At 38.2% G+C, this 202,058-nt stretch overlaps 11 protein-coding genes and 6 long non-coding RNA genes across 49 annotated transcripts; 9 read left to right on the forward strand and 8 right to left on the reverse strand.

Moving 5' to 3' along the window:
- The first annotated feature begins 4,484 nt into the window (after window positions 1-4,484).
- On the forward strand, window positions 4,485-42,611 carry LOC110836706 (uncharacterized). 6 transcript variants are annotated; one of them, XR_015536816.1, is made up of 14 exons: window positions 11,321-11,542; window positions 14,046-14,102; window positions 15,535-15,747; window positions 15,972-16,087; window positions 16,689-16,799; window positions 17,389-17,466; window positions 17,800-17,894; window positions 18,307-18,457; window positions 19,470-19,631; window positions 19,985-20,041; window positions 20,859-20,943; window positions 22,876-23,046; window positions 29,589-29,747; window positions 31,478-42,611. XR_015536816.1 is itself a non-coding variant. In XM_087355046.1 (6 exons), exons 1-6 carry the CDS (start codon window positions 4,622-4,624, stop codon window positions 8,598-8,600), a joined length of 693 nt encoding a protein of 230 aa, XP_087211172.1. In that variant the 5' UTR covers window positions 4,485-4,621; the 3' UTR covers window positions 8,601-9,593. The 6 variants fall into 6 exon arrangements, 1 of the variants encoding a protein (XP_087211172.1); XR_015536814.1 differs by lacking the exons at window positions 11,321-11,542; window positions 17,389-17,466; window positions 17,800-17,894; ... (5 more) ...; window positions 29,589-29,747; window positions 31,478-42,611 and adding exons at window positions 4,485-4,648; window positions 5,576-5,651; window positions 6,299-6,551; ... (1 more) ...; window positions 8,022-8,221; window positions 9,461-11,314 and having other exon boundaries at window positions 16,689-16,800; XR_015536815.1 differs by lacking the exons at window positions 11,321-11,542; window positions 17,389-17,466; window positions 17,800-17,894; ... (5 more) ...; window positions 29,589-29,747; window positions 31,478-42,611 and adding exons at window positions 4,485-4,648; window positions 5,576-5,651; window positions 6,299-6,551; ... (1 more) ...; window positions 8,022-8,221; window positions 9,461-9,632 and having other exon boundaries at window positions 16,689-16,800.
- On the reverse strand, window positions 5,749-10,351 carry LOC147872754 (uncharacterized). Its single transcript, XR_015536880.1, has 2 exons — window positions 10,227-10,351; window positions 5,749-8,285 (listed from the first exon to the last, which is right to left on the reverse strand). It is a non-coding gene; the product is annotated as an uncharacterized LOC147872754 (long non-coding RNA).
- On the reverse strand, window positions 16,550-58,075 carry LOC147872755 (cAMP-dependent protein kinase catalytic subunit gamma-like). 12 transcript variants are annotated; one of them, XM_087355111.1, is made up of 9 exons: window positions 57,897-58,075; window positions 57,172-57,294; window positions 56,560-56,709; window positions 55,055-55,306; window positions 53,416-53,552; window positions 51,204-51,305; window positions 49,828-49,905; window positions 48,058-48,158; window positions 16,550-16,917 (listed from the first exon to the last, which is right to left on the reverse strand). In XM_087355111.1, exons 5-9 carry the CDS (start codon window positions 53,455-53,457, stop codon window positions 16,806-16,808), a joined length of 435 nt encoding a protein of 144 aa, XP_087211237.1. In that variant the 5' UTR covers window positions 53,458-53,552; window positions 55,055-55,306; window positions 56,560-56,709; window positions 57,172-57,294; window positions 57,897-58,075; the 3' UTR covers window positions 16,550-16,805. The 12 variants fall into 12 exon arrangements, with proteins under 12 accessions (XP_087211237.1, XP_087211238.1, XP_087211235.1 ...); XM_087355112.1 differs by lacking the exon at window positions 57,897-58,075 and adding an exon at window positions 57,698-57,880; XM_087355109.1 differs by lacking the exon at window positions 57,172-57,294 and having other exon boundaries at window positions 57,897-58,073.
- Window positions 58,076-58,201: 126 nt separating this feature from the next.
- LOC147872756 (uncharacterized) lies at window positions 58,202-69,242 on the forward strand. Its single transcript, XM_087355063.1, has 9 exons — window positions 58,202-58,280; window positions 59,318-59,378; window positions 60,839-60,895; window positions 61,756-61,812; window positions 62,317-62,542; window positions 66,038-66,135; window positions 66,544-66,743; window positions 67,322-67,432; window positions 69,122-69,242. Exons 2-9 carry the CDS (start codon window positions 59,333-59,335, stop codon window positions 69,185-69,187), a joined length of 861 nt encoding a protein of 286 aa, XP_087211189.1. The 5' UTR covers window positions 58,202-58,280; window positions 59,318-59,332; the 3' UTR covers window positions 69,188-69,242.
- A 4,948-nt stretch (window positions 69,243-74,190) lies between these two features.
- On the forward strand, window positions 74,191-80,408 carry LOC147872757 (cell division cycle protein 20 homolog). The gene is given in 9 exon segments (XM_087355425.1): window positions 74,191-74,233; window positions 74,957-75,007; window positions 75,010-75,149; window positions 76,057-76,236; window positions 77,242-77,369; window positions 77,744-77,891; window positions 78,521-78,622; window positions 79,912-79,936; window positions 79,939-80,408. Coding segments are annotated over 9 exon segments (966 nt in total). The 3' UTR covers window positions 80,088-80,408.
- A 4,223-nt stretch (window positions 80,409-84,631) lies between these two features.
- On the forward strand, window positions 84,632-87,960 carry LOC147872758 (uncharacterized). Its single transcript, XM_087355090.1, has 6 exons — window positions 84,632-84,752; window positions 85,160-85,228; window positions 85,419-85,539; window positions 86,118-86,203; window positions 86,381-86,534; window positions 87,054-87,960. Exons 1-6 carry the CDS (start codon window positions 84,741-84,743, stop codon window positions 87,197-87,199), a joined length of 588 nt encoding a protein of 195 aa, XP_087211216.1. The 5' UTR covers window positions 84,632-84,740; the 3' UTR covers window positions 87,200-87,960.
- Window positions 85,877-91,085, reverse strand: LOC147872759 (uncharacterized). Its single transcript, XR_015536879.1, has 2 exons — window positions 91,041-91,085; window positions 85,877-86,261 (listed from the first exon to the last, which is right to left on the reverse strand). It is a non-coding gene; the product is annotated as an uncharacterized LOC147872759 (long non-coding RNA).
- A 3,966-nt stretch (window positions 91,086-95,051) lies between these two features.
- On the forward strand, window positions 95,052-103,797 carry LOC147872760 (uncharacterized). The gene is made up of 2 exons (XR_015536868.1): window positions 95,052-95,986; window positions 103,596-103,797. It is a non-coding gene; the product is annotated as an uncharacterized LOC147872760 (long non-coding RNA).
- LOC147872761 (uncharacterized) lies at window positions 96,035-105,281 on the reverse strand. Of its 2 annotated transcripts, none has more exons than XM_087355079.1 (4): window positions 105,170-105,274; window positions 103,840-103,992; window positions 102,203-102,409; window positions 96,035-100,339 (listed from the first exon to the last, which is right to left on the reverse strand). In XM_087355079.1, exons 1-4 carry the CDS (start codon window positions 105,233-105,235, stop codon window positions 100,052-100,054), a joined length of 714 nt encoding a protein of 237 aa, XP_087211205.1. In that variant the 5' UTR covers window positions 105,236-105,274; the 3' UTR covers window positions 96,035-100,051. The 2 variants fall into 2 exon arrangements, 1 of the variants encoding a protein (XP_087211205.1); XR_015536818.1 differs by having other exon boundaries at window positions 100,264-100,339; window positions 101,809-102,409; window positions 105,170-105,281.
- Window positions 105,282-106,383: 1,102 nt separating this feature from the next.
- On the reverse strand, window positions 106,384-117,664 carry LOC147872762 (uncharacterized). Its single transcript, XM_087355426.1, has 9 exons — window positions 116,408-117,664; window positions 115,477-115,631; window positions 114,246-114,359; window positions 112,803-112,898; window positions 111,532-111,627; window positions 110,262-110,357; window positions 108,986-109,081; window positions 107,713-107,805; window positions 106,384-106,536 (listed from the first exon to the last, which is right to left on the reverse strand). Exons 2-9 carry the CDS (start codon window positions 115,594-115,596, stop codon window positions 106,384-106,386), a joined length of 864 nt encoding a protein of 287 aa, XP_087211552.1. The 5' UTR covers window positions 115,597-115,631; window positions 116,408-117,664.
- Window positions 117,665-132,991: 15,327 nt separating this feature from the next.
- Window positions 132,992-136,466, forward strand: LOC147872763 (uncharacterized). The gene is made up of 2 exons (XR_015536875.1): window positions 132,992-134,014; window positions 134,769-136,466. It is a non-coding gene; the product is annotated as an uncharacterized LOC147872763 (long non-coding RNA).
- LOC147872764 (RAC-gamma serine/threonine-protein kinase-like) lies at window positions 134,019-150,628 on the reverse strand. 13 transcript variants are annotated; one of them, XR_015536829.1, is made up of 10 exons: window positions 150,506-150,628; window positions 149,169-149,318; window positions 147,667-147,803; window positions 146,049-146,185; window positions 144,071-144,172; window positions 142,708-142,785; window positions 140,926-141,026; window positions 137,561-137,643; window positions 134,936-135,061; window positions 134,019-134,450 (listed from the first exon to the last, which is right to left on the reverse strand). XR_015536829.1 is itself a non-coding variant. In XM_087355142.1 (8 exons), exons 4-8 carry the CDS (start codon window positions 146,088-146,090, stop codon window positions 137,610-137,612), a joined length of 357 nt encoding a protein of 118 aa, XP_087211268.1. In that variant the 5' UTR covers window positions 146,091-146,185; window positions 147,667-147,803; window positions 149,169-149,318; window positions 150,506-150,628; the 3' UTR covers window positions 134,616-137,609. The 13 variants fall into 13 exon arrangements, 2 of the variants coding, with proteins under 2 accessions (XP_087211268.1, XP_087211269.1); XR_015536826.1 differs by having other exon boundaries at window positions 134,936-135,876; XR_015536827.1 differs by adding an exon at window positions 149,781-149,903 and having other exon boundaries at window positions 134,936-137,643; window positions 150,506-150,609.
- A 222-nt stretch (window positions 150,629-150,850) lies between these two features.
- Window positions 150,851-159,232, forward strand: LOC147872765 (uncharacterized). Of its 2 annotated transcripts, none has more exons than XM_087355066.1 (9): window positions 150,851-150,889; window positions 151,927-151,988; window positions 153,437-153,493; window positions 154,354-154,410; window positions 154,915-155,158; window positions 155,947-156,044; window positions 156,453-156,652; window positions 157,261-157,423; window positions 159,099-159,228. In XM_087355066.1, exons 2-8 carry the CDS (start codon window positions 151,943-151,945, stop codon window positions 157,327-157,329), a joined length of 771 nt encoding a protein of 256 aa, XP_087211192.1. In that variant the 5' UTR covers window positions 150,851-150,889; window positions 151,927-151,942; the 3' UTR covers window positions 157,330-157,423; window positions 159,099-159,228. The 2 variants fall into 2 exon arrangements, with proteins under 2 accessions (XP_087211192.1, XP_087211191.1); XM_087355065.1 differs by lacking the exon at window positions 150,851-150,889 and adding an exon at window positions 151,030-151,161 and having other exon boundaries at window positions 159,099-159,232.
- Window positions 159,233-171,685: 12,453 nt separating this feature from the next.
- Window positions 171,686-184,773, reverse strand: LOC147872766 (uncharacterized). The gene is made up of 4 exons (XM_087355030.1): window positions 183,465-184,773; window positions 179,093-179,182; window positions 177,551-177,721; window positions 171,686-172,697 (listed from the first exon to the last, which is right to left on the reverse strand). Exons 1-4 carry the CDS (start codon window positions 183,669-183,671, stop codon window positions 171,921-171,923), a joined length of 1,245 nt encoding a protein of 414 aa, XP_087211156.1. The 5' UTR covers window positions 183,672-184,773; the 3' UTR covers window positions 171,686-171,920.
- On the forward strand, window positions 173,738-175,308 carry LOC147872767 (uncharacterized). Of its 2 annotated transcripts, none has more exons than XR_015536872.1 (2): window positions 173,738-173,814; window positions 175,103-175,308. It is a non-coding gene; the product is annotated as an uncharacterized LOC147872767 (long non-coding RNA). The 2 variants fall into 2 exon arrangements; XR_015536873.1 differs by lacking the exon at window positions 173,738-173,814 and adding an exon at window positions 174,449-174,510.
- On the forward strand, window positions 182,064-197,062 carry LOC147872768 (uncharacterized). 2 transcript variants are annotated; one of them, XR_015536862.1, is made up of 3 exons: window positions 182,064-182,253; window positions 182,348-182,536; window positions 196,518-197,062. It is a non-coding gene; the product is annotated as an uncharacterized LOC147872768 (long non-coding RNA). The 2 variants fall into 2 exon arrangements; XR_015536861.1 differs by lacking the exon at window positions 196,518-197,062 and having other exon boundaries at window positions 182,348-183,014.
- On the reverse strand, window positions 191,007-193,824 carry LOC147872769 (histone-lysine N-methyltransferase SETMAR-like). The gene is made up of 3 exons (XM_087355413.1): window positions 193,799-193,824; window positions 193,303-193,547; window positions 191,007-192,254 (listed from the first exon to the last, which is right to left on the reverse strand). Exons 1-3 carry the CDS (start codon window positions 193,822-193,824, stop codon window positions 192,223-192,225), a joined length of 303 nt encoding a protein of 100 aa, XP_087211539.1. The 3' UTR covers window positions 191,007-192,222.
- Window positions 197,063-202,058: the final 4,996 nt, after the last annotated feature.

A 202,058-nucleotide genomic window follows, 5' to 3' on the forward strand; every position in this document is an offset into this window, starting at 1 on the left:
AGAACAAAATTTTTTAATCGGATGCGTATTTCTGTCTGCCATACGGCATGACGTCACACATCACCATACATTCACGCCAGAGTTTTTCAGCTTGTGAACGGTCGTTAGAATTTTACCGACGTTTCAGAGATGCTTGCTACCTCCATAAACAGCGAGTAATCGGTCTGAGATAAGGGAAGCAGTGGAGGAAGGTAAAACCTTGCCCGGACCAATGGGGTAGCTGAAGAGGATCGGGCGAGGGCAGGACAGCCAATGGTGGAAAGGCGGTCCACAGAGACTTACTCATAGCTCTAATGATGGAGGGAGAAATGACCTCTGAAACGTCGGGACACTTCTACCAGGCTACACATTGCAAAACCACAAGACAGCCATTTTAATACTCGCTGCCATGAGAACATTATATCTCACTTATACACTCTGTTTTAAAACTAAAATTAGCGTGGTGTTATAAACCTATTTACTACTTTAGTAAGCATGTGTGGCTTTATACATCATAACTATAATAAAATGCAACACTGCAGACTTTGTCAGCCAATGACCTTGAAACGGTGTTGTGTCTCGCGAGTTGACTGACACACATTCTGTGCGTTGCTGTCTGCACTGAAACACGTTTCGGTGATAATACGAAATGAATATGGCACTTGTCTTGGTTACCGCACAGACGCATCTAGACTACACACTTGCCCCTGGAAACAATGTCTGTTGTTACGACAGCAGACTTGGAGCAATGTTTAGTCTTAACAGCAGCGTACAAACACGAGAATCGTTAACAGCATTTCCGGCAAATGTCTTTATTCTCGGTTTGTCTTTCCGGTTTCTTCGCAAAACAATTACAGATAGTAATCGGATTCATAATTTCCTTCCGGGAACTTTTCCTCCGAGGTAGATCTTCTAAAGCGTCTCCTACATCTTATGCTGAGATCTTAGAATGCGCAGAGATTTAACTCCACAAAACTACACGTCTTCATGTTACGTTGCTAGTTCACAGGGGCCAGGTGTAAGAACATACTTTTTTTTTGCGAACCAAGATACGGTGCGTCCTCTGGTTGCTAATGGATGAGATAACCTACGCATGCGCAGAGTAGATGCGAATATACGACATAAGCAGTCATGAACAACTTACAGTGGATGGTGCTTTAACTCCGGGATTATGTGGGGTGGAGGATTAATGCCTCCACATTACACATCACGTCACAGAAAACCAACAGGTAGGGATATATCATAGGAAGTTCGTGTCAGAGATAAACAAATCCTCAATAATAAGATGCATATGATTATTGTTTTTAAAATCTGTGACATTGCCGCATGTCACCGTTGCTCTTTAGAGCTTCTGTCTTTAATAAAATTATTCTTTACGTACAACAAGACTGTCCATGCCTCTGATACATGAATATAATGTATTTGTAAACACGTTCTTCAATACACCAATTTCGTGGCTGTGAGTAGATTGCGTTGTGTAATGCGTATGAAATCTGTCTACCGTACATGGAATGAACGCTTTGAACCTAAAAATTTCGTAAAACAAACTTCTGGTCATGTACTTTCGTTTTCTATTTTAATGTAATAATTTCTTTAATGAGATTACTCAATAAAGTTTCGCTTGCATGTTGTGAATGTTAGTCTTCAGGGTTGCAACGTCGTGTGCTTATAGATGGATTTCAGTGTTTCCACGTAAAACACTGCTTTCACTTTCAGATTGAGGCAGTATGTCCCTGAGAGACGTTGCCTTCGACAAGGTGGGGATTGTGTCGTTGTACAAGATTCGAACTGATTATCGCTTGGATAACGTTCCAGCTTTGTCTTGAGTACTTCGTGGTTTTACTTTCATTACGTAAGAGAATTTTGTGGCGTTGATTCCGATTCTGCCTCAGATAATTCGTTGTTGCGATAATTGTTCCTGTGCCCAAGCGTCATCTTCACGCTTCGACCTGCTTTACCCTCGGTGGTCAAGGGATAGCAGACTAGGTGGGCCCCAGAAATAGACTGAACGCAGAGAGAGGGCGGGAACTTCGCCCCGTAGTTCACATAAAACCAGGATCACGATCGACTATGGCCGCCGGATACGGAGTGTTTCGAAAAAGCATTCGCGGACAGCCGACAAGGGGTGATTCTCCGACTTCTGTGTTGGGCGTGGGGCTAACAATTGCCGATTGCCGACGTTTTGTGCGTGTCCTCTGACTGGGACGGAATATTTGCAACGACCTAAGCTGGACTAAGCGGAATCAAAAATAAAAGACAAATGACTTGTTCTTACGCTCATCTGCTCCTTAACGTGATACGTGAGAATTATATTTTTCATATATGCCTACAATTTGTACTTGACAATTTTGTGTCTTATATTAACCCACAGTTCGTTCCAGAATCTCTTTTCTCTTGGAAATTTTAATAAAGAAAATTGTGAATTCTATGTGAATTAGAATGCCGAATTCCGCTGGGCTGGCACAAATCTAATTACACCTTAAAAAGGCTTCCAGTGCATTCTGTTCACGCCAGATTCTGTGAAAAAATGTTGGCTGATTTGGTTACTGGATCAGAGGGACAGGTTCGTATGGAGCTCGTAAAAGTAATGCGTAAAATCATATTTACCAGACGTAAATGATCTTTGTTTCCCTGCCTCATTTCATTCGTGGTCTTGAACTCTGTGTATCATACAGCGTTCTTTCACGCAGGCGAAACCTAACCTCAGAGCAAAGGAAGAACTAAAATCAATACTATTGTGCGGTAGCGGATGCACTCTGTGGAGTACTCTTGGTACTATGAGCAGAGGAGCGTTCTTACTCGTTGTGCCATCTTTCGGTAATTGAAGAAGTTCAACCGGTTTTGGTAGCATTATGAACTACTTTACTCCCAATTTAAGAAATTTGACTTTTTTAGACTCCCAGATTCTTTTGACCGTATAATCAGTGCAGTTTTGCCTAGAATTAGGAAGTTTAATCTTGAAACGATATTTAGGTATAGAATGTGCACACTGATTCTCCAGAGACCAAAGCAAGTTGCTTGTGCTTCTAAATGTCGTACAAGGGAATGGTCCAGTTGGTCAGGTCAAAAGGCGCTTGTAAGGCTGTGAAGGACTTGATAAATCGCACACCCAATAAATACTAAATAGGAACCAAGAAGCATAGGACTTAGATCAACCTAACAAGACAAGCTTGGTATTGATGTTCCACACTTCTGTGACAGTTACAGTGCACAGATTTGTAGGTAGTTTTATCAAATGCATTTTGTGAGCTGTTTGATTTCTGATATATTTATGATCCTATGTGTGTCAGACATTTCTGAAGTCTTTCCCAGTCTTACCAGCGTCTGGCCCACAGACTTCATTGGAATCCACCAGGAAATACCACAGTGCTGCTGTCATGTGTGTATATGGTGGTATAATTTTGAACTGCACATTCCAATTTTGGACACATTTTGTGCAACCTTGTACAGTGTATTGGCAGCTCATATTTACCCATCAAACTACGTACACCTCAGCCCTCGTGGCTAATGTCCGCCAATACCTCAAAACAGAGAAGGAAGCCTTGGGGGTAAAAACTTGCGTCGTTAAATAAACCATGAATAAATAAAAATACATGGTCTACTATAAGCACACAAAATCAACAGATTAATTAGGAAGCATCTAGTAGCTTATAAGCCTCATCATTAAATTGCGTCGTTTAATACGCCCGTAAAATTACCCCAGAAACCAACATCCTAAAAAGAGACTCGAACCGAGGACTGTTTTCGTGTCCGTGACTTTAGACCCCAAAATTTCCTCTCTGAAACGAAAGAATTTTGCCTTGGCGTCATTCTTTTATCGCGTTTACGTTCCTGTCAACAGAAACCATCCTTGTCGGGAGTCGAACTCAGTGTCGAGGCCTTCGTTTCCGAAATCTCCTCTTCGAAGCAAAAAACTCTGATTCTGGCGCCATTCTTCTGCCTCGCTTAGTTTCGGCGCCAAAGGAACCGCCCTTGAAGGAAATCGAACTCAAGACACTTTTCCCAAAGTTCTTACCTTCCTGCGTTCTCTCACTATTCAATATGAATAATCGGGATTCGAAGGAAGGAAACATTTTCCCTGTCGCAGGGGCGATGGGTTCAACAGCGCCCGGGCCCCTCAAAAATCGTCTTTAAAATTAAACAAGTATAATAAAACACGAAGTTATTTTTAAACAAGGGCAAATTAAATTGCAAAATTTACTTCAAGCCTCTTTTCATTACTTTTAAATTGATTTCCTTTTACAGAGAAACTATTTAATATTAATTATTGACTTCGTATGTTTAGGATGGAATGTAACCAAATTATAACTTGTAGTAATTAAAATTTGTATTTCTTTAACTACAAAGAATGTGTAAATACGAAACGTAGGTGTTCATATTAAGTACGAACACCTGCAACAATCTCGACTGGCATGCCATAAGGTTCACTTCTCTTTTCTTATGCACGCTCTTTACTAACTTTTGCGTCATACATGACGTCAGCATTGTTTTGGTATAAACAGCTGGCGTCAGTCTGCAACGAACGGTGCTGTGAACAAGTGGTGGTTAAAGTGTTTCTAAAACAAGATTCTTTTATATTCAGTGAAAACCTTTCCTGCAATCTTTCCGTTTAATTCTTTATTCAAATTTTTCTGCCTGGGACATGGAGGTCTCCTGCTCTTCACAATTGGTGAGACAAGAGATTCCTACTTATTATTAATATTAATATTTCATTTTGCATTTGTAATTGTCTGTGTTAGAGCCGGCGTAGCTCAGTCGGTATAGTGACTGGCTACGGACTGGGCCACCGGGGTTCGATCCCCGACGGGGGCAGAGGATTTTTCCTCTAGCCTCTGCGTCCAGACCGGCTCTGGGGCCCACCCAGTCTCCTATCCAATGGGTACCGGGGTCCTTTCCCGGGGGTAAAGCCGGCCAGGGCGTGATGCTGACCACTCACCCCCATCTAGTGTTGAGGTCATGAATAAGTAGGTGCTATACCTCCACTCCCCCCCCCCCCCCCCCCCAAGCTACATGGCGTATAGTGGGACAGCTTTACTTTACTTTAATTGTCTATGTTATCTTGAGGGATTGTATGCCATTTTTAAGAATTCAAATGCTAGCAGCAACACACGCCGGCCACATCAACGAAGTTACTTGAATTACGGCTAAGCTAAACAGCTGATAGGGACTTATGACTGGGTCACTTGTCACATTCAGACATTGTTAAAGGTTGTTTTCAGTCTTAATTTTTTCGTCTAGAGGAAAGTTATTGTTGAGTGAACAGCTTAATTTCTCAGGATCGTTGTTTTGTATTACAGATTAATCATAAACTGACTTGTATATTGTACTTAAAGCTTTGAAACGTTTCCTAACATGCTAATTTTAAAGGTAAATCATTCATAAAAAGGAAGCCCTCGTTATCTGACATAGCCTTAATTTCTCTTTGTATAAGTGAGGTCTTCTTAATATCTTTTGTGAGAAACGAAAATCGATAGCAGGGCCAAGGCACACACGATTTGTGTGTGACTGGGACAAAAATCCCATAATAAATATTAGCTTCATGAAGATGCAGAGAATTCTTGGACTGTAAAATGACTTATTTTTTGTCTGTCCTCAGGTAAACCCTACTGAAATAGAAGACATGACGATCACTTGTATGCCGATAAACAGGATCAGGAAGCTGGCAGCAGACAGTAAGTGTCGTTTAATTCTGTGCATGCAGTAATTTAAGTGATTTTAGCAAAGGGAAAACAAAAAGTGTTAAAGGGATTGTAATAAGAATTCTCCAAATAAAATCAATTTTTGTTTATTATAGTCACTCTCAGACATTCTAAATTTGCTGGACTTGAAAGAATCATTTTCTAGTGTTGAATTATGTACTTTTACTTTGCTCTCTGAGAGTTGAGACCAAGAATACTTAATTTTGTGTCCACGTGTCAGAAGCCATCTTATTTCTTGCGCCTCAGTCACTAGTGACGAGGAAGAGCTCTGTCTGATGGGTCCCCCAGGGTAGACACCCTTCCCTCTTTTGGCAAGACTCAATCAGAGCCAGGCTGTTTAACGATGTCCTCGTTAAGATGAAAACACATTACTGTGCGTCTCTTATTCACAATTCACATATTCTCTGTTATACTGATTTTACTGAAACCTCACCCCTTCTTTAACACAACCACGTTCAGATACGTCAACACAGCGTATTTTATTACTTACGCTTCATATATCTGTAACTACTCAGTTAAAAAAGGGTCAGGTACACTGGAGATAGCCATGTTTCTTTATATACTGTTGGCCATATTCTGATTATTTTAGTTCTTATACATGGATTCCATCATTCTTTCAGGAAATACAGACCACACTATGGGCAATACTCATAAACAGCAAGATGAAAACATGCACCAGGCTCACCACCAGCTGCAAATTACAGGGAAGCCAAAGAACCTCCAAAAGAAGAGAAAGGCGAAACAGTGCAAGAAAACACCAAAGTGCACGAAAATACCAAGGCCGCCTAACGCCTTCGTGATCTTCTCGAGTGAATGGAGGAAAAATCTGGCTGCCCTGTACCCTGCAGACAGCAATAATCAGATCAGCGTGAGGTAAGTTTCAATACAAAATGTACTTCAGGACAATTACTTGTTAACAATTTAATGTGCAGAGCATTCGTGAATGACAGATTGTCTTCAAGGATATTCAAATTCAGCGGACATGTATGATCATTGTACGCAAATTAACGATTATAAACATGGCAACGGTGCAAACCTGTAAAATTATATGTGAGAATTTTCTCGTGTTCTGAACGCGCACTGAGAAATTTGTACTTCTAAAAGGGGGGAGGGGATATTTCGTGACGACACTGATAATTGTGGTGTTGATAAACTATGAGAACTAATAATTAAAAAAATATTGACTCTTGCAAGATTTGATTCAAAATTCAGCACATTAACTTGTATGCTAATTTGCTTTCCATTGCTGGATTATAAATTTATATTTACCTTATTATAAAATGAACACAGGATATATAGGGCAGTAGAGAAGCAGAAATTATAAGTCTGCCCGGAACTATTCTTTTACTGTAAAAGTGCAAAGATCCAAAATTGGCAGAGAATGCATGAGGTGAATTCGAAATTGGATATCTTATTTCCCTTTGCAGAAAATGTTCTGATCGTCGAGAATAGGTGAAACATTTTGCACGCTGTCATACGTCACTGCCTTTGCCTTTACCCAGCTGCAGCCCTTGGATGATGGTCCTCCGGTGCGTCCTACAACCTGCCTGTGTTCTTACAACTTCTGCTTTTCTACTTGCAGACTTGGCTACATGTGGAGGGCCATTGATGTAGAGCACAAGGAAGAGTATTTTGCACGAGCCCGCCAGGCGGACGCGGAACATAAGAAGAAATATCCCGGTAAGTAAGTAATTCTCTTTTAACATCAAAAAGCAGCAGAAAGCTTCCAAAAATGTACCCGAGAATTATGAGGAAAATCACAGATTCAGATTTATTTGGGATTGACTGCTATCAATTTTAAGTAAGAGAACTTTTGACGAGACTTTATTCTTTAGTAACATATTTTAAGATTTGAGTCGATCAGAGCTGGAGTGGCAAAAGTCAACAAAAGTACAAAAGATGTATTTTTTCCTTATATTTTGAGTTCATTTCCTGCCAAGTCTACACTGCACCAAAATCCAGAATTTAATCATCATCCTGAGCCTCACCGCCACAAAAGCCCATCAAAGTCTTGTGGTTGTCTACCAGTTAAAGTGACTTCAACCTCGATACTGAGGCAGTACTTTACCCGGAACACCTCCCTTTGAAGCCACTTCAGCATCATTAATTTTTGCTTCGTTTTAATAATCGCAATGGAAATATTAATTTTGTATTATCAGGAGCTTTCACGGCGACTAATTCGATGCCAACGTTTCGAAGAAGGATACATTTTACTCTTCCTGTCTTTCTGTATTCCATGATTTATGAATGTCGCTGATTTTCCTCCTCTCACGTCAAATCATGCGATCGGAAGCGACCGTTAACGGAATGCTCTGACCTGAATGTCATTCTTTCCAATTTCAGATTATGTCTACAACCCAAACGAAGTCCGCAAACAAAAGAGCCTCCGGGAGCAGGCCCGTGGTAAGAAATTGAGACGCCCTAGACGCCAGTCGGGGAAGCGACACCTCACCATGGCGCAGAACAGCAGCGCCCTTCGCCTCCCTGCCCAGGAACATCAATGGGGAGGATTCCCAGCCACAGAAGGAGTCACTTCGTCAGAGGTAAGTCGTCGTCATTACTATTTGGACGAACTCACTCGCCTGCCATCTGCCAACAGGTTGAAGCCTGTAATTTATACAAGAGTCCATGTAACTAGAATAAGTCCAGTGTCTTTCACAATGAGCTTCGTCACAAATTCCTTCAAAACCTGCATCCTTAGAGATCGCCTACCACAAAATATTCGCTGTAGGTGTTTCCATACTTGTTACCCATTATTCCAGTTCCTATTCTCATCCAAATCTTTACTTCCTTTCCAGATTCCTGACCCAACAATAAATCCCAGTAAAATAACTGACCTGGACATTCAAGCCATTCTAAAAGACCTTACTTCGTCTCCTGAAGGTTGCTCGCCTAGCAACTGTCTTGGATTGTCCTTCCTGAGTACTGAAAACTACCTGAAAGAAACAGAGATTGAGCCCACCATCCGGCTACTGTAAACAAGAAAGGACCCAATGTTATGTGAGCGGGGCCTCACTTCAAGCCCTACAACCACAACCATCAATGAACCACCACAAGTTCTTAGTTTAATAGTTCAATTGTTTTCAGTTTAATGGTTTTCGTGTGTTATATAGTTAAGAATATGACATAAAAAATGTGTTCGTTAAATTGTTTTTAGTTACATGGTTAAAGTATTGGTTACATAGTTAAAGATCTCTTAGTTACATAGTTTTTAGTTAAACTGTTATATTATTTTTTGTTGAATAGTTAATTATGTATTTAATAAAGTAAAATAAAAAAATGTTCATAAACGTTCCTTTTGCTGTTTTGGCAAAGTAATATTTCAACTTGTCCCATTCAGTGGACTAGTGGTTAATGTGCTCAACACTTTTAAGGGGTGATAAAAATCTACAGCACAACTTCCTTCAGAGAGGCACATAAAAGAGCGAAACGAGCATGAACAACATTTTCGTAAGCAAAATTTGGCTGCCATTTCTCACTCGTGTATCTCCTGATTCTCTACTAGATGGCTCTAGCAGTCAAAGATCAGGACTGATTAGAAATTGTGTGGAGGCAGTGGGCTGGTCACTCATTACTGGCAAATGCACATGTCAAAAAGACCAGGAAAAGAGAATATTTTAACTTGGTATCGCAATACACGAGTACGTGTACTGAAACATTTGGCAATAATATTCCCAGAGTCAAATGAAAACCATAAAAATTTTCTAAAATTTAATTTATTGAATGAAAGCGGTACACAACTATATCATTTTTCTACATAGTCTCTGTTTCGTTCAATACAGGCCCTCCAGCGTTTACGAAGTGTATGGATTCCTCTAGAAAAAAATTCTTGTGGTTGTCTGTGCAACCACTCATGCACCGCCTGCTGTACCTCTTCATCAGAACGGAACTTCTTTCCTCTCATCGCCTCTTTGAGTGGCCCAAACATGTGGTAATCACTTAGGGCTAGGTCTGGTGAGTATGGCGGATGTGGAAGACACTCAGAGTGCAAGTCTTGGATTGTTGCAACTGTTGCACGGGCAGTATGGTTTTGTCAAATTTTAATGTGCAAGTTAATTGAAGCATATTAATTAGTTGCAAGAAAGTAGCATTGACACTCAACTCACTTTACTGCGTATATTTTAATTTTATAATTAACAATGGAGTAATTTGGAGGTGATTTATCTAATATAAAAAAATATTCATTTAAAAAAGAATATTGTTAGATCAATGACTGGTGTAAAATCTGAAATTGTATCTGTTTAAGAGGTTAGGGCTCGTCCATGTGAATGCACATTCTCATCAGTGAACTTCACAGTTTCAAAGTAATTCTGCTATACACTGCGTCAACACAAGGAATAATAATCGGTTTCACAGACCAATTGGTAGCCTCTTATATATTTAGAAGAGCGAATATTATTCTGGCATCAGAATGTTCATCAGCCTACCATCAAGTCTCGCAAATCTTATAGATAAGAAGGCACGAATTAAAGTAGCATTAAGGATTAAAAATGGCTTATGACAAACGTAATTCTTATTGACTTATCGTGGTTTCACTGCATTATCCACCTTTTACTGACGTAATGGAAACTTCAAAGCCGGTGGTGTTAGGATGCACCGCTATAAATTCACACTTGCCACAGTTTTAGGCAGCTGGATTTTACACAAAAAGAAAGCTGGTTTGAAGAATCACGTCACCAAAGTATTGCAAATTTTCGAATCCTGTCATAAGACAATTTACGTGTTCATCGCACGTAGTTTGAAGACAGACACCGTGAAATCTACAGAAACGAAATGTCTCGAAAGTGTCGTTCCAGGGTAATAATAATGTTCAAATACACGACCTTATCTAGGTTTATCTGCACATCAGTCCTTAATCGGTTTATACAAATGTCTGACTAGAATCTTCTGACGAAGGGAATTCGTTTCGTTCAACAATTTCTGGGGAATGGCCAATTCTTTCCGAAACCTCCCCACTAGATATGTACGATCATAACCTCTTATTTGAAGATAATTTATTAACCCCTGTAATTTACTTCGCGCCGCAAATAATTAATAAACCTAAATTTATATTATCAGAAAGAAAGCTTTTTAAAGCTATACACTTAACCCATGTTAGATCCTTTATGCATTTTTTGTTTAAACACAGAATTTAATTGTGGGTTTAGAAATATTATCAGAACAAACAACGATTATTTCTCTAAACAAAATGAGACAACTCATCTTTGCAATGGATACGAGTTCTGTTTTCTGTGATGCAGACACATAATTTTTAAACATTATTTTGGCAAACTCCGTGCTTAAAATGGGTTTAAATAAGAATAAAAACCATAATCATTATATTCGCAAGTCCACACGACGTTAAAACTCAGAAGACCAACAACGACATATTTACTGTCGTCAAAACGTTATATCTCGCAAAGCTCACATTTGGATTTTATGCGTCGTTTTAGATGCATACTTAAACCTACGATAATTCCAGGTTGTCTTGGAAAGGAGCTAGAAAAATTCTAGTTAAATACGTAGAGGAAGTCAGAGATTAAACATTCTGTGGAATTCCAAAGAGCAAACATGGCCTACTCTTCTTTCAGACGTTTAAAACAATTGAGTCACTCTGCGTGCTTCACACTTCTTTGACCGTATATTCTTTGTGATACGTAAGTCATATTTTTGATTAGATGATGTGAAAACGGTTGGGATTTTTCAGATTTAATTTCAGCTTAAAAACTAAATAATAGTGCATTTAAGTTATTTAGTAAGTTTTAAAATAAATTATTTAATCTGTAGTTTTGTTAGGACAGTGTTTACTGTAAAAATTTGTGAATAGTTAATTAGAACAGCTATGGATATCATGGAATATGAAGTTGGATGTTATTCAAGTGCCGGTATGTAGTTTTCATTTAAATGTATTTATTAGTTTCTAGTTTATAAACGATGATAAATATGATTCTGTGTCTTACTTATTGTGTCGAGAGTTACTAGGAATACCAGGCCTTTCAATTGTTGATTACGGTGAAACTATATTAAACATTTTATTACGTAACTGAATTCTATTTCCGACGTTTAGATTGGATGATGATAATAGAATTATTTGGGAAAAGGTTCTGACAGATGTTGAAATATGCATTAAGCATGATTTGTGACCAATAATGCACCAGTTATATAATAAATTCTGAGAGAAAATTGTATTAGGATAAGGTTATGTTTGGCTTCTTCCCTGTGCTTCGTTGCGTCACATTAAAGCCGGGCCGTATTGGTTTTTAGAACTCAACATGATTCATATTGAACTAGGGCTTGCAATAGCGATTCCAAGAAAATAGCGAGGTATTATCTAAAATTACGATAGACCGGTTTCTTCCTTACATTATCAATTTGTTATTCACTAATAATCTTATCATCCTAAGTTACATGATTTAATCTGCTGATAGCGTGGTAAACTAAACTCACACACAAACAAATCTTCTGCATTGTTGTTAGTTTTCGCACTAGCATTGAAAAAAAGGGTCACGGCTTCGAAACACCGTAGGACTAAGGCAATAATTCGGAATTTTCACTGTAGCACCGTCTTATAAGCCCAGAGTTGAATATCTCATAAACAAAGTTACTCTTAAAGGTGCGCGTTTTCATTTTGTAGTAGCCATGTTAAGAACAAACCCGTGGATGAATATTGCCTCTTTAATAACATTTACAAACCCATAGTTTTTTTCAGAAGGTCACTGCCACGACACAATCATGTCTGTATTCTGATTATAGTTAAAAAAAAATTCTTACTGTGTATTGCATTTAAAGTTAGGTATACTCTTTTACCAAATGTTTCCATTTTGAAGCAGATGGAATTAACAATCAGAACTAGAATAAACCATATTGCGATACAATTAAGTTTCTGACAGAGATTTATACAACAATGTGCAGTTGAAAATTGTCTGTGTTTTTAAACTGTTTGTTTTAATTCTGTTTTACAAGGAATGATTCAGCATTACCTTTAAACAACAAACTGTGAAGACGTGATGTTTGGTATAGACTTTGACATGTTACTCTACTGCGACCAAAGTTTTGTCTTACTATTATTTTTCAATTGTTGCCTTATAACTTTGTTAAATATACGCGTACTTCACTGGCCTGCCCATATACCGGGCATCTCATTGGCATGGCGCCTAAAACTGTCATGATGCCTTTTAGATTTTTTGCGAGTTTGTATCTCTCGTCTTTTAAAGCAGATCACCTGTCAGATTGCAAGTGTCACTATGCACTTTAAGCGGAAGACAAATTACAACGAACTGAAAACGGGCATTGTTAAGCATTCCTTGAGTTTACAGCCGCGAGTTACAAACATAACAACTTCCATCTATCTGGAAACTAGTCTGCATGTGTCTGAGTAGCTAAATTCAATTGGGCTGTTTATGAATAATTATATGCAGAAATGAATATTATCATTTGTAGGATTTGACGTTTTCGCAGTGCTGATTCTGAAGAAAACTGTCTTCTGGGTTGTAGCGCCGTGTAATCTGGTAGATGGTTAGCGACGTTTCAGAGGTCCTTGCTGCCTCCATCACCCTGATTATGGCGGCAGCAAAGACCTCTGAAACGTCGGTAATCTTCTACCAGACTACATGGCGCTACAACCCAGAAGAGAGCCATCTTATAATATTATCATTATTTCACTGCAAGTTCCAGACTTTCAAGAACACCTTTTAGTCTCTCATTACAGGTTGCACGAAGCTCTTGATGAGTGACTTCCGTATTTATCACTCAAATGACAATGCACTTTAAGCGGCTAAAAATATAAATAAACACAGGAACACAGCTGATCTGCAAATTTACAAATATAATAACATAATTAAACTGTATAATAAGGCCTATGTATGGCAAATATTTAAGATAATGCATAAGAGTGGGGTTAGGAACTTGAGGCAGGAGACAGAACTATCTGACGGATAGTTTTCCCCTTGAATATAATAAACACTATTTTCAATAGTCTAATTGCTTGGTTTAATGTGTGAATTATTTTAATTGTGCCTGTAGATTAAAGGTGGGAACTGCGGTAGCTCAGTCAGTACAGTGACTAACTACGGACTGGACAACCGGGATTCGATCCCTAACAGGGGCAGAAGATTTTTCCTCTCGCTCCTGCGTCCAAACTGGCTCTTGGGCCAACTTACCACCCAGCCTCCTGTCCTGTAGATACCGGGGTACTTTCTTGGGGGTGAAGCGCGGTTGGGGTGTGAGGCTGACCACTCACCCCCCCCCCCCATCTGGTGCTGAGGTTAAGAATGAGTAGGAGCTACACCTCCTCTCACCCCACCCATTTGCCTACATGGCGTGCGGAAGGATAACTTTACATTTTTATTGTATATTAGCACATGCCACTAATTATGATATTTGTTACAGGGCCTCGACATGTCGGCAAAGAGGACTTCAAGATCATCAAACTTCTAGGAAAAGGACGTAAGTACAACTTCCTGTTAACAGTCGGCCGATTACCTGTGCATTTCTCTGCTTACAAAACACGGACCTGATTTCTGAGTACTTACGAAGCAATGTGGAAAATGGAAGCAGAAGTAGGACAGCATCAGTGGCGTTTTTGTAAGCAAGAAAACTGCAGCTCAAACCCACTTCTGTAACAGTCACTGAGTTGATGTAGAACTGCATTACTGCAGGAAATTCAGAGCTATTACACAGTTTCAAGTGTTATTGTGTACAAACAACTGGCATCTAACTATAAAATTCATAAACTCAAGTCAAATCTTCATTAATGTTCCTGTAAAACTCTATCATCAGAATTATAGGATATATTTTCTTATTTAAATAATTTATAATAAATGTTTGAAAATTATCAAAGGTACAGATTTTGTCATCCTTGAACTAAGGCAATCAAAATGCTTTGCCAACATTATCGATCTTTCCCCGGTGGCTGACCACTTTCGTGATTGACTTTTCAGAATAGCAGATTGACAACGGCGAAGTGTTACCAATGCTTAATCGTTACCCTGATATTTTCTTTCATATCCGCTGCATTACGTTATGAATGATTTATGATTGAGTCCAGGGGCGTAAATCAAGATCGGCACCAAATGCATGGAACCACATTGACACTGCTTAACACCACGGATGCTTTTAAAGACATATTCTCTAATGCATCTATTAAGTAGGCAGAAAAGAAGATCAGCATTTTAGAGCGTCCTTCTTAGCCCATGATCAAGTGCAATGCAACTTAATCGGCAGTGAAATAACAATTTTCTCTTATTAATGTTATCGTCATTCTATTGTCGCGTTCTGGTTTACACTGTATCGAAATACCGTAACATCGGGAGTGATAAACACAAGAGGTAGTTCTTCTTATGCACAATGTACATTTCCTTTTACTTTAATGAAATCATATTTAGGGATCTTAAGAATTGTGTAGGCCATATTCTGCTTTTATTCATGAATGCTAAGAAATGTTAAAAGGTGAATCATTTACGAAATGCCAACATTTATTTGCGGAGACATTTAAAAACACAGTTAGAATTAATCAGATTATGCAGACAGCTCGCGAATGGGTGAAAGATCACTCCATGTAAGCACTTTAACGATGAAAGTTGCAATCATGAAAACTCACAGACCTAAACGGTATTTCACCTTGTTTCTGTCACCACGCAGGAAACAATATAATCTAGTAATATCCTGAGCACAAGGGATTGACCTATCGGAGAGTGTTTTAGAGCTTGTTAAAGAGAAGTCAAACCATGTATTTATGAATTTTCTATTCATCTTAAAGTTTTGGTATTGAAAAAAAAAATGGTAGAGTATCATAAATATCTGAAAGGAGACTTTGCTGATATGACAGCCCATACCTGTACAGATATCAAGATGAAACATAACTGAGATTCTGTTACAGGGTTTGGCGAAGTTTCCCTGGCGAGGAAGAAGGACTGAAGCGATGCCGGGAAACTTTACACCATAGAGGTAATGAAGAGGAGGTTACTGAAGAGAAAGGACATCGACCACGCATGGACGGAGCATCGCGTGTTTGAAAAAACGCGTGACTGTCCGTTCCTAGTGCAGCTGCACTACGCGTTTCTGTCGAATGAACGCCTGCATCTCGTAATGGGTGAGTACATCAAACGAAACATCACAGTAACTAAATGTGTAAGGTCCTCATACGTACCCTGTTTGTGGAATAATCCTTCGCTCTCCGTTAAATTATTTCACTTTTTAGTCTTCTGCGGGGCTTCGATTTGTAATTATACAGTTGCCGAATTAAACATACAATTCATCAGCATTCAGTGGCCTAAGAGTCCTCATAACAACGCGATCTCGTCTTTATTGTTGCAGATTACGTCGCAGGAAAAGACTTCATTGAACTGCTGGTGCAGCGAGGATGGCTTACAGAGAATGAAGCAAGATTCTTCTCTGCCGAAGTCATCTTGGCCCTCCAGCACCTGCACGAGGTAGGCAACCAGCACTCCCACTGAACAGCATAATAAGGAGGACGGGGCCACAAGACATAAAAGTAATTGGCTTCTGGATTTCAGGGCTATAGAATTCTCTTCAAATTCCCTATATTCTTTCACAGTACGTCGAATCATTTTTAATTTCTGTGAGAAATATCTAAATTCACAACAAGTGGTAATACCTGAATTTTAGCTTGTTTCTTCTGGGGAATGCTCCCCAGATTAGTAAGCAAGGACTTTGGTTAGTTCTGTCATGTCTGATTATTTAGCCGCCAAGTAATTCTCCGTAACCAGAAAAGTTCATTTTACAACTTTCATATCTCTCAATTCAGTGTAATAGAACATTCATAATTATTCTTTCTGTAGTTACCTAAGCGAGATTCATAGATAGTGATCTGCTGAAACATGAGAAATAGTTAATTAAAATGCACGGTGTGTAATTAAGATCGATCTACGAAGCCCAATGCCATATAACCCATATACTAACATCGTCTTTAAATCAACTGCAAAGAATACATAAAGAATGCACATATCGAAAATGCAAAATGCGTTTCCTTCTCCCCACTGCTCTTGAGACGTGTTCATTTGTTTCTTTCAGTTGGGAATCGTTCACCGGGACGTGAAGCCGGAGAACATCCTTCTGGACGCCGCGGGCCATGTTCTTCTGACGGATTTCGGTCTGTCGAAGGAGTTTTTGTCTGATCAGGAGGTAAGCTTAGTGCCAACCGCTTAATTCTGTCACTTTAATTCGCTGAGTTGGCTGGAATGTAGCGGATGAGTGGATCTCTCTCTCTCCATCAGGGAGTAACTCTTTGAAGGCACTCAGACTATTACAACAATAAAAATGGAAATATGTGAAATGTGGGCACCCATAATCAGAGAGTACTTCTCTTGTACTTACATTTAACAGGGACATCGCAAGTTCTCAGATTCTGAGGGTGTCAACTAACAAGCGCAGAATTTATTACCTACAGCATTGCCTGTTGTCTGTAATTTGCTGTTTAAAACTCCACAAATACTTCCACCATTAAGTATCTTATCCACTTGCAAAACATTAAACATCTAGTTGAAAGTTTTTGGAAAGTAAGAACATGGAAGACCATGAAAAAGACGCCAACACGCATTACGTTGCAGAAACATGTTATGACGTCAGAAGATGAACAGAACTGGGTCTGAAGTGCATCCTTGGGTGTTAGCAATCCTCAAAGTTTTCTTTCTTGTACCACAGTTAGGGAAATGTTTCTGTGTCTCATTTCCTGTCACACGTAACTTATTTAAAATCTTGTTTTTATCAACAGGACAAAAGAACGTACTCCTGCAGCGGTACTCCAGAATATATGGCCCCGGAAGTAATCCGGAGGATAGGACACGACATGGTATGTTTTTTCTTCCATGAAGATGTGAAAATACTTATTTTGTACTTTCGTGTAACTGAGACAAATACATCATCTCAGTGGAATAATCTGAAGGTCATTTACAACAAATATAGATTCAATAATGAGGCAAATATTTCTCATATCTCACAGAGAAAAAGTAACATTAAAGAGTAACACATTTATGTATATATCAGCTGCTTATAATTACATAATATATGCATCAGTTACCGAGCGTATATTACAGGAAGCAGAATCCATTTTTTCTGTTTCTGGAGGATGCAAAGAAATGGGAGTGACTGATTAAAGCTCTTGTCCTAATTTGAATTGTTGCAGGCAGCTGATTGGTGGAGTATGGGAATTGTCGTGTACGAGATGTTGTCCTACACCAGGCCCTTTGAAGAAAGGAGCAACATTCAGACATTGTTTACGTGAGTCTCCTTATTTGCGAAGAGCAATGTTTATTTTCAACAAACTCCTACACAGATTAGTTTGACCCTAACAGAGGACCAGTTGTTATCCGTTTTAATGCCAGTGAAGTTCGCGGAGAATCAACTTCATGGAAGAAACCAAAATTCAGACAGAAAACTACCCAATGACAAAGAGAAAATATTAAACAAAAGATTGTACAGGAATTAAATTAAATGTGAGGGACAGGGAAGGAAACAGAAAACAAAGTTAAACATCTCAAAATGTTATTATAGATGAACCTGCAAAACGTATTTCGGTGACTTAGATTAATTATCTCTTTTACAGGAAAACTGACAGGAACAAAGAAATAATAACAGGGAATGTAGATGTACTTTGTAAGGGCAGATTTACTATTTCGATTCTCTTTAACAGTAAAATTTTGACTCAAGACCCCGTCTTCCCGCCTTTTTTCTCACCATGTGCATCGTACCTCATAGCAAGGTTGGTGATGAGGGACCTGTGACTGCGCTTGGACGGTGGAGCGAGGGGAGCAGAGGAAATCAAGACCCATCCATTCTACGATGTAAGTTCTCTTCCCAAATCTGTTACCATAAAATATTGTACAGAAACTTTTCAGTCTGAACTGTCTTCTTCCTGGACGTAAGAAAGCAAAGTCCCGATTATTCAATCTACACGGGATCAAAGGGCGATCGGATAATTGAGATGTCAAACAAAAAAGACGAGGGTAACGCTGCTGACGCCATGTTCTTCTGCCACTTGTTCCATAGTTTCACATTTATCTAGTCTTTGTAAGACTTTAAGTTTTGTTCTGCGGGAAAAATAAACTACTTTCTCTTTTCGCTTGACATTTAATGAAAGAAATCGCTTCTTTATGAGAAATTGGTAACTTCAGTTAAGAAACTAAAGTAGATCTCCGCTCGTGTTATCGAAGGAAATAGAAAAATACAGATGTAGTGCACAAAATGCGATCAGGAAGTGCGACTCATTCCAGTACACCCAGAGTCAGCCGATTACAAAATGGAGCAAATCCAATAAAATTGAATATCTAATAACAGAAGGTCAGACAATCGGGACTCTAATGTATTTCTAAGGAAGCAAAGTGCAGTTTCAATGTTTCTAGAAGTTGCTACTGTTTCAAAACTTCAGTAAATAATTAAAAATTGCGGTCTACATTCCCAGCATGAGGCCATCCTTTGCATAGGGAAATTGCCCAGGGCCTCTTGCATCGACATTGCGATGTACGAAATATTTTGAGCTCAGTGACATATTGAGGGCCCAAGAGACTGACAACGCAAAGAAAATTGATTGTAATCCCAGAACAAACCGTAATATAAAAGTTTCACGATACCTGATCTGAAATTTCTTTCATGTACAAATCTTATGGACACGACTAGACATCTTAAAACTTTCCTCCCAGTAAATGCGACGTTACAAAACACTTAAAAAGAAATCAACAATTTATATCAATGCAGAAGACTTAATTTTGTAATCCCTGCAATTATAACAAACTGAGGTGCTCTCTTGTCGGCTCCGCCATAATTCTTCACTCTGTTATGCTTGTGTTTTGTCTACAGACCATCGACTGGGTTGAACTGAGAGGGAAGAAGGTATCACCACCCTTCCTCCCACATCTCGACATCATCAGCGCCGATGATGTCGATGAAAACCAGTTCGGTGTGGCGTCTGACCCTCGGTCAGCGGGCACTCGGTCTCGCAGGAGCGACGACCCTTTCAAGGTGAGAACACGTAATTTTCCTACTTTTATTGCGTGTCGCATCAGAACAAGGCTAATTTCTGGCCCTCTTAGAACACGTGTTGGAGGCTGAGGGTCACGTTCCCTTCGAGGTGTTAGAGTCAGTAATAATTCTGATGTCATTATTAGGCCTTGGCCGATATTTGTGCACCGTAACTCTGGTTTGACAGAGAGAATTTTTATTTCCATGGGCTTACTCTCTGTTCTACAGTGAAGATACGATTTTATCAACTTCTTTGCAAATACGCATTTTTCTGATCTTACAAATGCCGCAGTAAAGACGTTCCAACACAAAAGAATTTTGCTTAACTGTGACTTTTCTAATTTCTATTGCAGAACTTCTCATTTGTGTCGCCATCCTTGGAAGAGACCTCCCTGGAGCGTGCAACCACAGTAAGTGTTAACACTTAACCTACATTAGTTTCTCAGTACCTCATTGTACACAATTTACGCATTGCAAGTTACAAAGTTAAGAAAAATCCTCTCTATTTTTGCCTCACATGATAAATGATATTTTATAACTCATCTTTCAACACACGCAAGAAAATAATTAATTATTAGAGAAGCAGTCGTAGGCTCTGACAATATTTACCATTTTCAGGCTCTGCAAGAAAGTGTTCTTTTGCTGTGTCGCTTGAATGTCACAACAATATTAAAAATGTTAGATTAATAAATTAAGACCAACATCTCGGTCGTATCTGGCAACCTGGAACCTACTCCAATCATGGCGCGCTGTACTCATCAAATGTCGAGCAGCTTACCCGAAGTTATATTACGTATTGTCGTAAACAAGAAAAAACAAATGGAGCTAAAATGACCATAAAACAGCCGTTTTACCCCACGTGTTCCCTTTTTGTCTTCTGCTCCATTTTCTGATTTGAAATTCGCTTGTGATCATTGTTAAGTATTTAGGCAATGTTCGCACTGAAGCAACTCTGGGTTGATGAGTTCGTCGGTAAATCATCTTTCATACTGACAAGGGTGAAATGGCCTCCAGGTTGGAAATGACTCTAGTCGCGCGACTTAACAGCAGGTGGCATCGAAGTCTGATTGCGTCTGAAATGGTGCAAAGGGGCAGTTCTGTTGAGTGCGTAATGCTAACTGCAAAAACAGTTGCCTCGAACTTGGGTTTTGCTGCAAAGAATCACTAAAAAGGGCGAATGTTGAACAAACTACTACAAGCAACTGATTCCTGTGTTCGTGTCAACAGATTGAGTATCCGACAGCGCAGGAGTTAAGTGTCCCATTGGCTTCCTCACCTGACTGCATCCCTGAATCCACCAATCAAGGACCAGGTGAGATATCTTATTTAATTTCAGAACTAAGCGACCTGCTTACAACCAGTTCCCCAACACTTGCAAAATATCAGATGTGCCCAGACAGTGGAACTCGGTCCGTGTTGATGTCAGTCTTCTAGTTTGTAATGCCACCCGCATTGAAGTTTGGATAGAGTAGAATTCAAACAAATTTTGTATGGAGATTCAACAGAAAACTGCAGATAAATCAGAATTTTAATACGGAACTTCTATAGAATGTTACAATACCGTCGTACAGAACACGCATGTCTGATCTGAGTACCTGCATCCAAAAATGCTTCAATGCAAATTCCATTTTGTCAGAGCACCACATAATCTGTAAAACCTAACTTGGTCTGAATTTTAGAAATTCCTCGGTCATTACCACACTCAGTCTTGTCCCCCTTCTTATGGATTCCTTCCATTGTTGTGGCATCTCTTCCTTATCCCAAATTAACTGAATAAGCTTATGGATTCTCATATGTAACCCTTTGCCACCTGCTTTAATTAATTCTGCTGGAATCTGATCAATTCCTGGATATTTATAACTTTTCAACTTCCCAATGGCTAGTTCAACTTCATTTAAGCTAGGTTCTGGCACTAACAGTTCAGCTGTATGTATTTTAATCTGTCTAATATCACCAGTCTCATGAACATTTAAGAGCTCGCTAAAGAAATTTTTCCACCTATTCACAATTTTTATTGGATCTGCAAGCAAATTGCCATTATCATCCTTCACCAAATTGGTCTGGGGTTGATATCCTTTCTTAAAGTTATTAATGCCTCTGTACAGGTCTCTGATATTTTTTTCCTTATTATTTGTCTCAAGTTCAACAATTTTGCCCTTCAGGTGTTCCCTTTTCTTATTCTAAAGGTTCTACTAGCTTCACGTCTCATGTTACATAGATTATCCGCATTTGTTTTGTTTGGGTCCTGCAACCATTGAAATTTTGTTTGCTTCCGTCGATCTACTAATTTGGAACATTCTTCTTTAAACCATGGTTTATTGTGCTTTCTCCTATAGTATCCTAGTTTCTCTTTGACTGAAATTTTGATGCAGTTTCTGACATTTTCCCACTCCCTGTTGATGTCCACACTTTCATTATCTTCATTTGTCTCTAAAATTTGAAACCTATTTGAAATTTCAACTTGATATTTTTCCTTTGCCTCTCCCTCACTTAATTCTTTCAAATCAAATCTTTCTGTGTCAAAATTTTGCTTAGTTCATCTACTTACTGAAAGCTGCTCCCTCACTTTTGCTACCACCAGATAATGATCAGTGTCACAATCTGCTCCTCTGAAAGACCTCTTTTCAATTAAATTTGTCTGCCTTCTATTATCTACTAAAACATGATCTATTTGATTGTGTGTTCTGCCATCTGGAGAAGTCCAAGTGTATTTATGAACATCACGGTGTGGAAATTTTATACTTTTTACATTAAATCTTTTGACGTAGCGAAGGTTACTGCTCTAACACCGTTATCATTACTAAGTGCATGGAGACTCTCCCTGCCTATTGTGGGTTTGAAGATATCCTCCCTCCCAATTTTTGCATTGAAATCTCCTAGCAGAATTTGCATGTGATGCTTGCCAAATGTATCAAATACTGATTCCAATTCTTCATATGACATGATATGACATCTGCATAAAGAATTGCATATATTTTAGGTGATTAATATAAGAAATATGTTGAGGGATAGCTTTTCATACAACTCACAAAGCATTTTCTTAGCAGCCTTTATTCCTCTGATATGGGTAATTGAGGTTAGCTTTGGCTATAACAATCTGTAAGTCAGCCTTCAGAGTTTCTTTTCTCGTCAGTTACAAAACAATATATTTCTGGTCCTTCTTACTATCAAAATAGACATGTTAATATAATATCTCCCAAAGGTTAAAGTGATTATAATTATTTGACCTGTTGTTTGTCCACAGATCGCGAGGAAATTATTACTATTCCCTCAGACTGAAGTGTATGACTGAGAAAGCACTGGTGCTTGTGAGAGAATTTTTTAAACTAAGAAGGGACAGTAAGTGAGCCAAAGTCGTCTCCCAGTCAAATATGATACCTGGGATGTATGTGATGGAATCTTGTAATTCCTGGATGTGAGTGTGGATAGAATTTCAACACCGAATCATCAATGTGGATTTAATTATGTTTAAATGCAGAGGGAAAATGCAACATCAGGGAAATGTACTATTTCAGTCAAACAGGAAAAAGAAGAATATTTTTAATAACAACTTTCATCTGCATTATATATATGACATTGCTTTTATGTTGCCTTTCTGTCCTCGGTGCGTAAGTCCATAAATAAAGTTTTATGGTTAACTTGAGGTACCATTTACTGTGCTTGGAATTAAATTTAAAAGAAGCATGCTATCATTTAGTGTGTGAATCAGAACTTTTAATTATGGCGATAAAATCAGTGATCTGGAAATGTGTTAGCAAATAAACCAAGAGGCCAACAAAGTGGGAGAAAATAAGATTGCATTCAAAGTGCAAGAAGAGTACACTTTACGAGGTGCGATCGGAAAGTTTCAAGACTGCGCGTATAAAAACCCGTACACTTATCTCAGGTATTAAATTCATCCATCACCCTCGAAGTAGTTCCCCTGGGAGTGAACACAACGATCCCAGCGCCGCTGCCAAGCCTGGAAGCATCCCTGGAAATCTTTCTTTGTCAGCCTGTCAAGCACCATCTGCGATTCTGCCTGAATCTCTTCTATCGTCTCAAGTCTCCTTCCCTTTAGCTGAATTTTCATCTTTGGGAAGAGGAAGAAGTCACACGAAGCTTAGAAAGGAAGTTGGGGTCGGTTCTTGCAAGATCTTTGAGCTCCTGACAAACGAGAAGTCGATTCTGCTTCTGGTCCTCAGACAGGATGCATCGCATGTGGAGTTCTTCCTTTAGAATCAGCTGACAGGTCCCATAGCCTATCCCAACAATATCGCACAAGTCGTTGATGGTACGACGTCGATCTTCGTGAATGGCCTGCCGAATCTTCGTAACATTTTCGGGCGTTGTGCTCGAAGATGGTCGTCCAGAACGCTCGTCATCATCGACAGAGGTTCGGCCATTTTTAAAACGTGAATGCCACACAAAAGTTTGTGCATGACTCATTGCGGACTCCCCAAATGCTTGCTTTAGCATTTCATAGGTTTCCGTAGCCGTTTTGGTGAGTCTTTGGCAAAATTTGATGCACACGCCATTCCGAAATCGCAGGAGGGTCGGTGTAATGCACTACCAAAACGCCCGTAACTAAGAAACAAATGCTAATTCGATGATGCCGGCTGGCACACTGATTCACTATGAATGTAGGCCGCACCCCCTAGCGGCAGAAGCTCGTACTACATCCGGTTCGCCCTCTATTGACACAGTCTTGAAACTTTCCGATCGCACCTCGTACATATATTTTTATGTGGAATCGCAAATTTATGTCTGTGAAGACAATTCGATTCAAAATATTTTGTTCCCCAATTAAGTATGCATGTCTTATTATGGGCTCCTTTGATGTTGTGTTATCACAAAAATATATATATATATATGTTCTTTCTTTCTCTGAATCATTTCTTACAAGGACAATACTTTTTGTTTACATCTTACAAAATGTCAGAGATAGAACTGCTTTTACATATAAGACAAAATCAATTATTAGGTGCTAATTGGCTTTTATTAATCACTGTATATTAGATGCAGTTTCTAATGGTTGAAATATTTTATAGAGAACATGGATGTATGGACTCCCTTTTTAATCCAGGTCTTCTATTTGTTTGCGTCTTGGTAAAGTATTGCAAATGAATAATTTAATATGAATTTTACTTGTGTTCCATCTAAATGTAAATTGAATCTATAGTATTTCATTCAGTATGATGATCAAAGTGTGACTTCAGAGTACTAAATGAATATATCCCCCTTGGTATCTGTGTTGTTCCTATTACAACCAAATAATTTACATTTTTGTTTTGTAATCATATTTACCAGTTGTAGTTGAACCAAATGCATATGTTAATTATATATATGCGTACACAGTAATTTGCAAGAGATATAAATAAGCATGCCATCACAATTATTGGTCTGACAGTGATTTTCTGATTCTTGTTAAAAAGTAAATTGCTTATATGGCTGTTTAATCATATTGTTCCTAGCTTAAAGTGCTTGTAAAACAGTTGTTCATGGTCCATATGATATCTTCTTTGCAGTTAACTAATCATGTTCTGGTTACAAGATTTTGCACCAAAATCAGCTGGTCTGACTTTCTGAAGGGAATATTTGAGTCTCTGGTTGCATATTCATAATATATACTACAGAATATGAGTATTTTAGCATTTTGTAAAAGCTAATGTCCTTTATTTAAATAAAATTTTCTGTTTTGTGTGTAATTAATTGGTTGTCAGATGCAACGATAATGTGGTTCTCATTGTGTGGAGGTTTACAACATATTTTATTCTTATCCTCATCCATTGTGATGTACAGGAAAGTCTTATATACTTTTTTTCCAGTGCATGTGTGTTGGTTCATTATATTTCCCCTACACTCCAGATATATTGTGTATGAAATTCTAACCTTATCTGACTATTATTCATGAAGTAAGTACAGATATTACTGTAAGTATTGTTTAACATTATCTTCAGATGTGCTATACCATTTTAAACCTTTGAAGGTGAATTTTTTTAAAGTAGTATTTAAAAATTCATTTCTTACTACAGGGTAAAAATAACACTTTCTGTTTACAAAGATGAATAGTGATTACTGTTTAGGGAAATAATCACTTTTTATGCTGAAAATCATATGTATCACTTAAATACAGTCTGTGGGAAAAATACAGAGTTATAGATTGGTAAAGCAGAAGGTGCATATACCGGGTCTCCAATTTATGAGGTTACGGTCGTGCTTACATTGCATTATCGGCCGCTGCTGTTGACGTAGGCGGGACTTGTACGCTTGAGTCACGGGCGAGTCAGTTTCGGTGCCGCTAGTAACAGCGAACTACGAATATTTCTCGTCACTAATACATGTTATTACATTAATTGTTTTTACCTTAAATCACAAAAGATGTTCAAAGTGACTTCCTTGTGCTTGCAAGCACTTTCACATCTCGTTGACATGTTTCAAAATACTCGACGAAGCTCTTCTTGGGAACTTGTCGAATATTTTCTTTTTGTGATTTAAGGTAAAAACAATTAATGTAATAACATGTATTAGTGACGAGAAATATTCGTAGTTCGCTGTTACTAGCGGCACCGAAACTGACTCGCCCGTGACTCACGGGTACAAGTCCCGCCTACGTCAATAGCAGCAGCCGATAACGCAATGTAAGCACGACCGTAACCTCATAAATTGGAGACCCAGTAGTTACCAGTGAGTTTTAAAAGGTTATGTATTCACTGGGAACAAAATGTTTTCATTGACAAGTTGTTTAATCCTTGAGATAAATATTTTTGTCCTATAATTTTGAAATACTGCAATGTTTTGTTTACAAGAAATTGGGACAATTAAAAATTCCAACTGTAAAGGAAACAAAACAAACAAAGGATTTAACAGACAGCAAAATTCCAGCCAGACAAATTTGACCTTTCATGGGAAAAGTTTGTGGCACAGAGATGTGGTAACATTCCAAATTATGAATGTCTGAAATTAATTCACCCATCACTGCCTCTTGTGTTGCAGCTAACATCATTTTCAGAATAGGGAAAGATGCTCAGTGACAAATAAATCTCCAGATCTATCTTACAGGCATATAGTATGAAGGGAAGTTAAATTCATGTATTGTGTTATGTTTAAGACTGTAAATTTTAATTATAATGGAAAGAAACATTTTATGAAAAGTACAAGTCTAATTTAAGCCTTAAGTTGGTAATTACTTGTAAATCTGGAGCTAGTAAGATAGTTTCTGGAGTGATATACAGTGACATGGTGAACTTTTTTGAACAGTTGTTTGCAGAACAAAGTAAAGAGCAGTTACATTGCATTCTTAATTAAGGATAACATGAAATGAGACATTATTTTTAGTAATGAATTTGTGAAAAACTTAATGTTTAAGAAGAAACTTTTCCATGTCTAGTTTGTATTAACAGACTGAACAACAAAGAATTTCACAATTTAAATTTTGTACTCAACAAACATCTGGTAAATGCACTGCTTTGGTTATATGTGCAACTAAAAATTTCATATAATGATATACTTTGCATGTAGAAAAACAAAATCCAAATCCCTTGTGTTAGGATACCGGGATCTAAATGAAGTATTAGACAGAATAAAAATAATAACATATGGCTACCACTTGGATAAAATGGAATGAATTCTGAATATAAAGAAATTTAATTTTTGTTCTATAATGCAGACTTATGACTAGAATACTGACTAAAAGACTAGAAAAGAAGATAGAGGAAGTGATGGGAGACGACCAATTTGGATTCAGGAGAGGAAGAGGAACCAGAGATGCCATCGGAGTTATGAGAATAATTTCAGAGAGAGTTCTCGATGTCAAGGAAGAAGTATGTGCCTGCTTCATCGACTGGAAGAAGGCTTTCAATCGAGTAAAATGGAAGAAATTAATGAGGATCCTACAGAGAATTGGAATTGATTGGAGAGATAGAAGACTAATCGAAAACCTGTACATGCAGCAAAAAGTCAAAGTGAGACTGGACTCAGGAGACACCAACAGTGTTGAGATAGGTAGAGGTGTAAGACAGGGATGCTGCTTATCACCAATTCTTTTTAACCTGTACGGGGGATGGCTTGCCAAGGAAGCTCTGGAGGGAACAGGAGACTTTAAAATTGGAGGAAGAGTGATAACGACTGTAAAGTATGCAGACGACTTAGTAGTATTGGCGAAGGAAGAGGAGGAATTACAGAACATGATGGACAAGTTAGTGGAAACAGGTAGAGAGTATGGAATGGAAATCAACATTGAAAAATCAAAGGTAATGAGGATAGCACCGAGAGCAGAACCATTGAACGTTGTAGTTGAAAACCAACAGCTGGAGAATGTGGAGCATTTCAAGTACTTGGGAAGCATAATCACGATGGACGCCCTATGCACCAAGGAAGTAAAAGCAAGGATAGCCATGGCCAAGGCAGCTTTCGTCAAGAAGAGGATACTTCTCACTAGCAAGTTGGGATTGGAGATGAAGAAGAAACTAGTGAAGTGTTACGTATGGAGTGTCGCACTGTATGGAGCAGAGACTTGGACACTCAGGAAGAAGGAACAGAAATACCTGGAGAGTTTTGAAATGTGGTGTTGGAGAAGAATAGAGAAGATCAGGTGGACGGATCGAGTGACCAACGAAGAAGTATTGAGGAGAGTCAACGAGCAAAGAAACATTCTGCAGGCGATTACACGAAGGAAAGCTAACTGGCTGGGACATATTATGAGAAGGAATGGATTACTGAGTGATATCACCGAAGGCCAGGTTGAAGGAAAGAGAGGACTAGAAAAAGATTGATACAGCTAACCGACGATCTTAAACAAGGAAAGAAGATAAAGTTTCCAGGAATTAAAACGAGAAGCCAAGAATAGGGAAAACTGGAGAGCTCTTTTTGGGCAGAGCAATGGACCTGTCGTAAGACAGAACACTAAATAATAAAAAAAAATGCAGACTTATTTTCTTGTTAATATTCCTGAATCTCAGATGCACTATGAAGTTCCTGCTGATTTTGTCTGATGTAAATATTAAAATAATCAGCAGCTACTGGGGACATTTCTGGTGCAACATTCAGTTGGACGAAGTTCACCATCTGTTAATTCCCATGACCAAATGATACGCATACTGGGTATCCTGTTGTCTCAACCAGACTGTCCTATTTCTGATCTAGACTGTGTGGTTTTCTAAGTTCAGACATGGAATTCATAGAGCAATGTTACATCTATTGGTGAAACTTTTAGTCTGAAAGCACTGTGGTAATGCTGCTGGCTCATATTCACATGACAATCAATTCAAGAGGTGACAAGAAATATAAGAGGAAAGTGTGTGGGTTGAAGTACAACTCATTCATGTTTTGGTCAGAGTCCAGCTGTCTGAAATTTTCTTGGGTTTATGTGTTTAATTCCCAGCAGCGGGCTATCCATAGGGTGGGGTGAGTGTTCAGAACCCCACATTTTGACATTATGAAGCATGATATATTTCATGCTGAATAAATTAAGCACAAACACAAAGCATATTGGTTTAATTGTAATCATAGGATAGAGACAAGAGGACATGCACAGTTTAAGTATAACTTACAGATACTGATGTTATGGAATGGACCCACATAGACTGCTTTACCCAGGCCCTGTGCCCCTCTGGGAATGACTCCTAATGAAACATCTCATGTGCAATAATTCTGGAAACACTGTCATTAGTTACACAGTAGAATTACATTAAGAGACTTAGGAAGAAACTGCAAAACTTGCAGGAAGGTCAGAATTTCAGAAGAAACCTCTCAGTGGATGACCAGACAACTTGAAACTTCCCTCCCAGTAAATGTGACATTGCAGAACTCTTAGAGAGCACCACAATTTATATTAGCACTCATTTGATGACTTGTACATACTCTCTTGACGATTGGAAGGTCTTCTAAACTGAGGTGCTCTCATGTCTGCCTTGCCAGCCTTCAGTCTGCACTAAGCACACTGTACTATACCATTAAAGCTTGTGATTTGTACTACAGAACACCACGTGGGCTGATATCAGGGCAAAGGCGGTACTTCTTCTGTACTTCCTGCTTCTCGATGACAACATTGTCGATGATGATGAAGACCAGTTTGACGTGGATGCTCACCCTCGGTTACCGGGCACACAGTCTCACGAGACTGATGACACTTTCAAGGTCAGTACAAAAATTTGCAACATTTTAGTTTGTGTTGCATGAGAATAAGGTTTAATTTTTGATGTTCTATTACTTTTAGAAAAGGTGTTGCTGTTCTGATTTGGCCTTGGCTGATATTTGTGTACTGTAACTGTGGTATGGTGCACAAAGTAAGATTCAGCATTCACACTGCCTTGTTTATTAACTTGCTTAACCACTTGACGCGGCTGATAGCCTGAAAGGATTTTTATTGTACACAGTCGCCGTGAAAGCTCAAGATCATGCATATATTACAGTACATTTACAGATTGAGATTAAAGATACACTTAGGTCATATTTGGAACCTTGAATTTATTCCCATAAGTATAATTCCATCATGGCAGGCTGTATTCATCAACTGACCTTCCAAAAAGTCCACAGCTCATGTGGTTAGTTGCCGAGTTCTCAATGTGGGAGCCCGGGTTGAAACTCAAGACAGTCCATGTAGGATTTATGGTGGGCAAAATGACACTGAACACTCTTCTCAGAGATATTTCGTTCACTCAGACACTAGATTAATATTGTCCGTTGCTTCACATTATTTGTGGGCTGTAAGATCAGGTTTCTATGGGACGCATTTCCAGACAGGCGGTTGCTTCCCTTCACGATAATAACAGTAATGCAGAACGTTGCAGTATTAAAATAAAAACGATACAGAATTAAAATCAATAATTTAAAATATGGGAAGGCCTGTGGATTGTATAAAATCTATTGTTGCCGTGTGAAATGTGGTTCTGATGTTTCTCCCTTATAATGCTAAAAGTAAACTTGGGACCAGCTTTACATGGAACATTAAACGTTTATTATTATGGGGTGGCCATTTCTTATTTCTTATTGTAATATATGTTTAGTGTTTGCTTGTATACTGTTGTTCCGCTGGCCCAGTGTGTGTTGTGATCATCAGCGGTGTACCGATGTTCTAGTTCTGTGTTGACTACAGTGGTATTCTGTGATAATGGGCCAGTGACTCGTGTTCTACCTTAATCCTATAAAATTGTTGCAGTAATCATTTGACAGTGCCCGTAACAGAAATATTAACCAGCCATGTGGAGGGTCACACCAGTGCACTGATAAATGTAATTCTGAAAACCCTCCCTCACTGGGAGAGCTTACAGTTTGAATGCAGCCAGGAAGATGTTGAGCAGTTTACCCAAAGTCTTATTAAGTGTTGTCATAAACTACAGTGAACTAAGGGAGTGAATAAAAGACCAGGGAACAGCTGTGTTGACATGTATATTTTGTTAGATTCTTGTGTTCCAATTCCTTTCTTGAAAGTCACTTCTTATTGGTGTTTAGTATCTGGGGAGTGTTCACACTGAAGCAATTGAAACTGAACCAAAACAGGTCACACCAGACTTGAAACTTGCTGGTAGTCTTGCTGAACCAACACTTGGTTGCTGAGTTCATCATTAAATTATATTCCAGATTGACTTTTGCTACTGAAGCAGGTGAAATGGCCTCAGGTGTGAGTAGCAGTGAGTTTAAAAAAACTCTAGTTGCACGACTTAACAGCAGGTTAAATCAAAGTCAAGTTGTGACATAACCAGAAGGAACTTGTTATTTCTGTTGATTGTGAAATGCCAAGTGCAAGAGGAGTTGCTTTAAGAGTTGAGTTGTCGTTAGCGAACACTCCATAAGAAGTGTGAAGGTGTTTGTTGAACAAACTACTGCATGGAACTGACTGCTGGTGTTTTTCTTCTTTTTGTGAACAGAATGTGAATCGAATGGTGCAAGAATCAAGTGACGCTTTGGCTTCTACACCTAAACGTGAACCTCATGCTGCACCATTCAAAGACCAGGTGATATACTTACATCATCCGTTAACTAATATTTTTACAATTTCATAAGTGTCCAGATATTGGAACTCCGTGTCGATGTTGGTATTCTAGATTGTGCCGTGTAAATGTGCAAGTAGATGCTTACACTTAAGAGAAACTATTGCCTACATCATGAGCCCTGACGATGGATGGAGTAATCGTTTCTTAGAAGCTTGTGTCTCCCTACAAGTTCGCACAGCATTTTCTGTCATCAGCATCTTCAAAATGCTGTTAGAACCTCAAATTTCATGTACTTAAACTCTGTTCCTCTAATTTCTGTACATCATTTCAAACTAATGCGCTTTTGCAGTGTTTTATAAAAGTGCACTGCAGTCTGTAATCTGACGTCCAGAAATATGAAACATCATTCCAGTCTCTTCCTTACTGTGTCAGATGTCCTTCCAAGGACATCTTGGTTGTGTCAGAGGCCTCTCATTTGTTTCAGTTCCAATTATCTTAAAAATGTCTGTGTCTTTTCATTAGTTTTATTCTGTTGAAACCATCAGTTCTTAATATTTTTCATTATCCGTTAATTTCAACCGCCTGTGTAACTACTTACAATTATGCCGACAAAGACAGTTGCAATACTTATGGTTTCAACAGTCTCAGATCATATTTTTGTTCTCGTCTTGATATCAGTTGGTGAATATAGTGACTCAAAACACAAGGGTTGTGCTGTCATGCGCCATGCGCTGGAATGATAGAGAAGAATGGACTGTTTATTTCTCAGTGCTCTGAGTTTTTACTCAGCAATGATATTTTGTGTTATGTCTGCTTAATTTTTTGGTTTGCCCCATTCAGTGCTATGGCTTATTTTCAACAATAACAGCAGCTCGGACTACTGTTAGTGTCAAGGTTTCCATGAAGAATAGAATGTGAAAAATACACGGGCAGTTTTTGTCTATGCTGTTCAGGAAATGCAGCCTTAAACTTATATCTGTAAAATTTCTCACTTATGTAGTAGCAGTAATTTTGTAGAAAACTTTTCTGTACTTCTCTTCTGCAGAATTTTCTGTGTCAGGTTTTGCCTTCTTCATTTCCCTGGTTTTTGTTAGAAAATTAAGAACAGTGTGTCATGTTCATTTTGCATGTGACTTTGAATTTCTCTTATTTTGTGAATAAAATCTATACCCAGACCTGTCTGTAATGTATGAACCAAAATGCAAGAATTTGCGAACACAGAGAGAAAAGGTTTGAGCAGAAAGACCTGTTACTAACATGAATGTACCTCATGAGAAAATGAAAATCAGAAGTTTCATCCAATATTAGGCGGTTCCTGAATTTGTCTTGAAATGTCAACTAGCAACACTTCATGGAGGGCTTTTAACAAATTATTTTCAATGGCCAGAGATGTGCCTTAGCAAAAGGTCATTCAGCAGAGGTTCATAATGTTCTAGCAGTTTGAAAGATTCTGTACAATTATTTCTGTCAAGGGGCAACTCGGATTATTCATGACCTCTAAATGGCAGTTCTTGATCTGGCAGCAGGCAAGTCATGTGACCCATTTCAATATTTCTTAATTTTTATAAACTCCTTTATTATATTCTGAACTACTAAATGTAAGTTGAATATCCAGAAGCTCATAATTTCTTTGGAGACTTTAATAAAGAATGACCAGTGTGTACTGGACATGTTTTGCGGAAGATTCATGTTTTTCTTTTCTTTTCATGAAGCACATAAGTCATAAGTTTGATATTCAAAATATTTCAACTTTTTTGAAACATCAAGCATTGCCAGCAAATCAGTTTTTCTCAGATTGTTGCAAACTGTAAACCATGGGTAAAAATGATTTTGCAAAACAAAAGTTCCCAGTGTACATATTGTTTGACTTATATTCACTCTAAAGGTTTTATATAGGTTGGTAGTGTCTCCCATATTTTAATGTGTTTAGTTTCTCCATGAATGTTCTTCTTGACAATAGTTTTTCTAAAAAACATTGAATAACATTTTTATCTAGTTTCCACAAACTTCAAATTGTCTTCCACTGTTAATAAACACGTAAACTTGCGTCACTGCAATTGTGTTTATGAAAATTGCAGTTTCTGAGTGATTTTGGTACAATTCACCTCTTTTTCAGTTCATGTTGAGGTCAACCATTTTTATATTTAAAAGAGTGGTAAAGACCTTTCTTTTTCTTATACATTTCTTATATTCACAATTTTCTAATATATTTATTTGCATTTTTCTCGTGCAAGTGTTTTGTAGCCACGTCAGCATCAATAAGATATTCACCTTTTACAGCTTAAAGTCGCCTAAATAATATTTGAACATTCAGTGGTAAATCAAAGAAGACAACTCAGCCATTACAAGGGTTAATGTTTCTGAAGTAAATAATCGCTTTTTACACTGCAGAACTTTGAATTGTTTATTTTCAAAGCAGATTGTGTTTGTAGGTGTCACTAGGTCTGTTCCGTTTATGTGCTAGAGAGTTGCACTACATGGCGTAATGATACTTCAATTAACAACGTTAATATGCTTTGTGTATGTTATGTGGTCAGCTATGAATATATGTATTTCGATACTGGGAGTGCCGTGAATAAAACACTTAAAACAGACGTCTATCTAACATTGGAAGCGTCTTTTAAATGAGATGACTATAATGCAGAAATTATGCAGTGACGGTGCGTGTTAATTTGATTTTGCGTATTCAAATGACTTGTGTCTTTAATGTCAGCATGGAATAATTAGTCTGTAGTAACATGATGATACTGTAAGTATAAGTGAAATATTTATTAGTGTTGTGGTTTTAGATCTTGGTGTTTCATAGTGGCAAGTCAGATAAACATTGTTTTATTACGGTCACTGATTTTGAGAAAATAAATGGTAATAAGCACACAGAATGGTGCAGATTCCAAGACACAGTGGTAATTCCATGTTGTAAAGTTGCATCATGGTGGAAGGTGGCCATTTTGAATATTGAAGTAAAAAGATAATATATGTATGTGCTCACAAAGATATTAATAAGGAGAGACATGAAAAATAATTAATGTAAATAAATTATAAAGAGAAACATTGATATGCGTTTTCAGGTCAAGCATGTCTTGACTTTTCAACCAACCATGACTTTTCACAAAGAACTTGGAACAAATGAATGGATTTCCATTAAATTTGATATTAAGGACTTTTCAAAGTTTTCTGCACATTACATTTTTTGTAGAAAATAGTCAAATATAATGGATATTTTACAGGATCATAATTGTTTCTCATGCAATATGTAGAACATAAATTGCCAAGTAGACATTCATTGATGCAAGAATGTTAATAGCAGAAGATGTAGAGATAAATGGACCACAAAGTTCACTTCCGCTATTATTTCCAGAGTTGAAAACAAATGAACTAATTCTGATCAACTTTTGTACTGAAGGCATTTGCTCAAATTTGTGGAACAACCCAAAATGTCCAAAAGATGAGCCTAGATATTAAACCTTTTCAATAATTGCTATTTATAAGACAGCAAAGTTAGTATTTACAACTTTAAAATCAGAAAATTATAGCCAAAATCGTTACTCTTTCTTACCTGAAGAAGTGTACCCAGAGTCCATGTTTTCTCTAACGATTCGTAGTTACTAACACGGTGAATAGGTTTATAATCATTCTAAGATTAGAAGCTACTGAGAAATTTTAAAAAAAAGTTACCAAAACTAGAGAAACTCATTGGGGATTTCATGAATCTTCTAACTAAAACCTTCTTCATTACAGTTATTTCGGTATATACGTATTAAATTAAAAACTAAACTAACTAAAAATGTATTACATGCTAATATTTATGGCTGTAATAAATGGTCCATGCAGTCCATCTCATTAATCTATAATAAATACATTTTATAACTTGCTAATTTACTGTGTTATTTCTTAACAATGCTTAATTCGAAAAATTATATTAATACTTTCTCAAGATTCCCTTGTTAATTAAAAAAACAGTTTTTTTCGACACTAAAATGGTTTATAATTTGTGAATTATTCACCAGTTATTTGATTTTTACCATTACTAATTACAAGCCGCTCACATTCATTCCCACTACGAAGAAGCCGTTACTGTCGATTACCAAAATACAACAGCAACAAATAAATGTTCAAGCATGTAACCCGTTCATGTAGCGAAAAAAATCACATACTATTCAGATGTAGTTCGCGTCAGACTTGGTTGCCAATGAACATTGCGTGAAAAAATATGTTTTTAACATGTGTAATGAATTGTTTTTTTCTAGTTGGCCATCCTGGTTTACAACCTCATAGAGTGTATGACTTCTTGTCACGCATGTGTCTCATCCTTTCCGAGGTGGCCTCTGAGGAAATTGTGTTTCCGTTCCAGGAACTACATTGAATTTCTTCAGAAAGTAGAGTAATGTAGTGACTTGGAAAACCATGGAGAAGAAATACTTGAATTTTGTTTCTGTATGTATTTGTTGCATTATTAACTGATTTATTGTTAATGTAATATTCCGGTAACGCAGTGGGTGTGATATCAGTCTGAGAACTAATTTTTCCCGCCCTTCTGGAATCCTGAAGAAAATAATATGGATTCAGTTGTGGTGAGTACTTTGGACAGGTTTATCCAAGTCCAAATCATCTAGGATATCTGTCAGAGTCGACCATATCATGAGAATGTTCATTCAATATGTCTAAAATCACATTTCTCATATGTAGTCTTGCCCTATCTTGTTGTGAAAATGTTTCCATGTAATGAAATAGCGTCCTACACTGCATCTTTCAGACGCCAAGCATGGGGATCATCAGCGCCTCTGATATGCATATTCTATTTATTGATATTTCAATTTATGTGAAACTGAGCTTCAGAGAACAACATGTGTTGAATAAGTGTTTGCTCTTCTAAATATTAATGAGATGAATCACAAAAGATGACTTAGCGAACTTCATCAACATCCGTCACTGCTTGTTGGATCTGAATTTTATAAGCAAACATTTTTAATTCTTCTTATTATGATTAAAATGGTTGATCTTTAAACCTTTTAACCAAGCTCTTGTGGTAGCCATTTTACAGATTTTCCTTGGCTACGCATAAGTGCTGTCTGTATACATGCAGTGTTTTCTGGTATCCTCACAAACATCTTTCTGCCAACCCAGAACTTGTTTGTTCAATCTTTTTCACACACATTTAAATTGTTGATCTTTTTGGACCTTCTCTGCAGTCTCACTCTAAACTCACGCTACATCATACAACACTTCCAGTTTGATAAAACAAACTGTTTCATACAAATCACACACTGGTCACTAGTGTACGCAGCTTGCTTATTAATGCTTGCTTAATGTCTCACATAGAAAGCACTAGTAATTGATCGGAATACTCTAACGTCTTACATGTTCAATGATACCAAAGTGTCAGTGCGGTATATCAGCAAATATTGGGATTTGTAACAACAATGTCTTTTCTGAATATTTTGTGTGGGTGTGAAACCTGGTTTCTCACCCAAAGGGAAGAACATAAGTAATTTTGACTGGATATTGGGAATGCGTATGTGCATTACATGTAATCTCAGTTTCATAAAATTCCATTTTTCTATTTATTCTTTTTAGTATTTGCAGAATATTGTTTGGTTCTTGAGATATGTAAATCAGGAGGATACTGGGTGAAATTCGTTATGTGCCCTTCACTTCAAATATATCACATTATTTTATTTGTTAACAACTGTTGTGTAAAAGCAGAAATGAGCAAATGTTCAGGTATAACCACAATACGAGGTGCGATCGCAAAGTTTCCAGACTGCGCGTATAAAAACCCGTACACTTTACTCAGGTATTAAGTTCATCCATCACCCTCGAAGTAGTTCCCCTGGGAGTGAACACAACGATCCCAGCGCCGCTGCGAGGCCTGGAAGCATCCCTGGAAATCTTTCTTTGTCAGCCTGTCAAGCACCATCTGCGATTCTGCCTGAATCTCTTCTATCGTCTCAAATCTCCTTCCCTTTAGCTGAATTTTCATCTTTGGGAAGAGGAAGAAGTCACACGGCGAATAAGGAGGGTGCGGGATGACGGCCATGGTGTTTGAGGCCAAAAACTGCCGAACTTTGAGGGCGGTGTGCGGTGGCGCGTTGTCATGATGCAGCAGCCAGTTGTGGTTGCGCCACTTTGCCAGCCGCTTCCGTCTCACATCTTCACGCATCCGCCTCAGGACCCCACAGTAAAATTCAGCATTGACCGTCTGACCTGCAGGAAGAAACTCCCTATGGATGATCCCCTCCTGGTCGAAAAAACAGATCAGCATTGACTTCACATTGCTCTTGACCTGTCTTGCCTTCTTCGGTCGTGGTGACGATGGGCTCTTCCATTGACCTTCCGTATATGAGTGTTGCCTTGATGTTACATTATGTATTCGTAACTCAGTCAGTTGCTTCAAATATTCCTTAATACTATGTCATTCATTCTACTATATGTCTGAAATAAGTAGTCCATGTCCTTTCTAAATTCTGAAATTTGGTTTTATAATGCTTCAATTCCATAACCTTTTAAAATATTTTTTTTATTTTTCCTTCTATGACTACTTTTAGCCACACATTCCACTGGTTTTCTTTCTGATGTTCATATTAATAACTTCCCTTGAAATTGTATTTAAGTGGTGTGCTGAAATATGCCATTATCTTGATGTAGATATCAATTCCTAGTCTTCCACAGAAATGGTTTGAAATCGACATATATCTATTTCATACTTGGATCTCAAAAATCATGTTCATTTTATATTTCTGCAAAACCTTATCAAAACAGAGTGATTCAGAAGTCCCTGTGCACATGCACACACAAACACTCACCATGTACACCATCTAAGACACGTGTTAGGAACGGGATTTTTAAAGTACCTTCCACTCCAAACACTTGTTTTTCTTACAGGTGCACAGGGAATTTGAATCACTCTGTATAATAAATTGATAACCCAAAACCTCTTAAAAATTTGTACTCCTCCCCCAATATTGTCAGGGTGATTAAGTCGAGAAGAATGAGATGGGCAGGGCATGTAGCGCACGTGGATGGGACAAGAGGTGTGCACCAGGTATTGGTTGCGAAACCTGAAGGGAAGAGACCGCTGGGGAGACCTAGACGTAGATGGGAGGATAATGTCAGGTGGGATCTATGGGAGATAGGAGTTGAAGGAGACTGGATTTTGTTGGCCCAGGACAGCGTCCACTGGAGGGCTTTGGTTAATTCAGTGATGAACCTTCGGGTTCGGTAAGCCATCTAGTTAGTTAGTTAACCCACAACTCTTCAGTCCTTCCAGTCCCACCTCACACTAGTATTCTCCTTGTGGAGGAATATTCTCGTCTATGGTTATACTGTAAAATCGGTGACTCAATAACATCGTGCCTCACATGGTGCTGTATTTTACCCCACCCTCTTCAACTGCTCCAAATTAAAGTCTGGTAGAAACTGAGAGATGATCAGAACTGTGGTGATGCAGGCATTAGGCACATCTTAAATGTCAATCAGTTTCTACCAGACTATGCAGTAGAGCATGCCAGAAGACAGGTCATCTCCATACTTGCCACAATAAGAACATGAAGTAACACATTTTTACGTTTTATCTGACAGGGTGCCAAAATCTTTTTCATTGGTTTTAGTGTCCCCTGTTAGCACTTATTTCTTTACCAGTCTTGCCGCTTTACAGCCTGGCATATTTTTTACATAGAAAAATTAATTTTGTAATGTTCTTAGTTTTGACACCAATCCTTCAGTCACGCCTGTACACAGCTTGGCCTGTGGTCATTTGTGTTTTAGTGAACTGTCCAGCTATGTGTACCTTGGGAAGCTGGTGAATCTGATCTCATTTTGTGGCACAAATGTTCATCTTAAGTAGTAGATTGCCACAAATAGCCTTAGAAGGTTATGCTAGCCTAAACTTACAACATTAACTTCTTTTTAACTCTTGTACATGCAGGAATACTTCCCTTAATGCCAGGTAATTTATTATCTTGCCTTATTTTCCAGTGTTTGTTTCTTGGGAGAGTTGACACTGTCAGTTGTTGTTTTTTTTGGCGGGGGGGGGGGGGTGTTTGTGGTAAAAGCTTGTTTTGTACTCCCTGGCTGTTACCACATATTATTGTATATATTTGTTCATCGCCATATATTACTATAATTTCTGTTATTATATTTATTACATATTGAGAATATATATTTTTTGTTTCTGTTGATCAAGCTTCAACTTATTTTGTGCCTTACTTAATGGAGCTGGCCCTATTAGTTACATGTCCTGCTTCTTTGTAATATGGCAAAGTATAATTTTTGTATTTAAGGAATTAAGTGTTCTCAATTTTGTATTTTGTACTGCTCTTTGGGAGCCGGGATAGCTCAGTCAGTATAGTGACTAGCTACGGGCTGGGCTATCGGGGTTCAATCCCCTACGGGGACAGTGGATTTTTCCTCTAGCCTCTGCATCCAGACCAACTCTGGGGCCCACCCAGCCTCCTGTCCAATGGGTATCGGGGTCCTTTCCTGGGGGTAAAGCACAGCTGGGGCGTGATGCTGACCACTCACCCCATCTGGTGCCAAGGTCAAGAAAGAGTAGGAGCTATACCTCCGCGGGCCCCCCCCCCCCCACGTGCATGCATAGGCATGTAGTGGGACGCTTTACTTACTGTTCTTTGAAGTTGTTTAAATGTGGATGAAGTTTTACTATTAAGAAAAAATGGCTTGGTTCTGACATGTGAAATAGGTAGAATGATGGTAGGAATTTCTGGCATGTGACTAATTCTTTGTGTCCTGTTGTGAAACTGTGAATTGTTAAACATTTCTTAATTTTATTTTCAGCTTGAAGATTCAAAGACATATGAATACAGGGAACCAGAACAGGCACCCATATCACCTCCATATGCCCACTACTTGTCTCTACAACATGATCACAAAATCCACACTCTCCATTAACATACTTCTTCCAATCGTGTGTTGTACGTGCATTTGGATGGTGTGAAGGTAATGTATTATAGGAAACATTTCAGATGTTTTCACTCTTTGATGTTGAGTGGTCACACTTGTGCTTTGTGTTTTGGAGGTTCTGAGTTCAAATCATGGCAGCTTTTCATGTGGTTTTTCTCAGTCCCTCCAGGAATATTCTAAAATAGTCCCTCAAATTTTTCCATGACTGCTTTTTTCAGTTCATCATTCACTTAACTTTATCATACCATATAATTTAAGATATTGACAGTCATTAAATAAACATGAATAAAATTGAAATTCACTCTGAACCTTCTGTTCATTGAACAATCAGAATATTCTAACTCTTATTTACAATTACACATTTCTTCTAAGCGTTTCTCCTGTATATAGTCCCTCTTTCCTTCAAGGCACATAAAACATCCTGACACAAAACCAAGTCATAGAGTTTCTGATGACAAGGTAAATTATACTGTGGTTACCTTTGAAGAGAAGTGATCTCTCTCCTCCTCCTCCCCCCCCCCCCCTTCTCAGAGTGTATTTATAGATTTTGTATGATTCTCAGAGTAAACAGCAATTATTTACTTATACAGTGAAACCTCTATCCATCGTTCCCGGAACTATCGTTTTCCCGGATGCATCGTCCGTTTTGTTCGGTCCCGAATACATCCCATATAAAATAATGTTACATTTTCCCGCTTCTATCGTTCCTCGAACTATCGTTTTATCGCATCGATCGTTCAAAAATCTTAGTCCCGGCCCACAATTTTCCCGCAATGATCGTTTCTGAGAATTCAAAATGCTGGGTTTAGAGATAAATTAATACCGAAAGACGCATAATGTTTTTGGAATACACAGTAGCGGTAACCTGTTATGTCGCCCAACCAGCACATTCTTTTGGAATGAGGGTCAGCGGTGCAGGGGTGATAGTTGGAGTGAATGGCGGTGCTCATTGTCAGAAATTTTACGATTTTAATTAGGGTGCACTCATATTTCGTTCCAGCGATGCCAGATGGCATGTGCAGTGTGAATTTCTTCACAAATGCTTTTATTATAAGTACAAAGGAAAGGCTGGCGGCACTTTTCATTCTTCTGGTTTATCTCGTTTCCAGCGGTTCAGGGTCTTCTACAGTTACGTTTCGTTGAGTTCGGCAGTAATAGTATTTCCATTCTTCCTGTTATTGTCCGCAAAGGGGGTTGGAGCGGTGAGGAAGAGGAAGACGACGAATGCGAGCCCGAAGCTTTGCCGAGTTTTGCCGAAGCACACGCTGCATTGGCGAAAGTGAAGTCGTTCTTTTATGCGCTTAATATTAGTGAACGTGACGAAGAAAACATTTTGAACGTGGAAAGTGCTCTGTTTGGTCTAAAACGTAAAGTTTCAACAAACCAGTTGTCCATTAAAGACTTTTTTGGTAAAAAGAAGTAACTTTGAAAGAGAAACATTGTTTTTTTTAAATTTTTTAATGCTTTCCCGCATCTATCGTTTTCCCGCATTCATCGTTTTTATTTCCCACCCCCGCCGAAAACGATGCATCGAGGTTTCACTGTACATGATTGACCAGACTGGTCTTTGTAATGGTGAAGTGTTGTTTTCTTTGAGGTACAAACTGGATTTCTAAATAATTGTTAGACACACTCCAGCTTAAAAGGGTTAGTGAATGCTGATAGGAAATGTTTTGAATGAACAGTGGACATTTCTGTGTATAAATATGAAATAGCAGCACACAGGATAGTGTATTCTTAATTACTTTCATGTCTTCTGGGTTGTAGCGCTGTGTAGTCTGTATACCTCAAGGCCATCGAGATTGAGCTACATCCGAATAACACGATCAGGGAGTGTAGCCTTTGCCTGAACTGGTCATAGAATTTTTAATATAATGTTTATAAATTTATTTGGTACACAGTATTGTAAATTCACACTGTTATATTATCCACTTAAAATTATGTAAGTTTTCATTACTAGTATCATCAGTGGTGTAATGATGCATGAACTATGGATACAGTTGGCATCGGTTATAGTGATAGCACTTGTAAATTATATTTTTGTTCTAGTAAACATTGATTCTAATAAATGAAAATCATTGGACTATTACATATCTTGTACAGTAATGTATGCATTGAAAATAAATGTACAATTTATTACATAATGTAACAGTATATTTATAATTTAAAGTAGTCACTGGTTTATGTGTGCTTTGTACTAACTCAAAGATCATGATCCATGTCCTCCCAGTCATTAAACTCCTGTCATCAGGCTCCTCCACATGATCAATGTTGTAGTCTTTTGAACACTGTCACAGCACATTGAACTTAATTTTTAAAGCAGTTGTAGATACAAGTAGCAGTAACGTTAACCCAAGCATTTATCTTCATGTGCAACACATTAATTTCCCATTGTATTGTCTATACATTGAATAATTCTTTGTCTCTTGTTTAATCTATATAAGGTCTTAAAAGTTTTTATAATTTCCTGATTGACAGTTTGAAGTACAACTTAGTTTTGGGAGATAGAAAGGTTAATTCGATGTTCTCCATGTTAAGCTTTGGATGTGCCAGACACTTGTCCATATTAGTGATTTCTTTTTATTGTTTAATTGTCTATCCCAGGAGCAAAGGTAATCCTCAAATACAGAAGCTGTCACCCAAGCATTGGCATTATGCACATATTCAACAGAAAGATACACCTTTGAAATTTCTAGGATATTTACTCTTTCCTATTACTAATGGCTTCATCTCTGTTGTTCATGTCATATTGCAAGTTAATAGGACTGTAATTCTGTTCTTAACTTTCTTCCCTGCAGAAGCTGAGTCATTTGTAAACATCATGCAATGATCTGCAGTAGCGCTGTAGAATAGTCATGTTTCATCTGCATTAAAGATTCTTTTCTGTAGGTATTCACAGCTAGATTTCAGCTTAAGACTTTTTCTTTCAGGTGAGGGCCGCTTTCAATATTTGGCATTAACCAACTTTTCAGAAAGCCAAAGTTTTACATTGTATTAAAGATATCTTCTGTTTAATACAGTTTTCCAATCAGTTTTTAGCCAGTTGTCACATTTTGAGCCATCAGAATCTTGTTTTTCTCCATGATTTTGTTTAAACAATACCATCTATCTTGTCAGCCATCCATTGGTTGCTTTAAATACTACTTCTAATTTTTCACCAAAATCATTGGCTTTATTCTAATATAATTCTGCATCATCTACAGCATGACATTTTCCTTAATGATTTCTTATGTTTTCAATAGTTCTATTAGAATTTAATGTATCATGATATTTTAAAAATGTTGACAAAGTTGACTGAGGCACTCCCAATTTAGCAGCTGCTGCTCTTTGAAATAGACTTCGTAAATTTTGCTATAAGATGTAACTTCTTTGTTACACTCAAATCTTTTCTCGTCTTCAGTGATATTTTTATAATGAACAATTTCAATTTATATAGAAAAATCACTCACCAATCAACGAGGACTAACAGTAACACAGAGAAGTAAATAACTGGCTGAAGACACCAGAAAGATGTAAATTTTCTACCTACTGTGTTTAATGTATAGCAGTGGAAATAATCTGCTCCAAATTGATTTTACCATTCTTGAACTAAAAACATGTTTATGAAATGGCCTTCTAAGAAACAGTGAAATCTGAGCTTACTGTGCAGGTAGGATAACCCAGTTTTAACAATCATTAGCTGTTCAGTTATTGTTCTGAAGCTGTTTACTTGATACTCACGTGTCTACTGTGTGTGGAGTGATGTCCTCCACCCATTACTTCTGAAAGAAAATCATTCAAGTAGACGGGTTGAGTGGCATTCATTTCTGTATGATGTCTGTCTGCTGTCTAGGTATGTGACCTGCATTACAGAGTCATGTACATGGCATGGCAACAATAGTGGTAGTTAAATGAGTGTAGTTGTTGCAAGACGCAACATATAACTTACTTTATGAATTTCTACAACTCTTACACAATATATTTTCCTCTCAGGTAAATCTTTGGTGATATTTATTTAAAAATATATTTTGTTTATTAACTAGTAGACTGAATGCATGGAGCAGAGTCCTTGATATGTCAATATTGCACTTGTTTAGTTGAGAAATTCTCCACGTTCTGTGGAACGTGAAGGTTTATTACCATGGTCACAAGAACCTGCCACTAGTAAATAAATATGGAAGTTTTCAGATCTTCAAAAGTGGTCTGACATTCATATTTCTGGATCATAAGGTAATAGGTTATTTAAAGTTCTCATTAGTGGATGTATGACTAATACAGAAGCAGACTTGAATTAAATTCTCTTCCAGCAACAGTGCCTTGTGCAGACTGAGTAGAGTGCAGTGCCAGATGATGTTGGTGCCCTATCCCGATAAGGGTTCAGGGATTTCTGTAAATTGGGTCACTCAGAGATAGTGGTTGAGATGCTGGTCCAAGGCCAACATTAACAGCCAGGTAATGATGATCCAGGTGGTACTTTAAGTGAGCACATCTTTAATGATTAACACACTTAAGAATTATTTATTTATGTGTGATGATCCTTGGATCCATTTATGCTTGAAATAACAGCTGTATAACTACTGAAAACTTCCTTGCACTGTGGCCATGAAAGACTTAAATTTTGGGGGTTACATTTTTAACTTAATCTCTAGTGTACAGGTCTAAAAGTGGAGCCACTGAAATTCTTTGTTTGTCCATGGTGAAATCCAAAACAAGACTACCAATTTATGTGCTGCAGTAAAACTCAAGACCCATCAACCTCACAGCCAGAGAAATCACCATGACTTTTCATCACCGACTGGATAATAGTAATGGAATTTCTCTTGTGACAAACATAAATGTTTGCTATTGGCTGAACTGTAGGGTGGAGATTACATTATTCTCTGCAGGTTATGGGTGTTGATGTGCTTCTCATTCCCACAGTTATGGCCAGTGCTGTTTTTTGGTCCTTCAGCTGGTGAACCTGGTTTCTCCCAGAATCACCATACTTTAGTGTCTCCCAGTCATACTTAACAACCATAAATTTTAGCCACCTTTGTTAGAGTTTGGTGTAGGGAAAGGACAATGCCTCCCCACTCCCAGTGACAGTGTTTTATGATACCAGTTAGGCAGGAGTGGGTGGCTACAACAGTTTCTCAAATTTTGTGCTGAAAGGAGGTAGTATGAACAAATAAACAAGAAAATAAATCAAGAAACAAAAAGACAGTTTTCATGATAAAGCTTTCTTTCTCCTTCTTCCCCAGTGGCTGAGGAAACCACTCAGGTAGATGAAACAGTGGGTCAAACAGAAGTCATCCCAAAAAATGCAGAATGAGTTTCAAGCCTGTAATTTATGCAAGAGTCCACGTAACTAGAATAAGTCCAGTGTCTTTCACCATGAGCTTCGTCACAAATTCCTTCAAAACCTGCATCCTTAGAGATCGCCTACCACGAGATATTCGCTGTACGTGTTTCCATACTTGTTACCCATTATTCCAGTTCCTATTCTCATCCAAATTTTTACTTCCTTTCCAGATTCCTGACCCAACAATACATCCCAGTAAAATAACTGACCTGGACATTCAAGCCATTCTAAAAGACCTTACTTCGTCTCCTGAAGGTTGCTCGCCTAGTAACAGAAAACTACGTAGACGAAACTGAGATTGAGCCCACCATCTGGCTAAAGTAAACAAGAAAGGACCCAATGTTATGTGAGCGGGGTCTCACTTCAAGCCCTACAACCACATCCATCAATGAACCACCACAAGTTCTTCGTTGAATAGTTCAATTGTTTTCAGTTTAATTGGTTTAGTGCATTATTTAGTTCGGAATATATCATAAAAAATGTGTTCGTTAAATTGTTTTTTGTTACATAGTTAATTATGTATTTAATAAAGTGAAATAAAAAATGTTCATAAACTTTATTTTTGTTTTTTTGGCACTTTAGAACTTGTCGCATTCAGTGGACTAGTGGTTAATGTGCTCAACACCAGCCCCAAGGTCGATACATTTTTAAGGGGTGATAAAAATCTAAAGCACAACTTCCTTCAGAGAGGCACATAAAAGAACCAAACGAGCATGAACGAGATATTTCGTAAGCAATATTCGGCGGCCATTTCTCACACAAGTCTCTCCTGATTCCTACTAGATGGCTCTAGCAGACAAAGATAAGGATTCAGTAGAAACTGTGGAGAGGCAGTGGGCTGTCGCTCACTACTGACAAATGCACACTTTGAAAAGACCAGGAAGAGAAATCATTTCAACTTGGTATCGCAATACACGAGTATGTGTACTGACACATTTAGCAATAATATTCTGATGTGGGGAAACATTTTTTATTTCAACATTCTCACGATAACAAATGATCACTGCTACTTACGCTACATGACTGAAACGTCAGCCTCTGAATACATGTTCTAGTAGGAGATCGAAAACAACCCAAAAGGCTCAAAATTTTAATCACTTTTTGCTTATGTACGACATGCTTAATTTGGCCCACAGTTTAACAATGCACCCCTCTGCATTTGTCTTATTACCAGTCATATTTCGTTCTATGGAGGATTTGAGGTTGTGATCATGCAAGCAATTTTTACTTTTTATTTTATCATACAGGTACGAAAACCTAGCTCTGTTCTGCTAACTTCTCACTGGAGTCAGCTTGCATGTTTATAAATATAAACAATTAGTCCTCTTTAATGACCGAAATAAAACAATAATTATCTGACTTGCCACTATGAATGCCAAGATCTAAATTCACAACACTAATAAATATTTCACTTACACTTACAGTATCATCATGGTACTACTGACTAATTATTCCGTGCTGACATCAAAGACACAAGTTATTTGAATACGCAAAATCAAATTAAGACTACATAATAGTCACCTCATTTAAAAGATGCATCCAATGTTTGATAGAGATTTGTTTAACTTGTTTTATTCACGGCACTCTCAGTATCGAAGTACTTATACTCATAGCTGAGTAGGTAACACACACAAAGCACGTTAACTTTGTTAATTGAAGTATCATTACGCCATGTAGTGCAACTCTCTAGCACATAAACGGAACAGACCTAGTGACACCTACAAACACAATCTGCTTTAAAAATAAACAATTCGGAGTTCTGCAGTGTAAACAGCGATTATTTACTTCAGAAACATTAACCCTTGTAATGGCTGAGTTGTCTTCTTTGATTTACCACTGAATGTTCAAATATTATTTAGGCGACTTTAAGCTATAAAAGGTGAATATCTTATTGATGCTGATGTAGCTACAAAACACTTGCACGAGAAAAATGCAAATAAAAATATCAAAAAATTTTGAATATAAGAAAAAGAAAGGTCATTACCATTCTTTTAAATATAAAAATGGTTGACCTCAACATGAACTGAAGAAGAGGTGAATTGTACCAAAATCACTCACAAACTGCAATTTTCATAAACACAATTGCAGGGACATAAGTTTACGTGTTTATAAACAGTGGAAGACCACTTGAAGTTAAGATATGCTGAACGAAGCTAATTAAAACAGACAGTCATCTGTTGACCGTTAAGTAATTTCAACAGAAATGTGTTCAAAGGAAAATGATGTTCACAGCAAACACATACATCAGAACTCTTTCAAAATGCAAAATACTTACCAACAAAGTGCTGCATCATTTTGATGTTCATCATATTCGAAGGGTCTGTGCCCGATCATCATTACAAATGCAGTGACTCCAACACCCCACCAGTCCACTTCCTGCAACAATTAAAATTACTGGTATTAGCTGCAATCAGACATTTCTATTTCACCACACTCTTATACATTTTCCACAAGGTTCTCCACAAATAGATAACTTGTGGTTAGAGTGAACTGGTTCTTAGTTTCTTGCCTCTAGGTTAACATGGAACATTCCTAAGTTTGACGATGCTTTTTCTGCTTTTATCTATTTCAATAGCTTTCTGTCTGATTCTTAGTCAGCCAGAGATTGTGGTGAATTTTCTTATGGTTTTCTTTGAGTGCTCAGTCAGAACCTTAAAAAACACTTTAACAAACACTGTTTACAAATGACATCATACTTACCATAAATGATATCAGAAGGCAAGTCAGGAAAATTATCAAATGCCATTAAAGCCCATTCAGTGTTTATCAAAATGCTACACAGGTGAACAGAGAAACACGGCAAAGCGAACTGGAGCATTTTTCTATTTTTCTGTGGTGAAAGCACCTACAAATGTTCTATGATTGTTTCATGTCTTCCGAACTGCCGTGTCTCTGTCAATACTATTTACTGCAACAAGTTTTGCAAATATTTATGTTTATTTCAGTTCAAGGACTGCTTATACACAGAGTGTACACATGAAATGTACGAAATTTCATAACTTGTGAACCGTGATGCAAAGGAATTTGAACTAAATTAATTTTAGAAGGTTATACGATCAGATTTATAACTCGTGCTGCTTTAGTTTCCATATCTTTCCACAAGATGCACTACACTCACAGTTGTTAAAATGGCATCTTAAGCAGAGGAATGCCTCACACCTGTTTTGAAGAACAATGTCCTATTGAAATGCTGTTGCAACAAGACAGAATGTCTCCACATTTTCACAAGGAACTGATAGACTCTTAAATCGCAAATTTTAAGAGAATTTTATTGGTAAGGGTGGGCCTATGGCTTGACCACGTTGTGTGCATGACATTCCTCCCCTTACAGCTTTCTTTTGGGGGTACATGAGGATGCTATCCATGTGCTAACAGTGGCTTAACTTTGCCCGAATTTTATAGGAAAATTGGCTACAGTCACCCTCAACTTTCTTATAGTGTGGACTGAAACAATGTAATTATGTTATCTGCCAAGCCACTCACAACACCCTCATTGAATGTCTGAAATGTAGGTCATGAGAACTTGATCACAAAAACTACTCAAATTCATTCAGTTCTAATTCCCGTACCTTTTAGTTAGTGAGTATGGAGCTGTGTGGTAAAGGATATGAAGTATTTCCATGCCCTTGAAGCTTCAAGTTTGTTGATAGCTACTTGATTTTTCTTTCTGTTTTTTGGTGTAATGCGCCACAAGGAGACACTTAAAGCTACTTTCATGCTGAGTCACATAAGAAAAAAGTCTAAACAACACTTATTTTGAATTTCGGTGACTGGCTAGTACTTGGCTTTCAAATTCCTTTATATGACAAATATGCATGTCATAATGCCAGACACCAGGCAGCTGACTGCACCAGTTGAATGCTTCGGCCTCCTGTCATATATACTGACTAATTTATGCACGTGTCGTTACAAACTGCTTGTGGCTCCAAACCCTCAGATTATTACAACGTGTTTTCTTGTTAGTTTGCATTAATCACGCGTTAGGTTGAGTCACATAAAACCAAGAGCTCGTTATTATAATACTGTTAATGGACAAGAAACTTACATAGCTGAAGCCTTCACCGATAAATATCTCTGGCGCCACGTACTGACTTGTGACGTCCTGTGAATATGCACAATCACCCTGAAGATGGAAACAACAATTTGAGTAAATGTGACAGGAATTTGGGGCATAAAACAACTAGAAAGTGTCTGGTAACAGAAAAGAAAATTGATCATGTCAAAAAGTGTTGACCACCAGTGGGCAAAGTCCTGAGCGACTTCCATCCAGCTCCTGCATTCAGAATACATTTCTCTAACATCCCTCTTAATGCTACGATTCTTTTCCTTAATGATTTCTGACACTGCCATTTTCCAAGAGATTTTCCCACTGATGCTCTGGAGCATTTCTTCTCTCCCCACACGCCCCACCCATCGTAAGTAAGATCCTTAACTGTGACCATACTCAGTAGGCTGTATGTACCACAAATTTTATCTTCATATAATATTTAATCTAAGGTGGCCAGGGTCCAACAAGTGAAGAAGAAGAAGATAATATTTAAACTAGGCCCTTGGATTATCTGTGTCAATATCCACTATTATACTTCATGTTTATCTCCTCAAATTCACAGGCCTTGTGACATCTTTTAGTTACACACACTGTGAAAATTGTGGTCAAATTTCAGTCACTTGAAGCCTGTCAAGTCTTTACAGGTCTCATACTTTGACACCCCTCAAATAAAGGGCACTCACTGCCTGATGGACAGCGGACCACATTGCGCTTACATTTACAGCCTACGTGTCCTTGTACGCAAACTGAATAAATGATAAGGTGGATACAATATTTTCCTCTTCAGAGCTCACAAACTTTGTATAGACCATAATCTGCGACAGCAATGTGGCCCTGAAGATCTACCAACATATTGTCAGGTTTTAGGTCTCGGCATATGACTCTTAACTGAAAGAAACAAATTACCTCTACTGAGGGGATAAAATATGGTATATCTTGCAGTCTTACTGCAGTAATGAGATGCAGTTTCAGTATTTTCCTTTTCTGCTATATACCACCCAAACTAAGCTGTCACTGTTACTGATTAAATTGAATACCACGAACCCTAACCAATCAGATCTGTAGCTGTGATTATGAGTGAGGATCTACCATGTTGCTTATTTCCAGAAGGCTGGTATGAAGGTGTGTCAGATGTTAGGAAAAACTTCAGCTTTACCACCACCCCCCGCACAATATAATCTACTTTCAATTTTAATATTGTACACTAGTTTGAGTATCGATTCTTTATATGATAAGACACAAGAATACAATGATTGGTATGTAGTGAATAAATGACATATTGAATGAAACCAAAAAATTCTACTTTCAGGCTTTAAACTGCCTTGTTATAATATATTTTATTGCACAGAACTGCAGTTGGGCTGTTTGCCTACCATATGCAGATACTCGATAGCGTCGATGATTTCTGCCAGGTACAATATCGTTTCATCATCTGGAAATGCTCCTCCCGACTCCAACAGTTGGGACATAATGCTCTGGAACAACAGTAACGTAACTTAGTCCTCTGTTGAATATTCAGTTAGAAAACAGTGTTCCTGCCAAATAACGCTCTCCACAAGACTGAAGTTGCAAAAAGGCTCTAACATAAAATTCTGTCAAGACTTCGGCAACGTTGCTTGTGAAACACTAGAAATGATGCATTAGGTTCGCGGAGAAGATTCCCCACATTTCATTACCATGTTTAAATGGCATTCGAGATCCAAAGATGGAAGAAAATGTTTAGGGAAAATGACTGTAGTGAAAGTCATTTAACTGCCCAAGAAAAAGAGAACCAGGTGGACAATTCATGTGTCAGAACAGCTGCATGACTGTTGACAAAAGTGCAGGATCTTCAAACGCATGGAAATTGCCATGGAGCTTTAAGAGATTTTTGAACATGCATCGAGTTAATCAGCATGAGACGCCTTGAACACAAAGTGAGTGGATGACAATCTGCAGTGATCTCACATTGACATCTGGTAACACCTTTCGCTCCCTCGGACCATCACTGTCATGGATGAGACTTTTCATCTCTTTCACTAACAGACAAAGCATGATCCACTGACCAGTAGTTCACCTCATTCACTGTGATAAAAACGTTACAGTGAGAGGTCAAAACAGAAAGTGATATCAGAAGTCTGAATTTTGTGGTCCTGTGCACTACAAATTCATTCCAGATGCAAGTCTGAACAAGGAGAGATCAAACAAAAGTTGCACCAGCTGCAGGAGGGGACCAATGACTGGTGACATAAATCTGTTGCACGAGAACCCCTCTCAATTCTTCTGCAAAAATCGCTAGCTGAACACAATACTATCGTGTTATCACATCAATCTTAATCGCATGATCTCTCACCATCTGATGACTCTTTCCTCAAGAGAGAAAAACATTTGGGAGGATATCATTTCAACAGCAGGCAATAAGTTATTGCTGAAACTCAAGATGCTCTGTGTGACATCCAGCAATTCCAGAACTGCTTCCAGCAACTGTACCAATGGTGGCAAGAGCTTGTTCCAACTCACGGAGAGTTGTAAGGCTTGAGGTTCTCACAGCAGTGAGTATGAAGATATCCGTCTTCTGGGTTATTGCGCTGTGTAGTCTGGACGATGTTAACCAATGTTTCAGAGGTCATACTGCCTCCGTCATCAGGGCGATGATGACGGAGGCAGTATGACCTCTGAAACGTTGGTTAACATCGACGAGACTACACAGCGCAATAACCCAGAAGACGGATATCTTCTCACGGAGAGTTGTCTGAGAGCAGCTGTGTCTTGGTCAAGACCATCAATTTTTTACTGCATTACAAAGTATTCTTCTGCAAATTTTTAACGTCTAGCAAAACGCTGTAATTCCTTTATAGTTTCCTGTCTACCTTCTTGTAAACTGGTTTGGTAATTCCTTTACAGGTGTCCTCTGATGGTCTGTTTTGTATTAAAATTTTGCTCCTGACCCAATATAACCAATGGGTCCTGACTCTTGTTACCGTGTTAATCACGTTGACAGATATTTTGTCATATCGTAATGCCATATTATTTCTCTTTTGTGTTATTGCTGTTTACAGATGTAACCTTTTCTGACATACTACAATTTTCTGTACTGTCCTCAACAATGCTTTGTAAGTTTAATAATTCCTCAAAGTATTCCATCCACATCTAAAGATACGCATCTTTCTGTCAAGGCCAACTTTTTTTGTTTAATGGACATTTTCATTCAGATTTTTATTCATATTATTCCTCATTACTGCATAAATTCTTTGTTTCTTTTGTAAGCTTTCCTTAAATTCATCACATATTTTTTCCCACATTCCGTATTTCTCAAACTTAATCACACATTCAACTGCTTTTAGACAACATTACTGTGCATAAAAACACACCACATCACCCTGAACAAAAACCCAATAATTATCACTTTTTGGTAAGTGTTTAAAAAGAAAAACATATTTAATTTAGTACCAGATGCACCATTTCTCTGAAATCTTTGTCATTAAAATTCATGTGTTTGTCAGAATTATCAAGGAACATGTCTCACCACGACCATGAGGTACTGAAATAAAAATGGAGCATATAACATGACATGCAGCTAGGATGGGGGTCACAGGAAATGCTTACAGAATTGTGGTAAAGAAATATGATGACCATCAAATGCTGCATCTCAGAGGCTGATGGAACTAGCCCAAAGCCATGTCCAATGGCAGCCTTTGTAATCTGCAGTACCGAGTCCTTCACTTCTGGTACCAGAGTGTCAGCTGACCATGCAATGGAATAAAACACTATTAAATCATAAATCCCAGAGGTAAAGACTGTCCAGCTGCCCTCATGTACAGGGTTTAAACCCCTCTTCCAGAAGGACACATATAAGGTTAATCACCACACGACGACGTATGGGAGATGGAGGTACAGCTTTATGCTCTGACCACTTGGGGAAGAGCATAAGATACTGATTGATTCTATAGTAAGGTAAATTAACCCCAGGGTCAGCCTGAATGTGATGACAAACAGAAAATTCCCTTCAAACCTTGCATACCGCATAGAGCATTGGAATATAAAAAATAAACATACAAACAAAACTGTTTAAATTATAAAGGACACTAATGCTAAACGTGTATCCACCTCAAGAGGTCATCATCAGTGGCAAAAAAGGGGAATTAATTCATATAATATGATCAAAAGAATACGGATCTAAACAGAACAGAACTCCAGTGCAGCAAAGAGAAATACATTTAAAATTATGCAACTTGATCAAAACATCTCTGATGTATGAGTTTTCCTTTGCCACTTACAAAAAGACTGGAAAGGTGCAGACCCCACGGAGTTTCTGAGTTCATTCTCTGCACCTTGGCTTCCTGAATGTCCTAGCAATGGTTTGATATCTTTTTATTTTGTTTTCATATTTTATTCTACTAAATGTTCATATTCATACTATGACATCTTCCACATCCATGGCTTGAACTGTGAAGGATCTATAGAATGTAAATACATTCTAATGATATACTCACTATGTTCAGACAGCATTCCAGTGAAGTCAATTAACAATTTAGTCTTGTAGTCATTACTCTGATAACAACATTCCAAAATTAATATTTAACCTTTTAAAGCTGTGTGTGCCACCATCTTTAATGTTCGGTAATTCTGAATTTTACCACAGAATATATTTATAGGTTTCATATTATTCTCAAATTACACACCAATTATTTCCATAAACAGCATCAACAACAGATCTTTCGTTATGGATTGTTTTCTTAGCAGTAGCAACTGAATTTTTAATTATTAATTAGATTAACTTCAAACCCAAAGGTTAATTATTGAGTTCAGTGCAAATAGTGAATTCAACCAAATACAGTTGCAACTGTCAGTTATACTCAGCTGCAAACATTATGCCTGTGCACCATCTCCTATAATGCAATGTAGCTCAAGAGTTGGTGGTCTTGTCTCATGCAGAGATGATCATATGATCAAAACCAACTCAGGTCAAATGCTTTCATCATCACTTGCAACTGTAAGTATGTTACACACACACTATGTGAAATTCGTCAAACATAACCTCAAAGTTTTATATTCACACCATGTCTGTAACTGTTGACTTACAAAGTATTTCATGAGATTTTTAGGTACATTTAAAATCAATCTCTGTACAGAATTTCACATGTCAAGCTATAAAGGCTCATTAGTTATCACAGTCAAACTTAAATCTGAAGACAATATTTATAAAACTGTCATGTTGTTGCTTCACATTCCACAGAAAAATTACCTGAACAAAACAATGATGATGTTCTTCTGGGTTGAGATCCCAGGTGGACCTAAAGGTGTCTATATACGAGTCCTCATGGCTTCAAAACTCAAAAGGACAATATTGCCATCTTCATGAGATCCTCACATTTCACATACCTTAACAAAAGTTGCATATTTTATTATCTCCTGCTATCATTTCATGGCCGTACATTCAGTAGTGCTCGAGTGGGTACCACCTTACTAGTCTCAGCATCCACCATATTGTTAGTACCTATTTCAGAAAATTAAACAGTACAAATTTGGGATTACCTTTAACGGCATAACATAATCAAACTTCACCAAAATAAACCCTGCAGTTCTTGATCTGAAACTTACAAAGTAAATGTGAACTTTATATTCGTGAGGCAAAGAATGCAATCAGCAGAGGTCATGTTCCACTAGCTCCCATTCGCACTGCCACTATTTGTATGTCAACAATCTACCCACAAGGCATGCCAACCTTCTCATCTTGGCTCCATTCCATAGCATCAATAAACTCCAAGGCTTTCCAGTTTACAGCTGTCACCCCGAAACATAACACATGAACAGAGTATGCCAAGAACATGAGTGATAGAAGAAGTTACATAGTGATCAGGATGGTCGTAAGGAGGACAAATGAGAATTTTTTTTACTGTCCTTCTAATTTGTATGACATTATGCACAAACACCATGCCACTTGTATGTTCTGAAGCTTTCATGGCAACTAAGCATAATAAACTCCTTGGGCTACCAGTGTAAGTTGGTTTAATGAATAAGACACCAATGTTTGGAAAATAAGTGTACCCTGAGGATGAGGACATAGATCGTCCTTGAAACGCTAGGTCTTCTTCATTAAGCCACCTTACATGGCTGGTAGACTGAGAAGAATTTATTATACCATGCCATTCAATTGCATGATTAAAACTGTGTTATCAGTTTTTCTGTTAATGTAACCCTGCAAGAACCATTTTCCTTGTGAATCCACACTCTTATACAAACGTCTGAATACAAAACAAAATCTAAACAGACTGTATAGATTTCTGATGACGATGCATTATAATACGTAAAATTATTATTTTGCACTTTGTCCATCATTAAATTATGAAGTAATAAAACTACAACATTTTGAAATCTGGACTCTGCTTCTGTCTTCAGGTACAAAAGCGGAAAAGGGCAGAAATCCTACCTGTTGGCCCCTTGGTTGAGCTAGCCTCAGACCTAGTCCAGACTAATTAGATGGGAATTCTACCTTCTCCTTCTTTACAGGAAGATGGAAGCAAAATTCAGCTTATAAAACAGTTTTATTATTTTATGAAACAGATACTACACAAAGTGCACTATCGCCAACAACCTTCAGACTTTTATTAGATTTTATGTTTTGTATTCAAACCATTTAATAGCCAAGTGAATTCACAAGAAAAATGGTTCTTATAGGATTACACAAATAAAAAAAAAGTAATTTAATGCAGATGAAAGAAAAGACTGTCCTAAATTAATGTTACATACCTCAGTCACTCAGCGGTTTAGCCACAGTCATTTGCCCTGTCTGGCGTGTGACACACCCAGAGCACGCATTTGCTTCAACTGCTAACGCAACACCGAATACATGAGTCATGATAGACAAGATGACAATGACAGGGCCTGTGGCAAGCCATCCTGTAACATGCAGACAACATATCAGCATTTCAGAACTCTAAACTTCCATTATATTTCAAAAGGATTTTTCATAATACTTCGGGTCCTCATTCCTTTTGTTGATCTACATGTCTGCTATAAGATATGTGAGGTTTTCACAGCAATGTGAGATCGGATGGTGGCCTTCTGGACTACAACATGTAGTATTATAGGTGGCTACCACCGTTTCAATGGAACGTACTGCCTCCATCTTCACATTACTAAAAAACAATGGCAACGTGACTGCATAGTGTCATAATACAGAAGACCACAATCTGTACATGTAAATGTGTATCCTAACATTACCACATTTTCTCAAATACCCCAACACTTCTTTCTAGTACTAATATAAATACAAACACATAACAGTTATTTACAGATTTTTGAAACTACAGCAGTACTGCAAAATAATGATGATGAGAAACCATCATCATTGTTACTTACATGTATTTATATATTCTTCTACTGAGTACGAGTAAGATAATCTTTTAATGCTGGCTTTAACATTCTTATATCAGTATATGGTTTTGAAATGAAAAACAATACAAGCAATGGATGGTTGACTTTCTGAAAGCATAAATTCACACCAAGTGAAAATGAACTGGCTCAACACTCAACAGTTTTACATGCTGATAAAAAGTGTTGCCGTGTTAACTTGAAAAAGAGTTTTAAGAAGTTGATGGCACAGAGGAAGACCACTCATGTGACAGGAATCCTAACCATGTCAACATAGTTTATGATGGAAGCAGTGGGGAACAGTAATTGTAAGTATACTTCTTAAGGAATATTTGAGCAGCAAGACATTAACATACACCATTTTTTGTTGCGGGATAAATGTGAAATGGAAAGGGTCTGACTAGGAGTGTGCCACCAGCCCACTAAAATTGTAGCAATTTGTGATGTTTTCTCTTCTCCATTCCATTCAAGATTTATCGTTTGCTTGGAGGTGGCTTATCAGTTAGTAGCTTACCTGCTACACCATCTGATCACGTTTGCATGCAATGACAGTATGTATAAATACCCTGATGAACATATGAAAGTTTCTCTCTGGAGATATGTAATTCTCTTTCACACGAGATTGGAAACAACCATTAACAATTTCGGGTCAACATTTTAATAGACTGTCATATGGAGCGCAAGTGTATTATATAAATTAAATCTATTATTACCTATAAATTAACCATCGAGACTGGTTTAAATCGTATTTCTACGAGTGTTTAGACATCTATCGGACACAGCTTCACTTAAATGCTTCAGTATCGCTGTGATTGCTGTGACGTCAAAATTGAAAGATCTTTTTCGTACATTGCAGATAACGTAACTGTTGTTCTAAATCTTATCATCACAAAAATTCTAATGTAAGTTCACATATAATATCAATTATAATTATATTTTATATAAATTAATTACCGAGAATATTTTAAATAGTTTTTTATGCAAATACGCATTCATTGGACATAGCTCTCACGTGATGCTTTGGTATCGCTGTGATTGGTGTGACGTCACAAGAGAATTTAACGGCCATCGTACGAGAAATCTTTTTAGCACGACCTGTGAGTACTCTTTCATTTTCTGAAAAATACTTGTAATTTTAAGCACAATATCCCTTATTACGGTAACATTAATCATTCAGTTATAAATGGATAATAAACTAATTGCAGAAAAATGGAAGGTTTCGTGTTATTTGCAAGTACGAAACATTAAAGGTGATGCAACTGTTTAAAAATTTTACCATCACAATAATTCCAATTTAAAGAGGCATCTAATATTAACTGAAAACGTGTGAAATGTACTCCGACATAAAATACGTAGAACCAAATATAAGGTATTCATATCCAACATTAATATAGATTAAAATTAATGCAATACAATTTTAATAAAAGTATTTTAGCATTAAATTAAAACACATTGTAGGCCTGTAAAATAAATTCTAAGTTTTGAGGGTATGTTCTTGCTTGTAATGAGGACATTTTAATGTATTCAGATTTAACTTCATTAATTTCAAGACCATTTTTCTTCCCTCAGTTGCCAGTGCAGATAATAATTCTTTTAATGCTGGAACATTTCTTGCAACCAAGAAAATATCATCAACATTAGCACAAATTTTTTTGGATTTCTAACAATATTTCATTTACCTTCAGTTCCTTATTATTTTTTCAGCTATAACATAAGATCCTAAATAAATAAATAATTCAATTCTATATATGCTGTGAAAAGCTTGCCTGAGATCAATAAATAACACAGGCACATCTGTGTTATATTCAAAGCATTTTCCCACTGTTTGCCTCATCACAAGTATTTGGTCATGATGCTTCTAAAGGGTCAAAGTGCACATCAGTAAACCCCTCTACCACTACAATTAAATTATTCATTTAGGCAAACTCAACTAATGGATTACCATTTTCACCAGTTTCATTATATATAGTGTATTTACCTGCAACTTGTGGTACAAATTTAATAATTCTCATTTAATTTGATCCCAAGTAGTTATGGTGTTGCCTAGTGAATTCACTAAACTGTCATTTTTTTAGATACAGAAAATAATGTTGGCTGAATTTAATCCTTGATTGTTCTGTTTCTGTGTTCATAGTTACCAAGTATAAACATGGAGGAGTTTGATATGTTCATCAATGGCATCCTGTTCGACAAAGGTAAGACCTCTCTCCTCCCAAAAAAGTAACTTGAATTGAGTAAAGATTTTGATGTGTTTCCTCTGCTGTCATTTCCAGATTTTAACTTTGCTGTCTTCGAAACACCAATTATTCAAAATGTGTTATTATTTGGGCTCATCTTTAGGACATCTTGGATTATTTGACAAATTTGTGCCTTCAGTACAAAAATTCATCAAAATCAGTCCATTACTTTTCAAGTCATAAAATGACAGCATGAGTCAACCTTGTACTCCATTTATCTCTACAGCTTCTGCTAATAACATTTTTGCATCACTGAATGTCTACGTGGCAATTTGTGTTCAACATATTGCATAAGAAATAATTTTGTTCCTGTAAGATACTGCCAATTTTTTAAAAAAGAATTTGAATGCGCAGAAAAGTTTGAAATATCCCTAAAAACAAATTTAATCATAATCCGTTCAGGTGTTCCGAGTTCGTTGCAAAAACAAAGTCATCACAAAACAGTTTTACATTGTCAGTGGTTGGTCAAGCTTGAAGGCAATTTTACAATAAAGTAAACTTGCGTATGGCCTCTTCCTAATATAGCCTACGTATTATTTTATTTTTCAGGCCTATTTACATTTCAAACAAGCTTTGTGTGGTCAGCTTCCAATTTAATTCAGGTGTTATTGTTAGATTGAGCCAATAATGACAATTATTAAAACATCTCCCAAATTTGGTCTCTTTTCCCAGAAGACCTAATAATACTGTAAAGAATACGACAGAATTACTCAAAAGGAGGCTGCATTAAAATGGTTTCATTTATGCAAGGCATGTGCATAAAATATGTTGTAAATCTCGTAGACATGAGTGGAAATGTCCATTGCAGTTGCACTCACAAGATGTTGAGATGAAAATGCATATCAATGTTTCCTTTTAGAATTTATTTAAAGTAATGAATTTTCATGTCTGTCCTTACAAACATCTTTACAAGCACATACATAAATAAATTATTTATTTACTTAAATATTCAAAGTGACCACCTTCCGCCTTGATACAACTTTATGACTTGGGATGACCATTGTGTCTTGGATTCTGCACCATTCTGTGTGCTTACTACCATTTATTTCCTCAAAATCAGTCACTCCAATGCAAATATTTCATAAAACAGACCATGTGTAAGTAAGCTTATTTTACAGAGAGCTACAATTATATAGAAGACTTGTTTTCATCCTATATACATAAGCCAATTCCCAGAATAGTTTTGGGGCTCTTACCTCCATAATGTGGCCTCAAATTAAAATGAGTTGATATTGCATAAGTATAATAAAAGTACCATTTATGGATAACCATTTCCACTAGTTTAATTATATACAGTTAATTTGATACCCAGTTGTTGTGGTTTTGCCTAGTGAATTTACTAAACTGTCTTTTTTAGATACAGAAAAAAGAATGTAGGCTGAATTTAATCCTTGACTCTATTCTGTTTGTTTTTCCAGAACCAACTAGGACAGACGAGTTGGATGCATATATAAACTGCATCTTAGATGAAAAAGGTAAGACCTCTCTCCTCCCAAGAAAGTAACTTGAAGTGAGTAACGATTTTGGCATGTTTCCTCTGCTGTCATTTTCAGACCCCTATGCAGATATTTCATAAAACAGACCGTGGGAAAGTAAGCCTATTATACTTCCAGCTACAATAATACTCAAGACTGTTTTCTCATCCTATATACACAAGACTCTGACAGAAAGTTGATTCGTAAGTTATTACGTAAAATTTCATTTATCTCGTAGGTCAAATTTCTTCCAAGAAACTAAAACATGATGCATGGGTGGAAAATATTAGCTATTCCTGTTGCTGGGGGGCTATTACTTGCATCAAATACAGCAAAACTAATATGTTAGTTGCTTTTGGACATAACTTATCAGATATGTAAGAGTTGAGGTTCTCACAGCGGTGAGTATGAAGATTTCCGTCTTCTGGGTTGTTGTGCTGAGTAGTCTGGTCGATGTTAATCAACGTTTCAGATGACGGAGGCAGTATGAACTCTGAAACGTTGGTTAACATCGACCAGACTACACAGCGCAACAACCCAGAAGACGGAAATATTCAACTTATCAGATAATTCAGAAAAATACTGAAATATAAAAATCTTGTTGAGATCCTTTATTACTCTACCTTTAAGTTATTTATTCTGAAAAACTTAATTAATGGATTACCATTTTCATTAGTTTCATTATATGTAGTGTATTTACCTGCAACTTGTGATACATATTTAATAATTCTCACTTTATTTGATGCCAAGTTGTTATGGTGTTGCCTTGAGATTTCACAAAACTCTGTAATTCTTTTAGATACAACAAAATAATGTGGGCTGAATATAATACTTGACTCTGTTCTGTTTTTGTGTTGCAGAGACAACACTAAAAGAGGAATTAGATGCGTTTGTGAATTGCATCTTAGATGACAAAGGTAAGATCTCTCTTTTCCCAAAAAAGTAACTTGAAGTGAGTAATGACTTTGGCGTGATTCCTCTGGTATCATTTTCAGATTTTAACTTTGCTGTCATATAAATAGCAATTATTCAAAATATTTTATAATTTCGGGCTCATCTTTAACACATTTTGGATTCTTCAACAAATTTGTGCCTTCAGTACAAAAGTTGATTAAAATCAGTCCATTGGTTTTCAAGTCATAAAATGACAGCATGAGTCAAACTTTGTACTCCATTTATCTCCTCAGTTTCTGCTAATAATATTCTTGCATCAGTGAATGTCTACTTGGCAATTTGTGTTCAATTTACTGCCTGAGAAACACTTTGATCCTGTAAAATATACATTATAGTTGCATAAGATGTTTGTAATTCTTCAGAGAAGAAAAAAGTTTGGAAACAGCCATGTTTTTTATACTGCTGATCATATTCTGAATCTTATAGTTTTAAAACTGTGTTATTTATGGATTCCACTATTCTTTCAGAAAATAAAGAGGACAACATGCACCAGGATCACCACCAGCACAGAATACAAGTTGAGCCGAAGAAACATCACCAACAGAAGAGAAATTTAGAACATGGAAAAGAAACACCAAAGTGTCCTCAGAGAGTCCGTAGACCACCAAATGCTTTCATCCTATACTCCAGCGAATGGCGCAAGAGAATGTCTCTGCAATACCCACATGAAAGTAACAATGAGATAAGCGTGAGGTAAGTTGCAATACAAGGTGTACTTTAGAACTATTACTTGTTAACAATTTAATGTGCAGAGCATTTGTGAACAACAAATTGTCTTCAAAGCCATTCAAATTCAGAAGACCTATTATTTGAAGTTTCCAGTGTGGTGTGGGTTTAGCTTTTGCTTTTGTGGTGATAGATGTCAACATTATTTCGCAAAATCTTTTATCTGAATTGCTATGCTACGATATGACAGGAAAACAATTTTAAAAGTTAAGATGATTGAAAAGATAACACAAATATAAATTAGGTATAGCTCAGTCGGTATAGTGACTAGCTACGGGCTGGACGACTGGGGTTCGATCTCCAACGGGGGCAGAGGATTTTTCCTCTAGCCTCTGCGTCCAGACCGGCTCGGGCCCACCCAGCCTCCTCTACAATGGGAACCGGGGGTAAAGCCGGCCGGGGCGTGATGCTGACCACTCACCCCCATCTAGTGCCGAGGTCAAGGAAGAGAGGAGCTATACCTCCACTCACCCCAAACGCATACATGGCGTATAGTGGGACAAACTTTACTTTACTTTACATATTTTCATGATTTTATGTTACGTCCAACGTTGAATGTAATGATTTCTTCTAGGGCTACCAGCCATGTAAGGTGGTTTACTGGAGTAAACACTGACATTTCGAGAGAACAGAGCACCCTGAGGGGGGGGAGGATTAACGTTAAAAGGAACAGCTTTTGTATAATAACTGCAATATCGACCCTAACCATGAGTGCCACTTAATTCACTGTTACATTTGTAGTCTGATACGTTACAGGAACATTGGACAATGGAGAGCTGCTTCATTGACTTTTGTGAAATGCAGTAAACATTTTCATGTTTTTATTAATCATCTTCATTTACAGAGGCAGTAATGTTGTAAAAAAATGTTCTTCGGCTATCATAGTTGTCTTTTCTAAATCCAAATACATCAATAAAGAATTTCCTTATACTTCTCCTTAACATCTTCCTGGACTTCTCCATTAGGCACTTTTACATATGTGTTGGCAGCATCTTTGGACATGTCATATAGCTCTGCTCTTCCAAAAAGCCCAGTCCTTCCTCAGAAGCCAACATTTGCCCAATCACTCAAGAAATTCCAAACATTTTATAGAACCTGAAGGTTGATTACCATGTTTGCAAGGGTGTGCCACTGGTTGGTATCTTGAGCCAGATGAATCCAGTCTAGATCTTCTGGTTGTCTCTTTCCATTTGGTTTGCCTACCAGACTCCTTGTCTTAAATGGGGCTAGATGTCCTGCCCATCTCTTGTGTAACTTTTTCCAGCCTAGCATTCATTCTGTTTCTGTCCAAATATTCTCAGCCACTGTTATCATACATCCTCAGTCCACATTCCTCCCTTAGTGTTATAGATCAACCTTCACACCCATAAAGAAACTATGTGTGAAATCAAGGTTTTGAAGTAAAAGGAACCTACTTTTAGGTTATGTTAGGGTCCTGCCGTCAGCACTCCTTCTGCGGGAAACGAAAGTACCTCCCAAGATGGCTTCCTGCAGAGTGGCCAACGTCGGAAAATCAAAGCACACGTATGGAGTATATATTTAGCTTTCAGGTAGATGTGAGGACATTTGTGCCGAGTGTAGTACTCAAATTGCTCGATAGGTGTGGAGTGTGTTTTTGTGCCGCTAATAGTTGAGTCTAGATTTAATTTTATGGAACTGCTAGTGCAGTATAAAGGCGGCGACGGAAGAAATCTATTGATATGTTTTTGGACCTTGGGTGCGTCTTTCCCCCCCACCCCTCCCAACCATTTCATGTATTTACCAGGACCCAAGAAATCTTGACGGTAAAAACCGATTGATGTTTTTGCGAATTTTGTGCCTAATGAATATTTGGGGAACCATTTTCGTCACTTTGTGAAAATCTTACGCATAATAAAACGGAGGATTTAAATATCCCTAGTAAAATTATTGTCTCAGGATTACAGAGTTTAAAAAACTGCACCATACCCCCGAGATCATTCTGTTCAGTAATCCAGTCTGCAGTGACTACATGACATCATTCAGCGTTCTAGCTTTAGGTTAAATAGCAGGCAATTATTGCTCTGGTATACGGACAAATGTCCTGAGTACACACACCAGAGCTCATTTACGTGGAGTTTAAATTACATCACGTGTGAATTGTATTTTATCGCAAATTTGTCGTCTTCAAGACAAGATGTCTGCAGTACAAAGCAAAGCCATTCCTATGCACGATTTCTCTTCGGGAGGAGTTTTTTCCACTTTCTTTTTAGTGCAAAAGACAAATGCCGGATGACAACCTTCTCGTTCCTTTAAATTTAGACTTTGTGATGGCCATTATTCACACCCTCATTAGCAATAAAAGAAAAGGGGAGAAGTAAGTAAATACGAATGAACAAGACTTGTAGGTGCTCTGACGGACAGCTAATGCGGTATTTTCTTTTATGATGCTGTGGCAACTGTTAGTGTTATTGTCATGTTATTATTAATGATGGAAATGAGATATGTATGTACACAATCCATTCGTTTCCTCTGTAAACTCTGGTAGTTGCTATGAGATCATTAATATATAATGCACAACGCAGATAATCATTTACGGTTTAAACCCTTGAAATCGAAACTCGTCTGAATAATAATTACTGACTAAAACCGTAAACAGACTTCACAATTCCATATATCAGCTGGTAGATGTCGTTTAAGGAAACAATCCTTATTTACACCGAGAATCATGCAATCCCATAAATAAAAAGTTATTGATTATTAAAGCACTAATTATAGAATTTTTTCGTAAAATAAAACAACAAAGAACATGGCGACCGCATTAAACATTTGAACTTGCTTTGAGTCTCAAAGCGATAACTAGTGGACCGCTGGAGCTAAGAATATTTAATTTGGTTTCAAGCGAAATTATAAGAATAGCAGCAAATTACGTATGATCATCGATTATAAACATGGCACCGGTGCGATCGTGTAAAATTATGTGTGAGAATTTTCTCGTGTTCTGAACGCGTACTTAGAAATTTGTTCTACTCAAAGAGAGAAAAAGACAAATGCTGATAATTGTGATGATGTTAAACTATGAGCCCTAGTAATTAAAAAAAAGGTTGAATCTTGTAAATTTCGACCCACAAACTCAGCACATTATATTAAAGGCTGGTTTGATTTTCATTGCTGGATTATAAATCTATATTTACTTAATTATAAACAGAACACATGATATACAGGACAGAAGTCAAGCAGAGAAGTAGAATTTATGAGACCTCCCGGAACAATTCTTTCAATGTAAGAATGCAAAAAATCTTAAGTGGGCAGAGAATGCATGGGGTTATTTCGAAATTGGATATCTAATTTCCCTTTGCTAAAAATGTTCTGATCGTCGAGAACAGGTGAAACATTTCGTTCGCTCTCATACGCCACTGCGTTTGCCTTTACCCAGCTGCAACCCCTGGACGTTCGTCCTGCAATCTGCCTGTGTTCTTACAAGTTCCCTTTTTGTATTTGCAGACTTGGCTGCATGTGGAGGGCCATTGACGTGGAGCAGAAGGAAAAGTATTATGAACGAGCCCGCCAGGCGGATGAAGATCACAGGAATAAATATCCCGGTAAGTAATTAATTTTCTTTCACTGGCAACAAGCAGCAGAAAATTCCAAAAAATATAGCATAGAATTTTGAGAAACATCACCGATTTTGATTTATTTGGGATTGACTGCTAGCGATTTTAAGTAAGAGAACTTTTGACGAGTCTTTATTTTCTCCAAAACCTTTTCATATACTTACGAGTCACGGCACCAGAACCCAGATATCGAGAAGTTATAATATTAAAATGGGATGAACTTAAACATTTAATTTTGCGATTAGATATGATCAAAAGGCATTTTACTGTTCCTTTCTTTCTGTGTTGCATGATGTATGAATGTCGCTGATTTTCCTCCTCTCACGTCAAACGACGCGATAAGAAGCAACCGTTTACGGAAAGCTGTGACCTGAAAGTCATTCTTTCTGTTTTCAGATTACGTCTACATCCCGCAGGAGGCCCGCACGCAGAAGCTTCTTCGGGAGCAGGCCCGCAAGAAGAAATTGCGGCGAACAAGACGCCAGTCGGCGAAGCGACGCCTCAAGACGGCGCAGACCAACAGCGCCCGTCCCCTGCCTGCCGAAGACCATCGAAGAGGAGGAACCACAGGCACACGAGGTGTCGCTTCGTCAGAGGTAAGTCGTCGTCATTACACTTTGGACGAAGTCACTCGCCTGCCATCTGTTGCTTGCACGTGGAAAACAAACAAGTGTGGAATGTCAGTGGCGAAAAATGACTAGAGTAAACTCTCGATTATCGGGGTTGATTGGGAAGTTTATCTTCCCTTGTTTGTAAGAACGCATTGCAGTTGAACTTATTTAGCAGATTTCACTATTTAAATCACTAAAACTCTATTCTAAGTTTTAAACATTAATTGTGTTTCTTTAAAAAGAAACTGGCTTTTGAAAGCAAAGATATGTTACAAATAGTTTATATTTATAAGGGCGTTAATTATGCACACGTCGCCATTTTTCTTGACCTACGAGAATTACGTCATTTCCTACTTGAGCACAGAAATCTCCTATAATTAAACTTTCATTCCTGTTAACCATTTCTGTTGGGTTTACATCAAAATCCTCTGTCACATTTTTATCAAATTCGAATTGGGAAGAGTGCATCTGCAAAATATCCACCAGTTAATTTCCATCGTAATATAATATCGCACGTTTTATCAATACCTTAAGTTACAGGAGTTTTGTTTCATGGGTTGCAGCCCACTAATCCACCATTTTCTGAATTTCTGGGACAAAACAAGAGCAGCGACACGCAGTCGGCCACAGCAGCCACTGAACAACCCGACTGCCAGCTGTCTACTAACAATGAGGTTAGTGTCAACTCTTCTTTGGATTTCAGCTATTATGTGGGCCCAACAGATCCCCACGCTTGAATCAATGATCATTTTCGAGTTCATTTCTTCATTATTAAGAAATCTTCATCCTGTTTGCATAATACATAAAAATGTGAAAAGGTTTCCCTTGCAAATGTTTGTTCAAAGAAGCCATTTTAAATGAGACAGTGGGACATATTTGTGTTGAATATCAGATTTGCCATTTGACGACATTAACTATCTCGTAAGCCAGTGACAGTCATCGAATGCCTTCGTCCTTTGGCCCCTTTAAGTTAACTGCACGCAAACTCCCCTTAGGGACGTCATGTACATGCATATATATGTTGCCAAGAGGCGAGTTGCTGTAGAGTTTGTCCTGGATTCATAAGCACTGAGATGATAAAGTAAAAATTCAGAGTCAGGAGTGACTTAAGTTCTAGAAGCTAAAATGTTTAAGACAATTTTGCAGGAAAATTTGACAAAAATAAGTGCCGTCGAGATAAGGCAGGGACTGGAGGTAAGGACATTTCACAATTCTAAAAGGAACAGTTTGCTGTCTCAGTTATGAAGAAGTTTATCATAAATCATCACCTTCCCATTTAAAATAAGTGATAATCAAAGCCCTGGTAATGTAACAGTTAAACATTTTCAGAGAAACTGAATTAATTAAATACTTTTAAAGTAATATTTTTAGGGACCAATTTCAAAACATTAACATTTGTAGTTGTATAATTAATAACACAAAATTGTTTATAGAACTGGCTTTGAAATGCTCCTCGTGAGCTTCATTTCAATACGTACTTTCACTTTTGAAGTCCCTGTTGAAAAGATGAAATACAAATTGAAGAACTCTGGATTTTGAATCGTTTGGTAGCAATCTCAAAGGACGCAAGGAACATTTATCCAACGGAATTATTTGGAATGTAAGATAACTAACCCTGAACATCTAGAAAAGTAAAACTCACAAGAAAATATTAAGGCACTGCACAGAGTTTTGAGCTGATTCACGAACGTGTTTTATTTCAAATATAAATTATCCAAATTAAACTCGTTTAAAGTTTCTGTATCCACATCTAGAAATACGTATCACAGAATAGAAGAATCTGGCACGGTGTGAGGTATAAGGCAGTACTTGCCCAATTATCACACAGAACTAATTACACGCTCACAGTTAATTATCACCACAGGAAACACCCACCACGCAATTACTGACTTGCCTCTCATTTAAATGTAGTGCCTGGATAGTGCCACGAAGGCATACTATGAGCATGAAGTTCTCTTTGTAATTTTTATATTCTTGCATTTGACGTATTTCCAGCCCTCCCTCCGACTCATAAATTCCGTGCAGATGAAAATCACACGACATAAAAGTTACGACACCAGGTAACGTTATGACAGGTAGATGGAACAGTGGGTCAAACAGAAGTCACCCCAAAAAATGCTGAATCAGGTTGAAGCCTGTAATTTACATAGATAGTACTTAAAGAGTTAAATTGTTTTCACTTAAATATTTAAATTATTTTTAGAAAATAAGTTAAATACTTTATTTGTTAAATTGTTTTTAGCTCACGCATTATATATTTAAGAATAAAAAAATATGTTCATAAATTTTGCTGCAAGTGTCTCCATACTTGTTGCTAATAATTCCAGTTCCTGTTCTTATACAAATGTTTATTTCCTTTCCAGATACCGGAAATGGGCGACGTGGAGTTTGCTTCCTTCATTGAAGAGATAATGAATCTGCCCCTTTAGTTATGTAGTTTGTATTTAAAAGATTAAATAGGTTTAGTTAAATAGATGAATTCCTTTAGTTAAGTAGTTACTTTGTTTTATTTAAACAGTTAAAGTTTTATTTAAACAGTTAAAGTTTTATTTAAACAGTTAAAGTTCACATATTGTATATTTAAGAATAAAAATAACAAAACGTAATTGTAGTTCCTGTTCTGATACAAATGTTTATTTCCTTTGCAGAATCCAGAAATGGGTGACGTGGTGTTTGCGTCCTTTATTGAAGAAATAATGATTCTTCCCCTTTAGTTACGTAGTTTGTAATTAAAAGGTTAAATAGGTTTAGTTAAATAGATGAATTCCTTTAGTTAAGTAGTTACTTTGTTTTATTTAAACAGTTAAAGTTTTATTTAAACAGTTAAAGTTCACATATTGTATATTTAAGAATAAAAATAACAAAATGTAATTGCTGTTCCTGTTCTGATACAAATGTTTATTTCCTTTGCAGAATCCAGAAATGGGTGACGTGGTGTTTGCGTCCTTTATTGAAGAAATAATGATTCTTCCCCTTTAGTTACGTAGTTTGTAATTAAAAGGTTAAATAGGTTTAGTTAAATAGATGAATTCCTTTAGTTAAGTAGTTACTTTGTTTTATTTAAACAGTTAAAGTTCACATATTGTATATTTAAGAATAAAAATAACAAAACGTAATTGTAGTTCCTGTTCTGATACAAATGTTTATTTCCTTTGCAGAATCCAGAAATGGACGACGTTGTGTTTGCATCGTTAATACAGCACATCATGAATCTGCCCAATTTAGTATAGTTTGAGCATTTTTAGACGAAAAGTTAAATAGTTAAATTGTTTAATGAAAACGTTAAATTGTTTTAGTTAAATATTGTATTTTAATTAAATTGTATTTAGCTAAATTGTTTATATTTTAGTTAAATAGTTTAATTGTTTTAGTGAAAATTTTAAAATTTATTAGTTAAATAGTGTTTTTAATTCAATTGTTTTGAGTTTAACTGATTATATTTTATTTAAATACCTTAATTGTTTTAGCGAAAAAGTTAAATTGTATTAGTTAAATAGTGTTTTAATTAAATTGTTTTTAATTAATTGTTTTAGTTCAATTGTTTATATTTTAGTTAAATAGTTTAATTGTTTTAGTGAAAATTTTAAAATGTATTAGTTAAATAGTGTTTTTAATTAAATTGTTTTGAGTTTAACTGATTATATTTTAGTTAAATACCTTAATTGTTTTAGCGAAAAAGTTAAATTGTATTAGTTAAATAGTGTTTTAATTAAATTGTTTTTAATTAATTGTTTTTAGTTTAATTGTTTATATTTTAGTTAAATTGTTTAATTGTTTTAGTGAAAAAGTTAAATTGTATTAGTTAAATAGTGATTTTAATTAAATTGTTTTGAGTTTAACTGATTATATTTTAGTTAATTAGTTTAATTTTTTAGTGAAAAAGTTAAATTCTATTACATAAATAGTGTTTTAATTAAATTGTTTTTAGTTTCATTGTTTATATTTTAGTTAAATAGTTTAATTGTCTTAGTGATAAAGTTAAATTGTATTAGTTAAACAGTGTTTTTAATTAAATTGCTTTTAATTAAATTGTTTTTAGTTTCATTGTTTATATTTTAGTTAAATTGTTTAATTGTTTTAGTGAAAAAGTTAAATTGTATTACATAAATAGTGTTTTTAATTAAATTGCTTTTAATTGAATTGTTTTTAGTTTCATTGTTTATATTTTAGTTAAATAGTTTAATTGTCTTAGTGATAAAGTTAAATTGTATTAGTTAAACAGTGTTTTTAATTAAATTGCTTTTAATTAAATTGTTTTTAGTTTCATTGTTTATATTTTAGTTAAATAGTTTAATTGTCTTAGTGGTAAAGTTAAATTGTATTAGTTAAACAGTGTTTTTAATTAAATTGCTTTTAATTAAATTGTTTTTAGTTTCATTGTTTATATTTTAGTAACATGTTTATAAACTTTCCTTTTGTTATTTTAGCAAAGTAATATTTGAACGTGTCGCCATCCGTGGAATAGAGGATAATTTGCTCACCACTGGACCCAAGGTACGCGGGTTCAAACCCGGCCGAGGTCGATAGAAATCCATAGCACAACTTCCTCCGGCGCGGAAGAAAAGCGGGCGGTCCCATGACGTAGATTTACGGCGCGGCGTTAAAGAAACTTACGAGCATGAACGAGATGTTTCTTATGCAAAATTCAGCCATTAGCAATAATATTCTGGTGAAGGGGGACTTTTTAGTTTAGACATTTTCAAGATAACGAACCATCGCTGCTACCCGCACTACATGACTGAACATTCGGCCTCTGAATTTATGTTCTTGTACGAGTTCCAAAACCTTTTGCTTATGTAGGACGTGCTTAATTTTGCCCTTCACAATTGTCTTTCGTTCTATGTAGGATTAGAGGTTTTGATGATACAAGCAATTCTGCATGCACGCCTTGCGTCCTACATACCCAGCCCATCGGAGCCTGATATATTTCACTACCCTCACTGTTCGTTATGCAGAATTCTAAATTCCAAAGTCACTTCGTCCCTCGCCAGCTGAGTCCGGTCCACATCTTTAAAGGTTAGGCCTCAGACACGCGTTAGCATTATCCTACATTAATACCAACGTGTCGAAATTTATTTCCCGCTGCCCTTCTTAAAAAAGCTTCCTCTATTTGCTGTATGAATGTGAACAGAACGTTTCCTGCTCCTTCTACATACGAAGTTACATTACCCTCTTTTAATATTCCTTGGTGTCTCCCTCTCTTCAGGTTTCAAGACCTCAACTTCACACGCATTTCCCGCTGCTCGTTCACGTATCAGAAGCCGCGTTTTATTAGGGATAAGAGAGGAGAAGGCGAAGGACGTCGACATGAATGATACACGGTCTCCATCTTCGGGGCATCATATTCCTGCGCAGTTACAATTCGGAAGTTTCGTGGTGACGTAAATGGCCCCTTTGTCACGGGGACTGGGTAAAGTCTGGCTTCTTTAATGGACCTTCCAGTAATTACGCTTTCCCGAAATTATAAGAATTAGATAAAGCGCCTACAAAATGAAGTCACAAATAGTTCTTGTGCCTACACATGACTAAGCTTCATCCACCGGACCATTTTAATGGCGTCTGGTAACTGTGATTCTGCCGAATGTTCTCGATGGTTTAATATGAACAAGTTAAATGAAATTCCTACTTTACACACGCCTGTCCATCTGCGTGTCAGCATCTTTAACCTCTAGGACCCCCAGACGGATTTTGATGAAATGATGTATGAATGACACCCAGAATTTACATGTTTGTCGCTTAATCGATAATAAGAACGTGGCGAAACTAGCGCTAATAAATATTTTGACTGGGTGGCAGATGGAAAATTAGAATATTTCACAGAGATAAGGAGAATATAAGTGCCACAAATTTAAATGATATTCTTCAAAATAATTTTCTCTAAATTAATTAGGCGCAATTTAAAACATACACAAGAAAAATTTCCCTTAGGAGGATTTAGCGAAAGCATGTGCATCGTACGGGTAAATTTCGCGAGTGAAAATCCCTCACTGCAACTACCAACAGTCGCAGCCTGATTGCACGCAACACATAGTCAGCCATTTTTACAAAATGAAATGGCCACGAATTCTGAGTCGGTATTGCAGCGGGTAATTAGGTCGACAGTTTCTCCGTTCTTGTCAAAACAATTTCCCGCCTATTACCGAACCGAAGACTCGCTATCTTGTTTGCTATTCTGCGCCAGATGATTCCACGGAAGACTTTATATATATTTACGCTCCATTTTAATATTATACCGCAATCTGCGTCGGTGGCCAGACAAAACCGTACACGACAAAACCGCACACGAAAATTGCGCACAGAAAGAAGCTCACTGTCATAGATGCTCACACGAAAATTACTCACACGGACAAATGCTCACACTGACAAATGCTCACACTGACGGACTGAAACTTGAGATGAGGTGTAAACCAGGCTTTGGCATATTAATCTGGTTTATATGAACGAAGGAGTTGTGAGTATGATACTTGGTACACCTCACTTCATCAAAATTTGAGTGATTTTATTAAATTTTGGCTTTGTCCAATGTATCACATTGGGAAAGAGAGTGGCGCCATCCTGGCGTGTGAAAGTCTCTTCCCCCGACATTCGGTTTAGTGACCGTTGGTTTGGGGCGCCCTAGTAGGTGTGAAGTGACGATTGCCAGATGACCGCTGCTTCACTACGACTCGGACCAATGGAATTTGCATGTGGCTGTTCGGCACGTTTCCGACGTCATAAGTGACTTTTGGGGGGACGAATCGGATTGTCATATTCAATTCAAAATTCAAGAACAGTTACGTTGCGGAAATATAAAAAGCGAGATTGCGTTGGGGCTCGCTCTCTGAAAGTCCGGTTCTTCAAGGCAAGCAGACAGTTTCTGCTCGATTCATCAAAATTTCAAGTACAAATTACAACAGTTTGTTTCTTCAAGGCAAGCAGACAATTTCTGCTTGATTCTTACAATTATAAATACAACAGCCGAATTATCGCGCTGCCCTACAATCAGAATAACGTATTGTACTACAGTGTCTCGAAAGGAAATAAAAGGTGAAACGTCTCCAAGGTGACTTCGGTGTGGTCTGCAGTTGATCATCCCCACAGATTTCACGTCCTTGGCGCACGGCCGCTCCAACTATCACAGTCCCCATATAATCCCTGAGAGTCGGACAATCTTGCTCGCCGACAAACCCTACACCAATTATTATTCCTTATATCCTTCCGCTTTATCCGAAGTTATATAAAGCTGTAACCGCAAGCAAACCGGGCACGCTACTGGGTTTGATCCCGGGGCAACCAGAGTAAGAAGAACGCAGTCTGCGGAAGGGCGGTTGCAATAAAGATGATGGAAGCGAGACCAGAGCCTTATCTAAGAATGAACATTATTTTATTCTGAGTAATAGCAGTGGTACAGATGAAATGTGTGATTTTGGTTTTTGGAAATAAGTCGTATCGAATGTTGAAGGCGTCCAAGCCTTTCACCAATGTTTTCCTGAAAGGTGACATTATACACTGCAGTTATGATGCTTATTCTAATCCATTGATATTAGGTTATAATTCAAGGCCTTTTATTTCTGGCCGAAGAGAATATTTTGGTTTGTACTGATTTTTCTTTATGTCAATTAAGGGCATTTTCAGAATATTGAAGGAGTTTCATTATTTCATGCAACTTCTTTTGAAGAAAACCCTTTGTGAAAAGCTGCCACTTATGGTGCTTTTTAGTGGATATATTTATTTATAATATTACCATAATAAATCAGGATTTCAGTACAGTTTATTTCAAGAAACCCTAGGCATAATGAACATCTGTGCAATGCAGTTTTCAATATATTGTATGCACAAACCCTGTGTAAATGACTTAATGTACAATGGACACCACTCAAGCAATGTGTTGAATCTGGTTCACCTTACATGTTTTTGCAGTCAGAGTATATGTACATATTGTTCTGTTACGTTGTAAAAGGTCTTTTACCTCATATATATCTCCATTGTTTTTATTTTTCTCTGTATGTGTGTGTTCATACAGAGAATGTCCTTCAGTGGACATAATTAGTTCTATCTGAATCTGAGATAACCCGTTAAAGTTTGAGGCTTTTCTAAAAAAAGGTAATGTATTTTTACAGCTGCACAGTTCTTGGTTATGCATAATACACTGTGCCTCTTTAAAAATGTTATTCAAATTTGAGTCATAGATTTTGTTGTAATAGTCCTTGTTATTTCAGATCTGAACCTGGTCGATTGGAGTCCGAACAACATTCTGGCAGTTGCTCTTAACACCGTGTGTATCTGTGGAATGCTGGTACTGGTGCTACTCAGAAGTTGCTCAGTCTGGAAGGGAGTGATTTTGTGTGTTCTCTGAGTTGGATGCAAGAAGGAGATTGTCTTGCTGTGGGAACAAGTATGGGAGTTATACAGGTTTGTTATGTTACCCAAAAAGTATATATTTATCCACTAACAGAATTAGCGGCATGTAAATCGCCTGCTCTTGAAAGATGTTACCTTCAAGTTAAGTGGGAGGTGTGGATGAAACACCTGTATTCTTTGATATGACTACCAATGTGACAATAATGACGTTAAACATTCAAAATGAGTGGTGGCTATGGACTAACTTAGAATAACAGTTTGGAGAAACTGACACCCTTTGTTTTTCTAAAAAGAGAAAATCACTGGTACCTGAGGGAAAATTAATTTAGAAGTTTTGATGCAGCTTGCAAATTATATCTTATTGAAATTCAGGTGTGACTTAGGTATGCACATAGCCTATATTCATATAAATATGGTGGTGTTGTTGGTAGAAGGAACAATCAGATGGTAAAATGTATTTTAAATAACGTGGTTGAAGAGCAGAGCACGGTTCAAAGTGACAATTACAAAATGTCATGTAGCAGCTCCTCATTGAACACAGTCACAGTGTGAAGAAAACATTTGCTAGTAGTTTGTATGGATATTTATTCTTGAAAGTACTTTTCTTTCTCTTAACTATTTATGTGAACAGTATTACTGTAGTAAACAATAAGTTGGCACTTCGTGGGCTGTGTGAGATCAGAAGTAATTATAAAACAATGACAGCAACAAGATGATGGGATTTGAGCCTGGTTTGTGGTTTGAAAATAATAAATAACAATGATAGTGGTAGTAATAGTAGTTCAGGAATTGCAAATGTTTAGTGCCTTATGCATTCCTTTATCTGCTGTCCCATTCAAAAAAAAAAGTTTATGTTCTGCTCTCATTTCATGACATTTGAATGAATGTTTTTGAGTTCTCATTGTTTTGTAATTTTAGAATACTCAAAATGATTAATTGAATTGTTTTGCTTTCAAAGTTGTGGGATTGCAGCAACATGAAGCGAGTACGTATCATGGGCAGTCACTCGGCACGTGTCAGCTCTCTGTTGTGGAATTCCTACATTCTGAGCAGTGGTTCTGCTAGTGGTCAGATCATTCACGTTGATGTTCGACTCAGAGATCACAGTGTGGCTGGGTTTTCTTCTCATACACAAGAGGTGAGAAACCGTGCATAGAGATCTCCCGAGGATGGAGCCAATAGTTTGTGCTAACTATGCAGAATCCATTGGCATGTTCACAGACAGATTCATTCCCACAACACTAAATGAAGGTCTACTACCCATCATTTAATCACCTCTGCTGACAAACTACAAACATTATGTAGGCCAGTTTTAACAGTACCCTGGTCTGCTATCCCTCCCCACCACACCAAAGGTCATGCCATAACTTACGCTGTTAACAGCAGGGAACTAAGTTTCTGTACAGGGTAGTGATATATTCGTGGCAGGAAAAGATTATCGTTTTGGGAAGGAACACTGGCGCTATGAATCTCGACACACCTTCCACAAATCAAAAGTTAATTGTTACAGTAACACAAGATGAAGATACTTTATTCGCTTGGAGTCGCTGCAAGAAACCTTGCACTATACCTCATCTCAAGAAATTAGTAACCTCTCATACCACTTGCAGAGACAGGCCCCTACATATCTAATCATGGGCTGTGACAGAGTGAACTTGTAGGCGGTTACCAGTGTTTCAGAGGAACATACTGTCTCCAACCCAAAGGCTGAAGTGAGAAGTGTTGGGAAGTGGTTGGTTTATATAGGGTTAGGAAAAGGACCAGGCCATGGTGATTGTCCAGCCAGAGACCAGTAATGAAGAAGGAAGATGGAAATGGTCCATGCCTATTGAAAAGAGAACTAAAAGGGCCACTTATAATCTCTCTCCTTACCCAACTTCTCTCTAGCTCCTTGTTTCCTATCAGCCCAGACTGTCCATCTTCCGTGCAGTTAAAGTGAAGCTGCAAAGTCTCATTTCAGACCACTATAAAAAGGCAATGTTTCAGATAAGCGTTACTAAAATGTGCATTTTCTCCCTCCCATCCCTCTTTAACCTCTGGTTTTAGATTAAAATATTCACATCCATGCAGTCTCTTGAGAAAACTCCCACGGTCATAACGTCATTTGTATTAGATGTGTTATTGATAACTTCACTGTTTTCAGGTTTGTGGACTAAAGTGGTCTCCAGATGGCAGATAACTAGCTAGTGGTGGAAATGACAATATGCTGTACATTTGGCCAGTTGTTGCAGGATGAGCTTACTCACAACCCCAACCTTTATACTCTCTCAGGTAACTGGATACTTGGAGATGTAGTTTCGTATTTGTGAGATGAGTGGACGTTGTACTCTATCATATAAATTCCATGAAAATAATAAAATGTGATTGTAGACATATATTTTATCTTGAAACTGTTCCAGTATTGGTAACTTGATTGTATTTTAGTCAAACATTCTTGGACTGTCAGTCACATCAGTTGATTAAAAATCACCAGTGTTTCAGGGACCATCTCCATCATTGCTCTAGACACACAAATGATTTTCACAAGGGAATGACAAACACGTTTTCAGTTTAGTAGAATTGCACTGTAAAAATTGTGACATTCCATTCCAATAGAGAGATGCGTATTTTCCTGCTGTGTTGTAATTTCCAGTGTTTGTTTGTAGTGCACATCAAGCAGCTGTGAAGGCATTGGCATGGTGCCCATGGCAGCCTAGCATATTGGCAAGTGGTGGTGGAACAGGTGACAGATGCTTTCGCTTTTGGAATTGAAATACTGGTTGTTGTTTCAACACCATCGACACTAAGTCTCAGGTAAGTCCTGGATATTTACTGTATTTATGACCCCTTGACTGCCATGACTATTGAAAATACAAACTGCTTAGGCTGATGCACTGTTAAATTTGGTAGGTACAGTAGCACATCTATAGTTATTAAGTGGATAATTATTGTTTTATTTAAAAATCTAGGCAGCCATGTTAGTGTTGTGTCAAAAACCAGCATTTCAAAGACACTGATAATGGAGACGGAGCTAGTATCTGAAACATTGATTTTTCACTCCACATTGACATGTCTGGTCATTTGAGAAGATTTTATAACAAATAAGTAACGTGACTTGTGTTTGTCAATTTACAAACATCTGAAATGTGTGGACTGTTGCCTAACTACTGCATGATTATCTTGTTGAAGCTTGTAATAAAATGGCCATTACCTTCATATTCAACTACTGTCTTCTGTATGTTTCACATTATTACCACTAAGGGAAGGTTTATGAATGAAAAGTCTCGATATGTGTGTTAAACATTTTTTCATCCTCTTAGTTCATAATTGTCTTGAATTTTTAAATCTGTCAGTCATTTGTCTCCTTGGACTGAGTTATTTAGTGGATTTTGTTACTTCGTTGAATCCACTGAAATATTTACACTGTAAAAAATTTCTTACAGGTTTGTGCTCTTCAGTGGTCAGCTACATACAGAGAACTCATCTCAGGTCATGGTTATGCAAATAATCAACTAATTATCTGGAAATATCCATCAATGACAAAGGTAAATGATCATTATTTTAGTGAGATGAAATGTTAATAGAGAAGCGATTGAAAATGAATTGGTTATTTCTGAAAGGTTTGTATTGGGAGATGTCTATGAAAGTTCACTCAGGATATTTTCATGTATTTTAAAATTATACATATATAATTGTTTAGTTGGAAGATAGAGTTATTTCACACTTATTTTTGAGCATCCTGTGGCTGAGATTTAATTCTTGTAGAACAGGCTCGTGTTACCAGCCACTTTTGTATATTATTGTCTGACTTAGTGTTTAGCATGAAAAACAGGATGTTTCTGATGCCCAGTCAGGCACCCATTAACAAATATTTTGTAAACGAAAGTCTTCTTCCCCCACTCTCTATTTGCTTCGTCATAAATCATGAGTCAGTATACGTACTTATGCCACAGTACATGGCACCGACAACCCATCCCATGAGAACCTGAAATCTCAGAAAATGTTTCTCCAATACTGTCATGGCAAACTTTGTAATTTATGTTTATTTTGATATTGTTCCCAGCACCTTTACTCTGCCGTGCTTGAGGGAATGAAAGAAGAAAATGGGGTGGTTTTCCTGGCCTCTCAATTTGGTCTCAACCCACAACTCCTATGTTTCTTCCTCTTGACCTTCCCTCTCTCTCTGTTGTGTTTCTTAACCTGTCATTCCCATCTTTATCACAGCCTCCATTGTGAACATTTTCCTTTCATTTTCATGTTCAAAGCCTTCTTTGGGATTTGTCTATTATTCATTCTTAATAAACCATTGCCCATACCATCTCATTCTGTTCTTTGTTAGATTCTCTCTCATTTTTTATTTTATTATCCTATCTCTTTTAGTTTATCAGTCTATGCTTCTAAAAAATCACTTCTTTACTTCTATTAATCTAGTAGTTCAGGATTTTACTATTTAACATAAGAATTATGATCCTTAAATTTGGATTGAAACTCTTTTATTTTCATCATTGCACTGGGTGAATATTTTAAATTTGTCCAGGGACCACAGACGTTAATAACTTCTGTGGTCCCCGTACAAATTTATAAAGTATTTCCATAAAATATTTTTCATCTAAATGTCAGACTGGATCTTGTCGTTCAAACAAAACACTAACACAATACGAATACCAGGACCACCTTCTGCGGGCAGAGTCAGTTTGTATTTTTACTGCAAGAGTTTATTGGCCCCATGCCAAACCCCAAACCCCAAAGCTGGAGAACTGGTCCTTGCGTAATTTTATCAATAAAATTAGAGCATGGATTAGGTTAATTAAATCAAGTCTTGAATTAATTTCAGGTTGCTGAATTAACTGGTATTGCAACTGGCTGTCTCCAGATGGAAGCACAGTGTTGTCTGCTGGTGCAGATGAAACTTTAAGATTGTGGAAATGTTTTGCTCCTCATCCTGCCAAGAAGAAGAAAGAGATAAGAGACTCTAAGGCTGCTCCGAGCATGTTTAAGGGAATTCCATGATGAAATTTGGTCACACAAATAATAATGTATCTATTGAAATCCTGATGTTGAGTGAACAAATAATTTGTTGTTATTGTGAACTGTCTAGTAACTTACATAAATGTTCAAGATGCGTACTTATGTGGAGTGTTATGCAGGACTGCTTGTGATTTTGGTGATATGTACATTTATTTGTTTTATTTATACAATTTTATTTATTTATTAAATGGTTTAAATTATTACAACAGTATTTTTTATTAATGGCATTCAGTTTTCACCCACCTGTTCACAGTGGTCACTTTTATGAATGTATTAATACAATCTTATTCATAGAAAATTGTATTAGCAATATTCATACTTCGTATGGCGACGTTCAGAAACTGTAAAATCATTACGTCTCTGTTAGGAAAGGCAGATACCACTTTCCTGGAGGACAGTGATCAGAGAAGTTTGTTATTCATTTTGGTAATTCAGATTAATTGTATATGCATTTGTTGTGCTGTCACTGCACATGTTGCGAATGAATATAATATGAGAATTTAACTAACAACAAAACATAATCTGTCTGTATAATGACAGCCATTATCTGAAGACAAGAGTAAAGCCAACTCCTGAAATGTGTATACCACACACATATCAGGCAATGGTCAATGTCTGACATAATATTGTTATCATGAATGAGTGATCTATTAAGTAATGTGAAATTACAAAAGTAGCGAAGGACAGCATTATAGTCGATCATAATACATGAATAGCTTGGAACACTGAAGGTAGGAGAGGAAAAATACGTTCGAGGAAACAATAAGAAGGAAAGAGTCGGAAGTTGCTGATGCTTTCAGTATATTAAAAGGGGTAGGTAGATGCAGTTTTACATTTAAAAGATTCATGCACCATTAGATGCCCATTATTCAAATTATTCCATCCACTGAAGCTGAGATAAGAAGGTAAAATTACTTACTTAAAATCAATCGTACGAGGTTATGATGAAATAGGATGACGCTTTTTGAAAGATTGTTGATCTCTGTTTTATCACCCATTAAGTAATATCAACTAAGGAGATACACCGAGTGTGAAAAATTATCCAATATCAGTAGTAACTGTTTCCTGATGCACTTGAGAACGATATGTACAATAGGTTAGGCCATGAAATGAATATTAATAACACAACATATTGGGCCCAGGACACTTTGCTTCAAGGTACATGCACTGAAAATGCTACCTTCATTTTGCCACAGATGTATTTATCAGTAAACAGCTGTTATGCCCTTAATAAATGTTAATTTGACTGCATATTGTTTAAAGACAAACAATAATTAGACATTCTCTTTCAAATACCACAATCTATTTCTAATATCGTCCTGTATGATTTCCACATAGAAATTTTGAAAAACATAGCTGAATAATATACAAATGTACAATTTAAATGCAAACACAACATATGCATTAAAAAAGTCCCACCAAGAAGACTCATACTAGCATATCTGACTTTTGCACAAACACCAGTCTACTATGCTATCCATTTGTCTAACAGTAAATTTGGATGTCCAAGTAAAGTATAGTCTTAAACATCAATTTGCCATGGAACATAGTCTCATGACTCCAAAGTCCTTAAAAATAAAATAATTAATGTTCTTTTAAGATTAGGCAAACATGCTGACATCTTTGGTTAACACTATCTGGTACATGTAACTGAAAAGGACGTACAAATAGCCACAAATGGAGAAACATGAAGACATTAATTACAAATGATCAGAATTATGCTGCCAGCTGTTTACTCACATTACTTCCAATTTTGGACCTAGAAAATTTGAAGTACGAACGAAAGACTTTTGCCTTAGCTCGTGTTCTTATCGCGGTTACGTTCCCGTCAACAGAAACCATTCTTCTTGTCAGGACTCGAACCCAGTGTAGAGGCCTTTGTTTCGGTAATTTCCTCTTTGAAGCAGAAAAACTCTGATCCTAGCTCCTTTGTTCTCTGTCGCTTAGTTTCGGAGTTAAAGGAACCGCCCTTGAAGGAAATCGAACTCAGGACACTTCCCAGAGTCCTGACCTTCCAGCGTTCTCTCATTTGTCTTAAGGAATAATTACGCCATGTTTCTTCTGCACGAGCCACAAGCAAACGGGTAAAGCAAAGCCAACCCTCAATTTCAACTTCCGCGGTATTTATTAAGGGGGAAATATGGCAGTTTTTTACAAATTCATCTTCTGGGCCTCAGGACAGTTTTCGGATTTGTGATCTTGGTCAATCAGATCCTTTCCCAGGGACAAAGAAAATTTGCCTTGGCGCCATTCTTCCCTAGTGCTTGCTGTCCGAACAACAGAAAATATCTTTGTCGGGATTCGAAGGAAGGAAACATTTTTCTCTGGCCCAGGTGCGATAAGCTCATCAGCGCCCGAAACCCCCCAAAACCATCATTAAAATTAATAAATTATACTGAAACCGGGCGGTTTCTTTTAAATAAGTAATAAGAAGAGGTATTGGAATTTCTAAAGCACACCTGCAACAATCTCTTCCGTGCATGCCATAAGGATCATTATTGATTTCTTATACATGCAGTATAATTGCCTGAATGAACCGTATTGCACGCCATTCCTTTACTAATTATTACGTCACAGTTGTCGTCCGCATTGTTGTATTAGTATATCTATTCTCTTATTATTATAAAAATTTGTGATTTCGTCGTCGTCAATAAATTACGTCATCAACAATATCAACTATAAACAAACTCGGCATTGTTGTGTTCCACAACAATGCCGAGTACAACACAACAATGCCGAGTACAACACAACAATGCCGAGTTTAGTGTCTTACTCAAGATTTTAAAACTCAACCAACCTTTTTAAACACTTGATCAAGCTCCCCCGAAAAAGGGGGTTGGTCAAGTATTTTAACCCTCCATTATCGCAACAACGAATTATCTGAGGCAGAATCGGAATCAACGCCATCAAATTCTCTAACTTAACGAAAGTAAAACCACGAAGTACTCAAGACAAAGCTGGAAGGTTATCCAAGCGATAATCAGTTCGAATCTTGTACAACGACACAATCCGCACCTTGTCGAAGGCAAATTCCTTAGCAGTTCCTCAAATCCATTTGCACATTCACCCTGTCCCATTCACAATTCATAACAAACTTAGCGTCCGCCATTTGAAGCCGCCTGTGAGATTATTGAAACTCTGTGGGACCATAATTTAAAAAGAAAAAATTAGATCCAATTCCTGCCCCCTCTTAAAACACGTCAAAAATAGCCGTTTCATCCAACCGCAGTAAACTAACACGTTGGTATCAGCCATCCCCAGCTTCCTGGTTCTTCTCAGTTACTTTAAAGCAAGCACAGAATGTACTCCCGCGATTTATCATTCATAACAATCGTGACATATTTAATTAATGGATACGCAACATTATCAGTTGATAGAGTGTTGAATACCGCCACGGTGGTCTAGCGGTTAGAACGCTGGCCTTGTAATCCTGGGGTCTCGGGTTCGATTCCCGGCAATGCCCGAATTTATAACTTGTGTTGGGCAAGGCCGTGGGCTAGGCAACACGGAGTTTTCCTCCGTGGCATCCCAACAATTACTCCATTCACACACAGAAGAAGGCAATGGCAAACCACTTCTGGATCATCTGCCAAGAACGTATATGAACAGGTCCCAGTCCGAGAAAAGGATGGAAGGATCCTGTTCAGGACACTTTTCCCAGTCCTCTGACCTTCCAGTGTTCTCTCATGTGTCTTAAGGAATAATCGCGCCATGTTTCTTCTTCAGGAGCCACAAGCGAACGAGTAAAGAAATGTCAACCCTCAATTTTTAATTCACACATGACCAGTGGACACTGCGGTATTTACTAAGGGGAAATACGACAGATTCTTACAAATTCATCTTCTGAGTCTCAGACAGTTTTCGGGCTTGTGACTTTAGCCAGTCAACTCATTTCCCAGGAACAAAAACATAATTTGCCTTAGCGCCACTCTTCCCTAGTGCTTGCTATCCGAACAACATAAAACATCTTTCCCGGGATTCGAACGGGGGAAACGTTTTCTTTGGCCCAGCGCCCGGGCCCCTCAAAAATCATCTTTAAAATTAATCAATTATACTGAAACGGACGTTATTTTAAAATAAGGGCAATTGGAAATGCAGTTTTTTCTTCGTGTCTCTTCCGATTATTTTTAAATTTATTCTCTCCTTATAGGGAAAGTACTTTCTATTATGACTGAATACAAACAAATTATAAGCTAGAGTATTTATCTTTGTTTTGTTTTTTCAGCTACCAACAATGTGCAGATATTGACCGACAATGGTCAGCTTTTACGTGAACACCTGCTTGCATAACAATGTAAGAAAAGGCATTGGAATTTCTAACCCACACCTGCAACAATCTTGCCTGAGCATCCCGTAAGGCTCTTTTCTCGTTTCTTATACATGCAGTATAATTGCCTGAATGAACCGTATTGCATTCCATTCCTTTACCTAAGAAACTAATTGTTGCGTCATCTGTTTACTCGGCATTGTTGCATTAATATATATTGCAGTCAACAATCCGCTTTCGTCATTGCTGAAAGAGCTGAGCTGTGAATCACTTGTAGAAGAAGTGCGTCGTAGAGTAGATAATTTTGTGCTGTTAAAAACGTTTTAGAATATTTTGATTTCTACTTACTATTCTTTTACGTCCCACGGATGGATGGTGTGGTAATGCCTTTTTATTTACTTTGTCCGGAGATAGGGATTAGCTCTATTTAGTGGGCCCAACTGAGTAGGGACCTGAAGACGAAGATAGAGTCCCATCTCCGAAACGTCGTTTTACGTTTTTACGTTTTATATTTACTAGACGATGGATAATATCCAAGTAAATTTTTATTCAATTGACTCTTCACCATCGTCAAGAAGTTTTAGATTTGATATTTCAAAATATTAGATTATATTGGTGCGTCTAGTTGTGGATATAACTATATTATAATTAAGTAATCGACTCCATACAAAAGTATTTGTAAATGCATGCGCTATAAACTCATTTGTCGCATGTCTTGACTTTGAGAAACTGTCATTGCAATAAAAAATAAGACATTATATCTTAATGAAATGCTGTTCTTTTTCAGATGAGGTCGCATTTTACAAAAGTAACTTTTTGCAGATTACTGGCAATTTGCTTTGCTGTTTTGACCCTGGTACGTGCTTGTTTTATTATTGCTTACTGTACATTCTTTGATTAGAGGGAACTCAAATAACGGAGGTAGTGTTTGTTTTTAGTAATTACAAATTTAAAATTACATAATTAAAATACCATTATCATAACTGTATGGAATATTATTTTTTTCTAATTAAGCATCTCTAAGTGTATATGTTCTTGGTGTGTAGGGGAAATCCATCCATGAGTTATCAGCTGGTCACAGTGAAATGATTTTTCTCTCCGATGGCAGCATCGTCAGCCCAGACAGGCAAATATCTTTGTGGGAGAAGTATTTCGGCCCGCAGCCAGGTACGTACTGTATCATGCCAAAGGCCAGTTGTTATCAGGCTTGTGAGAGCGATGAAGTCTCTGTCTCAATTGAAATCTCGCCACCCAGCCGTTCGTTTTGGTTGAAATTTGTATGTTTTCATGATGCTTGTGGGTGTGACGTATCGAGAGACCATAATGCATTGATCCAGTTACAGCGATGTTAATAAGAAGTAGTAGGTCTGCGCAGTTTCAAAAATAAGTATAACCAAAAAGGTCACTTCATTCGAGAATTATTAATTATAATATACTACATAAAACTGTCTGCGGTCAGACTTCGATATTTTGTACAGTTAACTTCTTGAGTAAAAAAACCATCAAAATTTCTCCTTATTTTATTTATTTGTGATTCTGCTCTTCTCGTGATCGGTTTTGTGATGAGACTTAAACTCGCATTAGATGTGCGTTCCTTTGATACATACATGCAACTTTACGACACAAGTCAACTAGCACACAGGCTAAAGTGGTAGAAGTAAACAAACAAAGTTTGGTCATTAACATTATTTTAGCGTAAATTGCTGTCTGTGTAAACTCTAAAATCGAGACTTTTTTTCTTCCAGTCCATACGTTGGTGCAGGATGTGTCTTTGCTGTGTGCCGCTGTGAGAATCCTGACAGGATCTATGATGCTGTATGGAATATTCACGGTGAGTAATGTGCCCAATGACGTTTCAAAGGCCCTTGTTGCCTCCATCATCAGCATATCTGAAACCTTATTAAAGTTCTACCAGTCTATACCTCACAACAACCCAAGATACATCCATCTTAATACTCGCTGTCATGAAAACATGAATTCTCACTTATATGATATTTTTGTTTACTAGGACAAAGCGCAGTGGGTGCGAACAGGCCTGAGGGTGTCCTCGATTATTCTGCTGAAAGATTTGTATACTTATATCTCGTGCATTTACTATATAACAAGTCATGTCAGCATTGAGGCATCCTTAAACTACATTACAATTACCGACCATCTTATTCGTAAGTACTGCTCATACAAAAGCATTTGTTGCACTATTCTTAACTCCTGAAAGTGTGATATGATTTTGGTTTTATTATTCATTTTCGAGTGTTTGAGAACAAATTGCCGAAATAAGTTGTACTTTTCACCAAGTAGTATTAGGGTGATTAAATCAAATATGAGATTGGTAGGGCATGTAGACATAGAAAATTTGATAAAATCGTACCAAATTCTACCCAAGTAATCTCTGGTGAAGAACTTCTTACTTCAGAAACAGACGTTTAATTGGGAAGATAATATTATATTTTATAGAAATATGGCTTGAGGCTGAGGAATAGATTTACGTTACTCATGACAGGGCACAATGGCGGTATTTTGTGAATATGACAAAGGACCTTTGGTTTCCATGCAAGCAGGTACTTTCTGTAATAGCCAAAGTGGTTACTGAGATATGTACATTTGTGGATATTATTTGCTTGGTAACATCCACTTGCGTTCTCTTATTTTCCATTATCTTATTCCTTTGTTTCTCTTTACAGTTTTGGAATTCGTCTTGGGAGAAGCGACCCGTCGGTTTGTAAATCTTAGAGAAAGAAAACTGGAAGAAACGAGTGATATGTCTGCTGGCCATGACAGAAATGCCACTGAGTCAGAGGCTTCCTTCGTTACTTCGGACAGTCTATAAGGGACTTCCATAATTGGTTCAGGTGGAGGTCGTCTTTCTGTCTCGTGTTGTTAGGGCACCGCTTCCCAAACTTTTCCCTTCATTACCCAAAACCGCTTATCAGAAAGTCCTTTTTACCCAATGCAGGTAAAACACAAACTGCACAGAAAACATATTTTAAACATCTATAAACATTTTAGCAGCCACAACAAATTTGGTAATTATTCACCATGAATATTTCATCACCAGGTCCCAGCTAATGAGTACAAAGCCACTGCTCCATCTCATTTACTAGTTCTGCAAAGTTGGGAGAAATTGGAGACAGAGCAGACCTCACATCGTATTTGTTGTGGCTGCCAAATGTTTTAGAGATGTTTAAAATAAAGACATTGCAACAAAAATATTGTTTGCTTCCTATTTTTTACCGATCTCTCTTCACTTTTCATACATGTTTTCTGTGCAGTTAGTGTTTCACCTGCATTGGGTTAAAAGGACTTTCCGATAAGCGGTTTTGGGTAAATCTAAATCTAAATAAATACTTGTTAGCTCAGTAGAAACTTGGGCCAAATGATCAGAGGGGATGCTGAGTTCAAGCTACGCCTTACGAACAGGAGGAAGGCCTGTGCCTGGTGTGGTCTTGAAATCCACTCCCCGAAGACCATAGAAAACCTCTGCCACATGTTTTATGTGATTTTTGATGTTGATGTCCTGATGGCACTTACAAGAGCTGGTTCCTCTGTTATTGCAAGTCTCGATTATTGTTATTATATATTTTAATTATGTTTCGTTTTCTTATTTCTTCTTCCTGTCCTCATTCCTCAATTTGTATTCTGTCTAAAGATCCCACATTGGCTCCATTTTTGTCTGTTCTCACCTATTTCCCTCCCCCTCCCCTCATCTGTCTCGCCAAGTTTGGTGGTAATAAGTTTGCATTATTATCTTATATCTGAATGCATACATTTTTCTATTATATTAGCAGCTTAAATACTATTTTAAGTAGTGAATAATTATTGCAGCATCTTATTCTATGCTCCCCCCCCCCCAATTCGAACACGTAACACGGTGTATTAGTCTCAAAAAGAAATCGCGGCTGTTGGCAAGGGACCGGTGTTATTATCTTTGTCTTGCTGTACTATGAAGATCCTTACCTTCTATCTCTGGACCTCTTCTGTGTCCCTGTACCTTTAATCGTCCTATACAGGGACATCATGTTGATACAGAATTTTGATCACAAGAAACAACCATAATTTCACTATCGACAAAATTTAAACACATCACTTCACTAAAACACACAAACACTCAAAACAGAACACTGCTCACTAATTAACCTTTGATAGAGTCACTTTGACACTCTTATGCACAATATGTCTTTTAATTAGTTGCGAAGTGATGTGCGGATTTTCGGGAAATTTTTACTAAAAATTATGAAGTAAGTGCCTTAGATCACAAATTTGATTATTCAACGAAATGACCAAAACAGTGTGAACAATTGAATGTGAAACATAATTTAAATCATTATATTATTTGTTTACGATCTTATTTGAAAATATTGGCACTAATGGAAACGCACATTGGGTAGTTGCTATGGATACGAAACTAAGAAAGCGACAGCAGACTTCACTGTACTGCCTTGAAACTGATGGTTGCAGAATTATCCTTCTGCAGTTTTTAGAATAATTTTTTAGAAAACTAATAGCTTCACAACCCCCACTCTTATGTTCAGACCAACTTTCGCTTATGTTCATATCTGCCTCCAGGTTCGTCGTGGCCCTAATACTTCAGTAATGTTAGTTGGCATTAATATAATAGAAGACACTGACTTACTAAGAGAGTCCCGTCAAACGATAGGTTAAAAAAACCTCGTTTTTGGTTGTAGTGAGGCTTCTTATTCAAAGTTGCAAAATTGTTTAGGAATTATTAGTACTTTTTAATATTTACTATTAAACTAGCAGTATGTCGCAGTGTTACGGACGGAAATTCGACAAATGCTTTCATCTCTTATTAGTCTTTATTGAACAAAGGCGAAAAAAAACTTTGAATATCACAGAAAGAAGTATCATTCTTAAACCGAACACATTCGAAATTAACAACTGTGCCTGGTTTCCGAGCTGGAAGCGTCCTGACCAGGACTCGAACTGAGGACAATTTTCTGGAGTTCTGACCTTTCTGTGTTCTCTTCCTGATATCATACCCCAAATTTAATGCAATCGATTTACCCGTTCTCGAGCTACAAGCGAACACGCACACAATTTCAATTTCATATGTCAGATGAAAGGACTTTATGTGGGCTGTTTTCAGCTGCCTCAGGACAAGGACCAATGTCTTACTACAGACTAAAAACGTAGAATTGGATTCGTCCGTTAATGACGTACCTGTTTGCAGTCTCGGCCAGGGTGCCGATTATCATGATTGTTATTATTTGTGATTTTCATTCGAAGTGGCTGGAGAATAAACGTTACCATTTACCTCTCATCTAATTCCGAGATCTCGAATATGTGACGCTATAACTCCATGTCTTCGTTTCGTTTCAGGCAGTGCCAGTTTTAAATTGGCTAAAAATTCCAAAGAGACGGAATCACAATCAACTTACTTTCCGGGCTCTCAAGACCGACCAGCTGTCCGGAAACCCTTCCCCTCAAACAACAAAATCCAGTCTCCTTCGACTCCTATCTCCCATAGATCCCGCCTGACATTTTCCTCCCATCTACGTCTAGGTCTCCCCAGCGGTCTCTTCCCCTCAGGCTTCCCAACCAATACCCGGTGCACACCTCTTGTCCATCCATGCGCGCTACGTGCCCCGCCCATCTCATTCTTCTCGACTTAATCACCCTGACAATATTAGGGGAGGAGAACAGATTTTTAAGCTCATCATTATGCAGTTTTCTCCATGCCCCATATTATGATAATATAAATATATTACGGGTATACATAAAGTAATAGATGGAGTAATCATTATACTGCACTTTTGTGACACATATGAACATTAGTATCTGGTACTGTTGATGAACTGCTAATAATCGGAGTTTGTCAGTAAGGTATTCACATTATGTATTTTTCTGATCAAGTGTAATAAAAGCTAGCAGGTTAAAAGTGCGACTTATGGACATTTACAACACGTAGGCCTGATTTTCCCTTCAACCTTGTTAAATATTTATTATTCTTCACTTTTATTTACGTGTGTAAAAATTTTGCAACCCACAACTTCTGATTAACCAACACATGACTTTTTTTATCTCTTAGTTTCTATTAAAATAATTAATGAAATCCAGTGCGCACTCAGTTATCATCAGTCACGTTAAAAATATATTACAGTACACACACAAAAGATAAAATATGGTAAAATTGCAACTGCGATAACATAGAATATAAACCAATGAGAAGCTTCTGGTTTGCGAGCCATGCACACACCTAAAGCCGTGTGCGTTACGATTTTCAATTGTCAAGATCAAGGAAACAGTTGAAAGACGCGTTTCAGTTTTGAAACATCCGTCTCTTACTCCACGAGAGTTCATTTGTATTCGAATGCGTGCACTCATTTTTTATTTATCCACAAGGGGCGTAGAAGTGACTTTTGTTCGGTTGGGAACACGTGATTTAATGCTCTATTATTCAACGTTAACTTCTGGGTCGAAGTAATTCTTCGAGAAAGTGGTCAGAGGTGCAACAAGGAACGACAATCAAACTGTCTGACCAGCTGCAGAGACAATCAGCAGAAGACAGGAGCTAGCCACGAAAATACTATCTGCCTTGAAAATATTAGTTTTAATAATTCAGTATATCAGTGTGCATTCTGCTACCTGGTAATCAGTTTATTGGTGAACTCCCCCACCCAAATTTCTTCATTCCTTCTGAGGATTCTGACCTGCGAGTGTTGTGTTGTTGTCAGTTGTGGTTTGGCTGTTTATTGTCACGATTGCTCCAGATGGATGACATCCGAATGGATGACGTCCAAACGGATGTCGTCCAAAGAGGTACTACATTCACGGTCGCGTCACGCCAGTCGCGGTTTGTTGTCCCTCTGTGAAGTGCGTGGTGTTTGCGATGGACGAAGAATTGGTACTAGCTACGGCAGTATGCCTGTATATTAAAAGGAAAAAACCAAAACGAAAGTGGTCAAAGCAATGGCTCTTAAATAGAAGCAATTTAAGTCCTTATGCTCCTTTCTGAAGCAACTTCTAAGGGAATTTTCTTTGTTGGCGGTAGGATCTTTGGTTTTAAATAAGACCACCAATTCTTCCATTGCTAAGCTTCTTTTAGCTTTATCATGATAGTCTTCATTACTTATCTGCCACAAACATGGCAACTCTCTATATTTCTCAATCACCTCAATAACAAACTCACGACCCGACATTATACAAGTTTGGACTTCACTGGACGAAGGCTCGTGGCAGACTGGCATGAGAATGGACCACGTTTCCGCCACTCACAACCGATTTGGAGTGGCTCGATCGCCGATTCCCCCATTCACGATACGATGCCGCGATGGAGTGATGGAACGATCGGATGGATTATGGCTCGACAGAATATCCAAACGAGCCCACCACGCCACGCCAATGGACTTCAGTTTCCGCATTCACGGTACAATTTTGGAGCGACACCGCGCCATTTGGACGAATGGACCATTAATGTTTCAGCTGCTTTCGATCTGGGGTAAGTAATTGTTTGCTTTGAATTGAATTGATAAGAAGATGTTTACAGGGAAGTGAGATGAGTTTATCCAAATAAAATTCTTCTTAACTTACTGGGAAATACAATTACTAAAACAGGGATCAGAATAAACTTCCAAGTTGACAAGGCGAAAAATTTCGTTCTCTAGGAGTAGTAATTTATTTGTCGCGAAATTAACTGTACTGCGAAATATTAAGTAGAGCCGAAAACGCCTGTGATGGATGTTGTCGAATATTTATTTTTGTGCTTTTGTTCAGTATATTAAGTCCTTTAAAGACAAGACGTTTAGATATTATTAATTATTTATTATAAATGTAGTTGGGCTTTTATGAGAATGTATTTGAATCAGATTTATAATGTTATTGTCAGTTTTAGGCGATAAGAATGAGAAAGGGCACAACTGCACTGACCAAAAGTCGACAAACCCAAAAGCTGTGATTGTTGTGGAGTTGAAGGTTGTGCATAACAGCAGACTCCGCTCCAGGTGGTGAAGTTATTTCCTGGTTATTTAATTAACAGTACTGCCACTCTAAACGATAATTGTGAAAATGAAGTAAAAATGTTCCACATTATGTATTGAGCACGTTGCACCAGTGCGTCATGCTGTCAGTTCCCCGTTACCTGAAGACGGTCACTGACGCCAAAGCATGTTGTAATGACAACTCTTGAACAAATAATTATTGTTTAATTGAAGCTTAAATTTTTATAAATGCAATGGGAACAACAATAACAAATAGAAATGAGGTCCATGATGAAATTAGGAGTAGAATTCATTCTGAAAACGCTCGATTGTATTCACTACCCAAAATACTGAAGGTCAGGATATATAAAACAGTGATTTTGTATGGTTGTGAAACATGGTCTCTTATCTTGAAGGAAGAACGTAGATTACAAGTGTTTGAAAACAGGCTCCGATGGACTGGTCATGTAGCGCAAGGTGTGCATGCAGATTTATGATAAGGAATCCTTATGAAAAAGACCACCGGACAGACCAAGAAGGAGATGGGAGGGTAACATCAAGATGGATCTTCGGAAGTTGGGTTGTGACGATGGCTAATGGATGGAGCTGGCTCAGGATCGTGGCCGGTGGCGGTCTTTGGTATTGTTGGTGTTGAACCTACGGGTTCTGCTACCAGGGAGTTAGTTAGTTAGTTGGTTAGTTAGCTGTACTTACAAGGTTTTTACGAGGCATGCGGAGAATGTAGTACACAAGGGAAAAATGGAGAAATGAGTATAGAATTTTAGTCGGAAGACCTAAAGTAAAATACCACCAGGGTGGATAATATTAAAAAGTATCTTAAAAGACGTAGAATGCCAGGGTGTGGACTGCATTTATCTGGGTTACGTTGTGTGTGAGTGGGAGGAGCTGTTATGAACAGGGAAATTAATCTACGGTATCCATAAAAGTTGTTTACTTTATTGCCCGGATTAATTATTACTAATTGTCAAAAATGCCTCTTCTTACTGGAGTTTCTTAATTAGGCACGTCGGTATTTTGTCATGAGCTGAGTTTGTAAGATCGCCATTAATCTTACGTCCGCATTTATCAGTTTTCTAGTTGAGAAAATTAATAAACATGGCTTCAGGGCGTCTGATTCTGAACAGACGTTTGCTGCCATTTTATCTCCTGCTTTACTTTTATTTACTTTTATTAGTTTAGTTTAGCGTATATCAACTTCAAATGGTCTTCCACCGCTTATAAACGCGTAAACGTACGTCACTGCAATTGTGTTTATGAAAATTGCAGTTTCTGAGTGATTTTGGTACAATTCACCTCTTCTTCGGTTCATGTTTGGGTCAACCATTTTTATATTTAATAAAAGAATGGCAAAGACCTTTCTTTTTCTTATACATTTCTTATATTCACAATTTTTTAATATTTTTATTTGCATTTTTCTCGTGCAAGTGCTTTGTAGCCACATCAGCATCAATTAGATATTAACTAACCATTTATAGCTTAAAGTCGCCTAAATATTTTTGAACATTCAGTGGTAAATCAAAGAAGACAACTCAGCCATTACAAGGGTTAATGTTTCTGAAGTAAATAATCCCTGTTTACGCTGCAGAACTCCGAATTGTTTATTTTTAAAGCAGATTGTGTTTGTAGGTGTCACTAGGTCTGTTCCGTTTATGTGTTAGAGAGTTGCACTACATGGCGTAATGATACTTCCATTAACAAAGCTGACATGAGCTATGAGTACATGTACTTCGATACTGGGAGTGCCGTGGACAAAACACGTTAAACAGGCGTCTATCAAACATTGGATGCGTCTTTTAAATGAGGTGACTATTATGCAGAAATTATACATTGACGGTGTGTGTTAATGTGATTTTTCGTATTCAAATAACTTGTGTCTTTAATGTCTGCACGGAATAATTAGTCTGTAGTGCCATGATGATACTGTGAGTGTAAGTGAAATATTTATTAGTGTCGTGATTTTAGATCTTGTGATTCAAAGTGGCAAGCCAGACAATCATTATTTTATTGCGGTCATTAAATAGGACTAATTGTTTATATTTATACACACGCAAGCCGACTCCAGTGAGAAGTTGGCAGAACACTGAGATAGGCTTTCATACTTGTATGAAAAAATAAAAAATAAAAATTGATTGCATCACCACAACCTCAAATCCTGCATAGAACGAAATACGACTGGTAATAAGACAAATGTGGAGGGGTGCGTTGTTAAACTGTGGGCCAAATTAAGCATGTCGTACATAAGCGAAAAGTGATTACAATTTTGAGCCTTCTGGGTTGTTTTGGATCTCCTATTCAGAGGCCGAAGTTTCAGTCATGTAGCGTAAGTAGCAGCGACCATTTGTTATCTTGAGAATGTTGAAATAAAATATGCATACAAAAGTTACATGAGGGTGTGATGAACTTGGTCCTCTATTTCACTTATCAAAATGTGTTTCTGGCAGTAATCAAATCCCCGTTGACCAGTCTATAACTAGCTTCTTCATGAGCTCAGGATGTAAGGTAAACCAAATGTTACTATAAATATAGTTGTGACCATGTTATTGTTGAAGCAGTTTAGGAAATAAATTCAGATGCCTTTTCTCCTTCAAGTTTTTCAATCTATATGGTGAAGCTAGTGGGGATACTATAATTGCATAATATGCAATCTTGTGGTTTCAGTGCATAACATTCATTAGTACTGATTATTACCAAATTAAAACTTGGCAGATACGACCTAAAATCTTTGATATCATGAAGATGTATGTAGTTGCTAATAAACAGCAAATGTGTTTCCTATAATTTGCATGTTTTTGTTATCATCTGCAACCAATCTAAATTAAATATTTTATCAGTTACCATCATGAAAGAGAATTCAAAGTACAGCTTTTTATGCTTGCCTTGTGGTTAAATGAATATCTTATTAATTAGTAAACATTTACTGTTGAAAGAGGGCTTGTTTGAGGCACTTCTAGGGATGTGGTAGTATGGAAATTATAACAGCCATAAGTCAGAACTACTTATCAAAAACTTGTCTTCAATAAACAGTCTTTCTTGAATCAAATGAAAATATTAACCAATTAATCTGATCAAAAGTCATGCATACTCTTTTAATGCCTCAACAAATTATCTCTGAACAATTATTTTCCTTAAAATGGTACTTTTCTAAGTTGTTACAGCCTGCAGTCTGGTAGACACGGATAGACGTTTCAGAGGTGCTTGTTACCTTCATCATCAGGATGATCATAATTGCCTTGGCAGTGGAGCCAGTAAGAACGTCTGAAACATATGTAAATCTCTACAAGGCACAATATCCGAGAAGACAGAACCAGGAACCAGATGCTGATACTTCAGGGTCCTGAGAGAGCTTCACAGTAACAAGGGACAACTCTGATTATCAGCTGGGATAAACATGACATGGACCACCCCTATTTGCTTGCCGTCAGACAGCATGGCATACTATGTGAAGATGGTTGAGTAGCATACGAGGATGGTCTTTTAATGCACCAGACTGGGATGAGAGGATACCATTCTTGGTGCCGGCCTACAGAACATCAACCCATGACACCTCATGTAACAGCAAGTTGACACAAACAACCAAGAAAGCAGATTTAGTTTTGACATTTACAGGAAACACACTACCGCAGATCACTCTTGTCATCCATTTAGACACAGATGAACAGGTACGTAGTATTCAGTGAATGGGATAAACACATACCATATGGTGCGAATATATGTAAGGCAAAAGATTTATTACAGAATTCTAATGACAATTCCTTGTCAATACCAACAGAATCAATATCTTTTACATAGGTAATCAAACCAGAAAAATAATCTTTTTAAAAACATTGAAATCCATATGCATTTAATAACACCAGTTAAATTAAGTGAAAAACCATCATAATGATATACATAAGAACAAAGATTTTTAACAATTGGCTTCCCAAGATTACCCCAAAAAGTACTTAGGTCAAACCATATTACAGAGAACAAACATTCTACGAAAACCAATTCAAAATTTTCTCTCTCCTTTATATGACTGTGATGTTGTTCTGAGTTTTGTGCTGTATCAAGTCTTCTGTAGAATCAGAGAATCATACTGTCACCATCTTCAAGCCCTTATTTTTTTACAAGAAACAGTAGAGAAAAATAGTCTCCACCTTCAGGGCTGAATGGCAAGGCCTTTCATATACACAAAAGTACTGCCACCTCTCAACTGACGATGGAGAGAGTCTACAGACACATACTATCTCAATCTGCGGGGACAAAGTACCACCTTGTAGGATGTGAGGTTCTCTCACAGTGGTGAGAACAGAGATGGCTGTCTTCTGGATTGTAGCACCTTGTAATCTGGTAGACGTTTACCAGAGTTTCAGATGTCTTTGCTGCCTCCATCATCAAGGTGATGGCTACTCATCGGCCTGATAATGGAGACAGCAAAGACCTCTGAAACTGTGGTAAACTTATACCAGTCTTAATACTTTGCATACCGTCTAGTGTATTAGAATATAGAGTAAACAAACCAACAAATATTAACACTATGATGGACACTATTGCCATACGCGTTTTGACCTCAAGAGGTCATCATCAGTGGCATCAGGGAAATTAATACATTTAGTCAAATGGTTCAAACTAGATTTAGAATTAAAAATGAAAAGGTATATAACAAGACTTTTGAAGTGACACTGCACTAGATGCTGTTATTCACAGGAGTAGAATTTGCGCTTAGCTCCCTTTGTTCGGTGGCCGTAGCTGGTCTCGGCGAGCTATAGTCGCGTCGTCTGTACCTTCGAACTCCAGAACTGTGGGTGAGAGACTGTCAGTTGGAAATGCAAGGGTATATATAAGCTTGAAATCAGGGGGGCCAACTACTAAAAATTTTTTACTTTCTCCTGCTTAATGCTAGGTCAGATAATACGTTAGAATCTTTGGTGTTTTGTTCGATAATGATGGCTTTGTGTTTACTACTTTTGTGTATATGGAATTTTTCTAAAATATCTAGCATTTTACCCTTTGGAGCTATTCTTAATATGTCCATGATATCATCTATGGGGCCGTATTCATGTCCGTGTTCTGCATATTTCGATTTTGTTAAATTGAATCTAATTTCGTGGACGTGTTCTTTAAATCTAGTTTTAAAATCCCTACCGGTTTGGCCAATATAGACCTGCTCGCAGCTTCTGCATTTTAATTGGTACACACCACTATTATTGTATTTGTTATCTTGTTTTCTTGAACTGCATTTGATTTTTACGGTATTGTTAACTTTGTATGCTACTTTTACGTTTGTGTTTTTGAATATCTTAGTGAGTGTTCTAATGCTAACTAACTAGATGGCTTACCAAACCCGAAGGTTCATCACCGAATTAATCAAAGCCCTCCACCGGACCCTGTCCTGGGCCAACAAAATCCAGTTTCCTTCAACTGCTATCTCCCATAGATACCACCTGAGATTATCCTCCCATCTACGTCTAGGTCTCCCCAGCGGTCTCTTCCCTTCAGGTTTCCCAACCAGTACCCGTTGCACACCTCTTGTCCCATCCATGCGCGCTACATGCCCGGCCCATCTCATTCTTCTCGACTTAATCACCCTGACAATACTGGGGGAGGAGTACAGATTTTTAAGCTCATCATTATGTAGTCTTCTCCACCTCCATCGTCTTCCCTCTTAGGCCCAAATATCCTCCTCAACACCCTGTTCTCAAACACCTGCAATGTGTGTTTCTCCCTCTGAGTGAGAGACCATGTTTTGCACCCATACAAAACAACAGGCAAGATTATTGTTTTGTACACTTTAATTTTCAGGTTCATAGAAATCAGACGGGAAGACAAAATATTTTGAACTGAGAAGTAGCAAGCATTTCCAGAATTTAATCTCCTCCTAACTTCCTAATGAGTATCATTTTGATTTGTTATTATCGTTCCCAAGTATTTGAACTATGTAACACTTTCAAAGGATTTATTAGCCACCCTAAGATAATTCTGTTGCCTAACTGTCGACGAGGTACTAACATGTACTTAGTTCTTCCTGAATTTTCTTCTAGCCCCACCTGTCTACCAGCCTCTAGTAAAACTTTTGCGTTCCTCTTTATTGTATTCATATCGTCCCCCAATAAATTAACATCAGCAGCATATGCCAATAGCTGATGTGTCCCATTCAATTGCAAACCCTCCTGCCTATCTTGGACTTTCCTGATAGCATATTCTAGACCGTTCTTGATGATGAATGTCTCAGATAAATATTTACCTACACGAATTTTGCTACAGCTTTCATTTAAGCACATTTTTATTAGACTTACTAGCTTGTTTTGTATACCAAATTCAATAAGAATATTATATAGCACTTCTCTCTTCACAGAGTCATAGGCTTTTTTGAAATCTATAAATAATCGATGTACGGTCCCACCGAACTCCCATTTTTTCTCTAGTATCTGACGAATGCAAACGATCTGATCAATCGTTGATCTGTTTCGTCTGAACCCACACTGATTATCCTCAATAATTTCATTCGCATATGGAGTTAATCTTGCCAAAAGAATGTTTTACAGAATTTTGTAAGAGGTTGATAGCAGAGAAATTCCTCGGTAATTACCACACTCAGTCTTGTAAAAGTAGCATACAAAGTTAACAACACAGTAAAATTCAAATGCATTTCAAGAAAACAAGATAACAAATACAATAATATTGGTGTGTACCAATTAAAATGCGGAAGCTGCGAGCAGGTCTATATTGGCCAAACCGGTAGGGATTTTAAAACTAGATTTAAAGAACATGTCCACAAAATTAGATTCAATTTAACAAAATCGAAATATGCACAACACATCCTCGAACACGGACATGAATATGGCCCCATAGATGATATCATGGACATATTAAGAATAGCTCCAAAGGGTAAAATGCTAGATATTTTAGAAAAAATCCATATATACAAAAGTAGTATACACAAGGCCATTGTTAACGAACAAAACACCAAAGATTCTAACGTATTATCTGACCTAGCATTAAGCAGGAGAAAGTAAAAAATTTTTAGTAGTTGGCCCCCCTGATTTCAAGCTTATATATACCCTTGCATTTCCAACTGACAGTCTCTCACCCACAGTTCTGGAGTTCGAAGGTACAGACGACGCGACTTTAGCTCGCCGAGACCAGCTACGGCCACCGAACAAAGGGAGCTAAGCGCAAATTCTACTCCTGTGAATAACAGCATCTAGTGCAGTGTCACTTCAAAAGTCTTGTCATATACCTTTTCATTTTTAATTCTAAATCTAGTTTGAACCATTTGACTAAATGTATTAATTTCCCTGATGCCACTGATGATGACCTCTTGAGGTTGAAACACGTATGGCAATAATGTCCATCATAGTGTTAATAGTTATTGGTTTGTTTATACCAGTGTATACAGTGCTACAACCCAGAAACACCCATATTTATTTCCACCTTAACACTGAATAGGGAAGCAGTCTAGAGAGAAAAGTACCTCACAACAGAGGCAGGAAACCGACCTGAAACTTCAATAGGCTTCTACTAGACTAGTGCTGCACAAATCCCAGAAGACAACCATCTTTAATGTATTATAAATATATGGTTTGTGCAGACAGAAACAGTGCTTATTACTTTATTATCACTCTTGTGGCGGTGATTGTATTGTGTAAAGTAATAAGCACTGTTTCTGTCTGCAACAATATGATGCATCATGATCTTCCATTATTGTTGGCATGTAAGATTCCAAACAAAAACAATCCCCTTCACTATTCTTTTTGTTTCGCTCCTGCATGTTTACGTTTCTGGAGGAACCAGGGGAAAAGGTTTTTCCTCTTCTTATTTTGTTCCTGTACAACTGCTGACATGGGGGATACATTCTCCTTTATTTTATCTTCCTTCTGCATCGTCACTGGCATGGCAGATTCACAAGAAGATGCATTCTCTTCTCTTGTATCTCCCTCCTGCTCCTGCATCACTGATGGTACAGAGGATTCAGAAGAAGATGAATAAACTTCATTTCTTTCCTCCATTATTGTTGGCTTGGGGACAAACTTCTGTAACATTGAAACATTTTAAGCATGACCCAACAATGTTATGGATGGAACAATTTTACCAAGTACACAGAATATCATAACAGTTCTTTTCTGTTCCTATAAGTTAGCAAGTTATGAAATGTATGCACACAATTCTAAAAATGTCATATTAACAACTATGTTCAGTGACGACAGAGTTGTCCGGCAGAATCGATATACGGAAAGAATTTGCTGTTCACATGACACATTTCTCATGCCATAGACAGAAATTGTACGTAAGTATCAATACAAATAGTAAATGTGTATATAACCATACAGGCACAAGAAAAGTTGCTTATATTTTCAAACATGCGTCAAACTGAATTTGGGTATAGTTGCTAGCACCTCAGAAATTTACAGAGCTCTTTTGCTCTGATGGACTGCAGCACTAGAGAGTATGAGAGTATTTACAACAATTTTCCAAACATGAATTAAAATTTAAAAGATTGATTAATGCATTTTAAAGTTGGAGAGATGGATTAATGGACACTTCACACAGCTCTTAACCCTTTGCGGTCATACGTTGGGCTGAGTCCGACATTTAAAAATCGGAGTTCCGGTCTGATGTCGGACTGGGTCCGCCACATATTTTACGAATTTTTTACGTTATCTGGAGTCAAACTGAGGCTGCCAAACAGTGTCAGCATATCATTCAAGCCTTCTTCTTTGCACTAATTCAATCATAGTTTTCCTTGTAAGACTGTGTGTACCTTATAATAGTGAAAGAAGGCAGCGGAGAAATGTCATCTTATTCTGACATGTGTCCAAAGAAGCCAGGACTCCACACCAAGTGTTTTGCCATACATCTTATAGTGAAGGAATACCATTGGGTGTGTTGCTGTCATATTTACTTAGAATAGAAGTATTTTATATCTGATCAAGTTATAAACAAATATCCCTTCTTCCTAGTAGGAAATTATATTTTTTTAATTATCTTTGACGCATACAGCAATCCACCACTGACATATGCATATTCATTCGTCTTCTTATCAAGCATTCTTCATGTGTAGTGACTTCATCGTTTACACTTTTATGGTGCTGAACTGGTCTTGATCTTCTGAACATAATCGGTGCGACAGGAAGCACAGTTCTGAGATTATGAAATCCAATGCTTATACATCGTATATCTGCATGCAATAAGAGATGTTTAGATGTCGCCAAAGTCATGTCTATTGACTTGGACTTGCTTTATTCTCTACTGAATGACTGAATTTGGGTATAGTTGCTCTGACCTCAGAAATTTACAGTTTTTTGTTGCTCAGTTGGACTGCAGGACTGGTGAGTATGCGAGTATTTATAACAATTTCCCAAACATAAATTAAAATTTACAAGATTGATTAATACATTTTAATGTTGGTGAAATGGATTAACGGACACTTCATACAGCTCTTAAAGAGGGCTTTTCTAAAGCAGGTGCGTTATTCCTTAATTGCTATAAAAGTAATTATTACCTTCATTTTCAATAGCATCATAGTGTAATTACTAATCCAGTTTGATTACACCGAACAGCAACCAATACGAAATATTTTAATAAGGGATGTATGAATTTTCAACACACTGTACCCACGTGGAACTGCACATTTCATCTTCATAGAGAAATGAAGTCCACTGTCCTGTTTTCTGGATCCTAATTCAGTGGGGTGAGATTAAATTACATTTTTCTGGAACTGCTGCCTCTATCAGGCCACATGTCCACATCCTGTAATGATATATGTTGTAATATGGTGCAGTGGTGGAATATTGACAGGGAAAAACAGAACAACTAGGGGAGAGTAACTTGGGCGAGCGGTTCTTTTCAAATGCCATTTTAGTTATGCTATATTCTACACTTAAAATGTCTCTTACCACCCCTGTTTCGCCATCGTCCTCTTTCAGCCGCTGTCGAGTTGCTTCTTCATTACCTTCTCGAATTAAGTGATTACCCACTTCAGTAGGGAATGTGGATTGGTCACTTAACTCATTTGAGCCAGTCTTTTGCAAGATTTCTCTGTCATTGCTGCAAATTTCTTCCTCTCCCTCTATTATTTCTTCATTTAAACAAAGCGTATTCTCCTGAAACATAAATTAAAATTTACAAGATTGATTAATGCATTTTAATGTTGGTGAAATGGATTAACGGACACTTCATACAGCTCTAAAAGAGGGCTCTTCTAAAGCAGGTGCGTTATTCCTTAATTGCTATAAAAGTAATTATTACCTTCATTTTCAACAGCATCATAGTGTAATTACTAATCCAGTTTGATTACACCGAACATCAACCAATACGAAATATTTTAATAAGGGATGTATGAATTTTCAACACACTGTACCCACGTGGAACTGCACATTTCATCTTCACAGAGAAATGAAGTCCACTGTCCTGTTTTCTGGATCCTAATTCAATGGGGTGAGATTAAATTACATCTTTCTGAAACTGCTGCCTCTATCAGGCCATATGTACAAGATTGATTAATGCATTTTAAAGTTGAACAGATGGATGAACAGATACTTCATACAGCTTCACTGAACCAGGGGCATTATCTCCTAACTGCTATAAACGTAATTATTACTTTCATTTTCAAACAATTTACAAAATAAATAACAGTGAAACACATTCCCACAACTAATTCAGAACTTGAACAGTGCCACAATATTTCTGCAGATCATTCCAGGCATTGTCTACTATTGCTAGGATCAATTTAAAACAGAAAAACTGTTTCTAGAGTTTCACAATTACTGTCCCATACAATTTGTCTTTCGCGCGAAGTATTTCACAGAGTGGAAAGACATAGTACATGACTACTTACAACAAGAACTACATTGATTTACAGATAGAATTTTACTGTAGTTCAGGGCAACAAGATCAAGAGTAATTTTGTCAAAGAAACAGTGCGCCAGACGAAAGATTGTCAATTTATTTGCCAGAGGATTATCAGGAAGTGCACCTTTAACCTTATTCTGCAAAGTTCAGTAGGAACAAAATACTAGGTAGTGTTCAACAACGCATGCTTCTAGTACTGGAATTTGTTTAAAAACAACTAATGGACTGGCATGAGCAGCTCATAACACAATATGACATGTGTGAGCACTTGTATAGTTGCAGCAATATTGTGCACTTACTAATCCATCCAAATGTATTGAATTGCTACATCAGTACAAATGTTTGTATAGGGCAAGTGACTTTTTGATCACACAGTACCTATGTGGAACTACAAATTTTATCTTCATGGAGAAATGAACTCCAGTGACCTCTTTTCAGGTTCAGAATGGAATGGGGTGAGATTACATCTCTGTGGAACTGCAAACCCTAACAAGCCCTTTGTCCACCCTACCAGATGGCAAAATGATTCAATATGCATCAGTGGCAGAATAATACTGACAAGAGAAAATGGAATTATGGCAAAACCTGTGTCACAGCCTCATATCAAATACAATTTCAGTTACACTATATTCTAAACTCAGATTCTGTTGCTAGTTGTTCGTCTTTGCTCTGTCTCACTCACCTGATTACCATCGGTGTATTCCTTCTCGGATTCACTGCCATCATCTTCTGTCACACAATTTCCATTTTCCACTTCATTACCTCCACTGTTTCCATCGATCACTGATTCAATGCGACGTGACATATAATCTATCTGTAGCTCTTGGCTGCGAATCTACAACCAGGAGAAAACAACATTTACACACGTGTCTGATATTTGTTGTAAGATATCAATTAAATTTGGTATTTAAAGTGCTTACATAGACAAGGACATGTTCACATTGCTCTACGCATTTGATTCTGTTGTAAGTGGATTAAATTTGATGACATTGGTAACTAAAACCTGTATGATAATGATATCAAGGATGTTCTAGCCAGTAAGTGAGAGGTATGCAACATAGAGCCCATGGACTGCATGTGGTGAACAGAACAAAATATTTGGCTCATGAGTCTGTCTAGTTTTCTATAAAACAGGTTAATGTCAAAATAAAACACAGTGCACTTCCCAACTTTAACTGAAAGAGGTAAATGTCTCTTTCATTGCAACAGAATATGCACCTGAAGTTCATACTTGAGAGAAAATATTCCAAGGCTTTATAACACACTTCTTATGAATATCTGTTCAGAGGCTCTTGAGTTTTTACATGCAGAAAGATAAAGAAGGTAAAACTAATAGGCATAACTCTTAGAGCTACCGATTGTGAACATAACCAGAGGAAAAGTATAAAACTTAGTAATAATTTCAGGCTTTCTTTCTTTCTTTTACATCTGACGATTCCCTATGAGTTCCTTGGTTTGACGACTCTTTCCAATCACCTGCAATAGTTTTTAAGACTCAAGTGTCAAGAAAAGAAATAACTCATGGCAGAATTAACACACTGAGAGGTATATGGCAATGAGTAAGCTTGGTCACTGTTAAATAAGCACACACATAAATATGCATAAACTGAGCGGAATTCAAACCCATGAAAGTAGCGTTCATTCCAGCCTAAATCTGACAACTCTTTGGCAAATACTGGCCACGGCTCATTCCCTTCTATTGACAAATGGCCTTTAAGAAACAGACTACAAGGAACTAGCTACTGTCATCAATGCAAATTCAGCTCACAGTGGCCACTTATAAAAACAGCACTGTATCTAACAAAAGATATTTCATTCCATGTTAAAATTACTACCCATGACATGTAGTGACAGAATTCCTAAAATAGTACTTCAAAAACCCCCTATGATTCACTTATGACATTTTTGAGGAACATAACACTATGTGTTGTGATTATCGCTAAAAGTATAAAGGGTTATAAAGCATTTATGTGATAGCGTGGACAAAAAGCCAGTAAGGGTTCTATACATACTGATTCCTGATATAGTGATTGCTGCAATTCAACTACCCGCATCACTGATTCAATGCGACGTGTCATATCATCTATCTGTAGCTCTTGGCTGCGAATCTACAACCAGGAGAAAACAACATTTACACACGTGTCTGATATTTGTTGTAAGATATCAATTAAATTTGGTATTTACAGTACTTACATAGACAAGGACATGTTCACATTGCTCTACGCATTTGATTCTGTTGTAAGTGGATTAAATTTGATGACATTGGTAACTAAAACCTATATGATAATGATATAAAGGCTGTTCTAGCCAGTAAGTGAGAGGTATGCAACATAGAGCCCATGGACTGCATGTGGTGAACAGAACAAAATATTTGGCCCATGAGTCTGTCTAGTTTTCTGTAAAACAGGTTCATGTCAAAATAAAACACAGTGCACTTCCCAACTTTAAGTGAAAGAGGTAAATGTCTCTTTCATTGCAACAGAATATGCACCTCAAGTTCATACTTGAGAGAAAATATTCCAAGGCTTTACAACACATTTCTTATGAATATCTGTTCAGAGGCTCTTGAGTTTTTACATGCAGAAAGATAAAGAAGGTAAAACTAATAGGCATAACTCTTAGAGCTACCGATTGTGAACATAACCAGAGGAAAAGTATAAAACTTAGTAATAATTTCAGGCTTTTTTCTTTCTTTTACATCTGACAATTCCCTATGAGTTCCTTGGTTTGACGACTCTTTCCAATCACCTGCAATAGTTTTTAAGACTCAAGTGTCAAGAAAAGAAATAACTCATGGCAGAATTAACACACTGAGAGGTATATGGCAATGAGTAAGCTTGGTCACTGTTAAATAAGCACACACATAAATATGCATAAACTGAGCGGAATTCAAACCCATGAAAGTAGCGTTCATTCCAGCCTAAATCTGACAACTCTTTGGCAAATACTGGCCACGGCTCATTCCCTTCTATTGCCAAATGGCCTTTAAGAAACAGACTACAAGGAAATAGCTACTGTCATCAATGCAAATTCAGCTCACAGTGGCCACTTATAAAAACAGCACTGTATCTAACAAAAGATATTTCATTCCATGTTAAAATTACTGCCCATGACATGTAGTGAGGGAATACCTAAAATAGTACTTCAAAAACCCCTATGATTCAACTATGACATTTTTGAGGAACATAACACTATGTGTTGTGATTATCGCTAAAAGTATAAAGGGTTACAAAGCATTTATGTGATAGCGTGGACAAAAAGGCAGTAAGGGTTCTATACATACTGATTCCTGATATAGTGATCGCTGTTCTTCAACTACCCGCATCACTGATTCAATGCGACGTGTCATATCATCTATCTGTAGCTCTTGGCTGCGAATCTACAACCAGGAGAAAAAAACATTTACACACGTGTCTGATATTTGTTGTAAGATATCAATTAAATTTGGTATTTACAGTACTTACATAGACAAGGACATGTTCAAATTGCTCTACGCATTTGATTCTGTTGTAAGTGGATTAAATTTGATGACATTGGTAACTAAAACCTATATGATAATGATATAAAGGCTGTTCTAGCCAGTAAGTGAGAGGTATGCAACATAGAGCCCATGGACTGCATGTGGTGAACAGAACAAAATATTTGGCCCATGAGTCTGTCTAGTTTTCTGTAAAACAGGTTCATGTCAAAATAAAACACAGTGCACTTCCCAACTTTAAGTGAAAGAGGTAAATGTCTCTTTCATTGCAACAGAATATGCACCTCAAGTTCATACTTGAGAGAAAATATTCCAAGGCTTTATAACACACTTCTTATGAATATCTGTTCAGAGGCTCTTGAGTTTTTACATGCAGAAAGATAAAGAAGGTAAAACTAATAGGCATAACTCTTAGAGCTACTGATTGTGAACATAACCAGAGGAAAAGTATAAAACTTAGTAATAATTTCAGGCTTTCTTTCTTTCTTTTACATCTGACGATTCCCTATGAGTTCCTTGGTTTGACGACTCTTTCCAATCACCTGCAATAGTTTTTAAGACTCAAGTGTCAAGAAAAGAAATAACTCATGGCAGAATTAACACACTGAGAGGTATATGGCAATGAGTAAGCTTGGTCACTGTTAAATAAGCACACACATAAATATGCATAAACTGAGCGGAATTCAAACCCATGAAAGTAGCGTTCATTCCAGCCTAAATCTGACAACTCTTTGGCAAATACTGGCCACGGGTCATTCCCTTCTATTGACAAATGGCCTTTAAGAAACAGACTACAAGGAACTAGCTACTGTCATCAGTGCAAATTCAGCTCACAGTGGCCACTTATAAAAACAGCACTGTATCTAACAAAAGATATTTCATTCCATGTTAAAATTACTACCCATGACATGTAGTGACAGAATTCCTAAAATAGTACTTCAAAAACCCCTATGATTCAACTATGACATTTTTGAGGAACATAACACTATGTGTAGTGATTATTGCTAAAAGTATAAAGGGTTATAAAGCATTTATGTGATAGCGTGGACAAAAAGGCAGTAAGGGTTCTATACATACTGATTCCTGATATAGTGATCGCTGCTCTTCATCTACCCGCATCAGTGATTCAATGAGACGTATATCATCTATCTCTTGCCCTTGGCTGCAAATCTACAACCAGGAGAAAACAACATTTACACACGTGTCTGATATTTGTTGTAAGATATCAATTAAATTTGGTATTTACAGTACTTACATTGACAAGGACATGTTCACATTGCTCTATGCATTTGATTCTGTTGTAAGTGGATTAAATTTGATGACATTGGTAACTAAAACCTGTATGATAATGATATCAAGGATGTTCTAGCCAGTAAGTGAGAGGTATGCAACATAGAGCCCATGGACTGCATGTGGTGAACAGAACAAAATATTTGGCCCATGAGTCTGTCTAGTTTTCTGTAAAACAGGTTCATGTCAAAATAAAACACAGTGCCCTTCCCAACTTTAAGTGAAAGAGGTAAATGTCTCTTTCATTGCAACAGAATATGCACCTCAAGTTCATACTTGAGAGAAAATATTCCAAGGCTTTATAACACATTTCTTATAAATATCTGTTCAGAGGCTCTTGAGGTTTTACATGCAGAAAGATAAAGAAGGTAAAACTAATAGGCATAACTCTTAGAGCTACTGATTTTGAACATAACCAGAGGAAACGTATAAAACTTAGTAATAATTTCAGGCTTTCTTTCTTTCTTACTTTTACATCTGACAATTCATTATGAGTTCCTTCGTTTGACGACTCTTTGCAATCACCTGCAATAGTTTTTAAGTCTCAAGTGTCAAGAAAAGAAATAACTCATGGCAGAATTAACACACTGAAAGGTATATGGCAATGAGTAAGCTTGGTCACTGTTAAATAAGCACACACATAAATATGCATAAACTGAGCGGAATTCAAACCCATGAAAGTAGCGTTCATTCCAGCCTAAATCTGACAACTCTTTGGCAAATACTGGCCACGGCTCATTCCCTTCTATTGCCAAATGGCCTTTAAGAAACAGACTACAAGGAAATAGCTACTGTCATCAATGCAAATTCAGCTCACAGTGGCCACTTATGAAAACAGCACTGTATCTAACAAAAGATATTTCATTCCATGTTAAATTTACTACCCATGACATGTAGTGACAGAATTCCTAAAATAGTACTTCAAAAACCCCTATGATTCACTTATGACATTTTTGAGTAACATAACACTATGTGTTGTGATTATCGCTAAAAGTATAAAGGGTTATAAAGCATTTATGTGATAGCGTGGACAAAAAGCCAGTAAGGGTTCTATACATACTGATTGCTGATATAGTGATTGCTGTTCTTCAACTACCCGCATCACTGATTCAATGCGAAGTGTCATATCATCTATCGGTAGCTCTTGGCTGCGAATCTACAACCAGGAGAAAACAACATTTACACACGTGTCTGATATTTGTTGTAAGATATCAATTAAATTTGGTATTTACAGTACTTACATAGACAAGGACATGTTCACATTGCTCTACGCATTTGATTCTGTTGTAAGTGGATTAAATTTGATGCCATTGGTAACTAAAACCTATATGATAATGATATAAAGGCTGTTCTAGCCAGTAAGTGAGAGGTATGCAACATAGAGCCCATGGACTGCATGTGGTGAACAGAACAAAATATTTGGCCCATGAGTCTGTCTAGTTTTCTGTAAAACAGGTTCATGTCAAAATAAAACACAGTGCACTTCCCAACTTTAAGTGAAAGAGGTAAATGTCTCTTTCATTGCAACAGAATATGAACCTGAAGTTCATACTTGAGAGAAAATATTCCAAGGCTTTATAACACACTTCTTATGAATATCTGTTCAGAGGCTCTTGAGTTTTTACATGCAGAAAGATAAAGAAGGTAAAACTAATAGGCATAACTCTTAGAGCTACTGATTTTGAACATAACCAGAGGAAACGTATAAAACTTAGTAATAATTTCAGGCTTTTTTCTTTCTTTCTTTTACATCTGACAATTCATTATGAGTTCCTTCGTTTGACGACTCTTTGCAATCACCTTCAATAGTTTTTAAGACTCAAGTGTCAAGAAAAGAAATAACTCATGGCAGAATTAACACACTGAGAGGTATATGGCAATGAGTAAGCTTGGTCACTGTTAAATAAGCACACACATAAATATGCATAAACTGAGCGGAATTCAAACCCATGAAAGTAGCGTTCATTCCAGCCTAAATCTGACAACTCTTTGGCAAATACTGGCCACGGCTCATTCCCTTCTATTGCCAAATGGCCTTTAAGAAACAGACTACAAGGAACTAGCTACTGTCATCAATGCAAATTCAGCTCACAGTGGCCACTTATAAAAACAGCACTGTATCTAACAAAAGATATTTCATTCCATGTTAAAATTACTACCCATGACATGTAGTGACAGAATTCCTAAAATAGTACTTCAAAAACCCCCTATGATTCACTTATGACATTTTTGAGGAACATAACACTATGTGTTGTGATTATCGCTAAAAGTATAAAGGGTTATAAAGCATTTATGTGATAGCGTGGACAAAAAGCCAGTAAGGGTTCTATACATACTGATTCCTGATATAGTGATCGCTGTTCTTCAACTACCCGCATCACTGATTCAATGCGACGTGTCATATCATCTATCTGTAGCTCTTGGCTGCGAATCTACAACCAGGAGAAAACAACATTTACACACGTGTCTGATATTTGTTGTAAGATATCAATTAAATTTGGTATTTACAGTACTTACATAGACAAGGACATGTTCAAATTGCTCTACGCATTTGATTCTGTTGTAAGTGGATTAAATTTGATGACATTGGTAACTAAAACCTATATGATAATGATATAAAGGCTGTTCTAGCCAGTAAGTAAGAGGTATGCAACATAGAGCCCATGGACTGCATGTGGTGAACAGAACAAAATATTTGGCCCATGAGTCTGTCTAGTTTTCTGTAAAACAGGTTCATGTCAAAATAAAACACAGTGCCCTTCCCAACTTTAAGTGAAAGAGGTAAATGTCTCTTTCATTGCAACAGAATATGCACCTCAAGTTCATACTTGAGAGAAAATATTCCAAGGCTTTATAACACATTTCTTATGAATATCTGTTCAGAGGCTCTTGAGTTTTTACATGCAGAAAGATAAAGAAGGTAAAACTAATAGGCATAACTCTTAGAGCTACCGATTGTGAACATAACCAGAGGAAAAGTATAAAACTTAGTAATAATTTCAGGCTTTCTTTCTTTCTTTTACATCTGACAACCCCCTATGTGTTCCTTGGTTTGACGACTCTTTCCAATCACCTGCAATAGGTTTTAAGTCTCAAGTGTCAGAAAAGAAATAACTCATGGCAGAATTAACACACTGAAAGGTATATGGCAATGAGTAAGCTTGGTCACTGTTAAATAAGCACACACATAAATATGCATAAACTGAGCGGAATTCAAACCCATGAAAGTAGCGTTCATTCCAGCCTAAATCTGACAACTCTTTGGCAAATACTGGCCACGGCTCATTCCCTTCTATTGCCAATGGCCTTTAAGAAACAGACTACAAGGAACTAGCTACTGTCATCAATGCAAATTCAGCTCAGAGTGGCCACTTATAAAAACAGCACTGTATCTAACAAAAGATATTTCATTCCATGTTAAATTTACTACCCATGACATGTAGTGACAGAATTCCTAAAATAGTACTTCAAAAACCCCTATGATTCACTTATGACATTTTTGAGTAACATAACACTATGTGTTGTGATTATCGCTATAAGTATAAAGGGTTATAAAGCATTTATGTGATAGCGTGGACAAAAAGCCAGTAAGGGTTCTATACATACTGATTGCTGATATAGTGATTGCTGTTCTTCAACTACCCGCATCACTGATTCAATGCGAAGTGTCATATCATCTATCGGTAGCTCTTGGCTGCGAATCTACAACCAGGAGAAAACAACATTTACACATGTGTCTGATATTTGTTGTAAGATATCAATTAAATTTGGTATTTACAGTACTTACATAGACAAGGACATGTTCACATTGCTCTACGCATTTGATTCTGTTGTAAGTGGATTAAATTTGATGACATTGGTAACTAAAACCTATATGATAATGATATAAAGGCTGTTCTAGCCAGTAAGTAAGAGGTATGCAACATAGAGCCCATGGACTGCATGTGGTGAACAGAACAAAATATTTGGCCCATGAGTCTGTCTAGTTTTCTGTAAAACAGGTTCATGTCAAAATAAAACACAGTGCACTTCCCAACTTTAAGTGAAAGAGGTAAATGTCTCTTTCATTGCAACAGAATATGAACCTGAAGTTCATACTTGAGAGAAAATATTCCAAGGCTTTATTTACACACTTCTTATGAATATCTGTTCAGAGGCTCTTGAGTTTTTACATGCAGAAAGATAAAGAAGGTAAAACTAATAGGCATAACTCTTAGAGCTACTGATTTTGAACATAACCAGAGGAAACGTATAAAACTTAGTAATAATTTCAGGCTTTTTTCTTTCTTTCTTTTACATCTGACAATTCATTATGAGTTCCTTCGTTTGACGACTCTTTCCAATCACCTGCAATAGTTTTTAAGACTCAAGTGTCAAGAAAAGAAATAACTCATGGCAGAATTAACACACTGAGAGGTATATGGCAATGAGTAAGCTTGGTCACTGTTAAATAAGCACACGCATAAATATGCATAAACTGAGCGGAATTCAAACCCATGAAAGTAGCGTTCATTCCAGCCTAAATCTGACAACTCTTTGGCAAATACTGGCCACGGCTCATTCCCTTCTATTGCCAATGGCCTTTAAGAAACAGACTACAAGGAACTAGCTACTGTCATCAATGCAAATTCAGCTCACAGTGGCCACTTATAAAAACAGCACTGTATCTAACAAAAGATATTTCATTCCATGTTAAAATTACTACCCATGACATGTAGTGAGGGAATTCCTAAAATACTACTTCAAAAACCCCTATCACTTATGACATTTTTGAGGAACATAACACTATGTGTTGTGATTATCGCTAAAAGTATAAAGGGTTATAAAGCATTTATGTGATAGCGTGGACAAAAAGCCAGTAAGGGTTCTATACATACTGATTGCTGATATAGTGATTGCTGCTCTTCAACTACCCGCATCACTGATTCAATGCGACGTGTCATATCATCTATCTGTAGCTCTTGGCTGCGAATCTACAACCAGGAGAAAACAACATTTACACACGTGTCTGATATTTGTTGTAAGATATCAATTAAATTTGGTATTTACAGTACTTACATAGACAAGGACATGTTCACATTGCTCTACGCATTTGATTCTGTTGTAAGTGGATTGAATTTGATGACATTGGTAACTAAAACCTATATGATAATGATATAAAGGCTGTTCTAGCCAGTAAGTGAGAGGTATGCAACATAGAGCCCATGGACTGCATGTGGTGAACAGAACAAAATATTTGGCCCATGAGTCTGTCTAGTTTTCTGTAAAACAGGTTCATGTCAAAATAAAACACAGTGCACTTCCCAACTTTAAGTGAAAGAGGTAAATGTCTCTTTCATTGCAACAGAATATGCACCTGAAGTTCATACTTGAGAGAAAATATTCCAAGGCTTTAGAACACACTTCTTTTTAAAAAAAATCTCCACCTTGCATTGCATCAGATGTTGAGGTTATATCAGAAATGTTCCATGTAGAGTTCATAGAATTGTAAAGCAAATAATGAATAAAATTAAAAAAATTCTGAAACTGTTAACTTCCTCAAAATAATCTCACCTATGTAAATGTAAATGGATATACTATAAATGAATTATTTGAAAGCTTCTGCATTTGTCGCCAACTGTTTTAAAAAATGATGCATCCCAAACAAATGTTAAGTTGAAAACTTATGTACAAACATATGCAAAGTGAATAACAGTAGCCTCTGACCTCATGAACCGCGAGTACCAGATATCACATTAATGTTCAGCAGTTCAAAACTACATACAGATTTGCATTACAGTCTTGACATGTTTCTCTATTCTTCATTTCCACATGAATGGGAATCCAAGATGTTTCTGTGACCAAGCTTATACGCTCTTATTTTCTCTGAATATTAATATTATTTTAATTGTTACAATTACTTCTATCTACTGTTTTTATAATTATATTAAAATATTTCAAAAGTAAGGATTTTGAAAAGGTCACATAACCAAAGCAACAGTCAATTCCATCATTCCCTAGTACTCAAGAACATCCTTTGTGTCTAATTAAGTGCAGGTGTAAATATCACACATGATTCGGCCCATTAATATTCATTTCAAATTATTTGGAGCCGTAGTATCAGGAGAAAATAACATTTACAGGCTTGTGTGATAATACTCTGTTACCGGTGTAAAAATCTTCAATAAGTCTGATAATTACAGCACTCATAAAAGAGTACGGCAGTTTAAATATTGCTTGCTGTATGCATCTGATTATTTAAAAAGTATTAATTTTGATTAAGTTTGATATTTATTCCACACACCCTGAAAAATGATGATAGCAAAGAGCTCCACACTTACCAACCGCATATGCACTGCATCTTCTTTATGGAGCATCCATCTCAGTGTCTCAAGAAAGTCATTTATGTTCGCGACAGTCACATGGTACATCGCTTTCATCTCTGGTATAATGATCTGCCACCAAGAGAAAATAACATTTACACTTGTGTGTCACAGTAATCTGTTATTTATGGAAAGGTCTTCAATGAATTTGGCAAAACAAAAATATGCAGGCAGAGATTTCAGCACAGAACTTTCTCAATATGAAACAGGGGTGCCAAACACTTTACTGTAACATTTCTTCACAACAGACCTGTAAAGTTGAGTGCTGAGCCAGTACTGTTGGCAACTTGTGAATTTTAACATGTGTCAAAACAGCCTAAATGAAATAGAGGGACAAGACATTCAGATAGTGATAAACAGAAGCAACCAACAAATTGCAATTAGTTGGTTTGTTGATTAGTCCTATATATGTACACAAACATGCATTTATTCTGTTTTGTTTTAGAAATGAATTGGTCAGCAATACTTAAAGCATGTGTGTACACCAGCCCTCAAAAAATACACTTCCTATAAATGCATATCTTATTTTGGATCAGTGGTACCAAAATGAATATTCCTTGTCAAAATATATGTGCAATTCATTTTGATACAAAGATTATCACCTCTGATTGGACTAGTGCTTGTCTAATCTCTAAGAAACTGCTTAAATATCTGGTGCATGGTCATCCCTGACATTGGTGAGATTTTAGGTTCTCACAGCAACAAGTATGAATATGACTGTCTTCTAGGACGTTAATTAACACATCAGCTTTGATCCTTTTCCCTGATGACAGAAGTAGCAAGCACCTCTAAAAATGTCAGTTAGCTGACACTATGAAATTCACTCTTGACACTTCAAGAGCTCCCCAGATTTATCATGATGACCAAGACACATCACTGCATCTTGAGGAGTGAGATTACTAAACTTCACATGTTTAAATTGTCCCTAATTTTTATTTCTGTGTTAACCTACATCCACACATGTGTATTTACAAAGTTCTCACTTTCATTATCATCCAAAGAAAACTGCATAGCCCTTCTTTCTTTCCTTCGTGGCAACTAAATCCTCCGCTTGATTGGGCTAATCTAAAAGTTTACAAACTGTCAAGTAACTCATTATGTAATTTTCTCTACTTGCCACTTACACCATATATACACCCCAGGACTTTATTCTGACATGTTCAGTCAGACAGAGAGACATTGTACCTACCCTTAAAACACATAAAGTCATAAACATCATGAACAGGAACCAGACTACTTTAGTGGGTAGTACAGTGAATAACTCCATAAAAGTTATCATCCCTGCCGGTACTTTGTCTTTGTAGGCCATGATCGAAGGTGCTGGTCCTTGTAACAACAATATAACTGCAACAGAATATTTAGACTATTAGTACGATCATTTAAGTGAACTTCATATTGTGGTCTCCCTTGACAAAACTGACACTCGTCTGCTCAAGAAATCCCTTTCTTTTAATGAATCTCTACTGTCGTTACTATATTAAAAAAACACTGCTATTTTATCATATCCTGAGCAGTTTCACACCCAACCACAGCAATTAATAGAGCTGTGTTTTGTGTAGATCATCTTTAATCTTATACAAATATTATGGGAGCACAAAAGATTCTGAACTTCGTGGTAGCAGACATTCTCAGAATACAATATGTCCCTAATTTATTCATGAATACAATTTTGATTATTTGTTATTGCTTCTAAATATTTGAACTTAGCAAATGTAGTGCTTATTCTTTAGCATATTAATTTTTGTAGCCGGTAATATCAAGGCAGTCTAGCCTAAACGTCTGAATTAGGGCTCCCAAGCATAGTTTCTAATACCTCCAGAAAAAAAAGATGTTAATCACTGCAACCTACGTCTCTAGTTAGTTATAAATTTGTAATATTCAAAGACATTTCTACGTAATGTTAAATCACAAATCAGAATTGGATCTCTTTTAATTCATTCTTAGGAACTAAATTCCGAAAACACTTTTTTAAGTAACACTGGCTTGTTAGTAGACAGTTGCAATTGCGATATTTATCACGGTATTCTCATTATATAATTACATCCTAATAAACGTTTTTACATCCATGTTAAACACAAGCAACTTAAAAGAAATTTAAACATCCAATATATTCCACTTACTAATGTCTATTTCCTCCACTGCTCACCAAAAAGAAAAAATATTGTGACGTGGGTTGGTAATTACGACCTTGGTTGTCAACCCTTGATTTTTGTGGTCTGCTGCCTTTGCTCCGATCCGACTGTAAACTTGGTTCAATTGTAAGAGACCACGATGTCCTCCAGCAATGCTCAATTTAATAAAAACTAAAACTTTTTTTAACAGCACAAAATTATCTACTCTACAACACACTTCTCTTCCATCCGATTCACAGCTCAGCTCTTTTCGCAATGACCCGAAAGCCGATTGTCAACGGCAGTAAACAAACACAACAATGCACGTTATTTGTTTATTCGGCATTGTTGTGTTGCATTATTGTCGTCAACAACAATGATAAGGTTTTATATGAACTCCTGCGTGCATTGTTATGTTACCTAAGAAACTAATTGTTGCGTCATCTGAATTTCAGGGACAAAATCAAATCGGCGAAAATTCACCGCCTTCTAAGACCCAGTCGAGCACAGAAGAAAATACAGACTCACTGAGTTTCTTTTGTGACGCCGGCAGAGGGGCAGAAGACGCAAATGTTCCTCTGCCAGCTTTTGAGCAAGATTTTGGTTCGGCAGAATTTGGCCTCAATTGTCAACAAGGATTTCTGGACGCCACTGAAGAAGTCGACATTCAGCAGTTTATTAACAATGAGGTTAGTGTCAACTCTGCTTTGGATTACAACAATTACGTGGGCCCAACACTGATTCGTGAAAGTATTTGACCTATTTCCAGCCCTCTCTCCGACTCGTAAATTCCGTGCAGTTCAAAATCACACGACACAAAAGTTACAACACCAGGTCAGGTTATGACAGGTAGAAGAAACAGAGGGTCAAACAGAAGTCACCCCAAAAACTGCTGAATCAGTTTGAAGCCTGTAATTTACATAAAAGTCCACGTAACTAGAATAAGTCCAGTGTCTTTCACCTTGAGTTTCGTCACAAATTCCTTCAAAACCTGCATCCGTAGAGATCGCCTAACGCGAGATATTCGCTGCATCAGTTTCCATACTTGTTACCCATAATTCCAGTTCCTGTTCTGATCCAAATGTTTATTTCCTTTCCAGATTCCAGAAATGGACGATATTCAGTTTGCAACTACTGTGGGAGATATCATGACCATTTCAATTTAGAATAATTAAAACTTAATAGTTAAATTGTTTTCAGTTAAATACTTAAATTGTTTTTTAGAAAATTGGTTAAAGTTTTTTGTTAAATAGATGGCTCTAGCAGACAAAAATAAGGACAGAGTAGAAATTGTGCGGAGGCAGTGGGCTGGTCACTCACTACTAACAAATGCACACTTTGAAAAGACCAGGAAGAGATTGGTATCGCAATACACGAGTATGTGTACTGAAACATTTAGCAATAATATTCTGGTGTGGGGGAACATTTTTTATTTCAACATTCTCAAGATAACAAATGGTCGCTGCTACTTACGTTACATGACTGAAACTTCGGCCTCTGAATAGGAGATCCAAAACAACCCAGAAGGCTCAAAATTGTAATCACTTTTCGCTTATGTACGACATGCTTAATTTGGCCGACATTTTAACAGTGCACCCCTCCACATTTGTCTTATTACCAGTCATATTTCGTTCTATGTAGGATTTGAGGTTGTGGTGATGCAAGCAATTTTTACTTTTTATTTTATCATACAAGTATGAAAGCCTATCTCAGTGTTCTGCCAACTTCTCACTGGAGTCGGCTTGCGTGTGTATAAATATAAACAATTAGTCCTATTTAATGACCGCAATAAAATAATGATTGTCTGGCTTGCCACTTTGAATCACAAGATCTAAAATCACAACACTAATAAATATTTCACTTACACTTACAGTATCATCATGGCACTACAGACTAATTATTCCGTGCGGACATTAAAGACACAAGTCATTTGAATACGCAAAATCACATTAACACACACCGTCACTGTATAATTTCTGCATAAAAGTCACCTCATTTAAAAGACGCATCCAATGTTTGATAGACGTCTGTTTAACGTGTTTTGTCCACGGCACTCCCAGTATCGAAGTACATGTACTCATAGCTCATGTCAACTTTGTTAATGGAAGTATCATTACGCCATGTAGTGCAACTCTCTAACACATAAACGGAACAGACCTAGTGACACCTACAAACACAATCTGCTTTAAAAATAAACAATTCGGAGTTCTGCAGCGAAAACAGGGATTATTTACTTCAGAAACATTAACCCTTGTAATGGCTGAGTTGTCTTCTTTGATTTACCACTGAATGTTCAAAAATATTTAGGCGACTTTAAGCTATAAATGGTTAGTTAATATCTAATTGATGCTGATGTGGCTACAAAGCACTTGCACGAGAAAAATGCAAATAAAAATATTAAAAAATTGTGAATATAAGAAATGTATAAGAAAAAGAAAGGTCTTTGCCATTCTTTTATTAAATATAAAAATGGTTGACCCAAACATGAACCGAAGAAGAGGTGAATTGTACCAAAATCACTCACAACTGCAATATTCATAAACACAATTTCAGTGACATAAGTTTACGTGTTTATAAACCGTGGAAGACCATTTGAAGTTGATATACGCTGAACTAAACTAATTAAAGTAAATAAAAGTAAAGCAGGAGATAAAATGGCAGCAAACGTCTGTTCAGATTCAGACGCCCTGAAGCCATGTTCATTAATTTTCTCAACTAGAAAACTGATAAATGCGGACGTAAGATTAATGGCGATCTTACAAACTCAGCTCATGACAAAATACCGACGTGCCTAATTAAGAAACTCCAGTAAGAAGAGGCATTTTTGACAATTAGTAATAATTAATCCGGGCAATAAAGTAAACAACTTTTATGGATACCGTAGATTAATGTCCCTGTTCATAACAGCTCCTCCCACGCACACACAACGTGACCCAGATAAATGCAGTCCACACCCTGGCATTCTACGCCTTTTAAGATACTTTTTAATATTATCCACCCTGGTGGTATTTTACTTTAGGTCTTCCGACTAAAATTCTATACTCATTTCTCCATTTTTCCCTTGTGTACTACATTCTCCGCATGCCTCGTAAAAACCTTGTAAGTACAGCTAACTAACCAACTAACTAACTAACTAACTCCCTGGTAGCAGAACCCGCAGGTTCAACACCAACAATACCAAAGACCGCCACCGGCCACGATCCTGAGCCAGCTCCATCCATTAGCCATCGTCACAACCCAACTTCCGAAGATCCATCTTGATGTTACCCTCCCATCTCCTTCTTGGTCTGTCCGGTGGTCTTTTCCATAAAGATTCCTTACCATATATCTGCATGCACACCTTGCCTACATGACCAGTCCATCGGAGCCTGTTTTCAAACGCTTGTAATCTACGTTCTTCCTTCAAGATAAGAGACCATGTTTCACAACCATACAAAATCACTGTTTTATGTATCCTGACCTTCAGTATTTTGGGTAGTGAATACAATCGAGCGTTTTCCGAATGAATTCTACTCCTAATTTCATCATGGACCTCATTTCTATTTGTCATTGTTGTTCCCATTGCATTTATAAAAATTTAAGCTTCAATTAAACAATAATTATTTGTTCAAAAGTTGTCATTACAACATGCTTTGGCGTCAGTGACCGTCTTCAGGTAACGGGTAACTGATAGCATGACGCACTGGTGCAACGTGCTCAATACACAATGTGGAACATTTTTACTTCATTTTCACAATTATCGTTTAGAGTGGCAGTACTGTTAATTAAATAACCAGGAAATAACTTTGCCGCCTGGAGCGGAGTCTCCATAACAATGGCAGCTTTTGGGTTTGTCGACTTTTGGTCAGTGCAGTTGTGCCCTTTCACCTTCTTATCGCTAAAAATGTGCATATTTATCACCGAACAACTAATACGCCATTGATCATGACCTAGGCCTATTCGTTACGGTCTGGACAATAACATTATAAATCTGATTCAAGTACATTCTCATATGTAAACTACGTAGACATTACGTATAAAATATCAATGTAATCTATAAAGTCTTAGATGCATCTCCTCTGGTGAACCGATTTTAAAAAAAATACGAAAAGAATATGCCATAGAAATTGCGTGACCTTTGATGCAGAACCAGACAGTTAACAAATAAATTTTGGAAAAAGAAAATTACGCCTTTTCATAAGCATAAAATTTTCGAGTTATTCTCTCTCTGTAGAACTAAAAGTGCTTAAGAGCTTACGTGATTAAGGACTTTCCTGCCTAAGTTACATATTTATATAAACCACGAGCACAAAATGTATTTTAAATTTATCAATTGAACGCGAAAATTACAGTTGGACAGTCACAAAAACTCTAAGTTGTTCTAACGCATGCGTAGATCAGGCCTAAATCACGCTACTCACACACTGCAATGTACAAGATATTCTGTGAAAAGTCGATTGGTACTCGGCTCGTCAAAGAATAGCCCACTTCCTTTACTGAACCAGAAGATTCATTATCGTGTTCACAAAAGCCCGCCACCGGGGTCTATCCTGAGCCAGTTCGCTCCATCGAGTCCCATCTCCTTGAGGTCCATCTTAATGTTATCCTCCCACCTACGCCGAGGTCTTCCCAGAGGTCTCCTCCCTTCAGGCCTTGTAAGCACCACTCTCCTGCCCTCCGCTACCCCCCCCCCCCCACCAACAACATCGTGTGAGGAGCTCGTTTGAATCCAGACATCTTCCTCAACACTCTGTTGTCAAAGACCCTCAGTCTATGTTCCTCCCTCAAAGTGAAAGACCACGTTTTGCACCCATAAATACTTTGCACTCAATAATAGCAAGCATTCCCCGATTTAATCTGCTGTTGTAGGGAGATAATAAGAGAGAGATTCGTCGATAATTAGGCTTGTAAAATCGAAATAAAAATTCTTCACAGTTCCCCAAAACGCTTTAATAATGTCGATGTATCAAGAGATAAAAAGTTATAAGATTTATTTTATTAAGATTCTGGGCTACGAATCACGTTTTATTCCTTTAAAATGATAATTGCCTAATGGAATATTATTTTACTATCAATGATGCCGTGAACAAACAGAAGTCAATCCAATATTACTTGAAATTGTGTTAAAAAGAAGACAAGCCTAATTCTCTTGCACGAGTTCACAAATGAAGATGAAAACATTAAATGTGATGAACATTAATAATAATAAATATGAATCCTTACCTCAAACTTCGCTCAATTGTAAGAGACCACGATGTCCAACCGCAATAGCCAAGATTTCTTAATAATTCTTATATAAGTAATTGTGATATTCTAAAACGTTTTTAACAGCACAAAATTATCTACTCCACGACGCACTTCTTCTACAAGTGGTTCACAGCTCAGCTCTTTCCGCAATAACTAAAGCAACCAACCAACCAACCAAAGAAGCTAACTGAGGGCAGAGGCCTGCGCAAGCGCAAGCATCGTCCCTACCTAGGTGAAACCATTCCTGCGCACAAGACGCATTGCTGGAAATGGTAAACGGTCGTAATATAGAACGGAAATTTTGCTAACGCTAACGGGGTTTCGTCGTGGCGGGAGCCTCGACCATTCAAACTGGGATTTGTTGCTGCTGATGGGAGGTTATCCTGTCAGGCAAGTTGTCGAAGGAATTTGGTTGGTTGGGTCTCTAGGGTATGAACCCAGAGAGGGAGGGGCCGTTTCGGCTGAAGGCCTCTGCGGCATGGGGGGAAGATCACTTCAGCTGATGGCCTCCATGATCGGGGGAAAGGGTGGCGGGCCGTGCCCCTATTAAGTTATACCCTGGCATTCGCCTTACAACTGAGGAAAGCACGGAAAACCTCAGTCAGGGTAGCCGAGTAGTCTAACCACTCGTTGTGCTGACTTGGCCGTCTTTTGGGGATGGCTTCGGCTGGCCTGCTGAACATCAGTCGCCCTCGGTTGCCCTTGGGTGAACTCTGGCAGCCCTCATTCGGCACGAGTGTCTTCCGAGTTGCCGAACTAAGGGGTTCCCCACACCAGCTAACCTCGAGTCAAACCTCTCAGTTAGTGCTCTGATGTGGTCGGCAAAGAAAGGGACCCCCAGATCCTCATGTATTTGCCTGTTACTAACGTACCAGGGCGCGTTAGTAACAATTCGAAGACACTTGGATTGCAGAATAACTAAAGCCAACCAACCAACCAAAGAAGCTAACTGAGGGCAGAGGCCTGCGCAAGCGCAAGCATCGTCCCTACCTAGGTGAAACCATTCCTGCGCACAAGACGCATTGCTGGAAATGGTAAACGGTCGTAATATAAGAACGGAAATTTTGCTAACGCTAACGGGGTTTCGTCGTGGCGGGAGCCTCGACCATTCAAACTGGGATATGTTGCTGCTGATGGGAGGTTATCCTGTCAGGCAAGTTGTCGAAGGAATTTGGTTGGTTGGGTCTCTGGGGTATGAACCCAGAGAGGGAGGGGCCGTTTCGGCTGAAGGCCTCTGCGGCATGGGGGGAAGATCACTTCAGCTGATGGCCTCCATGATCGGGGGGAAGGGTGGCGGGCCGTGCCCCTATTAAGTTATACCCTGGCATTCGCCTTACAACTGAGGAAAGCACGAAAAACCTCAGTCAGGGTAGCCGAGTAGTCTAACCACTCGTTGTACTGACTTGGCCGTCTTTTGGGGATGGCTTCGGCTGGCCTGCTGAACATCAGTCGCCCTCGGTTGCCCTTGGGTGAACTCTGGCAGCCCTCATTCGGCACGAGTGTCTTCCGAGTTGCCGAACTAAGGGGTTCCCCACACCAGCTAACCTCGAGTCAAACCTCTCAGTTAGTGCTCTGATGTGGTCGGCAAAGAAAGGGACCCCCAGATCCTCATGTATTTGCCTGTTACTAACGTACCAGGGCGCGTTAGTAACAATTCGAAGACACTTGGATTGCAGAACTTGCAGCTTCTGGACGTGGCTGTGGGCAGCTGACCTCCAGATCGGGCATGCGTAATCCATTATGGGACGGATGAGCTGCTTATAGAGTAGTACACCGTTCCTGATTGACAGGCCACTTCTCCTATTGATAAGCGGGCCTAGCACACCTAATCGTTGCGCTGCCTTCTTTCCCACTTGGTTGACGTGCGCCGACCAAGTAAGCCCGGCGTCAAGGGTGACCCCCAGATACTGTGCTGTTTTGACCCATTGGATCGGCTGTCCGAGGAACTGCACTGCTCGGGGCTGTTGGATGTGTCTTCTCGCGGAAATGAAGAGAACCGCGGTGCTCTTCGAGACGTTGATAGCAATCCTCCAGGCCCTGAGCCAGAGCTCAAGTCTACTGAGGTAGGTCTCCAGATACCTGACGAGAAGCGTTGGGCTACGGGACGTGACTACTAGAGCCGTGTCGTCCGCGTATTGTGCTAACTCGACGTGGCGGGACGGTGTGGGTATGTCGTTGACATACAGACTGAAGAGCACAGGGGAGAGAATTCCGCCCTGCACAACTCCAGCCCGCATGGTACGACGTGTGGACGTGGCCGACTGGAAGGATGTCTGGAATGTCCGGTCAGCGAGGTAGGAAGAGATGGTTTTTACCAAGTACGACGGGAAGTTGAGGACGGTCAGTTTGTATAGGAGGCCTTGGACCCAGACTGTGTCGAAGGCTTTGGCCACGTCCAGGAAAACCGCGCCGGTTAGCCGCTTCTCATCAAGGTTTCTGTTGACCCTTTCGACGAGGCGAGCCAGCTGTAACGATGTGCTGTGTCTGGGTCGAAACCCAAACTGCTCGTCGCGCAGCAGCCCGCGTTCACTGACCTCGTGTAGGACCCTCGTTAGTAGGATTTTCTCGCAGAGTTTGCCGACCGTGTCGAGAAGACTGATGGGTCTATAGGAAGAAGGTAGCGTGGGGTCCTTCCCCGGCTTCAGTATGGACACCACTCGAGCGTGTTTCCATGCCGAGGGGAAGTGTTGCCTGCGAAGGACCGCGTTGAACACTTTCGTGAGAAAGGTTACCGCGCGTCGTGGGAGATGTTTCAGGACCCTGTTCGGTATACCGTTCGGGCCCGGAGCCTTGCCAAGCTTGAGTCCCTTGATGGCCTGGGCGACCTCCGATGGACTGGTTAATTTTGGTTCATTTACAGGGGCATACTCGTATGCTCGCATCGCCTCGTTAACCATGTCAATTGTAGTCAGGTCCGACGGGTAGTCTACCGGCTGGAACTGGACCTCAAGGCTGTCGGCTAGGGCTTCTGCCTTCTCGGGGTTCGAGAGAGCCAGTCCTCCCATCACTAAGAAGGGGGGCGACGGAGTGGGGACTCGCATCACACGCTTGGTCATTTTCCAAAGCGACTGGTCCTCGCAGTCCAAGGATTCGAGCGTGTCGCTCCACTGTTCGTTCCGCCACTCGTTGAGACGATAGGTCACCGACCTCTGGAGTCGATTGACCTGGGTCTTAAGAGCGGGGTCTCTTGTGACCTGCCATCGCCTCCTCAGCCGGTTCTTCAGGCGTATTTCATCTCGAATACTAGCGGGTAGAAGCGGTCGCCTGTCAATGCGGGGTCGAAGCTTGGGAGCGGACGCTGCTGTGGCTTCCAGGATAGCACTGGTCAGCTCCTCGACGCACTTGTCAATTTCTTCCTCGTCGTTTACCACGGGGTTCCCCGGTAGTCTGCTTTCGAGGCAAGCCTGGAATGCAGCCCAGTCCATTCTCGCGAAGTCCGGGCGATCAGGCAGGTTTTGAAAGGACGATCGGCACGTGGTGTCGACGAGGACGGGCAGGTGATCTGAGCTGAGTGCGGGGCAGACAGTCAGGTGCACCGGTAGGACGAAGTCCTTGATGAGGACAATATCAAGGACGTCAGGTGTGGCGTTGTGTGTGTAGGGAGCCGTGGTTGGAGAATCCGGCCCGTAGATGAAGCAGGAATTTCTGTTGGCGTAATCACGCAGGAGCGAGCCCCTAGTAGAGATAAGGCTAGAATTCCAGTCCGTGTGTTTCGCGTTGAGGTCACCAGCCAAGAGGACCGGGAAACCCCCGCTCAAGCACTCGGTCAGGTCCGACTCTATCCATGGCCGGGTGGGTGCGAGGTATACCGCCACTAGCTTGACTTTCCTGGTTGCCAGTACCAGGTGAATGGCGGTTGCTTCTAGTTGTTGTAGACCCGATACCGGCACAGGGTAATGATCAATGCCCCTGCGGACAAGGATCGCTGTGCCACCCCCTAGCGTCGGGCGGTCCGTACGGTGGCAAACGTAGTTCGCGAACCTCAAGGCCCGACCCGACGTGAGGTGCGTCTCGTTCAGGAGGCAAACATCGACTCCGTAGTCACCGAGGAACTGCTCCAGCTCCAGCTTCCTGTCGCGGACACCGTCGGCGTTCCAGTAAGCCAGCCGCAAGGCCTTGCTACCGTGTCCTCTAGGCCGTGCAGTCATTGTCGGCCATGAAGAGGAGAACGGTTTTGAGGAGGGCTCGCGGACGAGACCCCCCGGGGGGGAGTGAATGGATCGCGGCGAGGAGACGTCGTGTCAACTCAATGCAGACCCGTGGTGAGAGGGTTTCCAGGATATCTGAGATGTCCTGGAGCGGTGATTGACCCTTGGGTGGGGTGGGGTCAGTCTTCTTGAGAGCAGGTGCTGTGGGATTTGCCACCGGCGCCACAGGACGAGCGGGCTTGGCACGGCCGCCCTTGGGGATAGTCTGCCGCTCAGTCTGTACAATGGCTCCAGTTGGCGTTGGGGCGGGGTTCTTCATAGCCGCAGCCTTGACGACGCGGCCACCACGGACCACGTGGTTCCACCCAGGGCCCAAGTTCTCCTGCTCGAGGGAAGGCTTAGCTAGCGCCGATTTGGGCGCTGGCAGGCACGTGGAGACGTCGTCCTTTCGGCCGCGATCCCCTTTCGCACGCTGTGCAGCGGCCGTCTTGGCTTCCTTCCACTTACTGCAACCTCTATAGTTCGCAGTGTGGTTGCCTCCGCAGCTGCAGCACTTAAGTTGTTGCTTGGGGGTGGCACACGACCCGGATGGGTGAGCGTCCCCGCAGGCCACGCACCTGGGTGCATAACCGCAGTTCCGCTGCGTGTGCCCGAAGCGTTGGCACCGTTTACACTGCATGGGCCCCTTTGGTGCAACATATGTTTCTACCTTGACCCGCAGACCGCAGATCTCAGTAAGGGAACGCACTTTCGCCACGTCGGGGCCTCGTGCTATCGACACTATAAAGTGTGGCGTAAGGGGACGGTCACCGTCCTGGTCCATGGCCCGGCGCCTCGATCGCAGTTGCATGACCCCCTGCACAGCAATGTGCATGGCGGCCAGCTCCTCGCGTACCTCGGCCTCAGGCATGCGCACTCCCAGGTTTTTAATCAGCAGGCGCACGCACCGATCCTCAGGGAGGGAGAATGTGTGAAAACTCACACCCTCGCCCTCATCGAGGGACCGCAGGACCCTGACGGTGGCCCGGAACCCGTCGGCGGTCTCAGGCACAAGAGCCAGAAGGTCTCCCTTCATCTGCGCCACGATCCCGCAGGCCAACTCCGCGCGAATCCTATGCAGGAAGCTGCGTACGTCCTTCACCCCAGAGACGTACACCGGGGTTTTGTTACGGCGCTCCCCCGGAGCCGTTTTGTCCACTTGAGCGTTGGAAGAAGAAGCGGCGTCAGATGACACACCAGTGAGCGGCCCGGACAGGTCCCCAGTCACCTCCATCGAGGAAGAGGGTCCCGGCTGGGAGCCGGGTCCCTTGGCTGAGGGCTGCACTGTCCTGCTCATGGAAGCGGTGGATGATGTTGCTGCTACCGACGGTCCATCGGGCCGATGAACTTTTGCCGGTGCCGGCAGAGAAGGTGACTGGGCTCCGGACAGTGGCCCGGGCGTCGGGCGCCTGGATGCGGGTTCCAACGAACCGCTCGAATTGGACAAGTCCAACTCTTTGGCTTTCCTCTTGCCAGTGTTGGCTCGAGTAGGCCCTCCGACCACGGTCGTAGCTGCTGTATTTAATGCTGCTGCCACTGCTGCCCGCTGTCTTTGCTTTTCCGCCGCGATGGCGTCCAGGATCTGCTTCTGGACCTGTTGGAACACTTCAGGGAGGTGGGCCTTCAGAAAGGCCAGCTCACCTCCTTCCATGTCTCTCAAACTTTGTTCAATTGTAAGAGACCACGACGTCCACGTCACAGATTTCTCAAACTTTGTTCAATTGTAAGAGACCACGACGTCCACGTCACAGATTTCTTAATAATTCTTATATAAGATAAGCACTTTCTATTTTCTAAAACGTTTTACCAGCACAAAAGCTCAACTCACTCAATTGTCAATCGGCTTTTATGTCGCCGCATCCAACCAACCAACCAACCAAAGAAGCTAACTGAGGGCAGAGGCCTGCGCAAGCGCAAGCATCGTCCCTACCTAGGTGAAACCATTCCTGCGCACAAGACGCATTGCTGGAAATGGTAAACGGTCGTAATATAAGAACGGAAATTTTGCTAACGCTAACGGGGTTTCGTCGTGGCGGGAGCCTCGACCATTCAAACTGGGATTTGTTGCTGCTGATGGGAGGTTATCCTGTCAGGCAAGTTGTCGAAGGAATTTGGTTGGTTGGGTCTCTGGGGTATGAACCCAGAGAGGGAGGGGCCGTTTCGGCTGAAGGCCTCTGCGGCATGGGGGGAAGATCACTTCAGCTGATGGCCTCCATGATCGGGGGGAAGGGTGGCGGGCCGTGCCCCTATTAAGTTATACCCTGGCATTCGCCTTACAACTGAGGAAAGCACGGAAAACCTCAGTCAGGGTAGCCGAGTAGTCTAACCACTCGTTGTGCTGACTTGGCCGTCTTTTGGGGATGGCTTCGGCTGGCCTGCTGAACATCAGTCGCCCTCGGTTGCCCTTGGGTGAACTCTGGCAGCCCTCATTCGGCACGAGTGTCTTCCGAGTTGCCGAACTAAGGGGTTCCCCACACCAGCTAACCTCGAGTCAAACCTCTCAGTTAGTGCTCTGATGTGGTCGGCAAAGAAAGGGACCCCCAGATCCTCATGTATTTGCCTGTTACTAACGTACCAGGGCGCGTTAGTAACAATTCGAAGACACTTGGATTGCAGAACTTGCAGCTTCTGGACGTGGCTGTGGGCAGCTGACCTCCAGATCGGGCATGCGTAATCCATTATGGGACGGATGAGCTGCTTATAGAGTAGTACACCGTTCCTGATTGACAGGCCACTTCTCCTATTGATAAGCGGGCCTAGCACACCTAATCGTTGCGCTGCCTTCTTTCCCACTTGGTTGACGTGCGCCGACCAAGTAAGCCCGGCGTCAAGGGTGACCCCCAGATACTGTGCTGTTTTGACCCATTGGATCGGCTGTCCGAGGAACTGCACTGCTCGGGGCTGTTGGATGTGTCTTCTCGCGGAAATGAAGAGAACCGCGGTGCTCTTCGAGACGTTGATAGCAATCCTCCAGGCCCTGAGCCAGAGCTCAAGTCTACTGAGGTAGGTCTCCAGATACCTGACAAGAAGCGTTGGGCTACGGGACGTGACTACTAGAGCCGTGTCGTCCGCGTATTGTGCTAACTCGACGTGGCGGGACGGTGTGGGTATGTCGTTGACATACAGACTGAAGAGCACAGGGGAGAGAATTCCGCCCTGCACAACTCCAGCCCGCATGGTACGACGTGTGGACATGGCCGACTGGAAGGATGTCTGGAATGTCCGGTCAGCGAGGTAGGAAGATATGGTTTTTACCAAGTACGACGGGAAGTTGAGGACGGTCAGTTTGTATAGGAGGCCTTGGACCCAGACTGTGTCGAAGGCTTTGGCCACGTCCAGGAAAACCGCGCCGGTTAGCCGCTTCTCATCAAGGTTTCTGTTGACCCTTTCGACGAGGCGAGCCAGCTGTAACGATGTGCTGTGTCTGGGTCGAAACCCAAACTGCTCGTCGCGCAGCAGCCCGCGTTCACTGACCTCGTGTAGGACCCTCGTTAGTAGGATTTTCTCGCAGAGTTTGCCGACCGTGTCGAGAAGACTGATGGGTCTATAGGAAGAAGGTAGCGTGGGGTCCTTCCCCGGCTTCAGTATGGACACCACTCGAGCGTGTTTCCATGCCGAGGGGAAGTGTTGCCTGCGAAGGACCGCGTTGAACACTTTCGTGAGAAAGGTTACCGCGCGTCGTGGGAGATGTTTCAGGACCCTGTTCGGTATACCGTTGGGGCCCGGAGCCTTGCCAAGCTTGAGTCCCTTGATGGCCTGGGCGACCTCCGATGGACTGGTTAATTTTGGTTCATTTACAGGGGCATACTCGTATGCTCGCATCGCCTCGTTAACCATGTCAATTGTAGTCAGGTCCGACGGGTAGTCTACCGGCTGGAACTGGACCTCAAGGCTGTCGGCTAGGGCTTCTGCCTTCTCGGGGTTCGAGAGAGCCAGTCCTCCCATCACTAAGAAGGGGGGCGACGGAGTGGGGACTCGCATCACACGCTTGGTCATTTTCCAAAGCGACTGGTCCTCGCAGTCCAAGGATTCGAGCGTGTCGCTCCACTGTTCGTTCCGCCACTCGTTGAGACGATAGGTCACCGACCTCTGGAGTCGATTGACCTGGGTCTTAAGAGCGGGGTCTCTTGTGACCTGCCATCGCCTCCTCAGCCGGTTCTTCAGGCGTATTTCATCTCGAATACTAGCGGGTAGAAGCGGTCGCCTGTCAATGCGGGGTCGAAGCTTGGGAGCGGACGCTGCTGTGGCTTCCAGGATAGCACTGGTCAGCTCCTCGACGCACTTGTCAATTTCTTCCTCGTCGTTTACCACGGGGTTCCCCGGTAGTCTGCTTTCGAGGCAAGCCTGGAATGCAGCCCAGTCCATTCTCGCGAAGTCCGGGCGATCAGGCAGGTTTTGAAAGGACGATCGGCACGTGGTGTCGACGAGGACGGGCAGGTGATCTGAGCTGAGTGCGGGGCAGACAGTCAGGTGCACCGGTAGGACGAAGTCCTTGATGAGGACAATATCAAGGACGTCAGGTGTGGCGTTGTGTGTGTAGGGAGCCGTGGTTGGAGAATCCGGCCCGTAGATGAAGCAGGAATTTCTGTTGGCGTAATCACGCAGGAGCGAGCCCCTAGTAGAGATAAGGCTAGAATTCCAGTCCGTGTGTTTCGCGTTGAGGTCACCAGCCAAGAGGACCGGGAAACCCCCGCTCAAGCACTCGGTCAGGTCCGACTCTATCCATGGCCGGGTGGGTGCGAGGTATGCCGCCACTAGCTTGACTTTCCTGGTTGCCAGTACCAGGTGAATGGCGGTTGCTTCTAGTTGTTGTAGACCCGATACCGGCACAGGGTAATGATCAATGCCCCTGCGGACAAGGATCGCTGTGCCACCCCCTAGCGTCGGGCGGTCCGTACGGTGGCAAACGTAGTTCGCGAACCTCAAGGCCCGACCCGACGTGAGGTGCGTCTCGTTCAGGAGGCAAACATCGACTCCGTAGTCACCGAGGAACTGCTCCAGCTCCAGCTTCCTGTCGCGGACACCGTCGGCGTTCCAGTAAGCCAGCCGCAAGGCCTTGCTACCGTGTCCTCTAGGCCGTGCAGTCATTGTCGGCCATGAAGAGGAGAACGGTTTTGAGGAGGGCTCGCGGACGAGACCCCCCGGGGGGGAGTGAATGGATCGCGGCGAGGAGACGTCGTGTCAACTCAATGCAGACCCGTGGTGAGAGGGTTTCCAGGATATCTGAGATGTCCTGGAGCGGTGATTGACCCTTGGGTGGGGTGGGGTCAGTCTTCTTGAGAGCAGGTGCTGTGGGATTTGCCACCGGCGCCACAGGACGAGCGGGCTTGGCACGGCCGCCCTTGGGGATAGTCTGCCGCTCAGTCTGTACAATGGCTCCAGTTGGCGTTGGGGCGGGGTTCTTCATAGCCGCAGCCTTGACGACGCGGCCACCACGGACCACGTGGTTCCACCCAGGGCCCAAGTTCTCCTGCTCGAGGGAAGGCTTAGCTAGCGCCGATTTGGGCGCTGGCAGGCGCGTGGAGACGTCGTCCTTTCGGCCGCGATCCCCTTTCGCACGCTGTGCAGCGGCCGTCTTGGCTTCCTTCCACTTACTGCAACCTCTATAGTTCGCAGTGTGGTTGCCTCCGCAGCTGCAGCACTTAAGTTGTTGCTTGGGGGTGGCACACGACCCGGATGGGTGAGCGTCCCCGCAGGCCACGCACCTGGGTGCATAACCGCAGTTCCGCTGCGTGTGCCCGAAGCGTTGGCACCGTTTACACTGCATGGGCCCCTTTGGTGCAACATATGTTTCTACCTTGACCCGCAGACCGCAGATCTCAGTAAGGGAACGCACTTTCGCCACGTCGGGGCCTCGTGCTATCGACACTATAAAGTGTGGCGTAAGGGGACGGTCACCGTCCTGGTCCATGGCCCGGCGCCTCGATCGCAGTTGCATGACCCCCTGCACAGCAATGTGCATGGCGGCCAGCTCCTCGCGTACCTCGGCCTCAGGCATGCGCACTCCCAGGTTTTTAATCAGCAGGCGCACGCACCGATCCTCAGGGAGGGAGAATGTGTGAAAACTCACACCCTCGCCCTCATCGAGGGACCGCAGGACCCTGACGGTGGCCCGGAACCCGTCGGCGGTCTCAGGCACAAGAGCCAGAAGGTCTCCCTTCATCTGCGCCACGATCCCGCAGGCCAACTCCGCGCGAATCCTATGCAGGAAGCTGCGTACGTCCTTCACCCCAGAGACGTACACCGGGGTTTTGTTACGGCGCTCCCCCGGAGCCGTTTTGTCCACTTGAGCGTTGGAAGAAGAAGCGGCGTCAGATGACACACCAGTGAGCGGCCCGGACAGGTCCCCAGTCACCTCCATCGAGGAAGAGGGTCCCGGCTGGGAGCCGGGTCCCTTGGCTGAGGGCTGCACTGTCCTGCTCATGGAAGCGGTGGATGATGTTGCTGCTACCGACGGTCCATCGGGCCGATGAACTTTTGCCGGTGCCGGCAGAGAAGGTGACTGGGCTCCGGACAGTGGCCCGGGCGTCGGGCGCCTGGATGCGGGTTCCAACGAACCGCTCGAATTGGACAAGTCCAACTCTTTGGCTTTCCTCTTGCCAGTGTTGGCTCGAGTAGGCCCTCCGACCACGGTCGTAGCTGCTGTATTTAATGCTGCTGCCACTGCTGCCCGCTGTCTTTGCTTTTCCGCCGCGATGGCGTCCAGGATCTGCTTCTGGACCTGTTGGAACACTTCAGGGAGGTGGGCCTTCAGAAAGGCCAGCTCACCTCCTTCCATGTCTCTCAAACTTTGTTCAATTGTAAGAGACCACGACGTCCACGTCACAGATTTCTCAAACTTTGTTCAATTGTAAGAGACCACGACGTCCACGTCACAGATTTCTTAATAATTCTTATATAAGATAAGCACTTTCTATTTTCTAAAACGTTTTACCAGCACAAAAGCTCAACTCAACTCCACTCCACTCACTCGTCGGCCAATATATACTAATGCAACAATGCCGAATAAACAGATGACGCAACAATTAGTTTCTTAGGTAAAGGAATGGAGTGCAATACGGTTCATTCAGGCAATTATACTGCATGTATAAGAAACGAGAAAAGAGCCTTACGGGATGCTCAGGCTAGATTGTTGCAGATGTGGGTTAGAAATTCCAATGCCTTTTCTTACATTGTTATGCAAGCAGGTGTTCCCGTAAAAGCTGACCATTGTCGGTCAATATCTGCACATTGTTGGTAGTTGAAAAAAGACAAAGAGAATTACTCTAAGTTATAATTTAGTTACATTCAGTCATGAATGTAAGAAGTCAATAATTAATATTAAGTACTTTCCCTATAAGAACAGAATACGCGAACATTTAGAAATAATGAGAAGAGGCGTAAGAAAGAATTTCAATTTCATTGCCCTTATTTAAAATAACGTGCGGTTTCAGTATAGTTGATTAATTTTAAAGATGATTTTTGAGGGTCCCGGGCGATGGGCCAGAGAAAAATGTTTCCTTCGTTCGAATCCCGGGAAACATGTTTTCTGTTGCTCGGATAGCAAGCACTAGGAAAGAGTGGCGCTAAGGCAAATTATGTTTTTGTTCCTGGGAAATGATTTGACTGACTAAAGTCACAAGCCCGAAGACTGTCTGAGACCCAGAAGATGAATTTGTAAGAAGCTGTCGTATTTCCTCCTTAGTAAATACTGTGGAACTCGAAATTGAGGGTTGACATTTCTTTACTCGTTCGCTTGTGGCCCGTGAAGAAGAAACATGGCGCGATTATTCCTTAAGACACATGAGAAAACACAGGAAGGTCAGAACTCTGGGAAAAGTGTCCTGAGTTCGATTTCCGGCAAGGGAGCTTCCTTTAGCACCGAAACCAAGCGAGGTAGAACAAAGACGCCAGGATCCGAGTTTTTGCTTCGAAGAGGAGATTTCGGAAACGAAGGCCTCGGCACTGAGTTCGAGTCCCGACAAGGATGGTTTCTGTTCACAGGAACGCAACCGCGATAAAGGAACGACGCCAAGGCAAAATTCTCACAGAAGATTGTATCAACAGAACACACAGCAAGAAGCAAGATACCAAAATGCAGTAAACATATCTACATAGAAGGAACTGCGCCAACCCAACATCATACGAGCATCCAGCCTTAACACGAAAACACGACAAAGCCACGGACGTTTGGAGATCAGTGGACACTAACAGTAACAAAAATGTAGTATGAATATGGAATTGGAAATATATTTTTCATTTATACTAACTGTTGCATGTAACCTTCTTAACTATTTTAACAGGTGACTGTGGTGTTGTAGTAATTCAGTGTATATAGGGACATATATTATAACCTAATAATACAATTTATGGTAAATAGGGCATTTCAGTGTACATATTAACATTTAAATATTGCACTGCACACGCTGAAGTATATCATGAAAATCAGACTACCACGTTAATGACATTACAGTGTACATTACCAAATAGTTTGTGAGAACAGACACGTTTACTTTAGATTATGCTCTTAAAGTAACGAAAGATAGAATAAAATGGGCAGGGTTGTAATTTATAACAAAATCTTCACACCAAAATACAAGATTCTGTCAAAGCAGATTTATCGTAAGACTTGTAAGTGGAAAAATAAAATGAAAACAAATCTGAAAAAAAAAGTAAAGCAAATTAAATGAATAATGGAAAGAAATTCTTACTCGTAAAAATTTCCAGATAAGCACACACATGCATAAGTGTGTTCGCACATGCACACACGCTTTCAAACAAGATACAAATATGAACAAATGCATTATATTTAATTTGTAACATCCTTGACTGTTTAGTATTTATTTACAATTACTGGGTCACAGATCTTCTACAAGCCTGAAAAAGGTGTCTATGTTATTTTGTATTACAAATAAAGATAATGACTATATATATGTACACTACCCAATTCTGACTGCAATTTGCTATTATTCTTACAGCCCTCGAGCACTACAGGAGCAAATCAGAGTTAGGGTAAAAGGTACAGTAATGTTCTTCTTTATAACTGTTTCACAGATAATAACAACTCATACACTAAAAAAGAAACACTCAGGCACTTGTATAAATGAACAGGGGAAAAAAAAGCTCATCTGAATGGAAGGCTTACCTCAGTTTCATCTTTCTTTATTGAAGTTCCTGATTGTACATGAACCTCATCAGATACCACGCCAACGGAAACTTTTTCACTTCGAACATCAACATCATTTTCCATTTTGATTATACCCATTTTCTGCTGTAAAATTAAAATTAAATTATAAAATTTTGGTAGATATCTCAAAAATCGAGGGAAAGAGTTGTACTCTGAATAATGCATATGAGCAATATTGTAGTAATATGACGATGTTCATGCATGCCTGTCATTACAGCTAAACAAAAAAATATACGTAATTTAAATTCACACAGTGTGTGGAATGTCCAGAATTCAATACAGATTTCAATCATAGTATATGTTGAAGGATATAAAACTATGTAAGGTATGTACACATTTCTGTACTCACCACATGGAAAGGCAGAGTTAATTCTTGAAAAAATACATTTTACATTCACAGGAAAAGAATTTGAACAAGTTGTTCAGTTTGTATGACCTGGAAAGTGGGTGTTGATTCTAAATTATATCTGGGTCCCGTGTTTTAAATTCCCTTCCAGCCTGTGTTTATCCTGCTTCCAAGAAAATCATTGCTTTACATATTAGTTTGGGCAGTTTCCCCACTTCCATATGTATATTACTATTGTATTCATTTTTAAGTATATCAATTTCCTTTGACCGTTGCCTAATGATTACAAAAATTGTATAATTCAATCTTGAACCACACTAAAATCTGTAGTGGCAGCTTAACTAATGGGCATACTGTGTATGTATCATGGCTTAAATTGTTATCCATACCTCCTTATAAATACAAATTAATTGTATCTTCTTAAAGTTATGTGGTCTTATTCTTACAAGTGATCCTCCTTTTGTTTGTACTGTTGCTGATAGTAGCCGAGTGGGAAGAAATGGTAAAATTGGTTGTGTTGGGGGTGTCCAATAGCAACCCCATGTCCATTACACTTCATATAACATAAATTATAAACTGTTAATAACACGCTAATCACTTTAAAATTGGTATGAGAATAATTTCAGAACAAATATTTTATCATACTATGAAGTTCAACTGAAATTAAGTTGAAGACAATGGTAATAAAGAATAGAAAATATACTAGACCAAATAAAAGAGCTGATTTTGAATTTTAAAAATTAAGCACTACACAGAATACTTCAAGCTGCTCCTGCATCATTGCTCTAGATGAAGAATCATTCAAAGATAATCTACTCCAGAATTACAGAATTCAAGAAGTTTCAAAATTTCATATATAATGCCTATTTCTGTTAACACACTCTTTGATTTTATGTGTTATACATAAGTATTAATAATGTATCAGATTGTATTTTTGCATCATATTGTGGTTATACCTGAACATTTGCTCATTTCTGCTTTAACACAACAGTTGTTAACAAATAAAATAATGTGATATATTTGAAATGAAGGGCACACTTAACGAATTTCACCCAGGTATCCTCCTGATTTACATATCTCAAGAACCAAACAATATTCTGCAAATACTAAAAAGAATAAATAAAAAAATGGAATTTTATGAAACTGAGATTAAATGTAATGCACATACGCATTCCCAATATCCAGTCAAAATTACTTATGTTCTTCCCTTTGGGTGAGAAACCAGGTTTGACACCCACACAAAATATTAAGAAAAGACATTGTTGTTACAAATCCCAATATTTGCTGATATACCGCACTGACACTTTGGTATCATTGAACATGTAAGAGGTTAGAGTATTCTGATCAATTAGGCGGGACATTAAGCAAGCATTAATAAGCAAGCTGCGTACACTAGTGACCAGTGTGTGATTTGTATGAAACAGTTTGTTTTATCAAACTGGAAGTGCTGTATGATGCAGCGCGATTTTAGAGTGAGACTGCAGAGAAGGTCCAAAAAGATCAACAATTTAAATGTGTGTGAAAAAGATTGAACAAACAAGTTCTGGGTTGGCAGAAAGATGTTTGTGAGGATACCAGAAAACACTGCATGTATACAGACAGCACTTATGCGTAGCCAAGGAAAATCTGTAAAATGGCTACCACAAGAGCTTGGTTAAAAGGCTTAAAAATCAACCATTTTAACCATGATAAGAAGACTTAGAAATGTTTGCTTATATAATTCAGATCCAACAAGCAGTGACGGATGTTGATGAAGTTCGCTAAGTCATCTTTTGTGATTCATCTCATTAATATTTAGAAGAAGAGCAAACACTTATTCAACACATGTTGTTCTCTGAAGCTCAGTTTCACATAAATCGAAATATCAATAAATAGAATATGCATATCAGAGGCGCTGATGATCCCCATGCTTGGCGTCTGAAAGATGCAGTGTAGGACGTTATTTCATTACATGGAAACATTTTCGCAACAAGACAGGGCAAGACTACATATGGCAAATGTTATTTTAGACATATTGAATGAACATTCTCATGATATGGTCAACTCTGACAGATATCCTGGATGATTTGAACTTGGATAAACCTGTCCAAAGTACTCACCACAACTGAATCTCTAATTATTTTCTTCAGGATTCCAGAAGGGCGGAAAAAATTAGTTCTCAGACTGATATCACACCCACTGCGTTATCGGAATATTACATTAAGAATAAATCAGTTAATAATACAACAAATACATACATAAACAAAATCCTAGTATTTCTTCTCCATGGTTTTCCAAGTCACTACGTTACTCTACTTTCTGAAGAAATACAATGTAGTTCCTGTAACAGAAACACAATTTCCTCAGAGGCCGCCTCGGAAAGGATGAGACACATGCGTGACAAGAAGTCATACACTCTATGAGGTTGTAAACCAGGATGGCCAACTAGAAAAAAACAATTCATTACACACGTTATCATTTGAGGACTACAGATGTTTCTTGTGTCATGGAACAAGCCTATATAGGCAATTGAATAAATTCCTGTAAAATTAGAAGGAAAAAATTTATAACAAAATTCGAGAAAAAGAAAAAAAAGTATTTCACTAGTGCCAAAAGCGATGAAAAAATGCTATTGCATTGCTTAAAACATAATAAAAATTATATTTGAAAAATATAATAACAATTTACAATACGGAAATGTCTCTAGAATATGATCTGCTTACACGAGAAAGTGAACAAATTCAATTTATTACGTACAAAATACATTGAATTATTTCTTCAGAATGGAAAGAGATGTTACTGTTCGCAGTAAAGTTACCCAAAAAAGGGGAATCGCAAATAAAGATGATCACAATGGACTGAAATATATTGTTCTAGTGAATGGTCGGTGAATTGAATGTGTGAAAAGTTACGAACAAGAAGAACGAAATATACATTAAATTATATACAACATACCCTTCCAGAGTTGTTAGGAATTTTGTCACACTCTTTGAAAACCTGCACGTCGCAAGCACGGGCAACTCTCGAAGGAGATAACTTGGTTTTTTAGCCTTCTGGGTCATCTTCATTAGCGACGTTATGTTAAACACACTGAATTAATGAGTATAACCTCACTTCAAGACTTGGTGCAGTCAAAATTAACGCGCCTCTCAAACCGATATTTGTCAACCCACTACCTGCACAAAAAGCTTTGGCCCAAATATTAAACTGCTTTTAAAAACACATTTCACCGTTGAACTTCTTTTAAAAACCTATTTTTACACGCAATGTCCATCGGCAACCAAGTCAGACGCAAACTACATCTGAATAGTACATCATTTTTTTCGCTACATGAACGGGTTACGTGCTTGAACATTTATTTGTTGCTGTTGTATTTTGGTAATCGACAGTAACGGCCTCTTCATAGTGGGAACAAATGTGCACGGCTTGTAATTAGGAATGGTAAAAATCAAATAACTGGTGAATAATTCACAAATTATAAACTATTTTAGTGTCGAAAAAAACTGTTTTTTTTTTAATTAACAAGGGAATCTTGAGAAAGTATTAATATAATTTTTCGAATTAAGCATTGTCAAGAAATAACACAGTAAGTTAGCAAGTTATAAAATGTATTTATTATAGCTTAATGAGACGGACTGCATGGGCCATTTATTACAGCCATAAATATTAGTATTTAATACATTTTTAGTTACTTTAGTTTTTAATTTAATAAGTATATACCGAAATAACTGTAATGAAGAAGGTTTTAGTTAGAAGATTCATGAAATCCCCAACAACGAGTTTCTCAAGTCTTGGTAACTTTTTTTTTAATTTCTTCAGTAGCGTCTAATCTTAGAATGATTATAAACCTATTCACTGTGTTAGTAACTACGAATACGTTTGAGAAAACATGGACTCTAGGTACACTTCTTCAGGTAAGAAAGAGTAACAATGTTGGCATGTTTCCTCTGCTATAATTTTCTGATTTTAAATTTGTAAATACTAACTTTGCTGTCTTATAAATAGCAATTATTGAAAAGGTTTAATATCTAGGCTCATCTTTTGGACATTTTGGGTTGTTCCACAAATTTGAGCAAATGCCTTCAGTACAAAAGTTGATCACAATTAGTCCATTGGTTCTCAACTCTGGAAATGATAGCAGAAGTGAAATTTGTGGGCCATTTATCTCTACATCTTCTGCTATTAACATTCTTGCATCAATGAATGTCTACTTGGCAATTTATGTTCTACATATTGCATGAGAAACAATTATGATCCTGTAAAATATCCATTATATTTGACTATTTTTTACAAAAAATGTAATGTGCAGAAAACTTTTAAAAATCCCTAATATCAAATTTAATGAAAATCCATTCATTTGTTCCAAGTTCTTTGTGAAAAGTCATGAGAAAGCATTTTTACAACTTTAGTGGTTGGTTGAAAAGTCAAGACATGCTTGATCTGAAAATGCATGTCAATGTTTCTCTTTATAATTTATTTACATTAATTATTTTTCATGTCTCTCCTTACTAATATCTTTGTGAGCACATACATAAATTATCTTTTTACTTCAATATTCAAAATGGCCACCTTCCACCTTGATGCAACTTTACAACATGGAATTACCACTGTGTCTTGGAATCTGCACCATTCTGTGTGCTTATTACCATTTATTTTCTCAAAATCAGTGACCGTAATAAAACAATGTTTATCTGACTTGCCACTATGAAACACCAAGATCTAAAATCACAACACTAATAAATATTTCACTTACACTTACAGTATCATCATGTTACTATAGACTAATTATTCTGTGCTGACATTAAAGACACAAGTTATTTGAATACGCAAAATCAAATTAACACCCACCATCACTGCATAATTCCTACATTATAGTCATCTCATTTAAAAGACGCATCCAATGTTAGATAGAGGTCTGTTTAAAGTGTTTTATTCACGGCACTCTCAGTAACGAAGTATACATACTCATAGCTGAGTAGATAACACACACAAAGCACGTTAACTTTGTTAATTGAAGTATCATTACGCAACTCTCTAACACATAAATGGAACAGACATAGTGACACTTACAAACACAATCTGCTTTAAAAATAAACAATTCAAAGTTCTGCAGTGTAAACAGCGATTATTTACTTCAAAAACATTAACCCTTGTAATGGCTGAGTTGTCTTCTTTGATTTACCACTGAATGTTCAAATATTATTTAGGCGACTTTAAGCTATAAAAGGTGAATATCTTATTGATGCTGACGTGGCTACAAAACACTTGCACGAGAAAAATGCAAATAAAAATATTAGAAAATTTTGAATATGAGAAAAAGAAAGATCTTTAGCATTCTTTTAAATATAAAAATGGTTGACCTCAACATGAACTGAAGAAGAGGTGAATTGTACCAAAATCACTCACAAACTGCAATTTTCATAAACACAATTGCAGGGACATAAGTTTACGTGTTTATAAACAGTGGAAGACCACTTGAAGTTAAGATATGCTGAACGAAGCTAATTAAAACAGACAGTCATCTGTTGACCGTTAAGTAATTTCAACAGAAATGTGTTCAAAGGAAAATGATGTTCACAGCAAACACATACATCAGAACTCTTTCCAAATGCAAAATACTTACCAACAAAGTGCTGCATCATTTTTATGTTCATCATATTCAAAGGGTCTGTGCCCAATCATCATTACAAATGCAGTGACTCCAACACCCCACCAGTCCACTTCCTGCAACAATTAAAATTACTGGTATTAGCTGCAATCAGACATTTCTATTTCACCACACTCTTATACATTTTCCACAAGGTTCTCCACAAATAGATAACTTGTGGTTAGTGTGAACTGGTTCTTAGTTTCTTGCCTCTAGGTTAACATGGAACATTCCTAAGTTTGACAATGCTTTTTCTGCTTTTATCTATTTCAATAGCTTTCTGTCTGATTCTTAGTCAGCCAGAGATTGTGGTGAATTTTCTTATGGTTTTCTTTGAGTGCTCAGTCAGAACCTTGAAAAACACTTTACCAAACACCATTTACAAATGACATCATACAGTTACGCTATTATTTATTTACCATAAATGATATCAGAAGGCAAGTCAGGAAAATTATCAAATGCCATTAAAGCCCATTCAGTGTTTATCAAAATGCTACACAGGTGGACAGAGAAACACGGCAAAGCGAACTGGAGCATTTCTCTATTTTTCTGTGGTGAAAGCACCTACAAATGTTCTATGATTGTTTCATGTCTTCCGAACTGCCGTGTCTCCGTCAATACTATTTACTGCAACAAGTTTTGCAAATATTTATGTTTATTTCAGTTCAAGGACTGCTTATACACAGAGTGTACACATGAAATGTACGCCATTTCATAACTTGTGAACCGTGATGCAAAGGATTTTGAACTAAATTAATTTTAGAAGGTTATACGATCAGATTTATAACTCGTGCTGCTTTAGTTTCCATATCTTTCCACAAGATGCACTACACTCACAGTTGTTAAAATGGCATCTTAAGCAGAGGAATGCCTCACACCTGTTTTGAAGAACAATGTCCTATTGAAATGCTATTGCAACAAGACAGAATGCCTCCACATTTTCACAAGGAACTGATAGACTCTTAAATCGCAAATTTTAAGAGAATTTTATTGGCAAGGGTAGGCCTATGGCTTGACCACGTTGTGTGCATGACATTCCTCCCCTTACAGTATTCTTTTGGGGGTACATGAGGATGATATCCATGTGCTAACAGTGGCTTAACTTTGCCAGAATTTGATAGGAAAATTGGCTACAGTCACCCTCGACTTTCTTATAGTGTGGACTGAAACAATGTAATTATGTTATCTGCCAAGCCACTCACAACACCCTCATTGAATGTCTGATATGTAGGTCATGAGAACTTGATCACAAAAACTACTCAAATTCATTCAGTTCTAATTCCCGTAACTTTTAGTTAGTGAGTATGGAGCTGTGTGGTAAAGGATAAGAAGTATTTCCATGCCCTTGATGCTTCAAGTTTGTTGATAGCTACTTGATTTTTCTTTCTGTTTTTGGGTGTAATGCGCCACAAGGAGACACTTAAAGCTACTTTCATGCTGAGTCACATAAGAAAAAAGTCTAAACAACACTTATTTTGAATTTCGGTGACTGGCTAGTACTTGGCTTTCAAATTCCTTTATATGACAAATATGCATGTCATCATGCCAGACGCCAGGCAGCTGACTGCACCAGTTGAATGCTTCGGCCTCCTGTCATATATACTGACTAGTTTATGCACGTGTCGTTACAAACTGCTTGTGGCTCCAAACCCTCAGATTATTATTATTATTATTAGTTTACATTAATTACGCGTTAGGTTGAGTCACATAAAACCAAGAGCTCATTATTATAATATTGTTAATGGACAAGAAACTTACATAGCTGAAGCCTTCACCGATAAATATCTCTGGCGCCACATACTGACTTGTGACGTCCTGTGAATATGCACAATCACCCTGAAGATGGAAACAACAATTTGAGTAAATGTGACAGGAATTTGGGGCATAAAACAACTAGAAAGTGTCTGGTAACAGAAAAGAAAATTGATCATGTCAAAAAGTGTTGACCACCAGTGGGCAAAGTCCTGAGCGACTTCCATCCAGCTCCTGCATTCAGAATACATTTCTCTAACATCCCTCTTAATGCTACGATTCTTTTCCTTAATGATTTCTGACACTGCCATTTTCCAAGAGATTTTCCCACTGATGCTCTGGAGCATTTCTTCTCTCCCCACACGCCCCACCCATCGTAAGTAAGATCCTTAACTGTGACCATACTCAGTAGGCTGTATGTACCACAAATTTTATCTTCATATAATATTTAATCTAAGGTGGCCAGGGTCCAACAAGTGAAGAAGAAGAAGATAATATTTAAACTAGGCCCTTGGATTATCTGTGTCAATATCCACTATTATACTTCATGTTTATCTCCTCAAATTCACAGGCCTTGTGACATCTTTTAGTTACACACACTGTGAAAATTGTGGTCAAATTTCAGTCACTTGAAGCCTGTCAAGTCTTTACAGGTCTCATACTTTGACACCCCTCAAATAAAGGGCACTCACTGCCTGATGGACAGCGGACCACATTGCGCTTACATTTACAGCCTACGTGTCCTTGTACGCAAACTGAATAAATGATAAGGTGGATACAATATTTTCCTCTTCAGAGCTCACAAACTTTGTATAGACCATAATCTGCGACAGCAATGTGGCCCTGAAGATCTACCAACATATTGTCAGGTTTTAGGTCTCGGCATATGACTCTTAACTGAAAGAAACAAATTACCTCTACTGAGGGGATAAAATATGGTATATCTTGCAGTCTTACTGCAGTTTCAGTATTTTCCTTTTCTGCTATATACCACCCAAACTAAGCTGTCACTGTTACTGATTAAATTGAATACCACGAACCCTAACCAATCAGATCTGTAGCTGTGATTATGAGTGAGGATCTACCATGTTGCTTATTTCCAGAAGGCTGGTATGAAGGTGTGTCAGATGTTAGGAAAAACTTCAGCTTTACCACCACCCCCCGCACAATATAATCTACTTTCAATTTTAATATTGTACACTAGTGTGAGTATCGATTCTTTATATGATAAGACACAAGAATACAATCATTGGTATGTAGTGAATAAATTACATATTGAATGAAACCAAAAAATTCTACCTTCAGGCTTTAAACTGCCTTGTTATAATATATTTTATTGCACAGAACTTCAGTTGGGCTGTTTGCCTACCTTATGCAGATAATCCATAGCGTCGATGATTTCTGCCAGGTACAATATCGTTTCATCATCTGGAAATGCTCCTCCCGACTCCAACAGTTGGGACATAATGCTCTGGAACAACAGTAACGTAACTTAGTTCTCTGTTGAATATTCAGTTAGAAAACAGTGTTCCTGCCAAATAACGCTCTCCACAAGACTGAAGTTGCAAAAAGGCTCTAACATAAAATTCTGTCAAGACTTCGGCAACGTTGCTTGTGAAACACTAGAAATGGTGCATTAGCTTTGCGGATAAGATTCCCCACATTGCATTACCAAGTTTAAATGGCATTCGAGATCCAAAAGACGGAAGAAAATGTTTAGGGATAATGACTGTAGTGACAGTCATTTAACTGCCCAAGAAAAAGAGAACCAGGTGGACAATTCATGTGTCAGAAGAGCTGCATGACTGTTGACAAAAGTGCAGGATCTTCAAACGCATGGAAATTGCCATGGAGTTTTAAGAGATTTTTGAACACGCATCGAGTTAATCAGCATGAGACGCCTTGAACGCAAAGTGAGTGGATGACAATCTGCAGTGATCTCACATTGACATCTGGTAACACCTTTCGCTCCCTCGGACCATCACTGTCATGGATGAGACTTTTCATCTCTTTCACTAACAGACAAAGCATGATCCACTGACCAGTAGTTCACCTCATTCACTGTGATAAAAACGTTACAGTGAGAGGTCAAAACGGAAAGTGATACCAGTAGTCTGAGTTTTGTGGTCCTGTGCACTACAAATTCATTCCAGATGCAAGTCTGAACAAGGAGAGATCAAACAAAAGTTGCACCAGCTGCAGGAGGGGACCAATGACTGGTGACATAAATCTGTTGCACGAGAACACCCCTCAATTCTTCTGCAAAAATCGCTCGCTGAACACAATACTGTCGTGTTATCACATCAACCTTAATCGCATGATCTCTCACAATCCGATGACTCTTTCCTCAAGAGAGAAAAACATTTGGGAGGATGTCATTTCAACAGCAGGCAATAAGTTATTGCTGCAACTCAAGATGCTCTGTGTGACATCCAGCAATTCCAGAACTGCTTCCAGCAACTGTACCAATGGTGGCAAGAGCGTGTTCCAACTCACGGAGAGTTGTCTGAGAGCAGCTGTGTCTTGGTCAAGACCATCAATTTTTGACTGCATTACAAAGTATTCTTCTGCAAATTTTTAACGTCTAGCAAAACACTGTAATTCCTTTATAGTTTCCTGTCTACCTTCTTGTAAACTGGTTTGGTAATTCCTTTACAGGTGTCCTCTGACGGTCTGTTTTGTATTAAAATTTTTCTCCTGACCCAATATAACCAATGGGTCCTGACTCTTGATACCGTGTTAATCACGTTGACAGATATTTTGTCATATTATTTCTCTTTTGTGTTATTGCTGTTTACAGATGTAACCTTTTTTGACATACTACAATTTTCTGTACTGTCCTCAACAATGCTTTGTAAGTTTAATAATTCCTCAAAGTATTCCATCCACATCTAAAGATACGCATCTTTCTGTCAAGGCCAACTTTTTTTGTTCAATGGACATTTTCATTCAGATTTTTATTCATATTATTCCTCATTACTGCATAAATTCTTTGCTTCTTTTGTAAGCTTTCGTTATATTCATCACATATTTTTTTCCACGTTCCGTATTTCTCAAACTTAATCACACATTCAATTGCTTTTAGACAACATTGCTGTGCATAAAAACACACCACATCACCCTGAACAAAAACCCAATAATTATCACTTTTTGGTAAGTGTTTAAAAAGAAAAACATATTTAATTTAGTACCAGATACACGATTTCTCTGAAATCTTTGTCATTAAAATACATGTGTTTGTCAGATTTATCAAGGAACATGTCTCACCACGACCATGAGGTACTGAAATAAAAATGGAGCATACAACATGACATGTAGCTAGGATGGGGGTCACAAGAAATGCTTACAGAATTGTGGTAAAGAAATGAGATGACCAACAAATGCTGCATCTCAGAGGCTGATGGAACTAGCTCAAAGCCATGTCCAATGGCAGCCTTTGTAATCTGCAGTACCGAGTCCTTCACTTCTGGTACCAGAATGTCAGCTGACCATGCAATGGAATAAAACACTATTAAATCATAAATCCCAGAGGTAAAGACTGTCCAGCTGCCCTCATGTACAGGGTTTAAACCCCTCTTCCAGAAGGACACATATAAGGTTAATCACCACACGACGACGTATGGGGGATGGAGGTACAGCTTTATGCTCTTACCACTTGGGGAAGAGCATAAGATACTGATTGATTCTATAGTAAGGTAAATTAACCCCAGGGTCAGCCTGAATGTGATGACAAACAGAAAATTCCCTTCAAACCTTGCATACTGCATAGAGCATTGGAATATAAAAAATAAACATACAAACAAAACTGTTTACATTATAAAGGACACTAATGCTAAACGTGTATCCACTTCAAGAGGTCATCATCAGTGGCAAAAAAGGGGAATTAATTCAAATAATATGATCAAAAGAATACGGATCTAAACAGAACAGAACTCCAGTGGAGCAAAGAGAAATACATTTAAAATTATGCAACTTGATCAAAACATCTCTGATATATGAGTTTTCCTTTGCCACATACAAAAAGACTGGAAAGGTGCAGACCCCACTGAGTTTCTGAGTTCATTCTCTGCACCTTGGCTTCCTGAATGTCCTAGCAATGGTTTGATATCTTTTTATTTTGTTTTCATATTTTATTCTACTAAATGTTCATATTCATACTATGACATCTTCCACATCCATGGCTTGAACTGTGAGGGATCTATAGAATGTAAATACATTCTAATGATATACTCACTATGTTCAGACAGCATTCCAGTGAAGTCAATTAACAATTTAGTCTTGTAGTCATTACTCTGATAACAACCTTTTAAAGCTGTGTGTGCCACCATCTTTAATGTTCAATAATTCTGCATTTTACCACAGAATATATTTATGGGTTTCGTATGATTCTCAAATTACACACCAATTATTTAAATAAACAGCATCAACAACAGATCTTTGGTTATGGATTGTTTTCTTTGCAGTAGCAACTGAATTTTTAGTTATTAATTAGATGAACTTCAAACCCAAAGGATAATTACTGAGTTCAGTGCAAATAGAGAATTCAAGCAAATACAGTTGCAACTGTCAGTTATACTCAGCTGCAATCATTATGCTTGTGCACCATCTCCTATAATGCAATGTAGCTCATGAGTTGGTGGCCTTGTGTCATGCAGAGATGATCATATGATCAAAACCAACTCAGGTCAAATGCTTTCATCATCACTTGCAACTGTAAGTATGTTACACACACACTATGTGAAATTCGTCAAACATATCCTCAAAGTTTTATATTCACACCATGTCTGTAACTGTTGACTTACAAAGTATTTCATGAGATTTTTAGGTACATTTAAAATCAATCTCTGTACAGAATTTCACATGTCAAGCTATAAAGGCTCATTAGTTATCACAGTAAAACTTAAATCTGAAGACAATATTTATAAAACTGTCATGCTGTTGCTTCACATTCCACAGAAAAATTACCTGAACAAAACAATGATGATGTTCTTCTGGGTTGAGATCCCAGGTGGACCTAAAGGTGTCTATCTACGAGTCCTCATGGCTTCAAAACTCAAAAGGACAATATTGCCATCTTCATGAGATCCTCACATTTCACATACCTTAACAAAAGTTGCATATTTTATTATCTCCTGCTATAATTTCAGGGCCGTACATTCAGTAGTGCTGGAGTGGGTACCACCTTACTAGTCTGAGCATCCACCATATTGTTAGTACCTATTTTAGAAAATTAAACAGTACAAATTTGGGATTACCTTTAACGGCATAACATAATCAAACTTCACCAAAATAAACCCTGCAGTTCTTGATCTGAAACTTACAAAGTAAATGTGAACTTTATATTCGTGAGGCAAAGAATGCAATCAGCAGAGGTCATGTTCCACTAGCTCCCATTGGCACTGCCACAATTTGTATGTCAACAATCTACACACAAGGCATGCCAACCTTCTCATCTTGGCTCCATTCCATAGCATCAATAAACTCCAAGGCTTTCCAGTTTACAGCTGTCACCCCGAAACATAACACATGAACAGAGTATGCCAAGAACATGAGTGATAGAAGTTACATAGTGATCAGGATGCTCGTAAGGAGGACAAATGAGAATTTTTTTACTGTCCTTCTAATTTGTATGACATTATGCACAAACACCATGCCACTTGTATGTTCTGAAGCTTTCATGGCAACTAAGCATAATAAACTCCTTGGGCTACCAGTGTAAGTTGGTTTAATGAATAAGACACCAATGTTTGGAAAATAAGTGTACCCTGAGGATGAGGACATAGATCGTCCTTGAAACGCTAGGTCTTCTTCATTAAGCCACCTTACATGGCTGGTAGCCTGAGAAGAATTTATTATACCATGCCATTCAATTGCATGATTAAAACTGTGTTATCAGTTTTTCTGTTAATGTAACCCTGCAAGAACCATTTTCCTTGTGAATCCACACTCTTATACAAACGTCTGAATACAAAACAAAATCTAAACAGACTGTATAGAATTCTGATGACGATGCATTATAATACGTAAAATTATTATTTTGCACTTTGTCCATCATTAAATTATGAAGTAATAAAACTACAACATTTTGAAATCTGGACTCTGCTTCTGTCTTCAGGTAAAAAAGGGGAAGAGGGCAGAAATCCTACCTGTTGGCCCCTTGGTTGAGCTAGCCTCAGACCTAGTCCAGACTAATTAGACGGGAATTCTACCTTCTCCTTCTTTACAGAAAGATGGAAGCAAAATTCAGCTTATAAAACAGTTTTATTATTTTATGAAACAGATACTACACAAAGTGCATCAGCGCCAACAACCTTCAGACTTTTATTAGATTTTATGTTTTGTATTCAAACCATTTAACAGCCAAGTGAATTCACAAGAAAAATGGTTCTTATAGGATTACACAAATAAAAAAAAAAGTAATTTAATGCAGATGAAAGAAAAGACTGTCCTAAATTAATGCTACATACCTCAGTCACTCAGCAGTTTAGCCACAGTCATTTTCCCTGTCTGGCGTGTGACACACCCAGAGCACGCATTTGCTTCAACTGCTAACGCAACACCGAACACATGAGTCATGATAGACAAGATGACAATGACAGGGCCTGTGGCAAGCCATCCTGTAACATGCAGACAACATATCAGCATTTCAGAACTCTAAACTTCCATTATATTTCAAAAGGATTTTTCATAATACTTCGGGTCCTCATTCCTTTTGCTGATCTATATGTCTGCTATAAGATATGTGAGGTTTTCACAGCAATGTGAGATCGGATGGTGGCCTTCTGGACTACAACATGTAGTATTATAGGTGGTTACCACCGTTTCAATGGAACATACTGCCTCCATCTTCACATTACTCAAAAACAATGGCAACGTGACTGCATAGTGTCATAATACAGAAGACCACAATCTGTACATGTAAATGTGTATCCTTACATTACCACATTTTCTCAAATACCCCAACACTTCTTTCTAGTACTAATATAAATACAAACACATAACAGTTATTTACAGATTTTTGAAACTACAGCAGTACAGCAAAATAATGATGATGAGAAACCATCATCATTGTTACTTACATGTATTTATATATTCTTCTACTGAGTACGAGTGAGATAATCTTTTAATGCTGGCTTTAACATTCTTATATCAGTATATGGTTTTGAAATGAAAAACAATACAAGCAATGGATGGTTGACTTTCTGAAAGCATAAATTCACACCAAGTGAAAATGAACTGGCTCAACACTCAACAGTTTTACATGCTGATAAAAAGTGCTGCCGTGTTAACTTGAAAAAGAGTTTTAAGAAGTTGATGGCACAGAGGAAGACCACTCATGCGACAGGAATCCTAACCATGTCAAGGTAGTTGACGATGGAAGCAGTGGGGAACAGTAATTGTAAGTATACTTCTTAAGGAGTATTTGAGCAGCAAGACATTAACATACACCATTTTTTGTTGCGGGATAAATGTGAAATGGAAAGGGTCTGACTAGGAGTGTGCCACCAGCCCACTAAAATTGTAGCAATTTGTGATGTTTTCTCTTCTCCATTCCAGTCAAGATTTATCGTTTGCTTGGAGGTGGCTTATCAGTTAGTAGCTTACCTGCTACACCATCTGATCACGTTTGCATGCAATGACAGTATGTATAAATACCCTGATGAACATATGAAAGTTTCTCTCTGGAGATATGTAATTCTCTTTCACACGAGATCGGAAACAACCATTAACAATTTCGGGTCAACATTTTAATAGACTGTCATATGGAGCGCAAGTGTATTATATAAATTAAATCTATTATTACCTATAAATTAACCATCGAGACTGGTTTAAATCGTATTTCTACGAGTGTTCAGACATCTATCGTACACAGCTTTACGCAAATGCTTCAGTATCGCTGTGATTGCTGTGACGTCAACATTGAAAGATCTTTTTCGTACATTGCAGATAACGTAACTGTTGTTCTAAATCTTATCATCACAAAAATTCTAATGTAAGTTCACATATAATATCAATTATAATTATATTTTATATAAATTAATTACCGAGAATATTTTAAATAGTTTTTTATGCAAATACGCATTCATTGGACATAGCTCTCACGTGATGCTTTGGTATCGCTGTGATTGGTGTGACGTCACAAGAGAATTTAACGGCCATCGTACGAGAAATCTTTTTAGCACGACCTGTGAGTACTCTTTCATTTTCTGAAAAATACTTGTAATTTTAAGCACAATATCCCTTATTACGGTAACATTAATCATTCAGTTATAAATGGATAATAAACTAATTGCAGAAAAATGGAAGGTTTCGTGTTATTTGCAAGTACGAAACATTAAAGGTGATGCAACTGTTTAAAAATTTTACTATCACAATAATTCCAATTTAAAGAGGCATCTAATATTAACTGAAAACGTGTGAAATGTATTCCGACATAAAATACGTAGAACCAAATATAAGGTATTCATATCCAACATTAATATAGATTAAAATTAATGCAATATAATGTTAATAAAAGTATTTTAGCATTAAATTAAAGCACATTGTAGGCCTGTAAAATAAATTCTAAGTTTTGAGGGTATGTTCTTGCTTGTAATGAGGACATTTTCATGTATTCAGATTTAACTTCATTAATTTCAAGACCATTTTTCTTCCCTCAGTTGCCAGTGCAGATAATAATTCTTTTAATGCTGGAACATTTCTTGCAACCAAGAAGATATCATCAACATTAGCACAAATTTTTTTGGATTTCTAACAATATTTCATTTACCTTCAGTTCCTTATTATTTTTTCAGCTATAACATAAGATCCTAAATAAATAAATAATTCAATTCTATATATGCTGTGAAAAGCTTGCCTGAGATCAATAAATAACACAGGCACATCTGTGTTATATTCAAAGCATTTTCCCACTGTTTGCCTCATCACAAGTATTTGGTCATGATGCTTCTAAAGGGTCAAAGTGCACATCAGTAAACCCCTCTACCACTACAATTAAATTATTCATTTAGGCAAACTCAACTAATGGATTACCATTTTCACCAGTTTCATTATATATAGTGTATTTACCTGCAACTTGTGGTACAAATTTAATAATTCTCATTTAATTTGATCCCAAGTAGTTATGGTGTTGCCTAGTGAATTCACTAAACTGTCATTTTTTTAGATACAGAAAATAATGTTGGCTGAATTTAATCCTTGATTGTTCTGTTTCTGTGTTCATAGTATACCAAGTATAAACATGGGGGAGTTTGATATCTTCATCAATGGCATCCTGTTCGACAAAGGTAAGACCTCTATCCTCCCAAAAAAGTAACTTGAATTGAGTAAAGATTTTGATGTGTTTCCTCTGCTGTCATTTCCAGATTTTAACTTTGCTGTCTTCTAAACAGCAATTATTCGAAATGTGTTATTATTTGGGCTCATCTATAGGACATCTTGGATTATTTGACAAATTTGTGCCTTCAGTACAAAAGTTCATCAAAATCAGTCCATTAGTTTTCAAGTCATAAAATGACAGCATGAGTCAACCTTGTACTCCATTTATCTCTACAGCTTCTGCTAATAACATTTTTGCATCATTGAATGTCTACTTGGCAATTTGTGTTCAACATATTGCATAAGAAATAATTTTGTTCCTCTAAGATACTGCCAATTTTTTAAAAAGAATTTGAATGGACTGAATAGTTTGAAATATCCCTAAAAACAAATTTAATCATAATCCGTTCAGGTGTTCCGAGTTCCTTGCAAAAACAAAGTCATCACAAAACAGTTTTACATTGTCAGTGGTTGGTCAAGCTTGAAGGCAATTTTACAATAAAGTAAACTTGCGTATGGCCTCTTCCTAATATAGCCTACGTATTATTTTATTTTTCAGGCCTAAAGTGTTATTGTTAGATTGAGCCAATAATGACAACTATTAAAACATCTCCCAAATTTGGTCTCTTTTCCCAGAAGACCTAATAATACTGTAAAGAATACAACAGAATTACTCAAAGGGAGGCTGCATTAAAATGGTTTCATTTATGCAAGGCATGTGCATAAAATATGTTGTAAATCTCGTAGACATCAGTGGAAATGTCCATTGCAGTTGCACTCACAAGATGTTGAGATGAAAATGCATATCAATGTTTCCTTTTAGAATTTATTTAAAGTAATGAATTTTCATGTCTGTCCTTACAAGCACATACATAAATAAATTATTTATTTACTTAAATATTCAAAGTGACCACCTTCCGCCTTGATACAACTTTATGACTTGGGATGACCATTGTGTCTTGGATTCTGCACCATTCTGTGTGCTTATTACCATTTATTTCCTCAAAATCAGTCACTCCAATGCAGATATTTCATAAAACAGACCATGTGTAAGTAAGCTTATTTTACAGAGAGCTACAATTATATAGAAGACTTGTTTTCATCCTATATACATAAGCCAATTCCCAGAATAGTTTTGGGGCTCTTACCTCCATAATGTGACCTCAAATTAAAATGAGTTGATATTGCATAAGTATAATAAAAGTACCATTTATGGATAACCATTTCCACTAGTTTAATTATATACAGTGTATTTACCTGCAACTTGCAGTAAAAATTTAATGATTCTCAGTTAATTTGATACCCAGTTGTTGTAGTTTTGCCTAGTGAATTCACTAAACTGTCTTTTTTAGATACAGAAAAAAGAATGTAGGCTGAATTTAATCCTTGACTCTATTTATTCTGTTTGTTTTTCCAGAACCAACTAGGACAGAGGAGTTGGATGCATATATAAACTGCATCTTAGATGAAAAAGGTAAGACCTCTCTCCTCCCAAGAAAGTAACTTGAAGTGAGTAACGATTTTGGCATGTTTCCTCTGCTGTCATTTTCAGACCCCTATGCAGATATTTCATAAAACAGACCGTGGGAAAGTAAGCCTATTATACTTCCAGCTACAATAATACTCAAGAGTGTTTTCTCATCCTATATACACAAGACTCTGACAGAAAGTTGATTCGTAAGTTATTACGTAAAATTTCATTTATCTCGTAGGTCAAATTTCTTCCAAGAAACTAAAACATGATGCATGGGTGGAAAATATTAGCTATTCCTGTTGCTGGGGGGCTATTACTTGCATCAAATACAGCAAAACTAATATGTTAGTTGCTTTTGGACATAACTTATCAGATATGTAAGAGTTGAGGTTCTCACAGCGGTGAGTATGAAGATTTCCGTCTTCTGGGTTGTTGCGCTGAGTAGTCTGGTCGATGTTAATCAACGTTTCAGATGACGGAGGCAGTATGAACTCTGAAACGTTGGTTAACATCGACCAGACTACACAGCGCAACAACCCAGAAGACGGAAATATTCAACTTATCAGATAATTCAGAAAAATACTGAAATATAAAAATCTTGTTGAGATCCTTTATTACTCTACCTTTAAGTTATTTATTCTGAAAAACTTAATTAATGGATTACCATTTTCATTAGTTTCATTATATGTAGTGTATTTACCTGCAACTTGTGATACATATTTAATAATTCTCACTTTATTTGATGCCAAGTTGTTATGGTGTTGCCTTGAGATTTCACAAAACTCTGTAATTCTTTTAGATACAACAAAATAATGTGGGCTGAATATAATACTTGACTCTGTTCTGTTTTTGTGTTGCAGAGACAACACTAAAAGAGGAATTAGATGCGTTTGTGAATTGCATCTTAGATGACAAAGGTAAGATCTCTCTTTTCCCAAAAAAGTAACTTGAAGTGAGTAATGACTTTGGCGTGATTCCTCTGGTATCATTTTCAGATTTTAACTTTGCTGTCATATAAATAGCAATTATTCAAAATATTTTATAATTTCGGGCTCATCTTTAACACATTTTGGATTCTTCAACAAATTTGTGCCTTCAGTACAAAAGTTGATTAAAATCAGTCCATTGGTTTTCAAGTCATAAAATGACAGCATGAGTCAAACTTTGTACTCCATTTATCTCCTCAGTTTCTGCTAATAATATTCTTGCATCAGTGAATGTCTACTTGGCAATTTGTGTTCAATTTACTGCCTGAGAAACACTTTGATCCTGTAAAATATACATTATAGTTGCATAAGATGTTTGTAATTCTTCAGAGAAGAAAAAAGTTTGGAAACAGCCATGTTTTTTATACTGCTGATCATATTCTGAATCTTATAGTTTTAAAACTGTGTTATTTATGGATTCCACTATTCTTTCAGAAAATAAAGAGGACAACATGCACCAGGATTACCAACAGCACAGAATACAAGTTGAGCCGAAGAAACATCACCAACAGAAGAGAAATTTAGAACATGGAAAAGAAACACCAAAGTGTCCTCTTGCTGTTGTGAGGAATCAGAGAGTCCGTAGACCACCAAATGCTTTCATCCTTTACTCCAGTGAATGGCGGAAAAGAATGTCTCTGCAGTACCCACATGAAAGTAACAATGAGATAAGCGTGAGGTAAGTTGCAATACAAGGTGTACTTTAGAACTATTACTTGTTAACAATTTAATGTGCAGAGCATTTGTGAACAACAAATTGTCTTCAAAGCCATTCAAATTCAGAAGACCTATTATTTGAAGTTTCCAGTGTGGTGTGGGTTTAGTTTTTGCTAGAGCTAAGAATATTTAATTTGGTTTCAAGCGAAATTATAAGAATAGCAGCAAATTACGTATGATCATCGATTATAAACATGGCACCGGTGAGATCGTGTAAAATTATGTGTGAGAATTTTCTCGTGTTCTGAACGCTAACTTAGAAATTTGTTCTACTCAAAGAGAGAAAAAGACAAATGCTGATAATTGTGATGATGTTAAACTATGAGCCCTAGTAATTAAAAAAAAAAAGGTTGAATCTTGTAAAATTCGACTCACAAACTCAGCACATTATATTAAAGGCTGGTTTGATTTTCATTGCTGGATTATAAATCTATATTTACTTAATTATAAACAGAACACATGATATACAGGACAGAAGTCTAGCAGAGAAGTAGAATTTATGAGACCTCCCGGAACAATTCTTTCAATGTAAGAATGCAAAAAATCTTAAGTGGGCAGAGAATGCATGGGGTTATTTCAAAATTGGATATCTTATTTCCCTTTGCTAAAAATGTTCTGATCGTCGAGAACAGGTGAAACATTTTGTTCGCTCTCATACGCCACTGCGTTTGCCTTTACCCAGCTGCAACCCCTGGACGTTCATCCTACAACCTGCCTGTGTTCTTACAAGTTCCCTTTTTCTATTTGCAGACTTGGCTGCATGTGGAGGGCCATTGACGTGGAGCACAAGGAAAAGTATTATGCACGAGCCCGCCAGGCGGATGAAGATCACAGGAATAAATATCCCGGTAAGTAATTGATTTTCTTTCACTGGCAAAAAGCAGCAGAAAATTCCAAAAAATATAGCCGAGAATTTTGAGAAACATCACCGATTTTGATTTATTTGGGATTGACTGCTAGCGATTTTAAGTAAGAGAACTTTTGATGAGTCTTTATTTTCTCCAAAACCTTTTCATCTACTTACGAGTCACAGCACCAGAACCCAGATATTGAGAAGTTATAATATTAAAATGGGATGAACTTAAACATTTAATTTTGCGATTAGATATGATCAAAAGGCATTTTACTGTTCCTGTCTTTCTGTGTTGCATGATGTATGAATGTCGCTGATTTTCCTCCTCTCACGTCAAACGACGCGATAAGAAGCAACCGTTTACGGAAAGCTGTGACCTGAAAGTCATTCTTTCTGTTTTCAGATTACGTCTACATCCCTCAGGAGGCCCGCACGCAGAAGCTTCTTCGGGAGCAGGCCCGCAAGAAGAAATTGCGGCGAACAAGACGCCAGTCGGCGAAGCGACGCCTCAAGACGGCGCAGACCAACAGCGCCCGTCCTCTGCCTGCCGAAGACCATCGAAGAGGAGGAACCACAGGCACACGAGGTGTCGCTTCGTCAGAGGTAAGTCGTCGTCATTACACTTTGGACGAAGTCACTCGCCTGCCATCTGTTGCTTGCACGTGGAAAACAAACGAGTGTGGAATGTCAGTGGTGAAAAATGACTAGAGTAAACTCTCGATTATCGGGGTTGGTTGGGAAGTTTATCTTCCCTTGTTTGTAAGAACGCATTGCAGTTGAACTTATTTAGCAGATTTCACTATTTAAATCACTAAAACTCTATTCTAAGTTTTAAACAATAATTGTGTTTCTTTAAAAAGAATCTGGCTTTTGAAAGCAAAGATATGTTACAAATAGTTTATATTTATAAGGGCGTTAATTATGCACACGTCGCCATTTTTCTTGACCTACGAGAATTACGTCATTTCCTACTTGAGCACAGAAATCTCCTATAATTAAACTTTCATTCCTGTTAACCATTTCTGTTGGGTTTACATCAAAATCCTCTGTCACATTTTTATCAAATTCGAATTGGGAAGAGTGCATCTGCAAAATATCCACCAGTTAATTTCCATTTTAATATTATATCGCAAGTTGTATCAATACTTTAAGTTACAGGAGTTTTGTTTCATGGGTTGCAGCCCACTAATCCACCATTTTCTGAATTTCAGGGACAAAACAAGATCAGCGACACGCAGTCGGCCACAGCAGGACTTACGGACTCTGAGCTTCCTTTGTGAAGTGGCCGGAGGGGCAGAAATTGACTGTTTCTCTAATGAAGGATTTTTCGGCACCACTGAACAACCCGACTGCTAGCTGTCTACTAACAATGAGGTTAGTGTCAACTCTTCTTTGGATTTCAGCTATTACGTGGGCCCAACAGATCCCCACGCTTGAATCAATGATCATTTTCGAGTTCATTTCTTCATTATTAAGAAAAATCTTCATCCTGTTTGCATAATACATAAAAATGTGAAAAGGTTTCGCCTGCAAATGTTTGTTCAAAGAAGCCATTTTAAATGAGACAGTGGGACATATTTGTGTTGAATATCAGATTTGCCATTTAACGACATTAACGATCTCGTAAGCCAGTGACAGTCATCGAATGCCTTCGTCCTTTGGCCCCTTTAAGTTAACTGCACGCAAACTCCCCTTAGGGACGTCACGTACAAGAGGCGAGTTGCTGTAGAGTTTGTCCTGGATTCATAAGCACTGAGATGATAAAGTAAAAATTCAGAGTCAGGAGTGACTTAAGTTCTAGAAGCTAAAATGTTTAAGACAATTTTTGCAGGAAAATTTGACAAAAATAAGTGCCGTCGAGATAAGGCGGGGACTGGAGGTAAGGACATTTCACAATTCTAAAAGGAACAGTTTGCTGTCTCAGTTATGAAGAAGTCCATCATAAATCATCACCTTCCCATTTAAAATAAGTGATAATCAAAGCCCTAGTAATGTAACAGTTAAACATTTTCAGAGAAACTGAATTAATTAAATACTTTTAAAGTAATATTTTTAGGGACCAATTTCAAAACATTAACATTTGTAGTTGTATAATTAATAACACAAAATTGTTTATAGAACTGGCTTTGAAATGCTCCTCGTGAGCTTCATTTCAATACGTACTTTCACTTTCAAAGTCCCGGTTGAAAAGATGAAATACAAATTGAAGAACTCTGGATTTTGAATCGTTTGGTAGCAATCTCAAAGGACGCAAGGAACATTTATCCAACGGAATTATCTGGAATGTAAGATAACTAACCCTGAACATCTAGAAAAGTAAAACTCAGAAGAAAATATTAAGGCACTGCACAGAGTTTTGAGCTGATTCACGAACGTGTTTTATTTCAAATATAAATTATCCAAATTAAACTCGTTTAAAGTTTCTGTATCCACATCTAGAAATACGTATCACAGAATAGAAGAATCTGGCACGGTGTGAGGTATAAGGCAGTACTTGCCCAATTATCACACAGAACTAATTACATGCTCACAGTTAATTATCACCACAGGAAACGCCCACCACGCAATTACTGACTTGCCTCTCATTTAAATGTAGTGCCTGGATAGTGCCACGAAGGCATACTATGAGCATGAAGTTCTCTTTGTAATTTTTATATTCTTGCATTTGACGTATTTCCAGCCCTCCCTCCGACTCATAAATTCCGTGCAGATGAAAATCACACGACATAAAAGTTACGACACCAGGTAACGTTATGACAGGTAGATGGAACAGTGGGTCAAACAGAAGTCACCCCAAAAAATGCTGAATCAGGTTGAAGCCTGTAATTTACATAGATAGTACTTAAAGAGTTAAATTGTTTTCACTTAAATATTTAAATTATTTTTAGAAAATAAGTTAAATACTTTATTTGTTAAATTGTTTTTAGCTCACACATTATATATTTAAGAATAAAAAAAATATGTTCATAAATTTTGCTGCAAGTGTCTCCATACTTGTTGCTAATAATTCCAGTTCCTGTTCTTATACAAATGTTTATTTCCTTTCCAGATACCAGAAATAGGCGACGTGGAGTTTGCTTCCTTCATTGAAGAGATAATGAATCTGCCCCTTTAGTTATGTAGTTTGTATTTAAAAGATTAAATAGGTTTAGTTAAATAGATAAATTCCTTTAGTTAAGTAGGTACTTTGTTTTATTTAAACAGTTAAAGTTTTATTTAAACAGTTAAAGTTCACATATTGTATATTTAAGAATAAAAATAACAAAACGTAATTGTAGTTCCTGTTCTGATACAAATGTTTATTTCCTTTGCAGAATCCAGAAATGGACGACTTGGTGTTTTAGTATAGTTTGAGCATTTTTAGATGAAATGTTAAATAGTTAAATTGTTTAATGAAGACGTTAAATTGTTTTAGTTAAATATTGTATTTTAATTAAATTGCTTTTAATTAAATTCTATTTAGTTCAATTGTTTATATTTTAGTTAAATAGTTTAATTGTTTTAGTGAAAAAGTTAAAGTGTATTAGTTAAATAGTGATTTTAATTAAATTGTTTTGAGTTTAACTGGTTATATTTTAGTTAATTAGTTTAATTTTTTAGTGAAAAAGTTAAATTGTATTACATAAATAGTGTTTTTAATTAGATTTCTTTTAATTAAATTGTTTTAGTTTCATTGTTTATATTTTAGTTAAATAGTTTAATTGTCTTAGTGATAAAGTTAAATTGTATTAGTTAAATAGTGTTTTAATTAAATTGTTTTGAGTTTAACTGGTTATATTTTAGTTAATTAGTTTAATTTTTTAGTGAAAAAGTTAAATTGTATTACATAAATAGTGTTTTTAATTAGATTTCTTTTAATTAAATTGTTTTAGTTTCATTGTTTATATTTTAGTTAAATAGTTTAATTGTCTTAGTGATAAAGTTAAATTGTATTAGTTAAATAGTGTTTTAATTAAATTGTTTTTAATTAATTGTTTTTAGTTTCATTGTTTATATTTTAGTTAAATTGTTTAATTGTTTTAGTGAAAAAGTTAAATTGTATTAGTTAAATAGTGATTTTAATTAAATTGTTTTGAGTTTAACTGATTTTTTTTTGTTAATTAGTTTAATTTTTTAGTGATAAAGTTAAATTGTATTAGTTAAACAGTGTTTTTAATTAAATTGTTTTTAGTTTCATTGTTTATATTTTAGTTAAATAGTTTAATTGTCTTAGTGATAAAGTTAAATTGTATTACATAAATAGCGTTTTTCATTAAATTGCTTTTAATTAAATTGTTTTTAATTTAGTTGTGTAGTCTTTTGTTAAGTAGTTGAATTGTTTCCATTTAAATATGAATTATATATTTAAGAATATTAAATAAAAAACATGTTTATAAACTTTCGTTTTGTTATTTTAGCAAAGTAATATTTGAACGTGTCGCCATCCGTGGAATAGAGGATAATTTGCTCACCACTGGACCCAAGGTACGCGGGTTCAAACCCGGCCGAGGTCGATAGAAATCCATAGCACAACTTCCTCTGGCGGGGTAGTAAAGCCGGCGGTCCCATGACGTAGATTTACGGCGCGGCGTTAAAGAAACTTACGAGCAGGATCGAGATGTTTCTTATGCAAAATTCTGCCATTAGCAATAATATTCTGGTGAAGGGGGCATTTTAATTTAGACACTTTCAAGGTAACGAACCATCGCTGCTACCCTCACTACATGACTGAACATTCGGCCTCTGAATTTATGTTCTTGTACGAGTTCCAAAACCTTTTGCTGATGTAGGACGTGCTTAATTTTGCCCACTATTTAACAACACATTCCTTCGTTCTATGTAGGATTAGAGGTTTTGATGATACAAGCAATTCTGCATGTACGCCTTGCGTGCTACATACCCAGCCCATCGGAGCCTGATATATTTCACTACCCTCACTGTTCGTTATGCAGAATTCTAAATTCCCAAGTCACTTAGTCCCTCGCCAGCTGAGTCCGGTCCACATCTTTAAAGGTTAGACCTCAGACACGCGTTAGCATTATCCTACATTAATACCAACGTGTCGAAATTTATTTCCCGCTGCCCTTCTTAAAAAAGCTTCCTCTATTTGCTGTATGAATGTGAACAGAACGTTTCCTGCTCCTTCTACATACGAAGTTACATTACCCTCTTTTAATATTCCTTGGTGTCTCCCTCTCTTCAGGTTTAAAGACCTCAACTTCACACGCATTTCCCGCTGCTCGTTCACGTATCAGAAGCCGCGTTTTATTAGGGATAAGAGAGGAGAAGGCGAAGGACGTCGACATGAATGATACACGGTCTCCATCTTCGGGGCATCATATTCCTGCGCAGTTACAATTCGGAAGTTTCGTGGTGACGTAAATGGCCCCTTTGTCACGGGGACTGGGTAAAGTCTGGCTTCTTTAATGGACCTTCCAGTGATTACGCTTTCCCGAAATTATAAGAATTAGATAAAGCGCGTACAAAACGAAGTCACAAATAGTTCTTGTGCCTACACATGACTAAGCTTCCTCCACCGGACCATTTTAATGGCGTCTGGTAACTGTGATTCTGCCGAATGTTCTCGATGGTTTAATATGAACAAGTTAATTGAAATTCCTACTTTACACACGCCTGTCCTTCTGCGTGTCAGCATCTTTACCCTCTAGGACCCCCAGACGGATTTTGATGAAATGATGTATGAATGACACCCAGAATTTACATGTTAGTCGCTTAATCGATAATAAGAACGTGGCGAAACTAGCGCTAATAAATATTTTGACTAGGTGGCAGATGGAAAATTAGAATATTTCACAGGGATAAGGAGAATATAAGTGCCACAAATTTAAATGATATTCTTCAAAATAATTTTCTCTAAATTAATTAGGCGCAATTTAAAACATACACAAGAAAAATTTCCCTTAGGAGGATTTAGAGAAAGCATGTGCATCGTACGGGTAAATTTCGCGAGTGAAAATCCCTCACTGCAACTACCAACAGTCGCAGCCTGATTGCATGCAACACATAGTCAGCCATTTTTACAAAATGAAATGGCCACGAATTCTCAGTCGGTATTGCAGCGGGTAATTATGTCGACAGTTTCTCCGTTCTTGTCAAAACAATTTCCCGCCTATTACCGAACCGAAGACTCGCTATCTTGTTCGCTATTCTGCGCCAGATGATTCCACGGAAGACTTTATATTTATTTACGCTCCATTTTAATATTATACCGCAATCTGCGTCTGGCCGTACCAGGCGACTGGTTCTCATTGCGAGTATAACACCGCCAGCCAATCACTGAAGACGTGAGTCGAGTATCCTGACACTTTTAGTGCAGACAGACAAGAAAAAAGTCACGTAGCCTGACTGCCCTCGAAGCTGCAAACTGCTACATTATTGCCCCTGTAGGACTTCGACCCTTTCTCTGCCATCCCCCTGGAGTCCATCAACAGCCACTTGGACGAAGAAATTCGAAATGGGGTAACATCGGACTAATGCCGAGTTGGGGTTCGAACCGGGTGTTCTTGATTGCTTGAGCTCTGGACTGGAATATGTTAGATTCTCAAGGACTCTGCTCCGTGGAGATCGGCCACGGTAGAAAATACAGGGGAGTAAAACGAAACAGCCTTATTTATGTCAAGAAAAGACCATGGCTTACCTCCTCCATTAGGTACTAAATCTCTTATTGTGGAAGCCAAGGCCTACTCAAAAATTCCTTCCGCTTCTTGTTCTACCCGTTTTCATTGCACGAGTTCTCACTCACTTAAATCAGAAGCTGATATCATGATTCAAGGGAAAAGATTATTAATGTTTAAATATGACAAAGTTAATTGACATAATTACATCTTTTGAATTAAGTATTTAAAGACGCAAGGAGAGAAACGAGAATTACGAATATAAATACGACGTTAAAAGCCTCAGCAAAGCAGTGGTTCGTACACTAGCAAAGAACGCCTGAGAACGCGACACCCAAGGATCTTCTGGCGGCACAAGCCCCCGGGGGGTGGGGGGAGGGGGCAGACGCCAAAGGACGTCAGACAATACGAAGGAACAGTCTTAATGCTTGACAGAAGTACAGGACAAGAGATAAATCTACGACGCTATGATCATGTAAACTATATCCTGAGACGCTAATGGTCGCTCAGCTAGTCTTAAACGCAAAGACCGAGATTGCATCACAGTCTTCAAAAGAGACCGTCATTGGTCCCTGTCTTCAGCCAGATAAATCCAGTCCAGACCTTACTCCTGTAAGATCCATTTTAATATTATATTCATATCTATGCCTACGTGTCCGAGTTACCTCGCCCCTTCAGGCTTCACACCAAAATGCTGTACAAATATCTCGCCTTGCTCACGCATGCTACATAACCTAACCATTTCAGTAACATTGAATTAATCGTCCTAATATAACAATTTTAACAGTAAAATCCATAAGTTCTTTGTTGTGAATTTTTCTCCATTTGTCTCTGGCCTTCACTTACTTTCTCCCTTTGGGTGATGACGTTTAACTTCGAATTCCCTTTCAAGAGGAGCGTAACTCTAGCAATAAATTTCCGTGTTCGTTCTTCTGTCGAAACCTTGATCACGCATGCGCCTTGAGAACAAACTTCGACGATGTTTGCATAGGCCTTGTGTGCCAGTTACATTTCCACTTTCTGTCGATAGTTATCATCGATTTTATATGCAAGCCAGTACGTTATATAAAACGACTTACAGAATGGAAGAAAGTGTTTAACTCAGACGCACTAATCAAACTAAACCCTTCAATGTTGCTAAAACGGCTTATCAAAGTAAACGAAAATTATCTGTTATCTTTCAATGAAGTGCATTTCAAGAACGCGTTATGGGCTGGTGGTCTCTGTCTGTCCGTCCAGTCGATTCAACTCAAGAACCAGTGGACGGACTTGTTTGAAATTTGATGTGGAGGTTGACTAATCTGCAAGATTCCAAAATCGTACTTTTGAATTTCCTACGAACGGTGAGAACAAGATGGCGTTTGAGGAAAGCAGTGAGGCAGACGCTGATTTGCTGCGATCTGGTGGCCAAAGTGGGAAGTATTCAGATAAGGCGGCTCTAATACATCCAAATGCACGCTGCAAAAACGCGTCACGGAAAACACTTTCCGAGCTTGGTCGATATATCGCTTGGCGCACGATCATTAAATTTCGTTGAGGAGGGTGTCAGAATGCAAAACTGCACAGGAAAATTACGACGTCCGAAGCTCCCCGACAAAAGGCACAAAGGGAGTTGATCGTGCTCTTGATATTTGTATTTCCCAGCTTTGAAACTCCAATATAATCCAAACAAAATGAGAATATTTGCAAATGGACGTTTTCAATAGGCCCCAGAGAAGAGACGAAACGTCGGACTTTGGTGGTTCTGATCCCATTAAACCCAAGCCACGTTTTAAAAGGTCTTAGGGCTCATTCTTTCGGGTCAATTCCGGATTGGAACGGGTGAGGGCCCCTACGACTTGTTATTGAAAACGAAACAACGAGATACAAAAACTTCGAACCCAACTTACCACGTGAAGTAAAAGTTCTCTTCACGCAAATCTAAGACTCGAGTTCAAGCCACTTAAGACGGACGCGACACATCCTTCCGAAACGTCGGTAACCACCTGCAAGATTACACATCGTAAGCCAATAGATGATATTTTCATCGCTGTCAAAATCTCACGTCTCGCGTGTTCCTATCTTCTAATTCATATAATTATCGCATGTACAGAACTTGAAAGCAATTTAGGGCCATCCTTTACAGATTCTCGAGGCTGGCACGTGAAATGAAAATACGAAACTGGAGTGAACGGAAGTTGCGTCATTGCCTTCGACTTATCGGTCTAATTAAATCGACTTGGAAACCGGGGAAGCGTCTGATCAAATTGGACGTGTGACGTAGGTAAAGGCGGACGTAACATTTTGTTTTCTCTGAAATCTAAACTTCTATATATTTTCGCTAGGAAAGTTTTAAGGAACAGCTTTATTCGTGAAAGAAACAATTCTTGACCTTAGAACTTGTATCTCAGTAACTGGTTCTTTTGAAAAGAATACGTTACACGTTGCAGGCTGTAAATAAATTACGTTCGAACATTAATCAACTGCTGAACGTATGAAAAAACACTTTCTACAAGAGGAAATTAATTTGGGGAATGCTTTTCTGTGCTATAAAGCTATTAATTTAGCGGTGACCAGACAAATGGCCATATTCACAATACTATAAGTAATCAGAAGCGTAATTTTCGTGTGCGGTTTTGTCATGGAACCGTATGAACGGGTCCCCGACAGCCTGAAGAGGATGGAAGGACCCTGTTCATAGTATATGGACCTGTCGTCAGACAGAACACTAATAATAATAATTATTTTGCAGGACATTTTTGAGAAGGCCTCATTTCAGTGTTAGGTCCAATGGCGAAGTCAGAATACTGAACCCACTCACTCGGAGTCGCTTGTAAAATGCTCCGCTACAAAACTGGAGCTCCTAAACAGGTCTGAATTATACTTACGATGTTTTTGGATGCTTGATACCATCTTCCGTGTTCAAAGCGGAAGGAAAGCACAAACAGGAAGTCTTGAGTGCTTTACAGTAAAAATGCGTCTTTCTAGCCCTGCTATAAATTATTGTTCAACTTGAAACTGAAGCCGTCAGTCACAGCGACTTATTTAATAAGAAGTAATCCGGAAACTTAGCAAGGAGGCTTGATCACAAATTACGTAAACGCACGTTACTAAAACCTACGTTTATCCCAGCCGTACGCCATCGTCTGTTCACTTCCCTGGATCGAGAAATTCTTGCTGTTTCTTCTGAATCTCCTTGCTCGATACTGAGCGAGAATAAATATCAAATCTCAACGCGAAGACGAGATTTTCCTCGCTGACTGTCACGTGAGTGTCGGTAAAAGCGCCACCTCCATGAACGACTGTCCACTGTTGTGGGACTTTTGTTTCTTTGTTCGAAGAATCCCAGCCGATTGCTGACAGGCACAAAGCATAGCGCTTCAACGAGAAAAAAGGACAAGTTATTGGCAGCGGGATCTTTTATGTCTGTCTGTCTGTCGTACGTGATGTTCCGAAAAAAAGAAAAGCGATGTTTGTGTCCCTGGCGAAAACCGTTTGAGGTAACTCTTGGGTAAGATGGGCCGCTGTCCAGCCCCCCCCCCCCCAATTTAAGAGCCCCAACTGGACGATAATTTCGAAAGTCTTTAACGGGTACCTCATTTTGAAAATCTTATTCTCTGAAAGGACTTTGTTACATTTGGCATATTAAGAATATGTTGCAGTGAAAATCGTTGTTCATGCACTTTTATGTGTGAGGTCCGCCGGACGTTCTTCGGGTATTTTGCAAAGCTTCATCAGGTTATAAGGTTCTGTAATCTTGAATAGGGTACGGTGAGTGTTACACGATAACCCACTGGCCTCAGGGGTGCAGATTCCGATGGCAGAGAGAGGTTACATACAATCATAACATTTGTCATTTGAAAATTCTTTAAACGCAAGTTGGACCACGGACCTCTGACTCACGCATGGCCTGAGCCTGATTGTCGCAAAATATCTCCGAGCTCTGTTGCAGTTACAAACAAACAGACAAAGAAATCTCGTTGGAATCCAGAAATCTGAGTAGGGGTGTCGGAGGCGAAGATAAAAGAGCACATGACCCCTTCGTGTGACGTGGCCCAAGGTCGCTTTAAACTTGCATCCAGTTCAATTCCTTGCACTGTACACGGCACAATGGTTTTTACAGGACGCCTTACGCGTGGTTCAATTGCCTGCCTTCATCTCATGCTCAACCTAATCAGTGGAGCGAAGGGCCGAGATCGATTTACCTGCGCATGCGCCAACTAATCGATGGCAGGAACCATTTCTTCCTCGAGAAGATTTACCACGAAAAATAACTGCTAATTCACAAAGGACGTGATTTGTTAACATTAAAATACATTGTACCTTCTCTTTACAACCCGTTTCACCAGAATTATGGCTATTTATTTTTTTATGGAACCATGAGACGGTCTAAAGGCGACTTCAATTTCGACATGGAAAGATCTCCAACCGTCCAGCTTTTCGATTTTTTTAATCTGGATTTCTTTACTTCACGTAACGAAACTGATACGCCTGACGGCGTAGTTAATGTTCCAGAATCCTCTAACATGGACCTGAATATTGACATAGAACTTCACTCACCGTTAAGACTGGCACCAATAAGATTTTCTGATAACTGTCTAGCATACCTCTGGACATCCGCTGTAGGCGTGGACGGTTATCGCCAGATCCGCTTCAGGTGAAAGATGAAACTAAATTCCTTTTGAAAATTTCTATAAATTGCTCTGATCTCTTGCAAACGGCCTAACTTCTACGTTTCAACATTTTATAAGCTCTAGCAAAGATGATTAATACAGAAGATTGCTGTCTCTCTGGGTTGTTGCGCCGTGCAGTCTGGTAGATTTCCACCAACGTTTCAGAGGTCCTTGCTGCCTCCGTCATCAGGGCGATGAATGTGCCAATCGAGCGGAACGGTCCAGGTTTATAGGGACCGGACAGTAACCGGAGTAGCTTGATCCTAGCCAATGAGAGCAAATATGGAGTGCGTGGGGACCAATAGGAGAGCTTTGGCCAGGTCTAGCGGTGTACATACATAGCCGTGATGATGGAGGCAGCATGGACCTCTGAAACGTCGGTGGAAACTTACCAGACTACACGGCGCAATAGCCCAGAAGACAGCAATCTTCAGACTCACCGCCGTGAAAACCTCAAATCCTAGATGATCAATACATAATAGATTTACTATCTATCACCTAAACTCAGACATTCCACTAATAATTAAACAATGACTCTCATTACTGATTTCTTTCTTTAGCCCAATATTATAAAAAATTCTGTATGTAACTAGAATTTAAGCAGAGAGCAAATAAAAACAAACATTTTTACAAAGATTTACATTGCATTTCCTTGTTTCAGTTTGAATGTATTCCACCAACAGGCTTAAATTCCCTTTGTACGTGCATGCAGTGGCGAAGCGTGGCCTTTTCATAAGTGTCAGCCATATTGCAGTGTTTCTACTTATTTTTGTACAGAGTATACCTGTATTAGATGCACGTGAATAGTAGGCAGTTCTTATGGATCACCCGGTGCTTTGTTTCCATGCGAAATAAAGTTAGTTTCCTGGCTCGCCTACCCAATGGCGGCTCGTGAGTCTGAGGAGTGGCAGTTCTGCGCAAGGGGAAACTCAAAATTGGTTTTCAATACATGACAATATAAATAAATGAAAAGTAAATTTACATCGATGATGTTTTAGCTATTTCTAAGTCCCGAAGAGGGCGGCCATGATTTTTTACATCACTTTATTTCACTCAAAGACAATTTAGAAAAAGTAATTTACTGTAAATATGATACACATCCTTTGCTCATTGTCATTAATAGAACAAAAAATAGTCAGCACACAGAATTACAGCCAGGCTAAAACACATGGTAACGGGCAAGCCGGATGCGTGGACTGCAGCCCCGATACGCGCTGTACCAGTGAACTGCCCCTCACTCCACCGCCCAATGCGCTGAAATCCTTGCAGCCGGATGATAGCCCCGTTCTGCTTCGCACTCCTCGCCCGCGGACTTACTGTCAGTTCAGCCGATTAGTGGATCTTGGCAACGTAAGGGGCAATATTAAAATAATGATATAGAGGAAACAAAGTGTTACAAATTATATAAACACAAAAAATATTTTTTTTATATTTTAAAAAAAATATAGGAGGTGCTGCAACTCTTATGGATGGGCCGCCACTGCCTACACAGTAATACTTAATACTTTCCTTACATGCAATTGTCATTTCCATGATTTTTCGTAACTGTGAGAATCTACCTGTATCTTTGAAGTCCCACCCGTGGCTCACTTTATGAAAAAGGTAAAGACGGTGGAGTTATTCGTGTACTTTATTGATGACTAAGGTGTGAGGACATATCCATGTGCTTTAACTAATCAGATATGACTAAATGGAACTACAGATCCTTACATTCTTACTATTGGCACTACATGGGGGTGAGTGATATGATTCAAGCCCTCAAACTCAACCAAGACACTTGTTGGAAACAAAACACACTTATGTACTTCACAAATTCCTAGCATGTATCATCTGAAGTTTCCTGGACAAGGTTAGTATATTATCCTTTGGTAACAAATAGTGATTAGACTAGCAGCAAATCTAATGTACATGGGATGAACAATAAATATTTCTGCCACTATGTAGGAATATCTTTGACAAAACACAAAAAAGGTTTTCTGCATCTGAATGCACATCTGCCAGTCACTTAGATCTGATTGTGACATTTTCAAGCACAGCATTCCGAAGGTGAGCTATTTATAATAAAGCCATTGCAACTTACACTCAAGTAACCTGACGATTAGTAAGATTATTTTGAACTATCAGTAAAATATGCAACTGAAAATAACAAAAATGACAGTTGCTTAACACATCCAAAAATTAAATAACATTCCCCATACCAATGAAACAGATATAAAATATTTTGGAAGTAATAAACTGAATAAAATTGTTAAATCAAAAAGACGTCACTGCCACCGTTTCGCTTGTTTGATGCGAGGTTTTATTGCATTTACGCGCCGAGAAAGTTCATGTCATTCATCAAGAGATGCTCATCATTGTATTACACAAGAGTGTGACTGCCCTTTGCCTCAAATGCACAATTAATATTCCTATCCTGGATACTATTCCAGTACAAAACAAATGTGAACGAGTTGTATTCATTTGCATTCTGACAGCAGAAAAAGTCTTAATCATGATGGGGCAATAGTTACTTTAATCTGGGTATGCAATGATACTTCTGATAATAGGAAGACTTTGCAGTTGGGTTGTTGTTGTGAGCAGATGTGTTTGGGAAAGAGCTGTTAATAATGAGTTGCTACCTGGAGGACTACCAAGCCGGCGTGGGTACCTGGGCAGGGAGGACTTCGTGGAGTTCTGTACAAGGACAAGACAGATTTGGACATGGTGGAAGTTACTCAGGGAATACGATTCTGTGTGCAGTGGCTTTAGCTGTGCTGTTGATAATCAGCGGTGTGGAGGCTGAGAACATTTTGCAAGTTTTGTGTAGTGTGTGCGACAGAAACCTAAAATCTGGAACTCAATGCGACACGTGTGGACGGTGGTTTCACAACAGTTGTGGAAACGTAAAGGCTCAAATGGTGGACAGCGGGGGGATTGCAATTTAATATTCCAGTAAACAATTAGAAATTCGAATGTTTAAAACGAGAAGGCATGTTTAGTAGCCGAAAATCTTGATGAAACAGTTAGAACCCTTGACAGTCCTGTGGTATGTGTTCCAACCGCTTTCACAATTAATAACCATTCATTGTGTATTTGTGGGTTTCGTATGATTCTCAGGATAAACAGCGATCATTTTCTTAAACGGCATTAACCGATTGATCTTTGTAATGGTGAAGTGTAGTGTTTTCCTTGCGGTACGGACAGAATTCTTGAATTTCCCGCAGATACAATGCGCTAACTCAGGCGAACCCTTCACCATTAGTACTAAAATCATTAGGAAAAGGCTAGCAGGGATGAGAAAAAGCAAATCAGTAGGGCCAGACTGCGTTTCTGGGGAAATTCTAAAACTGGGTGTGGAAGTCATGATTCCATACCTGGCGCGATTATTGGACGTAACAATTAATGCCACTATACCAAGGGACTTGAAAAAAGCCATAGTGGTTCCTATTTACAAAGGAGGTGATCGATCAGTGGTCACAAATCTCAGACCGGTCAGTTTAACATCGGTGGTCTGCAAACAAATGGAACATGTTATAGCATCGTACCAGAGGAAAATCTGGGAGGAAAAGGATTGGTTATTCGACGGTCAACATGGGTTCAGGCCGGGATATTCATGTGAAAGTCAAGTAATCACGGTTTGTCAGGACATTGCAGACACACTGGATAACGGAGGAAGGTTAGACGCGATTATAATCGATTTTTCGAAGGCCTTCGATTTAGTTCCTCACGATCGGCTGCTTACGAAAATTGCGTTCTCGGGCGTGGACTCGAGGATAGTCGTATGGGTAAGGGAATCCCTTTTGGGCCGAACGCAGAGAGTTAGAGTAGGAGGGCAATTATCAGAGGAAGTCATAGTAACGTCAGGTGAACCGCAAGGGAGTGTATTGGGTCCGCTTCTGTTACTCGCGTACGTAAATGATATTTGGAGGAACATTGAATCGACTATTAGACTTTTTGCAGATGACTGTATAATATATAGGAAAATTATAAATAGTAAAGATATAGAAAAGATGCAGATGGATCTAAACAGTCTGGGGGAGTGGGCGGTTGAAAATGCTATGAAGATTAACCCAAGTAATAGTAAGACAGTTAGTTTCACGAGAAGTCTGGTGTAGGAACCACTAAACTATTTGTTACGGGACCAAATAATTCCGGAAGTGAACAGTTGTAAATACTTGGGAATACTCTTAAGCAGCGATTTAAGCTGGGCTGATCAAGTAAATTATGTGTGTTGTTCTGTTGTGTCTTATTGTAGGGCCACTGCCACCCATTTGCAGTTAATAATAAATAATAATAATACATCACAAGAATATGCACACCCTTCACATGCATTGGATTATCCTATTAACGAATAGATTTAATGTCACTGAAATACAGTGTAGTCAATGAGATTATGCAGGTAAAAAATCATTTATTATATACATCACATAAATGTGGCTGCTATCTACCATGTATAAGCAGATGTTTCTTCAAAGAATCCTTACGAATGAATGATTTGTTACAATCATCACAAGAAAATGGCTTTTCTCCACTGTGCGTATGCTGATGTGCCTTCAGATTACTCTGTTGAATGAATGATTTGTTACATACATCACAGGAAAATGGCGTTTCTCCACTGTGTGTACGCTAATGTGCCTTCAGATTACTCTGTTGAATGAATGATTTGTTACATACATCACAGGAAAATGGCGTTTCTCCACTGTGTGTACGCTGATGTGCCTTCAGATTACTCTGTTGAATGAATGATTTGTTACATTCATCACAGGAAAATGGCCTTTCTCCACTGTGTGTACGCTGATGTATCTTCAGACTACTCTGCCGAGTGAATGATTTGTTACATTCATCACAGGAAAATGGCTTTTCTCCACTGTGTGTACGCTGATGTATCTTCAGACTACTCTGCCGAGTGAATGATTTGTTACATTCATCACAGGAAAATGGCCTTTCTCCACTGTGTGTACGCTGATGTATCTTCAGACTACTCTGCCGAGTGAATGATTTGTTACATTCATCACATGAAAATGGCCTTTCTCCACTGTGTGTACGCTGATGTATCTTCAGACTACTCTGCCGAGTGAATGATTTGTTACATTCATCACAGGAAAATGGCCTTTTTCCACTGTGCATACGCTGATGTATCTTCAGACTACTCTGCCGAGTGAATGATTTGTTACATTCATCACAGGAAAATGGCCTTTCTCCACTGTGTGTACGCTGATGTCTCTTCAGATTACTCTGTCGATTGAATGATTTATTACATACATCACAGGAAAATGGCCTTTCTCCACTGTGCGTACGCTGATGTGTCTTCAGATTACTCTGCTGAGTGAATGATTTGTTACATACATCACAGGAATACAGATGCTCGCCATCATGTAACAAGTTCTGTTCATTCGGAGGACTCTAGCAAACAAATTGAAAAAAATATTAGGACAAATATTATTAGGAAGAAGAATGATACTGAAAACAAGATATAAGTAAGCTCAATAAATATTTCATTAAGAAAGTTATGTTCTTTACAGAACAAATTTATTTTCTCAGTGGGATAGCATTATATTTCCTATTTCATTTAGTTCCTGGCTACCTGTGACAAATACGTTAATTCACTTGCCAAGACTGTAAATTTCTACATAACAAACAAACTGTTGACTGACAGCATGCAGCAATGCAAAAGAGTTACATATTCACATTCCATAACAGGATGTGCAATTTCAAGTTTGCTTCACCCAACCAGATTCACTGTTAGAAAACCCGAATCAAATTGCTTAGTCTGATGGGGAGAGAAAAAAGAGAAATTAACCAATCTATTTGTTGGTATCTAAAGCACCGAAGAGCAAGGATACACAGATGTCCTCATAATAGTGACATAATTTTATCTTCTGATAAAAATCTTTCAAACAATATAGTTAACCATTAACTGGGTTTATTCTATGGTACAGATAATAGTGAAAGGAGAATCTGAAATAAATAAACCTCAAGTTCACTCACACCCAACTAAATCAACAATGATTTTCTATTACTACTTGCATCATCTACTTATTAACCTGTTCTAATCCTTGCATCTCTTTATCCTGAGAACAGAATCTCTTATACACTGAACAGGTCCGCTTGGCAAACAAAAACAAATGCAACCATTCTGACACATTCACAGCAATTTGGCCTTTCTGAATGATGCCAGTGCCATCAGTGGTGTTTGGGGCAAGAGACCTTAGCTTGAGTAGGGTGCCTGGCCTCTGTTTGGACGGCTGATAATGTCAATATGAAGAATGACAACTTAGAATTGCTCATTGTCGTTCCATAGCTAGCTGATGATTGTCCGCCACTACAACAAAGTCACTTTCACAAGCAAAACCACATGTAGGCAACAATGTAAAGTACCAAATGTTGCCAATATGACACTGAAAAAAACTGAAGTGTCTCCTCAAATAGAAAAATTCCCTAACATAAAACATCTAGAAAATCCTATTAGCTGTTTGTTCTCAAGTTCTTACATATGGACAGAGGAATAGGTATAGCAAAGGTAATAAGTGCATTTCTGTAGCCTTCAGTTTCAAATGTGCTTAAAAATAAATCAGGGAATAGTCTATATTATGCAGGTCCCTAGTAACTACATCACAGAATGTCTTCTGGCTGTGAATTAAAGAGAAGACCTCATGATGTAGGGGTAACTATTTCATTCTAAATACATCCATGGAATTATTTGGGATCATCACTGAAGAATTTTATGTACTCAGTCAGCACTGATCAGACATTCCGCACCTTTCTAGTACTGGAGAAAAATCAGGAGTACAATGGAAGACATATCAGCTATTTATAGCCTTCAGGAAATCCTATGATTGAGTTAGGAGGGAAGCATTATGCAAGTATAAGGTTCAGTTCATCATATACCTCCCCAGCAATAAATTACCTATCACACCATAATATCCAGTAGCTTATGAATATTACAATACAATGTAATATTTTGTATTAATATAATATTGCTGTAGCAGGTAACTTCTCTTTTAAAAGAGACAAAAATATCAAAATATATGTTTAACTCATTTTTGTACATTTTTTCAAGTATTTATGAAGGCAGCTTTCTAAATAAATATAATAATATAGGCAAAATAAAGAATGATTGGATTTCGCAAGGATTAAAAATATCTTGCAAATGTAAGAGGAGTCATATCTACAGCAGGAACAGTTAACACCACAAAAGAGCAACATTCTATATTAAGTACCGTAAAATCCTGAATGATCTTATAAAATAGGCTAAAAAACAGTTTTACAGTAGACTAATAACAAAATCTGGCAATAAAATAAAAGAACATGTTACATAATAAAAAGGGAAAGAGGAAAGATACATTTAACTGAACTGTTAACTACTTCTTTGGCAGTATGTGAGGTTAGGTTATGTACAATAGGTTATGTCATCACATACACACTAACACCATATTGCTCCCAGTAAAATCTGGCTTCAGGAAAGGTGCGTTGACTAAAGACGCAGACTTCAAACTAACGGACAACCAAAAAATGGTGGTTAGAGGAATTTACTGTGATTTAGCAAAAGCTTCTGACTATGTAAGTCATTAAATTTTGTTGACTCAATTACATTTTCATGGCATTCGAGGAATAGCTGCAAAATGGCTCATATCCTATTTAAGAGAGAGAACACAAAAGGTTTGTGCAAAATCACACAAAAAACTATCATTTTTTTAAAATTGGGAACACTTTTTAAACTTGAACAGAACCTCCAATTATATTGTAAGGTACCATACGAGTTTCTACAGTGACAAAACCTGAATACCTGTTTGTTCATCTTTTTCCAGAGAGGCAGTTTTATGGCCAAAAATGGATATATAAACAGCTCCACATTTATGGAGCAAGCAAGGGAAACATCATGATACCAACATGCACATGTACCTTGTAATAATCAGACGCACATGGCTGTAAACCAACATCAAGCGACAAATAACAAAGATCTGTACAACTTTAATAATTACTTCTGACATTGCAAATAAATATCTTGTATTTTCCTGGTGCTGAAGTTTTTTATCATGCAAGTGTTGCTCAAATGACTTTCACATTTCTCATAAGAACATGTAGATATGAATTTCATATACAGGCTTTGTAATGTATGGTTGAGTCAATGTACTGGGATATTAGCAGCACTTCTGACAATTGAAACATATTTTATGATGTACACAGAAATTTACCTGAATGTGAGAAGCAACAGCAAGACAGGCAAAGCAACGCATTCAGTGTGATTCAGCAAACCAGAACACAAGCAAATCCAAATTATCAGAGACCGATAGCCTGTGTTGACATACATGGAGGACTTTCCATAGTGACGGTCTGTATCTATATATATAAGTAAAACTACAGTGTCATGGTCTGTTAAAGGTACAAAGTCAGTAATTGATTACATATCAGATAATAAGAAAACAGGAATATTAATTAAAGATGTTCAAATGATTACTTGAGATTTGAGTTTCTCAAAGCACCTAGCAAGAAGATGGTCGTCTTCTACGTAATCTGACAGAAATTTACCGACGTTTGAGGTGCTTGCTGCCTCTGTCATCGGGGCAATGACTCAACACCCTGATGATGTTATATTATTCTAGTTTAGAATATAGCAGTGTGATAGTATGAATGACAGTTTTATTCTCACCAATATCACTATAAATGAGTAATGTATCACGTACTTGACAAAAATTCATATCCTTTATAAAAACAATAAATCTTAGCCTTTTTATTTTTTGCATTTCATCACAGGAACATTTAACTGTAATGAATATTATTTGATGTCCACAAACAAAATAATATGCTTTGAGATGTTATTATACAAAGAAAACAAGAAAACTTGTAATGACAATTATATATAACTCACTAGATGGCTTAAGGAAACTTAAGGTTCATCACCAAATTAACCAAAGCCCTCCACCAGTCCCTGTCCTGGGACAAAAAAATCCAGTCTCCCTCAACTCCTATCTCCCATAGTTCCCACCTGAGATTATTCTCCCATCTACGTCTACGTCTCCCCAGTGGTCTCATCCCCTCAGGATTCCCGAATAATACCCAGTGAACACACCATGCCCCATCCATGAATGCCATATGCTCCACCTATCTCATGCCTCTTGACTTAATACTCTGATAATACTGGGGGAGGAGTACAAATTTTTAAGCTCATTTTTATGCAATTTTCTTCATACCCCCATCGTCTCCTCCCCTAGGCCTAAATATCCTCCTCAACACCCTATTCTCAAACACCTGCAATCTATGCTCCTCCTCAGAATGGGAGACCATGTTTTGCACCCATACAAAACAAATACATATAAAAATCACCTGCCAGTGACATGGTAACAAGTTTAATTAAAAATCGCTTATATCGGAAGATTCAGGAGGATCTGAGGGACGCACATCTGTTCAGCATTCAGTAATAACCCTAATTATGAATCATGTGAAGGAAGAACTTTCAGACAGTAATCCAGAGATTCAGCTTATCTTTTCCTTTAAATAATGAGTTACGCGCACTTAGAACTAAGTGTGTCGTTTACTGGAGAAGACCTCATTTAATCGAAACTGCCGATAAACTAAAATTGTCAGTAAATCACAATGAATTACCCAAAGACAGGAATACTGACAATGCATTTTACATTTGATGCTGTCTAACAATTGATGTAGCATTTCCCCCCCTAAATACCTACCATATAAATCAAGTGTGTCTTACATTGATGCAGTTTTAAAATCAAGACAATATAATATTCCAGAAATTTAACAATGTCCAACATAGTCATATAACAAATCAAATAATATTATAATTTCAGAGGGTCATCTATTATCCTGTTAAAGGTCCTTAATGAAAATGGCAGGTCTATGCCACTGTAGTGATACACGCTGCAACAAGGTTAAAGAAAGAAAGGGGGAAAAAAGACAGCAGCAGAAAACCTTCAAACATTCACAGATCCACAAAAATGTGCATAGAATTCAATGGGAATTAATAGCATCAAAACAAGGCTTACTGGAACGTGTCGACAAACTATCAAAGGCTTGTGTGGCTACATCTGTTCTTGTATTTCTCAATATTTAATACCACACGTATTAAAGTATATAACTCATAAAACAGAAGTGATATTCCACAAACAGCAGGCAACAAATACAATTCCCTTGCACTAGTTTGCAACAGACACTTCAAAATATATTCAGCAGAGCAGAATTGCTTCATGTGGACAGACAAATGGAGATGCAATGTGTCTAATGATGGTCACACAACTCACCTCATGCTCCGCCTTTATTACTGGAAATGGTATCATGACAGGATGCTCCTCCACTTTCACACCTCCGTCATCCTCAACTTTGATATTGGTGCCTTGATTGTCATCATTACAATTCTCGAGTTTCGTTTCACCATAAGAATCAGGTACAACTTTCTGTAAATTGATGGAGTCCTGTAAAATAACCATACTCATTATCAAGTGTAACTGTGCTCTCTCACTGCATGAAATGGAATAATTATGAATACAATTTTACTGAATCAAACTAATAGCAGCTGCGGAACATCTTTAAAGGAGCCTGACGATGGTGCATTTTATTTACTATTGCTGCTTTTCTTGACATGATCCATCACTTGATATTTTGAAACAAGATCACTACGATCTGGGAAATAGATTTGGTCTGGTCCCACACAAGGGACTCTTCTATGGGACAAATCAAAATAGGTATTTTCACCTTAAGACAAGAGCAGATCCAGCTCTCAAAATACAGCGGATCTGTTTTAGAATATCAAACTATGGACAAAGTCCAGAAAAACACCAACATGCAATCACAGTAGCTGTTTCATAAAGATTTTCTTTCTTATAACTATCAAAACCATTACTATGAAAAGGATTTTTCAAATACAAATATCACTTAAATAGTATTGTCTCCATGTAATATGAAATCAAAGACATCTGCATCAGTTTACTTGGCATGTTCATGCCAAAGCAGTGACAATGGCTCAGCTCATTGTCGCTTGGTTTTTGTAATGAGACAGTAAAGCACATATTAAGTGGTCACAAAAATTTTTGTTACAGGCGTTTATTCCATAGTTACATGTAAACACTATGAATGAAGTGCACACAATAAAGAAATTACATTTTGTATGTTCTGGACAGAAATACCGAGCAACATTAACGCTCCTCCCTCCCAGCCAACTTTATATATGAAGTCAAGTTCACCTCTTAAATATTTTATTCAATCAAAGCTGTGCCAAAACGACAGAGCAAAGGAGAATATTTGGGTCTAAAGAAACAAAGTCAAAAACAAAGCACAAAATGTTATGATACAATTTGCTTCTTCATTAAAAGTCTCCATGGCTGCAAATTTATCTCCTGCTAAAAGTTTAATATTACATAATCAATGTTATCTTCCCATAGGGAAAGAATTCATGATGCTTAACAGAAATGACAACACTGTTCTAAAATATCAGTACAATTTCTATCAAGACACAAAATAAATAAATGACAATCTTAAAACATTCATAGTTCCTGTGAATTGTATAGCAGGCAGTATTCTGAATACAAAGCCCACAAATTATACAAGATTTATGGGCCATATTTGTCTAAAATATTTCTCAGTTTGGTCAATGTTTAATTTCACATGTTTTAAAACTGATGCAACAGAAAGTTTAAAATGGTATTTCATAAACACTGAGCCACAAAATTCAGCCCTCTGGCACCATTTTCCAAAGGACACTTCAAAATCCATTCACCTGACTGAAATTGCTTCATGTGGAGATGGAGGAGAGACACACAATGGGTTCATAAAAATGTGAAACTCACCTCATGTTCAGAATTTATTATTGGAAGTTTTGTTATAGGATCCTCCTCTTCTTGTGTATCAGCAAATTTCTCAACTTTTATATTCATCATCTGCAAAGAAGACGTTACACATGTCTCATTCTATGAACCAGGTACAACTTTCAGTACAATGAGGTTATGCAAAACCCCCATACCTGATGATGACAATGACCACGTTTTGTCCACTTACAATTTCCATGTAAAATATAATCATAACACAATAAGACATGCTTGCAAAATAAATGGCTAGCGCAAGGATCGATAACCTTTCTTGGGTGATAGGTAACTTGGAGGAGCTGATAATTATAGCGAGCATCATAAAAGAGTGTCTATATATATCTGGACTGAAAGAATTAGATTACAACTGTGGTAATGCATGTGCTGTACGAACAGCCTCAAGAACAACTGAACAAATTAAATGTAAAATGGAATGTTTAATTTCTTTACTGAACTAAGTCTGCTGAACAGACTAGTTCTCAGGCAGTCAAGAAATTAGCCGCATATACGGAACCCAAAGGTTTACAGAGTGAATTCAAAGAGCCTGCCACTGGTTGCTATCCTTAGCCACAAGGATCCAGCCCTTGTGATTATATTCTACTTCTTTAAGAACTATTTTAATATTATTCTCCAATCTATGTCTTCATCCACCAAGGGGTCTTATCTATTCTGGTTTTCAAACTGAATTCTTGTATTCATTTCTAATGTTTACATTCCCCACACATCCTCCTTGATTTGATAATCATGATAATTAATATTTGATGTAGACAAATGATTAAGAAGCTCCACATTAAGTGTCTTCTCCAGGCCCCATTATTTCCCTCATTGTTCTAAATATTGTGCTCTGTACCCAACTGTCAAAAAGCATCAACGAATGTTCTTCCCTTAACCCTTCACGGCTGAAGTCGTTTAAATATCATTAAATAATTCAGTCAATACCTGCCTCAGAGGAAACACCACACATTCGCATTACAAGATCAATTAACTAACACATACTGGAAGCCATCTCTAGTAAGTATGACTGTACATCAAACATGTCGTCATTCTACAGAGCACAAAACAGCGACAATTGCCTGTTCAATCAAGTTAACAAAAATACCCATCATAAAATTAAGAATGAAAGTAAGAAATTAAATTCCACTTGGCTAATAACCAAAAAAAATTTATCATAATACAAATATTATATGGAATAAATTTAACAACAGTAAACACATAACATCAACATAAAAACAACGAAATAGCACAAATAAACAAACAAAGGACATAAAGAGAAATGGTTGTATACACAAGGAAACGAACCTGGCATATAACAAAATTAAAAAAAATACTGATAAAAATAGCTTTCCAAACCACTGATACCTTTAAAAAACACCAAATACCTAAATCACAAAAAAATTGAAGATGGAGGTGCAAATAAACTAAACTGTAGAGACTGCACACTAATTATATAGCACAAAGAGATCACACACTTCAAGAGAGATTTAAAGAACATGTATGTTCAAAATCAAGCAATAGAGATCATCAGGTAATGCACACCATATTCCAAATACAGGAGAATCCTATGGCCCCACAGAGGATTCTTGGAAATAATAAAAACACACAGTAAAGAAAGGCGTTTAATCTATTAGAGAAACAGCATATATACTGTACCCAAAACCAAACCAACAGCTGAACGATATCCATACAGTCATAACCTGATGTTTGACGCACTATACAAGCAATATTACCAACAGCACACATCCTCCCCCTTAATGAGTGGAGTTTGAAAAGTAATGCGACTACTCACATTACTCACCATCTGAGGATTCCTGAGGCTTTGGCACTTTCTCTGCCAAAGTTTACAGCCTTCACGTGCTATACATTTTTTGCAGCTCCTCACCAACTTCTCAAACATGTGCAGCAGCCCATTTCCAGACATCTTGCATAGGACAGCAGCAGTAGCTTGTTTAACTTCAGTGTCATGTTCAAGCGCTGGAAATGCTCAAAAATCAAATGGAGCAAGGTCTGACTGTAGGGTGGGTGTCCTACTTGTGGTCCATCGATGTCTGATACTGCCTCCATCACCACATGCAGGGCTGTGGAGTCAGCATAAAAACCTTCGGCTCTGGCTCCTTCATAAAAGCTCAATATGTATTAATAGTGGCAAACCTACTAAAATGGTAAAGGGTACCACAAGAGATTTCATCACCACCACGTGGATCATCAGGCTACTTTTTAGAATTATAACCTATATTTAAATACATGACTAATGGTTATTGCAGAAATCGGTTGCATTCTTAAGGTGCCAGAGCCAACGTTACAAAGCATTATTCCCACACCATGTGCCTCAATGGGTCGTTCAATCTCACTAAGCGTGAGGCTGCTGGCGGCTCACACGGTAGCGAAAGTGTTCTTATGAGTTTATAAGGAGGTAGGAGTCGACACATTTTTACTGACTCCGCAGCCCTGGCCACATGTGCAATATGTGGTCGTGCATTGTCTTGAAGCAGACACCACCTTTTCGTCAAGAACTCTGATCCCTCCTTTCTGAATTGCATTCCCCATTTGAATTTAAAGTGTATTTGCATAGTAAACACCATTCAGTTAGCTTCTGAGGTAGCCAGTGCTGAAGAATAATGCCTTTTGGGTCAAAATACAATATCAGCATCACTTTTCCAGATGATAGTGCTTGGTCTCATGCATCGAGCGCCATCAACCACCCTTTTGTTTCCATTTTTAAAATGTTTCAACACCTGAAACATTGTAGCTCGGCTCATTGCTTCTGTTCCATACACATTCTGTAACACCTTTAACGTCTCTTCGCCGCTTTTTCTGAGCTTCACACAAAATTCTATTGAACATCTCTGCCTTAAAACATGAAATGTCATTCTGCTCCACCATTGTAAAACATGTTTCTTGTACAAGAGCTATTACAAACACACACGCCTTGGAAAATGATATCTGTATTAACAGCTAAACACACTTGAGGAAACAAAACAGAACATGTGCCATCTCAATCAAGGCCACTAAAGATGAGCAGTGTTGCCAATCTCATTACTCTTCAAACTCCCCTTGTACATAGATCATATAGCATGACATTATACCATGATACACAGTGCAGTAAACTCCTCCACAACAGACGACATATGAAAGCCACAAGACCAACTGTAAGTGTTAATGCACATCAGTCTTAAATATATACAAAACTATATGAAATGTTATTTATTACACATATTATTGCTGATCTTATTTACTCCACAGACATCTAATATCACAGAAGATTGTATCAACAGAACACACAGCAAGAAGCAAGATACCAAAATGCAGTAAACATATCGACATAGGAGGAACTGCGCCAACCCAACATCATACGAGCATCCAGCCTTAACACGAAAACACGACAAAGCCACGGACGTTTGGAGATCAGTGGACAGTAACAGTAACAAAAATGTAATATGAATATGGAATTGGAAATATATTTTTCACTTATACTAACTGTTGCATGTAACCTTCTTAACTATTTTAACAGGTGACTGTGGTGTTGTAGTAATTCAGTGTATATAGGGACATATATTATAACCCAATAACACAATTTATGGTAAATAGGGCATTTCAGCATACATATTAACATTTAAATATTGCACTGCACACGCTGAAGTATATCATGAAAAACAAAATACCACTTTAATGACATTACAGTGTACATTACCAAATAGTTTGTGAGAACAGACACGTTTACTTTAGATTATGCTCTTAAAGTAACGAAAGATAGAATAAAAATGGGCAGGGTTGTAATTTATAACAAAATCTTCACACCAAAATACAAGATTCTGTCAAAGCAGATTTATCGTAAGTCTCGTAAGTGGAAAAATAAAATGAAAATAAATCTGAAAAAAAAAAAAAAACACAAAGCAAATTAAATGAATAATGGAAACAAATACTTACTCCTAAAAATTTCCAGATAAGCACACACATGCATAAGTGTGTTCGCACATACACACACGCTTTCAAACAAGATACAAATATGAACAAATGCATTATATTTAATTTGTAACATCCTTGACTGTTTAGTATTTATTTACAATTACTGGGTCACAGATTTTCTACAGGCCAGAAAAAGGTGTCTATGTTATTTTGTATTACAAATTAAGATAACGAATATATATATGTACACTACCCAATTCAGACTGCAATTTGCTATTATTCTTACAGCCCTCGAGCACTACAGGAGAAAATCAGAGTTAGGGTAAAAGGTACTGTAATGTTCTTCTTTATAACTGTTTCACAGATAATAACAACTCATACACTAAAAAAGAAACACTCAGGCAATTGTATAAATGAACAGGGAAAAAAAAGCTCATCTGAAAGGTAGGCTTACCTCAGTTTCATCTTTTTGTATTGAAGTTCCTGATTGTACATGAACCTCATCAGATACCACGCCAACGGAAACTTTTTCACTTTGAACATCAACATCATTTTCCATTTTGATTATACCCATTTTCTGCTGTAAAATTAAAATTAAATCATGAAATTTTGGCAGATATCTCAAAAATCGAGGGAAAGAGTTGTACTCTGAATAATGCATATGAGCAATATTGTAGTATTATGACGATGTTCATGCATGCCTGTCATTACAGCTAAACAAAAAAATATACGTAATTTAAATTCACACAGTGTGTGGAATGTTCAGAATTCAATACAGATTTCAATCATAGTATATGTTGAAGGATATAAAACTATGTAAGGTATGCACACATTTCTGTACTCACCACATGGAAAGGCAGAGTTATTTCTTGAAAAAATACATTATACATTCACAGGAAAAAAATTTGAACAAGTTGTTCAGTTTGTATGACCTGGAAAGTGGGTGTTGATTCTATATTATATCTGGGTCCCGTGTTTTAAATTCCCTTCCAGCCTGTGTTTATCCTGCTTCCAAGAAAATAATTGCTTTACATATTAGTTTGGGCAGTTTCCCCACTTCCATATGTATATTACTATTGTATTCATTTTTAAGTAAATCAATTTCCTTTGACCGTTGCCTAATGATTACAAAAATTGTATAATTCAATCTTGAACCACACTAAAATCTGTACTGGCAGCTTAACTCATGGGCATACTGCGTAATGTATCATGGCTTAAATTGTTATCCATACCTCCTTATAAATACAAATTAATTGTATCTTCTTAAAGTTATGTGGTCTTATTCTTACAAGTGATCCCCCTTTTGTTTGTACTGTTGCTGATAGTAGCTGAGTGGGAAGAAATGGTAAAATTGGTCGTGTTGGGGGTGTCCAATAGCAACCCCATGTGCATTACACTTCATATAACCTACTTTATAAACTGTTAATAACACGCTAATCATTTTAAAATTGGTGTGAGAATAATTTCAGAACAAATATTTTATCATAATATGAAGTTCAACTGAAATTAAGTTGAAGACAATGGTAATAAAGAATAGAAAATATACTAGACCAAATAAAAGAGCTGATTTTGAATTTTAAAAATTATGCACTACACAGAACACTTCAAGCTGCTCCTGCATCATTACTCTAGATGAATAATCATTCAAAGATGATCTACTCCAGAATTACAGAATTCAAGAAGTTTCAAATTTTCATATATAATACCTATTTCTGTCAATACACTCTTTGATTTTATATGTTATACATAAGTATTAATAATGTATCAGATTGTATTTTTGCATTATACGAGGTGCGATCGGAAAGTTTCCAGACTGTATAAAAACCCGTACACTTATCTCAGGTATTAAATTCATCCATCACCCTCGAAGTAGTTCCCCTGGGAGTGAACACAACGATCCCAGCGCCGCTGTCAAGCCTGGAAGCATCCCTGAAAATCTTTCTTTGTCAGCCTATCAAGCACCATCTGCGATTCTGCCTGAATCTCTTGCCAAAGACTCGCCAAAACGGCTACGGAAACCTATGAAATGCTAAAGCAAGCATTTGGGGAGTCCGCAATGGGTCGTGCACAAACTTTTGTGTGGCATTCACGTTTTAAAAATGGCCGAACCTCTGTCGATGATGACGAGCGTTCTGGACGACCATCTTCGAGCACAACGCCCGAAAATGTTACGAAGATCGACGTCGTACCATCAACGACTTGTGCGACATTGTTTTGATAGGCTATGGGACGTGTCAGCTGATTCTAAAGGACGGAAGCGGCCGTCAAAATGGCGCAACCACAACTGGCTGCTGCATCATGACAACGCGCCACCGCACACCGCCCTCAAAGTTCGGCAGTTTTTGGCCTCAAACCATGGCCGTCATCCCGCACCCTCCTTAGCTCCGTGTGACTTCTTCCTCTTCCCAAAGATGAAAATTCAGCTAAAGGGAAGGATATTTGAGACGATAGAAGAGATTCAGGCAGAATCGCAGATGGTGCTTGACAGGCTGACAGAGAACGATTTCCAGGGATGCTTCCAGGCTTAACAGCGGCGCTGGGATCGTTGTGTTCACTCCCAGGGGAACTACTTCGAGGGTGATGGATGCATTTAATACCTGAGATAAGTGTACGGGTTTTTATACGCGCAGTCTTGAAACTTTGCGATCGCACCTCGTATTGTGGTTATACCTGAACATTTGCTCATTTCTGCTTTAACACAACAGTTGTTAACAAATAAAATAATGTGATATATTTGAAATTAAGGGCACACTTAACGAATTTCACCCAGGTATCCTCCTGATTTACATATCTCAAGAACCAAAAAATATTGTGCAAATACTACAAAGAATAAATAGAAAAATTGAATTTTATGAAACTGAGATTAAATTTAATGCACATACGCATTCCCAATATTCAGTCAAAATTACTTATGTTCTTCCCTTTGGGTGAGAAACCAGGTTTCACACCCACACAAAATATTAAGAATAGACATTGTTGTTACAAATCCCAATATTTGCTGATATACCGCACTGATATTTTGGTATCATTGAACATGTAAGAGGTTAGAGTATTCTGATCAATTAGGCGGGACATTAAGCAAGCATTAATAAGCAAGCTGCGTACACTAGTGACCAGTGTGTGATTTGTATGAAACAGTTTGTTTTATCAAACTAGAAGTGCTGTATGATGCAGCGCGATTTTAGAGTGAGACTGCAGAGAAGGTCCAAAAAGATCAACAATTTAAATGTGTGTGAAAAAGATTGAACAAACAAGTTCTGGGTTGGCAGAAAGATGTTTGTGAGGATACCAGAAAACACTGCATGTATACAGACAGCACTTATGAGTAGCCAAGGAAAATCTGTAAAATGGCTACCACAAGAGCTTGGTTAAAAGGCTTAAAAATCAACCATTTTAACCATGATAAGAAGACTTAAAAATGTTTGCTTATAAAATTCAGATCCAACAAGCAGTGTCGGATGTTGATGAAGTTCGCTAAGTCATCTTTTGTGATTCATCTCATTAATATTTAGAAGAGCAAACACTTATTCAACACATGTTGTTCTCTGAAGCTCAGTTTCACATAAATTGAAATATCAATAAATAGAATATGCATATCAGAGGCGCTGATGATCCCCATGCTTGGCGTCTGAAAGATGCAGTGTAGGACGCTATTTCATTACATGGAAACATTTTCGCAACAAGATAGGGCAAGACTACATATGGCAAATGTTATTTTAGACATATTGAATGAACATTCTCATGATATGGTCAACTCTGACAGATATCCTGGATGATTTGAACTTGGATAAACCTGTCCAAAGTACTCACCACAACTGAATCCATATTATTTTCTTCAGGATTCCAGAAGGGCGGGAAAAATTAGTTCTCAGACTGATATCACACCCACTGCGTTACCGGAATATTACATTAAGAATAAATCAGTTAATAATACAACAAATACATACATAAACAAAATCCTAGTATTTCTTCTCCATGGTTTTCCAAGTCACTACGTTACTCTACTTTCTGAAGAAATACAATGTAGTTCCTGTAACAGAAACACAATTTCCTCAGAGGCCGCCTCGGAAAGGATGAGACACATGCGTGACAAGAAGTCATACACTCTATGAGGTTGTAAACCAGGATGGCCAACTAGAAAAAAGCAATTCATTACACATGTTATCATTTGAGGACTACAGATGTTTCTTGTGTCATGGAACAAGCCTATATAGGCAATTGAATAAATTCCTGTAAAATTAGAAGGAAAAAATTTATAACAAAATTCGAGAAAAAGAAAGAAAAGTATTTCACTAGTGCCAAAAGCGATGAAAAAATGCTATTGCATTGCTTAAAACATAACAAAAATTATATTTGAAAAATATAATAACAATTTACAATACGGAAATGTCTCTAGAATATGATCTGCTTACACGAGAAAGTGAACAAATTCAATTTATTACGTACAAAATACATTGAATTATTTCTTCAGAATGGAAAGAGATGTTACTGTTCGCAGTAAAGTTACCCAAAAAAGGGGATCGCAAATAATGATGATCACAATGGACTGAAATATATTGTTCTAGTGAATGGTCGGTGAATTGAATGTGTGAAAAGTTACGAACAAGAAGAACGAAATATACATTAAATTATATACAACATACCCTTCCAGAGTTGTTAGGAATTTTGTCACACTCTTTGAAAACCTGCACGTCGCAAGCATGGGCAACTCTCGAAGGAGATAACTTGGTTTTTTAGCCTTCTGGGTCATCTTCATTAGCGAAGTTATGTTGAGCTCACTGAATTAATGAGTATAACCTCACTTCGATACTTGGTGCAGTCAAAATTAACGCGCCTCTCAAACCGATATTTGTCAACCCACTACTTGTACAAAAAGCTTTGGCCCAAATATTAAACTGCTTTTAAAAACACATTTCCCCGTTGAACTACTTTTAAAAACCTATTTTTCCAAGAAATGTCCATCGGCAACCAAGTCAGACGCAAACTACATCTGAATAGTATGTCATTTTTTTCGCTACATGAACGGGTTACGTGCTTGAACATTTATTTGTTGCTGTTGTATTTTGGTAATCGACAGTAACGGCCTCTTCATAGTGGGAACAAATGTGCACAGCTTGTAATTAGGAATGGTAAAAATCAAATAACTGGTGAATAATTCACAAATTATAAACTATTTTAGTGTCGAAAAAAACTGTTTTTTTAATTAACAAGGGAATCTTGAGAAAATATTAATATAATTTTTCGAATTAAGCATTGTCAAGAAATAACACAGTAAGTTAGCAAGTTATAAAATGTATTTATTATAGATTAATGAGACGGACTGCATGGGCCATTTATTACAGCCATAAATATTAGTATTTAATACATTTTTAGTTACTTTAGTTTTTAATTTAATAAGTATATACCGAAATAACTGTAATGAAGAAGGTTTTAGTTAGAAGATTCATGAAATCCCCAACAACGAGTTTCTCAAGTTTTGGTAACTTTTTTTTTAATTTCTTCAGTAGCGTCTAATCTTAGAATGATTATAAACCTATTCACCGTGTTAGTAACTACGAATACGTTTGAGAAAACATGGACTCTAGGTACACTTCTTCAGGTAAGAAAGAGTAACGATTTTGGCATGTTTCCTCTGCTATAATTTTCTGATTTTAAATTTGTAAATACTAACTTTGCTGTCTTATAAATAGCAATTATTGAAAAGGTTTAATATCTAGGCTCATCTTTTGGACATTTTGGGTTGTTCCACAAATTTGAGCAAATGCCTTCAGTACAAAAGTTGATCAGAATTAGTCCATTGGTTCTCAACTCTGGAAATGATAGCAGAAGTGAAATTTGTGGGCCATTTATCTCTACATCTCCTGCTATTAACATTCTTGCATCAATGAATGTCTACTTGGCAATTTATGTTCTACATATTGCATGAGAAACAATTATGATCCTGTAAAATATCCATTATATTTGACTATTTTTTACAAAAAATGTAATGTGCAGAAAACTTTGAAAAGTCCCTAATATCAAATTTAATGGAAATCCATTCATTTGTTCCAAGTTCTTTGTGAAAAGTCATGAGAAAGCATTTTTACAACTTTAGTGGTTGGTTGAAAAATCAAGACATGCTTGATCTGAAAATGCATGTCAATGTTTCTCTTTATAATTGATTTACATTAATTATTTTTCATGTCTCTCCTTACTAATATCTTTGTGAGCACATACATAAATTATCTTTTTACTTCAATATTCAAAATGGCCACCTTCCACCTCGATGCAACTTTACAACATGGAATTACCACTGTGTCTTGGAATCTGCACCATTCTGTGTGCTTATTACCATTTATTTTCTCAAAATCAGTGACCGTAATAAAACAACGTTTATCTGACTTGCCACTATGAAACACCAAGATCTAAAATCACAACACTAATAAATATTTCACTTACACTTACAGTATCATCATGTTACTATAGACTAATTATTCTGTGCTGACATTAAAGACACAAGTTATTTGAATACGCAAAATCAAATTAACACGCACCGTCACTGCATAATTTCTGCATTATAGTCATCTCATTTAAAAGACGCATCCAATGTTAGATAGACGTCTGTTTTAAGTGTTTTATTCACGGCACTCCCAGTATTGAAGTATACATACTCATAGCTGAGTAGATAACACACACAAAGCACGTTAACTTTGTTAATTGAAGTATCATTACGCAACTCTCTAGCACATAAATGGAACAGACCTAGTGACACAAACACAATCTGCTTTGAAAATAAACAATTCGGAGTTCTGCAACGTAAACAGGGATTATTTACTTCAAAAACATTAACCCTTGTAATGGCTGAGTTGTCTTCTTTGATTTACCACTGAATGTTCAAATATTATTTAGGCGACTTTAAGCTATAAAAGGTGAATATCTAATTGATTCTGATGTGGCTACAAAACACCTCCACGAGAAAAATGCAAATAAAAATATCAAAAAATTGTGAATATAAGAAAAAGAAAGTTCTTTACCATTCTTTTAAATATAAAAATGGTTGACCTCAACATGAACTGAAGAAGAGGTGAATTGTACCAAAATCACTCACAAACTGCAATTTTCATAAACACAATTGCAGGGACATAAGTTTACGTGTTTATTAACGGTGGAAGACAATTTGAAGTTTGTGGAAACTAGATAAAAATGTTATTCAATGTTTTTTAGAAAAACTATTGTCAAGAAGAACATTCATGGAGAAACTAAACACATTAAAATATGGGAGACACTACCAACCTATATAAAACCTTAAGAGTGAATGGATATAAGGAAAACAAAATGTACACTGGGAACTTTTGTTTTGCAAAATCATTTTTACCAATGGTTTACAGTTTGCAACAATCTGAGAAAAACTGATTTGCTGGCAATGCTTGATGTTTCAAAAAAGTTGAAATCTTTTGAATATCAAACTTATGACTTATGTGCTTCATGAAAAGAAAAGAAAAACATGAATCTTCCGCAAAACATGTCCAGTACACACTGGTCATTCTTTATTAAAGTCTCCAAAGAAATTATGAGCTTCTGGAGATTCAACTTACATTTAGTAGTTCAGAATATAATAAAGGAGTTTATTAAAATTAAGTAATATTGAAATGGGTGACATGACTTGCCTGCTGCCAGATCAAGAACTACCATTTAGAGGTCACGAATTATCTGAGTTGCCCCTTGACAGAAATAATTGTACAGAATCTTTCAAACTGCTAGAACATTATGAACCTCTGCTGAATGACCTTTTGCTAAGGCACATCTCTGGCCATTGAAAATCATTTGTTAAAAGCCCTCCATGAAGTGTTGCTAGTTGACATTTCAAGACAAATTCAGGAACCGCCTAATATTGGATGAAACTTCTGATTTTCATTTTCTCATGAGGTACATTCATGTTAGTAACAGGTCTTTCTGCTCAAACCTTTTCTCTCTGTGTTCGCAAATTCTTACATTTAGGTTCATACATTACAGACAGGTCTGGGTATAGATTTTATTCACAAAATAAGAGAAATTCAAAGTCACATGCAAAATGAACATGACACACTGTTCTTAATTTTCTAACAAAAACCAGGGAAATGAAGAAGGCAAAACCTGACATAAGAAATTCTGCAGAAGAGAAGTACAGAAAAGTTTTCTACAAAATTACTGATAACCAAAACATGAATTTTGCTGCTACTACATAAGTGAGAAATTTTACATACATAAGTTTAAGGCTGCCTTTCCTAAACAGCATACACAAAAACTGCCCATGTATTTTCTACATTCCCTTCTTCATTAAAACCTTGACACTAACAGTAGTCCGAGCTGCTGATATTGTTGAAAATAAGCCATAGCACTGAATGGGGCAAACCAAAAAATTAAGCAAACATCACACAAAATATCATTGCTGGGTAAAAACTCAGAGCACTGAGAAATAAACAGTCCATTCTTCTCTACCATTCCAGCGCATGGTGCATGACGGCACAATCCTTGTGTTTTGAGTCACTAAATTCAGTAACCGATACTAAGACGAGAACAAAAGTATGATCTGAGACTGTTGAAACCATAAGTACTGCAACTGTGTTTGTCGGCATTACTGTAAGTGGTTACACATGCGGTTGAAATTAACGGATAATGAAAAATATTAAGAACTGATGGTTTCAACGGAATAAAACTAATGAAAAGACACAGACATTTTTAAGATAATTGGAACTGAAACAAATAAGAGGCCTCTGACACAACCAAGATGTCCTTGGAAGGACATCAGACACAGTATGGAAGAGACTGGAATAATGTTTACATATTTCTCAATGTGAGATTACAGACTGCAGTGCACTTTTATGCAACACTACAAAGGTGAAATGATGTACAGAAATTAGAGGAACAGAGTTTAAGTACGTGAAATTTGAGGTTCTAACAGCATTTTGAAGATGTTGATGCCAGAAAATGCTGTGAGAACTTGTAGGGAGACAAAAGTTCCTATGAAGTGTTTACTCCCACCATTGTCAGGGCTGATGATGTAGGCAGTAGTTTCTCTTAAGTGTAAGCAGTTACATGGCTTAACAATCTAGAATACCAACATCGACACGGAGTTCCACTGTCAGGACACACATGAAATTGTAGAAATATTGGTTAATGGATGATGTAAGTATATCACCTGGTCTTTGAATGGTGCAGTATGAGGTTCACGTTTGGGTGTAGAAGCAAATGGGTCACTTGATTCTTGCACCATTCAATTCACATTCTGTTCATAAAAAGAAGAAAAACAAAATAACACCAGCAGTCAGTTCCATGCAACAGTTTGTTCAACAAACACATTCACACTTCTTATGGAGTGTTCTCACTACGATAACTCAACTCAAGTTTGAAGCAACTGTTCTTGAACTTGGCATTTCACATTCAACTGAAATATCCACCTCCTTCTGGTTGTGTCACAACCTGCTGTTAAGTCGTGCAACTAGAGTCTTTTCTGACTCACTGCTACTCACACCTGAGGCCATTTCACCTGCTTCAGTAGGAAAAGTCGACCTGGAATATAATTTAATGATGAACTCAGCAACCAAGAGTTGGTTCTGTGAGACTACCAGGAAGTTTCAAGTCCGGTGTGACCTGATTTGGTTCAGTTTCAATTGCTTCAGTGCGAACACTCCCCAGATACTAAACACCAATCACAACTGACTTTCAAGAAAGAAAATGGAAAACAAGAATCTAACAAAATATACGTGGCAACACAGCTGTTCCCTGGTCTTTTATGCACTCCCTCAGTTCACTGTAGTTTTTGACAACACTTTAATAAGACTTTGGGTAAACTGGTCAACTACTTCCTGGCTGCTTTCGAACTGCGAGCTCTCCCAGTGAGGGAGGGTTTGCAGAATTACATTTATCAGTGCACTGGTGTGACCCTCCACATGGCTGGTTAATATTCTGTTATGGGCACTGTAAAATGATTACTGCAACAGTTTTATAGGATTAAGGTAGAACACGAGTCAGGAAACCAGGAACTGGCCCATTATTACAGAATACCACTGTAGTCAACACAGAACTAGAACATCGGTACACCGCTCATGATCACAACACACACTGGGCCAGCGGAACAACAGTATACAAGCAAACACTAAACATATACGAGGCGCGTCCCAAAAGTAAGTTTCCCTGGGGCCGTTTACAGAAACAAAACACAATTTCATGGAAATATTTACTGCAACAGATACAGCAAGTGTCCAACTATTTTTCAACATATTCGCCACCGGAATTGAGACATTTGTCATACCGTGGGACCAACTTTTGAATACCTGTGTCGTAGAAGTCTGCCGCCTGGGATTGGAACCACTGTGTGACAACCATCTCCGCCTCTCTGTCATTCTCAAAACGCTGACGCTGACCGGACAGGAATTTCTTGAAGTGTAGGAAAAGATGGAAATCACTGGGAGCGAGGTCCGGGCTGTAGGGTGAATGATTAAACACCTCCCAGCTGAACTCCTGCAGGAGACTTGCTGTCCGTCGAGCCGTGTGCGGCCTAGCGTTATTACTGACCGCACTTCACAGGTGGCGGGAGCTGGAATAAGAACCTCCATTTTCAACGGCTGCAACGATGCTACTGTGAGAACGCGGGAAGTTCCGTTAGTGCATGCGCCATGCTACGTCATTGCTCTATCACGTACGCACAGTCGCTTCGCGCAATATAAGGTTTGCTAGCTGTGGGACGAGTGGGAATCTTACTTTTGGGACGCGCCTCGTATTTCCATGAAATTGTGTTTTGTTTCTGTAAACGGCCCCAGGGAAACGTACTTTGTGGACGAGCCTCGTATATGCATGTTCTTCAGCTTTCATGGCGACTGTGTACAATAAAATCCTTTCGGGCTATCAGCCGCGTCAACTGGTTACTCTATTCGTCTACTGGAGCGTTAAGACCTCAGGTTTACTGTGGTATTATTTGTGCATTTACCTAACACATTTCGGTCAAGGAAGTAAAAGTTACCATCTTCATGAGACTGAAGCCCCCGTACGTGACAAAAATCTTCAACGAGAAACGAAATCACTAGTACAGCCTGTCACTGAACGTGAGCAAACTCGGTCCGAGACACAGGGAGGAATTAATGAGAAGGTTTCATCGTCATGCGAATGCCGAACGCGTGTTCCATATGCAGAAGATGTAAAATGGAAGTTTATCGACGACGTTTATGTGCTGGAAACCATAACGGAATGAAACGAACGGTTAACGCTTTCAACCCTGAAGTTATTTTAAATTACATCTACAAAGTCAGTACCTACCTGAAATAAAACACTGAGTTTTCATTAGTACGACAGATTGCTTATTGGTGTTTAGGGAAATGACCGCTGTTAATTATGAAAGTCACGTGGGACGGAGTTACTGAACGTTAAATCAGTTCTAGAACCGGTTCTACTGCAGCCACTGAACAGAGACAAAGACGAAACGGCGAAGAGCCCAACGGGTCACAGACTTCATCGCCGTCCCATGGACTTCACGGTTTTACAGAACCATCTATGGGGATATGGAGCAGTCTACAGCGAAGGCGGCCCAACTGAAGCAACCAATTAACATTCGTGACATTCAAAACAGCCAGAAAGTTGGTTTAATGTGCGTTGCACAGTGTAATCAGGTGTTTGGTTCAAATGAAGTATTTTTGTAAAACTTGGTGTGAATAGTAGAGGCCACCTCGAGTTATAGGCCTAGACTTTAAAATCGTACAATCAAAGATGGCAACATGCTCGCGGGAGCAGCTGTATAATCGAAAAACTTTTGTTTCTGAAGTAGCACCGTATCAACTGCAACGCGTAATTAGGCCTGATTTTACGGACAGGTGGTGCTCCCTGTACAATAAACAAAATGATTCATCTGTTTCAAGGGAAACCTCCGAAGAAATGATTACATGAAGCAAATCAACGGGCTCAACTGGATTCCGATCTGATGGTGTCAAGGAACAGTTAGAACGCAGAGGGTGCAAATTTGCGGGGAACAGACACGCACATTCTGCAGAGCTAAATTTCGACGACATCAAATCTGATAAATCTATAAAGAAACACGAATTTTAACGAGTACAAATGGGCCACTAAATTGTACGCTCGCCAGAACGTCTAAAACACAGAAATACGTTTTCAGAACCTGAAATTATTTAGCGGTATTCATTTGTTCTAACCAGAATCGCGTTCCAGGTAATTTATATTTGATAACGCCTAAGAAACAAAGAGCCTTCCTTATAAAGGTTTTTGTGTGTCTCTTACTAAGGATTAACATAGACGGTATCGCCTTGTTCATGCGGCAACTTCTACTCCCCTGTACCGCGGAGAGTCTAGACGATCCTCATCAGGGGGAAATAGTCTATCGGTTTGCTTCTGGGTTGCGCATGCGTGTGAAGAGATAATGACGCCATGCGGGACAAGGTTAGGTTCTCTGGGGCACTGCTCTGTAAAAATTAACTTCCAGGAGCTAACAGAGGCCTGGAGAGGACCCCGTAGCTGACTCACGTAGCTTCAACCCATTACAGGAAACAGAACTCGCAACTCCTTCATAGTTAAAGAAAGTGCAATGGTACAATTATTTTGCTCCCAGTACCATGGTTCGCATCACTCGCCCACTCACTATTTGCAGCAGGAAATTCTTCCAAAAGTCGATTGTACACTCTGCTCGTCAAAGAATTGCCCACTTTCTTTGTGGAACTCGACGGTTCATCGCTGTGTTTACAAAAGCCCGCCGCCGCACTCTATCCTGAGCCAGCTGAATCCAGTTCGCTCCATCGATTCCTATCGCCCTAAAGCCCATCTTACCTCGGAAGTTCAACAACCGAATCTTCCCGCTGTTGTGGTATTACTTCCTGGTTCCAAATCGGGACCAGAAGCTTGTGTGTCTCTGAGTGCAGTGTGCTACCACCTGCATGGACCAGTTTCGCCGGAATTGAGTCGACGCCTGGAGGTTTATAACATTTTAATTTCCCAATTGCATTTTCAACTTCGCTAAGTCTCGGTTCCTGGACGAAGGGCTCTGCTGTATGCACTTCAGGCTCGTCAAATCGATCAGGTACGTGAACGATTAGTACCTTACTAAAGTAGGGGAAGGTCCATTATCGGACAGTGCTTACTTTTCCAAAACGTCGCTAGTTGGTCCTTAGTTGGAGTAAATCCGTTGAGCCGGTCAGCCGCTGACAGTGAATCTTTCAATTTGTACAAATTTTGAGCTACATTGTTTATTTTTGGAAGGCCGTATCAACTAATTCTGGTAAGTGAAATAATTACTCAATTATTTTACTTTTGTTGTATCAACTACAGACTGCATGTGTAGAATGATTTTGTTCCAGCAGGAGGCACTAGATATACGTGTCTGTCGTCTAATATCGAACAGGTGGTTTCTGGCAGTACCGGACAAACAATTCTCGAAAATATTATTTAAGAATAAATACAATTTAGTTTGCTTATGTTTTACCACTGATGATTATATTGTATTTACTATTGGAGAGATAACTGGTTTTGGTGTTCCTTTATTTTGTTTCAGGGATTAAAATTAGATTTGCTATTAGAATGAAGAACGGCGAGCCCAATGGGAAAAAAAGACAATGGACAGAAGATTAAATTAAATTTGCTATAGATAAGGTTAGGAATAAGGAGACGTCGGTAAGGGTAGCAGTAGATACTTTTTCAGTCCCCATAATTTCTCTTGGAGATAGACTAACAACATTGCAAGAAGGGAGAATGGTGAAAATGACACCCGACATTGGTTGGTTTCGGAGAAATTTCAATGATGAGTTGGAGGAAGAACTACTCAGGCAAATAGAAGACCTACAACAGCGTGCATCGTTTGGTCAGAAATTTTTGACTAAGGCTGGATAAATGTCTTTCTTGTGGTGGTTGGGCGCACGAAAACTGACCCGACACAATGGGAAATTTGTCATATTACAAATGTGATTCCTGCAAAAGACGTTAAGATTCTTAAGAACTGAAAGTTTCTATCAAAACTAAGAAAAACATTATAAGTAAAGCAGTGTCCGAAACTTGACGCCAATTTTTGTAATGTCGAAAACGTAAACAATTTTTTAAACACATTTTTCTTTACTTTTTTGACACTTTGTTTTGTTGAAAATACATGTTTCAGGAAGAAAAAATTCAAATTTGTGAAAATTAATAAGATGTTTTAACTTCACATTACACATTCCTCCCCCCGCCCCGAAAGCCTTAGGTATCTGGTACTATACGACCTTTCCTTACTGATCTGACCTGTCCTAAACTAACCAAACCTAAACTAACCAAACCTAAACTAACCAAACCTAAACTAACCAAACCTAAACTAACCAAACCTAAACTAACCAAACCTAAACTAACCAAACCTAAACTATCCAAACCTAAACTAACCTAAACTAACCTAACCTAACCAAACCTAAACTAACATAAACTAACCAAACCTAAACTAACCTAAACTAACCAAACCTAAACTAACATAACCTAACCAAACCTAAACTAACATAAACTAACCAAACCTAAACTAACCTAAACTAACATAACCTAACATAATCTATCCCAACACAAATTAGGCACTGAGTATCGATATCCCAGCCCCAATCGAAGAGACACTAGTTGTGAACAGCTGAATGTCTCTAGCATCTCCAGTAGAGCACAAAGGAAGAGACAGACAGAAGAAGGCGCAGGGAACGAACAGCAATCATTAACAAATTCTCAGCATCAGCCAGAAACCAAACTCCACTGATCAGAGACATGTCACACCAGAATAACGAACCACGAACTTCTAAGCCCCAAACATCAGAACGCGCTTGAAATGAGAAGCATCGGATAGAATTAACCCACAAAGAAGAGAACAGAATAACATGGAAATTTAAATAGGCGACATTCAACAGAACGAGGGAACAGGTCACCAATCAAGTTCCACATCGTTGGTTGTTATTATGTAAAGAACAAAAAGTCAAAATCTGAAGATGGAATTAGATAAAGCACCCGAAATACTTTATAACTCAACTATTTTCACGAACATATTTAGAGTTATTAGAACGAAAGGTCGGCGAGGAGCGCTACATTTTGTAATAATTAAAGAGCATTTTATGCTCTTAAATTTGTGATCAGTGGTTGTAATTTCTTGTACGAATCCTCCGCGGATACCAACCACTCACACACATGCAAAACAAATATTTGTTACTTATACGATCAATGAACGGAAGTTCAATAAAAGTGGTTTGGAGTTACAGCAATTATTTCTTCATCAGACAGAATGCCAGTACACACAGATTAATTGTCTCCTAACGACGCTTTTTAGCTACGAGCCTCGTCAAATCCCCAGGTACGGCTGATCATTTTGGGCATGACAAGAAAGGCCCAATTAAGGTTGGCTCAGTAAAACGAATGATACAAACAATATCCAATCACTACTCGGCTCGGATCACGCGAGAGGCCTGGCCATTAAAATGCAATTAATTCGCTTCTTCCAAACAAACTAACAAACTGAAGACTTTAAAAATTCTCACTGGGCCTATGAGAGCTTTAGCCAATGGTAGTTCAGCTAGCCCAGTTCGATTTTCAATACGATGTTCGTAATTAAAGCAACCACCAAGCCCACAACCAATTTCGTCGTTAGGAGGAAGTGAATAGATGCCCCCTCCACATTTAAATTGGGTAGCGTAATACATGTAAAACTGCGTGGCCATTAGCCAACCTAATGATAATTTTCTATGAATCGGAGGACTTCGGACTATAATCAATGGTATATTATGTGCATAGTTAAGTATGTAACAACGCGAAATCAATTAATTGAATACGGAATCCATTGTCAGTAAATTAGCCCAGTTTTTCATGAAGACTGTTTATTCTGTAAGAACGAAATTTTTCAAAATGGAACACTTGTAGTCTTATAAACCAATTTAAATTTGAAGATGGCTGTCTTCTGGGTTGTTGCGTCGCGTAGAGTGGTAGACAGCCAACTTCGGACTAGCCGCTGTGAAAATTTCAAATCCAAATTCAATTTAGTTACGTAGAGGACAATATACCGCCACGGTGGTCTAGCGGTCAGAACACTAGCCTTGTAAGCCTGGGGTCCCGGGTTCAATTCCCGGTGGTGCTCAAATTTATAACTTGTGTTGGGCAAGGCCGTGGTCTAGGCATCACGGAGTTTTCCTCCGGGGGCTTCCCCGGTTTCTCCGTGGCATCCCAACAATTACTCCATTCACACACAGAAGAAGGCAATGGCAAACCACTTCTGATCATCTCTGCCAAGAATGTATATATGTATGAGCAGGTCCCTGACAACCTGAAGAGGTTGGAAGGATCCTGTTCATAATATATGGACCTGCCGTCAGACAGAACACTACAAAAAAAAAAAAGAGGACAATGTGGAACAACTCTGAAGCATGTCTTGTGAAGTGAAAAGATCGCTTAATTTAGGTAAGGCGCCTTTATTTTGGTGATATACTGAATACGGATTTAAATAATGCCGAAAGGTCTTTCGACGGCGTAAAAGAGAGGTCACAGGCTTACAGGCTTGCAGACTTCATGATCAGCACCTCGTTTACTTTATAGTGACAGAGTTTTCCGGGATTAGATTATTATGTTGATAGTAAAAATACGAAAAGAGTTTTATTGATAGAACAAGAAAATATGTCAGCTCTTCAGGGAATTTGTAATTTTTTTTAAAGTTTCTGTCAGGTGCTTACCGCCCGTATCACAACCTCGGATACTCCTAGAAGTAGATACTTGTTTGATTCATTCTTCTCTTGACTTTTTTATGTTCAAATATATTATTTGTTACGATGACGGACAATTAATAATACTTTAATATGTATTAACGTACCAAGAGATTCAGCAAATGACTTGGAAAAATAAAAATGTTAAAACGTTTATTATAAAGCATGTGCAATTGAATTTACCCAAATTTACTAACCAATTCACCAATCCATATTAAAGTATTTATTGATGGTTGCAATTCAATAAAATCTGACACGGTTAATAATCACACGTGTCGCTCTGATTACACAACATCCCACGAAGGTCGTGTCATTTTGTGACCTGCTCGTTCCAGTTCGTCAGTCGTCTTTTCAACGAGTGCAAAGAGTGTTCAATGTCGAACACCACCTGGCATCTCGTTCCTAATTAACTTGCCAGAATGAGTTTAGGGATACAATTAACGATTTTAGAAACTGAACTGCTGAAAAGCTATGTCGAATGCAGCGCCTAGTAACAGAGTTTATAAACAAAATCTACTGACGCATTTTTTCGTGCGTTCTGCGCACTGCGTCCAGTTTGACTGCATTATGAACGGCGCTGTCCGCAGGTCCACGTGTTATAACTACGAAACTATATAACAGATTTCGATTAAACTTATTAGTGACGCTGCACATTTTTTCGTTGTACTAGAGCAGGGCGCTCCTTTCGGAGCTCCTAGGGGGGGTTGGTCAAGTTTGTAAAACGCAACCAACCTTGGTTAGTCCCAAAAGGGAGTTAGTTTAGTATCTCATTCAAGTGTTTTAACCCCTGAGTAAGAAACTAAACTAACCCCCCCGAATGGGGGGTTTAAACACTTGACCAAAACACCGAAGGGGGTTGGTTGCGTTTTAAAATCTTGAGTAAGACGCTAAACTAACCCCCGTGTATAAACAAATATAAGGTGATATTGTTGATGACGTCATTTTTTGACGACAACGATGGCTAATCTTTTCGGAGCGCTTCCTGTAATCTGATATTTTACTTCTTTACGTCGCTGATCAGAGGCCAACAGTTCTTGGTTAGTCAACTTTCTACGTCCAAACCCACCCTTGCAAGTCTTCTTTTTTTCTCTTCTGTTTTTTGTTGAATAGTTCTGATGTTTTAGTTATTTACGTCGCTGTTCAGAGGCCAACTGTTCTTGGTCAGTCAACTTTCTACGCTCAATCCCACCCTTGCAAATCTTCGTCTGTTTCTCTACATGTGTCGTTAATATGGTCTCGTTTATCGATGTAAGTCTTCTTTCGCTTTTCTTTATTTCTTAAATATGTCTGATGTTGTAGTTCTTTACGTCGCTGTTCAGAGGCCAATTGTTCTTGGTCACTCAACTTTCTACGTCCAACCCCACTCTTACAAATCCTCGTCTGCTTTTTTTCCCTTCTGTTCTTATTGAATACGTTTTTCTACGTTTATCAATGTAAGTCTTCCTTCGCTTTTCTTTATTTCTTAAATATGTCTGATGTTGTAGTTCTTTACGTCGCTGTTCAGAGGCCAACTGTTCTTGGTCAGTCAACTTTCTACGTCCAACCCCACCCTTACAAATCTTCGTCTGCTTTGTTTCCCTTCTGTTCTTATTGAATACGTTTTTCTACGTTTATCAATGTAAGTCTTCCTTCGCTTTTCTTTATTTCTTAAATATGTCTGATGTAGTTCTTTACGTCGCTGTTCAGAGGTCAACAGTTCTGGTTCAATCAACTTTTTACGTCCAGCCCCACCCCTGCAAATCTTTGTCTTAAAATCGATCATAAAGTCAGTTTTCATAATAGTTTTCGTAATCGTAATATATCGAATGAGTATCAGTTTACCTTGTTGGAGTTGGTACTTCAAATACTTGATAACGTCTTCTTTCACTTTTCTGATGTTTTAGGCCAACTGTCAGTCAATATTCAAGAATGCTAAGTGCTCCTTCTGGAGCAGTGATAATTCGACTGGCTTGATATTTTTTGATTTCTTTGTTGTGAAGCGTTATTTGTTTACTCGGCATTGTTGTGTTCCACAACAATGCCGTGTAAACAAATATCTGTTGACATTGTTGATGACGTCATTTTTTGACGACAAATTGGTTGACGACGACGAAATCACAAATTTTTATAGTAGACTGGGCCCATGTAAATGTTACATTGCATGATTAGTTATACATTTTCTCAAGAGCATTTTTTGGTACATTATACATGTGATTAATAAATATACACAAGATTTTGAAAAACCTTCTTCCCTAAGGTGAGTATTAACTGAAATAAAACCCAATCTGTAAATTCGAAACGTGCGTCGCCTTGACACGATCCGATTCACAGCTAAACTCTGAATCGAGTTTCATTACTAATTATTTGCAAAATTT

This window comes from Zootermopsis nevadensis, unplaced genomic scaffold (genome assembly GCF_977971745.1).
Source record: "Zootermopsis nevadensis isolate Lab colony 2312 unplaced genomic scaffold, Znev_1.0 Znev_ptg000024l, whole genome shotgun sequence".
Classification (NCBI taxonomy): domain Eukaryota; kingdom Metazoa; phylum Arthropoda; class Insecta; order Blattodea; family Termopsidae; genus Zootermopsis; species Zootermopsis nevadensis.

Excerpts from the sequence above, each read along its gene's own strand:
- LOC147872766 (XM_087355030.1), bottom strand. The coding sequence starts at position 183,671 with ATGCATTATTCAGAGTACAACTCTTTCCCTCGATTTTTGAGATATCTG. Across the intron at positions 179,183-183,464 it reads TACAAAAAGATGAAACTGAG|ATGATGAATATAAAAGTTGA; the intron begins GTAAGCCTACCT and ends TCTTCTTTGCAG. Across the intron at positions 172,698-177,550 it reads TAATAAAGGCGGAGCATGAG|AGTCCTCCGAATGAACAGAA; the intron begins GTGAGTTGTGTG and ends TTTGTTTGCTAG.
- LOC147872758 (XM_087355090.1), top strand. Across the intron at positions 85,229-85,418 it reads GCTTTGCTGTTTTGACCCTG|GGGAAATCCATCCATGAGTT; the intron begins GTACGTGCTTGT and ends CTTGGTGTGTAG. Across the intron at positions 85,540-86,117 it reads GTATTTCGGCCCGCAGCCAG|TCCATACGTTGGTGCAGGAT; the intron begins GTACGTACTGTA and ends TTTTTCTTCCAG.
- LOC147872764 (XM_087355142.1), bottom strand. The coding sequence starts at position 146,090 with ATGCAGCATTTGTTGGTCATCTCATTTCTTTACCACAATTCT. Across the intron at positions 144,173-146,048 it reads CATTTCTTTACCACAATTCT|AGCATTATGTCCCAACTGTT; the intron begins GTAAGCATTTCT and ends CTGTTGTTCCAG. Across the intron at positions 137,644-140,925 it reads AATGATGCAGCACTTTGTTG|GAACTACATTGTATTTCTTC; the intron begins GTAAGTATTTTG and ends TTTCTGTTACAG.
- LOC147872762 (XM_087355426.1), bottom strand. The coding sequence starts at position 115,596 with ATGGCCTACAAAGACAAAGTACCGGCAGGGATGATAACTTTTATGGAG. Across the intron at positions 111,628-112,802 it reads AATCACTATATCAGCAATCA|ATTCGCAGCCAAGAGCTACC; the intron begins GTATGTATAGAA and ends TCCTGGTTGTAG. Across the intron at positions 110,358-111,531 it reads AATCACTATATCAGCAATCA|ATTCGCAGCCAAGAGCTACA; the intron begins GTATGTATAGAA and ends TCCTGGTTGTAG.
- LOC147872769 (XM_087355413.1), bottom strand. The coding sequence starts at position 193,824 with ATGCATATACGAGGCTCGTCCACAAA. Across the intron at positions 193,548-193,798 it reads ATACGAGGCTCGTCCACAAA|TGCGGTCAGTAATAACGCTA; the intron begins GTACGTTTCCCT and ends CCACCTGTGAAG. Across the intron at positions 192,255-193,302 it reads GGCAGACTTCTACGACACAG|AATGTGAATTGAATGGTGCA; the intron begins GTATTCAAAAGT and ends TTTTATGAACAG.
- LOC147872761 (XM_087355079.1), bottom strand. The coding sequence starts at position 105,235 with ATGACACGTCGCATTGAATCAGTGATGCGGGTAGTTGAATTGCAGCAA. Across the intron at positions 102,410-103,839 it reads AATACACCGATGGTAATCAG|GAGAATACGCTTTGTTTAAA; the intron begins GTGAGTGAGACA and ends TTTATGTTTCAG. Across the intron at positions 100,340-102,202 it reads ACGATGGCGAAACAGGGGTG|AAGTTTGTCCCCAAGCCAAC; the intron begins GTAAGAGACATT and ends TCAATGTTACAG.
- LOC147872756 (XM_087355063.1), top strand. The coding sequence starts at position 59,333 with ATGGAGGAGTTTGATATGTTCATCAATGGCATCCTGTTCGACAAAG. Across the intron at positions 59,379-60,838 it reads TGGCATCCTGTTCGACAAAG|AACCAACTAGGACAGACGAG; the intron begins GTAAGACCTCTC and ends TTGTTTTTCCAG. Across the intron at positions 66,136-66,543 it reads TCACAGGAATAAATATCCCG|ATTACGTCTACATCCCGCAG; the intron begins GTAAGTAATTAA and ends TTCTGTTTTCAG.
- LOC147872765 (XM_087355065.1), top strand. The coding sequence starts at position 151,124 with ATGTATTCCGACATAAAATACGTAGAACCAAATATAAG. Across the intron at positions 154,411-154,914 it reads TTGCATCTTAGATGACAAAG|AAAATAAAGAGGACAACATG; the intron begins GTAAGATCTCTC and ends CTATTCTTTCAG. Across the intron at positions 155,159-155,946 it reads AACAATGAGATAAGCGTGAG|ACTTGGCTGCATGTGGAGGG; the intron begins GTAAGTTGCAAT and ends TTCTATTTGCAG.
- LOC147872755 (XM_087355111.1), bottom strand. The coding sequence starts at position 53,457 with ATGCAGCATTTGATGGTCATCATATTTCTTTACCACAATTCT. Across the intron at positions 48,159-49,827 it reads TCGGTGAAGGCTTCAGCTAT|GAAGTGGACTGGTGGGGTGT; the intron begins GTAAGTTTCTTG and ends TAATTGTTGCAG. Across the intron at positions 16,918-48,057 it reads AATGATGCAGCACTTTGTTG|TCTGAGTGCCTTCAAAGAGT; the intron begins GTAAGTATTTTG and ends TTGTTGTAATAG.
- LOC110836706 (XM_087355046.1), top strand. The coding sequence starts at position 4,622 with ATGGAGGTCTCCTGCTCTTCACAATTG. Across the intron at positions 7,359-8,021 it reads ACATAAGAAGAAATATCCCG|ATTATGTCTACAACCCAAAC; the intron begins GTAAGTAAGTAA and ends TTCCAATTTCAG. Across the intron at positions 8,222-8,561 it reads AAGGAGTCACTTCGTCAGAG|GTTGCTCGCCTAGCAACTGT; the intron begins GTAAGTCGTCGT and ends CGTCTCCTGAAG.